This window comes from Schistocerca cancellata, chromosome 8 (assembly GCF_023864275.1).
Source record: "Schistocerca cancellata isolate TAMUIC-IGC-003103 chromosome 8, iqSchCanc2.1, whole genome shotgun sequence".
Classification (NCBI taxonomy): Eukaryota; Metazoa; Arthropoda; class Insecta; order Orthoptera; family Acrididae; genus Schistocerca; species Schistocerca cancellata.
The window spans coordinates 282057760-282294533 of record NC_064633.1 but is presented as its reverse complement, the minus strand read 5'-3'; the positions used below and the strand labels follow the sequence as shown (position 1 = coordinate 282294533).

The window sequence follows — 236774 nt, the reverse complement described above, 5'->3', positions numbered from 1 at the left end:
AGACAACGTCAGATAAAGTATTGGAAACCATTCTTAGCCTGCTCTGTTGAAAGAGTTCAATACCAGCAAGGACCTCCCATGATTAAGAAGTAGTAACTTATTAAATTTTACCATAAAATTTAAAGAAAATAATTTTCAGGAAATACAATTTACAGTTCAACCTAATGTTCCTTTTAAGTCACCTCTTCAGGAGGTCCCAGATTTGCACTTGGGATCCTCTTTCCCTTCAAGACTTCTCTTCTGGTTTCTTGTTTTCTGTCTTCTTTTCTTTACCAGGTCTTCAACTGACTTTTCAGCTGCAGAGGGGAGATGTAGATCAATTTTTCTCAGGATGTCTTGAGTGAAATTTCCAAACTAAAAGCCCATTCTCTCTAATACCTTCATCCTCCCTATGTTCCCATCATTAAATACAAGAACTGCATCACTAGTTTTAATTCTGACAACTGTAAAGATGAAAATGTGGTTTTAGGGCATCCTTTCCACATAAGTGAATTCAAAGACTCATTTTAATTCTGAATTTTACTGTGAACACACTTTCTTAGAAGTTCAGGGTTGGCTGGAAATCTGTAAGTGGGCTTGGCAGGCTACAATTTGCAAGCCTCTCCTTCTGAATGTAACCCACAGAATCGTCGTTCATCGAGCAAGTATTCAGAAAGTGGGTGTAGCAGGAAGGTTGCATCACACATTTAATTATTTTTCATGCACTTAGAATGCAATTTCATGATTGAATCTTTGATCTTTGAGAACTTACTGTCCCGAAGTTATACTAAAAAATAAATTGAAAATCAACATTTTCATTAATTTCACAAATGTACCCCCGTAAAACAACTTCTATAGCCTCTGTGAGAGTGGCACTAAAAATGAAGACACTGTGGTTATGTTTTTGAAATCCATGTCGAAAAACCAGACGAAAATGACACATCCTTTGTTAAAATTGAACAAATTTAAAAAATTAATAAAGGCACTAAATATTATTCAAAAATGGAGTAAATGTTAGAGATTTGTTTAAAATTGATACCCACAGCAGTGCTGCAAGATAACATGTAATTTATATAGTTTCAGTTTTTCAGAGTATCACAAATTGCATTAAGAATGACAGAAGTCACACAAGCCCTGTCCCTTACATAATTAGAGTTTTTAATATTTAACTAGGTAAGATTTCAAACTTTAAGTTGAAGTATTGCATGCCTCAAGTATTTCACTCTTCACGTATTTTATTTAAAAAATGAGGTCTATAATTCAAATTAATACACAGAATTTCTGCAGCCCATAACATTCATGTATGTTCTGTATTTTTCTTGTCCCCTAAGAACCCATTAATTTTCTTATTTAACTATAATGTAAAAATTATTTCACTGGTTATCCTTTATTCTCCACATTCAACTGTCTGAATGAGTCATATGCCATTTAGAAGAAGAGATGTTACAGTACTGGATGATAAACCTCATGAAAAGTTAGTGATTGTACTGTTGACACATGGAATGGCTCAAAAGCTATGTACCGAAGTATATTTAGTAACATAGCACGAAAGTTATATTTTCTATTATTAAATGATACTTTATTTAAAGATTATCTTCTCACTTGCTTTAAAATAATTTCTTCAACTGTTACAAACCTGAATATGGGCAATTAATAGGCGTTGATCTTGAGCCTCCAGGCGAAATAATTCACTAAGACTGCTGTACAGTTCATCCCACACATCGCAAGGCCGCCAAGGTGGACCACGTTCAGCCACAAAACCAGTGAAGAACATGCAGTCCAACACACGAGTTGTGAAATCACAATCCATCAAACATCTTTCTCCTAAAAAAGCTGCCTGCAAGCAATGAAAATAATTTTACTTCATATGAAATATCACATTAGCAACTGTGCATTCTCCCTTCTCAGGATACCAAAGGAAGGAAGATTTGAGTCTAATGCGACAACAACAACAACAACAACAACAACATCATCATTAGAGATGGAGCTCAAATTCAGCTTGGGGAAAGGTGTGAAAGGAAATCAGTTATTCCCTTTCAAAGAAAACATCCCAGCATCCACCTGAAGTGATTTAAGGAACTCTCAAAAAACCTGCAGTTAGATGACTGGACAGAGATTTGAGCTGCTATTCATCTGAATATGAGTCCAGTGTCTTATGACAGTCCTACCTCACTTGGTCTCTGAGCTACAATTTTTGCAAATTTGTTGACTGTCCGTCGACCAACAAAAATGGTTATACATTGCTTACAGTATCATTCATGCATTGCCATGTAATGACAAAGTGTTACTGAGGCATCATGATATTCACCCGAGTCAAATCTATGCATGATCAGGGCTGCGTTTATTCAGTACATGCAAGTCAGTTCTTGTATCGAGTCTTCTAATTCAGCCCTTCGTTTGTCACAACTTGGATTTTTGCATTTTCATCAAGAGTATAGATGCGGCATCTAGTACCATTAATAGCTGCAGCAATTCTAAGTCTGTTTGAACATGGAACTATCATCTGGCTGAACAGATAATAGATGCTTGTCAGCATGCAGTGAAAATTGCAGCCTATATATCTACAATTACTGTGTGTTCATACCGTATTTACTTGCTTTTGAGTTTGTTATTTCCTTTTCAAAACAACAATGGCAGCCATTGGTTTGGGTCCTGTCATTGCTACAAGTAATTGTGGAAGTGATCCCACATATTTACAATTCTGATATACAGAATTTGAATGCAAACTAAATGCAACTGCAGCTCCTCCACCATTCTTCAAATCTCTGTCATGGCAACTGTACTTTGCACAGCATTTATTCAGGGTTCTCAGGTTTCTTACTGTGTGTGAACACACTTTTCAGCAGATTATACTTCTCTGACACTTGCTGGAAAGTTAATGAGATGATATTGTATACAATCGCCTGCCTCTTGGGAGGCACCTATCGTATGACATGTTTCAAGGCAATGAGCAAATCATTGATTTCTCAATGTTTAGTGAACTTACTGATGTCCGACAGTGTCATAGGAGAACTTCTGTTAACTTTGGTAAAAATGGGCCTGTCCTTGCCTCGGCAAGGTATTATTTGGTGGCTGCAAAATACAGTTCATAAAAGGCATGATTCAAGTTTCCACAGAGCCCACAGTTTTAACTTTTCACTAATAATCAAATATGTTGCTTAATTTTAAGCTGACAACTTTCCTATAATGTACTTTAATTACTTTGCACTAGTCTAAACATTTGGTTCCAAAAATATACCCCAGATTAATTGGTAGCCAATGTCAGTTGTTTCCTTTTACTGCTGGATATCCAGGAAATTTATGGTACCACTCATGAGGCCACTTCTGAAGTGACAAGTATTGTATAAAAACCAGCACATAAACTAAAAAAAAAAAAAATAGTAGGCAAATATTCTTACCTGTAACAATTAATTTCACATAAACTATTTCACACTTTGAATCTTGCTAGCTTCAAGTGTGTTACTCATAAAAATGAAATCACTGTTTTTCATGCACTTTAACTACACCTTTGTAAATATTTCACTTGACCCCGACAATCTCTTTGGTGCTTTTATCTGGTTTCATCAAACTGTGTCTCCTAATATGTTGAAATATCAATAAGGTAAAATAATTTGTGACTGACTGCTGATAAAAAGGAAAATGGTTCAATTGGCTCTGAGCACTATGGAAATTAACATCTGAGTTCATCAGTCCCCTAGAACTTAGAACTACTTAAATCTAACTAACCTAAGGACATCACACACATCCATGCCCGAGGCAGGATTCGAACCCGCAACCGTAGCGATTGTGCGGTTCCAGACTGTAACACGTAGAACCACTCAGCCACTCTGGTCGGCAATAAAAAGGCAGAAAGTGTTGTTATGCTATTAATGTCCTCTTTAAAGAAAGAACCAATTTGTAATGGGGTAAGAAAAACTTTATTTATAAATGTAAATTGTTTCACAAACTACAATATGCACATTTTTTTTCCACTTTTCAACACAGTCACCATGAATGTTTAAACATTCGTCAAGTCGTCGCACCAGCTTTTGGATCCCAGCATCAAAGAACTCTGCCACCTGACTGTTAAACCAGTTAGTAACAGTTTCTTTCAACATCTCATCATTTTCCAAGGACTTTTCACCAAGAAATTACTTCAGTTTTGGAAACTGATGAAAGTCCGATTGTGCTAAGTCAGGGCTGTGTGATGGATGATCCAGTAATTCCCAATGAAACTTGTCCAGTTGCGTCTTTGTTCTTGCTGCAATGTGAGGTGGAGCATTGTTGTGAAGCAGAACGACGCTGCTAGAAAGCAGTCCCCACTGGCGATTTTGATAGGTGCTTAAGCTTTAATAATGGTTCACAATACCTCTCAGCATTTATTGTCATTCTTCTTGGCAAAATGTCTAAAAGAATAATGCCTTTCCAGTCCCAAAAAACCATGGCCATGATTTTCCGTGTTGAAGGTCTTGTTTGAATTTTTGTGGTTTCGTCAGGTAGTTTGAATGATGTTTGAATTTTTGTGGTTTCGTCGGGTAGTTTGAATGATGCCACTCACTGGATTGATGTTTATTCTCTGAAGTGTAGTCCACAATCCACATTTCACATGGTCACAATGTGACTCAAGAACTCTTCACCATCCTTGTGATAGTGTTCCAAAAAGAAGGTGCCATTCGCTTTGTTTTGTGTCCTTCTGTCAACATATTTGCCAACTGTCTTGCACAAATTTTTTGTTGTGAAGTTCGTCAGTAACAATATGAAAAACTACTGATCTCGAAACTTGCGGAAATTTCTGATACAGATCATCAATAGTGAAGCGCCTGTCTTGGCGAACTGCCTCCTCAACTTTTGTATGTCAAGTCTTCATTCATGACACTAGGCTGCCCAGAACATTCATCATCATGAACATTTGTCCTTCTTTCATTAAACAGCCTACACCATTTATGCATATTTCCATCATTCATTAAACCTGCACCACAAACTTCAACAAGCTGCCAGTGAATTTCAGCAGGACGAACTTGTTTCGCATTTAAGAACCAAGTAACAAGCGCACTTCACAACTGGTGGGATTAATGATTGACATGGCGACAAACAAAGCAATACAACCATACAATCAACACCAGCAGAGAAGTTGAACATAATGGCGGCGTAGTGGGAGCCTGGCCAAGCCTGGACGACAGTGAACAGACCGTCATATGACTGGACACGTGGATGCGATGCGCTTCAAAAATGACCCTCGTAGATACCACCATACTAAAATTTATGGTAAAGAGCAGTATGAGAATGTACTTTCCAAACTTTATTTACTTCTATAATTAGTCACCAGTGTCAAAGGGAATACTAAATTAGCTGCTTTCAAAATATATTAAGCAGCAAACACTTATATGGGTATGGGCATGTGCTTTCACAGTAGATATATACATATCTTACAACAAAATAGGAAAGTTCTGGTTGGATATAAAAGTAAAGGAGACCACTCAACGAATTGTGTAAGTGCGGTATCATTGACAGGTACAAACAAAAAAGAAGGAAAACTTACTCACTTTTGGAAGAAATCCTTTTTCGAGCTAAAATAGACAGGCACCTGCACCTTCACACCTACATGGTGCTGGCTAGACAAACAATAAAGGGACCGCAGTCTGACTAGTGGGGGTGGAGATTGTGTTGGGTGAAGTGGGTAGAGAAAGAGAAAAAGAAAGAAAGAGAGAGAGAGAGAGAGAGAGAGAGAGAGAGAGAGAGAGAGAGAAGAGAGGGTGGGGGAGGGGGGTGCACATGTACTCATGTACTCTAGCTCCAGAAATGATCCATTTCTAAAGGTAGTTTCCTTTTCCCTTTGTGCGCCTGTCAACAACTCCATACTCCAGCTATTCGGGGAGTGGGCTGTCATGCCTGTCTGTCTGCTTGTCTGAACAAGTTCTCCAAAACTAGTAGATGAATTTTCATGTGGTTTTCATAGCCAAGTTAAGCAGAGCTTGCGGCAGGCTTTATTTCATCAAACTTGGTCACAGAAAAAACATGTCACAACTGAAAGTTTTATTCATACTATTATTAAAAATGAGAAAGTAATTATGTCCGTTATCTTTTCACAACCAACCTGCTCAATCAATTTTGAAGAAATTTAGTATGGAAATAACGTGAACCTTGAGGAAGAACATGGGGGAACTTTAGAAAGCATTTAGTACAAGGCACTTATTGAGTTGAAGAAAATTACATGAATTAGGGAAAAGATATTTACTCTTTGAAATAGCTATCTACTATTTGACTTTTGATCTTTATTGTATTTATGAAAACACTTATTGGCTGATATATGCTACATGATATGATTCAAAGTAATGAATATAATGCTTATGCACTCTTCAATGTGTTGTCCTATACTTCCACACTGTGTGTTACATAATATCTATATATGAAAGGAAATGTCCTGACTGAAGGACACCTCATTGCCCAGCCCAAACCACTATGGACAGAAACTTTAAATTTGGAGGATGGGTTAATCTTATCCTGTCGGCTTCGTTTAAGAAGGGTAAGAAAAGGTTTTTTAAAGATATGTCACTATTACAGCAACTTTGATGCTAGAACTGCGAAAACTGGTACAGTATTTCGTTTCTAGGTCACAAATAATAAATACTTGTCTCACCATTTTTGGAAATTCAACCCCTAAGGAGGTGAAACATATGAGAAAGTTTTTTTTTTAAATAATAAATCATTATTCAAGACCTACAAAGCATTTTTAAAGCTACATCTATGAAAATTGATATTCGACTTCTCAGCTAGAAAAATACGTGTTTCAACATTTTTGGAAATCCAACGCGTAAGGCAGTGAAATAGGGGACGAAAAGTTATGAAATTATTTTATTATGAAAGCAGAATCAGGTTTTGGTCAGAAGTACGAAGTCTGTTCAAAAGATTCTGGAACATTCGTAATTTTATGCCAATGGAGTGAGAGCGAAATGCGGTTGGCATCCCTGCACACACCTGTGTTTAATCTGTAACTGCCAGAAATTTCATTGATGTATGTCTGTTAGTTATTGTTCACTGCTGCACTGAGTAGAACATTGTGCCACGCAGTCTGCAAATTTCGAAACGACAGAGTTAAAGGAGCAATGCATCTGCATTAAATTTTGCGTAAAACTCAAGACAACATTTATGAAGACACACCAAATGATGCGGGAAGACTATGGTGATGAGTACTTAAGCCACACACTGTGTTACGAGTGGTTTACACAGTTTAAAAATGTCCAGACAAAAGTTGAAGATGATCCTTGTTCAGGAGGCCCTTCGATGTCTACTGACAACACTCATGCAGGAACGTCAATGAAATTGTGCCTGTCAATTGAAGACTGACTGTCTGAGAGATTGGACAAGAATGTAAAATTTCAGTTGGATAATTTCATTAATCCTAACTCAGCATCTCAGAATGCATTGAGTTGCAGCCAAGTTCATCCCACAGTTCATGAGTCAAGACCAGAAAGACCTTCACTTCACAATCTGTGAAGAGCTTTTGGACTGCACAAATGAGAACAAGATGTTTCTCAAGAGAATCATAACTGGTGATGAGACGTGGGTCTAAGGTTATGATATCGAGACATTCAGTCTTCACAATGGGTCAGGAAAGGTTCTTCAAGAACAAAAAAAGTTCATCAGGACAGGTGAAATGTCAAAGCCATGCTCCTACTTTTCTTTGACTTGGAGGAATTAGTTCATCATACATTCATGCCACAGGGACATACTGTTAATCGATGGTACTATCAGGACGTGTTGTGATGCCCGAGAGAAAATATGAGAAGGAAACAGCCTGAAATGTGGTGAGACAATTCATGGCTCTTGCATCATGATAATGCAACCACACATTCATCCTTGTTGGTGAGTGACTAATACACAAAAAACTAAATCACTAGGCTGCCTCATCCTCCATCTGCAGGCTCCTGCAGACTTGTCTTTCATATCCAAAATTGGAAACTTTGTTCAAAGGACAAAGATTTACAACAATAGATGAGATAAAAGAATATTCACAGGTAGCACTTTGTGTGATCCAGCATGAAGCATACCAAGACTGCTTCCGGAAGTGGAAATGGCATTGGGACTAGTGTATAAATTTTGGAGGGGAGTATTTCGAAGGAGACCATGCACCATAAAAACTAATGGTAGAAAATTTTTTGGAAAAAGTTCCAGAGTTTTTTGATCAGACATTGTACATTCGGAAAAGACCATGCCTCTATGACCTAAAATAGTGTGAAAAGTTTAGGTGTTGCAATTTGTGAACTAAACCAAAGAAAGCTATTTAACCATCACCATGATGAACTGGCTTTGCCAGAACTGCATAGAAAAAGTGAAGGAGCTTTAATACACTCATTTTTCAGTACACCTAATATATGTCTATAAAATTATTTTTGTTGTAATTGCTATGCAAACTTATCATTATGATGAAAGAATATACGAGAATATACATTTAAGATGATATAATTCAGTACTGGGTGTAAGAGTGTCACTAATAACTACAGAACGACTCATCTGATTTCTCTCTTTCCTTTTTTAACTTGCTATATTAAATTAAATTAAAGCTGTTCAAACACTTTAATTATGCTAAGACTGGCAGCTACGTAAAGGGTCACTAACTCTTTTATAGTGCATAGATTTACACGTGAGCAGTGGGCATAACTACATACAAATTCCATCAAAGAAAAACGAAAACAAAAATCTGTGGAGGCCATAGTCTACCTGAGTGAAGCAGTGGGCACATATCTAGTGTATGAGGATACTTCAATCACACAATGCTTAGATGCATGCTACTGCCCATGCCCCTCTGTATGCACTGCACAGTAGCAATGCTACACACGTCCATCTTACACTGGGACACCTCGGGAGATGGGAGAGCAGGCCACACATCACAAGCTGTGCCTACCCAAACGGGCACACACACGAGGGCAGCTTTTGTTATTGCACGTACAGTAACTCACTTCAACACCATCATTCATCAACAAAACTACTGATAAGCGAGCACAGTTGGGGGGTAACAGCTAGTTTTTAAAATACAATTTTTCATTGTTTGACAACTCTATGAATCTGAAGCGACTGGCAGGTTCTTGAACGTCTAATATCGCCAAAATATCTACATTAGTATACTAAAGTCATCCTAATATAACATTAATGCAGAAGATTTCTACTTCATTTACCTTATGAAATGTTATAACAGGTTTCGGATGAATGCGTATGATGGTGAGGCAGCTACGATAACCTTGTAGTAACGCTGCAAAAGTACGCATGAACACAGCACGGAGTTGCTTGTCAAGCAATGCTGGAGGGGCAGGAGTACGGGGGGAGGGTGGTGGGAAGGCAAGGTCAGCTGCTGATAGTTCTGGCTGCAAAATGAGTCCCAGCGCTTCAGTTGTCTGACTCAGTAGTGGCTCTGGTAACAATGGCAATGAAACACCATCAGGTACCAAAATAGAACCTCCATCTAAATCTGCCACAATCACATCCATCTGTAAGAGAGAGAACACATACACATGATTAATTTCCCGTGTAAACTCCTTTGACAATAGCAGAGGCTTACCATTGTATACATAAACAGACATCAAACACAACTATAAACGCTTTTACAGCAACAGATATCACTCAATACTATCCCATCCACACAAGGAACACACTACACTATTATTTATCCTGATGAGAAGCATTTGAAAATTTAAATAAATTACTCAGTCACAGTTTACAATACTCTAATAAAGTTTAAAGCCACCCCCTCCTCCCCCTTTCCCTTTGGACAGATAAAGGAACTTCCAGTTTCAAGAACTAGTGACTGTCATCTTTTATTGGCGTGTGTGGCTGATGTTAGCTTGGAGACACCTTTGGTGCTATTTTAGACATGTAGGCTACATGCCTCCACTTGGTTTTTTCCTCCAGTCTACACAAAAGAACATTTATATATTACTACACTGCACAAGTACTCATCATAGTTATCCAGATGACAAAGAAACACAACCAGCGTTTCACAATAGATTGGACGAAGGCAATAACAACCCACCTTCACTGGGGCAATGCCCAGGACAGTATGAGCAATGCAAGATTTCTGAAGCTGCTTCTGCCACTCATTTCCAAAGTACAGGACTTACTCTGACTCATTTATAATCACAATGAACAAATTTTTGAGTGAAAACTGTATAATGTTAATGAAAAATGCATGGGCAAGAAGCTGACTGACTACATATTAATGTCTAATACCCACAAAAGTTACATGCAGACAGTGTAATGATGGGGAGCGGTGCATTCAAGAAACTTACAACTTCATAAATATTGTTTTTCTTTACTTTATCTTTAACCGTAATTTGATTAAAGAAATCCTCTTGTTTTTAGATGTTCTGCTGCTCAGTGTTGCTCACACAAAGAAGCCCCAGGAAAGAGATTGCACTTTACTATTACAGAGAAAGACGCGTTTACAGTAAACTGATTATGCAACAATACAAATGTACTGCAGGGTGGTGAGGGGGTTAGAGAACGAATGTAGTAAAGTTTCCTGTCCTATCTACAGATCTTAAAATGCTCTGCATCCTGTCACTTGCAATATTTATACATTAATAAAAAAAAAATGTTTTTCTGTGCAATCAAACACAGCACAATACTTCACCTTTATAACAAAAAACCTTCGCTGGAGACATTACAACAAATAAAAATTAACCTTTGCTCATCAATCTGACTGCAATCAATACCCATAAGTCTGCTGAATGAGATGTAGGTTTCAACGTAATGTCATCAAATGTTATCTATCTCGTCTATGGACTAAAGTAAAAACATTATTTTTAAAAAAAAGATCAAACGGTTTCAACACAATATTTATTAACTGTCAGGACCAGAAGTATAAGTCTCTGTTTAGTGCCAATTTTGGTTTATTTAACAAACCATTTCCAGATGGTTCCTAGTGAAACAAAGGATGACTATGGAGTTCCCTTAGAACCATTGTATTTTGGAAAAAAAGAACTGGTGCAGTGAGACAAGATTTTTATTTGATTTATCTTGCACATGACACACTTAGGAAATCAAGTAAATATGACACTTTCTGTGTGGGAAACAAAACAATGCATTATTCTGGAACTTTCACTGTAAAAGAAATAGTTCTACAGGTACTGTGAAGTAAAAGTTCATTCAAACAAACCAGAAGCTGAAAGATATGATGCATTGTCATCATAAATTTTCATGTATGTGCACCACAATATAGTTTCCAGAATAATGCAACAGCTCACACACAGCAGACATCACTTTTAACAAACCACAACATAATGTAACAAACAAAAAATAAAATTGCTTGAAAAAGAGAAGTATTTTCATAAATGTGTTGTGCATAAGACATTGTAAACAAAATCTTGACAGCCATAGAAAATATTTTGACGTTAAAAAGCAAACATTTCCACCTACAGTTGTCTATCAAAGTGCTGAACTGCGAAATCCTGATTATCGTTAATAAACGAAGAAAATTTACTCTTCAACAGAAGCTCAAGGATTATTCACAAAATTAAACTCCCAGCATAGCAAAGAAAAATGTTTTGATATTGTCTACTACATATTTTACACTGAAAAATAATTACACTTCTCTGAAGATGTGCAATCATCCTAAAAATATAGTTCCAAGGAATGAGAACAAACATCGCTATAGGAAAAAATTTATTGAAAGAGAAAGTGTGACAAATCCTGCTGATGTTCAGGATTGAAGTAATGCGTGCATAAAAGATCTGACTAGATCAGTGCAACCACAGAACGTGAGGATGTGGAAAATTAGGAGAACATTAACTTGTCACTGTGACGTTCCTCTTATTTTGGACAACATTTTATTTGCTGATTTTAACATTATATTGTGCCACTGCAGATAACAGGAATAAATCTCTTTCTGGAGAAGCAATGTGAAATGCTACAGCTACAGCTAAGAAGCAGCTCCCATCTTCAACACACAGGTACCAAATCTGGCCACACCATACGGTACTGAAATATGCCAGTGGTGTCAGGAACTAAGAGTAAGCCATGAGAGTGGGTCAAAATTTACAAGTCTGAATGACGAGGTCCACAAATAATTAGGCGCAAAACTAAGAAATTTCTTTATCAAATATTGTTAGTATCCACTTCTGGCATACTACACGTTAGGGAGAGTCTACGTGTCACTGAAGCTTTGCTACTACAGTCCCAATATGTAGTAAATTATTTGTATCAGGAAATGTATGTATGATTATTATTCTGCAAACAACTTGCAAATTATTCATTCTCAATAGTTAAAGATTTCTGTTGCATGCCAATCTCTTCAGTTGGCATTAGGACACAATCAATACCTGTTCCCTGTACCGCCAATGTCCTCCATTTTTCCGTATTTAAGTTTATATAATGGGATCCCAAAATTTATTTAACACAGATCAACCACAAGCATTTCCATTTATAGCCACAGGGCTGGCTGTTTACACCTCTGTATGAATCCAATGTGCTACAAGAACTGTTTCAAGCAACTACATCAGCAAGAGCAAGCCACAGAACAGGTAGGAAGGCATTCTAAGTGTTGATTCACTAAGCTGATCCAGGGTAGGGTAAATTTTTGCAGTCTCAAGTGGATAGGGTTGGGTTGATTTGAGGGGAAGAGACCAAACTGCAAGGTCATCGATCTCATTGGATAGGGAAGGAAGTCAGCCGTCCCCTTTCAAAAGAACCATCCTGGCATTTGCCTGAGGCGATTTAGGGAAATCACAGAAAACCTAATCAGGATGACCAGATGTGGGATTGAACCGTTGTCCTCCCAAATGCGAGTCTAATGTGCTAACCACTGCATCACCTCACTCGGTCAAGTGGAAAGGAATGACCAGTTGTATTGTAGGTCACCTACATCACTTTCTAGCGATTCACAGTTAGACTGAGAAAAGTTGTGGAAGTTTAGTATAATGAGGGAGAACTTGCACCACAACCAATACTAGGATATGAAACCAGAAACATGAACAGCCTGAATGAAACTAGTGTCTTTTGACTTCTTACTTCCATTGAAAATGCGCTCAGTTGGGGAGAAATATGTGAGAATGGCTAAAGGGCATAAATAAAAACTGGCAACACTGTTCTATACCTGCGTCTGCATACATACTCCATAAGCCATCATAAGGTGTGTCATACAACCAGTAATTTCCTTTCCTGTTCCACTCATAAATAGAGCAAGAGGGAAAATGACTGTCTGTATCTCTCTATGAGAGCCCTAATTTTTCCTGTCTTACCTTTGTGATCCTTATGTGAGGTGTATGTTGGGTGCAATAGAATCGTTCTGCAGTCAGCTTCAAATACCAGTTCTCCAAACTTTCAATACAGTGTTTCTTGAAAAGAGTGTCTGCCCTCCAGGGATTTCCATTTGAGTTTCCTAAACATCTCCTAATACTTCTTTACTTTTCTGTTGTTCGAACCTACTTTTAACAAATCTAGCAGCCCACATCTGAAATGCTTCAATGTCTTCCTTTAATTTGACCTGATGTGGGTCCCAAACACTCTAGCAGTATTTAAGAATACGTTGCACTAGTGTCCTATATGCTGTCTCTTTTACACATAAACCACACTTTCCCAAAATTCTTCCAATAAACTGAAACTGGCCATTTGCCTACCCTACCACAATTCTCACTTGATCATTCCATTTCATGTTGCTCTGCAACCCTTCTGCCCAGATATTTACACAACGTAACTGTGTCAAGCAGGGAACTATTAATGCTGTATCTTAACATCAGGGGTTTGTTTTCCTACTCATCCACATTAATTTACATTTTTCTACATTTAGAGCTAGTTTCCACCAACTAGAAATTTCATCTAAGGCATCTTTTATCCTCCTACAGTCACTCAAATTTGACACCTTTCCGTACACCACGTTTTGGAAACAGAGCCAGAGTCACTCTTTGGTGTGACATCACGTGTGCTGGACTGCTGATGAAATTGCTCGTCAATATTTCATAAAGTTTTAGTCTTCAGTTATTTATTTTAAAGTTAATATTTGCTGTAAAAGTAACTAATTAGTGGATTTTCATTAATCTCTGTCTTTCTTCCTGTGTTCTTGATGTGAGTGATTTTTTTTTTTTTTTTTTTTTAGGGCGCACAACTTCAATGGTCATTAGCGCCCTGACTACTCTAAGAATGCACCGCGAGGCACAAGTGGACAACAACAACTAAAAAGGAAAACACGATAAAAGACAGACTGACAGGCATAGGATTAAAAAACAGCATCATCAAATGTCCTTAGAGAGGTTTGTCAAATTGATAAAACGAAGAACACGAGCAACTGCTCGTGGGTCATCCGCTAAAAGGGCATCGAAAGTACTTGGCAGGTTAAGATCTAGACGCAATGTGTTAAAATCTGGACAGGACATGAAAATGTGTCGAACCGTCAGCAAGTGCCCACATGGGCAGAACGGCACCGGCGCAGCCGTCAGCAGATGGCGATGGCTGAACCGGCAGTGTCCAATTCTTAACCGGGCCAAAACTACCTCCTCCCGCCGAGAAGGGCGTGAGGAGGACGTCCAAGCCACGGGAAGAGGTTTTAAGGCCCGAAGCTTGTTGTCTGTAAGTGCAGCCCAATCGGCATGCCACAGCGATACAATGCGCCGACAAATGACCCTGCTAAAATCGGACGAAGGGACACAACAAGAAGCTGCCCGAGGCTGGAGGACCGCAGCCTTGGCCGTGGCATCTGCAGCTTCGTTCCCAGGGATACCGACATGGCCAGGGACCCACATAAAGCTAACCGGAGAACCGACGTCCACCAGCTGCTGAAGAGAGCGTTGGATCCGGTGTACGAAAGGGTGAACCGGGTACGGATCACTGAGGCTCTGGATGGCGCTCAGGGAGTCGGAGCAGATGACATAAGCAGAATGTCGGTGGCAGCAGATGTAAAGAACAGCCTGGTAGAGGGCAAAGAGCTCAGCTGTGAAGACCGAACAATGGCCATGGAGCCGGTATTTGAAACTTTGTGCCCCGACAATAAAGGAACACCCGACCCCGTCATTGGTCTTAGAGCCATCTGTATAAATGAAAGTCATGTTGATGAACTTCGAACGAAGTTCCAAAAAACGGGAGTGGTATACCGAACCGGGGGTAACCTCTTTTGGGAGCGAGCTGAGGTCAAGGTGAACGCGGACCTGAGCCTGGAGCCAAGGTGGCGTGTGGCTCTCGCCCACTCGAAAGGTTGCAGGGAGTGAAAAATTAAGGTGTTGAAGGAGGCGACGAAAGCGAACTCCAGGGGGTAGCAGGGCAGAGACATACAACCCGTATTGACGGTCGAGAGAGTCGTCAAAAAAGGAACGATAAGACGGATGGTCGGGCATTGACAGTAGCCGACAGGCATACCGACAAAGCAGTATATCGCGCCGGTAGGTGAGTGGCAATTCGCCAGCGTCAGCATGAAGACTCCCTACGGGACTAGTAGAAATTACTAACAAAGCATCATTCGGAGTAGTGCCGTAGGCCGCTGTTAATCTCATTAGTAGCACGCCCCCGTTGAACTCTTCTCACTACTGAGGCTGGCTTCACTAGTTGCAATCTATGAACCCAGATGCTCACACCATATCCTACAACTGATGCTAATATAGATTGGTGATATACTCTAATTGTCTTCAAGAGAATCTGAAATTGCCTATTTAAAAGGTTACAATATTATTCATTACATTGGTATCTTTTCTGCCTGCTTCTTCAACATGATGTGCAAAGTTATGATGTTCATCAAGAAAAACCCTTAGATATCTCGTTACTGCACTACTTCTAATCGTTGTATCATTTAATTTTATTTTAGGGTTTCTTATTACGTTCCCTTTCAGCAGGAGGTACACTGTTTTGTGAGGTGCTAGTGACAACTGTGACTCTGACACCAGCCCTCAAGTTCATGCAGGGCGCATTACATTTGTCTTCCATAATTCTTCTGAAATCACCACTTACAACAAACAGTACATCATCTGGAAATACCACCAGACCGCTTATGTTATTGCATCATGTAACTTCTATAGTCCACTACTACATCCCAAAAATCTGGACCACACACTGATCCCTGTGGACAGCCTTTTGTTATTGTCTCCATTATTTTCTTTCCTGGGCATGTTAAACAAGCACGTTGCCCATGGCAATAGTCTCTCAAGCAATTACACAGCACTTCTGGATACCCAAATTCCTAAGGTGACCAAAGAAAGATGGCCACCATAGGTTACCAAAACTGCCAGCAATATCAATCATCATCGCTAAGGTCTACATAGAATTAGTATCTGTCACTAGTGAAACCACCTTGTTAACTGCATCTTCAGTTGACTTGCCTCTTATAAACCGTACTGGTGAGGGCTCACCCCATGTAGCAGTCTGTGATTTTGTAATCTTTTGCATTATAGTTTTTCAAATATCTTGCCGAGAACATTCAAAAGACAAATTGGTCTGTATGATTTGGGTATCATAGGATCTTTATCTTACCCTTTAATAATTATTACCACTTCAGTGTTCTTCCACTGTGCAGGGACCCTTCCTTGCAAGACACATTCATTCTACAGATCACAAAAGTAATTATCTAATTGGTCACATAAAGCTTGTATTACTTCAGCAGGGATCCCATACGGTCCTGGGAATTTTTTCTTTTTCAGTCTTAAAATTATATGCCTAATTTCTTCTTGTGCAAAGGGGTACACAAGATTTCTGTTCCTATGATTCTTCCCATAACATGTCTCATAACCTACACTGATCATCTGTCTCACCTTGTTCTACATCATCAGGAAGTAGTGTTTCCATTAGCAGGGCAGCTGACTGTTCCCAGCTTTCTGTTACTGTCCCAGCATTCCTTCTGAGAGTAAAGAAGACTCTCAGACTATGTTACGTTTTCTAAGTTACCTCCACAAAATGCTTCCATCGTTCCATTTTTGTTTCCCACAACTCTTGCTTAACATGTTGTTGAAAATATCTATCTATCCAACCTTCGGACTCTTTCTTCTTGAGTCATGCTTCCCTGTTATAGCTCCCTGGCTCTTCTTGTTTCGCATCTTAATTTCTACAGCGTCTCGGTCCTGATGCAAGGTACTCCTTTACAATGACCTCTGCTGATAGATATCGATGCCTCCATTGCTCTATGTATAGCCACTGCCAGTTCTTGCACTTCAACATCTACATTATCACCCAGCGATCCTGGACACTGAAACACTCTTCTTAGTTCTTCCCAGTTGGCGTTCTTGATATTTGGGACTTACGTGCACATTTTCTGTGTCATCTCTGATTTCCTTTCCAGTGATGGTATAGCATACGATATTGAGGTCACTCGATGTCATTCCACTCGCAACCTTCCAGTCTTTCACACGGCGCGCTGTAGCTACATTTGCTAGTGTGACATCAATATTTGACGTTGCTCCGACCCTCCCTTTGTAAGTTGGCGGATTGTGAGGTGCTTTCAATACATGTAGGTTTGGTTCCATAATGGCTTCTTCTAGTTGTCTTTCATGGCCATCAGTCAGGCGGCTATGCCACAATACTGACTTCACATTTGCATTGATGGAGTACACAAGAGGCTTAGTTTATCCTAGATGATTAATATTCTTTAGTCTTAGCAGATACTTGCCTATCTCATCACTAAACTGAAAATACATGGAAACCAGGATGCAACTCTCCCTTTCGTTAACATTTCCACACTGATTACAGGTTCTGAACAGTACTGTGACATTTTTGTCACTCACTGAACACAAGGACGTACTTCAGACATTCAGAAATCCATTAAATCAAATAACATTCAATATTTCAATTTTTTTGAGAAAGGTGCATCAGCGACCATTCAAGCAAAAATTTGTAAATAGGATAAAAACAACAGACACAAGAGGGGCATGTTCTGTTTTTAAATAAAGCAATGGAAAATTTGGGATGGATTAACAAGCTGAAAAGCACAGAATACTACTCAACGTGTAGGAGGAGGCAGTGAGTGGCAGATAGGCATTTTGAAATGAATACTTCTAGGTATTATTAGTCAGCTTTTCTGTATTGCACAGATGAGACTGCTCCCAGCAACATATACTTCACTCCCATAACCTCCCTGGCCTCAACCTTTGCTAGTTCCTGTTCTCTACCACTCTATCCCCTTCCCTGCTCTCACTCCAGCTCTACACAAGCCTTTTATCCTGCCAGTGCAGCTGCACAGTCCTTCCCCTTCTCTGTTTCTCTCCTCTCACCAGCCCCATTGTTGAGCTTCAAAAGGGGAGTATCACACTCTAGAATTGTCACTCTGATTAAAAAAAATTCACTTCTAAATTTTTAAGCTTTTTGTTGCTAGTTCTTTACCTATAAACTACTGCCTTGACATACTGCTGCCACATTGTATTTTCTTATTTTTTCTTGATGAGCTTTGCAGTTTCCACTTGATGCTGAATATAATTTTGTTGGGCTTCCCATCAATTTCAATTAAGACATTAAAAATGCTGCAGTTTACAAAAGATTTGTCACTGAATACCATCACTACTAAATCACGTATTCACCCAGCATTAATTTTGGATTTCAGCACCTTGGATGCAGACAAAAAAGAAAAAGCAGAAGAGCACGACAGATCACATTCACTGGACTCAACACTGTGTGACTTCCTGAACCCCAAATTTCTTCTGCTCATGGTTTTGTCCCGAGACAGCTGCTTTGCAGTTCAAATACTGTATCAAATACTGTGTCTAGTCACGAATTTTTAAAATTCTGAAATTTTATTCAGACAAGTAACAGACAGGCCTACATTGTTTGTTACTCTGTGCTTTTCTTAAAAAGTGACAGTTTTTGACCTGCTTGTGTAGCTTTACAGTAACATACTGAGTTGTGAGACAGGGAGATGGGCCAGACCCAGATCGGATCCACGCAGCAGATTAGAGACTACTAGTCTGGTTCACTGGCCTAGCCCGAGTGTGTTCTTGGGCAGTTTCCCACACTAGGTCAAGCAAATGCTGGATCTGTCGCGAATCTCCACCTCATAAATACTATGGGCACACACACACACACACACACACACACACACACACCATATTTAAATCATGACAACACACATAAAAAAGTTTACAAAACTCACAGACATATGGCACGTGACTTCCCTGCTTTGGATTATCTCGTGATTGTGGCAAGAGGAAGGGCATCCGTCCTCTAAGTTCAGTAAAATAAATTTGCCAAATCATGAAATATAGTGGACTCCTTACAGTGATACAAATGCTCAGAAATAAGTATTGTTATGTTTTTTACTCCAGTTCAATCAACAACTAATGTGGAAACAGAAGTTCTCCAGTGGGAATGATATGAATAATCCTGAATATCTTCCCTCTCTTTCTTTGAATGGGTATGGGTTAGAAGAGAAGAGGAAGACAAGGAGACAATATGTGACTTTTTAGGGTTACGAGTTGCGAACAAGATACCTAATGAGGCTGAAGATCCCTGGTACGAATGTACGAACTTTCAGGTGAAAAAGCTAAAAAGTAAACCTAATCTCAATGATGTGTAAAGTTATGTAAAGGTTCCCAGTGGCGTGGTGACACTTACTCTGAGGATACAATTAAAAAGTAAGGTACTCAACTGTAAAGTAACTCAGTTGATAAGTGAGAACTTAATTCTTCCCAAAAAAAAGAGTGTAAACAAAACATTAATGTCTGTCAATGTAATACAGGTTCATCAGTAATTATTAAAAATATTTATTTCTGATACAGTTTATGGAAATGCATCAAGACAGATTTCATAGCAATAATCATCCACTCACTGCTCCTAAACAATGTAAAGTAAAACATACAATAATCTACATAGCCATCTTCCCCAAAATAGCTGACAACAGAATGCTTCAACAGCAGTAACAACAAAAATTAGTAGTTGTTGTATTCACTTACCAGCTCTATTACTTCACTACGTAACGATGAATGTACACCCATCACAAATGGTGTTGGTGTTGACAGCACTTCAATGAGTGCTGCTGGGAGCAATGGAATGTAGACGTGGGTGTAGCGAAATGGGTACATCAGTGCTGTCAATGCTCTGCATGCTTCTGTTAGTCGAGTGTAACTTTTCGAGTGGAACAGTATTTTATGCTCAGTCATAATAGCACAGAACAGTACAAGCACATTTCGGATACCTGTTTTGGAAACATAACAAACATTATAAAAAACATACTAATCCTCAATGAAGGTTGACTTATGATTAATCACTGCTAATTCCTGATACTACATGTACTAATTGTAAAAAATCTGTTAAATGGAGTGTAATTCACCATAAGCTTATGTTTATAATTCTATTCACAGGAAATCAAGTGTTATGATCTGTCTAAGAGTAGGATACATATGTATGAGGGTAATCCCAAAAGTAAGGTCTCCTACTTTTTTTTTTTTATAAGTACAGAACTCTGTTTATGTGGCAGTTGGTCACACTGTTATGAAGAGTATTTCACGCGCTGTGTGTAAACATGCGCAAGCCGCACACCGTTGAGAATGGAGCTCCCGTTGGATGTTACCGCCAAATGCGAATTGGACACAGCTATTCGGTTTTTCAACGCAAAGAGCACTGCGCCGATTGAAATCCATCGCCAATTGATGGAAGTGTATGGTGAGTCGTGCATGGATGTCAAAAATGTTATTAAGTGGTGTACAGAGTTTGCAGCTGGTTGGACCAAAATTCACGAAGAACAAAGTAGTGGGAGACCATCAATTACTGAGGAGACAGTGCTGAAGGTTGAGCGAGGCATGTGTGAAGATCGGTGGATCACCCTGGATGATCTCTGCGCGTTCGTTCCTGAGGTTCCCCAAAGCACCACTCACAGAATTTTAATGGAAGCATTGAACTACCAGAAGGTGTGTGCAAGATGGGTCCCACACATGCTGACCGAGGACCACATGCAGCAATGAGTTGATGCTTCCCGCACATTTCTTCACCGCCTTGCAGCCGAATAGGACAACTTTCTGGACTCAGTTGTCACAGGTGACGAAACCTGGGCATACCACTTTAACCTGAGAACAAGCAACTATCACGCCAGTGGCGGCATCCTTCTTCGCCAAAGCTGCGTAGCTCGTATGACACGGTCTTACAAAAACTGCCACAGTGTCTACCAAAATGTATAGACAGAAATGGTGATTACGTCGAAAAATAGCTAAATGTTCAAGATGTAATCTGATGTAAACCATTGTAGAAATAAACAGGTCTATTTACTTATAAAAAAATAGGAGATCTTACTTTTGGGATTACCCTCGTATTTAACATACTTAAAACATCTAAAAATTTATAGAACCTTTAATCTCAGGCCCTCAGCCCTACTCAGATTCCAGATTTATTTTCTCAAATTTGTGATCAATAGTGACAATGATACACATATAAATTTCTTTCATTTTCTTTAAAATTTGGTTCCACAGATGCTAGGAGTCTGTTAAAGGTTAAGACAATTGTTTCACAATGGCGGCTGTTATAAACTTACAAATTTATTTTTGTTCACTACAGGCTTGTTTTGCCTGCAGTGTCTGTAAACCATGGGGATGATCCAAGTGAAAACTTCAAAAAATGAAATAAATTTCCTAAAATCTGTACTATCGACTCAACAGCTGGAAGGAGTTTCCACGTGTTTCAACAAATGTCCAACAGTCAGTAATCTCTAGTTACATAAGAGGAAAGGAATCTACAAATATGGGCACCACACTGTCAATTTCCATTAAGTTGCAGCATTGATCTGTGATATTTACTGAGTGGCAAGTGTGTTAAACCTATGGAAACGCATCATATGATCAAAGAAAAGTGGTCATTAGTGTGTGTTCCTGCAGCAGGAAGTTTGAAGGACACGTAGCTTCTGTAGAAGACACACTGCACCCATGACACACTGCATAGTGATTTTGGGGGTGGGGGGGGGGGGTGGGGGGGGACACACATTGCAGCAGTGGAAGAGATTTTGAACAAAAACCGTTGTATTACTGTAAACAAAACGGATACTATTTTGGGTATTAGTGATGGTTTAGCATACAATGCTGTGCACGATTTGCTGCAATTCGATACAGTGGTTGGAAGATGGGCACTACTTCAGTTAATTATTGATCAAGTCGATGCCTGTAAGGAACTTTTCCCTCAGTTTCATGTCGAAGCCAAGTGATTTATAGACTGAATCGTTACAAGAGATGAAACCTGGGTGCACTATCACCAATTTGAAACAGAAAAATCAAACAAGGAATGGTGCCACAGCTATTCACTGAAGTAAAAAGAAACACACTCAACCACGAAAAGTCATGCTCACTCTCTTTTGGAATGCAAAAGAGGTAATTTTGGAACATTACATGGAAAAGGATTAAAAGTCATCTCACTCCAAGTGACTTTCTGCATTTATATATCTCAAAGAAGCACTGGGAGACAAGCAGTACAGAATCTATGAAGAGGTGAACATCATGGTGCAAGATTGGATGCATTGAGAACTAAAGGAATTCTTCTCAGGAAGTATCCATGTATTTGCGAAGTCGTGGAATACATGCCTTACACATCATGAGACTGCATTGAAAAATATTGTATATAGATGCACAATAAAAGCATTTCAGTACAACACACATGGCTAGTCATGCTTCAAGCACATGAGCACATATGAATACACGGGCGGAAATGAAATGCATTTGATGAGCATCTTAATACAAGGATGATTTAAATGAAGACCTTAATTCTTTTTTGTTACATGTACGAGGTAATAAAGAATAAAACAATGGAAAGCCCAGGTTGCAATATCAACAATTATGAAAAGGGTAGATGGAAAGATTGTTTGACACTAAAATGGGACGGACGGACGGACGCGCACGCACGCACACACAAAAAGCAATCACATCTCACATACACATGACCGCTATCTCCAACCGCTTCAGCCAGCAGCCGTCATGAGGTTTAGAGGAGTGAGGCGCACAAACATGCAATTAGGAAAGAAGAAAGAGCACAAGAGCTGAAATAATGTAACATGTGTGTGTGTGGTTTTTTTTTTTTTTGTGCTCAACTACTGAGGTCATTAGCGCCCAGTCACAATTGTTAGAGCACATAGAATCTAGTAAAACTCGGGGGGGGGGGGGGGGGGGGGGGGCACCAGAAAGTTCTTACAAAGAGGCAGATAAAATAAGTGAAAGAGTTAGATGTCTTTAGACAACCCAGTCAAAGTAATGAAACGAAGAACACGAGCAGCTGCTCGAGGGTCATCTGTTAAAATATCCTGTAAAGTAGATGGCAGAGACAGGACAACACGAGATTGACTAAAACGGTGACACGACAATAAAACATGGCGCACTGTTAATGCGTGACCACAAGGGCGCTGCGGGGCTGGGTCACCGGAGAGCAGGTAGCAGTGGCTAAACCGGCAATGCCCAATCCGCAACCTGGTCAGAAGGACCTCTTCTCGCGGAGATGGTCGGGAGGAGGTTGTCCAAGCAGTTGGGAATGGTTTTACTGCCCGGAGCTTGTTTCCTTAAAGTGATGACCACCACAATGGCACAATGGCACAAGCCTCTTACAAACAACCCCACTAACGTCAGATGACGGGACACAATGGGAGGCTGGCCGAGGCAGGAGGACTGCAGCCTTGGCTGCAGCATCAGCAGCCTCATTCCCAGGCACTCCGACATGGCTGGGAACCCACAGAAAGCTGACAAGAGAGCCACCCTCAGCGAAAGAATGGAGGGACTTCTGGATCCGTTGCACCAAGGGATGGACCGGATATGGAGCTCCAAGGCTCTGAAGAGCACTGAGTGAATGAGAGCAGAGTACATTCGATGAATGGCGGTGGTGGCGGGCATACTGAACGGCCTGATGGAGAGCAAAAAGCTCGGCCGTAAAGCTGGAACACTGGTCGAGGAGCCGGTATTTAAAGGTGACGGCCCCGACGACAAAGGCACAGCCAACACCATCGTCAGTTTTGGAGCCATCAGTGTAAATAAAGGTGTCACTGGCAAGTCGCGCACGAAGTTCGACAAACCGTGAGCAATACACTGCAGCCAGAGTACCCTCCTTCGGGAGTGAGCTGAGGTCGAGATAAACATGAACCGGAGCCTGGAGCCAAGGTGGTGTCGGGCTCTCACCCTCTCTGAAGGTGGTAGGGAGGGCAAAAACCAATTGTCGAAGCAGGCGACGAAAGCGGACTCCAGGGGGCAGCAGGGCAGACACATACAACCCATACTGATGGTCGAGAGAATCGGCGAAGAAGGACTGATAAGAGGGGTGGTCGGGCATTGACAACAGCCGGCAGGCATACCGACAAAGCAGTACATCGCGCTGGTAGGGCAATGGTAATTCGGCAGCTTCAGCATAAAGACTCTCAACAGGACTAGTGTAGAAAGCTCCGGTCGCAAGACATAACTCCCTATGGTGGATGGAGTTGAGACGGCGTATAAGGGATGGCCGAGCAGACGAGTAGACGAGGCTCCCATAATCCAGCTTTGATCGGACTATGGACCGATACAAGCGAAGCAGGACAGTGCGATCCGCTCCCAAAGATGAACCACTAAGAACTCTGAGGACATTAAGCGAACGTGTACAACGAGTAGCCAAATAAGAGACGTGCGGAGACCAACAAAGTTTCCTGTCCAGTGTGAGCCCTAGAAACTTAGTTGTTTCCACGAATGGGAGAACAACGGGACCGAGATATAAGGAGGGCAGAAGGAACGCTTTATATCGCCAAAAGTTGATGCAAACCGTCTTCTCTTCAGAGAACCGGAAGCCATTTGCCACACTCCATGAGTATAGGCTGTCTAACGCTGAAGGCAGCGCTCCAGGAGGCATGTTCGCTGGGCACTGCAGTAGATCGCAAAGTCATCGACAAAAAGAGAGCCCGAGACATTAGGCGGAATGCAATCCATAATTGGATTGATCGCTATGGCGAAAAGGGCTACGCTCAAGACGGAGCCCTGAGGCACTCCGTTCTCCTGGAGGAAGACGTCGGACAATACGGAACCCACACGTACCCTAAACTTTGGATCTGTTAAAAAGGAATCAATAAAAAAGGGGCAGGTGACCGCGTAGACCCCACCTGTGCATAGTGCGGAGGATACCTCCTCTCCAACAGGTATCATAAGCCTTCTCCAAATCGAAGAACACAGCGACCGTTTGGCGCTTTCGCAAAAAGTTGTTCATGATGAATGTCGACAAGGTCACAAGGTGGTTAACAGTGGAGCGGCGGCGACGAAAGCCGCATTAAATATTGGTAAGTAGCCATCGAGATTCAAGAATCCAAACTAACCGAGCGTTAACCATGCGCTTCATCACCTTACAGACACAGCTTGTAAGAGAAATGGGGCGGTAACTAGAAGGAAGGTGTCTATCCTTCCCGGGTTTGGGTATAGGAACAACGACGGCGTCACGCCAACGCATGGGGACTTGACCTTCGGTCCAGACGCTATTGTAGGTACGAAGAAGGAAGCTTTTGCCTGCCGGAGAAAGGTGTGCCAGCATCTGAAAGTTAATGGCATCTGGCCCCGGAGCAGAGGACCGGGACAGTGCAAGTGCACGTTCGAGTTTCCGCATAGTAAAGGGAGCATTATAATTTTGAAGTTGTGTTTTTGTTTTGCATTACAAAAATGGAACACAGAATTTAGAGCAATGTTATGCTATCAAATTTTGTGTTAGACTTGGGAAATCTCCGAGTGACCTCTGAAAAGTTGAAACAGGCTCAAGGAGAACATTCCTTATCAAGGGCACTAATTTTTCACCACCACAAATCATTTTTGGAAGGCCGAGAACACACTAAATATGAACCTCACTCAGGGAGACCTTCAACTTAAAAACCGACGAAAATATCAAAAGTGTGCATGCTGTTGTGAGATCAGATTGATGTTTAACAATAAGGATGATGGGTGACCTGTTACACAATTTCATTGTGTATCAAATTATGACCGAAGATTTGCACATGTGAAAGGTTTGTGGCAAAATGGTGCCAAAAAACCTCACAACTGAGTAGAAGAACAATTGAAGAAACATTTGCATTGAGATTCTTGAGGGAATTGCAAATGACCACATATGGTTCAGTAGTGTGATCACAAGTGACAAATCCTGAATTTTTTAGCATGATGCTGAGACAAAGTGGTAAAGTGAGAAGTGGTACATCAAGACCATCTCGACTGAAAAAAGTGCAAATGAGCAAATCAAAGATCAAAACCATGCTGATTTGCTTTTTTGAGAGTAGGGGTTCCATGTATAAAGAATTTGTTCCTTCAGAACCAACTGTCAACCAAGTGTTTTACAAAAACATACTTGAAACGGTCAGGAAAATGGTGAATTGAGTGAAACCAGACACTGCAGACAAGTGGAAGCTACATTGTGCAATGCCCCTTGTCATACAGATACTTCCATCATGGAATTTTTGGTCTCAAAAGACACCTCTGTGGTCCCACATCCACCCTATACAACTGATCTGAGTCCTTGTGACTTTTTTTCTTTTCCAGGAATTGAAAACTGTCTTAAAAAGGACTTCATTTTGGAGCACATTCAAAAGAATGTGACCAATGTGTAAACATCCCAACTACTTGAAGCCTTTCAGTGCTGCTACCAAGATTGGAATGACTATCTGTCGGTTTACAGCTTTTACCACAAGGTGTAAGCATAAGCACATAACATGCGATAAAAACTTTGATCCATAAAAAGATCAATCTCATTACTTTACTCACACACCTCATATGTCTTAACACAGAGGAACACAACAAGGAATAAATTCAAGCATTGGGAGTATTTTAAACCAGAATATTAAAAGCAATATTCAGATTTTGAAGATTCCAGCCATAACAGAATAATGTGATTTGTTTAACAAATAAGCAAAACATATACGATGGAAATTATTCAAGCATCTGTACCAACATGCACACACTCCAATAAGGAGGTTGAAAAACTCTATGGAGAATTACAGAAGCTGCTAAATGATAGAAAATCCCACAAGATTATAGGGGGGCGGGGGGGCTAGAACTATAAACTTTTGATATGTTCACATAACAAAATTCATTTGAGTCTTCAGGAGTGGTTGAGAGCATATAAGTTACTGAAAAGTCTAGCTAGAGACTTGCTTTCCAGCAGCAGATAGTATATCTTCCCAAACAGATCTCACAAAATAAAGATGGGAAAATTGGAGAAATTACAGCTTATATCATAGCTTACCAATAGTTGTCCATCTCACATACCATTCATATTCCCCAAATAGAAGAGGAAAAGTATGGGAAGGCATGGGTGGTGTGTTACAATATGATAGTGGTGCCAAGAAGTACATACATCATAAGGTAGACTGAGGATTATAGATGTATATTTCTCTCTCAATAAACAGTTCTCTACATTTAACCAACCAGATTTGGTGTGAACTCTTGTCACTTTTCATCCCATACTTTCCATTTCAATTACCTTGGCATCACTGTTGTAAACAGACTAGGCTTACTCCCTTAGGGAAACATACTCAGATCACAGGTGATTTCATTACTGGTTTTGACTTACTTCCAAGATATCATCATCAGGTGATTTGAATATTTTTCCTACGCTGCCCTCCATGGGTCACAGGCAATCACGTGCAACCTTCAGCTTGCTCTCTGGCAGCTGCAGGTAGCGTAGGCTACCCACAAGGTGGCCCAATTGCATACACTCTGTGCATGTGCAAGGCACTTGGCCACTCCTATCCACATGTACTCAAGCCAGTGCAGTGAGACTGCGTAGGCTGACAACCAACATGTCAGCGGTTTGCCCACCCCTGAACCACTGTGCCTGTGAGCGCTCCACTCCCCACCAGCTGGCACGTGAGCTGTAACATCCTGCATTACATAGTAACTCACCAACTGAAGAGGTCTCTTCAGTTGAAGAGTTACACAGTAAATATGGTATGCAAATTTCTGACACAATGTAAATAATTTCAGAGAATATGTATCAACTCGCAGAATAGTGGAGCCAATGAGTCGTGGACAGGTGCACAAACAAGACTGAAAACTTTGCTAGCTTTTGGTCAAATGACTAACGTGAACTCTTGCCTCTCATAGACAATACTCTTACCAACTGACCTATCCAGGAAAGCTTCACGGGCTGTCTCAAAGGTTTTTACCTATGTTGTGCTCCTAAGCTAATGATCACCATACTAATTTCCAGCCTCTCCTTATGATAAAAGGTTCATATAACACGCAAAACATCATAGTTACTAGCGGAACTCAAATTACATAATACACACATTTGAAGTAAACCTCAATATCATATAACTAAAGAATAGAAGACATCTCATTATCTTACCCAGTTGCTGAAAAAGCAAATTAACAGATGTGTGTGTAACAGGCAGTGAAGGACTGATTGGAGGTTGCAAAGCCTGGCGATCACCAGCTCCGATGCTGAATCGAACTTGTGGGCCTCCAGGGGGTGGAACTTGAATGCATCCTAAAATATTGCCCACCAAGGTCTCCAAAGGAACTGCAATGTTCTCCACATACACAGTGTAAATAATTCCCAAGCAGCTCTGGAATTAAAAAGTACAGAGAAATAAACTTCAAAACCATCATATATTAAACCCCTTTAAGGGGGGGGGGGGGGGGGGGGTAGAATGTCAAATGGGCCGACTTGGAGCAGGAGAGGCACCACAGGAAGTTTTATTTTCCCCTGTCTATACTTTTACAAATAAATTCATAAAACTGAAAGCATGATCAGGAAGGATTCAGGATTCATACTCATAGTAGTGGAAACTCAAAAACGTAACAAAATACATTTTTTTACGTGTGAAATATTTTTTCACTTACTACTGGCTACATTTGTTGCTATAGGTACACTTTTATTCCAAAGTAAGAGAGATTCTTCAATGAATTTTGCACAGCATACAAACTATAGTTACACGTGTATGAAACTCTAGAGTTTATTTAATTTGTGAAAAAATGAATTAACTGTTACATTTTAAACTTCTTGTTTAGAAAAAACTCAAATTTTATAGTGAATTATCTCAATTTTTACCATAGTTTTTAACAGATTTGGAAAATTCTAGAGTGTCATACACCTGTAAGTACCATTTGCATGCTGTGCAAAATTCATCGAAGAATCTCTCTTACTTAGGAAGAAAAGTGTACCTATAGGAACAAATGCAGCCCGTAGTAAGTGAAAAAATGATGAAATTTCACATTTAAAAAAAAGGTATTTTGCTACATTTTTTAACTTCCACTGCTATAAGTGAGAGTCCTCAATCCTTCCTGGTCATGCTGACAAAGTTTTATGAATTTATTTGTAAAAGTATAGACAGTAGAAATTAAAATGTCCTGTGGTGCCTCTCCTGCTCCAAGTCGGCCCGTTTGACGTCCTATCCCCCTTAACGGGATATGAACATTTCAGTGTAAATTCAGTTATAAAATGTGGTAAAAATGTAATACATTCTCTATTACTATTAAATTGTTTGAAGTTCTGGGGTAAAAAAAATTTGAAACAATTGCTACAATACATGAAAATAAAATCTTTATCAGTTCTGACCAATTAACACAGCGTGTCCCAATAAAGATATTGTACAGTAATTATCACGGCAGGCTAACCACAAAAATTCCCGTGTTCTGTACTTCCACAGTTACAGTTATGATTCTGTAATGAATTCAATAATGCCAATTTCTTTTTTTCTAAATGTCATTGCTAACTTTACCTTCCACTGACTACTGCTTAATAAGACACTAAATCTGAACATAGGGGCCTCTCAGATTTCCTGGTGGCAGTACAGATGAGTTTCCTACTAATGTGATGCATCCACAGGTGTTATTTTCTTTTGGGTAAAAATAACATCCCTGCAATATCAAAGTAATTAAGATTCAACTGCTGATCCTGAGCCGCCAATCGTAAGTGACTAAGAATCCAACACTAGGAACGTAAGGTTTACACAAAAGGAAACTTAAGTGCAGAAATTGGGCCATGGTTCACCCTCTTCTCTTGGAATATGAAGCTCAGACCTTTGCTTTTGGTCATGAACTGAAGTGGTCACACGCATAATTTTTGAAGATGGAAAAAAAAAAAAAAAAACAGGATTTATATATCAAGCAATCAAATTTTGTATCAAAAATAAAGCCCAGTTGAGAAAACTATCAAAGGAAGGAAAATCTTTAGTTTTGCCAATACACTCATACACCATCTGCACAGTCTAACTTGACAATCTGTGTGCAAGATGATGGGAGCGACCATAAGGGATTTCATCTATTCCACCATCCCTAGGATCCCCCATAGAGAATGTCAAGCTACACAGCATACATGGTAAAAGTACAGAACATTACCATGCTATCGAAAGTATTGGATTGGTGCACAAGTTCTTAACGTTTTTTCCTAAGTTTAATGAACACAACAAAGATGCATAACAGAGACTTTAGTCATCAATAATATATTCTCCTTCACTACTTACAACAGTCTGCTACTTGCTGGCGTCACTTTTCATTTTCGATTCTGTGACTGTAAAAGTCACATGGCTTCGAGATGAACTTGGCAAGCCATGTTCGAAGTGCATTTTCATCCAGAAAGGAAGTTCTTTGAAGGCTATTCAATACAGAGTGTAAAAAGTGAAAAATCTGGGAGCCTAAGACCAGTTGGATATGGTGGGTGCAGAATGACTTCCCACCTCAACTCTTATATAGGGTTTTTTGTCAGTCTAACAGAATGTGGGCAGGTATAATAATGGAGTAGCATCACTTCACATAGTACTCCTGGTCATTTTTCTTGGAATGCATCTGCAAGACATCTCAATTCTTGACAATAAATGCCAGCAGTGATGGTTACATCTCAGTGAAGCAACTCTTAGTGCAGCACTCTGTCACAGTTTTACCACATGCATAACATTACCTCCTATGGATGCAAGCAGGTATTTGTATATAGCTGCTTTGTTTGGGCTCACCCATTCCTGTCTTCTCCTCATGTCAGCATAAAGACACCATTTCTTGTCACCAGTTACAGGGCAGGAATGGCTGGTGTTGTTCACGAGCCAGCTGATTACAAGCAACCAGAGATGCACATATGGCCACCCAGTGACTTTTGTGATTTTGGCTTAGGTCATGTGGTACCTGTACACACAATTTTTGAACCTTTCCCACTGCATGCAAACGTCATATGATGATGGAATGATCACAGTTCATCAAATTTGTCAGTTTCTGCATACACTGACGTAGATAATTGTGGATTAATGCATTTAAATGATTTTCATCACACCCCGAAGGTCTTCCTTCACATGGAAACTCACTAACGTCAAAATGATCCTCCTTAAAATAAGGAAACCATTTTCTTGCCATGCTCTGTCCAGTGGCATTATCCCCATGCACAGTGCAAATGTTTCTGGTTCCTCTGCTGCTGTCACTCTTCTACTGAACTAAAATATGTCTGAAGTGTTTCAATTTCTCCACTTGGTAATCCATTTTCTAGCATCCATAGCTCCACTCACTATCTCCAAATAACAAAATTATTATATGTAAACTCACACAGCAACAATGAACTACAAATAAAAACTGACAATCAGCAACCGTAAAACCAATGTGCAAAACAAAAACACTATGCACTTATGTACCAACCTAATATTACTCACTTCCATGAGAAGGAAAGGGGGACAGGTTGGGGAAGGTTAAAGAGGAACCTCCATCTTTGAGACCCTGGAAGTACAAGCACATTCAATCTAATTCTCCTTTAAATCAGCCATCTACATAACAAAATGCCTCATGCCACCTAAATAAGTTGTCCAGCCTGTTGTCAAATACATTATCTCAAAACTGGTGACCCTCCCCATCACTACCACAACTAGCATCTGCAATACTGCCACCAACAACCCCGCCCCCCCCCCCCCCCCCCGCCCCCAATCCGAGCCTGTCCTCACCATCTAACTTCCCAGTCCCAACACATCTCCCATGCAAGCACAACCAAAACCACTTTCAGACTCACAATCCTGGACCTCTTTCAGTCTTAAACCTCTCCTTTAAATCCTCCTCCACTACTGAAACATCTGTTCTTTCCAAAAACCTAACCTTCAGTTTCACACCTAAATTCAACCATACTTCCATTCCATATCTTCTCATTTATCCATAACCTCATCAGGAAATACCATTTCAGCATCCAATCCTAACCCACAACCAACAAAGGAAACACTAAATCCTACATAGAACAGTTACAACCCAAATCCCAAAAGGATCACCATCACGTTCCCCAAAACCACCCTCTCTTGGAATACCTCACTTCAAGCACTACCTGTCAATCATTCCTGAAAAATATCACCAAAACCCCAAATCTTCCTCGGGCTGAGTCCCTTGCTATCTATGACCTGATGGCACATCATTGTCATCCTCCTCCTTGTGGACAAAGTCTCCATGACTGAAAGACAAGACCTTGAGGACTTGATGGCAGAGGAGCAATGTCACCTCTCTGACACCTCAAAATACAAAACTGTCCCTAGTGGCATTATTCCTTACAACAGACTGAGCTGCAGAAAATGCTTAAAACCACATGCCCATAAAAGGACTCTGTTCCCATATAACTCTTACCCCTCTTGATCTGTGCACCCTCACTTTTTACTTACGTCCCAAAAAACACAAAAACAACCATCCTGGCCACCTCATAGTAACTGTCTTCAAAGCCAACACTTAACACATCTCAGTCACAGTTGCCCAGCACTTTCAACATCATGCACAGCCTCTCAATCCTATATACACCAACTTCCCGGAATACCTCAAATCCATCACCTTCCCTCTCCCACCTGGAACCCTCCTCATCAGTATCAATGAGACCCCACTCAACACAAACATCCTCACATTAATATACATCTGTACTATGCAAGCCACATTACGACTTGTGGCAGGGATTATTTCTGGTGCCACTATTTTATTTCCCTTTCCCTGTTACATTCAGAAATGGCACATGGGAAGAATGATCGTCAGCAAACCTCCTTTTTAGCTTTAATTTCTCAGATTTTCTCATTGTGGTGATTTTGCAAGATATGTGGGAGGAAGTAATATCTTATCTGACTCTTCCCAGAATGTACTCTCTCCAAATTTCAATAACAAATCTCTCTGTGATGCACAATGCCTCTCTTGTAATGTCTGCTCCTGGAGTTTGTTGAACATCTCCATAACACTAACACCAACTAAATGATCCTGTGAAAAAAATGTGTCACTCTTCATTGGATGTTGTCTGTCTCTTCCATTAATTTCAGTTGATAAGTATCCCAGACTGATGAACAATACTGGCCAAACAATTGTTTTGTAAGCAACTTCTTTTGTGAATGAATTACATTTCTCTAAGGTCCTTCCTAAGAATCTCAGCCTAACACTGTCATTTTCTACTATTTGTTTTATACGGTCTTTTCAATTTACATTGTGTTGTTGTTTCTAGTGATATGTCATCTGTAGTTCAATTTTACAGTACTAGATTACTTCATCTATTTATGTGCAGTATCTTAAATTTATTTACTTTCAGGGTCAACTGCCACAGCCTGAACCATTCAACAATCCTCTGCAGGTATTCCATCAGTTTGCTACAGTCTTCTGGTGTTGCTGCCTTCTACAACTGCATCATCTGTGAAGAGCCTGGTGGAGCTTCTAAGATTATCCACATCGTTTACATACATAGTAAACAGTAACGGTCTTGTCACACTTACTGGACGTTCTCTAGAAATTACATTTATATCTGTTGAATTTGTTCCAATAAGAGTGACGTGTTGATTTCTATCTTCAAGAAAGTTCCAAATTCTGTCACAAATCCAGCCTGATACTCAGTAAGTTTGTATTTATTTGTTTTTCACCAAACAACAGTGCAGAACTGTATCAAATATCTTCTTGAAGTCAAGAAACACAGTATCAACCTGAGCACCAATGTCTTAACAGTGCTCAGGATCTCATGGATGTACAGAGTGAACAGTGTTTCGAAGATCTCTGTTCTGAATCCATAATGATTTTTATAGAAGGTATTTTCATTCGTCAAAGTAACAACATGTCAAAATAAGTGAGCATGAAACATATTGTGTAATTCTACAACACACTAATGTCATCGATGTATGCCTACAATTATTTGCTTCAGTCCTAGGACCCTCCTTGAAAACGGATATTACCTGTGCTTTTTCCAGTCACTAGTACCCTTCCTTTGGCCCGCTGGCTAGCCGCACGGTCTAATGCACAGATTCCCGACTGGGAAGGTGTGCCGCTCCCTGGCACGAATCCGCTCGGCAGATTCGTGTCAAGGTCCGGTGTGCTGGCCAGCCTGTGAAAGGTTTTAAAGGCGATTTTCCATCTACTTCAGCAAATGCGGGCTGGTTCCCTTTATTCCACCTCAGTTACACTGTGACGACGATTGCTACGCAAACACCATTTCCACGTAAGCGTACACCATAATTTTTCTACCATGCAAGTATTTGGGGTTGCACTTGTCTGGCACGAGACGTTCCCGGGGGGGGGGGGGGGGGGGGGGGGTCCACTGGAGGGCCAAACCACACAATAATCCTGGATTCAGTGTGGGGCAGCAGTGGGGTAGGTGGAGTGCTGTGGCCTGTTGCGGGGTTGTGAACCACTAAGGGCTATGGTGTGACGAAGCCTCTCTGTCGTTTCTAGGTCCCCAGTTTGATACATACATACACAAATACCCTTCCTTCAGTGATGTATAATAAACTACTGCTAGATGGGGAGCAAGTTCTTTTGCACGATTTCTATAGGATACTGCTGGCATCTCAGCTAGTCCAGATGGTTTGCATTAGTAGGCGATTGTAGTTGCTATTCTATTCTGCAATTACTTACATTAATATCTGCCATTTAAGCATTTACGTGAAGATTGAAAGGCAGGACTATATTACGATCTTCCACAATGAAACAGTTTCTGAAGACTGAATTCAGTATTTCAGTCTCATAACCATACATATCTGCCTCTCCCAACTGGCACCTGAAAAGTCTTCATAAAACCTCATGTACCGTCACCTTACCCCTAACTACTTCCCTTTTGAGGTCCAGATCTAAAAACAAATTAGGGGGTCTGCTACGAGACCCACGATGGCTCCATCTTTTGTCAACTTTTTCACTGGTCACACAGAAGAGGCAATCATTAAGACCAAGATGTTGTGCCCACTGGCTTGGTTCAAATTTATAGATTTACTGACAATGTTTTTGTGGTCTGGACTTAAGATGAAGTTCCTGCTCCTGTGAAACCTACCCCATGCCGCCACCCAAAACCACTTACTCCAGTCCCCAATTTGTGAATGTTGCACATGATGTTCATCAATTGCATTTTGTTCACTGCACAGCATTTTACCTAGAAATTACCACCATTAAACTGGTTGAGCGCATTAATGGACACAGAAGAACCGTCCAACTTGGGGCATCCACTACCAGGGTACCTCAGTGTCTGCTAAATCATGTGGGTCATTTTCATTTTCCCCACCTGATACAAGGATTCTCTCTCTCTCTCTCTCTCTCTCTCTCTCTCTCTCTCACACACACACACACACACACACACACACACACACACACACACACACACACACACACACACACACACACACCTACACCTTTCTTCTTCATTAAATTTTTATGCTTTATCCCTATTATTTTCTTCCTTGGTTTGTTTCTTTCATCTTTGTTTCCTTCCTCACCTCTTTTTCATCCCCACCCTCCTCCTGGTTCTTGTTGCACTCTCCTTTTTAACGTTCCTCAAACCATCTATCTCTCCTCCACAAGGGAAGAACCAATGGTTCCAAAAACTACAATAGTGTTGGGCCATTTACTTTAAAAAGTGTCTATCGGCATAACAAAAATATTGGTCAGTAATCCTAACTCATTATATCCAGTCAATTTTTTTAAAAAAACACATCACAAGAAAAGCAGCTTGGTTCTCAATCATACCACAGTCAAGTCACTTGTAAAGAAAGGAAGTTAAACTTACTTTTCAAAACAGTCAAACCATGGTAACTCCAAAGCAAAAGTGGATAACCTAGCTATCTATTGAAGCTTTTATTGTAAAAGAGTTTAAAATTTTCAGTGATGTACTTACTTAACTATAACTGAATGATGGAATATTTTGGACTTATGTAAGCAACAGCTTATTTCTACTAAAAAGCAACTAAAGCTGGAAGAGTGTATTTAAGAGATGAAAAAAATTTGACATTACTCCTAAAACCCTAATACAAATCCAACTGGTTCAGAACCAGTGAAGTGACAGCTACTGAGCTTGCCCTTTATAGTGCCCATAATGTGGTCAAGGGACATCTCCCTACCAATCAAAACCATGCTATTGAGCCTAGGAAGAGGTTTTTATACCCTAAGACAATAACATCTAGATACAAAAAGCTGATGCATTGTCATTCGTATTACTTAACCTTGTCCTTGCAAAAGCTGTATTTGAGGTGAAATAAATAGGAAAGGGCATCAATCTGAATGGTGCAATTGCTAGCATATGCATATGATATGACAGCTACGTCAAAGTCAGCAGAAGAAATGATAAAAACAGTGGCGGACCTGAGCAGCGGTGCAGAAAAGTGGGCTTGAGAATCAACCTAGAGAAAACAAAAATGACATAGCTAAGAAGAAGAATGAACCATGACATGCTTGGGGATTTACAAGTGGGAGATATGAAACCAAATATAAGTGAGAACTTTACATACTTGGGATCATACTTCAACCAGAGAAATAATGTCTACCTAAAAGTGAACGAACAAATCATTAATGCTTACAGATCATGCAACAGCATAAAAGCAAAACTGAAATCAAGGCTAATCTCAATGAAAGTTAAAATGGAATGAGTAGCACCAGGAGCAAGAGAAAAATACTGACGGCATTTGAGAGGAAGATTATGTGGAAGATTTTTGGGCTAGCAAAGGAAGAAAAATGATGTAGCAGAACAAACAATGAAGAAATATATCCAATTATGAATCAGCCTAATACTATACAATCAGCAAAGTTTGAGAGATTATGATGATGTTTCAAAAGAATGGTCAGAGGGGAAGCACTCCCCACCCCCCTAAGGGAAGACCAAGACCAAGAAGGGAGTATGAACAACAGGACGACCTGAAACAACTAGGATTCACAACAAACTGAATGGAAGATACACAGAATGACATCTGGTGGAAGCAGTGTGTACAGTCAGCACATGATCCACAATGTCCCTAAGCACCCGTGAAGTTATTAAGTATGTTAATGTCTAATGGATTGTGAAATCACTCTTAAATTAATTTTGTTCATTCTAGTATTTGCGACGGATTAAAAGAACATACTAATAATAAATAAATGACTTTCAAATAATGTAATACTATCAAATTTTATCTCCTATTTAACAGAACGAAGCCGAAGCTATCCACTTGAATGAACTGTACGCCATTGACTCTTAACTAAACTAGTGTTTGAAAAATATTCTGGTGTACAACCAAAAGCAACTGTAGCTGGAACAGGCATTTGAAAAAAGTAATCATTTGTCAATTAAATTTATTTTACTTTTTATAATTTTCATACTATCTTTCTGGGTTGCTTCCTTCCACCTCTCCCCTCCCCTCCCCTCCCCTCCCCACTCCCTCAGACTGGCCTATCTCAGCCAAAGCTGCCATGTCACTGAATGACTCTGAAGTACTCCTGAACAGAATAAGAGAAGTTTCCTCAAGTGAGCCTTTCAGCTGGGATTTGAAAATCTAAGATTCATCATTCACATTTTCAGTTCTGCTGGAAAAAAAAAAAAAAAAAAAAAAAAAAGAACTTGTATAATAGTTCTCATCTTTCTGTAAAATGTTGTTCTGCCCAGTGCCAATAAATAAATGCTGTAAATCCTTTTGAATCAGTCCATATTACTAGCCACAAATCCCACAAGGGATTATACATATATGGATGTTAGAGTCAGGATTACAAGACTCTAACAGCCTGCACAAAATTCACAAACTGGGCACAGAAGATTGTTCGGGTCACCCATTTCCAGACTAAGAATATCTTTTGTAATGTAGTCTGTTTCCCCAAAACATAGTAAGGTGAAAAAATGCATGGAGATTATTTTTATTATGGTGAAGAAAATAGCAATCTGTTATAGGAAAAGCTTCTGGCTTTGATAAACCATAACTTTCCACCTTTCTTCAGATCTATTCATTTTATTATGTTTGACTCCAATAGGTACAGTGTTCAACTTTGTTGTTACGTAACTTTGCACAATAACACCTCCTATTCCACTGTCAGTACCATCATCCCCTTTGCACTGCTCCACTCACACTGACACAGCCCCCCCCCCCCCCCCCCCCCCATGTTCCGACCGATCCAGTGCTAATCATGTGGCAGGTGTACAACTGGCGTGCATGTCACAGTGTGTGGTTATATGCATATATTCACATCCAATTGTATCCACTCGTCCAGGCCACTTTTATTTGCCTCACCCTGTATTACATAAATCTGTAATAGGTCCAATTCAAAAGCAAAATTTTACAATGTCAGAGATGGTATTTGCAAGTGAATGCGTATCTATCACCAGTAACAGAACAAATGGTAAAAATATTTAACGCACAAAAATATTTATTTCAAATAATCGATACACCACAAACTTAAATTTTCAGATGTTAATTCAAACAATGTACGCCTAGGCACTCTATAGCCAAAGTTTGGCACCAAGGGAGATGTAACATACGTAAAGAGTTGTAATACCTCACAATTTTGTAGAGCTTATGTCAGTCCTTCATGTGACAAACTAATCATAATATCACTATAAAATTTAGCTATCTATATAGCAATTAAAAATATTCAAAACAGCAGCTAAAATATCATCTTACCCTGAAAGTTTCTATGTAGTCCAATCGTGACACGAGTACCAAACATTTTGGGGCATACATTATGCTATGGTGTGTGATAGTCGGTATACTGCGTGTCAGACTGCCAGTCAGGGCCCTTGGATGGGCGTTCTCCCCTTCCACAGTGTCTTCTTCCTGTAACAATAAAACACATGCATGTAAAATGTATGCAACATACCGTTTTAAACAAACTCTAACAGAAAATTACATAAGCCCATCATTGTGTAATTGTAACAAAGAAGTTATGTAGCCCATTTGTTAAAAATTAGTCTATACAAAATTGAGCCAAATAAAAACAACGTTATTTACCACCACAATTGAAAGCTGCCCTCAGCTCCCTCTTGCCATGCACACAACTACTACACACACTTCCTAACATCAATAACCTGAATACACATATGTAATCGTGCATAAGTTCAAACTGCATACTGTACCAAAACTTTAAACCATTTACCTGCTTCATTGTGCACTGGTCACAAGAGCATAACTATGAAATTCAAATTTCTGGATTCTCATTTTCTCATTAACAACTAACTTAAACAGAATGTAGGACACTGTCAAAGCTTAGAATTATAGATTTTGATTTATACAATTTGACGTAAGAAGTTCACCAAGCACATTTAATACAATGTGAAAGGGTAATGAGGTTTAGTATTCACCCATGTCCCTGTATTTTTGAACTGTTCCCTTTCTGCATAATTCTTCATGAATTTCCGATGTTTCTATGACTGTAGGGGTTAAACAGATATCAACTTCGGCAATAAATTGCTTGTAATCTGTAGACACTATATTATTTATTTGGAAATTAAAGTTATTTGTTAAGTACAACTACACAATTGAAATATTATATAATTAACATACCTCGTCTACAGGTTTGCTTGGAGTAATAGCAACAGTCTCGTTGAAACAAAGGCAAGCGCAATAATGTCGATTTGCATCTATGTCTGTAAGTACAGAAACAAAGAACTTTGGTTCCTGTCTCTCTGTTGACAAGGCCCATCCCTGAGGCTGGCAAAACTAGAAAGAAAGAAAATTCTAATGAGAACCTGAAATGAAAATTGGCCTAGGGAAGAAGTATCAGTAAATGAACTGTAAATGTGAAGGAACATACCCATTCTATGCCTTCAATAAATGGTGTATCACTCCAGTCTTTCTCTGGAAACCTCTGGAGAATAATACCACTACTTATTCCACTTCCTGCCAAAAAGTTAAAAAACAAAAAAGTATAGTACAGGAAAATTTTAAATCCAGTGTATTAGAATCTAAGTCCACTAAAACACACTAAATTACTAAATATAACTATTATTCCCATTTAACAATGTATTTACATTTTTCAGTAACGCAAGATTGGAAACCAAATTTAATTTTCATTCTACTTTTATGTCCATCACCTCACAACTTTTCTTCAATTTCTTACTCAAATTAATGTCTGAATCCCTTGTATCCTGGAGACCGACGTTCTCCCCTTTTTCTTCCTTTCTTGTGGTTCCAATTCCACGATCCGTCATGGCAATCTCTCCTCCGATATCCTTTTCGAAAGTCCATAACATGTGCATTGTTTTTCTTCCCCACAAAATCAATAATCAAATTTGTTACATCCATTTTCTTCCCAATGACTTCATTTGTGACCCTTTCCCAATTGGGTATCCCCGCAGACCATCTCCAGTAGCCCTTTCAGTTGCCATCAATCTTTTCATTAACTGGGATTTAATTTTCCATACTTCATAATGCTTCTAATAATAATTTGGAAGATCTTTTCCAGTTTTACAACTTGTTCCTGGTGTATGGGTTTAAAAGAATAACTTGCAAACTTGTGTAATACATCACCCTCTGTCAGGGCCACACCAAGTTTTCGACACCAAGAGTTCTAATATCTGAAGAACTACACTAACTGAAAACTACACAAGCCAGAAATGTCAACAGTATACGTAATGCGTCAAGAGAGCAAACCGAGAGAGAGCTATGCCTAAACAAGCAACTTTCTGCAAGTGGCTGAATATTAGGTAGTCTGATGTCTAAACAAGTGAATGCACAAGTTACAGTCAGCAATTGCATTACCTTCTCACCTCACTCACTAGGGTATCTTTCCAACACGTATGACACGGACATGCCCTGCAGGCGGCCAAATTGATCATTTCACTGGCTGCCAGCACTGTTGGCTCCACATCCTTTGTTACATTGGTATTATTGGCAGGTGCGGATACCAAATCCATGCCCAATTTAATGGGCACACAAGGATGATAATGCCTGGGTCTATGTCTAAAATGCTTACAAAGGGTGGAGAGACATGCTGGAAGCCCAGCCAGCAGTTCCACTGGAATGTCAGTAGCTGCAGATGCAGCTGCCAGGGCCAAGAGCAACGCAAAACGAGCCAGCTATTCTTTGCCATGTTCAAAGAGCTGCTAAGCTGCCGTCAAAAGGAGCAGCTCAACTTCCATTGGTTGCTCTAACCGCACTGTGGAAGATGAACACTGCAATGACCTTAAGTAATAATCATGATACAGGAGTGGCAAGCCCATTGCATTATACGATGAGGGAAAAATACTGAAGTCGTCTGTATAGTTTGTAGGCCCTGAGTTGGTTCCTTGGGTGGTGGCAGGCTATGTTCATGTCACAGTTATAACTGGTTCCGTGTCTTGTTAACTTATTGTCTCTGACCACGACACCAAAAAGTTGCCAACTCTTGTGTTAAGACTATAATCACTTCTGTACTTCCCAGTTGATGCCCAAAATACAGATCAAAACACCAACACACCTCAAAATGCAGATCCAAAACACCAACACACCCTTCTGACAACAGCGCGTAAAACATGATTGCAGGAGGCAAGGAGTAAGGCACAAGAGATCCAACAATGTACAGGGCCATCATCAATGTGGAAACTGTGCCAGACTACGGCCTTTTACTAAGGCTGTGCTGTGCTGTGCTGTACTGTACACAGCTAGGAAGTGCAGAAGAGCATTATCCACCGGCATGGTTTGCACCCCCTGTCTAATTTGAGTCTTAAATGTACTGACCATCCATTCTGCCTCTGAGATTTATGGTGAACAGGAACGAGTGGTGGTCAGGTGTTTTATGCAACTACAGTGACAGAAAACTTTGAATTGCAAATACAGTTGTGAGTGTCCTGAGGATGGATTTCGCTATTGTGGTGGACACCCATGCTATAAAGAGGAAGTTCAACAGGGCGTTCAATAGTATCAACCACATACACCCAAGAAAGGAATCGGCAAAATCTCTATACCACAACTGAGCCACCCAAGGCCACAGCAAAACCTGGGGACGGACCATCTGGTTCTCCAAACGGGCTTAACTCTGTCTCACTAGATGTTTGATACAGGTGCTTATCACAGGCCAATATACAAACCATCGAGCTAATACTCTTATGCGAGATCTACTCCAGTGAAACAAATGCAGCAACTGGAGAATTTATGAATGGAGTGAAAGCGGGACTACAATGCAACACTACAACACATTATGAGGTTCTTTCATTCTGAAATAAGGTCAAAAGTTGGGATGGATGTCCTTAGCAAAGCACAAAAGCCATCCAATTTGAACTGCTGCAACAATGCTGCACAACCTGTTGCTACTGCTACATCTTTGGCAGTGATGGAAAATTCTTGCAGTGTCATTTCTAAAGTCTTGTCAACTGCAAAACAAACTGTGTCTTCCCTATCAAACTGCATATCAGGCCCTGCGGGTTACCTGGACAATTGATCAGCATTAGTGTACTGTGTGGTGAGGCAAAAAAAGGATACCATAAAAATAATTGCTGAGAAATAATGCTCACACTATTGTCCATGGCCCATCTTGTTAGGGAGCCCAATGGTTTGTGATACATGAGCAAGTGAAATCTGAAGCCACACAGAAAAACTTGAAACTTTTTAACACTATAGACAACGACCAGTGCCCCTTTCTCTAGCTGGGAGAAATTATTTCAGGTTGGAATGAGAGTCTTAGATGCATAAGCAAGTGGTTGTTCTCATCTGTCCATTTCTGTGGAATAGTTTGGTGGCAATCCCATGCTATTATGTGCTAGTAGCCAGTATTAAGGTTTTCTTTGGATCAATTGCAGCAAGTCAAGGGGCAGACCATAAGCAATGTTTTAGTCCAAAAAAGCTTGGTGACAAGAGTCTGGCCAAACAAAACTCACATATTTATAATGGAGCTGATTTAGAGGGTGTGGGACTGCTGAAGCATTTGGTATGAGTTTACCATAATAAATCACCTTGGCAAGAAACAATTGCAGCTCCTTCAAGTTTCAAGGGATGGGAAACTTATCAATTGCTGCGATGGGCTCATCGAGTGGTTTAATGCCCTCTTTATTAAGAGATGTTCTAAACACTTGACGCTGTGTGCACACATTGTGCACATTTCAAACTTACAATGCAGACCAGCCGCCTGCAAGTTTTCCAAATGTTCTTCCCTGTAACAATTAAATCATCCAGATGTGTTGCACCTTCCAGATATGGCGAATTCTCCTCTCTATAAAATGCTGGGAAATTCCTGGGGCTTGGCCAACACCGAAAAGCAATCTAATAAACTTATAGAGGCCACATAGTGTACTAATAACAAGTACCTGCTGCGACTCAGCATCGAGGGCAACTGCAGACGTGTCTCTCTCAAATCAATCTTCGAAAAATAGTGTCCACCAGCCAACCTCGCCACTAACTCCTCTGACCACGGGATTGGATTGACTTACATGTGGCTTTAAAATCGTCACACTACCAAATTGCCCCACTGAGTTTTCCAGCCACCACTATTGGTGTTTCCCACTGACTCAATGCTACAGGTGAAACAACCTCTTAATTCCCGTAGTCAGTCTACTTCAGCTTGAACTACATCTCTCATACTGGATAGCGAAGCATAGCAGAACTTGTGGATCGCTAATGGCTTAAGCTCAATGTGGGCCATAAAATCCCTTGCTTTATGCGATGTTGGCTCAGACAACTGTTTTCTGTTAGATCGCAAAAGTGATTCATGGTCATGAAAAGAAATAAGTGGTGACACTAAATTAACATGATCAACAATATGGAAATCAAATGCTGCAAAAGCATCCAATTCAAAATATGGCTCATGATACATAGCCAAATTGATCAACAAGACCGCAACCCCAGTACCAAATTGAAAGTCAAAACACAATTACAGCACAAGCTTTTGAGCCATTTGCCAAATACATGAGCTTTGCGCAAAAAGCGCATTAATAGGTAACGGGTCACTATTGCGAAATGAGTGCTGTGTAGGACATACAGCAGCAATGTGCCCCCTTTGATTACACTTGAAACAAACTATTTAAATGCAGACATTTCTGGCGCTTATATTGGGTGTGACAATCGGAGCAAGCCTTCTAATTTACGGGATCTTCTGAATGTTAAGGACGGACGGCCATTATTGTCTGCTGTACTGGACCAGGACTTTCGATGACTACTGCACCTTTTGTAGAAGGCTGGTCCAATGATGGGGAAAGCTTATTCCTACTATCTACCAAAGTTGCTAAACGGAGCTGCGGTGAGAACATTTTTTGACAACTAAGGTTGACCCGGGCATATCTGTCCCAAGTAAATGAGACCCTGTTGTGTCATCTGACAATGTACTGTGGGAAGAACTACAACCTATTTCCACATGTCCCATTCATTGCAAAAAAGACTTCCTGGGCCGGCAAAGACAGCTCATGCAACCATGCTAATTGGGCCACATCAGCTAGAGACGGATCAGACGATTCTTTAGCCTTCACTTAAAGCAACGTGTCTGGGGCTAATCGAATCATCACATCATAGATAATGGATCCGTATAACATAAGCCACACTGAGTACAATTAAACTTACAATATCTAGACCAGGAGCAGCCAAGATTTCAGCTTGCGGGCTGTGCCTGGGTCCGAATTCCAAAGTGCTCAGCCTGACTAGCACGTTTCCCCCCACTGCCACGTCATGCCATCTGAACGTGAGGAGATGGAAGAGGGGGAAATCAGTGAATGTGTCACATTTAAATGGCAATGCAGTCACACTACACGACTCTTTTATATTCCATATTTCTCAACAACACAGACCACAAACAAAACAAGTTTTCAGTATTATTTAATTATTTTTGATGCACTGAACACACAAAATTTTTATTTGGTACAAACTGGCAGCATGCAGACAGAGCAGAAAATCTCACAGTTTCACACTCAAGTTGCCACATAATTGTGACTGTTTAGTCTCGTAATCGAAAAAAAAAAAAAAAAAAAAAGTCTTTCACACACATACGTCGATCAAAATTTTGCAACCTCATTACGGAGACACTACCGGAGGAAAGCAATATAGACGTCCTGGACAGGTTTTGCACTTTGTCCAGGCTGTATCACGTTGCCAACAGCAAGTGTTCTAATGTTCAAAGAACTAAACCAATCAAAACCATATATAAGCAAGAAACATCAAAAGCACAAGTAACATTTCAAGAGCACAAACAGAGAGAGAGATCCCAAACAATCAACCATCTGGTTGTGGTAGAATATTTGCAGGTCTCACTTCTAAACTAGCAAACACAAGTGAATTGAGGCTGCAGCCCCCTTAACTTTTCACTTTCATCCACATGGGCTCGTTCCAACACACACAGCATGGGCACACCCTGTCGGCAGTCGCCAAGACCATTTCACTGGCTGCAAGTATTGTTGGTTCTGTGTCCTTCATCACCATTACATTATCGGCAATGTGTAGTATGGGCAGACCCATTACCTGCATGAGACAGTAAGCCAGATGAGCCAGAACTCACGCCGAGTTCAACTACCACGACTTTACCTTCTGCGTCGTACTGAGAGTTGTTGCTGAGTGTTCAGTCGATAGACATCCTTTGCCAGCCATGTGCTGAATGTACCCCCACACACATCACTACAAGGTTTTGGACTTTCTGCTTTCCACTGATTGACTCACATGGTGAGTTTTTGTCTCTTCTCATGGGGTTCTGTACTGAGGTTATTATCACGCCACTCGGTACATGAAATATCCACGTTGGCAGTGTAGTGTAGCAGTATTGTCACACCTGTGCATATACTAAAACTGTTCAACTGCGTAACTGCTGAAGAAATGTGGACACAGGATAAAGGAGTATCTCTTCATTACAATGAAGGTTTTTACAAACATCTTAGAACAGTATTTCCTAATACCTGGATTAAAAGTGGGGCAACCTAATGTACATAATTTATATACTAGTCAGTTGTAACATCTGGAATACGGGAATGGATATGGCAGAGTTTAACATGCCAATTGCCGGTGGGTCCTAAATATGGCCTGCAATTCAGGTAAATGTTGTGAGGTGCAAGATTTTACTTTGTTGTCAAAGGTTTCTGTAATTTGTGTCACTAAGTTACATTTTCAAATCTGTACCACAATACACACACAATCCGTCATTTAACATTGTTACCAAAAATATCAAAAACTTGTTCCTTGCGACTTTTTTCAGCCCAGTTTGATTCAGTATGTCTTCATAAATGATCTTACCTAAACATCTAGTCTTCAGCAATCTTCTGGTGCAGCACACTTCATAAGGTCTACTCTCTTCGTATCTCTACTGCTTATCATCAAAATTTCACTTCCATATAAGATTCCACTCAAGACAAATACTTTTAGAAAAGGCTTTGTATCATTCAAATTTATATTCCATATTGACAATTTCCTCTTTGCCAGAAATGCCTTATTTGCTATTGCCAATCTTTATTTTACATTCGTATTACTTCAGCCCTTGAGAGTTATTTTGCTGCCCCAATAGTGAAACTTAGCAATTGCTTTTAGTGTACTATTTTTAATCTAATTCCCTCAGCATCAACTGATTTAATTTGCCTACATTGCATTACTATAGTTTTTTCTCAATATTCATCTTGCAACCTATTTTCTAAGACATTATCCATTCCATCAATTGATCTTCCAAGTTCTTTCCCATCTCTGACAAAACCACAGTGCCATTAGCAAATGTTAAAGAAGTTTCTACTTCTCCCTGAACTACAATTCTGTTCCCAAATATCTCCTTGCTTTCTTTTACTACTTACTCTACACACAGATTAAATAGTTTGATGGACATGCTGCAACCTTGTCTCATTCCCTTCTCAACAACTGCCTTCCTCTTTCTTATACTACTGTATGATAGATCTCATTATTAATCAATAGGACATACAGCATTTAGTGTATTGTTCAATATATAGTAGCTGCTTTCATTATTAATCTTATAATTACATTCACGTTTATTCATTTCACAGTCATTATTCCTTATCCAACACTATTTGGAATAATTACATGCCCTGTAAATGACAAATTACTTATGCTATTTCATTTACAAAAGTATGAGTCTGAAATTTCATGTAAACATGTTGTTCTCTCATTGAAACAACCACTTCTAATCCAGGAAGATTGACAGTTCACTCAAATGAGACTGCTTCGCAAAATTGAAAAATACTATGTGCTGTCATGGCCAATTACTGAAATTGTAAACAATTCTATAGTTAAGTTCGAGTTTTCATGGAGGACAGTATCAGTCAAAATTTTGTATCAATGTTTGTTAATGAAAAGCTAATTAGTAATGTTGAAGAAAGAGTACTGGTTGTTAAGAGTCATTTATTAAGTCATAAGAGTGCAACACAACTCCAAGAGATAGTCCACATACTTTCTGCAGAAATGAATACAATGTGTTAGATTGCTTATCAATAATCGACGCCTCCACACGAGCACATAAAGTAAAAATATTTACCTATATGAAATTTTCTTGTTCTGAAAGACTTCATCTAATTACTTGCAAATATTAAACAATGGCTAATCCAGGATGGAATGTAACAATATTATGCGAAGGAAAGTTGCTACTCACCATACAGCAGAGATGCTGAGTCACAAATAGGCACAACAAAAAGTCTTTCGCAATTAAAGCTTTCGGTCATTGGCCTTCGTCAACAGCGCACACACACGCGCGCGCACCTGCGGGCGCGCGGGCGCACCCGCGTGTGTGCGCGCGCGTGCGTGTGTGTGCTGTTGACGAAGGCCAATGACCGAAAGCTTTAATTGCGAAAGACTTTTTGTTGTGCCTATTTGTGACTCAGCATCTCTGCTGTATGGTGAGTAGCAACTTTCCTTCGCATAATATTGTTACATTCCATCCTGGATTAGCCAATCTGCAACACATTAAGCATCCCTAGAAGCACTAGGCTGGAAGACACAGAGGGACAAAGGACATGCACTAAAACTTAGATCAAATGACAAAACCCAACCCTCACGAATAAAACATAAAAGTAAATCAGCCGAAGGGGCGTTGTCAGATAAAATTAGTGGATACGAGTCCGGTAACCCAAGATTTCCTCGCTGGGCAGTCAAAGTGGGACAGTGCACCAGAATATGATCCACTGTCAACCGGGAACCCCACCGACACTTCACGGTGCAGGAGGCAACCGTGGGACACCTAAGCATGTCCAATGCGTAGCCGGCAGAGGACAACTGACTCCCTGTGAGAATACCACATGGAAGACTTCTACACATTCGTAGTCTCCTTAATGACACACAGTTTGTTGTGTGTACTGTTATGCCATTCCACCTCCCAAAGCCAAAAACCCTACGGCGTACATCAGGACACAGGTCAGGTTCAGAGATGATCATCTCCAGAAGCAGTTTCTGCGTAGCCTGTTTGGCCAGCCTGTTGGAAAGTTCATTGCCTGAGATGCAACATGTCCTGGGATCCACACAAACACCACTGAATGACAGAACTGGTCCAGAGCACAGATGGACTCCTGGACGGATGTTACCAAAGGATGGAGAGGGTAGCACTGGCCAATAGCTTGTAAGCTGGTCAAGGAGTCAGTACACAGAAAAAAATGATTCCCCAGGGCATGAACGGATATACTGAACAGAAAGTTCTTACAAAGAGGCAGATAAAATAAGTGAAAGAGTTAGATGTCTTTGGACAATCCAGTCAAAGTAATGAAACGAAGAACATGAGCAGCTGCTCAAGCGTCATCCGCTAAAATATCCTGTAAAGTAGATAGCAGAGACAGGACAACACGAGATTGACTAAAATCGGGACACGACAATAAAACATGGCGCACTGTTAATGCATGACCACAAGGGCACTGCGGGGCTGGGTCACCGGAGAGCAGGTAGCGGTGGCTAAACCGGCAATGCCCAATCCGCAACCTGGTCAGAAGGAACTCTTCTCGCCGAGAAGTTGGGAATGGTTTGACTGCCCAGAGCTTGTTTCCTTGAAGTGAAGGACCAAGTATCCCACCACAAGGACACAACCTCTTACAAACAACCCCACTAACGTCTGATGACGGGACACAATGGGAGGCTGGCCGAGGCAGGAGGACTGCAGCCTTGGCTGCAGCATCAGCAGCCTCATTCCCAGGCACTCCTACATGGCCGGGAACCCACAGAAAGCTGACAGGAGAGCCACCCTCAGCGAAAGAATGGAGGGACTGCTGGATCCGTTGCACCAAGGGATGGACCGGATATGGAGCTCCAAGGCTCTGAAGAGCACTGAATGAATCAGAGCAGAGTACATACGATGAATGGCGGGCATACTAAACGGCCTGATGGAGAGCAAAAAGCTCGGCCGTAAAGCTGGAACACTGGTCGAGGAGCCGGTATTTAAAGGTGACGGCCCCGACGACAAAGGCACAGCCAACACCATCGTCAGTTTTGGAGCCATCGGTGTAAATAAAGGTGTGACTGGCAAGTCGTGCACGAAGTTCGACAAACCGTGAACAATACACTGCAGCCGGAGTACCCTCCTTCGGGAGCGAGCTGAGGTCGAGATAAATATGAAGCGGAGCCTGGAGCCAAGGTGGTGTCGGGCTCTCACCCTCTCTGAAGGTGGTAGGGAGGGCAAAAACCAATTGTCGAAGCAGGCGACGAAAGCGAACTCCAGGGGGCAGCAGGGCAGACACATACAACCCATACTGATGGTCGAGAGAATCGGCGAAGAAGGACTGATAAGAGGGGTGGTCGGGCATTGACAACAGCCGGCAGGCATACCGACAAAGCAGTACGATGCGCTGGTAGGGCAATGGTAATTCGGCAGCTTCAGCATAAAGACTCTCGACGGGACTAGCGTAGAAAGCTCCGGTCGCAAGACGTAACCCCCTATGGTGGATGGAGCTGAGACGGCGTAAGAGGGATGGCCGAGCAGACGAGTAGACGAGGCTCCCATAATCCAGCTTTGATCGGACTATGGACCGATACAAGCGAAGCAGGACAGTGCGATCCGCTCCCAAAGATGAACCACTAAGAACTCTGAGGACATTAAGGGAATGTGTACAACGAGCAGCCAAATATGAGACGTGCGGAGACCAACAAAGTTTCCTGTCCAGTGTGAGCCCTAGAAACTTAGTTGTTTCCACGAATGGGAGAACAACGGGACCGAGATGTAAGGATGGCGGAAGGAACGCTTTATATCGCCAAAAGTTGATGCAAACCGTCTTCTCTTCAGAGAACCGGAAGCCATTTGCCACACTCCATGAGTATAGGCTGTCTAGACAACGCTGAAGGCAGCGCTCCAGGAGGCATGTTCGCTGGGCACTGCAGTAGATCGTGAAGTCATCGATAAAAAGAGAGTCTGAGACATTAGGTGGAATGCAATCCATAATTGGATTGATCGCTATGGCAAAAAGAGCTACACTCAAGACGGAGCCCTGAGGCACTCCATTCTCCTGGAGGAAGACGTCGGACAATACGGAACCCACACGTACTCTAAACTTTCGATCGGTTAAAAAGGAATCAACAAAAAGGGGCAGACGACCGCGTAGACTCCACCTGTGCATAGTGTGGAGGATACCTCCTCTCCAACAGGTATCATAAGCCTTCTCCAAATCGAAGAACACGGCGACCGTTTGGCGCTTTCGCAAAAAGTTGTTCATGATGAATGTCGACAAGGTCACAAGGTGGTCAACAGCGGAGCGGCGGTGACGAAAGCCGCATTGAACAATGGTAAGTAGCCGTCGAGATTCAAGAATCCAAACTAACCGAGCGTTAACCATGCGCTTCATCACCTTACAGACACAGCTTGTAAGAGAAATGGGGCGGTAACTAGAAGGAAGGTGTCTATCCTTCCTGGGTTTGGGTATAGGAACAACGACGGCGTCACGCCAACGCATGGGGACTTGACCTTCGGTCCAGACGCTATTGTAGGTACGAAGAAGGAAGCTTTTGCCTGCCGGAGAAAGGTGTGCCAGCATCTGAACGTGAATGGCATATGGCCCCGGAGCAGAGGACCGGGACAGTGCAAGTGCACGTTCGAGTTTCCGCATAGTAAAGGGAGCATTATAATTTTCCAGATTCAGCGAGTGGAAGGAAGGTCGCCGAGCCTCTTCTGCCTCTTTCCTGGGAAGGAAGGCAGGGTGGTAATGGCCGGAGCTTGAAACCTCCGCGATAAAGCGGCCGAAGACGTTGGAGATATCCACAGGATCAACAAGGACCTCACCACCTGAAGTCAGGCCAGGTACCGAGGAGTGGGCCTTAATGCCCGACAGCCGGCGCAGGCCACCCCAGACGACAGAAGAGGGCGTAAAACTGTTAAAGGAGCTGGTGAAAGAGGCCCAACAAGCTTTTTTGCTGTCTTTGATGACTCTACGGCATTGCGCTCGGAGTCGTTTGTATCCAATACAATTCGCCAACGTAGGATGGCGGCGAAAGGTGCATAAAGCACGTCGTCGAGCACGGATAGCGTCTCGACAAGCCTCATTCCACCAGGGGACGGAAACGCGACGTGAAGAAGAGGCAGTACTAGGAATGGAACGTTCGGCAGCATTGATGATAACAGCCGTGAGGTATTCGACCTGACCGTCACAAGTGAGAAAATCGTGGTCCGGAAAGGTCGCCAGGGAGGAGTAAAGTCCCCAGTCAGCCTTCGGTATGTTCCAGCTCGAAGGCCGTGGGGATGGGGTGTGGTGCAGGAGACGAACGACACAGGGGAAGTGGTCGCTCGAATAGGTGTCAGAAAGGACATACCACTCGAACCGACGGGCAAGAGTGGTAGAACAGATCGAGAGGTCCAAGTGGGAGTAGGTATGAGTAAGAGTCCGAGAGGAAAGTCGGGGCGCCGGTATTGAGGCAGACAAGATTGAGATGGTTGAAGACATCCGCCAAGAGGGAGCCTCACTGACAGGATGCAGGAGAGCCCCAAAGGGTGTGATGGGCATTGAAGTCGCCAAACAATAAAAACGGCGGAGGAAGCTGAACAATCAGGTGCATCATGTCAGCCCGACTAACTGCGGATGACGATAGAGTGTAGACGGTACAAACAGAAAAAGTAAAGGCAGAAAGAGTAATACGGACAGCTATTGCTTGGAGTGGGGTGGTCAATGGGAGGGGATGGTAATAGACATCGTCCCGAACGAGCAACATGACCCCACCATGAGCTGGAATACTGTCCACAGGGGTGAGGTCAAACCGCTCCGAGGTATAGTGGGTAAAAGCAATACGGTCAGTTGGGCGCAACTTGGTTTCCTGGAGACCAAGTATGAGGGGACAGTGCAGGCGGAGGAGCAGTTGTAATTCCTCCCGATTAGATCGAATACCTCTTATGTTCCAATGTAAAAAAGCCATCGCTAGTCAGAAAAGAGGGCGAACGAAATGGGTGAAGAGCTGGTCACCTCGACGGCCGCGGAGGTCCAGGTGTCGAGGGAACATAGCTACAACCGGCGGGAGGCAGATCCTGTTCCATCGAATCATCGCCAGCGGCGGCCGCTTTCCCGGGTTGCATAGGACGGGCAGCATCATTCGCCGACGAGAGGCCATTCGAGCGCCTGGCAGCAGAGCGTCCGGGCGAAACTGAACGGCCGGGAGCAACGACTCACGGATGGAGCGTCAGACGAAACACGCCGGCGTGGAGAGGAGGATAAAGATTTCTTCTTGGAGGCCTTCTTGGAAGGCCGATGAGGCACGGGGATGGTGGGCTGGACCCGAAGAAGGTCCTCATGCGCGGGGTCTGTTTTGGAACGCCGGACCTCGGAAGCCGGGGTCCGGGACGTTTCCCCGATGGATGCCTGAGAAGAGGATCGCTTCTCAGGCGGCGGAGGGGGAGGAGGAGGAAGGGTGGTCCCCGGGGCAGAGGGGGCAGGGTCCGCGAGGGAGGAGGATTGGGAAGGGAGGGATTTGGGAGGCGGAGGCATAGACCCCGAATGGGGTGAGGAGGTGGAGGGGGGACAGGATAGGGGTGAGGATACTGTGGAAGGAGTGGACACGACTGAGGCAAATGAAGTTGTCAACGTCACGGGATGGAGGCGGTCATACTTCTTCCTGGCCCCAGAATAAGAGAGACGATCCAAAGTTTTTAATTCTTGAATCTTCTTCTCCTTCTGATACGCGGGGCAGTCTAAAGATCTAGGCGAGTGGATGACAGGACAATTGACGCACCGAGGTGGTGGGGTGCATGTATGTTCCTCACGAAGAGGACGTCCGCAATCGCCACAAAGGGGCTCAGCCTCACACCGTGACGACATGTGCCCAAAGCGGAAACCGAAAGCAGCGCATAGGAGGTGGGACATAAGGTCGCACGTTGCACCGGTAGCACATCATCTTTACCTTCTCTGGGAGAACGTCCCCCTCGAAGGCGAGGATAAAGGCTCCGGTGTCAATGCGATGGTCTTTGGGGCCGCGCTGAACTCGCCGGATGAAATGCACGCCTCAGCGCTCCAGGTTGGCCCTGAGTTCCTCATCAGATTGCAGCAGGAGGTCCCGATGAAAAATAACCCCCTGCGACCTATTCAGAGCCAGATGCGGCACAATAGACACCGGGATGTGCCCTAGTCGGTCGCACGCCTGGAGCGCCGCCGACTGTGGGGCAGAGGTGGTTTTTATAAGAACGGATCCCGAACGGATTTTACTGAGAGCCTCGATTTCCCCGAAGATGCCCTTGATGTGCTGGACAAAGAACATGGGTTTGGAGGTGGCGAACGTCCCCCCATCGGTCCGAGAACAGACTAAATAGCAGGGGAAGTACTTCGCCCCAAGCCGGCGGGCCTGTCCTTCCTCCCAGAGAGTGGCCAAGGGGGAAAGGGCAGGAGAACCAGAACCAGTACCTTTCTTTTTAAAAGACTCGGCCGCAGAGCGACCTGTTACATGTTGACGTTTCATGTGCGAAACGTCCACCTCGATACCACCCACTCCGACCAGGGGACTCCCCACGGGCGCCACCCAGCCTCAGCAAGGGGTACCTGGCAGGATGACCGTTGCCGGGAGTCCCGATGCCCCAAGGAGACGGGCATCTACTCCTTGGCCGATGTGGGGAGGGTGCAGCTCAGGTATCGGCAGTACGATCCCTGTGTTGTCAGGGGGCTACAACCTAGAGGGTACATGATGACCCCACCACAACGGGCTGGCTACCGTGCTGGATTTCGGGTGCCATGGAAAGTCCATCATGATCATAGGTGCAGATGGGGACGCACTATGGGTGTAACTTGTGCAACCCATCAGGCGTTTAGGCCCAATTTGAGGAATAATGGGAGTGGTTACAACGCCGTTACAATGCTGAGTGCCAGGGTCTTAGTGCACTGAGGACCAATGATACACCACGTAAGGCGTCCTTCTCCAAAAGGCTCGTACTTCTGTAGAATTTTGAAAAAGGAGGTCAAACCCCAAGGGGGGACCGTCACATGGAAGGCCGAAATGGTTGAAACTCCTTTTAGTCGCCTCTTACGACAGGCAGGAATACCTCGGGCCTATTCTTACCCCCGAACCCGCAGGGGGGGCACAAGAGGTGGCCACCAGCTCTGCAGTGAAAACACTGCACCCATCGGGCAAGGAATGTTGTTCAAAATGGCCTATGTGGATGTAGGCAAAGCCAACATGAGCATCAGCCTTCGAGCCATTGGTGTAAACCACTTCAGAGCCCTGGAACATGTCAAGAATCAAGAGGAAGTGACAGCAGATAGCGGCAAGGTTAACTAAGTCCTTAGAGCCATGTGAAAGGTCCAGGTGAAGCCGCGGCCTAGGTGTACACCATGGAGGTGTTCATGAATGAACCTCAAGTATAGGTGGTAAAGGCAAGGACTCCAGTTCAGAGAGAAGGGACTGCACACAAACTGCAATTGCAAGCCCTGACCTAGGCCACCGATGAGGGAGATGAACCACTGTGGGGAAAAGGAGATGGTAATTCGGATGCGCAGGAGAACTACAAATGTGTGCACCATAACACGAGAGCAATTGCGCATGCCTAACTTGCAATGGAGGTGCTCTGGCCTCCACTAGCACGCTGGTCGCCTGACTCGTCCTAAAAGCTCCTGTCACTAGGCGAATGCCACAGTGATGCACTGTGTAGAGTAAACGCAACGCTGAGGGTGTCACCGGTGCTGCCAAACCATAAACGAAACTGCCATAGTCAGGGCGGGATTGAACAAGGGGTCTGTAGAGTTGCAGCAGCGTAGAGCAATCTGCACCCCAGTTGGTGCTGCTCAGGCAGCGGAGGGCATTGAGGTGCTGCCAGCACTTACGCTTAAGCTGACGAAGGTGAGGTAGCCAAGTCAATCAGGGGTCGAAAACCAGTCCTAAGAATCTATATTTCTCCACTATCAGTGAGTGTATCATATGAAGGTAAAGTTCTGGTTCCGAATGAACGGTACGGTGCCGACAGAAGTGCGTGACACACGACTTTGCTGCCAAAAACTGGAAGCCGTGGGCAAGAGCACATGACTGCACCTTGTGGATGGTTCCCAGTAGACGCCGCTCAGCAACACCAGTGCTGGTGGAGCAGTATGAAATGCAGAAGTCATCTGCATACAGAGAGGGTAAGATGGACAGCCCTACAGCTGCTGCTAGACCGTTAATGGCCACTAAAAATAGTGAAACACTCAATATAGAGCCTTGCGGGACCCCATTCTCCTGGATATGGCGGGAAATATCGGAGGTACCAACTTGGTCATGGAAAGTATGGAGCGACAGGAAATTCTAGATAAAAATCGGGAGCAGGCCTCTGAGACCCCACCCATATAATGTGGCAAGGATATGATGTCGCCAGGTGGCGTCCTACGCTTTGCACAGATCAAAAATGATGGCAACAAGGTGTTGGCATTTGGAAAAAGCTGTTCAGATGGCAGACTTAAGAGACACAAGATTGTAAGTGGTAGAGTGGACCTGACGGAAGCCGCCATGACATGGAGCCAGTAGGCCACGTGACTCCAGGATCCAGCCCAACCGCCGGCACACCATACGTTACGTTCCAGCAACTTACAAACAATGTTGGTGTGGCTGATGGGCCAGTAGCTATCCACATCAAGCGGGTTTTTGCCGTGTTTGAGCACCAAAATGATTGTGCTCTCCCGTCATTGCGACGGAAAGACGCCATCGCACCGGACCTGGTTGAAGATAATGAGATGTCTCTTGTAGTCAGATGAGAGGTTTAATCATCTGACTGTGGATCCAATCCGGAGCTGTGTCGAGGCAATGTGGAAGTGCGCTGAGGAGCTCCCACTCCATAAAGGGGGCATTATAGGGTTCATTGTGGCGTGTAGTGAACGAGAGGACTTTCCTTTCCATCCGCCGTTTGTGGGTGCTAAAGGCTGGGGGGGTAGTTCTCCGATGTAGAGGCATGAGCATAGTGCTCAGCAAAGTGCTCGGCAATCGTGTTTGTGTCAATACATAGCAAGCCACTGACGGTAGCACCAAGGACACCTGTTGGGGTCGGGTACCCAGAAAGATATCTGATCTTCGACCAGATTTGGGAAGGTGATGTATGGCCACCCAATAGTCGACACTTACCTCTCCCAACACTCCTGTTTCCGTCGCTTTATAAGCTGGCGTACATGGGCACGGAGCTGCTTAAAGGCCATCAGATGCTCTAGGGAAGGGTGTCGCTTATGTGACTGTAGAGCTCACCGACGCTCTGTAATTGCCTCAGCAACTTCCGGCAACCACCAAGGGACTGTCTTTTGCCGGGGGCACCCTAAAGAGCGAGGGATCGTGTTTTCTGCTGCAGAAATGATTGTAGTAGTCACCTACTCAACCATCATATCGATGTTGCCATGTGGGGCAGAGTCAACAGTGACATGAGAGCTGAAAGTTTCCCAGTCCTTGTTTAAAGCTCATCTGGGCAGGTGTCCATAGGTCTGACGCTGGGGCAGTGACAGGAAGATGGGGAAGTGGTTACTACCACACAGGTTGTCACATGTGCTCTCCAGTGGATAGATGGGAGAAGTCCTGGGCTGCAAATTGATAAATCAATGGCCGAGCAACTACCTCAAGCCACAATGAATGTGTGGCGGCCCCAGTATTTAGAAGGCAGAGGTCGAACTGAGGCAGTAAAGTTTCAACATTTTTGCCTCGGCCAGTAAGCACAGTGTCACCCCATAAGGGGTTATGGGCATTAAAAACTCCCAAAAGTAGGGAAGGTTTAGGGAGTTGATCAATCAGTGCAGCTAACACATTCAGGGCTACTGCACCATCTGGAGGAAGATATACATTGCAGACAGTTTTATTTCCTGTGTCGTCCATATTCTGATAGCCACAGCTTGAAGATGGGTTTGAAGGGGCACAGGTTCACTACAGACTGAGTTTAGGACATAAACGCAAACTCCACCTGACACACTATTACAGTCGCTACAGTTCCTGTAATGTCCCTTACTGCCGCAGACGGCAGGGGGGGAAGGCAATGCAGAAAGCAGGTGTAAAGCTTAACAGTTGCCGTAGCTCAGCCAGATGGTGGAAAAAATGCTGCAATTCCACTGGAGGATATCATCATCGTGAGACTGGGAAGGCATGGAACATTCAATGAGACAGTTTACACCTCAGGGTCACCTGCTGCCACTGACTTTTTGCCTTAGCAGTCTATATCCAATGTGTCTGAGGGTCCAGCGAGATCTAGGCCCTCAGCAGAGGCCAGAATCTCAAACACTATCCTCAGATGCAGAACTTGTAGGTAGCAATGGCGTGAGTGGCACAGCAAGTTCCCTGTTCTTAGGGGTCTTCTTTTTCGATTTCTCGCACTGTTTCTTGGGTTTCCCTGGCTGGGAGGACTTCACTGAATCAGTCTCCGGGACTGAGGATGAGCGTGAAGCCCTACAACCAGTTGTTTTGGGCTCTTCAGCTGCTAGTGGGGGTCATCTTTCCCACTAGCAGAAACCTGGGAAGGGAGTGACCCAAGGGATCCCTTCCTAGTGAGAGGAGTCTAAGAAGCCTTACCCTTCTCTGGCTCAAAAGTGGGGACTGAAATCCCTGATAGTTGGGTAGGTGTTGCACTCACAGTAGGTGGTGCGGAAGCAACAGGGGGGGGGAAGTGCCCCCCACCATCAAGGAGGCAGGTGTAGTCGCCCGGTTCTGAGAGGTGACAGGAATTCGAGGAACTGATGGGGCGAGAACTGCTCTCGTAGTGGCGGCGTATGAGGAGATCATAGCCACAGGATGTAGGCACTCAAATTTTCTCTTAGCCTTTTTGACACAGATGGGAGGCAGGGCACATGGAGTATTGGGATGCGATGGACGTCCACAATCTCAACAGGTGGGGCTGGAAATACAGCCGGAAGACATATGGCTGAACTTCCAGCACTTAAAGCACTGCATTGGGGGAGGGATATATGGCTTGACATCACAGCGGTAGACCACCACCTTGACCTTCTCGGGCAACGTGCCACCCTCAAAGGCCAAGATGAAGGCACTGGTGGCAACCTGGTTATCCCTTGGACCCAATGGATGCACCGGACGAAATGAACACCTCGCCACTCAAAATTGGCATGCAGCTCGTCGCCTGACTGCAAAAGAAGGTCCCTGTGCAATATGATACCCTGGACCATATTTAGGCTCTTATGAGGTGTGATGGTAACAGAAACATCCCCCAACTTGCCGCAAGCAAGTAACACCCATGACTGGGCAGAGAATGCTGCTTTTATCAAAACTGACCGAGAACGCATTTTGGACAAGCCCTCCACCTCCCCAAACTTGTCCTCCAAATGCTCCACAAAAAACTGAGGCTTCATGGACATGAAAGATTCCCCATCAACTCTCATACATACGAGGTACTGGGGTGAATAAGTTTCACTGCCATCCTTAGCCCGGAATTCCTCCCATGGTGTGGTCAGGGAGGGGAACAACTTAGGGTCATATATTTTAGCATTAAAGTTAGACTTAGAGACTACTGGCGGCAGACCGTCAGCACGAGATGACATACTACGCTTCGTGGCGTGTCATCCACCCTGATTCCACCCACTCCAAACAGGGGCCCTCCCCACAGACGCCACCCAGCCGCAGCAGAGGCCACCTGGCAGGATGGCCATTGCCAGGAGACCTGGTGCCACAGGGGGATGGGCATCTACTCCTTGGCACACGTGGGGAGTTAACGGCGCAGGCATCAGCAGAGCAATACCCGTGATGTCAGGGGGCTACAACCAATAGGGTACATGGTGGACCCACAACAACAGACTGGTTACCATGTTGAATATGAGGTATAAAGAAGAGCATGGTCATTGTAGACACAGGAAGTGACACTGGATAGTGCATGGTGGAAAACGCACCCAGGAAAGTGCCCTCGCCCAAGAGATGGAGAATGGGCGGGACTGCAATGCGACGATGAGAAAGTGGGCTAAAGATCTCAATGCACCATATCTGGCACCCTTCCCCAATTGGCTCGCTCTTCGGGAAAATTTTGAAAAATGGAGGTCAAACCCTGCAGGGGACCATCACAAAGGCGAAACGTGCAAGATTCCTTTTCATCGCCTCTTACGACAGGCAGGAATACCTCGGACCTATTCTTACCCCAAGACCCACAGGGGGGTTCCCATGTTTACTGATTGATTGATTGAGGGGGTTTATGGGAAAAACAGCAAGGGCATCTGTCCCACAGTTCCAAAGTTACTTGTGGAAGAGAGAGGTTCCACTAAAAGTGGACTGATTCAGTCGGAGGGGTCTAACTATAAAACGAGGACACTGAAACACACACAGCAGAAGGCATAAAAGGGTAGAGACCAAACCTAAAAACTGGAAAAACAGAGGGATAAAAGAGTGGTCTTTGCATAGGGGAGTGGTCATGGGTCATAAACCTAGAAAACATGAAGAGAGGCTCCAACCACAACCACCCTGCCCCTGCTCCAGGAGTAAGACAAAACCTTATATCTGAAAACAAAAACCACTTTCACGAAGTAAATGAAGGACCAGTTCAAGCATCTGTGAATCGTCTGCTAATATTAAAGATATGGAATTTGGAAAGCTATACTTGTACAAAGGGCCAAAAGAAGGGGACATTCCACCAATATATGGAATACCATCAGTCTGGCTCCACAGCCACATTGTGGGGGTGGCTCATTACCAAGAACTGACTTAACAGCCCCCCCCCCCACATCCCCTCTATGGTATTCATAGAAGCCCCTGTCTCATAATTTTTGAACCCTGAACTATGGTTCACTATTAAATGATTGTACCCCCTCTCACACTAACCCCTATAAGAAGAAAAAGCATCAGGAACTACAGTAGAAATCGGTTCTATAAACCCCTCAATTAACCCCACTAATTCCCTCTTAGTCCACCCCTCCACAAACCTAAAAACCACATTCCAAACACCCACCCCCGATACAACAGCCCCCCACACCCTGACACCAACCACAGACTTACCCCTCCCATACTTCCTTTTCCCACAAACTGCAACTCGTCCACCTCCACCACAACCCCAGGCCCACCAAACTTACCCCTGTACTAAATACACTCCGAACACACTTCACGACAAAACGAAAACCAGTCAAGCACACTCCTCTCACTCACACCAGTCTCATGCGCATAAAAACTGTGAGAGGATTTATAACAAAAGTAGTACATCAGCAACACAATCTCGCACATGCCCAACCTAGACTTGTTGAACCAAGAAATGCGACGTATGGAGCACTATAGGTTATACCTACGGCATCACCACATATAACCGTCCCTGGTCCGAGACGCCAGAACTTTTGCCAATTTCATGTTGTGACAACAAACAGTACACTTCACGACCTCCACCAACAAGCAAAACATCTGGAGAAATACTCCATCGGACTCGCCCCCATCTCAGGATGCAAATGCACGCTGTTAATTTTATCAATCATATTCATACCTAACAAGAGCATCAACAAATTAATTTACTCAAATTAACACATGACCTACAGCGAACAGCACTACAATAACTTTCACACGACAAACACTAAATCGTTAACTCACTGAAAACAATTCCTCTCCACACGCAGCCAAAACCAGAACCACCCAGAACAAGCAGTAACACCAAACTGAACCAAATACACCATACATCACGAAACCCCTAAACACACCACCAGAGGGCACCACGAACAGCAACACAACACCACCTACAAACACGCCACACTTGCATACCAAACTTCATGCTGTCATAACGTCACACACCACAACAGCCTTACGTCACGGATCAAAGCCAACGGGTGGGATCGGACGCTTCAGTCGACCCCAATAAAGCAACAGAATACACGCAAGAACCAATGTAACACACACAGAGGCAAATCACTATTTCCCCATAATCTGTCAAAGAATTTAAGAATGTAATTATCTCCCTCAAACTTAACAATTTTCATGGCGCTAATAATATCTCAAGTAAAATATTAAAGAATTGCTTTTCACATATAGGGCCTATTCAATGTAGTATTCAGACACCATAACACTATTAAAGGGAATATTACCAGACAAATTAAAAATGCTTCTGTCAGACACCTGGGTCGACAGAAGCGTCCGATCCCACGCGTCGGCTTTGACCCGTGACGTAAGGGTGTTGTCGTGTGTGACGTCATGACGGCGCGGAGTTTGGTTTGAGTGTGGCTGTCTCCAGTTCTATTTTATCTTATTTTATTTACTTTTCTGATCTGTTCGTTCTATCTCGTGAGATTTTTTTTTTTTAATTTAAAAACACTTATTACTTATTTTAATTATCTGTTTCCTCCAATTTCTGTTTTAATTTATTATATTTATCTTTCTGATCTGTTCGTTCTATCCCGTGAGATTTTTTTTTTTTTAAAGACAGAAAACACTAATCAGCTACTGAAGCATCTTTATCTTCTATGGGTTGCAGGGGTTACGACCCCTGGGGAGGTGGGTGGGTATTCATGCATGGCTGTCTTCACTTACACATTGTAGCTACGCAAGGCGTCTAAATTTGTTTATATTTAGTTTGCCCCCCACCCAAAACACCCCATTTCCCGCACTTGCCCCGTAAGTGTCATTAGGCTTCTTGTGGAAAGTGTGTGTGTTTGTTTTTGTTTCCGCCATATTTGTGACGTCATGGGCCAAAGCAGACGGGTGGGATCGGACGCTTCCGTATTTCCAGACACCTTTATAAGAAACATAGTAAGACAGATAATAATTACCTTTCAAGGTTACTAACTCCTCAAAATTTTTGGAAACGATTACGTCTGCAAGAACGACAACAAATCTCTCTCAGAATAAGTTAGGCTCACTTAATGTCAACTTGTACTTCAAAACAGTCTCTACACAGATCAGATCAGAATATTTCTCAGTCATGAATCATATTATACAAAATTAAAGTGACAAAATATTGGCAACTGGTATTTAATAATGCAGTTTGGAGTGGTCTCCTAGGGAAGTAGAAAAGATTATAGTATCAGAGAACTTTCTGGCATCTTGTTTTCATCTTATCTAAACACAAGGACGCAGAGTTACATTAAGAAACTCGGGAAGTGTACACAATAAAACAGAATGGCCCCTACAGACATCCCACAGGCATCTATAATGGTTCTGCCCTTGTTGCCTGCAAATCATCTTTCCTCAAACATCTATGAAGCAGGACTAGTTCTCCTTGCTGATCACCCAAGCATTACATGGTGGACAAAATTCAACCGGAAGAGAAAATTCATAAAATGAGACACATGTGGAACTGACCCCGATAAGGAACATCACAATAGAAAATGCTGGAACTAGCACCTTAGGTGTTGATGCAGGGCTGTGATCAATTTACCACACTGTGAGATTTGCTTTCCTGTTCCAGAGTTTCTCATGTTAGGCTTTAGCTCTTCCACTGTGACAGGAGTGTATGAACATACCCGGACCTTCAACTGGCCCCACAGGAAAAAAAAAAAAAAAAATCACAGAGGGAGAGAGATCTGGTGATCGAGGCAGCCATAAGATTGTACTGCCTCTGCTCATTGTCTTCTCCTCACTGAAAACCTCATGTACTTCTGACAAGTTTGTCAAAATAGTGTGTGCTACTGCAGCTATTTTGTCTTGTTGAAAATATCAATACACTCATTCATCTTCTGAGATTTGTTAAACAGTTTTGTGAAAGAATTGTGATATGATGTGGAGAGATATCAAACTATACAACAGCTCTTCGAAGTACTGATCGCATGATGCATAATGGTCAGTAAATATGTCTGCTCCTCTCGCTCACTCAAATTTAATGACACAGTGAAGTAGTACTACAGACAGTGTGTCTGGGGGATCCCATGTGCAGGCATGTAACAGCAATGGACTAGTGCATCGAAAATCATTGTTTTCACAAATTTCTGTGCTATGCAGTTCTCCCGCTCATTTACAAGGGTCAGTTATGTTTCAGCTTTATTTTGTCCATTCAGTATAATCATGGTTAATGCAATAACTTGGATACTTGAAAATGTAACTAATGCCTTCTTGTTCAGAGACATTTTGGGCTTGTAGCTGGTTGTCATTAACTACAATCCACAATGTTTTCACCGACAGGTACTCAGTCAGAATATCTATATGTAATTAAGAGGAAACCAGTTGCAAGCCTGAAATGTCTTAGAACATTCAATTTGCCAGGAAAATATTAACATTTTCTCAACAATTAATAACTGGTTCTCTATAATTACAATTTGAAAAACAACATTCATACATTTATACAAGACTGAAAAATGATGTGTACTATCCGTCACTTAGCCTCAGTGTGACCCAGAAAGGAGTGACATATTCAGTCACAAAAATTGCGCACACACCTGACTCAGGTTTTCCTGAAAAAGTGTATAACTGTAAAACTGATTTGTCTCTGATCATAACAAGAGGCCCCAGTTATGATCTACACAAAATGCAGATAGTGGTATCTAACTAATTGAAAACTGTACACAAACTAAGACCACAGAAAGAGAGGCAAAAAGAGGTGCATGTAATTTTACAACACTTTTAACTATTGAATTAAGTTAATGGGAAAGTGTTGGACCTTCAATATGGAGTAATGAGTCACGTACAAAAACTTTAATGATACCTTCACATTTAAAATAGCCCTAAATTACCCAATTTCCTCCGCAAGGCATTCTATAAAGGTTTCAACTGAAAGACAGCAGATTATGAAATATGAAGGCATTCACTCAGCAATGTTTCTTTATACAACACATGAATGAGAGAGGGCGACCATGTAATGCTATGTACAGTAACACCCAACACACATTTAACAAAGAATTTTTTACATCAATGAATATATTTGTTGTTTTACAATCCATTTGGAGAGGGAGACAAATCATATACTTTATTTCAAAGCACTGGGAAACAATTTATTGGAATTAGGCCTATGGAGGAATAGATTCTGATACTGATTCTGTTTATAGCCCAATGGCTCATTAACCTTTCTCATACAGGTAAACACAAAGTCCCCACAACTAAGACTGTTTCAGTAAGATAGTAATTACTTTAATAACTCCAATAAGAAAAACAATAGAAATATTGGTTTAGTGGAGATAAAAATGATGTTAAGCAATATTTAATATCGTTAAGAAGGTAACAGATGCGTTTTCATTACAACACAACAGTGTGCACCTCGGCTATGTTCATATTCGGAATTCTTGAGACGAAGACTGGCAATTACAATGATTTGTTTTGTCACGTTAACCACAAAAGTTGACAGCCGACAACGAATCCGATGTACAACGAATGCTGTAAGCACTTAAGTAGCAGGATACATCTCCTCCCACTCAACACAAAGTCGGTTCTAGTAGCACCATATGAATGAAAACGTCCATTCTCCTCCAAAAAAAACCTTTGGTAACCTAATTTTCACTTACTTACGATAAAATACCATTAAAAATTGTAAAAAAAAAATTGTGCTAGGGCGTTATGTCGCTACTGCTATATATCGCTTCTGTGAGATTTTCTGACAGTCCGTCACATATTGAGTTTCGTTACTGCACCAGAAGCATGACGGCTGTCGCATATTAACCTCAACAATAAATTGCACAAGAGCCAGTTCTCGGCAGTATCAAGATAAAAATCTTTAGTAGCTTTTAATTACGGTCATCAACCTTAAAATAAGTCTGACAGCATCAGTTGTCAGTGACAGCTGTGGAAAAATATGAAACAATGACAACTGGTACTTACTTTCTTTTTCGTGATCGTATCCAACTATTACGAAATAATCAGCCAGCCGGGACATCGCAAGAAACAATATCCGTAGTCCCGTCTCATCGACTCCACTTCATTTATACACATACGGCTGCCATTTTCCTAGCCAACCAAACAGGTAACCAATACCTCCGTCTAACAGCAGACACCACAGCATTCCTAATCAGAATCAGATTGATAGCGCAGGTTTAAAAGTCTAATCCAACGCTTGTATAACTACTCATTTACTTTAAATGTTGATACAACACTCTTGTTTCTTCTACTACTGACGGCACCATTCTACAGTCACAAAAAAAGCGAAACACATCGACGCATCGACTACTCGCAAGAAAGTAATCAACTTTCCTGAAGCCTACGCCCTCTCTGCATACATTTTTATACACATTATGCAAAATTTCTTTATGTAAATGCCTACAAGAATTCATTATACCTAAATACAATGTTGACATTCGATCTGTTTATATATCGATATACACCATTTTCAATCGATACAAGTCCTTGCATTCCACCACGATAGCCGTCACACTTAAAAATAAAAGTTTCGCTCATGTCGACGCAAACTGATGTTCATCGCTCTTTGGCACAACTGCTTCTAGAATTCAGTTTGTAACGATAGTTTACAGATTTTCCCATATCAAACATGAGGTTGCATATGAAAGCCACACACCTGGTACAATTCCGTTTCCTACAAACCTTGGGACACAGAATTAACACCTCATTGGCCTTACGTCGTGAAAATTAGTTCTAACATTCTTTCTGATGACTCTTTATTTGCTTCTGGTGTCTAGCTATAAACCACATAATTTCGGCCACGTTTTCCATCAAACTTAAACACTACACACTAACACCGCAGTCATTTCTTCAGACCACAACTTTATCCTCGTTTTACTTGGGTTTTAATTAGACGCACCATCCGTCAATTGATATAAAAGCTTTTTGGGTGCACAGCTGCATCACATGGTAAAATAAAATAACTGCCACCGAATACTTAAAACCGAAGTCTCAGTCTTCATTTCAGCGTCTCAGCCTTGATTTCATGTCCTAGCAACAGATAATAATTTTATTTGCAGTGTGATGCAGCTGTACAGCCAGAAAGTTTTTCTGTCAACTGATTGCTCGTAGAAGCCAACATATCTAAAATTGTCCACCTCGTTTCTCTATACAGAGTCTCAAATTCCATGATGTCATCACTCAGATCCCTAGCAGTGGGCTACAATTTTCTGTTTCTGTGATCCATGTTCATCTGTTTTTCCATTCAAATTGTAGACAAAGATTCTATTGGGGAACCTTTCTGATCTAAATCTTGTAAGATGAACATATAAACAGATCTACATCCATGCCCTGTAACCAGTTTGGGGGAGGGGGGGAGTTTCAGTACAAGTCTAGAATTGTCTGTTAACATGGTCTCTTGAAACTCTGTAAGTAGGTATAAAATTAAAATAAAATCCACTTACTGCAATTTAGATCTTAGTTTTGCGAAGTCAACTATAGAAATAAAAGTCTGACATTTAAATGTAGTCAGTGGATTTTGTTTTTATTTTATAAGACGTATGACTGTATGTCTGCTAATAAGGACACAAACGTTCGTAAGATATTTGTAAGTACTCTTATGCAGCACAGTTGACATCCATCTTCAAGCACATTCATGTTGCCCTCCTTTGCATACAAGCATTGTCAGCCATTAGTTCTATTGGTACCGACCTCACAGACTAAAGTAAGATTCTAGGATGGGTTGCGAGTTTTGTAAGCAATCTGTTTGGTAGTTTAACTGTTTTTTCGCTATATTCTCACAAATGAATCAACGTATATCACATGCTTTACCTTCTGTTAAGAAATATCATTTCATAGTCCCACAAATTGTTACATTCAGGTTTTTGTATCAGTTGACTGATTCCATCAATGGCTAACTGACATTCTAATCAAAGAATACTATAGATTTTTCTGTCTTTTAGTGAACTGCTCATGTTTATACTTCTGAATATTTAAACCAAGTTGCTCATTACTTTACCACTTTGAACTCAAGATCTGACAAGATATTTGTGCATCTCTTTTCAGATTGTACATAATTACATCAACAAAAGCGAAGACAAGTGGGAAATTGTAGCAGGGAACAAGGGCCACAGAAGGAGAATAGTATATGATTGTTTCATCATTGATGTATAAAACAGTTGAGTAAAGAAGAGGCTCAAGTAGATGTAACTGTAGTTAATACCTGACAGACTTCCATTAGGGAACCAACTCATTCAGAAAAAGTAGAATATATGAGGTAATTTCTGCTGTTAGGAAGTAGCCATGGAAAAGGTGTGCCCCAGATTTTGCAAGGAAAATTAAGTGTCAGATACCAGGTCAAAACGTTTTAGCCAAGTGGCGCAGGATATAGGATCCTTGTGCAAGGACTTTAGAAAAAAAGATCATGTTGTTATAGTCAATGGAGCAGGGAACAGTGTCAATAAGGATCAGTGCTACAATATTGAAAGTGACCTGGTAAAAATAGACTATGCAACGACCCATACAAATTTTGGGTTGTATCTTGCTTTCGTGCAATATGATCGGTCCCAGGTTAATTGGTCTGTAAGAAGGATCCACATGGTGTTAGATCACCTGCTTTAGGCAGCTACTTGGTCTGACATGGGTTTGGTTTCTGTAATGCTATTGGTAGGTGCGATATCACTAGGAAACGATTGCACCTCAATAGGAAATGGAAAAGTAAATTGGGTAGGGTAGTAACAAATCCCTTAAGGGAGGGGAGCACTTCAATTCATAGGAGTACCTCTCTTTTGCACTAGGATAAATGTACCATGTTTCAACACTGAAATGAATTAAGCTTACTGAAAAGCTCAAACAGGTAGCTACTAAAAATATTAAAATATCACAATATTCTCATAAAACTACAGTGAAAAATAATGTTAGTATATTGCATTTTTTCTGAATATTTAGAAACTGTGGATATAACAGATATACTATGCCAGTCTGAACTTCATATAGTGGTATGAAAAATATAAATGTGAGTGGGTATACACTTTCAGCACATTTTGTGGAGAGCAACATATAGATGCATGTGCCTTTGAGCTTAAACTAAATAATGGTATTTTTATAAATGTAACTCTGTATATGTCATGATAATTGTGGATTCTCTGTTGTACTGTCTGCCACACACAAGGAAGCAAACTATTATTTGTGGGGATCACAATGTAGATTTTCTGAAACAGTCTAATAGGAAGAATTACCTTCAAGAATTACTTAGTTCCTTCAATTTAACACCAGTTATTAGTTTTCCTACTTAGGTGGTACAAGAAAGCAGCACCCTAATAGGTAATACACTGCTGGAAATGGAAAAAAGAACACATTGACACCGGTGTGTCAGACCCACCATACTTGCTCCGGACACTGCGAGAGGGCTGTACAAGCAATGATCACACGCACGGCACAGCGGACACACCAGGAACCGCGGTGTTGGCCGTCGAATGGCGCTAGCTGCGCAGCATTTGTGCACCGCCGCCGTCAGTGTCAGCCAGTCTCCATCGCAGTCTTTAACACTGGTAGCATGCCGCGACAGCGTGGACGTGAACCGTATGTGCAGTTGACGGACTTTGAGCGAGGGCGTATAGTGGGCATGAGGGAGGCCGGGTGGACGTACCGCCGAATTGCTCAACACGTGGGGCGTGAGGTCTCCACAGTACATCGATGTTGTCGCCAGTGGTCGGCGGCAGGTGCACGTGCCCGTCGACCTGGGACCGGACCGCAGCGACGCACAGATGCACGCCAAGACCGTAGGATCCTACGCAGTGCCGTAGGGGACCGCACCGCCACTTCCCAGCAAATTAGGGACACTGTTGCTCCTGGGGTATCGGCGAGGACCATTCGCAACCGTCTCCATGAAGCTGGGCTACTGTCCCGCACACCGTTAGGCCATCTTCCGCTCACGCCCCAACATTGTGCAGCCCGCCTCCAGTGGTGTCGTGACAGGCGTGAATGGAGGGACGAATGGAGACGTGTCGTCTTCAGCGATGAGAGTCGCTTCTGCCTTGATGCCAATGGTGGTCGTATGCGTGTTTGGCGCCGTGCAGGTGAGCGCCACAATCAGGACTGCATACGACCGAGGCACACAGGGCCAACACCCGGCATCATGGTGTGGGGAGCGATCTCCTACACTGGCCGTACACCACTGGTGATCGTCGAGGGGACACTGAATAGTGCACGGTACATCCAAACCGTCATCGAACCCATCGTTCTATCATTCCTAGACCGGCAAGGGAACTTGCTGTTCCAACAGGACAATGCACGTCCGCATGTATCCCGTGCCACCCAACGTGCTCTAGAAGGTGTAAGTCAACTACCCTGGCCAGCAAGATCTCCGGATCTGTCCCCCATTGAGCATGTTTGGGACTGGATGAAGCGTCGTCTCACGCGGTCTGCACGTCCAGCACGAACGCTGGTCCAACTGAGGCGCCAGGTGGAAATGGCATGGCAAGCCGTTCCACAGGACTACATCCAGCATCTCTACGATCGTCTCCATGGGAGAATAGCAGCCTGCATTGCTGCGAAAGGTGGATATACACTGTACTAGTGCCGACATTGTGCATGCTCTGTTGCCTGTGTCTATGTGCCTGTGGTTCTGTCAGTGTGATCATGTGATGTATCTGACCCCAGGAATGTGTCAATAAAGTTTCCCCTTCCTGGGACAATGAATTCACGGTGTTCTTATTTCAATTTCCAGGAGTGTATTTTCATAGACTAAGATAAATTTGATCAAATAAACATTTATCCTGTTAAGAATGGTCTTTCTGACCGTGTTGTACACCTAATTACAATATATGATATATCTCCAAATAGTAATGTGAAAAAGTCCTCCAAAATGATGCATTCAATTAATGATTTAATGACTGCAAATTTTAGGGATAGCTTACAGTAGTTAGACTGGGATGTGTTGAACCAGGAATGTGCAGCTGATTTAAAATATAACTTATTTCTTGATACATTCGTGAGTGTATTTGAAAACAGTTACGCTAAGAAAATGGGGAAATATAACTGTAAGAAAACATGTAAATATCATAGCCTACAAAAGCCATTCTTTATAGGGGTAAAGTACCTTGTAGCTGGAAAAGGGAAATGTATGTAATAGGAAGGACTAGAAATGACCCAGAAGCAGTCAATTATTACAAAAACTACTGTACATATTAAGGAAAATTAATAAAAAGTCGAGAGGTATTTGTATCATGTCTGAGATTAGCATCTCTGATAGCAAAATTAAAACAATCTGTAATATTTTTGAAAGGGAAATAGCCCAACCAAGAGCTCAGGAAGACTGCATTACCATCTAATTGAATGAAAAGTTTATTGACAGAAGGTCAGAACTTGAATCATTTTTAAGTATCATTTCTTAAATGTGGACAAATTAGGTCCAGATGTTCATTAGAAAAGCCAAATCTATATATGAAAAAGGCAATACCTATGCAGTTTGCTAAAATTGAAGTTCTACCCACCTATCCTTCTGAAATTAGGAAAATAATAAACTCACTCAAAAGAAAAAGCTCACATGGAATTGGTAGCATTTGCAACACAATACCAACAGCTTGTTACCAACAGTTAAGTAGGGTTCTCAGCCACATATGTAACACCTCGCTGAAATGGGGCATCTTTGCCGATGGATTAATATCGTTTTGTTTAAATAAAATGGGAGACCGGTCTGATACCAACAATTACGAGCCAATCTCACTTCTGATAGCTTCATCCAACATTCTTTAAAATATAATGTATTCAAGAGAACCTACACATGCCTGTAAAAATAAAGTACACTGCAATCCATTAAATTTAAACTATTTCAATGGATCATTATTTCTCTCCAAAAGATTATAGAAACAGGAAAGTTGTTTGAATGATCTCACTAGATCTGGATGAATCAGACGTTCTGCCCATTGTTAGCAAGTTGATTGTTACTTCTGCATATGTGGTCCTTTTTCTGGTGCAGTGATTGGTTCATGTTAGTTCACTGATAGCTTCTTCAGTCGTGATTTGTGAAGTCTGTGAGTGTGTAGTTTGAGCTGCATGACAATAACGAGCAAATTAGTGATTCTTTCACAGTCTTTAACTGGTGAAACATGCATGTACACCCTTAGAGAGCGGCTTTTTATTGTGAAATCATATTGGAAGACAGACTCATTGGTCACAACAGAACATGCATTCTGAAGCTAACTCAGTGTGTGTGAATTTTCAACAAACACAACAATTTTATCGACTGTAAGGGAACTGGAGATCATAGAGTATGTTTATTTATTTCTTTTATTCACTATACAGAAGATCACACATTAGATATAGGATTTGTCATCCGAATATTTACATCTAACACACAATAACAATGCATAACAGAGTAAACAAGGACAGAAAATTACACACCATAGTACATAAATAGAGAACAAAAATTGGTACACAAAAAACACATACCCATGACAAAAGTATGTTGGGCATTAACTTCGTCTTATACACAGAATGTTTTTGGGGCGTTTAACAGAATTTTTATAAGCATTTCATAATGTGAAAATAAATTCGTTTAAATTGTTGAAAGCAAGTAAAGGTTTGTAATTTATGGTCTGTGACAGGTATTCATTGACACTATAGAAACACTTAGCCGTCAGGTATGTTTTTACTTCATCCTTGAATCTTAAGTGGCTCACATGATTGTGTCTTCTGATTTTTGCTACATAGGGATTGTAGAAGAGTTTACAACTCTTTGTATTGTGATTATGGTAGCTACAGTTGGTTTGAAGATTACAGTTATTTTCACTGATCATTTCTAGGTATTTTAAAAAGTACATAGATGGTACGGTTAATATCTTTAGTTGTTTAAATAAGGGTCTAAAGTGTGTTTGTGGTGTTATGTGAATCATTATACGAATAGCTCTTTTTTGTACACGAAAAATTTCTTTTAATCTTGACTTAATTTTGCCCCAAAAACTTATGCTGTAGCTTGAAACTGACTGGAAGTAACCAAAGTAAACAGCTCTAGTACATTCTGGGCTACAAACCTTCTACAATATTCTTAAGCCAAAACATGCTGAACTGAGTTTCTGACTAAGATGCATAACATTTTTATTCCAGTTTAAATGTTGGTCAATCCATATTCCCAGAAACTTTATAGTACACACCTTTTCGTTTTGTTTGTTTCCCAACATCATGCACATACTTTCCTCTTGACACTGACTTCCATACTGTATAAAATTAGCTTTTTTGTACACTTGTGTCTTGTGCAAATAACAGAATTTTGGCTGCGTTGTCTGGAACCTATCTCTCATTCATATAAATTAGAAATAACAATGGATCCAGGATGTTGTCCTGTGGAACACCTATTTCAGTTTGTTTGGTTCTGATATGCATTTTAAAATTATGAAAAATGTGAGATGACCTCAGCTCAAACTTGGGATCCGTTTTGCTGGAAGGATTCAAACCATTTTTTGACAGTACCTCTAATGCCTATTGTTTCAAGTTTCCCTAGTAGTATTTCATGGTTTACAGTATTGAAAGCTTGCACAAATGTAAATTAATTCTATTACATTTTTATTTAACTCCAAATTTTTTACTATTTCTGTTGTGTACTGCAAGATGGATTTGCATTGATGCTTCAAGTATTTTAGAAAACTCCAGGAGCAGTGTGTCAATCTTTTGTACAGTTGTGTAATTTCAAGGGTTTTAAGCTTATCAGGAAATATCGCTTCACTAAAAAACAAGTTTGCTATTTTCACTATGGGTTCAACAATACATGATGCAGTTTTTTTAATTATTGATACAGATACTTCATCCACTTCAAATAACATTTTGGATTTCAAGCTTTTACTAACTTTTAGTACCTCATGTTCATCTTTTGGGATTACCATCATGCTGATATCTAGCATTGAAGCTGTCACTGTTGAATGTTGCTTGAAGTTTCTACTCAAAGTAGTTGAATATTTGCAAAATAATTATTTATATGACTTCTTTTTCTATAGAGATATTTTCATTATTTTTAAGATTAATTGCCTGTTCTTTAGTTTGTCCCTCAGTTTCTTTTTTTTATAATTTCCCGCTTCATTTTGTTACTAGACTGCCTTATTACTCTATTATTGAGTAATAATTTTGCTTTTGCTATTATTTTGCGGTAAGTCTTTTTGTAGGTCCTCACATCCTAAACAAACTGCAGATTGTGGCATGTTCCTAGCTTTAAACTTGATATTTTCATGGTTTTACTTGACTTTTTAATTATTGATGTACTCCAGGAATTTGGCATTTTGTATCCAGATAATCTACAGCCCACATGATTTTTTGGGAAACACATTTCAAAGTTTGTCATAAAAGTGGAAGCAAATGTGTTGTAAGCATTATTTGTGTTTGTTTGTGCCAAGACTTCGCACCAAACTTCATTTTTCAAGATACTTTTGACCTGGTTATAATTTTCAGTACAAAAAATCCTTTTTTCTCATTTTGTACAATATTTTTCTTCTTAGGAGTTGGATCAAACTTCATTTTTCACGATACTTTAGAACTGGTTACAATTTTCAGTACAGAAAAATCGCTTTTACTCATTTTGTACTATATTTTCCTTCTTAGGAGTTGTAATGACATTAAGGGTTAGTGAGTTATGATCTGATAATCCTATATTTGCATTTGTTACTGTCCCTTCATTTTTTTATCACACCGGAAAAAACGTTATCTATTAAACTTCCACAGGAGTGTGGCATTCTAGTGGGATCTGCTATGTGGAGAAACATGTTAAGACTTGTAATAGGTCTGGAAACTTAATTTTTGATAAACGTTTGAGCAAGAGATTAATATTAAAGTCACTACAAAGAATTGTGGTAGGTTAGCATCCTCTCCTGCACATGTACTCAACATCGAACCAGACAAGTCATGTGATTTCAGAACAGTGCTGATTATCTGCCGTAGCGAAACTTGAATACTATATGCATTTGCCTTGTTTTATGTACGTTTCTGCACGCATGAGTTTTAGTAACAGCTGTGGTGCATTATTGGCGTTGCCACCAATGGAACGAGAAGTATGTGAAAGGAGGACCAGTTAGTTTCATAGGTACGTACAACAAATGTATAAATGTAACTGTGATATTGATATGAAGCACTTTATATGTTGAAAAACATCTTGTATTACAGAGATAATTTCTGCGATTTTATGGCCATTTACCATGTGTTTACAAGACAAATGCTGGATACACTTGCAAACCGTGTTTGAGTAAACTGCCAGCCAGTTATACACATTGTGCTACATTCATGTGGAGATTACATTCATACATGACAATCTGATTCATTTCCTCCAATTTTTGCAGGTTCTCAAACCATTGTGTGTATTGTATCCACAAACAAAGTTGACATTCGGTGCAGTGGTTGATGGGAGCAACCACAAAGGCATTTACTACATACTGTCGCTTCCAGAACCACTGCACTGAGTGTCAACTTTGTTTGCACATATAATATTTAAGTATTTCTTCATGAGCCAGTTTTCTATACAGTGTCACTAAAATGTAATTAATTAGAACACATTCGACAATAGTACAATAGAAAACCTAAACAGAAAATATTTGTTTTATTACTCCAAAATTCGAGACTGATCTTGTATTTTTTATTTTTTGTGCCTAGTGTATGGTTTTAATTTTCGAATGACACTCCAAAAGAGTAAATAAAGAGAAACTGAAAATAATAGTGGATAAACAGAAGGTGCAAGTCACTTACCGCAGTTACTGTAACAGTTTCATAGTTCCAAATGTGTTGATTTTTCGTGACAAATCGGTGCTGTCTACAGTGTCATTGTATCGTTATTAACTAGAACAGAGATTCAACACAATGAATATGTGCTACAGAAAACGTAAAAAAATATTGTTGCCTGTTATTTCTTATCCTATTATTGAAAAAACCTAAATAAAAATGAACCTGAGCTATGATACTGTAGCGAAAAACCACAGTACATTTGCTCTTCATATCTTTAAGCAAACTTTAGTTTCTGGTGTAAAAACTGTTAACTATAAAATGGGTATTCGAGTGTCATGGTACTTCTGAAAGTGATCTCTCTGTAGAAACGATGTAATAACACTCACAATATGCTAAACGCTATGCGGGCTAAAATACGCCATCCCAAAATCATGTGACTTGAACTGTGGGAGAAGTTGCAAACAAAATTCTCATTCTGCGAATGCGATTGTTCACGCCACAGATATACTCTATGCTGGACAGTGAACTCAGTAATAAAGTGGAATTGAACTCACTGATGCTGGAGACAACTTGTTTTGCGAAATAGTGACAGTTGTGTGCATAGACAATCACTGAGTGCAGAGGTTATTGGTAATGTTCAAAGGAATTTGGAGAACTCTCTCAGAAGACAAGCAATTCCTATGGGACATGTAAGAGAGCTACGAAGAAAATGGCAGTGCGACGATAAAGACTGTGCATCATACAAGCATTGCAAACAACTGATCACGAGAAAAGAATGTGTTACTGTCGATGGTTTCTGGGGCGTCGTATTTAGCATCAAGACATTCTCTCCATGGCTTGTTTTGCAGATGAAGTATGCTTCCAGCTGACAAGTTACATCAACCCACAAAACAGCAGATACTGGGCTGTTGTGAATCACAATATTGTCCACAAAACACCAGTGCCTGATTAAAGGGTTCAAGTGTTGTACCAGTGTCAGCTTCCATGACTGTTGGTCCCATTTCTTTGATACGACACCAGACACAAAGGTTTATATGGGCACCTTCAGTCCATTTGTGGAGCAGCTGCATGTAATCAAACTTACAGAAGGTTATTCCCAACAAGATAGAGCAACATGTCACAAGTGTAGCGTTTCCATGCAACTTGTAACCAGTTTCTTCAGTGGTGGAACGATCTAAAAACATTTGTGCCCCCCCCCCCCCCCCGTCATTTGACCTACCATTCTCCCGCCCCACCTCCTGGATTTTTCCTTCTGGGGAGGAGGGTGTCTTAAAAGCTAAATGTACAGTAATAGAACATGGACAACTACAGAGCTCCATGAGCTCATAGCCCATTAACATTTGAATTAAGCAGCATTTCCGAGATATAACTTCACAGAATGTCACAGAAATTGGCGAAATGAGTACAGTTGAGCATCAATGCTTGTGGAGGGCACTTCCAACGTTTGCTGTGACGACTTTGTACATATGTATGTAACAACTTCCAATTGTACATTATTATCTCCCAAAACTGCAAATGTGTTTCATTACTGCTTCAAATGATATGACTCATTAAAGTAGTTGAGGTTTATATGGATTGCAAAACGTCAGTTTGGTTTTCAGCCAGTCTTTCAATAGAAAATGCTATATATGCTTTTACTAATTAAATATTAAATGTTCTGAATAGTCTAACATCACCTATTGCGATTTTTTGTGATCTCTCAGAGGTTTTTGCTTGTGTAAATCAAGATATTCTTCTAGATAAACTTAAGTGTTGTGGTATGAGTGGGACAATGCACAAATTGTGTAATTCATTCTTCACTTGAAGAGAACAGCAGAGGCAGTTCTAGCCTATCCATAACCTGGGTGCGACGATTATCTTGGTGCTCCCCCTCTCCTCCACATGGCGAAATTAACTAGTGGGGCTGCTAATTCACTCCTACTATTCAAAAATTTGTTGGCATAATTTCGCTTTGGATTTAGGAAAAAACATATATTATTAATTCTTCATTTATTATCGCACATATAAAACAAAAATAGGATTGCTCATTGAGTTTAAAAGAAAATAACAAGAAAATATCTACAGAAAATTTCGTAAAACCTTTGACTATGTCACTGCTTTCAACACTGGTATCGTGTTCAATGCTAATCAAAGATAAATAGGATAGTCTACTTAGTGAGAAAGCAATATTTTCTTGACACTGATTTCAACATTGATATCATGTTCAATGCTAATAAAAAATAAGTGGGTTAGTCTACTTAGCGACAAAGTCGACTTGAGGTAATATGTTATTAATTTTAATTCGGAAAAAGATCTTTCACTGTGAGCTACTGCATCTGGTAATGTTAGATAAATTCTAAGAGATCCAGAAATACTGGAATTAAACTATTTGAAAATAAATATGTCCTACGGGGTTGTGCAGTCAATTATCAATATTGGTAAAAGTTCTGTTTCATTAAATACATTGTTTTCTTCAATATCAGAATTTAAACTGCTTCTCAGTTTATTTTTTATACTTGAACAGAGCCTCTTTTTTTCCTTCTAAATCTAATTTTTTCCAGTTATTTAACTTCAGTTTAAAGGAGAAAGCTGTATGGCTCTCATTTAAAGGTTCGAAACTTTCATTAGACTTTGTTATAGTGGTGTCCAACTAGTAATAGTGAAACTGTATTTTGATATGTTTCTCGGTCTATTATTGGCTGATCCGTACTTTCATAGATAAAATTTATTTCCTGGGATGGGGACAGGTCAGAACAAGAAATTTTGTCTTGGCATCAACCTCTTCACTTACGTCTTTTGCATTACTGATCATTTCTCTGAATGTGGATTTAGTTTGAATTTGAGTAAATCGTTTTTAATTTGCAATATCTTTTTCCTCACTTCTGAAAGAGCAACAGATGATTCTTGTAAAGCTTTGCCAACAATATAATTTTGGACATTAAGTTGTACCAGATAATTATGGAGCAGATTAACTTAAACGACTTTAACTTTGCTATTAAAGAATTGGCTATGTTGATACTTTCAGAGTAACTTTTTGTTACATAGAACTTTTCAGCACTTCGATCTCATCTCCCATCAGATAGTGGACAATGGCTTTCGTCAGAATAGATACCTCACTAATAAGAATTTGCCAATTATTTGTAATGAATCTCTAGTGGCGTCATTCACTACTAAATTGAGACTTTGTGTCACACTAGGGATGTACAATGCACATGGGTTAATCATATCTTGCAAATCAGTATTACATGTTGACAAGAAATCTAACAGAAATGTAGTTAACCCCTAGCCAATAGTGCCTATGATAGTGAAAATCCCAAAAAACGTTCCTTTACTACAGCTTTCTTTGTAGATGAAGTTTAGCAAAATGAATCTCTCCACTATTTAAATATGTTATTGGTGTGCTAAGTCATGCATATAATTTACAATAATAGAAAATATTTTAATTGTCTTAAGTTAAAAATAATAGTGATTTCAACCCTTAGCCCCCCCAAAAAACAAACAAATAATTTCATTTTGGATTTTATGTCTGAGATAATGTGTAATGATGGTCTCCGCATTTTGGACATGAACAGCTTGATCCTCTAACACATCATCAAAATTAGAAACTCGCTCAATTAGTTTCAAAAAATTTCCATTATCTGGCTGGAAAACTTTTTCTGTGTTCCCTCCTAGTGCTAAACATTGTCGTACTGAAAAGTAAATTAGATGAATTATTTTTTCTATTACAGTTATCCATCTTCTTTTCTCACATTCGGTTTCAGAATGGGTCATTGAGCCTAAAGTCCTTTTGTTGAAAATGTCTGTTTTTAAGTCCAGGTATTTTTTATGCTCAACATGTGTCCTACACTTTTTTCTTGATGCTCTATACTTTTAGACAATCTTTGAACGCGTTTTTTCACTGAAAGCAGTGACATAATAATTAAAAATTTTACTGTGAAAACAATGAATGGAATCACTTGATTTTGAATATGCAAGCCTGTCTCTTTTAATGGTTTCGTTATTTGATAGCTTCTTTGTATAGTATACATCTGAAAATGACCTAATTTTACTGTTGATTGGTTAGCCAAATTTATTTATCTCTACTGGTCGATGATCTATTAAATGCATCCTGAAGTTATCTACTATCACTTGAAGTCATAATATAGGATCAGTCATGGCATCTTCACTGTCCAGCTCTCATCGCCACTTTCACAGGAACCAATTCCAACAATTATCGGCGAAGGTGAAGGTCTAACTGCAAAAACTTTTTGATTGTCCTCTTTAATAGGTCTTCAGAAGACATGCCTGTTACAGAAATGAATGAAAATAGATTCTGCAACGTTCTATGCAGTTCTTTGCTGTCACCAAATTGGCGCTTAGGTAAATTAGTAATAAATATAAGACATAGCCAACTGTAACTCAACACCACCTCAAAATAACTCAACACTTTGAGTCAGGAAACGTAGAAATTAAGCAGAGTGTAATCGATTAAATTATAGGGCAACTCATTGTTACAATGGAACTGGTTAATGTTCTTTGAACACTCTTCTCTCTCTAGTTTTCTTTTTCCGCTCTGTGCACTAGACAGTTTCTTTTTCCAATCACTTTCAGCCACCTAAAAAATTAAATTTTATGTGTTTATGCTTTACACAATATGTTCTATATTATATACAATGTAAAATGCATTTTTCGATGTCTGCCATGAATGTGTCTTTGTTGCCGCAAGTGGAATCCAGAGGCAATATTTGCCATAATTATTGATCGAGTTTAAGAATTTAAGCTCCTATCATAATCTACACATTAAAGCAAAAATCTTAAGTGTAACACAATAAGACAAGAACTACAATTAGAAACTGTTTATTTGTGTGAACGTAATGGCGATCATATATGCCAACTTTGTTCATCCATTACTGGAAAATTACTTAGCGACCTCCAACAAAATTCACATATAATTTTAAATTTTCTCTTTGCAACCCTCCACAAATTAGTGATTTCAAATAAACCTTAAGCATAATTGTTTCAACTCTTCTCCAAATTTTTCCTCAGTTACTTGTGATTTGTAAGACCAAGCATTTTATAAATAATAGATCATATGCAGAAAATAGCTCTTTAGTGTGAAGTGGCAGCTGGTAAACTAAAAATTCTTATATCCATGAATACAATAAGATACTAAAATCTTGGAAGAGTGGACTGTCTGCAGATGATATTTACATGTCAGCTCCTGGTCAGTTTCCCATTGGAAACAGAATATTCGTTTCGAGTGCTATTTCTTTTATAAATGTGTTTGTGGTCCTTGATTTATGCCTGTGCGAAATCCATTGTCAGGTCCAACATTTGGGATTCGGTATTAACTCTGTTGCCATAATCTTCACTATAATATTCGCACCCACCCATATAATTTCAACTTACTCCATATTGAAAGCTGTGCAACTCTGCCGAACTTGTGGCATCCGGTGTGAACAGCAGCTCACGCTGCCATTACAGAAAGCCACTAGCTGTGGCGCCACATTGGTTGCATGTGTGAACGCGGCTTTACAGCATCTTCAGTATCTAAGTTGAGGTCCTCCACCTGCACGGTCTGTACCACATTGGTGACAATCGACAAAGTTCCAAGATTTTCGGACAAATCTCGATTTCCAAATCTGCAATTCCGAAGTAGTCATTGCAGAATACTCGCTAAAGTCTTTTATAGGTCAAAGTTTTTTCACTCTTTTATAAATTCGAAATATAAGGCACAATTAGAGTTTACTGGCTGATAAACCATCTTCACCTTATCCATTGTTTCTTTCCTATTGTGATGTTGTTGCATTAATTTGTTCTGAAAGCGGTGCTGATATTCAAGATAATAAAAGCGGGTTAAAAGCCATGAGATATCTGAGGAAGTTATCCTTGCATTACTGAGCAACTGTTTCACCAGGTATCCAGTCTAGCTTACCAAATTGCGGATTCTGAAAATGTGAGTTGGTAAACTTATGGAACACATCAAATATAGAGCCAAGATTGGGAGACTGCATACAACACTGAATTCATAAAATAACACACAAAGAACGTTGAAACATATGCAAGATGAAATTAACCACAACCAACCGATTCAATTTTCACCCTAAGAAGTTACGTTCGTAGCGCAATCCTGCCCATCATGAAATTACCACACACTGGTACACTAAATTCATACTAACTCTCTGTGAAATCTTCCCGAAAAGAATAGCTGAGGGCTATTTTGATGATTACACTACAGGCTTCACGTGGTCAACTTGGCTTTCACAAAGAGTGTAACTCCACAATAATTTTGATATTTAAAATAAATTACATCGAAACACAAATTACAAAATAAAAACTTCGAACTGGTTACTATCGTCTTACTATTAACCTGATGGGTCAAACAATTGTATAAGCACGTGGTACTGGTCTCACAAAGTACACCCCACTTAGGTTGAACATAAAGAAAAGTTGCTATATTGAAAAATATTGTCAAGACAAGACGTTATAATCTCATGCACATTGGCATTTAAGATTGATGATCTTATTTAGAGTTACGGATCATTCACACGTGGTCCCACTTTACTCACAAAGTAGTGACAAAGCAACTACTGGAAGATATTCTGAACTTCACACATGAATTACACTGCGTTGCAATTTAAGGTAACATTAGATATTTTAGATCTAAACCTGAAATAAAGGTGATTAAATTTTCAGTTAGGCTGAACTTAAGAAATCCATTGTCCTATGGACTTAGTAGAGACGCGCTGAGCCAGAGATCTTACCACTTCAGAAGTTCGCCGCGGACTGACTGGCGTGGGCCCCTCCTGAGGGGTGCTTCACAGATACAAATGGAAGTGACCAGAGAGGCAGCTTCCTATACCAACATGACAAAGGACGGACAGGACCATACTAAGAATAGAAACCTCTTTGCTTTTAGAAAGCGTAGCTACCTGTTCCAACGTTGGTCCTACTGTTCTCTAGCAGACAGGCTTATCTGCTACCATCAAGGATGCAACTAGAAATACATTTGCTCATTCATCCTTTCACACAGAAGGGAAGGAGGATGACAGTAACATATCATATACAGTATATAAAAGAAAGCAGATGTAGGTTCCGTATGAGACTGTGTGACAAGAATTACATATAAACTGTGTTTTAAAGTGTAGTAGTGTGACAGATCGTTCTTGTTTATGTGTAAAAGTAACATGTTCCACTGCTCAGTCTCCTCCCAGATAGAGTCAGAAACACCACAGTAAATTTAGTAGAGGAATTTATGCCATAAATGACAACCTGAAAGGAATCCAACAGAGACCTTTCACTATGTATCGAATAATGTCATAAACAACTCCAGTTTTCTCCTAAAATAGAGCAGACCTTTTCACTATGTAAAAGTTTATTCAATAAAAATTGCTTCCTCGATTTGAGTTCTTCTTTATAGACAGTGTAGGCATCAACTTTACGTAGTTAATATAAAACTTAAGAAGTTTTTTATTTCAGATATCTGTCCTAACTTATAGAACTACCCTCAGTGGAGAAATTATTCAAGACACCATGGAACATTTGCAGTTTGCTCTAAAACAGAGCAAAATAATAAAATAAAGACTGTAAAGACGCGAAAGCAGAAAACCCACTCTTATTACCTGAGTGAGTTCAAGCTTCAAGATGATGGGCACGAAACTCATTGAAACTTTGCGACAGGATGACGCCACAATTCGATTGATCTCCCGAGAAGATTTCATCTTTGGAATATGCCAAGAAAGCCTTAAATCACATACACAGATGTATAAATTTATAATTTTGAATATTCTGAGCCTGGGGAAAACAAGATGACAGTGCTCCATAGGATGTCTTTTACACATTATGCATAAAACTTTTTTTGTATTTTTAAAATATTCTTGAATTGAACGGAGTTTCCCATGCAATCAGACCATATGATATAAGTGACTGGAATAGTCTCACGTCACCCTAAGGTACTCCATGCTCACCTAAGTTTCAAAATGAGATACGACACCCAAGATAGTTTTCAACGTACATGATTGACATGTTCCTACTAGTGGAGTTTGTAGTAAGTATAAATACATAAAGGTATCACCACTTATCTTCTACTTTATTTGATATTTCCATTAGTACTTATCGGGTTTTATCAGGATTACACAGGAGTTTATTAGCTGCAACCCTTTAAAAGCCTGCATCAAGAGTTTCTTTTGTTATCCTACCCAGATCTTAAATTATCTGATGTCTAGTAAGTATTGTTGTATCATCAGCATTACACGTGACAGATTGAGCTATGTTATTAGGAAAATCGTTGATTGCTGTAATGAAGAAGAAATGTCTGAGAATAGATCTTTGTGGAACCCATGATCAGATCAGATCTCTATTAACCCTTTGACTGCTGGGGACGTGTTAACTCGTCATTCCTCGTGGTTCCCCTGGCTCGCCTGACATGTATAAGTGTGGCCCTTGGGTCTTCACTACAGTGCTAAGGACGTGTTGACGCGTACCGCGCCACTGGCCTTTCCACTGCTAGGGACAAGTTTAGCTGCACTGAGTCACGGCTACCTGAGCGCTACGGACGTGTAAACTCGCAGAGCTGTCTTTCCAACCTGATCTTCTTTCAGCTGTTCAGTGGTCTGACTATACAGTTCGAGAGTGCTTATATGTTTGTTGCTGTGTTCCCTCTTTGCATAAATCTACTTCGATTCCTGTGTTTTCGTCAGTTTTCTTGTTTTCTACGTGAGAAATGTCTCTTCGCCATGGACGCACAGATAAAAAAATCCTGGATATGCTCACTATGAGCGACAGTGAGTGTGGATTATCCGATGTTGCTAGCAGTGATGAGCCTTCAATAGAATCTCGAACCTACAGTCCTCAGCCCTTTACATCAAAGGGGAGAGCAAGAATTACAGACAGCAGTTATCTGAATCCAAGGAATCAGAAATTGACAGTGAAACGGCTCGAAAAAGAGCTCATTTAAGTGACACATTTGACTTGAAAGAAACCGATTTCCAGCAATTAAACCATTACTTCGATGACTCGTGTTCAGGACGCAAATTTCAATTAGATACTGACCCAAGCATTCTTTCATTTTATGTCTCAAGAACTGTTGCAATTTATTGCAGACAAAACAAATTGTTTTTACATTTACATCAGATAAAATACTACAGAATCTGTGAATTCTCGACTGTCAAAGTGGAAAGACGCTGTATTTGTGGAAATGTATTGTTTTGGTGCTATTTGTCTTGTAATGGCTCAAGTTAAGACGTTAAAATTAGCTGATTATTGGTCCTGAGATACACTTTTGAACATAGCAGTCTTCAGCGAATTTATGACCTGTGACCGTTTTTGGCTACTTCTGAGAATGATACACTTCAGGGATATTGTTGACAAAGTTTGTAAGACGTCTCGTAATTCATTTCTCTCACATGACATGCTTTGTATAGATGAAAGTCTCTTGCTGTTCAAAGGACGATTATCTTTTAAGCAATTTATTCTAACCAAGTGAAGTAGATTCGGAATACAGACATTTGTACTGAGTGACTGTCAGAGAGGATATATTTTTGATTTTATTGTATATACAAGTGCAACAACAGAAATTTTGTTCCACAATTCGGGAAAAAGTGGCGACGTAGTGGCAGTTCTTATGGGACACTATTTGGAACAGTGTCATATTCCATATGTCGATAATTGGTACTCCAGCCCAGACCTGTTCCTCTGACTTCACAACCATGGAACAGTGGCACTGTTCACAACCATGGAACAGTGGCACTGTTCGTATGAATAGGCGCTTGCCAAAACTGCAAAAGAAATTAAATCGAGGAGAAGCTGAGTGTAAGTCCACTGACAAGGTCCTTGCTATCGAGTGGTGCTATAAGAGAGAGGTGTGCGTGTTGACCACAAGTGACACATCACAAATAGTTGAAACAGAGAAAACTGACAGAAATACTGGCGAAAACATAAAGAAACCGCAATGTATTGTAGATTACAATTCGAGTATGGTTGTAGTTAACCGTTGTGACATGTTACTGAGCTCAGTGCGTAAGACTGTGAAATGGTACAGGAATTTTTTTTTTATTTGTATATTCTAAATTCTCATGCTCTCTACCAGTCGGAACCAGGGCGAAAACTGGCACTCACAGAGTTTCACCTTTCTCTCGTAATGGAGACTGCAGAAAAAATATGCAACAGAACGGAAAAAAACCTGGTAGGGGAAAGCGCTACTATGACAAGAATCCTCTGTGATTCACAGGGAGACTATTTCCGGCTGTTATCATGAGAGGACATTCACAGAAAAGTACGCGAATGCGCAGATGCGTGGTTTGCATGAAACAGAAAGTACACCGGGAGACTAGAGACCAATGCAAAACTTGCAACGTTCAATCATGTGTTGTACTGTGCTCTGAGACTTATCATACAAAGAAGCATTACTAATCATTGGGAACTATATCTGAGAAAATTTATTGACATGTCTGAAAGAATTACTAAAAAAAGGCAAAAGTGTAAGTAAATATAAATCTCTTTTTAACTTCGCCACTGCCGCCCAAAAGCCCGGATCGAAAAGAAGGATGGGAAATAAATGCAACAGGAGTAAAATTATTAAAACGAAGCCTGACTTCTTCATATGTAGCAGTTTACTGGCATATGTATGGACTTGGTGATTGAGATGGCGCAACATCTGTACTGTGGCAAATGTAATTACATTGAGTACATTGTGCCAGTATACGAAAACCCATATATTAATCTGTGTATGATACATTTAAATTATCAACATATAATATGGACAGTTACATTCTTTTATCCTTAGGAGTACAAATATAGATCACATTCGGTACACTTGTACTAAACCTGTTTTCCATAACTGATTTAAACGCCTTTGATTAACGAGAAACAACACGCCAAAGTTAAAACTCTGTTCTCAGTGCTACATCTAAATCTAAATCTACATGGACACACTACAAATCACACTTAGGTGCTTGTCAGAGGGTTCATTAACCCACCTTTATAATAACTCTGTATTATCCCAATCTCAGACAGTGTACAGAAAAAACGAACACCTAGATCTTTCCATGCAAACTCTGATTTACCTTATTTTATTATGATGATCGTTTCTGCCTATAAAAGTCGGCGTCAACAAAATTTTTTCTCATTGGGAGGACATGGTTCATGGTGTGGGTTCCTGTAGTCATGTCCTAGTTCATGAACCACGGGCAACGTATGAGTGGCCAAGTAAGTGGTCCCGACAGTCGGGATACCAGTTACTTTGGAATAAGGCTGGGTATCTCGGACATATTCTGAGTCGTGGTCACCTTTGTGCTCATACGGCAAAGACTACCAAATCCACCGGTTAGTCCCTCAGCCGTTAGGAGTAAAACCCAATGGGACTCGGGGCAAGTAAGGCTAGCAACCTGCTTCCCTGGTACTTTAAATATGATGCTGGCAACAATCAGAGCAAAATGCCTCGGACCTTTGGGGGTGACGGAGTCCCACCTCTAATTGACAAACCAGGGACTCCTAAGATACGACTTGGCAAACAAATGGTAATGAGATGGGGAGCTATTAATTATCAATGGGGGCTACTCTGGGAAGAAGGTAGAGCTGGCAGAGGCTGCAAGTAAGATGGGGCTGGACGTTTTAGCTGTTAGTGACATTCGGGTAAGGGGTGAGAAAGAAGAGGAAGTGGGAGAATACAAGGTCTACCTCTCAGGAGTCAAAGCAGGAATAGCACAATGGGGTGTAGGGATTTACATCAAGAAAGAAATGGAACCCAGCGTAGTTGCAATAAGGTATGTAAACGAACGACTGATGTGGATAGATTTGACAGTGTCTAGCAAGAAAATTAGGATTGTGTCAGTATATTCGCATTGTGAAGGGACAGATCAAGATAAGATGGATAGTTTTTATGAGGCACTCAGTGATGTAGTTGTTAGAGTAAAGGACAAGGACAGTGTTTTGCTCATGGGTGATTTTAACGCCAGGATTGAAAATCGAACAGAAGGGTATGAAAAGGTTATGGGTAAATTTGGAGAGGATATGGAGGCCAACAGGAACGGGAAACAACTCTTGGATTTCTGTGCCAGTATGGGCTTAGTAATCACAAACTCCTTTTTTAAACATAAGAACATTCATCGGTATACTTGGGTAGGCAGGGGAACCAGATCTGTCATTGACTATATAATAACAGATCAGGAACTCAGGAAGGCTGTGAGGGACACACGTGTATTCAGGGGATTCTTTGATGACACTGATCATTATTTAATCTACAGTGAAATTGGGATTGTGAGGCCGAAAGTGCAGGAGGTCAGGTCCATATGTAGGAGGATAAGAGTGGAGAAACTTCAGGATAAGGAAATCAGGCACAAGTACATAACAGCGATCTCAGAAAGGTACCAGTTGGTTGAATGTAGTCAATTACAGTCATTGGAAAAGGAATGGACAAGGTACAGGGACACAGTACTAGAAGTGGCTAAAGAATGTCTTGGAACAGTAGTGTGTAAAAGTAGGATGAAGCAAACAGCTTGGTGGAATGATACAGTCAAGGCAGCCTGTAAAAGGAAAAAGAAGGCGTATCAAAAATGGCTACATACCAGAACCCAGGTAGACAGAGAAAGTTATGTTGAAGAAAGAAACAAAGCCAAACAGATAATTGCAGCTTCCAAGAAGAAATCGTGGGAAGACTTTGGAAACAGGTTGGAGACTATGGGTCAAGCTGCTGGAAAACCATTCTGGAGTGTAATTAGCAGTATTCGAAATGGAGGTAAGAAGGAAATGACAAGTATTTTGGACAGGTCAGGAAAACTGCTGGTGAATCCTGTGGATACCTCTTAGAGGTTGTCAGGACCAGATCTTTAGCTTACGGCAAATAACGGAGAAGTGTTATGAGTGGAACAGGGAATTGTATCTATGCTTTATAGATCTAGAAAAGGCATATGACCGGGTTCCTAGGAGGAAGTTATTGTCTGTTCTACAAGATTATGGAATAGGAGGCAAACTTTTGCAAGCAATTAAAGGTCTTTACATGGATAGTCAGGCAGCAGTTAGAGTTGACGGTAAATTGAGTTCATGGTTCAGAGTAGTTTTAGGGGTAAGACAAGGCTGCAACCTGTCTCCACTGTTGTTCATATGATTTATGGATCATATGTTGAAAACAATAGACTGGCTGGATGAGATTAACATATGTGAACACAAAATAAGCGGTCTTGCATATGCGGATGACTTGATTGTGATGGCAGATTCGATTGAAAGTTTGCAAAGTAATATTTCAGAGCTAGATCAGAAATGTAAGGACTATGGTATGAAGATTAGCATCTCCAAAACGAAAGTAATGTCAGTGGGAAAGAAATGTAAACGGATTGAGTGCCAAATAGGAGGAACAAAGTTAGAACAGGTGGACAGTTTCAAGTACTTAGGATGCATATTCTCACAGGATGGCAACATAGTGAAAGAACTGGAAGCGAGGTGTAGCAAAGCTAATTCAGTGCGCGCTCAGCTACGATCTACTCTCTTCTGCAAGAAGGAAGTCAGTACCAAGACAAAGTTATCTGTGCACCGTTCAATCTTTCGACCAACTTTGTTGTATGGGAGCGAAAGCTGGGTGGATTCAGGTTACCTTATCAACAAGGTTGAGGTTACGGATATGAAAGTAGCTAGGATGATTGCAGGTACTAGTAGATGGGAACAATGGCAGGAAGGTGTCCACAATGAGGAAATCAAAGAAAAACTGGGAATGAACTCTATAGATGTAGCAGTCAGGGCGAACAGGCTTAGATGGTGGGGTCATGTTACACGCATGGGAGAAGCAAGGTTACCCAAGAGACTCATGGATTCAGCAGTAGAGGGTAGGAGGAGTCGGGGCAGACCGAGGAGAAGGTTCCTGGATTCGGTTAAGAATGATTTTGAAGTAATAGATTTAACTTCAGAAGAGGCACCAATGTTAGCACTGAATAGGGGATCATGGAGGAACTGTATCAGGGGGGCTATGCTCCAGACTGAACGCTGAAAGGCATAATCAGTCTTAAATGATGATGATGATGATGATGATGATTGGGAGGACAAAGTTGGTGATTTAAATTTCATGTGAAAATTCCGCTGCAACAAAAAGCAGCTTTTTTTTAAATATGTCAACATTTTCTATGTGTTCTTTCCAATTTAAGTTGTTCATAATTCTAATTCCTAGGTATTTAGATGAATTTATGGCCTTTAGATTTGACTCATTTATTGTGTAACTGATGTTTAAATGGATTGCTTTTAGCACTCATGTGGATGACCCCGCCCTTCTCATCGTTTAGGGTCAATTGTCAATTTTCGCATCATACAGATATGTTTTCTAAATCGTTTAGCAATTTGTTTTGATCCTCTGATGAATTTAATAGACGATAAACAACAACCTGAGACAGCTGCTTAGATTGCATTCTAAATCGTTTATGTGGATAAGGAACAGCAGATGGCCTTTCCATCAATTACTAAACTGTGACCTCTCTGGCAGGAAATCACGAATCGAGTCACATAACTGAGTAGATATTCCATAAGAATGCAATTTGACTACAAGCTACTTGTGAACTACAATATCAAAAACCTTCTGGAAATCTAGAAATTCGAAATCAGTTTGAAAGCACTTGTCAGTAGCACTCAACACTTTGTGTGAGTAAAGAGCAACAACGATCGTTCTAAATTCGTGTTGACTGTGTGTCAATAGACCATTCCCTTCGAGATAATTCACAATGTTCCAATAAAATGTATGTTCCAGAATCCTGCTGCACATCAACGTTAATGATATGGTCCTGTAATTTAGTGGATTACTGCTACTGCCTTTTCTTGAATATCGGTGTGATCTGTGCAACTTTCCAGTCTTTGAGTATGGATCTTTCATCAAGTGAGTGGTTGTATATGATTAATAAGTATGGAGCTATTGTATCAGCTACTCTGGTTGTTTTTATGAAGTGATATAAGTTGCCTCCTACTCTGAGGATATTACTTCTATGTTACTCACGTTGGCAGCTGTACTCACTTTGAATTCTGCAATATTTACTTCGTCTTCTATGGCGAAGGAATTTCGGAAAGCTGTGTTTAGTTACTCTGCTTTAGCAGCACTGTCATCGATAGTATTTCCATTGCTGGTATTCGGAGGAGACATTTACTGTGTCTTGTCACTAGCATAGTTTACATATAACCATAATCTCTTTGGATTTTCTGCCAGGTCTCGAAATAAAGTATCATGATGAAAACTGTTATATGAAGATCGCAGTGAAATTCAAGCTAAATTTCGAGCTTCTGTAAAAGATCATCAATCTTGGAGATATTGCGCTCTTTTAAATTTGGTCCCTTTTTTCGTTGTTTCTGCAACAGTGTTCTGAACCATGTGTACCACTTGGGATCAGCTCTGTCGTTTGATAATTTATTTGGTATAAATCTCTCAATTTCTGTCGATACTACTTCTTTGAATTTGAGCCACATCTGGTCTACACTTACCGGTACATTGTTAATTTGGAAGGTATGGAGATTGTCTCTCAGGAAGACATCAAGTGAATTTTTATCTGCTTTTCTCAATAGGGATATTTTTCGTTTAATTTTGGAGGGTTTGGGAGTTACAATATTCAGTCTCTCCATGACAATGCTGTGAAGCTCTTAGAACCTTTTTGGGATAAGTATTCCAAATGAAACTAGAATTAGGGAACAAATATTATCTACAGTAAGTGACAAATTATTATCTACAATAAGTTCAATATCTGCAAAAAAGTTTCAATGAGTGAATCTAGAACGGAACATAGGTATTCTGTAAATAGCTGAAAACTGGTTAGATAAAGAATAGATTATATTAACAGTGATTCAAGGAAAAAATTTCACGAACTCCTATTGTATGGGCAGTGAAAAACGTTGTGGAAGAGCTGTTTTGTGTTAAGATTACTTGGAATTTATAGAAATAGAACAATATCTAGAGAGAAGACTTTCATCATCAATAATTGATTTATTATATTTAACATCTTAGTAGTAACATTTTAGAGACATGGATGCGAAGCTAGAAAAATATTTTTTGCGAATTTTGAAATCCAGGTTAATAACAAAAATGTGATAGAGAGGAAGTTGCCATCTAAGATGAATTAAACGTAGGAATCTTGAAAAGTTCACATCAAAGAATTAGGATAGGAAGTTAAGTCCATACATTCGTTTTTATAGCAACAGTTAACTGTGTAAGTACACTGCTGGCCATTAAAATTGCTACAGCAAAAAGAAATGCAGATGATAAACGGGTATTCATTGGACAAATATATTATACTAGAACTGACATGTGATTACATTTTTACACAATTTGGGTACATAGATCCTGAGAAATCAGTACCCAGAACAACCACCTCTGGCCGTAATAACGGCCTTGATACCCCTGGGCATTGAGTCAAGCAGAGCTTGGATGGCATGTACAGCTACAGCTGCCCATGCAGCTTCAACACGATACCACAGTTCATCAATAGTAGTGACTGGCATATTGTGACGAGCCAGTTGCTCGGCCACCATTGACCAGAAGTTTTTAATTGGTGAAAGATCTGGAGAATGTGCTCGCCAGGGCAGCAGTCGAACATTTTCTGTATCCAGAAAGGCTCGTACAGGACCTGCAACATGCGGTCATGCATTATCCTGCCGAAATGTAGGGTTTTGCAGGGATCGAATGAAGGGTAGAACCACGGGCCGTAACTCATCTGAAATGTAACGTCCGATGTTCAAAGTACCGTCAGTGCAAACAAGAGGCACCCCATAACATCATGCCGGGTGATACGCCAGTATGGCGATGACGAATACATGCGTTCACCGCGATGTCTCCAAACACAGATGCGACCATCATGATGCTGTAAACAGAACTTGGATTCATCCGAAAAAATGACGTTTTGCCATTTGTGCACCCAGGTTCGTCGTTGAGTACACCATCGCAGGCGCTCCTTTGTGTGATGCAGAGTGAAGGGTAAGCGCAGCCATGGTCTCCGAGCTGATAGTCCATGCTGCTGCAAACGTCGTCGAACTGTTCCTGCAGATGGTTGTTGACTCAGGGATCGAGATGTGGCTGCACGATCCGTTACAGCCATGCGGATAAGATGCCTGTCATCTCGACTGCTAGTGATACGAGGCCGTTGGGATCCAGCACGGCGTTCCGTATTACCCTCCTGAACCCACCGATTCCATATTCTGCTAACAGTCATTGGATCTCGACCAACCCGAGCAGCAATGTGGCGATACGATAAACCGCACTCGCGATAGGCTACAATCCGACCTTTATCAAAGTCGGAAACGTGATGGTACCTTACACGAGGCATCACAACAACGTTTCACCAGACGACGCCGGTCAACTGCTGTTAGTGTATGTGAAATCGGTTGGAAACTTTCCTCATGTCAGCACGTTGTAGGTGTCGCCACCGGCGCCAACCTTGTGTGAATGCTCTGAAAAGCTAATCATTTGCATATCACAGCATCTTCTTCCTGTCAGTTAAATTTCGCGTCTGTAGCACGTAATCTTCGTGGTGTAGCAATTTTAATGGCCAGTATTGTAGAATTCATGACGAAAGTAGAGCTGCAGTTAACCAACCCATTAAAGATACCTGTAAATTGTTTGCATCTAGATGAACAGCAATTTGGACCACACGAAAGAAATCGCAATGTCTTCTTGCAGTTTGATTGACAACTTTTTTTTAAATGGAACTATGCTATTTTTGTCTCCAGAATAACAGTTTTCGATTAAACAAGTTGAGTTATAATAGCTCTTTTGTAGGAGCAAACAAGAAATCACACAGAAAAAGACATTGAATACAGGGATTTTTTGGCTGTAGTTGCAGCCATTGAAAGGTACAAGTCCAGAAAGCAGATGACATTTTTCAACGAAATTTACACTGCAGAGGCAGTAGGTACATGATGTTTACACTAGATTTTGAATAGTGTCAGCAGGTTTGCCTGTAAGATAATAATTTCATGGAGAAAGTATTATTTACTGATGAGATCATGTTCAGAAGTCATTGGAAATTCGAAAATTATACGTTACCAGTCAAAAGAAAACCCGTTTACTAGTCGGTTGTTATAAATATTATATTATTTGTGATAATAAAAATTTGTAGACTGCCAAATAACATTGTAAATTTAATAAAAGTTCATTCGATTACACGCTTTTTTTCCCATTACATCAACTGTAACATAAATAATAAAGAAAATGACTGTGTTAGAAATTTTAAAAAAAAATTGATGAGCGGGACTCGATCCAGCAACCCAGCGATTACGGGGCTTGAACGCTAACCACGCGCCTGCAGGCGCTCGCTGGAAAAAACACCTACACACAGGTGTATATACACTCCTGGAAATGGAAAAAAGAACACATTGACACCGGTGTGTCAGAGCCACCATACTTGCTCCAGACACTGCGAGAGGGCTGTACAAGCAATGATCACACGCACGGCACAGCGGACACACCAGGAACCGCGGTGTTGTCCGTCGAATGGCGCTAGCTGCGCAGCATTTGTGCACCGCCGCCGTCAGTGTCAGCCAGTTTGCCGTGGCATACGGAGCTCCATCGCAGTCTTTAACACTGATAGCATGCCGCGACAGCGTGGACGTGAACCGTATGCGCAGTTGACGGACTTTGAGCGAGGGCGTATAGTGGGCATGCGGGAGGCCGGGTGGACGTACCGCCGAATTACTCAATACGTGGGGCGTGAGGTCTCCACAGTACATCGATGTGGTCGCCAGTGGTCGGCGGAAGGTGCACGTGCCCGTCGACCTGGGACCGGACCGCAGTGACGCACGGATGCACGCCAAGACGGTAGGATCCTACGCAGTGCCGTAGGGGACCGCACCGCCACTTCCCAGCAAATTAGCGACACTGTTGCTCCTGGGGTATCGGCGAGGACCATTCGCAACCGTCTCCATGAAGCTGGGCTACGGTCCCGCACACCGTTAGGCCGTCTTCCGCTCACGCCCCAACATCGTGCAGCCCGCCTCCAGTGGTGTCGCGACAGGCGTGAATGGAGGGACGAATGGAGACGTGTCGTCTTCAGCGATGAGAGTCGCTTCTGCCTTGGTGCCAATGATGGTCGTATGCGTGTTTGGCGCCGTGCAGGTGAGCGCCACAATCAGGACTGCATACGACCGAGGCACACAGGGCCAACACCCGGCATCATGGTGTGGGGAGCGATCTCCTACACTGGCCGTACACCACTGGTGATCGTCGAGGGGACACTGAATACTACACGGTACATCCAAACCGTCATCGAACCCATCGTTCTACCATTCCTAGACCGGCAAGGGAACTTGCTGTTCCAACAGGACAATGCACGTCCGCATGTATCCCGTGCCACCCAACGTGCTCTAGAAGGTGTAAGTCAACTACCCTGGCCAGCAAGATCTCCGGATCTGTCCCCCATTGAGCATGTTTGGGACTGGATGAAGCGTCGTCTCACACGGTCTGCACGTCCAGCACGAACGCTGGTCCAACTGAGGCGCCAGGTGGAAATGGCATGGCAAGCCGTTCCACAGGACTACATCCAGCATCTCTACGATCGTCTCCATGGGAGAATAGCAGCCTGCATTGCTGCGAAAGGTGGATATACACTGTACTAGTGCCGACATTGTGCATGCTCTGTTGCCTGTGTCTATGTGCCTGTGGTTCTGTCAGTGTGATCATGTGATGTATCTGACCCCAGGAATGTGTCAATAAAGTTTCCCCTTCCTGGGACAATGAATTCACGGTGTTCTTATTTCAATTTCCAGGAGTGTATATGAGATATTTGACGATGAAATTATCTTGCGATTTTCTCAATAACGCTTGTGAAGTACGCGCTATTGCTTACACATTTTGTTGTCCTAATGTAGTACTACGAGTGTATGAAATTTGCAGTAAATCCGCGTTCCAAACGTCGTGGCCTCCCCTTGTAAGACAAAACTCGTAGTTGGAGCGGAAACTATGCAGAGAAGTAGATGGAAGGTGTACATAATTGTTGTAAATAAAACGTTTCTGGTTTTCACTGTGGTTTCCATTTCGCGACCGATTGGAACTTGCTTTCAAGACAACCCTAGTATATGTTCAAGGGGGAGGGGGTGTTGGAATTATGTGAACAATATATTTTGTGTGAGACGGCGGCAAAGTGCATCATGTGAAATATAATAGACTTCTCTGGTGCTATTGTACACTATTGTTTTATGTTTGTAATATAACATTCCTTGGTTGTTGCGTTCAATATATTTTACTGGGAGGAGCAAGTGTAGTAACTGGCACTAAATATTTGTTACTCACTATTACTTATTCAACTGTGTTGACTCTAATAGATTCGGTCAGTCACTACGTACTTTGTAAAGAAAGGTATGAAAGCAAAGGGAATTGATGCCGATTTTCAGAACATACTGTGGACTCTTTCATATTAATCTGCTGCCAAGTCGATTAAGAGTTTATATTTGGCCAGTATTGCTCAGATGATGATCCACGTAGTGGTCAGTCAAGATGTGCTGCAACCGTAAAAATAACTGCAAACGTGCATAAAACGCTCACAGATGGTCGCCAACAGAAAGTTCAACAAATTATTGAAGCTACTGGTATGTTATATGAGCAAGCACATCACGTTTCAACAGTAGAATTGAACATGAGAAAATTATTGTCAGATATGTGCCGCGACTTGGAACACAGGACCGGAATGGAAATGTCTGAACATGTTTGACTCGTTTTCAGAACAACCATCACGTTTTTTTGTGCCGGCTTGTGACCACAGACGAATCTTCTGTACACTGATATATCCTAGATACAAAACAATAATCAAAGCAGTGGAAACGTATTGATTCACCACCACCAACGACAGTTAAGGAAATATAGCTGGCCGATAGGGTCACATCGCCAGTTTTCTGGGATGAGAAAGGGATTCTATCAATAGATTATCATCTCAACAGTCAAACAGTTACAGGACAAGACTACGCTAATACCCAGGACCAACTACAGTAAAAAGGCAGGATTTGACAAGGGAGAAAAACAAAACACAACCACTCACAAGTGCATTGTTGTGGCAAAAATACCTTCGCTAAGATACGAATTGTTGCCACAGTCATTGTATTCTCCTGACTTGGCTCCATCAGAGTTCTTTCTCTTCCACAACCTCAAAATTTTCCTCAGTAAATGGAGATTCTCTCCAAAGGAAGAACTAGCACCCAGAGTTCACAGGTATTTTGGATACCTGGAGAAAACTAATTTTCAAGATGGGAACAAGGCACTTGAACATCGCAGTTTCACTGAGATAGGTCGTTTCTTTCTATTGCATTTCGAGAACTTTTCAAAGGCGGTGGACAGAAAAATGGAAACATTATGATCACAACACGTTACCAAGGCTAATACAGTAATAGACTGTAGTAAATGCGTTGACATTCAAAACAGCATTCAGTAGTCTCGGAATGGATAAATACAAGTCCTATAAGGTTTTCAAGGGAATCTTACATCATTCTTCCTGCAAAGAGTGACAAGTTCAGACTATAATGATGGAGGTGGACAGTGATCACGCACCTACACTCCAAAGTAGTCCGCAAACGCCCAATAATACTGAGACGTGGTGACTGTGATGTTCAGGGGAGATGCAGAAATTCATCCTCATGCTCACAAAACCAGTCCTGGACAATGCGAATTGTGGCAACAGGGCTCTGTCTTCTTGGAACACAGCATCATCATTCAGGAACAAACATACCATGGGATGGACATGATCAGCTAAAATGATCATATAATCATTAGCAGCAATCCTACCTTGCCAAGGGCTCATGGAATACCATGATATTGCTGCCCAAATCATCATCGAACCCCGGCAAAGTCTCACTCATGGAACGCCAACTCCGCCAGAAGTCAAAAACAGTGTGAAACAGGACTCATACGACCAAATGTCTTTCTTCCAATACACCACAGTACAGGCTTCATGGTTTCATCGACACGTTTTCCTTTTACAGACAATTGCATCACACATGAGTGGTTTTGGAATTCCAGCTTACCCTGCAATTCCCTGTTTCTGGAGTTCCCCTCATACTGTTTTGGTGCTGACAGGGTTTGCGAATGCGACATTCAGTTCTGCAGCTGCTATTTTCATCACAATCCGCTTTCACCGGATTGTGGCTTAGCGGATGACGTTTTCTCACTCTTCTCGTATACGATAAGGTACCCGGTGAAACACCAAACACTTCCGCTACGTGTGTGCCAGACGCACCTACCATACAAGCACAAACAATTTTCCCACGTTTGACATAATTTAGTTCCCACATAATGCACTCATAACTACACAGAATACTGTTCTGAGCACGACTGACGCTTCCGACATATTGATGGTAGTGCACAGGTTCTTTTCATGATGAAATACAGCACCACACCCTAGAAGCTTGGCTGGCACTTGCATTTATGTTCAAGCATACATTACTCGTGGTGTTTTCCGCATTTCTGTCCATCGTCTGTAAGAGGTTCAAAAAATTCCGGAACCTTGTCCACAAAAATTTTATACGCTTACCTTTTACTTATTGTGCATGGTCTCCCTCGATTACTTTCTTCCACAATTGATACACCACTCCCAACACCGTTTCCAATTTCGGAAGCAGTCTTGGTACGCCTCTCGCTTGATCGCTCGAAACACCGTCTACGAATTTTCTTCTATCTCGTCTATCGTTGCAAATCTTCACCCTTTCAATGGGATTTTCAACTTCGGAAATAAAAATAGTCTGCAGCGTCCAGGTCTGGAGAGCATGGAGCATGAGGCAGCACATTGATTTCGTTTTTCTGTGCAATAGTCATGCACCAATAGGGACGAATGCGTGGGTGCGTTATCGTGATGCAAGGACCATGAATTGCCTCACCACATTTCAAGCCGTTTCTTTCTCATATTTTATCGCAGGCGTCGCAGCACATACCATCAATTAACAACTTTTCCCTGTGGCACCTATACATGGTGAACTAATCATTCAAAGTCAAAGAGAACTCATCCTAAACGAGGGTCATCTTTAACTTCCGCCCAGCCATTTTATACCGTGTAAACCATTCATAAAACTGGGTACGGCTTAAGCATTCATCACTGTAGGTTTCTTACATCATTTGGTGTTTTTCTGTAAAAGTTTCATGAGTTTCATGTAAAATTTAATGCAGACGCGTTGCTCCTCCATCTCTGCCATCTCGAAACTCGCAAACTGTACGACACGACGTTCTACTCGAAACAGCACTGAACAATAACTAACAGACACACAACAATAAACTCCCGTCAGTTACACATTAAACACGGCTGTGTGCAGGGATGCCAACCGCACTTTTCTCCAACATACCATCGGCGTGAAATTACGAATGTTCCGGAATTTTTTGAACAGACCTTATATGTCCTCAGGTTTAAGTAAACAGCATTTTTGGAAATGAAACTGTGAAAAGTCTTGATAGAATGATGACTCCCGGCTTGAGAATCACATATGATAGTATTTACACTGCAAGAGTCAATTTCTACAACCTTGCCTTTCAGTTGTAGCAGATGTATTGGACACCTTTGAAAAATTTCGTCCCCAAATAGCTTTGGAAGCTGTTCTTTGCAAGAAACCTCATGATGCACACACACACACACACACACACACACACACACACACACATACAGGGTGTTACAAAAAGGTACGGCCAAACATTCAGGAAACATTCCTCACACACAAAGAAAGAAAATATGTTATGTGGACATGTGTCCGGAAACACTTACTTTCCATGTTAGAGCTCATTTTATTACTTCTCTTCAAATCACATTAATCATGGAATGGAAACACACAGCAACAGAACGTACCAGCGTGACTTCAAACACTTTGTTACAGGAAATGTTCAAAATGTCCTCCGTTAGCGAGGATACATGCATCCACCCTCCGTCGCATGGAATCCCTGATGCGCTGATGCAGCCCTGGAGAATGGCGTTATGTATCACATCCGTCCATAAGACGAGCACGAAGAGTCTCTACATTTGGTACTGGGGTTGTGTAGACAAGAGCTTTCAAATGCCCCCATAAATGAAAGTCAAGAGGGTTGAGGTCAGGAGAGCGTGGAGGCCATGGAATTGGTCCGCCTCTACCAATCCATCGGTCACCGAATCTGTTGTTGACAAGCGTACGAACACTTCGACTGAAATGTGCAGGAGCTCCATCCTGCATGAACCACATGTTGTGTCATACTTGTAAAGGCACATGTTCTAGAAGCACAGGTAGAGTATCCCATATGAAATCATGATAATGTGCTCCATTGAGAGTAGGTGGAAGAACATGGGGCCCAATCAAGACATCACCAACAATGCCTGCCCAAACGTTCACAGAAAATCTTTGTTGATGACGTGATTGCACAATTGCGTGCGGATTCTCGTCAGCCCACACATGCCGATTGTGAAAATTTACAATTTGATCATGTTGGAATGAAGCCTCATCCGTAAAGAGAACATTTGCACTGAAATGAGGATGGCACATTGTTGGATGAACCATTCGCAGAAGTGTACCCGTGGAGGCCAATCAGCTGCTGATAGTGCCTGCACACGCTGCACATGGTACGGAAACAACTGGTTCTCCCGTAGCACTCTCCATACAGTGACGTGGTCAACGTTACCTTGCACAGCAGCAACTTCCCTGACGCTGACATTAGGGTTATCGTCAACTGCGCGAAGAATTGCCTCGCCCATTGCAGGTGTCCTCGTCGTTCTAGGTCTTCCCCAGTCGCGAGTCATAGATTGGAATGTTCCGTGCTCCCTAAGACGCCGATCAATTGCTTTGAACGTCTTCCTGTCGGGACACCTACGTTCTGGAAATCTGTCTCGATACAAACGTACCGCGCCACGGGCATTGCCCCGTGTTAATCCATACATCAAATGGGCATCTGCCAGCTCCGATTTTGTAAACATTGCAATGACTGCAAAACCACGTTCGTGATGAACACTAACCTGTTGATGCTACGTACTGATGTGCTTGATGCTAGTACTGTAGAGCAAAGAGTCGCATGTCAACACAAGCACCGAAGTCAACATTACCTTCCTTCAATTGGGTCAACTGGTGGTGAATCGAGGAAGTACAGTACATACTGACGAAACTAAAATGAGCTCTAACATGGAAATTAAGCGTTTCCGGACACATGTCCACATAACATCTTTTCTTTATTTGTGTGTGAGGAATTTTTCCTGAAAGTTTGGCTGTACCTTATTGTAACACCCTATATATATATATATATATATATATATATATATATATATATATATATATATATATACAGGGCTATTACAAATGATTGAAGCGATTTCATAAATTCACTGTAGCTCCATTCACTGACATATGGTCACGACACACTACAGATACGTAGAAAAACTCATAAAGTTTTGTTCGGCTGAAGCCGCACTTCAGATTTCTGCCGCCAGAGCGCTCGAAAGCGTAGTGAGACAAAATGGCGACAGGAGCCGAAAAAGCGTATGTCGTGCTTGAAATGCACTCACATCAATCAGTCATAACAGTGCAACGACACTTCAGGACGAAGTTCAACAAAGATCCACCAACTGCTAACTCCATTCGGCGATGGTATGCGCAGTTTAAAGCTTCTGGATGCCTCTGTAAGGGGAAATCAACGGGTCGGCCTGCAGTGAGCGAAGAAACGGTTGAACGCGTGCGGGCAAGTTTCACGCGTAGCCCGCGGAAGTCGACGAATAAAGCAAGCAGGGAGCTAAACGTACCACAGCCGACGGTTTGGAAAATCTTACGGAAAAGGCTAAAGCAGAAGCCTTACCGTTTACAATTGCTACAAGCTCTGACACCCGATGACAAAGTCAAACGCTTTGAATTTTCGGCGCGTTTGCAACAGCTCATGGAAGAGGATGCGTTCAGTGCGAAACTTGTTTTCAGTGATGAAGCAACATTTTTTCTTAATGGTGAAGTGAACAGACAATATGCGAATCTGGGCTGTAGAGAATCCTCACGCATTCGTGCAGCAAATTCGCAATTCACCAAAAGTTAACGTGTTTTGTGCAATCTCACGGTTTAAAGTTTACGGCCCCTTTTTCTTCTGCGAAAAAAACGTTACAGGACACGTGTATCTGGACATGCTGGAAAATTGGCTCATGCCACAATTGGAGACCGACACTGCTGACTTCATCTTTCAACAGGATGGTGCTCCACCACACTTCCATCATGATGTTCGGCATTTCTTAAACAGGAGATTGGAAAACCGATGGATCGGTCGTGATGGTAATCATGATCAGCAATTCATGTCATGGCCTCCACGCTCTCCTGACTTAACCTCATGCGATTTCTTTCTGTGGGGTTATGTGAAAGATTCAGTGTTTAAACCTCCTCTACCAAGAAACGTGCCAGAACTGCGAGCTCGCATCAACGATGGTTTACTCATTGATGGGGATATGCTGCGCTGAGTGTGGGAGGAACTTGATTATCGGCTTGATGTCTGCCGAATCACTAAAGGGGCACATATCGAACATTTGTGAATGCCTAAAAAAACTTTTTGAGTTTTTGTATGTGTGTGCAAAGCATTGTGAAAATATCTCAAATAATAAAGTTATTGTAGAGCTGTGAAATCGATTCAATCATTTGTAATAACCCTGTATATATATATATATATATATATATATATTAGTTCCCACTGTAAAATTTGTGTTTATATTTCTTTTAACAACATCGATTGCATTATCTATGAACAAATAAATAAGAAAAACATGTCAGCTGGATTTTAATTAAAAACAAAATACTTTTTTAAAGTTTAATTTATTGGTCTGTAAGTGAGTTCGTTTAGCATTAGGAGTAGTGGGATGTGATGTCATGAAGGGCAAGCAGGTGACAACACTAGTGGCCATAGCCCTGTTAATTGTAGATGTCATTATTCTTAGTGCTTCAGATATATACATGCTTGCAGTGGGGTTGTGGATGCCTACCAACTTAATCTTGCGGTGATGTCACTGGCAGCAATGACAGCACAACCAACAGTTTTGGTTACACATGGACAGCTTTTAGTCACTGGCAATGGCCTCGTGTGAAATCAGCTCAAACAGGATTGTGCGTACTGAGTGGCGTGAAGTGAATTCTCTTACATATTATTTCCGTGGGCTCTTACAGTCCTCATTCAATACCGCCATTAATCTAGTGCGTTGTTCAGTTTTACAGTAGGTATTAATATAGTTATGAAACACGAAAAAAATCAGTGTTCCACCAGTGACTGAGTAGCGCTACTGTGTGGTATGACGTTACAAGTAGTAGGTCATATAAGTGTACTGTCAAAGAACAGAGTGTTTAAATGAGCGCTACATGGCTGGCAAGTTGCATCATAGTGGCCAGGCCAGTGCAATAAACAAGAGCTGTCCCACAATCAGAGGGGACCAAAGCGAGAGTTTAGGTAGGTATGTGGTCAGCCAGTAAGCGGAAGCCACGTGGATTTACTCACAGGTCAGAGAGGTGAAACTAAGTCACCTTATGGCTAGGGATGCTGAGCAACACAGCGAGGGTCTGACACTACCTAAATCTAAAAGATACAGGGTGTGTATGTTGTGTGTACGTAACCAGGGACCTAGAAACGACTGGGAGACTTTGTCACGCCATAGACCTCAGTGGATCACAACCCCACAACTTGCCACAGCAGTCCGCCCACCCCACTGCCGTCCCACGCCGAAACCAGGGTTATTGTTGTGCAGTTCAGCTCCCCCCGTGGACCCCGCCCCCCCCCCCCCCTCACTGGGAACATCTAATACCAGACGAGTGTAACCCCAAATGTTTGAGTGGTAGAATAATTATGGTGTCTCTGCGCAGCAATCGCTGGCATAGGCAGAATAATGGAAACCAGCCCGCACTCACCAAGGCAAATGGAAAACTGCCTTAAAAACCTGGACAGATTCGCGCCAAGGACCGGCACGCCTTCCCACTCGGGAAGCAGCACATTAGACTACATGGCTAGCCTGGTGGCTAAATGTACAGAGAAGTTAGAAACAGCATGAAAATTTTATAAGGGTTTTCCAGGGTAGTTTGAACTGAGAAATAATTGTTAAAAAAACTACATTCGTTGCATCATTTATGAGTTAATTATCATTGAAATTTGCCAGTTAGGCCATTTTGTGCACAAGTTCAAGTGTCTCACCAAAGAAGTTGTCATCAAATGTATTCTTCGTTTTGTTTCCTGCAACCAAACAAGAGAGCAATACAAAAAATAGACATGGGACAGCAGTAAGGATAGAATCAAGACACAAACTGAGCAGTCGCATCCACTATCATCTATGCTATGAGAACAACAGACACTAATTGTATCTGGTGGGCCACTTGAATCTGCATGTGAAACAGCCTGATTGGCTAACTTCTATGGTAATTAACTTAGGAATGGCGCAATGCAACCCCCTTACACGCTTTTCATAGTGTTTCTGATCACCCTGTGTATGTTCACCAAAATCACTAAAATCGCTTTCAGACAGTCTACAGAAATATAAAGACAGTGTTGTAATTGCAATAAAGAGACGATTAGTGTAAAATTGTCACCATATTTCCACTATATTTATCAACTAATTTACTAACATTTGTATGTGATTCCGTCTATACGAGCAGTAATAAAAGCGGCAGACATGCTACTAATACATTCAACACATCATCATACATAGCATTTGATATTAGCTATAAAAAGGCATATTTGACATGCAGATAAACAGTCCATCTATTTATAGAAATAAACACTATGCATTACTATTACCAAAAGGAGTTCTTCACAGTTACATGAAAATGTTAGAACTGGATTCTGCATGAATTATTCGTGCTCTATGTTCATTTAATGAAAAATTTGCGAATTAGTATTGTAGAGAAGACGCTTGAGTAACATACTGCAGAACTGGCAAGAGTGAATAAAGTTGCACATTTGACAAGCAACTGCTGTTCCAGTTTCTTGTTCGTGCAAAATGTAATAAAAGTTGATAATATGCGAATGAAATGAAATAACATTGAAGTATGTTTGTACAAATACATATAATTTATACATTTGAAATATTTAAAACTCGTAGTATGTATGTGTAAACATGCAAACGAATGATGTTCAGGCATGTAGATAATCTTTTGGCCAAGATAGTTGGTCCTGTGAAAGAATTGCAGTAAGTGCAATATGCTTTGAGGTCTTTTTGTTGTTGGTAACTGGTTGGGAAAACTGGTAAGCGATTGTACAACCCATGAGCCATGCCTGTGTTAAGTGATAGTATAGTATATAATTCATTTAGACTCATACTTCTCAGGGCAATAGTTAGTTACTTTGAAAGCATGTAATCACTGAGTGACAGAATAGACATCTATTGCTCAACTGTGTTTTAACAGATAGGACACTATGAATAGTCTTCATGGATTATTTAAATGCTAGGAGTTTATTCAGATTATAGGTTTGTTGCACTGCACAATGATTTTAGGAATGCAGTGCAATGATTCACAACCAAAAGCCGTGTCAGGAAGCAAGACACTAAACAGAATTACGATTGTAAATTTGCTCCCCAATGGTCAGGTAACAACTAATTATTTACTGGACTAACAATTTCACTCCATTTATCTGTTACTATAAACCACCTGGTGTAGTTCCAATTGTTTGATATTTTTAGCAATTAAAACAATTGTAAGATAGGTATGGCAATAGCAAACAGACAGTGTAGTGTAACATGTGATTTTCTGGAATAAAATGTTCCACCATTATCCTCAAGCGCGACGAAAGATGTTTGTGGGAGTTGAAGAAGTATTTTTAGTAGCTATCAAGTAGCGGACTGCATACTGTGCTCGCATTTTTTGGTTTTGTGTGCAGATATGAACCGAGAAATGTGAGCACAATGCATTAAGAGGATACGACGATGAGCGAGTCGTTTTACTGGCAATGGGGAAGTTGTTTACACTTTGCTGTTGCGGCTTGTGGATGCTGTGGCCTCCAGAGAAGATTCAGTCCATATGACAAAGGTTTTACACTGGGACAAAAGAACTTGTTAAAATAGTATTGGACTTACTGACGAACCATCCATATGTCATATGATGAATCATCAATTAGAGTCTAGCTACAAGCACATTGTAATTAGTTATCTGTTCACTCTATGTTGTAATGAGCTATGAGAATAGTTAAATACAAAAGGGTTCTTTAAATCGTGATTACATGATTATGTAGCAAGTTGCTAGAAAGTACGAACATTTTTATTGCTCTCTACCCCTTGCAGATGGAGATGAAGTTTGGGGGTAAAAATTTTGAAGTTCAGTGGCACTGCCTAGCAGGCCCACAGCATCAAGAAAATATATTAAGACGACCGTCAAAATGAAATAAGGTAGCTTTTATTATGAACAGCATCAGTGTGATACGTCCATACATGAAGTTATTCTGAGCAGTTCTACCACAAGAACCCTCTATTATACACCTCAGCAGCACTGTGCAGGGCAATACACAAGATAGCCTATGTCATGAAAGGAAGACATAGTGAACAAATGTTTACTATTATTTATGAAACCTATTAGAGCAGGCTGTTCCAACCGAGCTCCATGGAGCCGGAGCGCTCCGGAGCGCTCATTGCGGCAGCTCGGAGCCCGCGTGGAGGGGGAAAGCGAACTCACTGCCCCCTGGCCGCATGCAGTCGCAACTGAAGCAATAATCCGTGTTCAATGACAGCTATGAGTAGCCGCGGGATCCCTGTACCTCTATTGGAGGATACCTTTCTATTCATTGGGGGGGATGATCGTCTGCAGTGTCTTGTATGTCATAAAGTAATTAATTCTGCGAAGAGGTACAATATACAACGACATTATACACGTCTTCACGCAGCGCACTACGATCAGGCAGAAGGCGCTGCACACTGATAATTGGTAGCCAGGCTTAAGAACGACATACCGGGAGACGTAAGTTTAAAAACGGTTTCGTAATACGAAGGGTATCGAAACATGCAACATAGTTCGTGTTCTGTAATGCGTTTATAACTTTCAGGTGAATTAGAGCGGAGAAAACACTACTGAATCTGCAATGCGAGCAAGCTACAGGGTCGCTCACATGATTGCGACGAGTGACAAGCTGTTTTCGGTGGGACCACTCGTAAAATCGTGCATGGTAGCAGTTGCAGAATGTTTGTTTCCAAGGGAGGTGTAGGCAATTGAAGGGGTTTGCCTGTCGAAGCAAACAATGTGTCTTCGAATCCTGGACATGGCAGCGGATTTAGAGACACAGCTCAGGAAAAAGGCGGAGGGCTTTGTTGCATTTTCGCTAGCGCTTGACGAAAGCGAAATATCGGATTGGGCTCAGCTTGCAGTCTTTGTGCATGGTGTCGACATGGAGCTGCAAGTAACTGAAGAACTCTTGGATGTGGTACCACTCGATTACACCGCAACAGGACGTGACATTTTTGAAGATGTTTGTGAATCAGTGGACAATATGAATTTTCCGTGGGATAAGCTCCATTCTGTGGCGACAGACGGTGCACAAAAAATGATCGGGCGTCACCAAGGTTTTGCTTCTCGTTTGAAAAATAAACTCAGGGACGAATTCGGGAAAGACATTTTGACTCTTCATTGTTTTATTCACCAAGAGCCACTGTGTGCTGAAACAGTAGAGCTAGGTGGCGTAATGAAAGACGTCGTGAAGTGTGTGAATTTTATGCGGCGTCACGGTATGAATCATCGCCAATTCAAAGGATTCCTGAAAGATATGGAAGCGGAGTATGGGGATATACCTTACCACAGTACAGTTCCTTGGCTGAGTCAGGGAAAAGTTCTTGGTGTTTTCTTTGCCATTCGTGGGGAAATATCCCCTTCTCTTGAAATGAAAGGGGAAGAAATGCATTGTCTGAAAAACATAAAATGGATATCAGGCCTGGCGTTCCTAGCTGACATAACTATGCATCTGAATAATTTAAATCTGTCACTGCAGGGCAAAGGGCAGCTAATCGTTGACATGCACGACCAAAGCGCTCATGGAAAAGTTACGCTTATTTGAGAGGCAGACGAGTAATGGACATTTAACGTTCTTCAGTCGTCTTGCTTCTTTAAAACTACCTCAAGGTACTACTTTCGGCGATTACCAAGCAAAGTTAAAGCGTCGTTTGAAACGCGATTCCGAGACCTCACTAGTTTGGAAATTGAACTTAAGGTGTTCAGCACTCCTTTTTCAGTTTCCCCCGATAACTTGTCATCGTCACTTCAATTGGAGATTATTGATTTGCAAAATTCAACTTTGTTGAAAGAGAGGTACTACAACACGTTGGATTTGTCACGATGGTATCGTTCATTACAGCAAAAAACATTTCCCAAGGTTCACAACAATGTCGCTCAGATGTGCATGTTTGGTTCTACGTATTGTTGTGAGCAGTTTTTCTCAGCAATGAAAAGAGTAAATAGTAAGGAATCATCGTTTCTTCAGGATGCAATAATGAAGGCCATCCTGCGTATTAAAGCTGCGAACACTTTGACACCTGATATTTCCGATCTTGTACTGAAAAGAAAATGTCAAGGTACAGAGGCCCAATAAATTTAGTACGCAATTTCTTGTAAAACAGTTGTTTCTTATTTATTTCCTGAACATCGTATTCCGTGGTGTAGCATGTCGCCACGTCTTAGCAGCTAAGAGTATAAGGTTGTCGATCTTGTAAGACGCAGCTGGCACATCTAAACGCTTGCCTTGCCGCCTGCCATGCCACGCGCCGGCCGACAGCGAGCGACACGGCTCCCTGGAGCAGGGAGCGCTCCGCGGCTCACAGCGGAGCCGACGAGCTGGAACAGCCTGTATTAGAGAGTAATCAAGAACAACTTACATACACAGTACTAGTAAAATACACGATATTATCCCTTTCAAGACATTTTCGTTGAATGAACTAGTGTTCCATTATACACATACATAAAACGATAAATTGCAGTCATAACGATAAAAGTTTGCTTACTTGACTGTTATCAGACACCAACATCGATCCGATTTGTCGCTGGAAAATTGCTTATTCTACATCTTTGCTATCCCTTTTATCACTTATCGTCAGACTGAACGGCACTCTTGACTAGCTTGGCACCTACCTATCCAGTCTAAGGTGAGCACAAGTTTTTCAATGATTGTTCGCCGTGTTTTCTGTTCCGTTATATGTAAATGTTCTGAGTTTTTTTCTTGACACCCGTCTCACTATGATACTGAACGGGCGCTGAAGACCTTGCTGTCGTGCGCCCACACAACCCTTCTACTACTACTACTACTATCCAGTCTAAAAAGGGAAAAGAAAGCAACATTTTCTGCTAACAATGGGTGTCACGTGAGTCACCTGATAAACATTAACTATTTTGCGTAGTTATTCACAAACCAGTAATCCCTCTGCCCCCTAGCCACTTTAAAGAATCGAACTCCCACGTATAAAAGTTTAGAAAAGCTTTAAAAGTATGTTTGGATTTTGTTGGAAGTCGGCCTCATTTTCAAACGCTGGATCAATATAGCCTAAGTAATCTGTTCACTTGTGGAATAATCGGGTGTACTGCTGGATGTTTGTGTCGCTCTGGCACAATATTTCGCCCACGTAACTCGTTGCCTTCTTCAGGTACTACCTGAAACTGCCGTATTGGAAAATCTTGTCCAGTATTTATGCTCAGAGGGCGCTGGGTGCTCTCTCTGCCGTCCGCGCCCGCCTGGCACTGCCTTTAATGTGTTGTCTCTTCCCCGGTGCTCCCTCGAACGTCCGCGCCCGACTTGGTTGCCAACTGTGGCATCTGTATGAGGCTCGTCCTGTGTCGGGCGTTCCGTTCGCGGTCCGCACCCGCCTGGTGCTGCTCCTGAGGTTTTGGTCCTTCCCTGGTGCTTCCACGGACGTCCGCGCCCGCCTCGTTCACCATCTGCAGTTGTCGCAGCTGTCTGAGGCCCGTCTCGCGTCGGGCGCTCCGGTCGCGGTCCGCGCCCGCCTGGTGCCGCTCCTGAGGTGTTGGCACTTCCCTGGTGCTCTGACGGTCGTCCGCGCTCGGCTCGTCCATCATCTGCGGTCGTGGCTGCTGTCAGAGGCCCGTCCTGCGTCGGGAGTTGCGTTCGCGGTCCGCGCCCGCCTGGCGCTGCTCCTGCTGCAGTGTTACTACTGCTTGAGGAGTTTCTTGGTTCCTTTCGTTGGGCCCTGATAAGCTCCAGAGCCGGACTCCACGCCGAGCTGAGCTGGTAACCGCTGTCTCTGCTTATTAGGTTGTCTGTGACCTTGATCTCGATGGCCTCCTTTATGACACTGTCCCAAAATCTTGGAGTCTGTGTCACAATTTTGGTGTTGTTGTAGTCCATCGAGTGACTGAGCTCCAGACAGTGCTCCGCTATGGCAGATTTGGTTGCCTGTCCGAGTCTGGTGTGCCTCTGGTGTTCTTCACAACTGATGTCCACCGTCCTGGTTGTCTGGCCAATGTATGATTTTCCACACTGGCATGGGATGTTGTAAATGCCTGGTTTATGTAGCCCCAGGTCGTCCTTCACACTCCCTAGCACTTTCCCAATTTTGGAGGGTGGACTGAAGACACTCTTTATATCGTATTTTGAGAGAATTCTGCTGATCTTTGCAGAAATAGGCCCAGCATATGGCAAGTATGCCACCTTCTTCGCCTCCTCTTCTGTACCCTGTTGTTGGATGGTAGCATGAAGTGCTCTTTGGATGTCTGTGGAGGAGTATCCATTTCTGCAGAACACTAGCTGTAGATGTTCTATCTCTGTGGCCAGACTTTCCATATGCGACAGAGCCCAAGCCCAGTGAACTAATGTTTTCAAGACTCCATTCTTCTGTGCCGGGTGGTGGCAGCTACTGGCTCTAAGGTATAAGTCAGTGTGGGTGGGCTTACGATACACACTGTGCCCCAGAGTGCCATCTGCCTTCCTCTTGACCAGGACATCCAAGAATGGGAGCTGTCCATCCTTCTCTAGCTCCATAGTAAATTTTATACTTGAGTGGCATGAATTTAGATGTTCCAAAAAGTCATCTAGCTTCTCCCTGCCATGGGGCCAAATGACAAAAGTGTCATCAACATACCTAAGAAAGCACTTGGGTTGGTAAGTGGCTGATGCAAGTGCCTCCTCTTCATACATTTCCATGAAAAGGTTGGCTACCACTGGTGATAAAGGGCTGCCCATTGCCACTCCTTATGTTTGCTCATAAAATTGACCCCCATAAAGAAAATATGTTGAGGCCAGTATATGCTTGAACAGGTCGAGCAAGGCACCATAGAACTTCTATCCAATGATATTGAGTGAATCGGTGAGTGGCACTCGTGTGAAGGGCGACACCACATCTAAACTGACGATGATGTCAGAGCCCACGGTGTGTAACTGCCTTAGCCGTTGTGGCAAGTCCTCCAAGTTGCGAATGTGGTTCGCACATTTGCCCACATATGGTGCCAATATCTTCTTCAAGTATTGTGCAGTGAGGCATGTTGCTGCACCGATGTTACTGACAATAGGTCGATGAGGGACCCTCTCCTTGTGAACCTTGGGGAGTCCATAGAGCCTGGGTGGTACAGGTGCTTTGGGATGAAGCTTCTTGATGACCTGTTCAGGTAGACCTGGTAATTCTACCTGTTGTACTGCTATTATGGACAGTATTACAGGAGGTGTTTTCCAACAGGATAAAGCTCGCTCACATATTGCAGTTGTAAACCAACATGCTCAACAGAGTGTCGACATATTTACCTTGACCTCCTCGATCACCAGATCTGTGTCCAGTTGAGCACATAAGAAACATCATAAGACAAAAACTCCAGCATCATCCAGAACCAGTATTAAGCACCCCTGTATTAACCGACCAAGTGCAACAGGCCTGGAACTCCATCCCACAAACTGAATCCACACATGTACAACACAATGTATCCATGTTTGCCTGCTTGCATTCAATATTATGGCTGTTTCACCAGTTATTGATGTACCAGAATTTCACATTTGAAGTGGCTTCTTTCAAGCTTACATTAAGCTATGATCTTACAATGTTAACCACTTACATCTGTTACCTAGACAAATGTATTCCCAAAATTTCATTACTCTACATCAATTATTTTTTTGGTGCTGCGACTTTTTACATCTGTGTATTTCAGTCAACAAACATGTGTGTAAGGCTATTTCGGTTATGAAACTAAATAAATCACGATTATGTGGCAACATGAGAGTGAAAATGTGTGATACTGGCTGCGCCTGACTGTATGCTGACAGTTCGTATCAGATAAAAATTATATTATGTCTTCAGTGCAATAAAGATAATTAGACACACATAAAAAGTTTTGCATCACCCTGGTTCCCAGAGCTCCTGAAGATAGACGTTGTCTGTAGATATTGTATCACAGACACAGTCCCTTTGACTGTTCAGAGATGTCACTAAACCCGCCCGAAGCTGTAAACAACCGCATGAGCAACCCATATTAGACGGAGGAGGTCCGACAGCCGATCGGTTCCAGTCATTCCACCAGGAAGGCTCGTGTTGCCTGTAATTCAACCATGCCAAGACGGTCAGTACGGCGGTTCGATCGCGTCCGCATCGTTACTTCTGTGCCAGGAAGGGCTCTCAACAAGGGAAGTGTCCAGATGTCTCGGAGTTGTTGTTCGGACATGGAGAAGATACAGAGAGACAGGAACTGTCGATGACGTGCATCGCTCAGGCCGCCAAAGGGCTACTACTGCAGTGGATGACCGCTGCTTACGGATTATGACTCGGAGGAACCCTGACAGTAACGCCACCATGTTGAATAATACTTTTCTTTCTGCCACAGGACGTCATGTTACGACTCAAACGGTGCGCAATAGGCTGCATGATGCGCAACTTCACTCCCAACGTCCATAGGAGGTCCACCTTTGCAACCACAACACCATGCAGTGCGGTCCAGATGGGCCCAACAACATGGAGAATGGACCGCTCAGGATTAGCATCACGTTCCCCTTAACCAATGAGTGTCGCATATGCCTTCCACCAGACCATCGTCGGATATGTGTCTTGAGGCAACCCGGTCAAGCTGAACACCTTAGACACATTGTCCAGCGAATGCAGCAAGGTGAAGGATCCCTTATGTTTTGGGATGGGGACGACGTACACCGCTGGTGGTCATGGAAGGCGCCGTAATGGCTGTACGATAGGCGAGTGCCTTCCTCCGACCGATAATGCAACCATATTGGCATCATATTGGAGGGGCATTCTTCTTCATGGACGACAATTCGCGCACCCAACGCGCACATCTTGTAAATGACTTCCTTCAGGCTAACGAAATCGCTCGACTACAGTGGCCAGCTTGTTCTCCAGTCATGAACCCTATCGAACATGCCTGGGATAGATTGAAAAGTGCTGTTTACGGATGACGTGGCCCACCAACCACTCTGAGGGATCTTCGCCGAATCGCCATTGATCAGTGGGACAATCTGGACCAACAGTGCCTTGGTGAAATTGTGGGCAGTATGCCACGGCGAATACAGGCTTGCATCAATGTGGGAGGACGTGCTACTGGATATTAGAGGCACCGGTGTGTACAGCAATCTGGACCGCCATGTATGAAGGTCTCGCTCCTATGTGTGGTCTTCATGAGGAATAAAAAGTGCGGAAATGAGGTTTATGTTGATCTCTGTTCCAATTTTCTGTACAGGTTACGGAACTCTCGGAACCGAGGTGATGCAAAACTCATTGCGATATCTGTATAATACTGAAAATTAGTTTTGTTTGTGATCTATGTCGTTGAGAAAAATAAAATAATAACTTAAGTTGTATGCAGTGCAACTGCATTGCAGTTTATATGCAGGATTTTTACAGTTACCCCTCTACTTACATTCAGAAGGCGTGATCTAGCAAGAGGGGGAAGTGTGCTGCCAGCTGAAAGGCTATGGCATGCGAGTAAGAAGAATGCTCTCATGCTGAATTCTTGGCCGTCTCTGTCTTTCACGCGTCCCAGTGTGTATGACGTCATATCTCTGGAACTATGTGTTGTACAATGATACAATTTTGCAAGTAGATTCAGTGGTATGTGTTAATACTATCAGCACATGTGTTGAAAATAGAATTAATAGTGTAAAAGTAGGCTACGCCTACATCTAGAAACATTCTGCACAAGCTACCATATGGTACTATTCATTTCCTTTCCTATTCCTCTCGTAAATGGAGGGAGGAAAAAAGAACTGTCTGTATATCCTCATACGAGTCCTACTTTCTCTTGTCTTGTCATCATGATCCTTAATCGAAGTATATTTTGGAGGCAGTAGAACTGTTTCGCAATCAGCTGCAAAACCTTCAGGGTTTCGCACTGAGCTCACGAAGCATCTCTATAACACTTGTGTGTCTATCGAATCTACCAGTAACAAACCTAGCGATACGCTTCTAAATTGCTCTGATGGCTATCTGTAATCTGACATGGTGAGTATCCCAAACACTCGAGTGGTATTCAAAAATGGGTTACAGAAGTGTTCTGTACATGCTCTCGTTTGTAGGCGATCTCATTTCCCTAAAACTCTCCCAACAAATCAAATTTGACCATTTACTTACCCTGCTTTCGTCCTTATGTGTCCACTCCATTTCATATCGCTTTGCAGTGTTACACCCAGATATTTAATCAACATAACTTTACCAAACAGGACATCATTAATATTGTATTCGAACATTACAGGATCGTGTTTGCTACTCATCTGCATTAATTTAAATTTTTTGATTTAAAGGTCGATAGCCGCATGTCGTGACCTCACACAAATGCAGGATGTTTTTCGATCGGTACCCCTTGGATTTGCAGTGGGATGATAGAGGATAGCACGAGTGGGGTGATTGTAGGAATCTGGAACATTGTATAATAATTAGTACTGAAATATTTTAATAAAAAACTTTTACTTAACGTTGGCCTCCTACTGCACTCTAGGAACATAACTAATAACAACTATCTTTCTTAACTACAAATGACTCATTAACAAACATTAACTGGATTATACAACAAGCAAGATAACACAAGTCTGGTATTACGTGTGTAATACATACGCGAACTAGAGGCTGCGAACCTGGCGAGCTGAAGGCTATTCTAATCTGACTTCGCTCACGAGCTGTAGCTGACTCTGCTGGTGCGATCTGCAAGTCTCTGTCCGTGTCATAAGGCGGTGCTGCAAGAGCCAGCGAGTCCATATAGGTTGCAAGTGCTACATCGCGATCGATTATCGCAACCTCTAGTGTGATGTCTAACGTTGACACCACATTTTTCTATATTTAGAGCAAGATGCCATTCTATCTAAGTCATCCCATATCCTCCTACAGCCACTCAACGACAATTCTTCCCCACATAACACAATGTCACTCTGCAAACAGTCGCATATTGCTGCTCACCCTATCCGTTTTATCATTTATGTGTACAGAGAACAATATCAGCGCTGTAACACTTCTCTGGGCACTCGTGACAAAGGCCTTGTGTCTGATGAACACACACCACCGAGAAGAATGTGCTGGGTTCTATTACTTTAGAACTCTTCCTGCAGCTGGCCGCTGTGGCCGACCGATTCTAGGCGCTTCAATCAGGAACCGCGGGACCGCTACGGTCGCAGGTTTGAATCCTGCCTTGGGCATGGATGTGTGTGATGTCCTTAGGTTAGTTAGGTTTAAGTAGGTCTAAGTTCTAGGGGACTGATGACCTCAGATGTTAAGTCCCATAGTGCTCAGAGCCATTTGAACCAACTCCTCCTGCAAGTCACTTATCTGGGAACTTATTTCATATGCTCAGACCTTTATTAACAGTCAACATGGGATGCCATGTCAAATGCTTGCCGAAAATCTAGGAATATGGAATCTGCCTAGTGCTCTTCATCCATTGTTTGCAGAATATCATGCGAGAAAACAGCAGGTTTAATTTTGCACTAGTGATGCTTTCTAAATCTGTGCATATTTGTGTACACAAGCTTTTCTTTCTCTAGGCAATTTATTATATTCGAAGTTAGAATATATTCATGGCTACAAAGTCTTTCGCGACGTATTTCTTGAATAAAAATCTCTTGGTGTACATGCAGTGTCAATTCAGGGTAAAACTCCAAGCTTTCGACCACCACCTCCATGGTGTGTGTGCCGTTGTGTTAGTGCTTCAGTGTTTTCACCGCCCCACACTGCATCGTTCACGTGTGTTATCTCAGTCATCAGTGATTGTGTACAATGCTGACAGTTTTTATTTTTTACTACAACTGTGAATGGCTCGATGTTTTTTACTCATGTGTCTACTGTTTTTTGTCCACCATTATGTTATGTTTTTCTGTGTCTTCAATGGTTCTATTTGTACTGACTGTGGCCAAAGAGCGGCGTAATATTGCCGCTGGCGGCCCACCTTTTGTATAAGGTGTCAAAACAACAATAAAGAAAAAAAAAGTTTGTGACAGTCAGTTTTAGCCCAGACGACGACCATGGAGGTAGTGATCGAAAGCTTGGAGTTTTATCCTGAATTGACGTGGCACATACACCGAGAGATTTTTATTCAAAAATATATTCATGAATTCTGTAGCACACTGTTACAGGTACGGATCTGTAATTCTGTGGGTCTGCCGTTCTACTCTTCTTATATGCAGGAATCCCCTGTACTGTTTAGAGTTCGTTGCTACTTCGTGCTGGCCAGTTATTCAGAATAAATGCATGCTAAGTATGAGGTCAATGCTATAGAGTAAAACCGTATTGTGATTCCACCCGGAAGTGGCGACTTATTTGTTTTCAACTCTTTATGTTGCTTCTCAACTTCAGGGATGCCTACTTATAGGTCCTCCACACGAGGGTATACCCACGAAAAGTGGTGATGACACACGTGGCTCGACTTCTTCCGAGCACCTTGTTCAATTTGTCCGTGCTCCAAATCCACCAAATAACACAGAACTATTAAACAGCGAGGTTAAAGGCAATAAGCTTGACATCTTTGAGGAATTGCAAAACTTTAAACACCTGTTGCTTGATAAAGAAAACCTACTTAATAACCAGCTACAATTGAGAAATAAGAATTTTTTCAAAGGGTTTCAACCTTTGTTTCACCGGCCCTTATGTTACCTTGCCTTTGCAGTCGCCGACACCTGACTCCACTTTCTTTAGTCGAATTTGAGGAATAATAGCTAGTCTTTCTCATGAGCTCCAAATCCTTTTATAGTGTTCTCATTCTCCCCAGAAGTAAGTTCAGTTACATATCACGCCATTAACAGTTTTAATGTTTATATTAATCCAGTTCCTAACGTAAAGGTAGCTACTATTAAGCATCTATAAATCCACGCATGCGCCATCAGCCATGCTCGGTACATACCCGCTTGCTGGGATTAGTTCTGGCGCAGCTCTCGTAGCCTACCGACCTCGTCCGTGCAGTGGGGCCTGCTGTTTCTCTTCAGCTAAGTAATGTAGATTTATCACTGGGTACTATGGTGCTATAGTTTTATGCTTGACATGGCCAAACTTTCGCACACAATAGATTAGTGTCAACAGCTTCTGAAGAAGGCCAAATGATTCTGGCAGAAACCTAGGTAAGATTGGTTTCTATTTCCAACTGAGGCTAAGGTGTTATATGTTTAATTATTATAGTAACTGACGGGGCTGCACGATGTTAAAAATTCTTGACCAGTGATTTCTTTGAATTCCAGTATTCTGATAATCTATAGAAGGAATGGGTAACAACAAGTATTTTCACTTCAGTATGTTAGAGAACTTTCCAATTTCCTGCTTTTTATGTTTTGACAACCTGTTACAGAACAACTCATTACAATAAAAATCTCTTTTAGGACTTTTACATCATATTTCTCTGCGTCAATCATGTTCTACGTATCTGCTGGAGAGTGATTGCCAGGATTTGACAAGAGGTCAAAAATGTACATTTAATTTAATGTAGATGAAATACAGCACAATGTATTACCATGTTAATTCTAGCTTTACAGGGTGGTTATAATTCACCTTTTGCTCCTTGAGAGAGCCAACATGAAACTGTGTGATTGTTGGACAATGAAACTTTGTGGAATCATTTGTAATGACCTGTAAAAGAGAAATAATGAATAAAGTATTGCAAGAAACACATTTTAATTTCCACATGAGAAGGTACTATTTGACAACTGCATAACATATTTACGTTCCAGATTACCAATGTCGCTCAATTTGACCATATTTGCATCTATGACAGCCTGGAACAGCACTAGAGATTGCTCTACTGCTACCTGAAACATCTCAGATGAGATGTCGGCTACCTTAATCACTATACTCATCTTCAATATCCAACAACTAGTAGTGTCTCCTTAATTAATTCTGTCCTTCAGGTAAACCCACAGCCAAAAGTTATGCAGGTTCAAATCTAGTGACCTCGGTGGTCACACAGTTTGGAACGATCCACAAATGATTTGGAGTCATGTTTTTCATCCCTGGTGCAGAAAGAAAACCTCTCTGTATTCCTTTAATGCATCAATAGTCGCAAAGAGCAACAGCTGATAAAACAGCCTTACGAGTGTGCATTGTTCACCTTTTCCAGATCTATGTTGACTGTCTGCAACTGTAATGTATTCTGATGCTTTTGTTTCAACCCTATGTCGCCAAACCAGTGCCAGTACCTAGTGGCAAATCATGACATTAACATTATTAACAACGCAAATTTGCCTTGGACAGACTGAACATCATTCCTATAAAATTAGATACCCATTTTGTAAATAGTCGAACATCTACATCCACTCAAGTAGCGAAAGTTTAATTATAATTATTGTGTAAATTAACTTAAAAAATATAATTTAAGAGTTACTGTGATGACACTCTACAGTCTAGTAGAAGTAACTACCCAATATTAAATTTTAAATACGGACCTTAACTTCACTGACTTATCCAAATCACATTTAATATGCTCTGGTAGGTGTTTGAATAATTGTGTATCCATGTATCTGACTCCTTTCTGTACTAATGTTAAGGCCTTTGGTTTTGGTGAGGACTGTTTTTGATCCTGATGTTATTTTCATGTTTTTCACTATTACTTGTGAAAAGATAAATATGGATAATGACAAAGGACATCAAAAAAATTATGGATTGTGAAGTAATTTTTTGAAAATGTATGTGCAGTAATAGCAGATGTAATTCATATAAGGTGCTTCTGTATTCTGAAAACACTATACCTATATGTTTAATTTCTCCAGAAAATGATTCCATAACTCTTATTGACCGGAAAATTAAGGAATAAACTATTTTCTCCCTTTTTAAGATCACCTATAACAGTAATCACACATACTGCAAACATAGCTGAACCAAAGTGCTTCATTAATTCTAGACACTGTGTTTTTCAGCTTAGGTTATGATCTGTCTGTAGTACCAAAAACTTAATACTTCTTACTTTTAATTATTATGTCTGACAAAACTATTTTTATTGCTTATGAAATTCACTGTGCTGAACTACATGTCCTGAGTCTTGTCAAAATTCAATGATAATCCATTTTTCTCGAATCATCTTTTATTGTCTCCAAATATTTCATTATCTGGCTTTTCAGTAAAGGCACTCATACTAAGTTTTGTTACTATAAATCTATCGTCTCAAGGCAGTACAACATCTGCATCTTCTAAAGTTGCAAGTGGGAGATTATATATATATATATATATATATATATATATATATATATATATATATATATATATATATATATATCCTCTGTTGTTTCTGCTATGTATTATAAACAACAGAGGATTCAAAATAGAACCCTGTGGAACACCATGTCAGACTGTTTCAAGTATGTACAGCTATGCGATTATGATTGAAATGGAATTAAACATTCAGGTATAAGAAAAGGACATAAAACTGCTGTGCTTATTATTCTCTAGCATTTTAACTTTTGTATTAGGACATAACAGACTACACAATCAAACCCCTCAGCCAAGTCATGGAATTCTCCAAACTGTGTCATTTTCTGATTTCTTGGTTCTACTATACCATCTGTCAAGGTCAACACAGTCTATTCAGTTGACAGTCCTTTTTGAAATCCAAACTGTTCATTAGTGAATATGTTTCCCTGTACAAAGTGTATATAGACTCTATTGTACATCATATGCTCGAAAGTGTTTGGAACTACTGGCAGTAATGATATACTGTATGTCTTCAATTTTTTGGTAACATTTTGTCTCCTTTTTTGTGAAGTGGCTTGACAACAGCATTTGTATGTGTTTTTGGGAATGTACTAACCAGGGAAAGATACATTACCCAAGTAACAACACATTAGTGAGTGTAGGTGAAGAACATTTCATTAATTTACTACTAATTTACTACAATGATTTTAATATTATTTTTAAGTGTTCATAACAGTGAAATTTTTTGGAGCTGTTAGATATTTTAGAATTTCGTTGTTTTTTGTTTTTTAAGGATTTTCTTAGGAACTGTAGATAATCTACCAAGCAAGTGTTCAAACCAAAATTATCTGCTATTCACACACAAAAATGATAGTAAAAGTTTCTGCTACAGTAGGCCTATCTTTGATCAGTTCATTATCTACCTTTAAAGAAATTTCCTCATTTTTCTTGGTTAGTTTTCCCTGTCTTATTTTTTACTATGTTCCACATAGTTTTTGTCTTGTTGCTGAAGTGTCTTATTCTTTCTTTGAAGTACATATATTCTGATGTTATGATGGATTTAATTAGAATTTTGCAGTATCGTTTGCACTGTTATTTAGTCCTATCATCAGCCATGTCCCTTTGTGCCAAATGTAGTCTTCTCTTTGTTGTGGCATGGGATTCTAATCTTATTTGTAATCAAGGATTTAGGTGCGCTTAATCTGCTTGAACCGTTTAATTTCTTAATACAACAGTTTTCGAAATGTTCTACTACCACAATCTAACAAATATATTATTGTACTATGACCATAAGGCTGCCCAAGGTGGCAGGTTTTATGGGGCAGTAATACTTATGGAAAAGTGTATAAAAACGATGAGCATCAAAAAAGTTCCTAAAATTTAAGTCTCCCAGTCACAGGAAACTATTAATTGATGTACATCAGCGGCACTGATTAGTTATCTGACGATATGCATCCATTTCTAAAATTTAAATCTCTCCCTCAGTGGGGAATATTAACTGTCGCACATACAGAGGTGTGTTCTGTAGCATGCTAAAAGGTAGCATCTTAGAGAATGTAGCTCTTCAAATACATTCGAGTAGTCTTACTTGCAATTTTGTTGAACAGTAAGTTTATTTTCTACTGTGAGATGCATAAATAATTATTTAAGGGCGTAACGAAAACAGGATAGTCTTAGTTATCTTGGCCTCTTTGCTATTGAATCAGATTTGAGAATTGAGAGTGAATCTGGATTCTGGACTATGAAGAAATCAAGGAGGTATATAGGTCGTTGGAAGAAATCATGAACTTGTTTGCAAATGACAGGGCAAGGAAAAAAATCCCTTGTTATTTAAATTCCCCGTGTTCTACCTCATGGTACCTTTCTAAATGTAACGTAAGTTGTTTGAATCCTTTCTATTTAATTTTAGTAAAAGAGCAATTATAGAGCTTCCATTTATATTTATTGTTTGACTCTTTTTTTAAAAGTTTTTCTATTCGTAGTTTTTATGAATGCACGATTTTAGCTTTGCGACTCATAAATAAGAATTACACAGGCAAAGAAAATGCCTATTTATTAGACAAACTTAAACAAAAATCTGTATTTCATGTCTGGTGGGTAGGGGGAGGCGGCACAGACCCTTCTTTTTTTTTTTTTTTTTTTTTTTTTTTTTTTGTCCTTGGGTGTCAGGAGCCCTACATACGGGAGTAATATGACATTATATTTTTCATTTACTTAGGGATGTTGTGCCGACTTTTCCATTAAGTATTTCGCAAAGAACTATACATGAATGCTTTTGCATCAATGTCACAAAGGATATGCCCCAGCACACCGAAAGAAATGAATGAATTATCTTACTAATACAGTAATCCCTAGCAAGGTGCCCGCGAAAATATTTGCAAAGCCTTTATGTGTATGTTGTAGTATCTGTGTACCTACATCTTTGATTGCCACTTTATTTTTGTCACTTTGTTATGGGATCAGCTGATATGTTGTTTGCGGTGTTGACGAAGTGTTTGTGTGGCATAACAAATACGCAACACGGAATGTGATAAACCGCAGACGTATCGAAACGTACTGGGATACAAGTGAATTGTGCTAGTTTTGCATTATGGCTGAGCCCGATACAGCTATTAGAGACATTACTTCGAAAGAAATAGTGAAATCTAGAACTGGGCATGGCGCGCAGAAAAGAACATTTAAAATTATCGTAGTTGGAGACACAAACGTCGGTAAAACATGCTTAACGTATAGATTCTGCGAAGGGAAGTTTCTGTGTAAGTCGGAGGCGACAATAGGCGTTGATTTTAGAGAAAGGACAGTGGACGTCAACGGAGAGGAGATTAAAGTAAGTGTTCTTTTTTAATACGGTGTGTAGCTCGCCAACCGCTGTTTGTTATATACATTTTTGTTGCATCATTGCTTTCATAGGGCGTGTCGCTCGTTTCAAGATCCTTGGATATTATGGTATACGAATTAAGTGAAATAGGTGATTCGGATATACAGAACACTCGCATTGCTAACAAGAGCCAAATACTCGATAACATCTCATTATTGAAAACTTGTTGCAAGTTATATTTTTCAATAATTTTCATTAGTTTAAATCATGTTAATCCAACAATAAACTAATTATACATTTAAAAGAAACCAAGAGTATTAGTTTCCACGTTAACAGAAAGATCACAAAAATCAATATAAAAATTAAGGTTGAACTTATGTTCTATGTATCAAACACAAAAATCCTATGGTGTTGAAAAAGTTCCCTGAGCACAATGTAATCTCAACAGCATGCTGTGTAGGGTTACTCTGAACATAGGCTTCCATATCTAGCAGATCCCGTGTTAGAGCAATTGACCTGTTGTTGGCACATGTACATTCCATAACTAGGGCCTATTTATTACATAACCTTACGGGAACGAATTTACAGAATACCCTGTTTATCTTAAAGTTACAAAAAATTAAACGAGTCATAAAAAAGTTGCAGGGGAATTTACTGTAATGGCTTATTGAAAACTTTGGTTACACTTACGACTCCAGAAAGATAATCTAAATGTAGAGAAAAATGTAGGGCATTACCCTAACAACAATGCAGTACAAGCTAGTGTTTACATCTCAGTAGGAGAAAAAAGAATGTAGCCTTCTAAGTAATTAAATTCAATTATGCCTGACAATTGATCAAAGACGGAAATGAATGCACTTTCAGGAAAGCTGCAAACACCTGTTATTAATTAAGAGTTGTAGCACTATTAGATATTCTGTAAAAGGATTTGGGAATTTTAAGTCAAGACACAAAGGAATTACTGATATTAGGTGCCAGTGGACATTGTGTTAAATCAATGGGGAAACTTGAAAATTTGTGCTGGACTAAGATCTGAACCCGGGACTCCTGCTTACTAGGCAGATGGGCTGACCACCGCTCCATCGTGACACATCGGAACTGAAAAGACTAAGCTGGCATGCCTCTAGTCACCCTCACATCAGTCGCAGCATTTTGCCGATTCCCATAAGAGTTAATTCGTAGTGTGCATCTGCAATGAAGTGATCATTGGTCATCCTCATCTTAATTATATATATGTGGCGTCTGTTCTTTTGCATGTGCCTGGTCTGCTTAGTAAGCAGGAGAACCAGGTTTGAATCCCAAACTGGTGCAAATTTTCAACTTCCTCCATTGATTTAAATCAGTGTTCACTGGCAGCTAATTTTCATTAGCTAAATCCTTTGTTTCTTGATTCATAGTGGCTGTGGGATCAAAATGGGTTCTGCTCTTTTGGACATACATATAATTATTAAGTCACCCAAATCTTTTTGATTATGAGTCACTGGTCAGTGGAATTGCGACATAAACTATATGAACATGTAACGTAACATAAGAAATGGTTTGTGTATTTAAACTATTTGTATACCTTCTGTTTGTGCCTTTTTTGTGGTTAGTTGAAGCCTTTGATGTCATTATGCCATGGCACAAAACTGAAGGCTGATATTAGAATCTTCACTTGACCCCACTTGACACGTTGCATACTTTTTATAACATCCATACAATAAGTAGTCACACAGGATGATAAATAAATAAATTGTATTGACATTCCTTGTAACAGTAAGTTACAATTTTTTTGTGATCTTTACGCAAGTGTCCAGTTCCACACAACTGCTTTGACTCATGAGGTCATCAACATGGTGGACACCCCCTTCTTCCAGCATATCCAATATGGTGATCATAACATTGCTACATAGGTGTATGACCAAAAAGAAAAATGTTATGACAGTGTGTCACTCCAAGAACACAATGAACTAACAGGACAACCGCAAGTAGTAAGGGGGTTTACGCCAGGGACAAGCTAAAAATATGAAAGTATGAAAAACATCACCATCCCAAAGCTGATATCCACAAAATCAAACACCAAAAATTCACAAAATATGACATAACACTACAAATACGAAAACCACAGGAATTGTACATTTCACTACACCTAAATAGCTCACAAGAAGCCCTCGGTACTGAACGATCGACACACGCAACTCCAAATTTCATGTAACCTATATAACTCAAACAAAGCCATCGATACCTAGAACCTCAGCACATGTTGTACATACAAGTATCGTAAATTTGACATAATCTGTGTAGCTCAAACAAAGCCAATTATTCCTAAAAGCTGAATACCCATATTGGTTATTTAACAGAACCGAAATACGTAGCTCAAATGTAGACACCGATACGAAAACCACACACTCAAAACCCCCAAATTCGCTTGACTGGTTAAAATAGAAACAAAAAACTGTATTCCAAAACAAACAAACAAACAAACAATTAGTAGTGCACTAACAGCCAAATCAAACACTATACGAATTACTTACCAGCCAAACCCACCAACAAATACACCTAGGTTCTAGTGGGTTGCCCCCCCACCCCTCACTCTCCTCACACACACACACACAAACAGGTGCGCAAAACCAACAACAGAACATAATCCTCCAAAAAAACTCAGACTCCCAAACCCTCCCCCTCCACATCCTTCACCCTGGGAAAAAAAGAAGAAAAAATCTGAAACCATCCCGCATTGCCATTAAAAAAAAAAAAACGAGCTTGTGGAGTATTGGGGCAAACCTGTAATTGGATTCAAGACTTTCTTGCAGATAGAACTCAACACATCGCTCGTAACGGAACTAAATCGACAAATGTAAAAGTAATATCCAGAGTACCACAGGGAAGTATGATAGGACCATTGCTGTTTACAATATATGTAAATGATCTAGTAGAAAGTAACGAATCCTCTTTAAGGCTATTCACAGTTGTTTATACCAAAGTAGCAACATCAGGAGATAGTAAGAATTTGCAGAACAACCTGCAGAGAATTGATGAATGGTGCAGACTCTGGCAGTTGACCCTGAACGTAAATAAATGTAACATATTGTGCATACATAGGAAAATAAATCCACTACTGTACAGTTACACTATTGATGACAAACAGCTGGAGACAGCATCTGCTGTAAAATATCTGGGCGTAAATATCCAGACCAACCTTAGGTGGAGTGACCATACAAAACAGATAGCGCGAAAAAAGCGAAGACAGACTGAGATTCATCAGAAGAATCTTAAGAAAATGTAACTCGTCCACAAAAGAAGTGGCTTATAAGGCACTTGTTCGCCTGATTCTTGAGTATTGTTCATCTATCTGGGATCCCTATCTGGTAGGACTGATAGAGAAGATCCAACGAAGAACAGCGTGTTTTCTCACGGGATCGTTGAGCTAGTGATAGAGCTTTACGGAAATGCTAAACAAACTCCACTGTCAGACGTTACAAGAGGGACGTTGTGCATCATAGAGAGATTTACTATCGAAATTTTGGGACAGCACTTTTCAGGCGGAGTCAGACCACTTATTACTCCCCCCACACATACGTCTCACATATTTACCACGAGGAGAAAATTCGAAAAATTAGAGGCAGTACGGAGGCTTACCGACAATCATTCTTCCCATGCACTATTTGTGAGTGGAACAGGGTTGGAGGGATCAGATAGTGGTACCAAAAGTACCCTCCGTCACAGACTATATGGTGGCTTGTGGAGTATGATGTAGGTATAGATTATCTACATGAGATTGCAAATTGGAAGACTCTCTCTTCCCCCTCCCTTTCACAGATTTAATAGCCTACTAAAATCTCTCTATTGTGTTAGTACAAGGCTCTGTGTTATAGTTCTTAAATCCAGTACTAAGATTTACTACCAAACGCTCAAATCCCCTTTTCTCCAACTCCGTATAAGATGAAAATGCTTCAGACATGACGGTACTATGCTCCTCAATAAATGATGAAAATGCTTCAGACATGAAAGTACTATGCTCCTCAATATATTCTTCAATCAAAGCCACAAGTTCCCTCTTAAGTCTGCCTATGGAACACCTAAAAGAAAAACACAATCTGAATGCTCCCCCCCCCTTAAAAAAAGGCAGCCCTCCCACACCCACAAACCAACCTGAGAACTACTCCTGCCATTCTTCCTAATTCAGACTCTTCAATTTCTGCTAGCAACCCAACCCATCCTGGGCCAATCCAAATGAAGTGGTTCAATAAAAATTAAGTTGGTTGCTTGACCATTTTTAGGTATTTTAATTTTTTCATATGTGATTACCCTATAATTGAAAAGTTCAGAAAATTTGTTTTTTAAAAAAATTTACCCTTGACCATTACCGAATGGCGGCCATTTTTGTTTGTAAGCGTGCGACAATGTTTCCGTTTAGAGACATTAGCAAAAATGTCAATATCTCTGCACTGAGTTAAGTTACAGCATTGCATTTGACATGATTGTTTTTAGAAAAGTGGTCTCTACAACATTGTCTATTACGCAAAATACCCTAAATTCAAAAATAACCAGTCAAAACTACATCCAAAGTTTGGTACCAAAATTTTCAAAAATCCTCTTTTTAGGCCCAAAAATAACAATCAAGGAGTGATTTATGAGAGTATTCCTCCCCCCCCCCCCCTATAGTTATATATCATACACAACTAGCCTCATATAGAGCAAGAACACTTACAAATGTTTCCTTAATTTTTTATGAATGTTTGAAATTCAAAAATTTTCATTTTTTGTAATGTTTGGGGTTAGTTATCTCATCTGTGACTGAATATAAAAATATGATTTTTGCGCAGTTTGTACACCTACATGATAGCAACGTACTGTAAAAATTTCAATACTGATATCTGACTGTGAACAAAGATATGGATTTTTGAAAATGAGGAAATAATTCACATTACTCTACAACTGATCTTACGGCTGTTGCCCATTCATGTGTGATATTGGTGGGATATAATCACTTATTATTGGTGCTGAATTATATAAATAAAAGTGGAAACATCACTGAAATTAACATTTATATTATTTTGACATACTTAAAATAAATATATTCAATTAACATCCTTCGAGATGCGACAGTTCCTAAATCTGGTGGTGAATGTTAAGAACACTTATTTCTTCAGACACCTTCTGTGATATAGAATAAGACCTTGCAGTTGCTCTTCTAAGTTCAAGCACTGAAAGTTTCCTTAAAACATTTTTCATTGGTATCCAAACTTTGTCACAAGTAGATTTCCTGAATGATGTTCTTGGGCCAGCAGGGTGGTAAAAATGCACAAAAACATCGTTTTCCACACTTATTCTTTCAACCTCTGCAAGCCACCACTGTCCATCATACATACATGCCACTATGTTATTCAACGTTAAAGACAGAGATGTAGGCCTAATTTCACAGACACAATGATCCTCATAAATTTCAGTTTCTGATGTTACACAGCATTGAACTAAGTTTTCTGCAATGCCAAGAAATTTGTGGAAATGCCTTTTTCCTTTTATTGCTATATCGTTTTCGGGTTGACCAAAGAGTCTGATCCCACCCGTCGGTTTTGGTGTGTGACGGCAGACATATTTAAAGGCAAAGAGTTTGGGCAGAGATGTCAGTCGAGGCGTAAGTGAAGAGGCAAAGATGTTGTTGAATGAAGGTGAGGTATGAGTGGCGGCAACTTGAAATTAGCGGAGATTGAGGCCTGGTGGATAACGGGAAGAGAGGATATATTGAAGGGCAAGTTCCCATCTCCGGAGTTCAGATAGATTGGTGTTAGTGGGAACCTCTTGGTCCCTATGAAATACCCAAACCACCTTCCCTACCGTCTGGCTCCTACCCTTGTAACTGCCCCCGGTGTAAAACCTGTCCCATGCACCCTCCCACCACCACCTACTCCAGTCCTGTAACCCGGAAGGTGTACACAATCAAAGGCAGAGCCACGTGTGAAAGCATCCACGTGATTTACCAACTGACCTGCCTACACTGTGATGCTTTCTATGTGGGAATGACCAGCAACAAACTGTCCATTCGCATGAATGGACACAGGCAGACAGTGTTTGTTGGTAATGAGGATCACCCTGTGGCTAAACATGCCTTGGTGCACGGCCAGCACATCTTGGCACAGTGTTACACCGTTCGGGTTATCTGGATACTTCCTACTAACACCAACCTATCTGAACTCCGGAGATGGGAACTTGCCCTTCAATATATCCTCTCTTCCCGTTATCCACCAGGCCTCAATCTCCGCTAATTTCAAGTTGCCGCCACTCATACCTCACCTGTCATTCAACAACATCTTTGCCTCTTCACTTCCGCCTCGACTGACATCTGTGCCCAAACTCTTTGCCTTTAAATATGTCTGCTTGTGTCTGTATATGTGTGGATGGATATGTGTGTGTGTGTGTGTGTGTGTGTGTGTGTGTGTGTGTGTGTGTGTGTGTGTGTGTGCGAGTGTATACCTGTCCTTTTTTCCCCCTAAGGTAAGTCTTTCCGCTCCCGGGATTGGAATGACTCCTTACCCTCTCCCTTAAAACCCACATCCTTTCATCTTTCCCTCTCCTTCCCTCTTTCCTGATGAAGCAACTGTGGGTTGTGAAAGCTCGAAATTTTGTGTGTATGTTTGTGTGTTTTTTTATTGTGCCTATCTACCAGCGCTTTCCCGTTTGGTAAGTCATGGAATGTTTGTTTTTAATATATTTGTTTATATTTAGTTTGTCCCCACCCAAAAAACCCCTATTTCTCGCACTTGTCCCGTCAGTGTCATTAGGCTTTTTGTGGAACGTGTGTGTGTGTGTGTGTGTGTGTGTGTGTGTGTGTGTGTGTGTTTGTTTGTTGATGTATTTTCGTCCTCATAATGTGTACGTAACGACTTTATATGCGCCATATTGGAATCGTGGAATCGTGGTTTATGGTCGTTTTCGCCATATTTGTGACGTCTTGGGTCAAAGCAGACGGGCAGGATCGGGCGCTTCCATATTTCCCAGTTTTCAAATCTGGTATGAAGTGATGTTTTCATATACAGAACCACTTCTTCTTTCTTGATCAGAAAATAGGTAATGCCTTTAATATTATCCTTGCTAAAGACATACATGTCCTGTACTGTGAGGATTTGGTCTGTGGTTGGTCTTTGTAGGCTGGCTTTACTTCACGTTTTGTAGTACTTCCTACTCCATCACATGCATTTTTACCATGGCAAGATGCAAAAAAGTGACATTCAGCCTCCAACCCAAAGTCTACTTTGTGGTTGCACATATTTGAAAAATTCTTTTTGTTCTTATACTGACTAACACTTCCATCTGAAAAGTATATCAGCTTCTCAACCCTGGGAAAATTTTCTTTTATGTAATTTATTACATACTTTTGAAACACATGTACAGCCAGAGTGTTGTGCATCAAGTAGTCACTTAGAATGCAAATTGAAGAACTGCAAACTTCATATTTCTCATTTTTAAATTAGAGAATAAATGGATGCACTGTTGCCTGGTCATTGACCCAGTGGTACCCTTGTATTGCATCCTGAATCACAAATGTAAAATTTTCTGCAAAATCAGCTAGCACTATCCATTCAGTTTCATGAAGTTGTGCTTTTTTTGTTCTTCAAAAACTTACTTTTGATTTTAGAAACATAGTGGTGACTTTTGAGTTTTTGTAAGCTATCAATTAAAGATTCCAAGCACTCTTTGTGAGATTTGACCACTGTTATAATTTCTGCCCTGTCAATTGTGACCCACTGTTTGAAGGTAATAGTGTCTGGCATTTCCCCATCATATTCGTGAAACAATTCAATAATGATTTCCATACCAGGGCATTTATTACACAGTGTCACAGACCATTATATCTAGTAACTCTTTCTACTTAAGATCACTGAGTTTTGCACTCGCAGTCATCAGTTTTGACATTTTGATGATATAAACAAACACATAACGGAGTGTGTCCCTGAGGATCCAGCCAAAATACACCACTTAGGGTGGGGGTCATAAAATTTTGACCTTCCAGTTTTGCATTCAGGGTGAGAATGTTTGAAAGCTACACAAATTTCATTTAAATTTGACAGGACTAGTCATTTCTGCTTTGTTACTTTAGCTCCACTTATAACAACTCTTTTGCTATCTTTGCAACCTGGGCATATTCTTCTGTTTTCATCGTCTTCAAAAAACTGTTGGATCTTTTTAATTGTTTCTTCAGTTATACCTACTCCTTTCTTCTTTCCTAAAACTGGAAGAATGCCTTGGTCTTTCACTAATTTTCGGGTTAGTTCAACCAAACGATGAGAAATGTTGAATTCATGAACTATTTCTTCTGTTGACCATGAGTCAGGGAGCAAACTGAAAATTTTATACTTTTTTCTCTTTAGACGTCACTGAACATGTAATTTTTAATTTCTCTATTAAGCTAAAATATTCAGTGCAGATGATGCTGGTGGTAGGTTTTCTTATTCTTTAGAAATAATGTTAGTATCTGTATTACTAAACCATGATTCCAAGTCTTTTCTAATTTTGTCTGAAATTTGTTGTGCTTTATTTTCAATAGCTGCTTTTCTTTTTCTGCTATTTAATTTTATTATTTTCGAAGCAGGAGATACGTCTAACTTAGAAGAAGCAAAATCCAATATGCTAACAGATTCCTCATTAGGAATATAAATGTCATTAACAAGGTTATATGATTCTGGTTCTGGATTCACAACAAATATTTCTGAGTAACAATTTGGGAACAGGGAATTTCCAGGAATCATATTATGTTTCACTTGGGAAGCTGTTTCACTCCCACATAACAAGGAGAAAAGTTCAAGTTTTATTTCCATCAAACATTTAGTAATAGGCTTTTTATGAACTTTAAGTGGATCACAGCACTTTCTTCCAAAAATGTGGTTGTACTTCAGAATATATTTCTTCTCATGATACTCACACACTGATGTTACAGAAGAACTTACTCGAAATTTAAACAAAGTTTGTCTAACTTCATCAAAGTCATTGACATTTTTCAATTTTTTTGAAACTGAACTGTAAATTGTTTTGGGACACACTTCACTTGCTATCTGTCCAACAGAGCACTGTTCATCCATGTTATTGCATTCCAGATAATTTCTCAAATTTAATTACAAATTACACACAGAACAATGCACATAACACATTCTACACTCTCAATGAAGTATGTACATTTACTTTAACAGAGGTTCAGAACAGACTGACCACAACAATGGCACAACCAGCAATAATGTACTTATTTATTGACAATAAACCTAAATGTAAATGAGCATCATCACTTAACATTTCCGGGCTGAGATACCGTGGCCCATACATAAGACTCTCCCCTGATGTTTCGCCTTTGACTGCGGAAGGCGAAACGTCAGGGGAGAGTCTTACGTATGGACCACGGCATCTCAGCCCGGAAATGTTAGTGATGACAACACCTGCCATGAAAGCCTTCATTCTATGAGTAAATGGGCATTTTTATTACCATAGAACAAAAGTGAAAGCTCGTATTGTTTAATATTGCATTATTAAAAATAAATAAACTAAATACGCTACAGGCCATTAAAATTGCTACACCAAGAAGAAATGGACATGTAATTACATTTTCACGCAATTTGGGTGCATAGATCCTGAGAAATCAGTACCCAGAACAACCACCTTTGGCCGTAATAACGGCCTTGATACGCCTGGGCATTGAGTCAAACAGAGCTTGGATGGCGTGTTCAGGTACAGCTGTCCATGCAGCTTCAACATGATACCACAGTTCATCAAGAGTAGTGACTGACGTATTGTGACGAGCCAGTTGCTCGGTCACCATTGACCAGACGTTTTCAATCTGGAGAATGTGCTGGCCAGGACAGCAGTCGAACATTTTCTGTATCCAGAAATGCTCGTACAGGACCTGCAACATGCGGTCATGCATTATCCTGCCGAAATGTAGGGTTTTGCAGGGATCGAATGAAGGGTAGAACCATGGGCCGTAACACATCTGAAATGTAACGTCCGATGTTCAAAGTACCATCAGTGCAAACAAGAGGTGACCGAGATGTGTAACCAGTGGCACCCCATACCATCATGCCGGGTGATACGCCAGTATGGCGATGATGAATACACGCTTCCAATGTGCGTTCACCGCGATGTTGCCAAACACGGATGCGACCATCATGATGCTGTAAACAGAACCTGGATTCATCCGAAAAAATAACGTTTTGCCATTCGTGCACCCAGGTTCGTCGTTGAGTACACCATTGCAGGTGCTCCTGTCTGTGATGCAGCGTCAAGGGCAACTGCAGCAGTGGTCTCCGAGCTGATAGTCCATGCTGCTGCAAATGTCGTCGAACTGTTCATGCAGATAGTTGTCTTGCAAACGTCCCCATCTGTTGACTCGGGGATCAAGACGTTGCCGCACGATCCGTTACAGCCATGCAGATAAGATGCCTGTCATCTCGACTGCTAGTGATACAAGGCCGTTGGGATCCAGCATGGTGTTCCGTATTACCCTCCTGAACCCACCGATTCCATATTCTGCTAGCAGTCATTGGATCTCGACCAATGCGAGCAGTAATGTCACGATACAATAAACTGCAATCGCGATAGGCTACAATCCGACCTTTATCAAAGTCGGAAACGTGATAGTACGCATTTCTCCTCCTTACACGAGGCATCGCAACAATGTTTCACCAGGCAACGCCGGTCAACTGCTGTATGTGTGTGAGAAATCTGTTGGAAACTTTCCTGATGTCAGCACATTGTAGGTGTTGCCACCAGCGCCAACATTGTGTGAATGCTCTGTAACGCTAATCATTGGCATATCATAGCATCTTCTACCTGTCAGTTAAATTTTGCATCTGTAGCTTGTCATCTATGTGGTGTAGCAATTTTAATGGCCAGTAGCCTAAATATTGGGTGATAGTGTTAACTAAATATATGTCACAATTAAATTTTATTACAATGAAACAATAAACCATTTAAATATGCAACAGCCATAAGATCAGTTGTATAGTAATGGGAATTATTTCCTCATTTTCAAAAATTCATATCTTTGTTCACAGTCAGATATCAATGTTGAAATTTTTATTGTACGTTTCTATCATATAGGTGTACAAACTGTGCAAAAATCATATTTTTATATTCAGTCCCACCTGAGGTAACTAACCCCAAACTTCACAAAAAGTGAAAATTTTCAAATTTCAAAAATTCATAAAAAATTAAGGAAACATTTGTATGTGTTCTTGCTCTATGTGAGGCTAGTAGTGTATGATAGCTAACTATAGGAAAAAAAATAGACTCTCATAAATCACTCTTTGTTTGTTATTTTTGGGCCTAAAAAGTGGATTTTTGAAAATTTGGATACCAAACCTTGGAGGTCACTTTGACTGGTTATTTTTGAATTTAGAGTATTTTGAGTACTAGACAATGTTGTAGAGGACATTTTTCTAAAAACAATCATATCAATTGCAATGCTGTAACTTAACCCAGTGTAGAGATATTCAAATTTTCGCTAATGTCTCCTGACTGAAAAATTGTCGCAAACCTACAAATAAAAATGGCCGCAATCCAGTAAAGGTGCAAGGTAAATTATTTTAACAAACTGCTTTGAACTTCTCAAATATAGGGTAACCACATATAAAGAAATTAAAATATTTAAAAATGGTCAAGCAAACCATATGGATTCCCCCACGCCCCCCTCCCCCACCCTCCCTCCACTTCCCCCTATACTTAACATATTAAACACTCCCAACTAAAAGAAAACCAATTTAACACACTCTAGGCTCTCACTCCTATCTCTCATGCTCAGAAACGTGAAGGGGACTGATAACAAAACTCTTGTGCAAGTAAAAGTCTCCTGATGGTCAACCTTTATCTCTAGAACCACACACTATGCCAGATGTAGCACCAAAGGTCATCGTGTCGACACCTCCGCATGTATAAGTCCCAGAAATAAGAGGTTGGGAGTCTAGTCAACTTCATACTCTCTTTACAAACCTGATGCTTCACATAGTCAGCAATCAAATCAAACTGCTGCAAGAACATAATAGTCGTCATCAACCATCACAACACTCAATGAATAACTGTTGAATTTCTCCATTGTACCCGTCACTAACAAAATACAAAAGAACACTATTATATTTCAATCCATAAAAACACACAACACTAATCAAGCCTAACAGAAACAGGAATGTATAAATGACCGTAACCTTCACCCAATGATTACTGAGAACCAAATGACCGAATGCCACATGTAACAAACAACTTCAGACCATGGCATCCACCACAAGAGTGCACCACCAAATACTACAACATGACATCTACAAACACAAACCAACTAAAAAACACCCTGCCACACAACACCCTTATGTGATGGGGCAAAGTGGGCAGGTTGAATTGGATGCTTACCATGACCCTTTTTGTGTAATATTCAATCCCTGTACAATCTCTTGATTTTTTTTACACCTGATCACTAGGGCAAATGCCAGATAGTTTCTTTGAAACAACTTCATTGCCACAGCCTTGTAGCATGTGCTTTATCATATTTATGTACATCTGTCTATCTTTATTCATCTATCTACTGCATCTTAGACAGTTTTGAAAAAGAAATTAAAAAAGAAACTGTGTAAATGTGTAACATGTAGCCATACTTAAAAATTAAATTGTGAAGTGAATGTAAAATTACTCAATCCACATTGTTACAACTTATGTTCCATGGAACGTCAAACTAACTATCTTTAATTATATTTGTTTTTATATGTAGTTATATTTTTGAAATGCTTTTCTTGGTATGTCTAATACTGTAGTTAACATGGTTTGTGGACAAGCAAATAAATGAAATATCTAAATAAAGGATAAAATCTATATCTAGCAAAGGAAGTGGAAGCTACTGTGGTACTGTTTTTTGTATATGGTGTAATGGCATATGTTCTATGCTTAGTTTGAAGTATATTTTTATTTTTGAATGGTTTCTAAGAGCTTTAATTCTTTACATAAATCATATTGCATAGGTCCTGCAGGAAGGAGTCTCAGAAATTTGTGGGGGAAGAAGTAAAAAATATATTTTGTTTATGTCCAACACAATAGCATGATTTAAAGTTATAAAATGATACCTACTACACAGCTTATATTCTTATAATAGTTGAAGAAAAACAGAATTTCTGTGATTACCTAAAGGGTAAGTATGTTTTTCATTGCTGATGTGCATAACATGAAGTGTTGAGGTAGAGCTTATCAGTTTCATGTAACAAACATGATTCATGCATGCATGCATGCATGGTTCATAGACGAATGTATGTGATATATCGGGATTCTCAAGTGTAGTAAATTGACTTCTGTTCTCAATCTATATTTCTCTGTCATGTACTAATTATTAATCTGTCTGTACTGAAGGAGTCATGAATGGATGGTACTGGTAGATTTTATGTTTGTCAACTTTGAGGTCACTGAGTAATGATAAACCATTAGAAAATGCTTGATGTTCCAGTTTTCCTGGACTACAACAAACCAGTATCACCATATGACTGTAGAATAATGGTCACAGTTATGGGACAAAAAGTAAAAACTGAAGGCTGTCACTGAAAAATACAAATTTTGTGAACAGAAAAAAGTTGAAAATAGCTCTATTTAAGTTTTGTGACAAGTGCCAGTTTGGACATCCAAGGAGAAAAACAAACAAACAAAGCAGCATTTTGTTTTATTTTCTTTAAAAGTGTTGTCTTTCGTTAGATTTGCTGGTTCTAAACAGCATTTTGTGTTGGGAATTATAATTGTGTAATAACTTCTACATCTACATTTATACTCCGCAAGCCACCCAAGGGTGTGTGGCGGAAGGCACTTTACGTGCCACTGTCATTACCTCCCTTTCCTGTTCCAGTCGCGTATGGTTCGCGGGAAGAACGACTGTCTGAAAGCCTCTGTGCGTGCTCTAATCTCTCTAATTTTACATTCGTGATCTCCTCGGGAGGTATAAGTAGGGGGAAGCAATATATTTGATACCTCATCCAGAAACGCACCCTCTCGAAACCTGGCGAGCAAGCTACACCGCAATGCAGAGCGCCTCTCTTGCAGAGTCTGCCACTTGAGTTTGTTAAACATCTCCGTTCCCGAGATTGGAACTGAAACACATTTATTTAAACAGGCAGTAAAAACATACCTCATAAATATTGCATACACAGAACTCAGGATAGGTGGTATTAATAAAGAAAGGTGACTACTGTATAATACCAATATCTCATCATTTTTCTGAGTTAAACATCTCAGCCATCATCAGTGGATGCTTAATCGGTTTTTCAGGCAGGCAAAGGGAAGATATGGGCAGTATCAATGTAAGTATAGGAGAGTTTTATGCTGAAATGAGCAGATAAGCAGTTGTTAGCATCATACTTAGAGAACAGACATAATTAAGTTCCAGTATGGTGAACATAGAGGAAAAAGAGCAAAGTTTAAACTGATTGTGTAGTTCACGCTCTGGATAAGTACATGCCAAATAAATGTATTAAGGACACAAAAGACCCACTGTGGTTTAATTATAAAACTCAGAAAGTGCTGAGGATGTAGAGAGTGTTGCACTCTCAGACAACTTCCACCATCATGTGTTGGTAAAATAGCTTTCTGACGGCCTGAGAATATTCTGGCCCTACATAACAACTCTAAGTAGGTTAAATGCTTTTATCCAGTCACTTGTGGACCAGTCTGGCGTGGCAGCAAAAGACAACAAAAGGAAGCTGAAGTTTTAAAATTCACATTTAAAACATCATTTATGCAGGATGTTCATACAAACATATCATAGTTTGACTGTTGCCTGGACTCCCATGCGGTCAACATAGAAATAGTTCCCAGAATGAGATTTTCACTCTGTAGCGGAGTGTGCGCTGATATGAAACTTTCTGGCAGATTAAAACTGTGTTCCTGACCGAGACTCGAACTCGGGACCTTTGCCTTTCGCGGGCAAGTGCTCTACCATCTGAGCTACCGAAGCACGACTCACGCCCGGTACTCACAGCTTTACTTCTGCCAGTACCTCGTCTCCCACCTTCCAAACTTTACAGAAGCTCTCCTGCGAACCTTGCAGAACTAGCACTCCTGAAAGAAAGGATATTGCGGAGACATGGCTTAGCCACAGCCTGGGGGATGTTTCCAGAATGAGAGTTTCACTCTGCAGCGGAGTGTGCGCTGATATGAAACCTCCTGGCAGATTAAAACTGTGGTGAGAGAGTCTTTTTTTAATTTTCTGAGTTGGTTGTGTAATGAAATACGATGCAACACAAATAACTGGCACTTGCTGTCTAGGGTGATGTGAGATAACCTAGTCTCTTCACCAGTTGCAGTCCAATCGGAAAAGGATCTCCATTTGTGTGATCTTGTGTCAATAATATCAATACTGAGTCTATTCTCTGAGTTTTGTGTTGGTCACTCAGTTACCACAGAACCCACAATGCGCAAGTTTTTTTGTAAGTGGGACTTTGTAACACAGTTACACCAAGTAAAGAAAGAGACATTTCTGGAAATATAATGTGGATTTCATTGAGAGTTAACCACCTGAGTTGTAAGATTCTGTTGTTCACTACCATCTTAATACCTTCTGTGATGATTGATGGGCATCCAGGATGAGTTTCATCATGCACCTTTATTCACCCATTGTTGAACATTTCACGCTGTTTTCTGACATTTTTTCATTCATTACACAGTATAACATGAGAATTCTGAAGCACATGACCAGATATAACAAATGTTTAAACATAGATAATTCTGTACTCCTAGAGAAGTGAGCAGAACTTCATGTATGTAACCAATTGCTGTTTTCCCCAATAAATTGAGAGTTTTTCATTTTTTATAACTAAATGGTCTTTGTTTTCTGGAAGACTCTCAAATATAAATGATCAGACAGATAAAGTGAGCAGAAATCTGTGACTGTTTTCTGTTGACATTGTAGTGTGTGAGACACATCGTTGAGCGAGTGTAGGATGATGCAGTATGCCTTAGCCAGAATTTTTATTTGGTGTGATGAACAGCAGCTTTCAGCTTGCTCTAAATGTAGACAAATGAAGGTTAGTGCAGATGAGTAAGAAAAACAATCAGTAGTATTTGAATACAGCATTTGTGATGTGGTGCTTGACATAATTACATTGGTTGAATATCCAGGCATAATGTTGCAGTGTGATACGAAATGAAAAAGAAAAGAAAAGATGCGGGTGTGGAGGAGCATGTGGTCAGCACACTACTCTTGTTGTCAGTTTTCAAGGCTGGAACCACTACTTGTCAATCAACTAGCTCCTCAGTTGTCCTCACAAGGGCTGACAGCACTCAGTAGGTCGAGACAGTCATCCATCCAAGTGCTAGAGAAGCTCCACAGTGCTTAACTTCGGTGATCTGATGGGAACTGGTGTTACCATTGTGGCGAGGCTGTTGGTGACATGAAATGAAACGAGTACAGTTTGGTAGTAGAGAAGGGGAATAGTCTAAGTTGATTTATTGGGAGAATTTCAGGAGACCATGCATAGAACACTGCTGCAACCCATTCTGCTGCTCGAGTGTTTGGGATCCTAACCAGGTCAGATTAAAGGAAGACATTGAAGCAATTCAGAGACATGCTGGTAAGTTATGAAACTGATTTTAAGTGTGTGAGGTTGTGCACAGTGAATAGACAAAAGGAACGATGTGTACTTATTTTTATGTTATTAAGCTAACTTGTTCCAAGAAGTAATAACATAGGAGAACTGTATGTTACGTATGTCTGGCTGAGGTAACACATTTGTTCAGAAACTGGCCACAGATTTTAGAGGATGGTGGAGGCTCGCCACTGTCAGGCCATTCTGTTTTCATTTTTCTTGGTTTCCCTGAATCACTTCAGGCAAATGCTGGGATGATTCCTTCAACAAGGTCATGGCTGACCACCTGCCATGGCAGCTCAGAGTTAAATAAGTTTGCCTATTGATATATTTGTGCATATGACTTAAGTTTTTCTTGTATTAAACTGACAGATTTGCTATCGTTATAATTCTTGGACAAGTAAGTTTCTGAAAATGAGAAATAGTGAAATCTAGAGAGAACATAATAAATTGCCATATTTGGAAGCACCCTTAGCCTTGATGACGGCTTCCACTCTCGCAGACATATGTTCAATCAGGTGCAGGGAGGTCTCTTGGAGAATGGCAGCCCATTCTTCACTGAGTGCTGCACTGAGGAGAGGTATCGATGTTGGTTGGTGAGGCCTGGCATAAGGTTGGCATTCCAAAACATCCCAGAGGTGTTCTGTAGGTTTCTGGTCAGGACTCTGTGCGGGCCTGTCCCTTACAGAAATGTTATTGTTGTGTAACCACTCCACCACAGGTTTTGCATTATGAACAGGTGCACGATCATGTTGAAAGATGCAATTGCTTTCCCCGAATTGCTCTTTGACAGTGGGAAGCATGAAGGTGCTTAAAACATCTGTGTAGGCCTGTGCTGTGATAGTGCAATGCAAAACAACAAGGGGTGCAAGTGCCCTCCATGAAAAACACGACCACACCATAACACCTCTGAATTTCACTGCTTGGCACTACACACACTGGAAGATGATGTTCACTGGGCATTCACCATACCCACACCCTGCCATCGGATTGCCACATTGTGCACCGTGATTTGTCACTCCACACAACATTTTTCCGCTGTTCAATTGGCCAGTGTTTATGCTCCTTACACCAAGCGAGCCATCATTTGGCATTTACTGGCATGATGTGTGGCTTATGAACAGCCGCTTGACCACGAAATCCAAGTTTCTCACCTCCCACTTTACTGTCGTAGTACTTGCAGTGAATCCTGATGCATTTTGGAATTCCTATGTGATGGTCTGGATAGATGTCTGCCTATTACACATTACGACCCTCTTCAACTGTCAGTGGTCTTGTCAGTCAACAGACGTGGTCGGCCTGTACGCTTTGGTGCTGTACATGTCCCTTCACGTTTCCACTTCACTATCACATTGGAGACAGTGAATCTAGGGATGTTTAGGAGTGCGGAAATCTCGCATAAGACACAAGTGACAACCAATCACCCGACCACATTCGAAGTCTGTGAGTTACGCGGAGCACCCCATTCTCCTCTCTCATGATGTCTAATGACTACTGATGTTGTTAATTGGAGTACGTGGCAGTAGGTGGCAAGCACAATGCAGCTAATATGAAAATTGTATGTTTTGGGGGGTGTCCAGATACTTTTGATCACAAAGTATATTTGAATTTTGATAAGATATCTGTATGGTGTGTAAAGTGGCAATTGACCCTGAATAAAGAAAAGTGTGAAGTTATTCACATGGGTACTAAAAGAAATTCACTAAATTTTGATTACGTGGTAAGTCACACATATCTGAAGGCTGCAAATTCAACTGAATACCTAGGGATTACAATTACAAATAACCTAAATTGGAACAATTACATGGATAATGTTGTGGGTAGAGTAAACCAAATACTGTGATTCATTGGCAGAACACTTAGAAGGTCCAACAGGTCTCCTAAAGAGACTGCTTACACCATCACCATGCTTGTCCACCCTATTCTGGAGTGTTGCTGTGCAGTGTGGGATCCGCATCAGGTGGGACTGACAGATGACATCGAAAAAGTACAACGAAGGGTGGCTTGTTTTGTATTATCACAAAATAGGGGAGATAGATGCACAGAAATGATACATGAATAGGAGTGGCAATCAATAAAACAAATGCGTTTTTTGTTGTGACAGGATCTTCTCATGAAATTTCAATCACCAGTTTTCTCCTCCAATTGCAAAAATATTCTGTTGGCACCCACCTACTTATGGAGAAATGATAATCACGATAAAATAAGAAAAATTTAAGTGCTCGTTTTTCCCGCACACTGTTTGAGAGTGGAACAGTTGAGGGACAGCTTGAAGGTGGTTCATTGAACCCTCAGCCAGGCACTTCATTGTGAAAAGCAGAGTAATCATGTAGATGTAGATGTGAAGAATTGGTCCAATGTCTCCATGGTATCCGTGCATCTGTTGAGACATATTTTTCTGAAGAGCAGAATACAAAACTGAATATGAATTCATGGGCTCAGAACCATTTTGTATCCCATTTGCAGAAGCCAGAAAATATGTCAAATGAAACCTATGAAGTCTTTTTAGAAATGATATCAAATTCAAGCATTTAATCATTTTTCAAAACAGTGTAACTTGATTTTTGGTGCGAGGCTTGTGATGAATATCCACAACTGGCCACACAGGCCTGACTGTTCTTCTCATATTCCTAGCAACATACTTGTGTGAAACAGGATTCTCAGCTGCATTGACAAGATACTGCAGTAGACTGGACACTGACCTGACATGTGTTCTATTCTCTTCTGTCAAGTCTGACATTAAACAGTTGTAAATGGAAACAATTTTATCAGTTTACGATAGAATCAATACAGTGTTATTTTGTGTATTGTATTATTGTGTGTTGCTTTGTATGTTGTTGTTGAAGTCATTAGCGTATAATGTCTCAATTTTTGTATGATTGTCATTAAACAATTATAATTAAAAAATGATCATATAACCAGGTCTTGCTTATTTTCAGGCTCTGTATAATATTTAGTATTTCAGTAGGGCTCTGTTGCCAAAAAAGTTTGAGAACTACTGGTGTAGACCATAAGTGCTCCATATTTTGCATTCATTTGGTGTGTGTTGTCTTTGATATTTTTGACATTTCTTCTGCCTTTTCAGAGGATTTTTTATAATCGTGTTTATTCGGCTACTTCCTTCAGAATATAAATGTGCTCTATTACAGTTTGAAACTCTATCATCACGGTTTTATTGTCTGCAAATGGTAGGCAGTCTACTTCCACTCTGTTCTTCTTATTTCCATTACATAGCACCATTTTTAGTAACCTGTGCCATTTTGAAAAGAGGTGGTGAGAGTTATCTTGCTGGGAGATGCCATCACTGTCAGGGAAGACATCAGTTATGAATGGGTGCAGCGGTCTGCAGTAATGTTCACATAGTCCACAGCTATCATTTTGCTTTCGATTACTACTGTAGGTCCCATGGAAGCCCAGTGAATATCCCCCAGACACCCAGTTTATGGAGCCGTAGGTCATCTTATACCATACCTGATAGTGCACCTGTTTTTGGAGGTGGATGAAAAAACACATGTAATGTTACACTGAGCTAGGATTGTGCTGATTTTGTTCGATACTTTCCCAGCAAATGGCATACACACAATTGTGTTGTCCTTGTTGTGTTCAATTTGCTGGGCATATACATTCTGACAGAAAGCACTCCAATTTATCTCTTGCCATATTCACTCTTCTCGAGTCTGTCAAGGTGGATGACCTCCCTTGGTAGGCTTTCCTCATTCAGTATTGCACAGGTTCTGTCTACAGGGGTGTGTAGCACACTCTAATGCTCTGAAGGATGAGGGCATCTGGAGGCATGCAGGTGAAAATCAATGTGGGTGGCTTTCCTGTACACACAGTGTCCCATAGGGCCATCTGCTTTGTCCTTGACTAGCATGTCCAAAAATGAGTGTTCACTGTTCTCTTGCAATCACATGGTTAATTTGGTGCTGGGATGCTGAGTGTTCAGAAGTTGGAGGAACTACTGAAACCATTCACTGATGTGTGGTCACACCAGAAATGTGTGATCAATATATCTGAAGAAGTTTTCATCCCAGAAAGAAATAATGTAGATGAAAAGACAAGTTCAGAGATGTTGGTCATAGTGGGACTGAACTTCTCCCTGATTAGCTGTAGTGTACTCTTCCAATTACTAAGGTCACAACTTTAAAGACAGACACTAGCAGAAATGAACACAAAAGGGCTATCTCACAGTTACTCTTCCATCTTTTATAGTCACAGTCAGGAATAATCTCTTATTCTACATGATATTTTTGTGATTCTCATTGAAACAGAAATCTGTTATTCCATATATGACTGAAACGTCGTGTGCATCAACCCTATATGTGACTAAAAAACATGCACGAATTGTTTCAGTTTGCTCGCAGCTACAAAGTATGTATGAAGCTGTTGAAATATACAGTGTACTTATTTCAACCAGAAGTTTTATTTTAAAAAAAAGTTACTGACAATTGGATATATTTTGATTTAGGATATTTAATTTTCTAAAAACTCGGGGGACCCATTTAAAGTGACGTTGTTGTTGTTGTTGTGATCTTCAATCTGAACTCTCCATGTTAATCTGCCATGTGCAAGTCTCTTCATTTCTGCAATATACAACAGTCTGAAACTGCTTACTGTAGTCAAGCTTTGGTCTCCCTTTTCAGTTTTTACCCCCAGAATTCCCTTGATTACCAAACTGATGATTCCTTGATGTCTCTGGATGTGTCCTATCAACTGATACCTTCTTTTAGTAAAATGGTGCCATGGATTTGTTTTTTCCCACATCTCAATTGAGTATCTCTGCATTACTCTCTCCATTACTTGTCCGATATACCCATGGAATCCAATTATCTGCCCTTTCCTCCTGTCTTCTTTTCATAAGCAATCAGCAGCACATATTTAATTCAACCTACAAGATCTAAATTAAAACATTCTTATTCCTATTTATCTTTATAAAAGTAAACTATTAACACATTGCTTGATGTTTGCAGTTGCAGCTGTGGGACACAGCTGGACAAGAGCGCTTTCGTAAATCTATGGTTCAACATTATTATCGAAATGTTCATGCTGTTGTTCTGGTGTATGATGTGACAAAATTAGCATCTTTTCAGGTAAGTGAATGTTCCTTCAATTTGAAAGGGAGAGATGTGAATGTGTTGATTTACCTAACTGTTGTTGCCTGCATCCACTCGCCTATATTATAGCTAAACTTACTCTCCTTTTTCCTTCTCACTTGCTGTCATATAAACACAAGCTATGCAAAGGCCAACAGGTTATTAACTGTCTGGGTTTGGTTTAAATGAATCACAAGTTTTGAAGTAATGTCAGCAGTATTTAAATTGTGTGTCAAACTGAGAAATATACTGATCAGCAAAAACATTATGAGCACTGCCCACTGCAGCATAGGATGCCACCTGGTGGCGTTGCGTGCATGTTGACCCAACATCGTTAATTACTACTGTAGTGGGCATGGGAGCATTGGGATTTGAACATCGATCAGTGAAATATATTGGCTCTTAGGGTGAATCACATTTTTGCTGCACTAGGTTGATAATCGTCTCCACAAATGCTGTCATCAAGGTGAATGGTGTTTCGAAACGTACAGCATGCCGTGAATGCAGGCTGGTGGGAGCAGTATTATGCTATGGGAGACATTCCCTTGCACTTACTTGGGACCTGTGGTAGTAATCAAAGACACGCTGACAGCTGTGAACCATCTTCATCCCTTCACGCATGATGTCTTTCCTGATGGCAGTGCCATCTTTTAGTGGTATTATTGTCCATGTCTCGGAGACAGAACCATACTGCAGTGGTTTGAGGAGCTTTACAGTTAACTCACTTTGATATCTCGGTGACCAGATTTGCCTGATGTAACCTCCACAAGCGTACCAACAAAGTGTTGTTTCCCTGATATGCAGAAACAGTGATGTATTTATTTCTGAAGACGGACAAACAAGCTATTAAGCAGCTGGTCATAATGTTTTGGCTCATCAGTGTATATCTTGATCTCAACTAACACTGACCTCACTCTTAATCTGGCCAGATCATCATTTAGTAATTTTGTGGAGGTAAGCCTAGGAATGAAAAGTGCAAATAGTAAGAGATATTTACAATACGTCGAATAACCTACTGAAAGAAGCAATACATTGTATCATAGCACCATTAACATATTCTGTAAATTTATGTCATATGGGAGGATCTTATCTTATCCTTAAAAACATTCAACGTGGCTCCAGTGTTTAAGAAAGGCAAAAAATCTGAGCCTGTTAACTGCGGACAGATTTTACTAATTCCAGTACTAGTCAAATTTTTTGAAAACATCATGTTTCAACAGATATATTGGTACCTAGATCTGAGCAAGATGTTAAGCACCTCACAGTTTGGTTATAGGAGTGTCTACTGTAGAACTCTTCATTAGAAACATTTTATCAGCAGTCAAAGACCATTCTCACACATGGATAACTTCTGTGATCTAAGCCAGACCTTCAGCTGTTGATTACTCAGTGTGGCTCTCTAAACTGTAGCACTATGGAATTTGAGGCAACAGATTATAAGTAACTGAATCCATTTTATAAGAGAAAGCAGTTTGCGACTTCCAGAGTGATGTATATTCTGAGGAGACTGATGGCACTTGTAACTTAAGAATATGTAAGAATAGCATATTTTGTATTTTTCAGTCTGTTTTTGGGTTCGAATTAGTGCTTTGGGGGAACTACAAAAATGTAAATGATATTTTTGTAATTCAGAAGAAGGCAATCAGAGTAGTGGCAGGGGTAGATAGTAAGCTTTTTTTTCATTAAATATAAGATCTTGACAGTAATTAATTTATATATATTTTTACAGTGTTAATTATATAGTTGCTGAACATACCTGTATCAAATTGAAAACATGAGCATAATACGAGAACCTGTACATCTCTAGTCTTACCACAGAAACTAACAATATCCATGTTTATGCAGCAATTAAAGTGTACAATAAATTTTCTTAAAGTACCCAGAGCCGTTGTTACTGTTGTGGTCTTCTGTCCAAAGACTGGTTTGATGCAGCATTCTGTGCTACTCTATCGTGTGCAAGCCTCTTCATTTCCGATTGACTATGCAATTTACATTCTTCTGAATCTGCTTAGTGTGTTCATCTCTTGATCTCCATCTATAATTTTTACCCCCCTCCCCCCACACTTCCTTCCAATACTAAGATGGTGATCCCTTGATGTCTCCAAATATGTCATATCAACTGATCCCTTCGGCTAGAAGTCAGGTTATGCCACAAATTACGTTTCTGTTTGATTCTATTTGGTACCTGCTCATTAGTTACATGCTATACTCATCCAATATTAAGCATTCTTGTGTAGCACCACATTTTAAAAGCTTCTTTTCTCTTCTTGTCTAAACTGTTTATCATCAATGTTTCACTTCCATTTATGGCTACACTACAGGGACAAATACCTTCAGAAAAGACTTCCTAAAACTTGACCTATATTTGATGTTAACAAATTTCTCTTCTTCAGAAATGCTTTTCTTGCCATTGCCAGTCTGCGTTTTATATCCTATCTACTTTGCCCATCATCCATTCTTTTACTGTCCATATAACAATACCAATCTACTATTTTACATGTCTAGTTTCCTAATGTAATTCCCTCAGCTTCACCTGATTTAATTCAACTACATTCCATTATCTTTGTTTTGAATTTGTTGATGTTCATCTTATATCCAACTTTCAAGACACTAGCCATTCCGTTCAACTGTTCTTCCAAATATTTTGCTGTCTCTGACAGAATGACAATGTCATCGGCAAACCTCAGAGTTTTTATTTCTTCTTCCTGAACTTTAATTCACTTCCGAAATTTTTCTTTGATTTCCTTTACTGTTTATTCAATGTACAGATTGAATAAAATTGGGGACAGGCTACAACCCTGTCTCACTCCCTTCTCAATCATTGCTTCCTTTTCATGCCCCTTGACTTTTATTACTGCTGTCTGGTTTCTGTACAAGCTGTAAATAGTGCATTTTGGTCCATGAATTTTACCCCTGCTACCTTCAGAACTTGAAAGAGAGTATTCCAGTTAACATTGTCAAAAGCTTTCTCTAATCTCCAATGGCTATAAACATGGGTTTGCCATTCCATAACCTATCTTCTAAGTGCATTAAAACTGATGGTTTGGTAATATTCAAATCTGTCAGCACCAGCTTTCTTTGGAATTGGAATGCTTATATTCTTTTCAAAGTCAGAGGGTATTTCACCTGTCTTATACGTCTTGCACACGAGATGGAAGAGTTTTGGCATGGCTGGCTCTCCCAAGACTATCAATAGGTCTAACGGGGTGTTGTCTACTCTTGGGCCCATGTTTCAGCTTAGGTCTTTCAGTGCTCTGTCAAGTTCTTCTCACACTATCATGTCTCCCTTCTCATTTTCATCTATGTCTTCTTTTTCTATAATATTGTTCGCAGATTCTTCTACCTTGCAGAGACCCTCTGTATAACCCTTCCACTGTTCAGCTTTCCCATCTTTGTTTAGGTCTGATATTCCAACAAAGCTCTTGATGTTCATAAAGCTTGTTCTCTTTTCTCCAAAGGCCTCTTTAATTTTCCTTTAGGTGATATTTCTCTTTCTGTCAATGATATATGCTTCTAAATCATTACATTAGTCCTCTAGCCATTTGCACTTCATGTCAGTCTCATTTGTTAGACATTTGTATTCCCTTTGCCTGCCTCATTTGCTGAATTTTTATATTTTCTCTTTCATCAGTTAATTTCAGTATCTTCTGTGTCACCCAAGGATTTCTTCTAGGCCTTGCCATTTTACCTATTTGATTCTCAGCTTTCACTATTTCATCTCTCAAAGGTACCCATGTATCTTCCACTGCATTCCTATCCCCTGTTGTAGTCAATCATCCCTAATGCTTCTTCTGAGACTCTAAACAACCTCTGGTTCTTTCAAATTATCCAGGTCCCATCTCCTCAATTTCCTACCTTTTTGCACTTTCTTTAGTTTTAATCTATAGATCGTAACAAATAAATTGTGGTCAGAGTCCACATCTGCCCATGGAAATGTCTACAATTTAAAATCTGGTTCAGAAATCTCTGTCTTACCATTGAATAATGAATCTGAAACCTTCCGGCATGTCCAGGTCTCTTTCAAGTATACAGCCTTCTTTTATTAATCTTAAACCAAGTGTTGGCAATAACTAAATTATGCTCTGTGCAAAATTCTACCAGGTGGCTTCCTCTTTCATCCCCCCCCCCCCCCCCCCTCCCCAATCTAACACTTAGTATTCATCTACTAGTTTTACTTTTGTTCCTTTTCCTACTATTGAATTCCAGTCCCCCATGACTATTAAATCTTTCTTAACTATGTGAATAATTTCTTTTATTTGATCATACATTTCTTCAGTCTCTTCACCATCTCCAGAGCTAGTCAGCATATAAATTTGTACTACTGTGGTGGGAGTCGGTTTTGTGTCTACCTTGGCTACGATAATGTGTTCACTGCACTGTTCATAGTAGCTTACCCACATCCTTATTTTCTTATTCATTATTAAATCTTCTCCTGCATTACTCCTATTTGATTATGTGTGTATAACACTGTATTCACCTGACCAGAAGTCCTGTTCCTGGTGCCACCGAACTTCACTGATTCCCACTATACCTAACTTCAAGCTATTTCCCTTTTTAAATTATCTGATCAACCTACATGATTAAGGGATCTAACATTCCATTCTACAATCCATAGAAGCCAGTTTTGTTGCTCCCGACGTCTGTATCCTCCTGAGTAGTCCCCACCCAGGGATCCAAATAGGGAACTATTTCACCCCTGGAATATTTTACCCCAGAGGACGTCATAATCATTTAGTCATACAGTAGAGCTGTACTTTTCCCTTGCTTTCTGCCATTCGCAATACCAGCACAGCAAGGCTATTTTGGTTCATGTTACAAGGCCAAGATCAGTCAACCATGCAGACTGTTGCCTCTGCAACTATTGAAAAGACTGCTGTTCTACTCAGGAACCACATGTTTGTCTGGCCTATCAACCCCAGAGTATGCCTTTCAAATTATTTAAGAAAAAGCTGTACAGTTTCTTATCAATTTAAATCTTTAGAAGAATTCCACAACATGCTGATTATGAGTATAACTTTGTAACACTGTTTTTATTCAGAATTTCTCATTAAGAAATATTAATATCCTAAGTTAAACATACTTATGAATCCTGCACAATTTATGCCAAATGTGTAATAAAGTCTCTGAATACATTAACACTCGGTATCATAGTCTAAGGTGACCACTTCTGTATAAGCTGTTTTTAAGAACTGCACTATACAGTTTTATGTTTAATACATGCACTTTTGCAAATAATAAATACTTAGCATCTGACAATGTGATCAACAGTTGGTGTAGAGATCAGTTACATCACATTGGTGGTATACTCATATTAAATAACGTTTCTCCCTCAACCTGAGAATAGCTGCACAGCTGAAATGATTCCGTATTGGGTTTTCCACCTGTTTTCCACCACTCATTCATACACCAGCACATCAAAGAGAAAATTATAAAACAACCATCAGATTCATATGATATAATTACACTGACAAAAGATCAGGATAGCCCGAAAACTAACTTTATTATAGTTGCCAACAAGGGAAAGTTACTAGTACCCTTGTCAGATTTTTGGGTCACTACACTTGCAGAATGTAGATGCAGGTATAGAATGGCAGATAATGAAACAACTTGTTGAAAATTTTGCGGGGTCTTGGTAGGACAAGAGTCAGCTTGATAAACCGAGCAAGAAGCATATTTAAGCATGTTTAACACTTAGAAGCATCTTTCATTGCAAAAGGAAATTGTATCTTCATTTATAACATTATACTCTCCATTACCTCGTGGAATTTTTTTCTGGGGTAACACAGCTTAAGCCAATAAACCACAAGAGAGAGCCCTCCGGAAAAATGTGCTAATGGTGTATGGCTGTACCCTGAGTGTCAGTTATGGAAGGAGTGATAGTTGGTGACTAATCCTTTCATCACTGCAAGAATCAGAGATGATGAGTGAGAAATGGTTCGTCTCGAAACCATTTTAAGAGTAGTGAAAAATAGAAGGTATGATGAAGATGAAGCAGTTCATCCTATCTGTGCTCCACAACAGGAACAATTCTTTATGCCTGAGACACACACACAAAGACAAAAGGCATAGGCTTGATAAATGATATATTGTATACACAGTATGGTCGTGCAGTTTATGTAAAAACTGGAATCAAAATTTGATCTGTGCATCTTCATCTTTTCATGGCACAATGATTGTCTGATAAAATTTTGGGTGTGCAGCTGCGCATATTTCACTTTGTCTTTCAATATTTCGGCAGTGTATTGTCCAGCCTTCTTCAGAGTGAGTCCAGTGACTGATACGCCAGTACTTGCTCAATCCTTTTAAACCTAGGCACTACGTCATTGTGCATGTGGCTGCAGGTACACAAACCAAGTGGGGTGGAGCAGTGGTTAGCACACGAGACTCGCATTTCAGAAGACGACGGTTCAAACCCACTTCTAGCCATCCTGATTAGGTTTTCTGTGATTTAACTAAATCACTTCAGGCAAATGTCAAGGTGGTTCCTTTGAAAGGGCAAGGACAATTTCCTTCCCATCCCTCCCTAGTCCAATGGGATTGATGACCTTGCTGTTTTGTCCCCTCCCACAAATGAAACAACCACAGATACACAAGGTGCCAGAGATGTTGTTTGGTGGCAAAGAGGTAAAAAATATGCATGAAATTAGATGTATGGCTGCACAATCGATCCACATGGTGATGTCGCAGTATCAGTGTGAGATACCGTTACGATGTCTTTGTGAGTTTGTCACAGATAATGCCACATTCCATGATTTGTCCAAGCTGAAGCCACTATCTCTATTAATTTAATTCATTGCCAACTGAATTTCAGCTGCATCTTTCACTGCTGAGCCCCACAGAGATAAAGTTGAGGCTAAAATTTGTATGTTATCACACACCATAGGGTGCCCAGTTTCAATAACAGTGCTCTGCCACCACCGTAAGAGCCGGGTGTACCTGTGGTGCTCTGTGCATCTGTCAGAAACTATACATGCCCTGTATCTGATGGACGAATGGCCACACTCACAGGGGATCCAGTAACTCCATGTTTTCGAAGCATTTGATGGAACCCAGGAGTAGTGCTGTCTTTGGGTGGAGGGCGAAAAATCACTGTCACTATGTGTTTGCTGAGGACCCATCCTATTTTTGATGATAGGCTTCCCGCGTATGAAAGAAAAGCCACGGATTTAAAACTTTCCACGTCTTTTTCTGCATATCTTATTCCCACTGTTGGTTTCATTCATAGTGCCTTATGTATCTGCTGTGAAGAGTCCCCGCTGGCTTCAAAAACTTTTCTCTAGTGTAGAAATTCATCCTCCAGACTGCTCTCATCGGAAATGACATATGCTTTGCGTACCAGAGTTCTGCGAACACTCATTGTCTGTGAAGGATGGTGGCAGCTATTTGCATGTAACTATAAATCTGTTTGGGTTGTTTTCCAGTACTCTGCATGTACCAAAGTTCCAATATTTATGCATCATATCAAAACATCCAGAAATGGAAGGAATCCATCTTTTTCGATTTCCATCACGAACTGAATATGTCACCTTTGTGCTCATACGGCAAAGACTACCAAATCCACCGGTTAGTCCCTCAGCCGTTAGGGGTAAAACCCAATGGGACTCGGGGCAAGTAAGGCTAGCAACCTGCTTCCCTGGTACTTTAAATATGATGCTGGCAACAATCAGAGCAAAATGCCTCGGACATTTGGAGGTGACGGAGTCCCACCTCTAACTGACAAACCAGGGACTCCTAAGATACGACTTGGCAAACAAATGGTAATGAGATGGGGAGCTATTAATATGAATGGGGGCTACTCTGGGAAGAAGGTAGAGCTGGCAGAGGCTGCAAGTAAGATGGGGCTGGACGTTTTAGCTGTTAGTGGCATTCGGGTAAGGGGTGAGAAAGAAGAGGAAGTGGGAGAATACAAGGTCTACCTCTCAGGAGTCAAAGCAGGAATAGCACAATGGGGTGTAGGGCTTTACATCAGGAAAGAAATGGAACCCAGTGTAGTTGCAATAAGGTATGTAAACGAACGACTGATGTGGATGGATTTGACAGTGTCTAGCAAGAAAATTAGGATTGTGTCAGTATATTCGCATTGTGAAGGGACAGATCAAGATAAGATGGATAGTTTTTATGAGGCACTCAGTGATGTAGTTGTTAGAGTAAAGGACAAGGACAGTGTCTGCTCATGGGTGATTTTAACGCCAGGATTGGAAATCGAACAGAAGGGTATGAAAAGGTTATGGGTAAATTTGGAGAGGATATGGAGGCCAACAGGAACGGGAAACAACTCTTGGATTTCTGTGCCAGTATGGGCTTAGTAATCACAAACTCCTTTTTTAAACATAAGAACATTCACCGGTATACTTGGGAAGGCAGGGGAACCAGATTTGTCATTGACTATATAATAACAGATCAGGAATTCAGGAAGGCTGTGAGGGACACACGTGTATTCAGGGGATTCTTTGATGACACTGATCATTATTTAATCTGCAGTGAAATTGGGATTGTGAGGCCGAAAGTGCAGGAGGTCAGGTCCATATGTAGGAGGATAAGAGTGGAGAAACTTCAGGATAAGGAAATCAGGCACAAGTACATAACAGCGATCTCAGAAAGGTACCAGTTAGTTGAATGTAGTCAATTACAGTAATTGGAAAAGGAATGGACAAGGTACAGGGACACAGTACTAGAAGTGGCTAAAGAATGTCTTGGAACAGTAGTGTGTAAAAGTAGGATGAAGCAAACAGCTTGGTGGAATGATACAGTCAAGGCAGCTTGTAAAAGGAAAAAGAAGGCGTATCAAAAATGGCTACATACCAGAACCCAGGTAGACAGAGAAAGTTATGTTGAAGAAAGAAACAAAGCCAAACAGATAATTGCAGCATCCAAGAAGAAATCGTGGGAAGACTTTGGAAACAGGTTGGAGACTATGGGTCAAGCTGCTGGAAAACCATTCTGGAGTGTAATTAGCAGTCTTCGAAAGGGAGGTAAGAAGGAAATGACAAGTATTTTGGACAGGTCAGGAAAACTGCTGGTGAATCCTGTGGATGCCTTGGGCAGATGGAGGGAATATTTTGAAGAGTTGCTCAATGTAGGTGAAAATGCGATCAGTAATGTTTCAGATTTTGAGGTAGAATGGGATAGGAATGATGATGGAAATAGGATCACATTTGAGGAAGTGGAAAAAATGGCCAATAGATTGCAGTGCAATAAAGCGGCTGGGGTGGATGAAATTAAGTCGGAACTCATCAAATACAGTGGAATGTCAGGTCTTAAATGGCTACACAGGATAATTGAAATGGCCTGGGAGTCGGGACAGGTTCCATCAGACTGGACAAAAGCAGTAATCACACCAATCTTTAAACATGGAAACAGAAAAGATTGTAACAACTACAGAGGTATCTCTTTAATCAGCATTGTGGGTAAAATCTTCGCAGGTATTGTTGAAAGGAAAGTGCGAGTATTAGTTGAGGACCAATTGGATGAAAATCAGTGTGGGTTTAGGCCTCTTAGAGGTTGTCAGGACCAGATCTTTAGCTTACGGCAAGTAATGGAGAAGTGTTATGAGTGGAACAGGGAATTGTATCTATGCTTTATAGATCTAGAAAAGGCATATGACCGGTTTCCTAGGAGGAAGTTATTGTCTGTTCTACAAGATTATGGAATAGGAGGCAAACTTTTGCAAGCAATTAAAGGTCTTTACATGGACAGTCAGGCAGCAGTTAGAGTTGACGGTAAATTGAGTTCATGGTTCAGAGTAGTTTCAGGGGTAAGACAAGGCTGCAACCTGTCTCCACTGTTGTTCATATTATTTATGGATCATATGTTGAAAACAATAGACTGGCTGGGTGAGATTAAGATATGTGAACACAAAATAAGCAGTCTTGCGTATGCGGATGACTTAGTTGTGATGGCAGATTCGATTGAAAGTTTGCAAAGTAATATTTCAGAGCTAGATCAGAAATGTAAGGACTATGGTATGAAGATTAGCATCTCCAAAATGAATGTAATGTCAGTGGGAAAGGAATATAAATGGATTGAGTGCCAAATAGGAGGAACAAAGTTAGAACAGGTGGACGGTTTCAAGTACTTAGGATGCATATTCTCACAGGATGGCAACATAGTGAAAGAACTGGAAGCAAGGTGTAGCAAAGCTAATGCAGTGAGCGCTCAGCTACGGTCTACTCTCTTCTGCAAGAAGGAAGTCAGTACCAAGACTAAGTTATCTGTGCACCGTTCAATCTTTCGACCAACTTTGTTGTATGGGAGCGAAAGCTGGGTGGATTCAGTTTACCTTATCAACAAGGTTGAGGTTATGGATATGAAAGTAGCTAGGATGATTGCAGGTACTAGTAGATGGGAACAATGGCAGGAGGGTGTCCACAATGAGGAAATCAAAGAAAAACTTGGAATGAACTCTATAGATGTAGCAGTCAGGGCGAACAGGCTTAGATGGTGGGGTCATGTTAACGCATGGGAGAAGCAAGGTTACCCAAGAGACTCATGGATTCAGCAGTAGAGGGTAGGAGGAGTCGGGGCAGACCGAGAAGTAGGTACCTGGATTCGGTTAAGAATGATTTTGAAGTAATAGGTTTAACATCAGAAGAGGCACCAATGTTAGCACTGAATAGGGGATCATGGAGGAACTGTATAAGGGGGGCTATGCTCCAGACTGAACGCTGAAAGGCATAATCAGTCTTAAATGTTGATGATGATGATGATGATGATGACTGAATTTGTCTGTGGATGGAATTTAGTTGATTTAAGAATTATTTCACTTTATCTTCATTGTGAGACCACTCTACAAACCTGTATCAACGTACCTCCAAGCCCGCATCTCGTGGTTGTGCGGTAGCATTCTTGCTTCCCACGCCCGGGTTCCCGGGTTCGATTCCCGGCGGTGTCAGGGATTTTCTCTGCCTCGTGATGGCTGGGTGTTGTGTGCTGTCCTTAGGTTAGTTAGGTTTAAGTAGTTCTAAGTTCTAGGGGATTGATGACCATAGATGTTAAGTCCCATAGTGCTCAGAGCCAACGTACCTCCAAAATAGTGTGGGCTTCAAGCTAGCAGATTCCAGCACCTTTTCCTCAAAGTCCTCCAGAAAGACATTGGCCGCCAAGGGTGACGAGGGACTACCCGTGAGACATCATCAATCTGCTCATAAAATTTCTTGTCGAATAAAAAATATACGAGGTCAAGACATGTTTAAACAAAGCTGAAATCTCTTTATCAAAGGCTTTGGCAATGATAAATAATGATTCTGAAAGAGAAACCTTTGTGAATGATGACACTACATCAGAACTGACTAATGTAACAGAACTGTTCAGTTTGAGTGATTTTAGTTTGCCTGTGAATTCTGCAGAGTTACGTATGTAATGAGCGCATTTTCCCAGAGGAAGCCTTAATAATGATGCTAAGTGTTTGCTACAGTCACAGGTTGGAGAGCCAATGTTACTCACTATCAGATGCAGAGGAACATGTTTCTTATGGATCTTTGGAAGTCCATAATGCCTAGGAGGAACCATCCCACTTGGTTCCAATCTTCACGTAATTTCTGGTGGAAAGGGGTAGGCATTCAGGAGCAAAGCGGTCTTCCTTACCACCTGTCTGGTGGGGTGTTTACTGCTATCACTCAGTAAACTATTCATTTTATTGTGATAGTTATCATGAGGCATTAAAACGGTGATATTACCTTTATCAGCTGGTAGAACCACCATCTCGGTATCCTGGCAAAATTTAAATAGTGCATCCGTCTCTGCCATAGATATGTTACTCCTTTCCGGGTGAGTCTTCGTAACTGCTCCACATGTTTTGTGTCTTATTTCTTCTGCTGAATCTGTGGAAGCAGATCGAACAGCTTCTTCTATGTCACTGATGAATGCAGGTATTGGTAAATGCTTTGGCACGGGTGCAAATATCAGTCCTTTACTTTACTATGTGACCGAAATTTTATGGAACAGTCATTGCACTGTGAAAATATGAAGATGCACATTGATTACCTCTTTGCAAAGGAGACCATTTTAAGTGTTTGGCAATTGGATGAGTTATGAGACTTGAGAGTGAGGTTACTGAGTTCGACGAGTGGACGAGTTACAAAACTTGAGTGAGCTAACTGAGCTCTTTAAGTTTTTTATTAAGATGTCGTGGTCACGACATAGTTCCAAAGTTTGCCAGGTTAGTACTTTTCATAAAATCAACTGCCATGAATAAGATTTTTAGGAATGTTGGTGCTGCTGCTGCTGTTAAGAAGATTCGCTTTACCCATCAAAAGTTGGAGCTGGATTCTGAACAATTTTATTGCCTACATCTGAAGATATCTGTGGAGTTACCCTACAATTCATGGAACTGGACAGACGGTATAACGAGAGCGAAGTCAGACTAGGTCGGTAAAGTGAGCTCTTCGAGACAGATGGCAAAGTTTAGCCAGCTTTCACGGCAAGAAACTGTTATTTGATGCTCTGTCATTAATGTGACGGATAAAGATTTGGATGATGTTACATGGTGGTTTTAAATAAAGAACTGAACTTTGCAACAACGCCAAAGGTTTTACCAAAATCTGTGTTTATCAGTCCCGTTGAAGAAGCTGTTTGACCTGTTGCTATGGATTCAGCAGAAGAAATAAGACAAAACTCATTGAGCAGTTATGAAGGCTCACCCAGAAAGGAGTAACATTTCTATGGCAGAGAGGGCTGCACTATTTAGCCTTCGCGAGGGTATTGTCGGTAGTTCTTCCAGCTGATAAAGGCAATGGCATTGTTTTAATGTCTTGTGACAACTATCGTAATAAAATGAATTGTTTACTGAGTGATAGCACATACCAGAATACCAGTAAAGACCCCAGTAAACAGGTGGTAAGGAAGACCGCTTTGCTCCTGGACACCTACCGCTTTCCACCAGAAATTGTGTGAAGAGTGATACCACGTGGTGTGGTTTCTCCACGGCTTTATGGACTTCCAAAGATCTGCAAGAAAGTTTTTCTTCTGCATCTGATAGTGAGTAACACAGGCTCTCCAACCTGCAACCGTATCAAATACTTAGTGAAATTATTAAAGCCTCCTGTGGGAAAATGCACTCATCACAAATGTAACTCTGTAGACTTCACTGGCAAACTAAAATCAGTCAGTATCTACACTCGAGAAAAGCTTTTGAAGCCAATGGGTATTCTCCACAGCTGATACATAAGGCATTAGGAATGAAACCAACAGTGGTCATAAGAAATGCAGCAGAAGACACGGAAAGTTTTAAATCCACGACTTTTCTGCCATACACAAGAAGCCTATTGTCAAAAATAGGATGCATCCTCAGCAAACACAAAGTGAAAGTGATTTTTTGCCCTCCATCGAAGACAGCAGTTCTTCTGGCTTCCATTAAACATGATTTGATGCTTCGGAGGCCTGGGGTTACAAGATCCCCTGTGAGTGTAGCTATTTGTACATCGGACAGACAACGTGTACAGTCAGTGAGAGACGCACAAAACACCGCAGATACAACTGGCTCTTACAACTTTACAAATCGGTGGTGGCAGAGCACTGTATTTAGACTGGGCACTGTATGGTGCAAGTTAACATCGAAATTTTAGCCTCAACTTCATCTTTCTGGGAGTCAGTAGTCAGTTAGCGTCTATTTTAATTGATACAGATAGTGGCTTCAGCTTGGAGAAATCTTGGAATCTGGCACTTTCTGTAATAAACTCACAGAGACTTTGTAACGGTACAGCTTGCAGTGATACTTCAGTATCACCATGTGCATTGACTGTATGGCCACAGATTTAATTTCGTGCATATGTTGTACCTCTTTGCCACCAATCAGTGTCTCTGGCACCTTGTGTATCTGTGGCTGCATGGCCAGTGGCCCAGTCCACAGGTTTAAAAAGCTGTAGCAAGTGCTGGAGTGTCAGTCACCCGGCTCACTCTGAAGATAGCTGGTTGGTATACAGCTGATTTATCAGAAGGAAAGGAACAAAAATTTGGTCTGTTTCTGCTATCCAAGAAGGATAATTATGGTACAAGTGAAGATTTGTGACATCCACATACAAACCAGTGGCAGAAGAATTTCCATTCTACCCTCTGAAGAATTTCAGTTCACATAAAGTTCAGTTTTTAGTTTGCAATTTTAATAAGCAGAACATTGTGGGGATGGAGATTGGCAGTGGGAAACATTAGCCTAATCAAGTGGGTGTCAAAGTTTTTGTATCTGTAGCTACCTTGACTTCAACATGAACGTGCATAGCTCCATCCACACATGACATCCCACTTGCAGTGGGACTGGAGGATAAATAAGCTGAAGTGTCAAAAGAAAAATAAATAATAATAGTTATTTCTTTCTTAACTTTGACATAGCACTTTTTAATCAACTTTTAATGTTGTTACATCTTATCCCTGCAACAAAATCAATGGGAAGGACGAGCTTGCTATTTCATCTCAAGTTCTTCAAAGCTCGGCACAAGAGTGGAAATTGTGACTCACATCTCTTTCTCCACGTTTATTCACTAACTATATTTTGCCTGGTAGAATTCTGCACAGAGCATAATTTAATTATGGCTAACAACTGGTTTAAGAATTATGAAAGATGGTTGTATATGTGGTAGAGAAACCAGAAGGTTTCAGGTTGATTATATAATGGTAGGACAGAGATTTTGAAACCAGATTTTAAATTGTAAGACATTTCCAGGGGCAGGTGTGGACTCGACCACAGTTGATTGATTATGAACTGTAGGTTAAAACTGAAGAAATTACGAAGAGAGAGGAACTTAAGGTGATGGGACATGGATAAGTTGAAAGAACCAGAGGTTGTTCAGAGGGAGCATTAGGCAATGATTGACGACAGGCGAAAGGAATACAGTAGAAGACAGATCGTTAGCTTTGAGAGATGAAATTGTGAAGGCAGCAGAGGATCAAATAGATAAAATGACAAGGCCTAGTAGAAATTATTGGATAGCACAGGAGATACTGAATTTAATTGGTGAAAGGAGAAAATATAAAAAGCAGCAAGTGGAGAAAGCGAAAGTGAATAGAAAGTCTAAAAAATGAGATTGACAGGAAGTACAAAATGACTAAACAGGGATGCCTAGAGAACAAATGTAAGGATTTAGAAGCATATTCCACCAAGGGAAAGACAGCTACCACCTGCAGGAAAATTAAAGACTTTGTTTGTTTGTTTGTTTCATGCTCCATGCATCATTTTGCATGATAAACCATAATTATGTGGAACGAGTCAGTGACCTGTAGAGAAAAGAGAAGCAGCTGTTTGACATCGAGAGTCCAGATGGAAAACCAGTACTAAGCGAAGAAGGGAAAGCAGAAAGGTGGGAGGATATGTAGAGGGGCTATACAATAGAGATAAACTTGAAGGCAATGTTGTTGGAAGGGAAGAGGATGTAGATGAAGATGAGATGGGAGATACGATATTGTAAGAAGAATTTGACAGAGCTGTCAGAACTACCGAGAGCCTTGGGAGAGTGAGCCATGATGAAACTACTCCATCTGGTGAGCAAGATGTATGAGACAAGTGAAATACCTCAAGACTTCAAGAAGAATGTAGTAATTGCAGTTTCAAAGAAAGCAGATGCTGACAGGTGTGAGTATTATCTGACTATCAGTTTAATAATGGTGAAATTCAAAATATCAGCTGCATTTGTGACTTTATTTTGTTATAAACATGACCAGTTTTGGGAAAATTATACACCCATCTTCATGTGTACAAATTTACTGAAGCAAGGGAGGAAACATAGTGTAAGACCGTGCATACGTGGCACTGTAAAAAAGTAGCTACCAATGGTAATTCACGTACAAGCATAACCGAGACAGTGCAATTGCGTTAGCCAGTTTAGAAAAGAGGGAACCCCGAAAACAAAGTGAAATGTATGGGGTCTTGAAACTGTTGAGTGAAAAACCGAGCCAAAGTTGAAACCACTAAAATCAAACAATAGAAACAGGAACTCACTCAGTTAGTTGTGAGGTGCTCACATGCCGTGGACACCAGACTGCACTGTGGAACAGGGGGACATGAGAGTGTGGCACAGTGTGGTGGAAGTGGACAGTGTGCTGTAAAAGGTAAACTAGCAGCTTGTATGAGTGCCCAGATAGAAGAGCTATCATGTGGCATGAGAGGGAAATGAAGAACTATGACAGCTGACAAATCCAAGCTATCACAAACTAAAATTTAAAACTGAAATAAGTGTGAAAATATAAAAGATGATAAAAATTAATCTATAGTGATATTGGTCTTTAAATATGTCTGCTTGTGTCTGTATATGTGTGGATGGATATGTGTGTGTGTGCGAGTGTATACCCGTCCCTTTTTCCCCCTAAGGTAAGTCTTTCCGCTCCCGGGACTGGAATGACTCCTTACCCTCTCCCTTAAAACCCACATCCTTTCGTCTTTCCCTCTCCTTCCCTCTTTCCTGATGAGGCAACAGTTTGTTGCGAAAGCTTGAATTTTGTGTGTATGTTTGTGTTCGTTTGTGTGTCTGTCGACCTGCCAGCACTTTCATTTGGTAAGTCACATCATCTTTGTTTTTAGGTATAATCTATAGTGATATAATGAAGAAACTGATAGTACAAAAATATTGATAGCACTAAATTGACATTGTTAAAGTCATGTGAATACAAATGTAATAATGCTTGGTGGAAAAATAATGTTCATAAATACCATAATAAAACAGTATTAGGAAAATATAAATATAAATTAGTGGTACTGATGGAGTGTGTACAAATGTGATGGTTCACAGTGCATAATAATATTTGTAAAAGACATTTATAAACAATATTACTAACATTGACATGAAAGAATAATAGCCAAGAGAATAAAGCAAAAATAAAAGGGAAAAGGGGGAGGGGGAGAGGGAAGGAGAGTGTGGGGAAAACCAGCTGACAGCTATTACTAGTTTGGTATTAATAACAATGTAAAGTATAAATGTAATCTAAAAAATTGACCAACAATAAAAAGGGAATTGAAAACAAAAATAGTTTTGCTGATAGAGAAGGGAATTGCCTAGAGTAATAAGAGTTGTGATAATAAATGGACAAGGAAGGGGACAGCAGGAAAGGGGTTGGGGCTGGGGGCATAGGAACAACTTAAAACACGTGAAAAAATAGATCTAATATTACTGAAATTTTCTGAGACCTCTTCTTGGGCTTCTTGCACGTTACTTATTGCGTATTTTTCTTCCACAATAGTAGTTTCTTTCTCAAGACTGAAATTTTGTCTGACTGTACCAGATACTATCTTGAAGGAATACATTCAGTGAATTGAGTTTTTCAAAAATGTCATTGAAATATGCCTGCTTCAAAACAATGTCACTGCCTGTGAACTTGTCAGAAAAATGTAAAGTTCATTCCTGAATTCATATACCCTTTTCAAGACATTTCTACATGAAAACTAGTGAGAGTTACTTTGATAAAGTAGGGAAATGTGCTCAGCCTTCAAATCAACACACATTTGTTGTCTTAAGTAGCTGACTTTTAATAAAATTTACCACTTTGATCACTGATTGAAGAACCATGTGAAGGGCAGGGCCTTGCTTTTTGATGCCAGTACTTCTTGGTAAATAAAACAGTATGTCCAAAGGGCATGGGGAGCCTCACTACGGATCAGAGCTTCCAATCTGCCAAAAATGGCAGCCCTACATTGACCTCCATCTGTGCACATGCTCATACAATTTTCCCAGTTAATGTTGTTTTCTTCCACAAAAGAGTGAAGTATTCCTAAGAGATCTGTCACTTTTGTTCCAAGAGTTATCTTCCTGCAGAAAAGATCATCTTCATGAAATGTATTCTTGTATAACAACCACTCACAAAAATTAATTGTTGTGGTTGTCTCTAGCTTCATCCAACTGAATAATATCACAATTACCTTGGAGTTTTTCTGCCAGCGGACTGTTAAGCCATATCAAGTATCCAGTGACTAATAATGTTGTCTGACAGGGAACACTTGCCAGTTTCTTAGCAGCTGGTAAAATAAGGTCTTTAGCTGCAGTATGAGGTTTCTTGCTCTTTGGTACATGCTACGCAACTTTATATGATGAAACGAGAGCCTTTCTAAGAATAGTAGCTTGTATAGTAAAGTGTTTTTCTTTCTGTTCTGTCCTTTCTTTGTGGGAAAAGTTTTCTCATTGTTTGTTTACCAAACTACAAACTTCCATGATTTAACTTCATATGTTGTTTCATTTTATTATGAGGCAAGCTGTCAGTAGCTAGGACTTTGAAACAAATGACCTTTGCAACAGCAGTATACACAAAACCGAGACTCAAGTAACTGTTGTCACACTTCCTTCATTTTTATTTATTCATATCCTTAGGTCTACATACTGTATTTGAAATATCACATTCTGTACTCACATTTAAAAATTTGTCTATGTTGACAGAGAAACACAAACAAGGAAGACAAACAACAATTACAAACAATCTGAATTTGACAAACCAACTTTCAAACTAATGTAACTGTAATTTGAAATTAATTTGCTGAATGCAAATTCCTTGACATTAGCTGTATTAGGCATATATCTGCTACCCTATAGTGACGTATGAAAATTACTGCTGGATAGGGACTTACACATGGATTTTCTGCTTATTGTGAGTGATCGCCTTAACCTCTTTGGCTGTCCATGCAGTACCCTGGACTGACTCAAACTTCCATATGTCATACTGTGTATGTCATTATATCGTAGCCCACAGAATTCATCACCTAGTACTCGCAACATTACTTGGATTCCTGCAGCAGCAAGAATGAGACAGCGAGGAATCAAGACCAATGTTGTTGTCATTGTGTGCCTGCCGAGGTTTGTTATACTTACATGATGTAGACAGTGTGTCATACAGAAGTTTGTGTCACTCTGGGGAGTGTGCATGGATAGCCACAGTTGTTAAGGCGACCACTCCTGTTAAGTGTGAAATCGGATTTCGAGCTCCTATCCAACAAAAATTTTCATGTGTCACTATTGGCGCAGATGTTTTTCCTGTTGTGGGTTGATTTTAAGTGATTGACATATTGTGAGATGCCAAGTCTTTACTTGTTCCCTGTAATAACAGATACCTTCTTTTCTGAATTTCCCTGTCGCCATCTTGTTTTGTCTTGATGTTGTGGTCCTGCTATGCAGTGCAACATATTTGACTGCTGACTTCTTTCTGATTGCATAGGGGTGAGAGCTATAAGAGAGCTTCTACATTTAAACAACTCACTGTGAAATTACAAAACATGGTTTCCACAATTCTTCTATATTCCAGTTAGTTCCCAATTCACAACAACTGACAATTAACAAAGCTTTTCAGACAACATGTTTATACATGATGCTTCAGTACTTGACCACAACCATCAGTTTGTACTTAATCAAGATACCATGGCATAGACTCTATACAACAACATTCATTTTTCCTTAGTGCCTGACCATTGTCATCAGACCCCTTTCTTCTTTGGAGTCCACAGCATCCCAAAAGCATGACTGCAAAATGCAAGTGACCCCTCACTGGCCAGTCCAAATTAAACATCCATTGTCGCTTTCTGCACTGTGCCCACATTCTTCTTTCTCATGTCTGCACATAAATTCCAACAAACCCAGGCACAGTGGATGCTCTTTACATTAGTATCAATTAAAGTCATGTTTTTCATGTGCACGTCTTTCATTGGTCTAGTGAAAGGAAAATGAGACGTGTTGCTGTGCTTTATAGCAACACATAGCACTACGTGGATAGTAAATCTGTTCCTAATACAGCTAATGTCAAGGAATTTGAATGCAGAGGATTAATTTTAATTTATATAATATAGCTGTGGATCATCAACTGTGTTTGTTCTTTCAGGCATGCACGTAAGTAATTGTAATTGAATAAATACAAGAGTGTCACATAGTATGATCAACTGCCATGTAAGATGCTGCCATAGTAACATTTACTTGCCAGACCACTAGATATCACTTCTAGTGCACATGTCGTTCCTTTACTCAGAAAAAGAAAAAAGAACAATAAATTATTCTTATGAAACCATCACAACACTCCTGCTGTAAGACCTCCACACTCCCAGCAGTTATGAAGCACACTTTCAAAATTCCGTGGCCTAATTCATTATGTGACATTTCCATATTCATTTAAAAGAAGACAAAAGAAGAATATGGTTTTGTGTGTGTGTGTGTGTGTGTGTGTGTGTGTGTGTGTGTGTGTGTGTGAGTGAAAGCTTGACCTCCATTTTTCAAAATTTTCCTGAAGAGCGAGCCAATGTAGGGCGCCATACACGGTCGACGTGGATCTGCACTTCCCCTCATTCTCCAGCTGTTGGGTGAGGTCACCCTCCTGGGTGCGTTTTCCTCCATCCTCTGTGCAGTATCACTTTCTGCACATTTGACGATAATAGACTTCTTATCTTGTTTGCGCCTGATATCCAGCACGGTAGCCAGTCCGTTGTGTTGGGGCACCGTGTACCCTGTTGATTGTAGCCCCCTGACCGCACAGGGATTGCTTTGCTGATGATGCCTGCGCCGTTAACTCCTTATGTATGCCAAGGAGTATGCCAAGGAGTAGATACCGTCCCCCTGGGGCATCGAGACTCCTGGCAATGGCCATCCTACCATGTGGCCTTTGCTGCAGCTGGGTGGCGCTCATGGGCAGATCCCCTGGTTGGTGTGGGCGGCATCAGTGCGGATTACATGCAATGAAACGTAGTACATCATCTCTTGCTGGTGGTCCATTGCCAGCAGTCTCTAAGCGGTCGAGGTCTACCTTCAGTGCTCAGAAATATGATCGCAAATCATTCCCCTCCCTGGCCACACCATGGGAGGAACGCGAGGCTAAGGATGGCAGCGAAGCTTATTTACCCCAGTAACTCATATGTACGAGAGTTGATGGGGACTCTTTCATGTCCATGAAGTGTAAGTTTTTTGTGGAGCATTTAGAGGACAAGTTTTGGGAGGTTGAGGACTTGTCCAAAATGCGGTCAGGGTCATGATAAAAATGACATTCTCTGCAGGGGACCTTCTTTTGCAGTCTGACGATGAACCATGCTGCAGTTTAGAGCGGCAAGGTGTTCATTTTGTCTGGCGCGTCCACTGGGGTCTGAGGGGTAATCAGGATACCACCTGTGCCTTCATCTTGACCTTTGAGGGTGACACATTATCCGAGAAGGTCAAGGTGGTGGTCTACTGCTGTGACGTAAAGCCATATATCCTTCCCCCGATGCAGTGCTTTAAGTGCTGGAAGTTGGGCCATATCTCTTCCCCTGTCGGGATTGTCGACGTCCTTCACATCCCAATACTCCCTGTGCCCCGCCTCCAATCTGTGTCAACTTTCGAGAGTACCATTTGCCTTACTCACCAGACTGCAGGATTCTCCAGAAAGAAAGAAAAATGATGGAATAAAAGACCCTGGGATGACTGACCTACACTTAAGCTAAGAGAAAATATGAAAGGCTACATCCTGTGCATATGAAGTCAACCTAAGGTGCCACACGACAACGGTTCTACTGTTACATTAGTATTAATTATAGGCAGTGTATAGATGCAGAATGGTTGTCAGATTGTACAGTATGTTCACCGTGTACACTGTCCAGTAGGTGAGATGGCGCTGTGTGGTAAAGTCGTAAGTGAAAGTCGCACCAGTAAAAACTAACTTAAAAGTGCAAACAACTGCAAGATTTGTGACAAGAAAGTATTAAAGGGTATCCAGTGTAGCAACTACACTAGCCATTTGTTTCATGAGAGATGTTCCAAAGTAAGCATAAAATTTGTAACTGATGATTTTACATGGTCTTGTCTTAGGTGCATTGGTGATGCTTGTGAACACAAATTTAAAGATGTAATCAGAAAAGAGGATGAAATAATCAGAGCACTTCAAATTGGTATGTTTGCTCTAAACAAAAAGTATAATGCTCTGAAGAATAAGAGTGCACTTTTGGAAAAGAAAATACGTTTCTCTCCACCGCTAGAAGATCACAATAAAGAATCTGATTTAAACAAAGCGGACATGTTGATTCACCGTACAAATTGTACTTCATCAAAAGAAGACACCCACCTACCCCAGGAAACTGAGAAAGCCTTCTCAGCATTGTGTAGTAACGGTTTTTGAAAGGAATATGCTAAGTTTTCATCAAACAACGGCTCAGCAGTGGAAAAACAGCTACAAAAGAAGAAAGTGAAACTATTTGACGATTGTCGTGCACGAAACATTCTGGAATTATTGACGAACAGTGTGAATGACAGTGTTCAAGTTTCTGGCATTGTAGAACTGGGAGCAAATTTTGATAGCGTAATGGTGAGTGTTAATGAAGAATGTTCTGATTTCCCAAGGACTGATTGTGCTGTGCTCAAAGAGTGTGATAATAACGTCCACAGGAAAGAAGTTAGTGCCTTTATTAAGAAGCTGTTTAAAGTGCTGCAGTTGTTGTGTTTCATCAATGTCATCGTAACAACATTGCCACTAAGGTATGACTTACCAGACTGGTTGTGCGTAAACAAAGAAATTAGACTTACTAACTTAAAGCTGAAAAACTTCTGTGCCAAGTTTGTGAATGTTAAGGTGATAGACATTAGTAACTATGAAAGAAACTGTTTCACATACCATGGAATGCATCTCAACAAATACGGTAAAAGGACGCTAGCTTCTAACATAAGCAGTACTCTTGAAGAGATCTCTCTTGTCAACAAAAGTAAAAATAAGTCTGTTATTGTTCTGGGCGATCCTTCACAGGGAAACTAACAGAGTGGACCAATTCCCATGAAATTTGGTCCACAAGAAACAAAATAACAGAATGCAATTTAGAATTAAAGACCCACTCAGGTGCCACAGTCAATGACCAATTAAATGATTCTCTGTTTGATTTAAAATGTAATAATTTCATAATGCATCTTAACATAGGTGACCTGTCAGTAGGAAAGATGAACAAATTGTATGAACTAGAAGTATGTCTAGAGAACACAAGTTTTGTAAAAGTTATATGCTTAAATGAGCACTGGCTTAAAAGTGAAAATATAAACTTGATAAACTCACTTTCAGGTTACAATTTAGCAGCGAGTTTTTGTAGAAAAAATGGTTTTGGAGGATTGTTCATTCTAGTAGAAGACTCACTAAGCTTTGAAGTCGGGCAGACTTTTAATTGTTTGAACGAGGAACTATTATTTGAAAGCGGTGCATTGAACTTCTGGAATACAGCCTATTAATTATTAGTATATATCATATCCCTGACTATTCCGCTACATGCACATTTTTAGACAAACCTGAAACCTTGTTGTATAGATTGCAGGTAGAAAAGTTATGTAAAAAGGTCATAATTTGTGCTGACTTCAACATAAATGTAAGAGCTGATGATAGGTTTGCCGTTTCTCTGAAGGACATGTAATCTACAAATGGCTTAACATTAAACTTCAGTGAGTACACTAGAATAACAGCATCTTCTGCAAGATGTATAGATAATATAATGAACAGCATCAGCTATGGTGCTACAGAAAAGTTCATCCTAGAATTAGGTATATCTGACCATTCAGTCCTTTTTATCTCATTGCCAAATTTAGATAAAACTGTAACAGTGAAATGAGACAGGAAATTCAGCCAACACAATGTGAATACATTTGTCTCAAGACTGAAAGAAACATCCTAGTGTTTCAGCAAGCGGTACTCAGTAAACACAAACTACAACGCTTTCGTATTAGAATTCATGAGTGTTTTCAATGAATGCTTCCCCTTCATAACAGCACACGACAAAAACTGTAAAAAGAATTCGTGGGTAACTGAAGGCATCAGGATCTCTAGTATTAGAAAGAGGAAACTGCACATGCAATCAAAGAACAGCTATGGTCAGCTATGTAAACAAATGCAAAAGAATGTTTGGTAGAGTAGTTAAACAGGCAAAACAAATGGCAAACAGTAAATACATATCAGATGCCACAAATAAATCAAAAGCTATATGCTAAATTGTCAGGAGTGAAATAGGTGCATAAAAATAAAAAGTTTTAATCATAAATTAGAAAGATAAGAGGAGATAGGAAATTTTCACCCGATATCAATACTACCAATTATTTCTAAAATATTTGAGTGCGTAGCGTGTAACCTAGAAAAACATAACAAAAAACATAACATTATTCTTAATAATCAGTATGGATTTAGGAAGGGCCGAAGCACTGTGGATGTCATTCATGAACTAATCACTAAAATAAGCAAATGCCTCGATAACATGGAGAATGTATCTGGTACCTTCTGTGACCTCAGTAAGGCATTTGATATGGTAAATCATAAGCAGCTGCTCCTCAAATTAGCTTCTTATGGCTTTCGTGAAAAATCCTTAAATTGGTTCAAGTTGTATCTCAAAAATAGGAAACAGAGGGTAGTTATACAAAATAAGGGCGACAAAGATTGCTCTAGTTGGAAGAAAATACAAGCAGGTGTACCCCAGGGGTCCATACTAGGCCCATTGCTATTTCTATATTATATAAATGACATGCCAGGTAAGGTAACTTCAGATACGATTCTGTATGCAGATGACTCAACAGCAGTAGTCTGCTGTAAAAACACTGAAAAATTAGCACAGAAAACAAAAGACTCTTCAAGAACTAGAAAATTGGATAAATAATAATGCTATGAAACTAAACTTAACAAAAATACAAATTGTACACTTCAGGACCAAAGAAACTGTTGAATATGTAACACAGTTAAGTTATGAAGGCAGAGAACTGCTAACTGCTGAATCTGTCAAATTTCTGGGAGTCACCATAAACAAAAACTTGTCATGGACTGATCATGTGAATTGCTTATTGAAGCAGTTAAATAGTTTTGCTTATGCAATGAGGGTTCTGAATAAAGTAACTGACTTAGTTGTTAGGAAAATTGTGTATCATGCATATTTTATAGCAATTGTAAGATATGGCATAATTTTTTGAAAAGTTGAAAAAGGAAGCCCCCTCAGAGTGTTCAAGCTACAGAAAAAAATTATCAGAGCTGTGACTGGAACAAACAATAGGCAATCATGCAAACCTTTATTTGCAAGCCTTGACTTACTTAAGATTTCTTCCTTGTTTATATATGAAACACTTTTCTTTGTGTTAAAAAACCCACATCTTTTTGAGGGAAATTCATTTACACATACTTATGAAACAAGGTACAAACGAGATTACATGTTACCTTGCCACAGACTAACATTATTTGAAAATACTCCATATTACATGGCTTTGAAGCTTAGCAATAAAACCCATTCAAAGTTTAAGGACTGCAAGCTAGAATCCATCTGTGCAAACACTGAAAAATATTTAAAAAGCAAATGCTGCTACAGTGTGGATGATTTTATAAATGAGAAAGACAAGTAGGAGATATTACATCTGTTTTGTTTTCCTGTTTTTTCTACATAACATTCTATGTGTATGCTTATGTTTTCTTTTAGTGGAGGTATATGTTCTTTTTATATGTGTCCATACTTAACTATGTATCAAGTGAACTATGTATCTAAATATCTAGATGTAAAAATATACCTAAAAACAAAGATGATGTGACTTACCAAATGAAAGTGCTGGCAGGTCGACAGACACACAAACGAACACAAACATACACACAAAATTCAAGCTTTCGCAACAAACTGTTGCCTCATCAGGAAAGAGGGAAGGAGAGGGAAAGACGAAAGGATGTGGGTTTTAAGGGAGAGGGTAAGGAGTCATTCCAGTCCCGGGAGCGGAAAGACTTACCTTATGGGGAAAAAAGGACGGGTATACACTCGCGCACACACACACATATCCATCCACACATATACAGACACAAGCAGACATATGTAAAGACAAAGAGGTTGGGCAGAGATGTCCTTGTTGCTCCTGCACAACCTACTTCAGGAGCAACCCCCCCCACCAAAACCATTTGGGATATCAGTCCCCCACTTCTCAGCCCAAGAAGCATAAGTCTTCTTCGGCTCCTCTCGCCAGGAGGGATCCCTTCGATCACTACCTCCCCAGGCTCCTACCAGTGGCAAAGCTGACACCCGCCAGTGGCTTGAAGCAACCATAGGCAGGTGGTCGTAGGGCTTCACAGTCCTCCTCAGTCCCTGAGGCTGTCAGCGAAGCCCTCCCAGCTGGACAAACCTAAGGAGCAGCGAGAGATACCTAAAAAGAAAACCACCCCCAAGAAGCAAGGCACTGCAGTGGCACCCACACCACCACTACCTACAAGCTCTGTGTCTGAGAATGAGATGGAGATCCTGGCATCGGCTGAGAGGACCTAGATCTCACTGGACCCTCAGACACGATGGATGTTGATCTCACAGGTACTCATCTGGTCGCAGCAGGTGATCCTGAGGCATAAACTGCCTCATTGAATGTTTCATGCCTTCCCAGTCTCACAATCATGTAAACCTTCAATGGAATTGCGGCAGTTTTTTCCACCACCTGGCTACTTTCTGCATCGCCCTCCAGGAAACCTGGTTCCCAGTAATGCGGACCCCTGGCGTCCACGGCTATAAGAGATATTACAGGAATCATAGCGACTATACTAGTGTCAGGTGGAGTTTGCGTCTATGTCCTGAACTCCGTATGTAGTGAATCTGTGCCCCTTCAAACCCCTCTTGAAGCTGTGGCTGTCAAGATAGGGATGACACAGGACATAACTGTCTGCAATGTATATCTTCCTCCAGATGGTGCAGTACCCATAAACGTATTGGCTGCACTGATTGATCAACTCCCTAAACCTTTCCTACTTTTGGGAGATTTTAATGTGCATAATCCCTTGTGGGGTGCCGCCATGCTTACTGGCCAAGGGTAGGGAAGTGGAAAATTTTCTGTCACAACTCAGCCTCCGCCTCTTAAATACGGGCCCCCCCACACATGGCACATGGCACATATTCGGCCATTGATCTCTTGGTTTGCAGTCCTGGCCTTCTCCCATCTATCCACTGGAGTGCACATGACGACCTGTGTGGCAGTGACCACTTCCCCATCTTCCTGTCACTGCCGCAGCGTCATGCCCACGGACACCTACCCAGGTGGGCTTTAAACGAGGCAGACTGGGAATCCTTCACCTCTGCTGTCACCACTGAATATCCCCCACATTTTGCCATCAGTGTTGTCGTTGAGCAGGTCACTACAATGATGATTTCTGCGGCAGAAAACGCGATCCCTCATTCTTTAGGGTGCCACCGGCAAAAGACAGTCCCTTGGTGGGCACCAGAAGTCACTCAGGCAATTAAAGATCATCGGCGTTCTCTACAGTGACATAAGCAGCACCCTTCCCGAGAGCACCTAATAGCCTATAAGTGGCTCTGTGCCTGCACTCGGCAGCTTATAAAATGACGGAAACAGGAGTGTTGGGAGAGGTACGTGTCGACCATTGGGTGCCATACGTCGCCTTCACAAGTCTGGACGGTCCCCCCAGGGGGTCCACAACTCTTTTGTGGATACGTGCGTAGCGAGCACGGGACCCCAAGCTAATGTGGCCTTCCTTCCTTTCCGGGCTGCATACCTTCCCTTTCCGCATCCTTCCCCATCCCTATCTTTGCCCCTCCTCCCCTCACCTCTGGCTCTTTCCTTCCCTTTCTCCCCATCTGGGAGTATGGTTTGTGCCTACGTCCGGAGACGGACGCTCGTAACTGTACTGCATTCTTCGCCTTCCTTGCTTTTATGTCTTCTTTCTTCCTTTGTCCTTCTCTTTTCCTTCCCTCTTCTCTTTCCCTTTCCTCCCTGTGCGTGTCTGAAGGCCGACCCACGCCTTTTGTGCGTAGCCGGTGACGGGGTAACGCATAATTCCCCGCCCCGGGTAGACAGGTAGGACACGTACGCACCCCCTGGTAACGGCCAGGCCCAGGGAGGGGTGATTACCCGAGCTGATACCTTCCGAAAGTGCCGATTGGTCCCTCCGTCCGTTTGTCGGGAGGTGTGACCTGAGGTGTGAACAATCACCTAAGGCGGGAGTGCCCTCAGAGAGGGCCCCCACAAGGGAGGAGCGCGCCATCGGAGACGCCGGTAATCATGGGGGATTCTTCCGCAATGGTTTCCTCACCTTCCACTATGTCTGCTCACAAATGTAAGTACACTGAGTCTCAGCCACAGACGATTCTTCCATCGTTGCCACAGTTCCTTGTTGTTTCTCGGTCTGATGAAGGTCACGACTTCTCCACGGTCAACCCTTTCATCATTCAGAAAGGTGTCGACACAATTGCAGGTCCTGTAAAGTCTTGTTCCAGATTACGGAATGGCACCCTGTTGTTAGAAACACACAGTGCCCTCCAGGCACAAACATTGCTGCGTACTTCTCTGCTCCACACCTTCCCTGTCCGGGTGGAACCGCACCGTACCTTAAATTCCTCGCGTGGAGTCGTTTATACACGCTCCCTCGATGGATTGTCTGACGAAGAAATGCAGCACTATCTGTCTGACCAGGGCGTCTCGGCAGTTCATAGAGTTATGAAACGGGTTGACACGAACATCATTCCAACCCGCACTGTCTTCTTGACATTTGACAAAGTTCAACTCCCATCGAAAATCAAAGCAGGCTATGAGATAATTTCCGTTCGCCCTTACGTCCCAAACCCTAAGCGTTGCTATCGATGTCAGCGGTTCAATCACACCAGCCAGTCCTGTTCCAATCCGGCCAAATGTGTTACGTGTGGCAAGGAGGCCCATGAGGGTGCTTGTCCACCTCCATCCCCTCGCTGCATCAACTGTATGGGTGACCACCCTGCTTCCTCTCGAGATTGCCCCGTTTTTAAGGACGAAAAGCTCATCCAGGAAATACGAGTGAAGGAAAAGGTGTCGACCTTTGCTGCTCGAAAATTATTCGCCAGTCGCAAGCCCACCGTGCCTCAGACAGGAAAATATAGCACTGTCCTTGCTTCTCCTCGGCCAACAAAGGAGGCGGCCACGCAGACTTGCGACCTCACCTTTAGTGCCACGGTCGTCAGATCGGCCAGCGCAAAGATCGCTCGTTCAACCTCACCAATTTCGCCTGCCCACTCTATGGCTCACCCTTCGTCGGGTTCTGCTAAATCTCGAGCCCAAAAGTCGGACGCCAAGTCTTCGAAAAAAGAGCATACTCGTGAAGAGTTTTTACGTACCGCAACTTCCCAACCATCGGTTCCTCCTTCATCTAAACATCATTCTTCCAAGAAGGCTACAAAGAAACCCAGTTCCTCTCCTTCTCCGCCAAGGCGTGTCCCATCTACAGCACCACCTGGCGGAAATCGCCCTCGGCCGTCTTCTGTGTCGCCGAGGCGCACTGCTGGTGGCCGGTCAACCGGCCGATCGCTGGTGGCAGGAGCTGCTCCTGACCAACCTATGGATCAGGATCTTCTGCCTTCGGCTGACTGCCATTCCATGCTGTCGGTCGCTAGCTCCGAGCAGTCTTTGACTTGACAGCAACTTTGGTCACAGTCCTCCATTTTCTGTTCACCCCATGTCCATTATCCACTGGAATATCCGTGGCATTCGAGCCAATAGGGATGAATTGTCGATCCTCTTAAGATCCTACTCGCCGGTCATCTTCTGTCTTCAGGAAACAAAGCTGCGTCCCCATGACCGCTTTGTTCTCCCTCATTTTCAGTCCGTCCGATATGATCTCCCCTCTGTTGAAGGCTCTCCAGCCCATGGAGGACTCATGATTCTTCTCCATGATACTCTCCATTATCACCTAATCCCCTTAAACACTTCCTTCCAAGCTGTCGCCGTCCGTCTTTCCCTTTCCGGATACACGTTCTCTCTTTGTACTGTATACATTCCATCGTCCACACCAATGGCACGAGCTGATCTCCTTCATCTTCTTGGTCAGCTTCCACCCCCCTATTTGCTGGTTGGGGACTTCAATGCCCACCACCCGCTTTGAGGATCTCCACATCCTTGTCCACGTGGCTCCATATTGCTAGACGTCTTCCACCAAGCGGATCTAGTTTGCCTCAACACTGGGGTCCCCACATTTTTGTCTGCCTCCACGACAACCTTATCTCATTTGGACCTTGTGGTCGGTACTGTTCCGCTAGCTCGGCGCTTCGAATGGTTCGCCCTTGATGATACACACTCGAGTGACCACTTTCCATGTGTCCTCAGACTGCAGCCTCAACTGCCATATATGCGCCCGCGACGCTGGAAGTTTGCCCAAGCCGATTGGACACTTTTTTCGTCTCTCGCGACATTCGATGACCGTCGCTTTCCCAGCGTCGACGATGAGGTCACACATATTACCGACGTTATCCTTACAGCTGCGGAACGTTCAATACCACGCACCTCCGAATTGCCCCGGCGCCCCCCAGTTCCTTGGTGGAACGAGGCATGCTGTGATGCAATATGTGAGCGGCTACGTGCTCTTCGCATTTTCCGTCACCATCCTACTTTGGCCAACTGTATCCGCTATAAGCAGCTCCGTGCGCGATGCCGTCGCGTCATCCGCGATAGCAAGAAGGCAAGCTGGAAATTCTTTATTAGCTCATTTAACACCTTCACTCCCTCCTCGGAAGTTTGGAGTCGGCTTCGACGGTTCTCAGGCGCGCCTAGTTTCTCCCCGGTCTCTGGGCTCACTGTCGCGCATGATACCTTAATGGACCCCGTCGCAATTTCTAACTCGTTGGGTCAGCACTTTGCTGAGATTTCGAGCTCTTCAAATTACCCGCCAGCGTTTCTCCCGAAGAAACGTGCAGCGGAAGTGCGACATCTTGCTTTCTCCTCTCAAAATCACGAAAGCTACAATACTGTTTTCTCCATGCGGGAACTCCAACATGCCCTCTCATCTTCTCGCTCCTCCGCCCCAGGACCGGATGGTATCCATGTCCAAATGTTGCTGCATTTATCAACCCCTAGTCTGCGTTACCTCCTTCGCCTTTATAATCGAATTTGGACCGACAGTACCTTTCCCAAACGGTGGCGGGAAGCTATTGTCGTTCCTGTTCCGAAACCTGGAAAGGACAAACATCTCCCCTCTAGCTATCGCCCCATTTCTCTCACGAGTAGTGTCTGTAAGGTTTTGGTGCGTATGGTGAATTACCGTTTAGCTTGGTGGCTGGAATCCCGCAGTCTTTTAACACCAGCCCAATGCGGATTCCGGAAGCATCGTTCTGCAGTTGACCATCTTGTTGCTCTCTCCACTTATATCATGAACAATTTTCTCCGGAAACGCCAAACGGTAGCAATATTTTTCGATCTGGAGAGAGCATACGATACCTGTTGGAGGACAGGCATCCTCCGCACACTGTTCTCTTGGGGCTTTCGAGGCCGGCTGCCCCTTTTTCTTCGCGAATTTATGGCAGAGCGCACTTTTAGGGTGCGGGTGAACACTACTCTCTCCCGTACTTTCTCCCAAGAAAACGGGGTACCCCAGGGATCCGTGCTGAGTGTTGTACTGTTTGCCATCGCCATAAATCCAATTATGGATTGTCTCCTTCCTGATGTCTCGGGCTCCCTCTTTGTGGACGATTTTGCGATCTACTACAGCTCTCAACGGACCAGCCTTCTTGAACGACGTCTTCAAGGATGTCTCGATCGCCTCCACTCGTGGAGCATCGAAACCGGCCTCCGTTTCTCACCCAGTAAGACCGTTTGTGTCAATTTTTGGCGACGTAAGGAGTTTCTTCCGCCCTCCTTACATCTAGGTCCTGTCAACCTTCCGTTTTCAGACGTCGCTAAATTCTTGGGTCTTATGTTTGACAGAAAACTGTGCTGGTCCTCCCACGTTTCCTATCTTTCGGCTCGCTGTCTGCGATCGCTTAACACCCTCCGTGTCCTGAATGGTACCTCCTGGGGAGCGGACCGAGTGGTCCTTCTCCGCCTCTATCGCGCCTTAGTGCGCTCAAAATTGGATTACGGAAGCATAGTCTACTCCTCTGCTCGGCCGTCTATTCTTCGGCGTCTCGACTCTATCCACCACCGTGGATTACGTTTAGTGTCTGGAGCTTTTTACACTAGCCCTGTGGAAAGCCTTTATGCTGAGACTGCTGAACCTCCGCTGTCCAATCGGCGAGCAGTCCTCCTGAGTCGTTATGCTAGCCATCTGTCTTCCATGCCTGCTAATCCAGCCCATGACCTTTTTTTCGACGCCTCCTTTGATGTAGGGTATGCAGGCCGCTCCTCCTCCCTACTACCCCCGGGAGTCCGCTTCCGTCAATTGCTCGATTCTCTTTCCTGCCGCTTTCCGAAAACCTTCTTGACAACTTGGGGTACAGCACCGCCTTGGCTCCGTCCCCGGATCTGCCTGCTCCGTGACCTTTGTCAATTTCCCAAGGATGGTACCCCTACACTTGTTTATCGTCGGGCATTTGCTGCTCTATGTGCACAAATGACGGACGCCACGTTTATTTACACCGACGGCTCGATAACATCATTAGGTGTAGGGAGTGCCTATATTGTTGGCGACACCCCAAATCGCTTTCGACTTCCCGACCAGTGTTCGGTTTATACTGCGGAGCTTTACGCTGTTCTCCAGGCTGTCCACTACATCCGCCGCCATCAGCGGATACAGTACGTTATCTGCTCCGATTCTCTCAGCTCTCTCCTCAGTCTCCAAGCTCTTTACCCTGTGCACCCTCTGGTCCACCGGATTCAGGACTGTCTGCGCTTGCTCCACCTGGGGGGCGTCTCGGTGGCGTTCCTCTGGCTCCCGGGACACGCTGGTATCTGTGGGAATGAGGCGGCCGATATGGCGGCCAAGGCTGCAGTCTCTCTTCCTCGGCCAGCTATTCAGTCGCTTCCCTTCACCGATCTACGGAGCGGTTTATGTCGCCAAGTTGCTCATTTATGGCATGCGCATTGGTCAACACTTCCCCGTAATAAATTGCGGGAAGTGAAAGCCCTTCCTTGCGCTTGGACCTCTTCCTCCCGAACGCGTCGTCGGGAGGAGGTAATTTTAGCTAGACTCCGGATAGGGCACTGTCTTTTTAGCCATAGACATCTTTTAAGCGGTGATCCTCCCCCACTCTGTCCCCACTGCTCTCAGCCGTGGACGGTCAGACACCTTTCAATTGAATGCCCCTATTTTAATCCGTTACGCTCCCGTCTACAGCTATTGCCTGATCTATCGTCGATTTTAGCAGATGACACGCGCTCAGCCGACCGCGTTCTCCAGTTTATTAGTGACAGTGAAATGACATCAGTCATTTGAAGTTTTTTTTGGGGGGACAACCACCCCCTGTCTGTACTGGATTTTTAAGCATTCTTTCTACTTTTAGTTTCTCCAATTTTATGAGTTTGTTCCCATTGCTGCTGGTTTTCAATTTCGGTTTTTTACTGTCTTAAGTCACGGGCTGGGCGCTAATGACCATAGAAGTTTTGCGCCCTAAAACCACAACAACAAAAAAAAAAAAGTCTGGACGAAGATCAGATGTCTTTTTGGGTACCAGACCCCAACAGGTGTCCCTGACATTAACATCAATGGCGTGTTACCTACTGACACAAACATGATTGCTGAGCACTATGCTCGAGCCTCTGCGACGGAGAACTACCCCCCCAGCCTTTCGCACCCTCAAACAGTGGATGGAAAGAAAAGTCCTCTCATTCACTACATGCCACAGTGAACCCTATAACGCCCCAATTACAGAGTGGGAGTTCCTCAGCACCCTTGCATATTGCCCCGGCACAGCCGGATTGGATCCACAGTCAGATGACTAAACATCTCTCGTCTGACTACAACCGAAATCTCTTCATCATCTTCAACCGGATCTGGTGCGATGGCATCTTTCCATAGCTGTGGCGGAAGAGCACCATCATTCTGGTGCTCAAACCCGGTCAAAACGCGCTTGATGTGGATAGCTACTGGCCCATCAGACTCACCAATTTTCTTTCTAAGCTGCTGGAACGTTTGGTGTGTCGACGGTTGGGTTAGGTCCTGGAGTCACGTGGCCCACTGGCTCCATGTCACGGTGGCTTCCGCCAGGTTCGCTCTGCCACTGATAATCTTGTGTGTCTCGAGTCTGCCATCTGAACAGCCTTTTCCAGACGCCAACATCTGGTTGCCATCTTTTTGACTTGTGTAAAGCACACGACACGACCTGGCGACATCATACCCTTGCCACATTATATTAGTGGGGTCTCTGGGGCCCGCTTCCTATTTTTATCCAAAACTTACTGTCCCTATGTACCTACCGTGTTGAAATCGGTGCCACCCATAGTTCCCCCCGTCTTCAAGAGAATGGCATTCCACAGGGCTCTATATTGAGTGTCTCTCTATTTTTAGTGGCTATTAACAGTCTAGGACTGTCGGTCTCACCTTCTCTGTATGTGGATGACTTCTGAATTTCATACTGCTCCTCCAGTACTAGTGTTGCTGAGTGGCACCTACAGGGAGCCATTCACAAGGCGCAGTCATGGGCTCTTGCCCATGGCTCCCAGTTTTCAGCCGCAAAGTCGTGTGTCATGCATTTCTATCGGCATCGCTCCATTCATCCAGAACCAGAATGGCGATCCCTTCGCTGTAGTGGAGACATATTGATTCTTAGGACTGGATTTCGAAGCCCGATTGACTTGGCTACCTCACCTTCATCAGCTTAAGCGGAAGTGCTGGCAGCACCTCAATGACCCCGCTGCCTGAGCAACACCAACTGGGATGCAGATCACTCTACACTGCTGTAGCTCTACAGAACCCTTGTTCAATCCCACCTTGACTAACGAGAGTCTGGTTTACTGTTCGGTGGCGCCTCAGTGTTGCGTTTACTTGACCCAGTGCATTACTGTGGTATTCGCCTAGCGATTGGGGCTTTTAGAACCAGTCCGGTGCCCAGTCTCCTTCTGGAGGCTGAAGGTTAGGTGTGCACAGCTGCTCGCCAGTTATGATGCACACGTTTGTAGTTCTTCTGCACATCCAGATTACCATCTCCTTTTCCCAACCAAGGCGGTTCATCTCCCACATCAGCGGCCCAGGTCAGGGTTTACGATTGTGGTTCACATCCAGTCCCTTCTATCTGAACCGGATTCCTTCCTGTTGCCACCTCTCTTCGAGGTCCATTCACATACACCTCCATGGTGTACACCCAGGCCACAGATTGTTCTGGACCTTTTGCTTGGCTACCCATTGTACACGTTCCCTTAATGTCCTCCGTGTTCTTAGTGGTTCATCTTGGGGAGCGGATCGCACTGTCCTGCTTCGCTTATATTTGTCCATAGTCCGATCAAAGCTGAATTATGGGAGCCTCGTCTACTCATCTGCTCAGCCATCCCTCTTACGCCGTCTCAACTCCATCCATCATTGGGGGTTACCTCTTGCGACCGGAGCATTCTATACTAGTCCCGTCGAGAGTCTTTATGCTGAAACTGCCGAATTACCATTGACCTACCGGCGCGACGTACTGCTTTGTCAGTATGCCTGTCGGCTGTTGTCAATGCCCGACCACCCCTCTTATCAGTCCTTCTTCGACGATTCTCTCGACCGTCAGTATGGGTTGTATGTGTCTGCCCTGCTGCCTCCTGGAGTCCGCTTTCGTCGCCTGCTTCGACAACTGGATTTTGCCATCCCTACCACCCCCCCAATGAACCATAAACCTTGCCGTTGGTGGGGAGGCTTGCGTGCCTCAGCGATACACATAGCCGTACTGTAGGTGCAACCACAACAGAGAGGGGTATCTGTTGAGAGGCCAGACAAATGTGTGGTTCCTGAAGAGGGGCAGCAGCCTTTTCAGTAGTTGCAGGGGCAACAGTCTGGATAATTGACTGATCTGGCCTTGTAACAGTAACCAAAACGGCCTTGCTGTGCTGGTACTGCGAACGGTTGAAAGCAAGGGGAAACTACAGCCGTAATTTTTCCCGAGGGCATGCAGCTCTACTGTATGGTTAATGATGATGGCGTCCTCTTGGGTAAAATATTCCGGAGGTAAAAGAGTCCCCCATTCGGATCTCCGGGTGGGGACTACTCAGGAGGACGTTGTTATCAGGAGAAAGAAAACTGGCGTTCTACGGATCGGAGCGTGGAATGTCAGATCCCTTAATCGGGCAGGTAGGTTAGAAAATTTAAAAAGGGAAATGGATAGGTTAAACTTAGATATAGTGGGAATTAGTGAAATTCGGTGGCAGGAGGAACAAGACTTTTGGTCAGGCGAATACAGGGTTATAAATACAAAGTCAAATAGGGGTAATGCAGGAGTAGGTTTAATAATGAATAAAAAAAAATAGGAATGCGGGTAAGCTACTACAAACAGCATAGTGAACACATTATTGTGGGTAATAAATGAAAGAGGAAGCCGCCTGGTAGAATTTTGCACAGAGCACAACTTAATCATAGCTAACACTTGGTTCAAGAATCATAAAAGAAGGTTGTATACATGGAAGAATCCTGGAGATATTAGAAGGTTTCAGATAGATTATATAATGGTAAGACAGAGATTTAGGAACCAGGTTTTAAATTGTAAGACATTTCCAGGGGCAGATGTGGTCTCTGACCACAATCTATTGGTTATGAACTGTAGATTAAAACCGAAGAAACTGCAAAAAGGTGGGAATTTAAGGAGATGGGACCTGGATAAACTGACTAAACCAGAGGTTGCACAGAGTTTCAGGGAGAGCATAAGGAAACAATTGACAAGAATGGGGGAAAGAAATACAGTAGAAGAAGAATGGATAGCTTTGAGGGATGAAGTAGTGAAGGCAGCAGAGGATCAAGTAGGTAAAAAGACGATGGCTAATAGAAATCCTTGGGTGACAGAGGAAATATTGGATTTAATTGACGAAAGGAGAAAATATAAAAATGCATTAAATGAAGCAGGCAAAAAGGAATACACACGTGTCAAAAATGAGATTGACAGGAAGTGCAAAATGGCAGGGATGGCTAGAGGACAAATGTAAGGATGTAGAGGCTTATCTGACTAGGGGCAAGATAGATACTGCCTACAGGAAAATTAAAGAGACCTTTGGAGAAAAGAGAACCACTTGTATGAATATCAAAAGCTCAGATGGAAACCCAGTTCTAAGCAAAGAAGGGAAAGCAGAAACGTGGAAAGAGTATATAGAGGGTCTATACAAGGGCGATGTATTTGAGGACAATATTATGGAAATGGAAGAAGATGTAGATGAAGATGAAGATGAAATGGGTGATACAATACTGCGTGAAGAGTTTGACAGAGCACTGAAAGACCTGAGTCGAAACAAGGCCCCGGGAGTAGATAACATTCCATTAGAACTACTGACAGCCTTGGGAGAGCCGGTCCTGACAAAATTCTACCATCTGGTGAGGAAAATGTATGAGACAGGCGAAATACCCTCAGACTTCAAGAAGGATATAATAATTCCAATCTCAAAAAAAGCAGGTGTTGACAGATGTGAAAATTACCGAACTATCAGTTTAATAAGTCACGGCTGCAAAATACTAACGCGAATTCTTTACAGATGAATGGAAAAACTAGTAGAAGCTGACCTCGGGGAAGATCAGTTTGGATTCCGTAGAAATATTGGAACACGTGAGGCAATACTGACCCTACGACTTATCTTGGAAGATAGATTAAGGAAAGGCAAACCTACGTTTCTAGCATTTGTAGACTTAGAGAAAGCTTTTGACAGTGTTGACTGGAATACTCTCTTTCAGATTCTGAAGGTGGCAGGGGTAAAATACAGGGAACGAAAGGCTATTTACAATTTGTACAGAAACCAAATGGCAGTTACAAGAGTTGAGGGACATGAAAGGGAAGCAGTGGTTGGGAAAGGAGTGAGACAGGGTTGTAGCCTCTCCCTGATGTTATTTAATCTGTATATTGAGCAAGCAATAAAGGAAACAAAAGAAATGTTCGGAGTAGGAATTAAAATCCATGGAGAAGAAATAAAAACTTTGAGGTTTGCCGATGACATTGTAATTCTGTCAGAGACAGCAAAGGACTTGGAAGAGCTGTTGAACGGAATGGACAGTGTCTTGAAAGGAGGATATAAGATGAACATCAACAAAAGCAAAATGAGGATAATGGAATGTAGTCAAATTAAGTCGGGTGATGCTGAGGGAATTAGATTAGGAAATGATACACTTAAAGTAGTAAAGGAGTTTTGCTATTTGGGGAGCAAAATAACTGATGATGGTCGAAGTAGAGGATATAAAATGTAGACTGGCAATGGCAAGGAAAGTGTTTCTGAAGAAGAGAAATTTGTTAACATCGAGTATAGATTTAAGAGTCAGGAAGTCGTTTCTGAAAGTATTTGTATGGAGTATAGCCATGTATGGAAGTGAAACATGGACGATAAATAGTTTGGACAAGAAGAGAATAGAAGCTTTCGAAATGTGGTGCTACAGAAGAATGCTGAAGATTAGATGGGTAGATCACGTAACTAATGAGGAGGTATTGAATAGGATTGGGGAGAGGAGAAGTTTGTGGCACAACTTGACTAGAAGAAGGGATCGATTGGTAGGACATGTTCTGAGGCATCAAGGGATCACCAATTTAGCATTGGAGGGCAGCGTGGAGGGTAAAAATCATAGAGGGAGACCAAGAGATGAATACACCAAGCAGATTCAGAAGGATGTAGGTTGCAGTAAGTACTGGGAGATGAAGAAGCTTGCACAGGATAGAGTAGCATTGAGAGCTGCATCAAACCAGTCTCAGGACTGAAGACCACAACAACAACCACCACCTTCAGAGAGGGTGAGAGCCCGACACCACCTTGGCTCCAGGCTCCGGTTCACATTCATCTTGACCTCAGCTCGCTCCCGAAGGAGGGTACTCCGGATGCAGTGTATTGCTCATGGTTTGTCGAACTTCGTGCGCGACTCGCCAGTGACACCTTTATTTACACTGATGGTTCCAAAACTAACAATGGTGTCGGCTGTTCCTTTGTCGTCAGGGAGGTCTCCTTTAAATACCGGCACCTCGACCAGTGTTCCAGCTTTACGGCCTTTTTTTGCTCTCTATCAGGCCGTTCAGTATGTCCGCCGCCACTGCCATTCTCCGTATGTACTCTGCTCTGATTCACTCAGTGCTCTTCAGAGCCTTGGAGCTCCATATCCGGTCTATCCCTTGGTGCAATGGATCCAGCAATCCCTCCATTCTTTTGCTGATGATGGCTCTCCTGTTAGCTTTATGTGGGTTCCAGGCCATGTAGGAGTGTCTGGGAATGAGGCTGCTGATGCTGCAGTCAAGGCTGCAGTCCTCCTGCCTCGGCCAGCCTCCCTTTGTGTCCCATCGTCTGACATTAGTGGGGTTGTTTGTAAGAGGCTTGTGTCATTATGGTGGGATACTTGGTCGTCACTTCAAGAAAATAAGCTCCGGGCCATAAAACCTTTCCCAACAGCTTGTACAACCTCCTCCCGACCATCTCAGCGAGAGGAGGTCATTTTGGCCAGGTTGCAGATTGGGCATTGCCGGTTTAGCCACCGCTACCTGCTATCCGGTGACCCTGCCCCGCAGTGCCCTTGTGGTCATGCATTGACAGTGTGCCATGTTTTATTGTTGTGTCCCCATTTTAATCAATCTCGTGTTGTCCTGTCTCTGCCATCTACCTTACAGGAAATTTTAGCTGATGACACTCGAGCAGCTGCTCGTGTTCTTCGTGTTATTACTTTGACGGACTTGTCCGAAGACATCTAACTCTTTTAATTATTTTATCTGCGTCTTTGTAAGAACTTTCTGGTGTTCCCCCCCTTGAGTTTTACCAGATTATATGTGCACTTACATTTGTGACTGGGCGCTAATGACCTTGGTAGTTGAGCGCCCTAAAACCCCACAAAAAAAAAAAAAAACAAAAAAAAAATATGGATCTTTTGCATGGCCCTAAGGACTCTGTTAACCCTGCGGCTCTCCACTGTCACTTTCTCTCGATTCTCAACATGTACTGGGACCATGAAGTGGTTTACACCAATGGCTCAATGTGTTATGGTCATGTAGGCTTTGCGTACGTTCATGGAGGACATATCCAACAGCACTCCTTGCCAGATGGCTGCAGTGTTTTCACTGCAGAGCTGGCGGCCATATCTCGTGCTCTTGAACACATCCGCTCATGCTTTGGTGAGACATTTCTCCTGTGTACTGACTACTTGAGCAGCCTACAAGCTATCGACCAGTGCTACCCTCGCTATCCTTTGGTAGCGTCCATTCAGGAGTCCATCTATGCCCTGGAACAGTCCCGTTGTTCAGTGGTGTTTGTGTGGACCCCAGGACACGTCAGCATCCTAGGCAAAGAACTTGCTGACAGGCTGACCAAACAGGCTACGCGGAAACTGCTTGTGGAGATGGGTATCTCTGAAACTTACCTGCTTTCTGTCTTAAGCCGCAGGGTTTTTCAGCTTTAGGAGATGGAATGGCATAACAGTACGCACAACAAACTGCGTGTCATTAAGGAGACTACGATTGTGTAGAAGTCTTCCATGCGGTCCTTTTGCAGGGAATCAGTTGTCCTCTACCAGCTCCGCATTGGCCATACGTGGCTAACACAGGGTTACGCCCTCCATCGCAGGGACCCACCACGATGTCGCTGTGGCTCACAAATGACGGTCGTCCACCTCTTGCTAGACTGCCCACTTTTAGCTGCTCTGCGGCGGACTTTTAACTCTCCCAGCACCCTACCTTCGGTGTTGGGCGACAATGTCTCAGCAGCAGCTTTAGTTTTACCTTTTATTTGTGAGGATGGGCTTTATCATTTGAACTAAGTTTTAGCACATGTCCTTTGTCCCTCTGTGTCCTCCACCCTAGTGCTTTTAGGGTGGAGGTTTTAATGTGTTGCAAAGTAGCTGGCTTCTCCTTGTTATTCTCATGGTCAGCCAGCCATGGTAATCTTCTCTCTTGTTTTGATCTCTTCTACATGTTTCTTGCGTCTCTCTATGGTTTTCTTGTCCAAATTTGTCCATTTTAGTGTTTGTTGCCCTTCTGTCATTCTTGTGGTTTTCTCCTTTTTTCCAGCTGTGTTTTGTATGTCTTGATTATTATACTTCCACTCTTGTGGAATTATTTTAATAGGAACAAGGGACCGATGACCTAGCAGTTTGGTGCCCCCCCCCCCCCCCCTCCCTCTTTTAAACCAACCAATCTATGTTTTGCATGCTCCAGATTTATTGGAAATCCCATTCCCAGGTCAGTGCCGACCCATTTATCGGAGAATATTTTTGTTTCTGGAAATAATGTGTATTCTACCAGGAAGGCAACAAAAAACAAACATTCCATCTATCTATCTATATCCGGATCCCGCTCCAGCTACTGCCGGGTCTGGGTGCTGACGAGTCCTGTCCATTTGGCTCGGTCCTCCCACCACTTTTCTTCCTCCACTTGCTGCCAGGTCACATCTTTCCTTTCCACAGATATTCTCACTCCCATTTTCCACTGTGTTCTTGGGCGCCCTCTACGTGTTTTCCCATCCATCTTTAGTTCTTCCATAATTTTGGGGAGTCTCTGCCCATGCATCCTCTTAACATTCCCATACCATCTTAATCTCTTTTTTTCAATTTCTTCTCTCATACTTTCTTGTTTAAGGTCCTTTCTAATCTCTACATTCCTTACTCTGTCCATTCTTGTTTTTCCCTTAACTGCTCTGAGAAATTTCATTTCCCCTGCTTGCAGTCTGCTCCAGTCCCTTTCTGTCATTGTCCATGTTTCTCCACCATAGATTATAATAGGGAAGTAATAATTCTTATACGAGTTTTGCTTTTTCTGAAACTTCCTTATTCCAGATCAGGTATTTTATTGTTTGGTAGAAATTGCCTGCGTTCTGTAACCTCCTATTAATTTTGTTAGTTATTCTTCCATCCCTAGATATTTCACTCCCTAAATAATTGAAACTTTCTACCACTTTGAGGGGTTCTCCATTCAAGGTAATATTTTCGGTGATCCCTTTCTCTCTTCCAAATACCATTACTTCACTCTTATCGTTATTTATGTTTAATCCATATCTTTTCATTATTTCCTTCCACGCATCAAGTTGTAACTGTACATTTACCTCTTTATCACCCCATATTACCATATCATCTGCAAAAATCATCTTTTTGTCTTTTTCTTTCGATATATCTTTAACTGCCCTATTCATTCCCTCAATCACAACATTAAAAAGTGCAGGAGATAGAATATTTCCTTGCTTAAGTCCTTGTCTTATTTCAAAGTATTCAGAGTTTCTCAATGGTGTTCTAATTCTACAATTGTGTCCTCTGTACATTGTCTTTATTATATTAATGTATCCATCTTCTATATCTATCTTCTTCATTTCTTCCCAGAGTATTTCCCTGTTAACCGAGTCATATGCCTTTTCTATGTCTATAAAAACCATTATCACCCTTTTGTTATGTTCCCGACTTTTTTCCTTCAATTGACGGATAGAAAATATCAGGTCGATCGTGCTTCTTCCTTTCCTACACCCAACAATATTCTTAGAAAATTTGTGTGCAACAAATGGCATACAGATCCTGCTGTTCTCAAGAGAACAGCCAATGTGGCTTGCATTTTTTGACAGCTGAATATGCCTGTTCGTTCTGGAACCAATCATCTAACACGAAGAAAGTAAATTTCATCCACAATAAAAATGATGCATAACTGTTTCGTATGGTGCCCATGCCTTTGGACAAGCTATACAAAGGAGCAACCACTTCTGCTGCAACTCAAGAATAAACATTCTTTTCCCCTCAGAGTAGTCACAATTGGCTTCCTCGTGTTTCCTAAGCACAAAAAATGGCTTGCAGGAGGAAAAGGGGTTATCATATACACTGAAAATAGTTGAACCTAAAATTTCGTTTCTGAGACAATGGGAACATTAGCTTGGTTCTCACTGTATCAAAATTACTGTGATTGATAGAGATTATGTTGAGAAATTAATTTTTTTTTCTGCAAATGAAAAGTTGTTTATAATGTTTTTTACTAAACATTGATTCACCCTATCAATTTACTGTGCATCAATACTACATAGTGTCTGTATTCACTGTTACACCATTATTTGTTTACATTCTTTAAAAAAATAATTGTCTCTGTCTCTTTTCCAGTCATTACCACACTGGATTGAAGAATGCAATCGACATAATCTCACCAGTGACATTCCTCGCATTTTAGTGGGAAATAAGTGTGACTGTAAAGAAGAACAAGTGGTAAAAACAAACACTGCACAGAAGTTTGCAGATCATCACAACATGCCGGTATTACTTTCAGTTTTTAATAGTATTATAATTCTCCCTCTCCCTCCCCCCCCCTATCTCTCCCTGCACGCGCGCGCGCGCGCGCACACACACACACACACACACACACACACACACACACACACACACTTTAATCCCTGCACGCGCGCACACACACACACACACACACACACACACACACACACACACACTTTAATCTTTGAAAGGGGTGTAACCAAATTTGTAGATCACAGAAAAGACAGTGTTCAACATGAGCTTTAGAAACGAAAAATAAATATATGTTTTGAAGTAGAGCACTAAAATAATTGGTATTAGAAAAGAAGTGGAAAAAATCATAACAAAAACAATAAAACAGCTAGCCTTTTGGTTCTTGAGAGGCTTTAGCTGTAGAAAGGAATACATTCTTTTATTTAAACATTATTCTATGTTTTGAGTGCCACTTTCAATATGGAATTATTAAATAATTATGCTTTTGTTTTATTCCCCTATTTTCAGTTCCAGTTAGTTAATGCAAACAAGCTACAATTCGGAAAGCGCAGTAGTTGCTATCGGTTTTTATTTGGTACCTTAATTGTACATTGCAGTTAGCATCTTTTATTACCACTTGTGTGTTTTTGATATCAACAGAAAGCAAAAAAGAGAGTAAAAAAGTAAAAAAGAGAGAAGAATTGAAAAGGTCATATCCTGAGTGTCACATACTTGTGACTTAATGCCACACTACTGACTACGTGATTGTCATGTCTTGATGAACTGTGAATAAATCTATTTTATCTGAAAGAATAATGAGCACACCAATGAGGATTTGAGTTCTCAAAACTAGTTGTGCAAATAAATATTTGTTACTGGAAACTGGCAGTGTATTATTCCTATAACATTTACATTTCACTCACAGAAACTATGGAAACGTAGAATTTACATCACTTAACTGTTCCACTAAATGTAAAATTGTTTGGGTGACAATCCGGAGAGGAAGAACATACCATATGGCTGTTGTAATGAAGAATGTCTCCAGGCAAACTTGAAGTTATTGATGCACAAGACAGTTTTAATCTGTCAGTAAGTTTCCTAACAATGTACATTCTGCAGTAGAGTGAAAGATTTGGAACGAATGAGTCAGTCACATACTGTGTACTGTAACTGTCACTGAGTTCGTGGACCATCCACCAAGGGCACTCTTGATTTGGCATAGATGATTGTTTTATTTATCAGTGCTCCATGGGGACTAGACAGTGAGAAATTCTTTGCTTAATAGAGGCGCATTTACCTAACGTATATTCCCGTAGCCACTCTGAGATTGATGACCCCAGCATGACGAGCCTTCAGTTACTAGAAGAAGAAGAAAAAGAAGAAGGCGTACAAACTGTTGTGATTGGCCATACAATTTTCAAAGTACTAAACTGCAAAACTTTGTGGGCGCCCAAAGTTCAACAGTATCATGACTTACTGTAGGATAACTGTGATTCTGGCCTTGTAATCTGGCCCCTCTGGTTTGCTCAGCTGGAAGCTTGTTTTCATTACATGGGAGTAACCAGTCAGCTCGACCACCACTTTGTAACTGAAGTTGGAGGTGTAATCACAATACCCCTTGCACAAGATTCATACAGTAAACTGAAGACACAGTTGATTCGCTAAGTGTCTGCATCACAAGAGGATCGTGCGCATAAACTGTTAATGAAAGAAAACATCAGACACAGAAAGCCGTCTCAACATCTGAGGCATTTGTGTAGTTAGGGCGATGGGGGATCTGCACCCGACACATTACTTAGATTGCGCTTCTAGATCTACATCCATATCAATGCTGCGTAATCCACCTTAGGGCACATAGCAGGGTGTACCCTGTACCACTGCTAGTTATTTCCTTTCCTGTTCCACTTTTGCCAATAGAAGAAGGGAAAAACAACTGTTTGGATGCCTCCATATAAGCGCTAATTTCTCATATCTTATCTTCATCCTTCTGTGCAGTATATGTTGGAGGCAACAGAATCATTCTGCAATCGGCTTCAAATTCCGGTTCTCTAAATTTTCTCAGTGGTGTTCATCGAAAAGAAAGTTGCCTTCCCTCCAGGAATTCCCATTTGAGTTCTCGAAGCATCTCTGTAACACTTGCATATTGTTCGAACCTACCAGTAACAAACCTAACAGCCCACCTCGGGAATGCTTCGATGTCTTCCTCACTGTTATGGATCCCAAACATTTGAGCAGTACTCAAGAATAGATTGTACTACTGTTCTGTATTTGGTATCCTTTACCGATGAACTACACCTTCCTAGAATTTTCACTATAAACCAACGTCTACCATTCACCTTTCCTACTACTTTCCTTGCTTGCTCGTTTCATTTCGTATCAGTCTGAAATGTTCTGCCCAGATATTTAAACAATGTGACTGTGTCACACAGGATGCTACTAATGCTGTATCCAAACGTTATGGATTTGTTTTTTGTATTCATCTGCATAAACTTATAAGTCTCCACATTTAGAGCTAGCTGCCATTCATCACACCAACTAGAAATTTTGTCTAAGTCATCTTGTATCCTCCTACAGTCACTCAACGAAAACACCTTACATCATCAGCAAACAACTGCAGATTGCTGCCGATCCTGTCTGCCAAATCATTTACATATGTAGATAATAGTAGCAGTCCTATCACACTTCCCTGGGGCACTCCTGCCAATACCATTGTCTCTGATGAGCATTTGTCATTGAGGACAACATAGAGTTCTATAACTTAAGAACTCTTTGAGCCACTCTCATATCTGTGAACCTATTCCATGTGCTCATACCTTCTTTAACAGCCTGCAATGGAGAACTGTGTCCAACACTTTCCAGAAATATGGAAACTGTTGTATTTCATCCATAGTTTGCAGTATATCATGTAAGGAAAGGGCGATCTGAGTTTTACATGAGTAATGCTTTCTAAAACCATGCTGATATGTGGATCTTCAAACTGAGAAAATGTTTAAGGATTCTGCAGCAAACCAGTGTTAGGGATATTGGTCTGTAATTTTGCTGGTCCATTCTTTTGCCCTTCTTATACACAAGAGTCACCTGCCCCTAGGGGCTTTGTGCTGAATGAGAGATTTGTGATAAATGCAAGCTAAGTAAGGCATCAGTGCTGTAGAGTACTTTTAGAAAAACCAAATTGGGATTCCATCTGGACCTGGTCACTTGTTTGTTTTCAATTCCCTCAGTGGCTTCTGTACGCCAGCAATTCTTCTTACTATGCCGTTCATACAGGAGTCTCTTTTACTGTTAAACAATGTTATGTTTGTATGAGTCTCCTGGCATGAATGATTTCTGGAATGTGAATTTAAAAACTTCAGCTTTTGTTTTGCTATCTGCAACTGGCACACCAGAATCATCGACAAGTGACTGGATGAAAGCCGTAGAAACACTCTACTTTACGAAGGACCAGAATTTTCTCAGGTTCACTGCCATATCTTTTGCTGAGGTATGAAAGTGGTAGTAGTTGTAAACTTTTCCCAGATGCATGAATCTGCACTAACCTTTGCTTGTCATTTATGCATTCTCTTCTGAACCGAAGGTGCAACAGCCTCTGCTTCCTCAGCAGTTTCTGAATCTCATTATTAAACCATGGTGGGTCTTTTCCGTCCTTAATCCACTTACTAAACTCTCTTCATCATAACTGTAAACCTGGTCTAAACATTATGCCATGTATTCTCCGGTGTTTGCTTGAATGTCATTGGATTTCATTTCACGTGGAGCGGAAGCCAAGCTGTGTCTAGTACAGTCAAGTACGATTGTAAGCATACATCTTATGCTGCGTTAGATGCACATAAATGAGTGATAATGCGGGACAACAGCTTTATCAGTGCATTAAACATGGACATCACTGGCCAGCCTGCTGGTCCAACCAATCTGCAATGATGTGAGCAGTTGCAATTCAGATGTAAAGGGAGACAAGCAAAGAAACAATAAAGCTTTGAATGCCATTTAATTTTTAAAGAGAAGGAAATGATATTCGGCAAAATTCCAGCACTTCCACACTCTTCGTAGGTGACCAGACGGAAAGCATAAAATGCTCTCATTCTCACCTAACATAGTGTTCTAATTACAAACAAGAGTGGTAATTTTGCTGAACGAGCCATGTGTGATGTAGAACCATACTGCAGAAGTTTCACCATACTGTTGAATACTGAAGCCCCTGAAGGTATTAATTACAGTCAGTCATCTGGTAATCTCTTAGCTCCTTCCATTTCTGAATTCAAGAAATATGTTTCAGTTCTAGGACCGTCGTCTGCTACTGAGATTTCCTGCTATACCCGCAGGACAGGACAGATAGTTTAATTTGTAGAAAGGGGCCAAAATGAGTGGCTGTCAGTTGCACTTGAACATACTACTTTATTTATTTGACAAACATTACAAGAGTAAAGAAATCATTAAAAACAGAGCAAGCCAAACATTAATTTTAGAACTTAGTTCCCTGCTAAATGCGCCATTCAATCTGACGCCTCACGGGCAAAACAACTTTAATTTAAAACCGGCTGAAGGCCAATCACTTAAGACTCAAAACAGGAATTTGAATTTAAAGGCAGAAGGCCTCATCTTAAAACATTTCTCTAAATTAGGCTGAAGGCCCAAACAATCTCATGCCTTAAGGGCAAATCAACTTTAAATTAAAATCGGCTAGAAGCCACACACAGACAAACAAGAAGGACAAATAAGAAAAGGCAGAACATCAAACAACGCTCAGAAGTTTCCAAGGGTTGGCCTGAAATTCAAACACTAATGCTCTCTTAGATGAGACAGGCAGTCGGCCCAACAATTTGCAATCCGACAGCAACCCAACAGATAGACAGTCAGAGGACCAAGTGACAGGATAACTTCCGCTCCACCCGACCAGCACTCAACAGGGAGTTCAATGGAACAACGCAGAAGGTACCGGCGCCCACAATGAATTACAAATTTGGCTGTCAAACTACATACCGCACTGGACAGCCACAACACGATGAGGAAAATACACTGGCTGAATTTATGTCAGTGGCCAGGGCAGGTAATCGGAACATTAAAGGCCATAAGGCAGAAGATTCTGCTGGTGCACTTCAATTAAAAAATAATCAAGTTAAGTTAAACTACACAGGAGGGTGGCTAGAATATCGCCAACATTGTTGCTCGCAGGAATGTCCCAACAGCCTATAACAAAATTCAAATGACACAATGTGAACAGTTGGGGCTGGCTGGTAGATTAAGTAAAGACTCAACTTTCGTGTCAGATCGGTGAGCCACGGACCTCGTAGCAGTCGGAACAGCCCCTCACACTCCGACCGCACGTGGACACCGCCAGTGGCCCTGGCCAGACACGCACCATGGAGACTTCCTCACTGCTCCACACCAACTGACCAACTGCCCATACACGGCACAGCCAGAAACTATAAGCGCAATGCCAAAGATAGTACAAGGGTGCGAATATCGATACACGCTGCTGCTGCCACTCACGGAGAGAGAGGATAACAGCATAATCGTGATAACTGCAGTAGACTAATCACAGACTAGCAACCAAGGTTTAATGCAAAGCATTACATGAGCCAGCCATGGCTCAGCTGCGTTGATAACGAGTCAATCTACAACAGAATCCATGAAGCTATCCAGGTGCTGCATTTTCTCCTCTTCTTTATGACATGCCATTCTATATCCTGCCAGTGTTCAGCAGTGACATGCGAAAAAGCTGTGTTTGTTAGTTCCAGTATGTCAGACAGTTTAACAGTCTTGTTATTTCTTGGACCAAATCCATTAATTTGGCTCCACATCATTTCTGTTGAGTTCATATTGTAATGGTACAGTGGCACGTGCAAAAACGCGGAATTTGTATGATGTGCTCGATATTGTGAAACTGATTGTTTTTCATGTTTCTACAACATTTATCACTCTGGTTTGTGTGAGACTACATCTGTGGTATAAAACAATGGACATAGTTCAAATAAACAGTATTTGGTTTTTCATTTTTACCCTAAAAAGTTAAATTGTTATGTTTTCTTAATTTAAGTGACCTTTATTAACAATATTTCATAAAATATTGACAATTAATAATTTATATTTGAAATGAAAACAGGAATTTCGCGTGCAATGTGTAATTAGAAACAATAAGATATGCACCATTCATAAAAAATGATGATGAATTTTACAATTGTGAGATATAGGTATTCCAAATTGAACAAAAAATAAAAAAAAATAAATGATGAGTTAGGCAAGACGTGAACCAGTGATCCACAAACTGCACCTCATTATCAATCTACAATGCTACTGATTCTGCTATACATTCAACCTGTATTACCATCTCAACTGTATTGAATACAGTCCCTCAGAAAACTTTAAAGCAGATTTTTTCAAAGCATTAAGAGCAACCTGTTTCTCAACACTTTTGACCATGTTCCACATGTGTGCTTCACTGCGAAACAGGAAGCACATGAGTAGGACCTACTTCCAAGAGCGTGATAGTACTGATGCATGTGTAATGTCAGTTCACTAAGTGAGATGGTAACAATGAATGCGTGGACATCCCAGTCTATACTGTGTAGGTTAAAGTTGCCTCCAATTAGTAATGCATGATCTGCCTCATGTTAAAGCCATAGCAGTATCTCCGACGGAAATTCTCTTAGATGGCATCACAGATCTGGGTGAGAGGATTCAGGATGCAATAAAGCCACCATCAGTCGGTTCTGTAGCGGTGCCATGCAACAGTTCCTCGTCTTCAGCAGTGATGTGAGTGGCTTAAGACACTCTGGTCATCAGGTGAATGATTTGCTCCACAGAATTATAGCAAAAGTAGAGGTCATTAGTGCAGAACATCATGCAATTATTCCAGACTGAACTTTTTGGTTTTAAGTGGCTCAAAACAGTCACCTAGACTGACGTGACAAAAGTGATGGGATATCTCCTAATTTCATGTTGGACATCCGTTTGCCCGGCATAGTGCAGCATCTCAACGTGGCATGGAGTCACCAAGCTGTTGAAAGTCCCCTGCAAAAATATTGAGCAATGCTGCCTCTATAGCCATCCATAATTGCGAAAGTGTTGCTGGTGCAGGATTTTGTGCGTGAACTGTCCTTTCAATTATGTCCCACAAATGTTTGACGGGATTCATGTTGTGCAATCTTTGTGGCCAAATTATTTGTTCGAATTGTCCAGAATGTTTTTCATACCAGTCACGAACAATTGTGGTCTAGTGACATGACACTTTGTTGTCCACAAAAATTCCATGATCGTTTGGGAACATTTCAAGTAACTGAACATAACCATTGCCAATCAGTGACCCAGTCTGTTCCATGTAAACACAGCCATTACCAGCTTGCACAGTGCCTTGTCCATGTCTTTGGGAGTCTGCACCACACTTGAACCCTACCATCACATCTTACCAACTGACATCGGGACTTGTCTGGCCAGCCCATGATTTTCCAGCTGCCTCGGGTTCAACTGATACGCTCATGAGCCCTGGAGAGGAGCTGCTAGCAAAGATACTCACATTGGTTGTCTACTATCAGAGCCCATTAACACCAAATTGTGTTGCACTGTCCTAATAGATAAGTTTGTCGTATGTCTCAGATTGATTTCTATGGTTATTTCTCTAAGTTTGCTTGTCTGTTAGTTCTGACAACTCTAAGCATACGCCGCTGCTCTCGGTTGTTAAGTGAAGGCCATCGGCTACTGCCTTGTCTGTGATGAGAAATAACCCCTGAAATTTGGCATTCTTGGCACTCTCTTGACCCTGCAGATCTCAGAATATTGAATTCCTTAATGATTTCTAAAGTAGAATTTCCCATGCCTCTAGCTCCGACTACCATTCAGCCTTAAAAGTCTGATAATCCCCGTCAAGTGGCCATCATCATGTAGGAACCTTTGTTGCATGAATCAGCTGAATGCAAATGACAGCTCTGCCATTACACTGTCCTTTTATACCTCGTGTATGCAAGACTACCACCATCTGTATATGTGCATATCACTGTCCCATGTCTTTTTCACCTTACACCTACTCAAATGACAGCAACAATTAGACGTATGTGGATCCAATTGCCAGTCAGTCAGTCAATGTGGCTATATTAATGACTGGAAAATCAGATGGAAATTCATTTCGGACACAGGTTCAGTTCTTTGCATTTTCACACAGTCTTATCTCTATAATTGTTGGCCACCAACTTCATTCTGACTTTTTGCATCAACAGCTCATCAGTAGCCACTTCCACTGGCATTTTATCAAAACTACCAATGGCCACCAGGTTCAGGCTCTCCTTGATGTATAAGTTGTCTCTCTCAGTTGCAAAGGTGGAGTTCAACTCAGTGCTCAGAGAAGATGTTATTCATCTTTCTTGCAGTCCTTGGTCCTTGGTCTTTACGCCCTCCATCTTCTACCTAAAAAGAATGGTGCCTGGAGCCTGTGTAATGATTGCTGAGCTTTGAATACGAGAAAAAATCTGGACAGATATCCAGTGCCTCTGTTAAGGGCCTAAAATAATTTGCTCAATCGTGCAGCTGTTTTCATTGCGAACAAAGACATGCCAAAGACTATTTTAATCATTCCATTCAACATATTCGACAGTCTTGGTATGACATTTGATTTGTGCAGTGCCACTCAGTCATGGCAGAGGCTCATATGACTCCATGCTTTAGAGACTGTCATTCTGCTTTGCATGCTTAGATAATACCCTTGTCTTTTCAGCAGAAATGCATCAGCAACATCTGGTGAAGATTTTTAAATGCCTAGAACAGCACAGTGTGTTGTTAAACACAACCCCCTGATCAACTTTTTGGGCCATCTGATTTCACCTGCAGGGTCATTGCTGCTATCAGAGAATGTGGAAGCTATTGTAGAGATCCCATGGCTAGAAACCCTCAAAAGGCTACACCATTTCTTTGGGATGCTGAATTTTTGCTGGCGATATCTTCCTCACTCAGCCAAAGTGAAAGAACCACTAACTGCAGCGCTCTTGGACTCAAGGCTAAGGGGAATTCAGCCATCCATTGGACAGAAGAGATGAGCTCTGCTTTTGAAGTAGTAAAGCAGAGCCTAGCAAATCTTGCACTCCTGGCACACCTTGCGTTGGATGCAGCACTTTAAGTCAGCTTCATGCCTCTCAGACAACTAATGGTGCAGTGTTCTGCAGCTGAAGTTGGCGGCAGTTGGCAACCATTTGCCCTCTTCTCACATAAGCAATCCATTTCTCGACAGCAATAGAATGCTTATGATTGTGAGCTTCTGTCTGTGTACAAGGCAGTCAGGTACTTTCAGCCATGGTTGGAGGTCATAGAATTCACGATATTTAGCAATGATTAGCCACTTACCTATGCCTTCATAAATAACAACAAATGTTCATCACAGCAGTACAACCAACTGGAATTTATTGCTCAATTTAACAGTGACATTTCTGGTATAAACAACATGGCCACCAACTGTCTGTTACAGGTTAACAATGCGACAGATTCTATTGATTTTGTTCAGCTCACAAAGATAAAAGAATCTGGTGAGGATCTCTGAAAGTTACTGCACGATGTATCATTGAGCCCTCAATTACAACTTGTAGATGTGTCTGGTTCTGATGTCAAACTACATTGTGACTAGAGCATTGACCCACCAGGTGTCAAAACATTTTATCTGGATTGATTTGCAGTAGAACTGTCATGAGTGGGCTCATGCGTGCCTTCAGAGTCAGTACAGTAAAATAGCCCACCATGTGTATGTGCCCATTGGAGAATTTCTGGATGACATCGCATTTTGTGCATTACACATTAATTCTGTGGGTCCATTTCCTCCGTTTCATGGTCAGTGTTATTTACTGACTGCCACTGATCATTTTGTCCATTGACCAGAAGCTTTACCATTCGATAACTCATTGGTGGAATTGATAACTCTAACCTTCATTTCAAATTGGGTTTCCCACTTGCTCACTGTACATTACTATGGACCATGGCCAACAGTTCAAGATGGAGGTATTCAACCAATTTAGCAAATTCTCTGACGCTCTCTGATAACCAATTACCACCTGGTGAGCAATGGCATGATCGAAAGATGCCACAGTTCTGTAAAGGCTGCATTAATGTATCACACATCAGCAGGACTGCTGTATTAACTACGGTCTTACTTAGCCTTTGCATCATGTACGAAATGAACTAAGACCCATTGTCAGCTGGGCTTGTTTGTGGCAGAACATTTTGACAGCCCAGTGAATTCAGGGGTCCGAGATCAGGACAGCTACTGAGCCATGACCTATCAGGTTTCATTTGCCACCTGAGGAACTACATTGCATGCATTCACGCACATCAAGGCTTCATTCACAGAAGAGCACATGCACCATGACCTGCTAAAGGGCATATATATTATATTGTGTACAGATGATGTCAAATGATCTCTGCAAACTCCCTACAGGTGATCAAAAAAGGAGAACAAACACTGGATATTGTACTAAATGGTAAAACTGTTACTGTTGCAATCAGCAGGCTGAAAACAGCATACTTATTTCCAGAAATGCTGCCTACACTTACACGTCAAAACCAGCCTCAGTCTCAAACACAAGCACTACCATCCAAAACAGATGCACAACGTGACCAGAGAACACTTGCCAGACAACGATTTCGTTTTGTGGCAAGAGATTTGGATGGTGCTCTCCTTCTTCCTAGCGGCTGAGGAGCCAGTAAGATAATTGCCCACTGTGTTTTGTAGCCGACAGTGAGTTCACAGGCCAGCAGCCAGAGGCGTTCTTGATTCAGCTTCAGTGTTTTTTTTATTTAGTGACACCCCTTGGGGAGTAGACTGTGAGAACTTCTTTGCTTAATAGAGATACATCATGCATAGCGTTATTTTACTGCAATTTATTAGTCTCAAGATCTTGATTATCTTCAACATATATCTGTAAATAAACATTTGTTGTTTAGAGTTACATGAGTGCCAATAATTTATGTGCTGTCACGACTGATGTGCCTGAAGACACATATAAGCGGTTCAGACATATATTGGCAGATTCATTATGGAAACAGCAGCCAAGCTTTGACTAAAATGTTTCTCTGCTCTATCCTTCTAGCCAGTTTTGTTACTTTAACAAAGTACACAACTGGACTTCTGAGGACTTTAGAAGGTAGGAGACTGGTATTAGCAGACTGGTCCTGTGAGGCACATTTGGGTAGTACATATGGTAAGAGAATTCTTTGCAGACAGTGGTCATTTGGATTCAGATCCTGAGCCTGCACGGAGTTTGTCCATCAGGAAGTTTCGTTGGTGATTCAACTGGCTGAAATTGATACCAATGCCAACTGAAAACTACCACTTCTGGCATTCGAAAAGAGAGCCAAGAACTTAAAGTTGCAGCATTGATAATGCTCAAGACAGACTCTCTTGCTTCTGGTAGATGGATTCCTAATACATCTGTCACATGAGACAGCATTTGGTCATTACCAGATTTCTTACAGCTTGATGAGACATCACGTTGCAAATGCTCTCCATCATTTAATTCAATGCAAGAGACAGTTGCAGTTGAGGGAAAAAGCTATGTCAATCAAGTTATGGCCCAAGTAACCACCATAGTCAGAAACAAATTATTAGCTTCAGTCCATTGTCACACTCTTATTTTGTCTACTAACTACTGGATTTGGTACCAAGTACCATCATCAGGCCATTCTGTGATAAAAAAAAAATGACATTACATATTTACAATTTTTTTAAAGACATTTACAATTTTTTTCCTCTCTGATAGCAAATGTACGCTATAAATTGCAACCCCAGGCATGAAGCTATCAATCTTGCTTACCCAAATAAATGTGTCATATACTAAAAGTAAAGGTCAAATCTATGCTTTAAATTGATACAAACTACGGCAAGAAGTGTTAAAGAGTGCCCCCTATATAGGAGTTCCCTTTTTTTCTCTCCCTCTCTTAAAAAGTATTACAAAGTAAAATATATTGAAGAAAAATAAAAATAGCATAAAATGTGGAATGTGAGGAAAGAAGTAATAAAACAAAGGATGAAACAGTCCCTGCTCTAATAAAAAAACTAGGTCGTTATGTTTATACTCACTGTTTGTATAAGATATATATAAACCACTATTTATGTATTTTTATCCATTTTTTTGACAACCATGGATCCTTGCTCCTTCCATCTGTGCCAGTACAGAAAAGTTTCCTTATCCCTAGCCTGAACCCAGTCCCACATACTGTTCCTACATTGTTGCTTGGCTCATGGAATCCCACCAAGTGGCCTTACTATCAAATTACCCTTCCTTCCACAATGATCTCCTCCTGTTTGGATTTCACCAATCCTTAGCCGTCACCAACATAGTCCTGCCAAACCATATTGATCAGGCCCAAACCTCCTTGCAGTACCTTCTCGTCCATCCGTAAATTACTCTTGCTGTGCGGTCCCAAATTCCTGGATCCCATAACACACATTGAAATACTTGCCCAACAGGAACTAGAGCAACATGCACAATGCCACCTCAGAAAACTCTCCAACCTGCTCACTTCATACAATCTGCCTCAGGCTACCACTGTCCACCATCTCACAACAACCTCCAAACCTTCCCCACGTCCCCCCACAGCTGACAAACCCTGTCTCGCAGGCCTAATACATTTACCCCACCCTCCAAAACTGCCTTCCACCACCATACAGAATCCAGAAGCTAGACAGACCCAAAACACACTCATGAACCTTTCCTCCAAAAGCCTCAGCCCCACAGAAGTATCATTCTTTTACAAAGGCCTCACCTTTTGCCCCACTTCCAAATTCAATTATGCAGGACTTGTTATAGACCTTTTTTCCTTCTACTGGTCCCTACATTGGAAACACTTTTTCACCACTGACTGTACCAATCAGACTCAACCAAAGACCAATATTGAACCTTGCCTAACTCAGTTCACTCCTCCATCCAACCATGATCCATCCCCACGGCCCCAAAATCACCCCCTGTTAACTTTCCAGAATTTCTTAACCTCGAACTTCACCTCATCATCTTTCCCCAAATCCCCCAACATGCAAACTAACCTTACATCTGCAGAAAGAACCGCAGTCCACCATCTAAAAACTAATCCTGACCTTATAATCCTACCTGCTGACAAAGGCTCCACCACTGTTGTTTTGTACTGCAAGGATTACCTGGCAGAAGCAGTCCACCAGCTGTCAAATACTTCCACCTACAAACCCTGCCACAGTGACCCCATGCCAGAAATCCAGCAGAATCTCCAGTCTCTTCTCAAATCTTTAGGCCCATGACAGAACCTCTCCCCCATGTCCATCTCTCTCCTCACCCTACCATTCCCTGCTTCCTAAAGTCCACAAACCCAACCATCCAGGATGCTCCATTGTGACCAGTTACTGTGCCCCCACTGAGAGAATCTCTGCTCATGCAGACCAACACCTTCAACCTATTACGCACAACCTACCCTCATATACAAAAGATACCAACCATTTCCTCCACTGACACTCCACAGTTCCTGTTCCTTTACCACATGGTGCCCTGCTTGTCACTGTTGATGCCACCTCCCTGTACACTAACATCCCTAATGCCCATGGCCTTACACTCTTGAACATTATCTTTCCCAATGACCAACAGATTACATACTTCTCCTTTGAAGGCTACAAACAAATTTGGGGTACGGCTATGGCACCCGCATGGCACTATCCTAAGCCAGGCTGTTCATGGGCCATCTAGAGGAATCCCTCCTAAGCACCCAGAATCCCAAACCCCTCACCTGGTTCAGATTCATTGATGACATCTTTGCTATCTGGATTGAGGGTGAGGACATGTTATCCACATTTCTCCAGAACCTCAACACCTCCCCCATTCACGTCACACGGTCCTACTCAACGCATTAAGCCACCTTCCTCGATGTTGATCTCCACCTCAAAGATGGATGTATCAATACCTCTATCCATATCAAACCTACCAACCACCAGCAATATCTCCTCTTCAACAGCTGCCACACATTCCATACCAAGAAGTTCCTTCCATACACCCTAACCACCCATGTCCATTGCATCTGTAGTGACAAGCAGTCCCTCTCAAAATATACCGAGGCTCTCACTGATACCTTTACAGATTACAATTACCCTCCCAACCATGTACAAAAACAAATCTCCCATGCTTAATCTTTCCAGTGACCCGGCACCTCTTAAAGTCCCATTGTCTTGCTACAGAGAAGCATTCCCCTTGTGACTCAGTACCATCCAGGACTGGAGCAACTGAATTACATTCTCAGCCAAGGTTTCAACTACCTTTTGCCGTGCCCTGAAATAGAAGTGTCCTACCCACCATCTTCCCATTCTTCCCATAGTGGTAATCCACCGACCACTGAACCTACACAATATCCAGGTCTATCCCTACACAACCTCTGCTCCCAACCCCTGGCCTCACGGCTCATATCCTTGTAATAGACCTAGATGCAAGACCTGTCACATACATCCTCCCATCTCCATCACTCCAGTCTGGTCACAAACATCACCTAGCCCATCAAAGGCAGCGCTACCTGTGAGTCCAGTCATGTGACCTACAAGCTAAGCTGCAGTCACCTTGCTGCATTCTATGTGGGCACGACAACCAACAGGCAGTCTGTCTGCATGAGTGGCCATTGACAAAGTGTGGCCAAGAAGCAACTGGACCCCCATTGCTGAGCACACCGTCCAACTAGACAAAGGCCATGTTGGTAGAAAGTTAACTGGCCAACAGGATTTTTGTGTGTCTTTCTGCGACTCAGAATTTCTGCTGTGTGGTGAGTGGCAACTCATTATATTGTTACATTCCATCCTGGATTTTCCTTTATTTAAACCACAATAAAATATCAGTCATATCATGAATCCTCTATTCAAGTAAGTGTTATTAATAATAGTGGCATTACTGCTGAAAATTAAAATTATTTACATTGAAAAGGGGGTCTGGCATCCAGAAGGAATAGTGGCATAATGTGACTATATTATTCTGCAGCTGGCAAGTTGACGATCTTTGACTGCATTTCCAGTTTCCTGTTTACCCAAGCAGTATCCCTGTATGATGGACATTTTGGTGGCACCACTGTTCCCTCAGGATGCTGAATATCTGTTTCAACATAAATAATTTTGTTTCTCAGCATATAATGCCATTATTACAAACAACACATACTTGTTTAGTATATTTGTGATCAAGTCGACAGTGTACACAGAAACCTAGATGTGTCATTCTGTCTTTAAGGTTTTATTCTTTGTTTGATTACTTATCTTACATTCAAAATTGTATGCCATTTTTAGGGTTCCATATCTGTCAGTAATAATGGAGCTCTTGTAGGAATCACTTAACTTGTCTGTCTGTCAGTCTCTCTGTCCATTTGTTAAGCCCATTTTTCTCAGGAATGGGGAGAGGTATCAAGTTGAAATTTATGCCAAATACTAAGGTTTATGCCCCATGTTGGTGTAAATTATTGAAGCTTCTAAGTCAGTGCAGTCAAAAGATAAGGCCACATATGTTACATATTTCGATACTTGCAAACTCATTCATCAGAACCTATAGATGAACTGTCAAGCCTGGCAGTCTAGCGGTACAACATGTGTCAAGAAACTGAGAGGTCAAAGGATTGAATCTTGTTTGGATTATGGATTTTTTAGTCTTTGCTTTAACCTAGCCTTCACCTCTCAATGATTGAGGAGTCAACAGAAACAACATGTTGTTTTGATTCTACATTAAGCTTTAGATTCCCATTCTCCAGTCAGACAACAGGGGTAACTTAGGGATACGCAAGTTGTAGAAGTGGAGTCTAATAAAAAGACTTGCACCAAGCCATTTGAGCCACATGAAGTTGTTATTATTGACACACCTACTTGCTGTTAGTGAGCTTGACAACTGCACACAATCAGTAAAGGTTTGCTTATATTTTAAGGTTGTACATTATACCATACTTTTGCTATCATAGAGAAAAAGACATTTTGTAAATGTTTCTTAAAAAATATTTTAATTATTTTCTACTGTCATGTTTTGATCGTAAAATGGCCTGATACGGGTACATCTACTTCTGCAACTACATCTATATCCATACTCTGGAACTGCTGTGAAGTCCCTGGCAGAGGAAATGTCCCATTGTACCAGTTATTGGGGCTTTCTTTCATTCCACTTGTGTATGGAGCATGGGAAGAGTGATTGCTTCAATGCCTCTTCGTGTGCTGTAATTAGTCTAATCTTGTCTTCGCAATCTCTATTCCGAGTTGGTTTTCATTGGACAGTTCGTGTCTGCGTTCAAGTGTCTGCCAGTTCTTTCACCATCTTTGTGACACTCTCCCATGGATTGATCCAACCTGTGCTGCGACCCAACGAATTACAGTCTTCCACTTGCTTAACTATGAATGAGACTATGTGATCATTCAGTTCCGTATGAATAATTACCCAGCTTCTTTCAGACAGTACTCCATTATAGTTAACTGTGTTACATGTAAAAATTCTGAGGTAGCTATTACTATTGTCCACAAGGTCATTAATATATAATGTGAATAGCACAGGTCCCTGGGGCATGCCGGATTTACTTCTGTTTCTGTGAAAGACTCGTCATCCCCAAAAACTTAATGTGTGTGTCTAGCAAAAAAATCCCTCAATCCAGTCACAAATTTCACTTGATACCCCCATAAGATCATACTGTTGATAATAACTCACCTTTTGCCCCACTCCCAAATTCATTCATGCAGGACTTATAAAAAGGCCCTTTTTCCTTCTCCTGGTCCCTACAGTGGAAACACTTTTTCACCACCAAACGTGCTAATCAGACTTAACCAAAGACCATTGAACCCTGCCTGACTCAGTTCACTCCTCCATCCAAATGTGATCCACACCCCATAGCTCCCAAATGAACCTCAGTTAACATTCCAGAAGTTCTTAACTTTGAACCTTGCCTCACCATCATTCCACAAATCCCTCATCTAGCAGACTAAACTTACAGCTGCAGAAAGAACTGGAATCAACCGCCTAAAAACTGATCCTGACCTTACAATTCTACATGCTGACAATGGCTCAACTGCTTCTGTTTTGAACCACAAGGATTACCTGGCAGAAGGACTACCAGCTATCAGATACCTACACCTAGAAACCTTGCCACAGTGACCCCATTCTAGAAATATAGTGGGATCTCCAGTCACTACTCAATTCCTTAGGTTCATCCCAGAACCTCTCCGTTAAGTCCATCTCTTTCCTCACACCTACCTCTCCCCACACCCCTACCTTCTACATGCTTCCTAAAGTCCATAAACCCAACCAGCCAGGATGTCCCGTTGTGTCCGGTTACTATGCCTCCACTGAGAGAATCTCTGCACTCATCAGCCAACGCCTTCAGCCTTTTACCTGCAACCTACCCTCATCTATAAAAGATACCAAGCATTTCCTCCAGCAACTCTCCACAGTTCCTGTTCCTGTACACCATAGTGCCCTGCTCATCACTATCGATGCGCCTTCCTTTAGACTACCATCCCTAATGTCCAAGATCTTACTGCTATTGAACACTACCTAGCCCTGCACTTTTCAGATACCAAACTTACAATCTCCTTCCTAGCTGACATGATCAACTGTATCCACCCACAATTACTTCTCCTTTGAAGGCAGTACTTACAAACAAATCTGGGGTACAGCTATGGCACCATCTTATGCCAGGCTGTTCATGGGCCATCTAGAGGAATCCATCCTAAACACCCACAATCCCAAATCCGTCACCTGGTTCAGATTCATTGATGACATCTTTGATCACTGGATCGAAGGTGAGGACACACTATCCACATTCCTCCGGGAACATCAACACCGCCCAACCACACACACACACACACACACACACACACACCTCACCCATTTGCTTCACTTGGTGCTACAAAACCCAATAAGCCACCTTCCTTGATGTTGACATCCCAAAGAGATCAGATCTATTTCTTGTCATCATACCTAATATATTCCCATCATGAGTGGGGATCTAAATCCTCTGTTCTTGGTAGACTTCAGAGAAGGCATTTAGTAATGTTTCATAGGATGTCGTGTAACAACCACCACTAACAAAACTGTAATTATCTACCGTATTTACTCGAATCTAAGCCGTACTTTTTTTCCGGTTTTCGTAATCCAAAAAACCGCCTGCGGCTTAGAATCGAGTACAAAGCAAGCGGAAGTTATGAAAAATGTTGGTATGTGCCACCACAACTAACTTCTGCCGTCAAATATATGTAGCGCTACGCGGGCATGCTTTGTAGGCACAAAGATAACTACTGGCGCCAAAAACCTCTGCGTCAGTAAATAATTTTTTTTAAAAAAAGTGGAAAACGAGCTTTTTTTCTCCGCCGCGAGTTTCGACCACTGCATTTTCATACATTATCCAATGAAGTAAATACAAATTCCGTATTGTTCATCTTCGAATGTAGCACAATTTCAGTGTACTATGAAAATCTGACTGGCAAGACTGACAGGGATGTTTGTCAATATGGCCAACTCTACGTTCTGAATTTTTTCCTATCTGTGAGAAGAGATGGTTGCTAATCGGAACCTGATGAAATTTGAATCACATACAGTATTCTCTTCACCATAAGAATAATACGAATATAAACATTTTGCCATGTATTCTTTCGTGTTTGTTGCTATCTCATTTAAATCCTGTCTGCCTAATAAACTACGAAACTTGAGTGAGACACCAGCAAACGCGGAAGAATATACGTATCGTGTCATGTTTATATTCGTATTATTCTTATACCTAATAGTGATACAGTCAGAAATGAAGCACGGCAAGTGACTAGATTTTTAAATCTAAGATGACTCTAATTTCTGTGCAGAATTTGATGTAATAAAGAAGCAGCCACAAAGATTTTCAAACGGAGAAAATTTTCGCCTAACTCTCGTTCAGAACATGTTCTATCATACGCAGTCTATTATTTGATTCTTGTTGATCATTATCAAAGAAAGCAGCCGTGTAAGTAACGTCTCTTGTCATTGTTTCACTAATGAGACGATTCTTTCTTTCTTTCTTTCTTTCTTTTTTTTTTTTTTTTTTAAATTGTACGCGGCGGTAGTGCGCACAAAAGCAAGCCATGTCGCGAACCACAACAGGCCGTAAACACGCACTATCAGAATGCGCAAACAATGCATGACACAGTGCAGTAATGCATTTACAGCTTAAGGGTGACGCAAACACCTATAACAAAGAAAACGGCACTTATCAGATCAAAGCAAAATAAGCAATCGATTCAAACCAGACGAAGCACGTGAAAAAGGAAGGGTACCCATATAAATACGGACGGAGCGCTTGCGCATAGCAATGGCTACGTGGTAAAGCTTAACTGCTAAGGTTACGACTCGAACCAAACTACTGTAGCTGTATCGTCATTCATTCGACCTAAATTGTGTCTCATATTACAATGAACCAGCTTTGTATCGATTTGGAGGTGCGGCCTAAAACTTTTCTCTCCCCTTGAATTTCGAGTCTCAAATTTCAGGTGCGGCTTAGATTCGGGAATTTTTTTTTTTCCTTTATTTCGAGTTTCATTTTTCAGGTGCGGCTTAGATTCGAGTGCGGCTTAGATTCGAGTAAATACGGTAAATTGACTGGTGATGATTAAGGTCTCATCTGATGATTGCAGCATGACTGGGGAACAAGCTTAATAGTGAGCTGATTTTTAGTATAAAGTTTTCAGTTACTTCAGGAAGTGAGTCTGGTGGTCGATAGAAGGATCCAATAATAATTTTGTGCCCACCCCAGTTACTGAGACTTGCCAGAACTCCCACATGCAGCCTCCATTTCTATTTTGTTGGATATGAGTTTCTTTTCTACTGTGACACATACACTACCTCTAATTCCCATTAGCTTATCTTATTGATATATGCTTAAATTTTCACCAAGAATGTCACTTGATATTGAAACCATTAGTCAGTAGACAAAATAAAAAAATAGTGACTAAAACAAATATTTTTTATGATTTTGTTGATTACTTCTATCTGAATATGTTGTTTTATGTAACTACCATAGTGTTGCTGTACCTTTATAGGAATCACATGCTAAACTCTCCACACCATCCCTCAAAGGGACTATGCAAATAAATCCTTGATATGGGCATGACGAACCCACCAATACTTTGCTGGGGGTCTCCGACATTACCAATCTTCAAGTACTCTAAATTCTGGACATCTGTAAGTGGCCATAGTTGTGTGTAACAATGGTACATTGTGAGTGTTAGAGTGTGAGGATCTTGGCTCAACTAGACAGATCATTATGTTGGCACACTATTCCATAGTAAAAACCTCAACCTCAAAGTGAATTGCAAATTGATGAGGTGGATGCCTATTGAACTGAAACAGACATTAGTGTACAAGCTCTGAGGCACCTGCCTCACGGATAAGGCATCTGCTGCATGTCAGATGTATGAGGTTCACTCGTGAGGCAAAGTAGAATGCACAAATTCCCCCAAAAGCATTCCCAGTGGTTCTAATGGACCACTGATAAGCTTCAGTGCCCAGGTGCTCACATAACTCATTTTTTTTTTATCACCTTTAATCAAATTTATATGAGAAATTTTGTAACAGATCATATATAATGTGAGAAAACGTTTTTCTTGTAACTAAGAGACCCAAGAAATATTTGAAATGCTGTCCCTTTGTATGTCACAAAGATTATAGAGTACATTGCTAAACGTATTTTGAGATACTTCTAGGGGAACATTACATTTTGTCAGGCAGCAACAGTTCAAAGCATAATCTTTGTAAATATCTCTGGCTAATGAAATTCATAATAAGGTTTGATATCATGCAATTACCTTACACACATGGAAACATAAAAACTAAAAAAGGGAGAGTGAAGTGAAGGGGTCGGTGAAGTGAAAAATTATGAAAAATAGTGGATAAATACTGGTGTTTCTCGCAGCTTATTGTCATTGCATTCATTTCAACTAACCTGTTGAAGTTTATTGAGGGTGAATTTTTTGCACATGATGCTGCTTCAAATGTCAGGAGTATGGCCATACCATATTAAAGTGCAAGGGATGAGCAATGCCTGGAAAATGAGAGTTAGCAGTGCATGATCAGGAGTGGAATGTTCTGGTACACAAGTATATGTAAGTTGCTCAAAGAATCATCTGGAAAGATAAAAGATTTGTTATGGTCTTCAATCCAGGGATTTTATTGATTTTGCTTTCCATGATAGTCTATCCTTTGCATGGCTATTCATCTCTGTATAATGCCTTGCAGCCTACATCCATGCCATGTGACCCCAGAATTCTCACCATTACTAAATTAATTTTTACTTGATGCCTCAGAATTTATTCCATCAATCTACATCTACATACATACTCTGCAATCCACCATACGGTGTGTGGCGGAGGGTACCTCGTACCACAACTAGCATCTTCTCTCCCTGTTCCATTCTCAAACTGAACAAGGAAAAAATGACTGCCTATATGACTCTGTACGAGCCCTATCTCTCTTATCTTATCTTTGTGGTCTTTCCGTGAAGTGTAAGTTGGCGGCAGTAAAATTGTACTGCAGTCAGCCTCAAATGCTGATTCTCTAAATTTCCTCAGTAGTGATTCACGAAAAGAACGCCTCCTTTCCTCTAGAGACTCCCACCCGAGTTCCTGAAGCATTTCTGTAACACTCGCGTGATGATCAAACCTACCAGTAACAAATCTAGCAGTCCGCCTCTGAATTGCTTCTATGTCCTCCTTCAATCCGACCTGATAGGGATCCCAAACACTCGAGCAGTACTCAAGAATAGGTTGTATTAGTGTTTTATAAGCAGTCTCCTTTACAGATGAACCACATCTTCCCAAAATTCTACCAATGAACCGAAGACGGCTATCTGCCTTCCCCACAACTGTCATTACATGCTTGTCCCACTTCATATCGCTCTGCAATGTTACGCCCAAATATTTAATCGACGTGACTGTGTTAAGTGCTACACTACTAATGGAGTATTCAAACATTACGGGATTCTTTTTCCTATTCATCTGCATTAATTTACATTTATATATGTTATAGTTAGCTGCCATTCTCTACACCAATCACAAATCCTCTCCAAGTCATCTTGTATCCTCCTACAGTCACTCAATGACGACACCTTCCTGTACACCACAGCATCATCAGCAAACAGCCGCACATTTCTATCCACCCTATCCAAAAGATCATTTATGAAGATAGAAAACAACAGCGGACCTACCACATTTCCCTGGGGCATTCCAGATGATACCCTCACCTCTGATGAACACTCACCATCGAGGACAACGTACTGGGTTCTATTACTTAAGAAATCTTCCAGCCATTCACATATTTGGGAACCAATCCCATATGCTCATACCTTAGTTAGGAGTCTGCAGTGGGGCACCGAGTCAGACGCTTTCCGAAAGTCAAGGAATATGGCATCCGTCTGATACCTTTCATCTGTGGCTCGCAAGATATCATGTGAAAAAAGGGCGAGTTGCGTTTCGCAGGAGCGATGCTTTTTAAAGCCATGCTGATGCATGGACAACAACTTCTCTGTCTCAAGGAAATTCATTATATTCGAACTGAGAATATGTTCGAGAATCCTGCAACAAACCGATGTTAAGGATATTGGTCTGTAATTTTGAGGATCTATCCCATCTATTTGTCAACTTGTGATACCCAGCTCTTTTCTTCTCGATTCACCACCATTCTCACCATTAATAAATTAACTACTCTTTGATGTTTCAGGATGTGTTTCACCAACCTACCCCATCTGCTCATATTTGTCGACATGTGGTAACTTTTGGTATAAAGCTCCTTCCTCCAGAATTCAGTTCAGCACCTCTTCATTAGATTAGTGAAACTACCTGCTAATCTTCAACATTCTTCTGTAGCACCATATTTCAGAACCTTGAACCACCTTCACAATTCTCTATTATTCCAATCTCTTATAGCACACGGAAAGAATGAACACCTGAAAAACGCCTTTCTTTTAACGATTTCCAGCCCAAATCCTGTATCATTTCTGTGACACTCTCTCCCATATTTTGCAATAATACAAAACATGGTGCCTTTCTTTGAACTTTTTTTATGTACTCTGTCTGTCCTATCTGGTAAGGATCCCACACCGCGCAGCAGTATTCTAGAAGAGGATGGACAAGTGTAGTGTAGGCAGTCTCCTTAGTAGATCTGCTACATTTTCAAGTGTCCTGCAAATAAAACGCAGTCTGTGGGTAGCCTTCCCCATAACATTTTCTATCTGTTCCTTCCAATTTAAGTTGTTCGTAATTGTAATACCTAGGTATTTAGTTGAATTTACGGCTTTTAGATTAGACTGATTTATCGTGTAACTGAAGTTTAATGAGTTCCTTTTATCACTCGTGGATGACCTCGCACTATGCCGGCCGCGGTCGCCGTGCGGTTCTGGCGCTGCAGTCCAGAACCGCGGGACTGCTATGGTCGCAGGTTCGAATCCTGCCTTGGGCATGGGTATGTGTGATGTCCTTAGGTTAGTTAGGTTTAAGTAGTTCTAAGTTCTAGGGGACTTATGACCTAAGATGCTGAGTCCCATAGTGCTCAGAGCCATTTGAACCTCACACTTTTCGTTATTCAGGGTCAACTGCCACTTTTCGCACCATTCAGATATTTTTTCTAAATCGTTTTGCAGTTTGTTTTGATCTTCTGATGACTTTATTAGTCGATAAACAACAGCATCATCTGCAAACAACCAAAGGTGGCTGCTCAGATTGTCTTCCAAATCGTTTATGTAGATAAGGAACAGCAAAGGCCCTATAACACTACCATGGGGAACGCCAGAAATCACTTCTGTTTCACACGATGACTTTCCATCAGTTACTACGAACTGTGACCTCTCTGACAGGAAATCACAAATCCAGTCACATAACTGAGACAATATTCCATAAGTGCACAATTTCAATACGAGCCGCTTGTTTGGTACAGTGTCAAAAGCCTTCCGGAAATCCAGAAATATGGAATCGATCTGAAATCCCTTGTCAATAGCACTCAACACTTCATGTGAATAAAGAGCTAGTTGTGTTCCATGCAGCTTTTCGTGGATGATGCTGTAGTATACAGAGAAGTTGCAGCATTAGAAAATTGCAGTGAAATGCAGGAAGATCTGCAGCAGATACGCACTTGATGCAGGGAGTGGCAACTGACCGTTAACATAGACAGATGTTATGTATTGCGAATACATAGAAAGAAGGATCCTTTATTGTATGATTATATGATAGCGGAACAAACACTGGTAGCAGTTACTTTTGTAAAATATGTGAGAGTATGCGTACAGAATGATTTGAAGTGGAATGATCATATAAAATTAATTGTTGGTAAGGCGGGTGCCAGGTTGAGATTCATTGGGAGAGTCCGTAGAAAATATAGTCCATCAACAAAGGAGGTGGCTTACAAAACACTCGTTCGACCTATACTTGAGTATTGCTCATTGGTGTGGCATCTGTACCAGGTCGGGTTGACGGAGGAGATGCAGAAGATCCAAAGAAGAGCAGCGCATTTTGTCACAGGATTATTTGATAAGTGTGATAGCGTTACGGAGATGTTTAGCAAACTCAAGTGGCAGACTCTGCAAGAGAGGCGCTCTGCATCGCAGTTTAGCTTGCTGTCCAGGTTTCGAGAAGCTTGCTGTCCAGATTTCGAGAGGGTGCGTTTCTGGACGATGTATCGAATATATTGCTTCCCCCTACTTATACCTCCCGAGGAGATCACGAATGTAAAATTAGAGAGATTCGAGTGCACATGGAGGCTTTCCAGCAGTCGTTCTTCCCGCGAACCATGCACGAATGAACAGGAAAGGGAGGTAATGACAGTGGCATGTAAAGTGCCCTCCACCACACACTGTTGGGTGGCTTGCGGAGTATAAATGTAGGTGTAGATGTAGACCGATGTTTTCTAAACCCATGTTGTCAATAGACAGTTTTCTTCGAGGTAATTCATAATGTTCGAACACAATATATGTTTCAAAATCCTGCTGCATATTTACGTTAATGATATGGGCCTGTAATTTAGTGGATTACTCATACTACCTTTCTTGAATATTGGCGTGACCTGTGCAACTTTCCAGTCTTTGGGTATGGATCTTTTGTCGAGCGAATGGTTGTATATGATTGTTAAGGATGGAGCTAATGCATCAGATTACTCTGAAAGGAACCTAATTGGTATACAGTCTGGACCAGAAGACTCGCTTTTATTAAGTGATTTAAATTGCTTCACTACTCCGAGGATATTTACTTTTATGTTACTCATGTTGGCAGCTGTTCTTGATTCGAATTCTTGAATATTTACTTCGTCTTCTTTTGTGAAGGCATTTCGGAAGACTGTGTTTAGTAACTCTGCTTTGGCAGCACTGCCTTCGATAGTATCTCCACTGCTGTCGCGCAGAGAAGGCATTGATTGTTTCTACCTCCTGCGGGTTCAGGGTAAGAATAGGCCCGAGGTATTCCTGCCTGTCGTAAGAGGCGACTAAAAGGAGTCCCTCCCCCTCAACGGGGTAGTTTGCGCCTGCATCCGGAGACGGACGGTTAAACGACTTACATTTGTAGTCATTTTGGTTTTTTGCTTATTCTGGTTTCTTCCTTCCTTTGTTTGTTTCCTTTCTTTGTCCTTCTCCCTCTCTCACTGTCTTCCTTACTTTTTACCTTTCCTTCTTCTCCTTGCCTTCTTGTCCATCCTATGGTCACCGCCTCGGTGTTTGATACAGTCTGTCCTTTCTCTCCCTCTCTCCCTTTTTTTCCTATTCTTCTTTCCTCCCTATGTGTGCCTGAAGGCCGACCCACGCGTTCTCACGCGTAGCTGGTGACAGGGTAAAGCGTAATTCCCCGCCCTGGGTAGACAAGTAGGGCCCGTGCGTACCCCCTGATAAAGGCCAGGCCTGGGGAGGGGTGATTGCCCGAGCTGACACCTTCCGACCATGCCGATTGGTCCCTCCGTCCATTTCTCTGGAGGTGTGACCTGAGGTATAAACATTCACCTAAGGCAGGAGCGCCCTCTGATAGGGTTCCCACAAGGAAGGAGCGCGCCATCGGAGACACTGCCAATCGTGGGGGAGTCATCCGCAATGGATTTCTCTTCTTTTTCTCTCTCGACTTCTGCCCAAAAACGGAAACTTGACCAGCCACCAGTGACAAAAGTACTACCTCGCAGTTTCTAGATCTGAGGACAGAAAGAATTTTTCATCTGTCAACCCTTTCGTTATTCAGAAGGGTGTAGATGCCATAGCCAGACCTGTCAAGTCTTGTACCAGGACGCATAACGGTACCTTGTTGTTGGAAACTGAGAGCGCCTTTCAGGCACAAAAACTCCTTCAGGACACACTCCTGTACACGTTCCCTGTCCGGATGGAGGCTCACCGCACTTTGAATTCGTCGCGTGGTGTGGTATCTACTAGATCACTCGACGGATTGACAGACGAGGAGATTCAGTCTTTCCTCGCTGAGTAGGGCGTGACGACTGTCCATAGGGTCATGAAAAAGGTCGACAATGATCTTGCACCGACCCGGACACTTTTCTTGACCTTTGATAGTGTTCAGCTGCCGTTGTGCATCAAAGCGGGCTATGAGGTTATTTCTGTTCGCCCCTATGTCCTGACACCTACACGCTGCTACCAGTGTCATCATTTTAACCACACCCGCCAGTCTTGTTCTAATGCGACTAAATGTGTCACTTGTGGCAGGGACGCCCATGAGGGTGACTGTCCACCTCTGTCTCCTCGTTGCGTGAACTGTCAGGGTGACAATGCAGCGTCCTCTCGTGACTGTCCCATCTACAAGGATGAATGCTGTATACAGGAAATTCGGGTCAAAGAGAAAGTGTCCACCTCGGCTGCTCGCAAGCTTTTTGCTAGTAGGAAGCCCACGCTGCTCCCAGCAGGGAAATACAGTACCGTCCTCACCTCTCCTTGGCCTACCAGGGAGGTATCAATGCAGACATGCGGTCTGACCTTTAGTGCTACGGTCGTCTGTTCGGCCAGTGCTAAGATCGCCCGGTCAACATCTCCTCCCGTCACCCCTAAGACATAAGCACCTTCATCAGCTTCTGCCAAGACTAAGACCCAGAAGTCAGATGCACGGGCCCTTCAAGAAGGAACCGTCCCGTGAAGACTTCTTACATACCCCGAACTCCCAGCCATTGACCAGTACTTTGACTAAACGACGTTCCAAGAAGGCTCATAGGAAGAAAAGTTCTCCTTCTCCGCCACGGCGTGCATTTCTTCTCCTGTGCCACCCAGCGGTTGCTGCCCCAGGCTGTCATCCGTTTCACCTGGCTGCACCGCTGGTCGCCAAACATCTGGCCGTTCACCGGCGGAGGAAGCTCCCCCTCCCGACCATCTTAACATGGTGGCCGACGAACCTCTTGAAAAAATGGATGATGACTCTCCGCCTATTGATAGCGGCAGCAGTGCTCGCTCGAAGCCAGGTCTTCAGCGGCCTTCGAGGTGACCCCTTCTTGCTTCTCCTTTTTCTTTTCCTTCTCACGATGGCAATTCTTCATTGGAATATTCGCGGCATTCGCTCCAATCAAGAGGACTTAAAGTTGCTGCTACGCTTGCACTGTCCGCTTGTAGTAGCTCTCCAGGAAACGAAGCAACGCCCATGCAATTGTATTGACTTACCTCTGTGCGATTTGACCTACCCCCTGTGGCAGCTATTCCGGCTCATGGAGGGGTTATGTTGCTGGTCCGGGATGATATCTACTACGATCCCATCACATTTCACACCAATCTGCAGGCAGTTGCCGTCCGAATTACTCTCCCCACTTTCACATTTTCCATTTGTACTGTTTACACTCCATCGTCGTCTGCCGTTACTAGGGTAGACATGATGCAAATTGTTGCCCAGCTACCTGCACCATTTTTGTTGACTGGAGACTTCAATGCCCACCATCCCAACAATGTAGAGAAAGTAGTAATCAATGGAAAAAATTCAAGAACTGACTTGGTTTCAAACATTTGATCCTCTGCACTGCAGTCCAAAATGCAACCACTGAGCCACTCTGAATAACCGGACATCACCCATTGGTATTTTTTGTGATCTCTCAAAGGCCTTTGATTGTGTAAATCATGGAATTCTTTTAGATAAGCTAAATCATTATGGTTTGAGGGGGGCAGTGCACAATTGGTTTAATTCATACTTAACTGGAAGAATGCAGAAAGTTGAAATAAGTGGTTTATGTAATGTTAAAACAACAGCTGATTCCTCAAACTGGGGGGCTATCAAGTACGGGGTCCCACAGGGCTCGGTCTTAGGTCCTTTACTGTTCTTGATATACATTAATGACTTACCATTCCACATTGATGAAGATGCAAAGTTAGTTCTTTTTGCTGATGATACAAGTATAGTAATAACATCCAAAAACCAAGAACTAAGTGATGTAATTGTAAATGATGTTTTTCACAAAATTATTCAGTGGTTCTCAGCAAACGGACTCTCTTTAAATTTTGATAAAACACAGTATATACAGTTCCGTACAGTAAACGGCACAACTCCAGTAATAAATATAGACTTTGAACAGAAGTTTGTAAGCTAAGGTAGAATTTTCAAAATTTTAGGTGTGTCCATTGATGAGAGGTTAAACTGGAAGCAACACATTGATGGTCTGCTGAAACGTCTGAGTTCAGCTATGTATGCTATTAGGGTTATTGCAAATTTTGGTGATAAGAAGCTCAGTAAATTAGCTTACTATGCCTACTTTCATTCACTGCTTTCGTATGGCATCATATTCTGGGGTAATTTATCGTTGAGTAGAAAAGTATTCATTGCTTAAAAACGTGTAATCAGAATAATTGCTGGAGCCCACCCACGGCCACCCTGCAGAGGAGGAGGAGGAGGAGATTAGTGTTTAACGTCCCATCGACAACGAGGTCATTAGCGACGGAGCACAAGCTCGGGTTAGGGAAGGATGGGGAAGGAAATCGGCCGTGCCCTTTCGAAGGAACCATCCCGGCATTTGCCTGAAGTGATACAGGGAAATCACGGAAAACCTAAATCAGGATGGCCGGACGCGCGATTGAACCGTCGTCCTTCCGAATGCGAGTCCAGTGTGCTAACCACTGTGCCACCTCGCTCGGTCACCCTGCAGACATCTATTTAAGGATCTAGGGATCCTCACAGTATATATATATTCACTTATGAAATTTGTTATTAATAATCCAGCCCAGTTCGAAAGTAATCTTCACTATGCAGGGTTAAATCTGACTTTGGCACAGAAAGGGGTAAATTATGCTGCCACAAAAGTCTTTGGTTACCTACCAAACAGCATCAAAAGCCTGACAGATAGCCAACTAACATTTAAAAATAAATTTAAGAATTTCTAGATGACAACTCCTTCTACTCATTGGCTGAATTTTTATATATAAATTAAGGGGGCAAAAAAAAAAACAACTTAAACATTAGTGTCATGCAATATTTTGTGTAATGTAATATCTTGTACAAACATCTTTTATTAACCTGACACGTTCCACATCATTACGAAGTGCCGTATTCATGATCTATGGAACAAGTATTAATCTAATCTAAGTAGTTTATCTTGTAGCGAAATTGAAGAAGGTGGTTCCTGTGTGTTGCTATGGGTAGAGGTTATACTTGACAATCGGAATAAATTAATAAATGGTTCCTTTTACTGACCCCCCAACATATATGATTCAGTTACCAAACAGTTTGAAGAAAACTTGAGTCTCATTTCAAATAGGTATCTCACCCATACAGATACAGTTGGCAATGACTTCAATGTGCCCTTGGTATTTTGTCAAAAATACACGTTTAAAGCCAGTGGTAAGTATACAACATCATCCGAAATCGTATTAAATGTTTTCTCTGAAAATTATTTTGAACAGTTAGTTCAGGAGCCTACTCAAAGTGTAAATGGTTACAAAAACAAACTTGACCTCTTAACAAAAAATAAGCCTAAGCAAATATGAAGCTCGTGACTGGTACAAGTATCAACGACCACAAGCTGGTTGTAGCAAGACTGAGCTCCATGACATCCAGATCCATCAAAAACAAATGCAAAATATATCTGACACGTGGCTTAAATTCAAAGAAATAGTATCAGTGGCAATTGTGAAATTCATACCATATAAATTAATAAAAGATACTGATTTGTGGTACACAAAACAGATTTGCACACTGTTGAAGAAGCAATGAAAAAAAACTTGCCAAATTTTAAAGAATGCAGAACTCCAAGATGGATGATATTTCACTGAATTTTGAAACTTGGGGCAGACTTCAATGCAGGATGCTTTTGATAGCTTCCACAACAAAGCTCTGTCTTGAAATGTAGTAGAAAATCGAAGGAGATTCTGGTCATATGTAAAGTACTCCAGCAGCAAGACACAACCTGTAACTTTAGTATGTGATACCAGTGCTAATAATATCATATCTCAAAAGCGGAGTTCCTAGACACAGTTTTCCAAAATCCCATCTCCAAAGAAGATGAAGTAAACATTCCAGAATTCAAATCAAAAACAGCTACCAATATGAATAACTTAGAAGTACATACATTGGTGGAGAGAAGCAGCTTCCGTCACATTGTAAAGCCAAGTCTTTTCGTACAAATTGTATGCCAGTTAGGTTCCTTTCAGAGTATGCTTATAAAATAGCTCCATACTTAACAGTCATATACAACAGCTTTCTAAATGAAAGACCCATATGTAAAGACTGGAAACCTGCCCAGGTTACACCAATAATCAAGAAAGGAAATAGGAGTAATGTGCTGAATTACAGGCCCATATCACTGATGTCAATTTGCAGTAGGATTATGGGACACATAAGTGTTTGAATATCACGCATTACTCAAAGAAAATGGTCTATTGACATATAATTGGACAGATTCGTAAACTATCATTCTTGTTAAACACAATTAGCTCTTTATTCACATGAAGTAATAAGTACTATTGACAGAGTATCTCAAATTAATTCCTTTTTTCTAGGTTTCCAGAAGCTTTAGACTCCATTCCTCATGCGAGAATTCTAATCAGATTGCGTGCTTATGGAATTTTCTCAGTTGTGCGACTGGATTTGTGGTTTCCTGTCAGAAAGATCGTGGTATGTAGTAATAGAGAGAGAGTCATTGAATAAAACTGAAGTGATGTCAGATATCCCCCAAAGAAGTGGTAGAGGCCCCAATCCTAATCTATATAAACAATTTAGGAGACCATTTGAGCAGCCGTCTTAGATTGTTTGCAGGTGCTGCTGCCATTCACCATCTAGTACAGTCATCAGAAGATCAAAACCAATTGCAAAACGACTGGGACACAATATCTGTTTGGTGTGAAAAGTGACAATTCACTCTAATAAGGAAAAGTGTGAGGCCATCCACACGAGTACCAAAAAGGAACCCATTAAACACTATCTTGTATGAGGAACAATTGCAGCCATAAATAGACATCTAGAATAATAGCCGCTTAGCGGCTCTTGTAAATAATTTATTTAATGACCAGTTCCATAGCTTAGAAGTCACATCATCAGGTTAGATCAATTAAATTAGAAAAGGTATTTGCTGCAGTTGTGGTCTATTATAGTTACAATCAGTAGGGAGAAATATAGCAAATTACTTACATGATAAATCATGACATTAAACTTGCAGCATGGACAGGACCAAACATTCCTTGTCTCTGAATAAATGATGCAATTAGTGATTCTAATCTGATGGTTAATTGGTTATGTGTGGCCTGCTATCATCCTTTCCGGATTCATGGTAAGTATTTTTAATTTCTGATGGGATGATCCAAACCATTATTGGTTTTATGTCACATTAGTTTGGGCGGATATTTCTTGGCAATTCTTAATGTTGTTAAGAAATGTCTTAGGCACTCTTGAGGAATCATGGACCCGTGCTTTCTGCTTTCCTGAGGAATCGCTAATTTTGTCATTTATTCATACACAAGGAATGTTCAGTTCCATCCATGTTGCAAGTTTAATGTCATGATTTAACACATATGTAATTTCCTGTGTTTCTCAATATTAATTGGAGCTATAGTAGAGCACAATTTTAGCAAATACATTTTTTAATTCAACTGATCCAACCTGGTGATGTGGCTTCTAAGCTATGAAACTGGTGGGTCATTAAATAAATTATTTATAAGAGCAGCCAAGTGCTTATAATTCAAGAAATCAGTTAAAGTTCAGTTAGATGATAAATCACACAAATCTAAATGCAGTCAATTCAACTAAATACCTAGTAGTTACAATTAAGAAAACTAAAATGGCAATGATCATAAAGATAACATTGAGTGAAGGCAAACCAAAAACTGTGCTTTATTGGCAATATTCTTGGAAGATGCAATAGATCTACTAAAGAGACTACCTATGTTATGCTTGTCTGTCCTCTCCTAGAATATTGCTGTGCAGTAGGGGATCTTTATCAGATAGATTTAATGGACGACATTGAAAAAGTCCAAAGAAGGGCAGCTTGTTTTGTATTATTGCAAAATATGGGAGAGAGTGTCATGGATATGGTAACCAAGTTATTTTATTAATGCCAACCTACATAGAGATAAATTATCATCAAAATAAAATAAGAGAAAGCAGAGCTTGTACAGAGAAATTTAATTGTTCATTTTTCCCACATGCTGTCAGAGAGTGGAGTGTTAGAGAAATAGTCTGAAGGTGGTTTGATGAGCCATCTGCCAGGCACTTAAGTGTGACTTGCAGAGAAGTCAAGTAATGTACATGTAGATTCTGTACCAATAAACAATTAGGGACTATCATGGGGAGAAATAAATTTAAAAAAGGTATGCAATGATATGAACAACTTAAATTGGAAGGAACACATACAAAATGTTGTGGGAAGGGCTAACCAAAGACTGCATTTTATTGCAACGGAATCTTCTCACGAAATTCCAATCACCAATTTTCTCCTCGGAATACCAAAATATTTTGTTGACACCAAGCTACATAGGGAGGAACGATCACCAAGATAAAATAAGGGAAATCAGAGCTCGTATGGAAAGATACAGGTGTTCATTCTTTCCGTACACTATACGAGATTGGAATAATAGAGAATTGGGAAGGTGGTTCGATGAACCCTCTGTCAGGCACTTAAATGTGATTTGCAGAGTATCCATGTAGATGTGGATGTAGATATCTTCTTCTGAGAAACTGCTACATTCTGCCTGGGACTACATTTTTGCAGTCCAAAAATCTGTGCAATATCCCATAGTAGCAGAAAAGCACAACAGTCTTGAAATTCTGTAAGGGCGTTGTGGTTGCAGAGATATAATGAATATGGACACAACAAAATCGCAAGAGAAGTGGAGAGTTGAAGAAGTCACATAGGTAAAGAATATAGAGAGAAAAAAAATCAGCAGAAAACTACAAAATTGCTGCTTTCGTTTTAACATTCAGTTCATCACTACTTCCTGAATTCATCAGTGTTTGATTTGTTCATCTAAAGATAAGACACTTTATACTAAATCCAATGTGACACCATAAATGGCACCTCAGTAGCATGCAAGGAGAAAACAACTTATAGAAAGTATAGGAAAGTAGCCCATAAAGCAAGAATATGCTATTCATCCCCAGAAATGTGGCTAAGTTTGCCAAATGCATATCTTACATGGATTTGGAATTGTACTGTGTACACAAAACAGAAAAATATACTGTGTACACAAAACAGAAAAATATCAAGAAATAATAGTAAAAATTGCAAGCAGCATGTACCAAAACCAAAAAGGACCATTAGGTTCTACAGCCTCTTGTTTTTGCCCATCAGCTTTAAGAAAAGCAGCCACAAAAGTTTGTATCCTCATGCAAACACAGTTATTAGACAGCTCCGGAAACACTAGTACCTACAAAAGCATTTTCAACAACAACCAGAACAGTGAAATAAAACTCCTTCAACTAGAGCTGTGAGAATTAGGTAACACACAATCTGAGTTACACTGCAAAATCACTCATCTTTCTCAATCAAAATCCATCCAACAAAATCAGAAAATCTCTGTGAAAGAACAAGTCACAACCAAAGAAAGGAGCAATGAAACCATTACTGGTATTATCAGATTGTGTATGTGCTGATACTTTCCGATTACTTCACAATGTGAAGAAAATTGGTCTGGTGGTGTATGATGATAAAATAAAATACAGAATGATTAAAAAATAAAGGACACATTTCATGCAGACAAACTTTGAACCAACATGAGCAACATGCATTGCCCAAGAAACGTTGAAACATTAGCCCATTTCACTCCACATAGGAATCAACAGGTCCCTGTTTATTAAATTGACATCTTCAACAATTAGATTTCTCAGATATTGAAGAGTTGCTGCCAAAGGTGGAAAAAAGGCTCTTGTCATTGAAGGTCTGAGGTCGGGTGACCTGGGAGTGCAAAATCAATGAACAATATCTTGTCCACTTCTTCCAATCTAACATTGTGGGATGGTGTTTTTAGGATAACGTCGCACATCAAAGTGAAAGTGAGGCTTGGTGCCGTCATGCGTAAAAATGAAATCATTGGAATGTCTGTGAAGTTGAGGTAACAAATAATTGTGCAGCCTGTCCAGGTATGTCATTCCTGTCACAGTTTCCTACACAAAAAAGAGAAGTCCATAAACCTGTGAATGGAAATGGTAAAAAAAAACATTCAGTTGTGGTGAGTCTCTTTGTTGTTCAATGTCAGTGCCAGGATTCTGTGACCCCCCAATTTTTTGCATTATGACAGTTTATTTTATCTGACAGATGAAATGTTGATTTGTCCAAAAAGATGAATCATTCAGAAAAAATATCCTCTGCTGTATCATGGAGAACTGAAATGCAAAATTCGTTCCTTCTGTTATGGGCGCCAGGATGTGATTGCTGCAGTAACTGCAACTTGTAAGGCATCATATGCAGGCATCATTTCAGAACAGGCCACACCATTGTTTGAGGAAGTTAAAGTTCCTGGCCTAACCATCTTGTGGACTTCTCAGGGCTCCATGTGAATGCATCTTGAATCTGCTTGACATCTTCATCAGATGTGCATGGCCAACCAGTGCTCTTCCCATTGTATATGTAACCAACTCCCATTAAATTGTTATATGCCATTCTTAAATCTGCTTGTGCGGAGGTGGCTTCTTGCTGAATCAGTGGTGGAATGCATGTTGCAGTTGAACAATGGACTGACTTTGCGTAAATTCTAACACACAAAATGATTTCTCTTTTATTATAGTCGCCATGTTGCTACATCAACAGTGTAGCTGTGTCAAACTTTGAACTTTCGTCTATCCAGAGACATGTACAATGTGTTTCTGTCTTTATATAGTTTGTCTGTAATAAACAACTGAAATTTTTTCTTTCTTTTTGATTCATCCTGTATCTTGTTGTATCATGCTGTAAAGCTCTCCTTCCTTCCATTATTGTTGATGGGCATACATTTGAATGTGCTCAAGAATTAAAGTACCTGGGATCCATGCTGCATAATAAAAGTGAAGTGGTGAAAGAAGTGCATTAACGAATAATAATAGTTTGTTGTTAGCCTGAACAGTTTATTCCGATCACATCTAATATCACAGAAGAACAAGATTCAGCTGCACATGACACTTGTACAGTCGGTACTTTTATATGGTTGTAAAACTTGGGTGACATCAGCAGCAACTTAAGAAGCCACTTGTTCCTTCAAGAGAAAGGCACTTCAAAATAGCTATCGACCTGTCTGTAATACCATTGATTGTAAATGGGAATTAAAAACAGAAGACGACCTGTACCAGCAATTTGGAAAGTCACACATTGCTCAAATATTAGGGCAGAAGGGGCTACAGTGATTTGGCCACATATTTTGAGTTGATGACTCACTCCCATACCGAGTCCTCCCTTACCAGCCTAGTGAGAAATGTCCCAGGGGATATCCAAGGATGCAATGGAAGGATTGAGTACGAACAATCCTTAAACAAGTGGATCCCACAGCGATGGAAGGCAATGCTAGAGACTGGCAACAATGGGTTGCCATCTGCGGTATATAGCTCCTCTGTAGTGACTGACTGACTTCTCTTTTTTAATTTGCTTTTTGTGATGTGTTCCTTTATAGTTCTTTTACAGTGTGCAGTTTTTTTATTTCCTTCTGTATCATTGTTTTTGATGATAATGATAAGGATCTAAGATAACAGGTGTGTTGCTGCATCTTCTATCACATAATCCACTTGATGTTGCTGCTCTAGGAGACATCATTGATCAACTGTCCTTGCCTTTTCTCCTCCTATTTTGATAATTTAATGTGCATCAAGAGAAATGAGGCTCCGTCCATTACTGCTGAGTACAGGGAAATCAGCACACTTAAGTACAGCAAAGAAAAAAGCCTCGGCCGTTGCTTTATCACTTTGTTCACTTTCCATAAACAGTGCAGAGCAGTGGTGAGTTTCAGATGACATCCATTTGAATGACCAGTTACCTATTTTTATTAGTATGTCTGAAAGGAGGCCACCATGATGGCTTCAAAGCAGAGCCAACTGAGTACTGCAAGGTCAACTCTCTACATTTGTACTAAATGAAAGTGTTCTGGACTTAGTGGATCATGCCTCTAAAATGATCCATCATGCTGTAGAAGCATTCATCCCAGTCATCAGGAAGAATCCCCTGATTGAGTGATGGATGCTGTACAGAGAGAGAAAGATGGTTCTGTGGAGATTCAAACACAAGTCTGCTTAAAATATGACAGCCTTAGCAGTGGCAAGAACAATAGCCAGACGTAATTAAGGACACCAAAAACAGATGATGACAATGAAGTCTTGGCTTCTGTTAACTATTTCAATCGATCATCAGAGACATTACAGATAGTGTTATCACAACCACAAAACATGAAATTCCTTGGTTAATGACCAGTCATGCCTCAAACTAACATTAAATGCAAGCCTCAATCCTTGTCAATAAATTACATAAAATCATTAAACGCATCAGCAGTCCTAATTATACTAGACAAGGTACTATCTGTCTTGATTGCTTTTTTATTGTATAAACTTTATAACTTCTCATGTTTCATTTATGAAATCAGTTAAGAAGTCAATTGCAAGATGTACGTATCTTACAGCACAAAATGTTACATGCATATATCTAAAATTGAGACGCACTATATTAAGAGGACATTGATACACAGTATCACATCAAATGTTGCTGCGTACAAAAATTCTGTTAACTAGCGCTACAGTTTAGTGATCTGGCTGCTTTAAGTAAAACAAGCTGTGGTCATTAGATGGCATTAGTACAGATGTGCAGTCAAATGTAGCATTAAAGGTTTTATTGTTTTGCATACAGTCATTTACTATAATAAATAAATAAAATCTATAAATGTAATAATAATGTGCTATGGAGTAGAGTGACTGTGGAATGAAAAACATGACACAAATTTATGAAATAACCAAAAGTTCTTTAAAAAAGGCACATGTAAAAGCTAAATTTGTGTAAAACAGGAATGGTGTAACATAAAATTGATTTTATTTTACCTTTTTATGTTATATAGAAAGTGCTTTAAAATACACTGGTGTCCAAAATTAAAGCGACAAACTGCTATTTTCCCGTTCTGTGTGTAATTCACAATATAATCATACAAACTGTCAACAGATATCTTTACTATTGTGTTCTGCATGGAAAATGGCATTCCAATCAACAGTCAAATGCACCAGCAATGACATCAGGGCACCTATCAAGTGGGGTAGCATTATGGCACAGAGAAGGCGCCTACAGACTCACTGCTGTAGAGGGCCATAGGAAGAATGGAAGCAGGAGAGTCGCAAACTAATGTGGCCTAATGGCTGAATGTGAATCATTCTGTTGTTTCTCAGCTGAGGCAACAGTCTATAGAGATGGAAACTTTATTCCGGAGACCAGGACTGGGCCGACCACGTGTGACATCAGAAAGAGTGGACTGTTGTTTGGCTGTAAGGACCCAATGGTACCGCCTCACTACTGCACTGCAACTGGCTTCTGACTTTGCAGCATCCCATGGACGTATTGTATTGAGGCAAACATTGCATAGAAGGCTTGTTGGATACCTGCAGTATGTTTACCTTTGGAGTGCCTTCACGGAAGGGCATGTCTAGAGTGAAGCCGTCAACATGCCACTTGGACGGCTAAACGGTGGGGCAATGTTCTTTTCACAGATGAATCCCAGTTTGGTCTGGAGAGCAATTCTCGATGGATTCACATCTGGAGGGCACGTGGAACATGATTTTGGGGCCCAAACATTGTGGAAAGAGACTGATATTGAGGAGAATCCCTAATGATATGGGCAGAGATTATGTTGACCACTCAAATACCTCTTAATGAAATTTTATGGCTAAATCAGCAAGATTTAACTGCTGTCAGGTACCATGAGGAGATCTTGGGATATCATGCGCAGTTGTTGTGGGGTTCTGTGGACCCAGACTTCATATTGATGGACGGTATGCTCGACATCATAGAGCAAAGGTGGTTGACGTTCTTTTGGAAATGGGAGATATTGCATGCATGATGTGGCCTGCTCGCTCTCCCGATTTGAATCCCATAGAACATGTCTTAATTTGGATCCAGCAGACCTGTTCTTTCTCATTTTGGATACCATGTGCCCTCTACTTCAAGTTACCCGCCTTTCCACGACCAGAATTGTGTAGGTCGTTGCCCATAGGAGTCTCGCTCCATTACAGTTTAGCAAAGCATCATAATACCTTTAAAACTTCTACAGTATTTCAGTTTTTCATTTGTTACCTTACCACTAGGAATTTCTTCTGATTCATTTCGAGTTCTTCTGGTCTCTATGGTGCTTCATAATCACACGCAGACCGTGGCTCAAGGGTCAGTTAGACCTGCCATTGATCTGATGATGCCCTACCATCACCATAGGTTCGTGTAATTAAAATTTTTTTTTTTACTCTTCTTTCCCTCCATCAGATAAAGGAGAGATTAGGGCATAACTTAATTCTTTTATGCCCAGTCTAGATAGCGTTGGGGCAGGGGGATGCCAGTTTGGCATAATAAGTTGTCTCATGCTAAATTACTTTCAAATTTGTGGCTCTTATGTAGTCACTGTAAGGGATTCGCAGCCTGTGATGCTAGAAATTCTGTACTCCCCTACTCCCCTGTATAACAATCTTTAATTCTCATTTTGTGTTATCTTGCTAGCAAGTTTTTTCTGGTATTTCTGCCTTGTAGCTACAACCAACTGTTGAAGTCAATTTTTCTAGCCTAACAACTGACAGTCTCATATCTATGTGGACCTATTCAACATTCTCATTCTACAAGGCTGTCTCTTTTGGGTTTTCATATGCAGCTCAGATAGCTATGTTCTACATGTACCGTACCTACCACAACCAATTCTACATGACCTACCACAACCAATACCAGAGTGTTCCAATTTACATTTACTGATTGTAGATCTTCTCTTGGTAATATCCTGTGAACACCTTGCTTGTATTTTACCTATACAGGTGGTTCAGTATGTTGGTGAGATTTTGTTTTTGAGATTCATTTATTGGGATCTGTGAGGCTTGTTCCATACAATACATACTACTGACAGTTTAAAGTCTGTAGATCTTTACTGGCAATGACATTAATGTAATTCACCTTCTTCCATACTCTTTGATTTGTCAGTATGTAATCTATTACTGTACCAATTTTCTCATCCTAACTGTTTCTCATTATCGTACAGGAATCCATTACCTTGATGAAGGTGTTGCCCAGTGTCAGGTTGTTTTTCATTCACAGGTTCAGTAGATAGTCTCCCTCTGCATTTCTACTTCCTAGCCCATGAGAGCCCAATATGTATTCATATCATTTTCATTATGAGCCACGCTGTGCAGTAAAACCATCTGTTTATTAGATTTTCACAGTCCATATGGAATTCCAGGTTATGAGGAGTTTGGCATTTTCTTCTTTTGAATGTCCTATTTGTGATGTGTTGGCTTGGAATATGCCGCAGTTTTATATCTCAACTTATTGGACAGTTTTGATTACCCTTTCACTAAGAAAATGAACATAATTGCAAGCATCTATGTCTTTATGTAGTAGATGTCCCAATTCCATGCTTAGACTCTGTTTCATTTCCAGACCAGTGGAGTCTGATCTAAGATTTCTTCCATTTTCTTCCCTTATCTCCAGGAGCAGAGGTTTTCTCCTGTCCATGACACTGACCATCTCTTCAATTTTGTTTTGTCAACTTTAGAATAATCACTGTACCCATTATGATAATCTACCTGTATTTGGTTCTGGTAGCTGGTTTAACAATCAGGTGGAAATCAAACTCAAAAGAGCTTGACATTGCTGCTGTGAGCTTTCTGTTTCACATCTCAAGCTCATTTTCGTTTTGAAAGCCTGCTTTAATCCACCACTCACCAGCTGCTGGTATCACGGGTCCATCAGAACCCCTTTAGATGTCACTTTTCAGGGTTCCTATAGGGTGTGCACAGCTACCATAATGGTCCAGGGACTTGTTCTCAGTTTACTCCCCCCACCCTCTCTCTCTTACACAGGTAATCCCTGACATCATGTCGTTGCACTTTCTCCTTTACCAGTTTTGCTGCAGTCTAGGCAGTGAGCAACTGGGGTCTGTGTTCAGCACATCTGAAGATGACAGAGAAGCTATCTCATTGAAATATAATCATGAAATATGACAACATTAACTCGGCTGCGAACTCTGAAGAGCCTCGAATATATATTAAATGTGTTAACTGCACAAATCTGTTGCACAAAAGATAGCATAAGTCTTTCTTGATAAGGAAAGAGAATTTTTATGAAAAAGGAATATTCCTAGTAGTTGGATGTTACGAAGATAACATTTGACATGGTCCATCTTGCTGTATTTTTGTCAGTAAAACTGAGAAAAATTGATGTGAATAACTTTTACAACCCAAGTTTTAGAGTTTTTAATATTTGCTTTATATTTGCAGCTCTTTGAAACTTCTGCCAGAGATGAAAGTGAATGTGATAATGTTGAAGCCATATTTCTAACTTTGGCACATAAACTAAAAAATCATAAGCCAATGATGCCACCAAATAATGCACAAAACAATGTGTCTCCTGAAGCATTGCACCGAGCAGATGTTATCTCCATCACACGAGAATCAACACACACATATTCATCTGCAAGTAGTGATAGCTCTTGTTGGTGTTAATCGTGCTCTGAAATGGATAGTTGTCGGAGATGTTATGCCTAAGAAATTTGACAAATCCTTGGAGAGATTGTATTTGAATTGAAAGTTGAATTGAAATTTCTCTGTGCCAAGGTCTCTTCATTGACTATCAATAATATACTGAGTTTCCTTTTTGCAAGTAGTGTGTAATGTTCTGAAACTTGTGATTCATTGTTCAATGAGATTTTAATTGTAGGCTATAATTAAACAGAATATGAAACAGTAAACAGAGAACCAATTGTGTTCATTTATACATATTAAATTTGTAGAATACATTTGTAATTACCATTAATATTATTTTGTGATTATTATTTCTTTGCATCAGAAATATATTTTATGTAATAGTTATCCTCAATTATGGGTTTTATAGTTTATATATTAATATATTGTAATGAACTTTCTTGTGTATTGATAAAGTGTGAGTAATGTACAGGTTGAATTTTTGTAATAACGCTGCCATTTCTTAAGGGTTCTAAGTGATCTAATGTATAGATTTCAGAGTAGATCTACATTCGGTCTCTGATGGTGAGGCTGTATTAAGAAATACTCTGTTGAGGATGACTACGTAAAGCATGATTTATTAATTAAGTATTTAATTCTCAACTGTGATATTCAAAGACTGTCACGCATTGTGAACTAAATGTATGAAAAAGTAAACGTAAAATGAAAAGCAATGATTGACAATGTGTAAACAGTTTTAATAAGTGAAAATGGCAAAATTTACTGATGCTCATTGTTGCTTTTTTGGTGGAAATATTTACATATGCAAAACAGTGTGTTAAAAGCTACATTCAGTTTAGAATAATGTCCATAATTTTATATTATCTGCTTGATGGGTGAAAAAAATCCTGCATTCAAAATATCAGCCAATTTCTTCAAACATCAGTAGTGATAAATTCAGGAAATTCATTGTTCATTGTAAATGAATATATGCGCAGTTTACAAAGCACTGTATAGTACAGTATAACTGTGGGTTTGTAATTTGTGACAACAATTGTTCAATTGAAAAATTATTTGTGAAACATATGAATTCATTCTTTTGGTTGAAAAGAGGGCTGTCATTTCACATTTCTGCTGTAAATTATTAGTCTGAAACATTATGTTATTGTGTGAAATGAAACATCAAACATGAGAAACAAATCATGTAACATTCTGTTGTTCGATATTAAACCAAATTAACACTTGCATTATCTATATCTAAGTACAGAATATATTCTGCAAATCACTGCACAGTGCAGGAATAGATTGCTTTTTTTTTTTTTAAAAAAAAGACTGTTAGTGGCGAAATTATTCATATTAAAGTGAAGGCCCTGTATTATTTTTCAGCACAATATACACAGTGAATTGTCCATATCAGCGCACTTGGTGAAGTGGCTAGGGGGACTGCATCTGATAAGAGACTGTCAAAAAATACTGGTGGAACATTTTTACTACTATTTTATACTTAAAGTACAAAAATAATACATCGTTTCAAATAGGCTGTAGTGTTATGAAGCTTTAAGTGGCTTTTTTGAGCTTAATTATTTCTTCGATTTTGATAATAAAGCTCAATGACCATTATACTTTGTTGAGTCAAATTATTGCATCTGCCACATATTATTGAACATGACAGCTGTGTTCAGTACTCACTGTAATTATAGTGACAGTGACTTTGAAATATGCTGGTAGATTGTTTCAGTAACTGCTTATAGGGGACCCTTGACAGAAGGTATAATCTACATTTGTTCTTTGTGAATCAATGTACTAGGGTGTTTGGATGTTCATGATTCACAAGGACATCTTTATAAAGATGTGAGTGAAAATTTTCATTCACATGGAGGACTGAACCAGGAAAAGTGTTCATGGACCATTATCCTAATGTTTTCTTCTCCCATTCTTTTGACATCGTTACAAGTTGTTGTTTACCTCTGTTTCTTATCTGATATAACCTAACCCTCTCTTCAGTGAAACAGGAAAGGCAACACATTAAAGAAAGAAATTCTTTCCCACCTAGTTAAATATTGTCATGCCAAGTGGAACCTTTTCTCCACTGCAGATTTGCTAGCTGGGTTGGAGAGTGTCACATACTACTGGGTTCACTAAACAGTTACTTTTAAAATCTGTCAATCTCCAGATTCAAGTTCACTCTGTGCAGCTCCACTGCAGAGTGCCAGCTGGTATCCCATACCTTTATAATTGACACTCACCTCTTGTGTCTGAGACATAGACTGCCATGCATTTTTGATAATTGATTTCCCAATGATGGTGATATTTACCCATACCGTATCCTTTACCCACAATAATGTGTAAACAGTTCACCTGTTCCATTTGAGAAATATTCCCACGTACAAACTGAGAGTCATTCCTCTTCAAAAATAAGTGATATGTCAATTTTTTTGTCCTCAACAATAACAAATGAAGTTTTCACAGGGAGACTGTTCCACAGTTAATATGCTTACCATGTCAGCACATTACTCAAATTCTTCATATGTTGTTTATTATCAGTGCATGTTCAGTGCGTAGTTTAAATAGTGTGTCTCAACGAAATAATTAGGAAAGTGATAGCTTCATGGACCGCAACTGACATCCTGTCCATATTATAGTACCTGGGTCCTCTTAGTGGTTTCTGGTGTGAATGTAGGTTGATATTTTGTTTATAGGATTACTACTACTGATATGCTTTAGTAGCTGCCAGCTTACCCAATTGTATAAAATAGCGAGTTTCAGAGGTAAAGTCCGTCCTGTAGGAAAGTGGCAGCCAATATGTAGCAGCGTTGTTTTTCATGTGCTAGTCATCGTACATGGGACAAGAATGGTGGGGTAACATTTATGTTGTTTTACCACTAGATATTTCTGTTGCTTCCTTTTTTTTTATTCTTATATGTAATCATAAATCAAAATTTCTACTGGTGTCGTTTACGTACTGTAGCTGACTGTGTTACCAACTATTATTATCTAGCTTAGTGTGATTTATGACAAGAACAATTATCCACTCATTTAATGTTATCTGCTTGCATGGAATTTGTTTTCAGAAGTACTTTAAAGGCAGTTATGTTGATTTTTGCACATAATCATTGAAAAGCTGTGTATACATGGGACTGTGTAGTAGAAATAATCTGCTCATTTCTCATAATATGTATGCTTTATCAGTTTGTATCTTAATAGAGAGACAGCAAATTAAAAAAGAAAGCGTATCTACAATATTCGTGTTTTATTTGTGACAACCATTTCAAACGTAATTTATCATCATACAACTGCAACATTATTATTGGCAGTAATAATGTCATATTTATTTATTTATTTATTATATTTTTGAGTAAATAGAGACTGAAGCAATTCCTGTTTCTAATAGAGGGAACAGCTATGACTTGACAGATTTGTCCCAGTTGGCAAATTCACACTGAACACGCTTTCTACGACGAGTATTTATGTTCTCAATATTCATTGAAAGGATGTCTTTATGGAAAAAGAAGTGCTCCATATGTCAATATTTTCAAGAGTTGGGAACCAGCAATCTGTCATAATGCAAACTTTCTTAGTAAAAAGAATGAAATCAAAAGCTCAGGGAGTTATGTGCTCATAAATATATACAAGATGTTTCAGTGAACTATGAGAACAGGTAAATAATTACATTTATTCCACATTCTTAGTTATATTTCAAATGTACGTCATATACAGGAAAACTGACTTGGGGGATGGATGCAGGAATCCTGAATACCAGTCCTGGTGTAGGTTGTGTGCCACTGCCATCCTCCAAATTGTTGTGAAGTGTCAGGTGTGATCTGCATAGTGTTGACAACTGTGATGATAGTTTATGTTGTTACAAATGAAAGGTGAAACTCTTCACACTATGAAACTCTTTAGTGAGTTTTAGCAATATTAGGAAAAGATAGATTACTACTCACTATAAATATGACTGAATACAGATTTTTGAATTCATCACTAGACATTGAAAGTGTGGTAATTAAGAACTTTACATCAATTCCTCTACTCCCCTGCTGTCAGGTCAATGAAAATTTCTTTTGCCATAAGGATCCTGATTGCCCCAGACTCTCTCACCACTGCAGAAATGTGGATTAGGACCTGAGGTTACAGAAGTTGGTTACCGTATGTACTCGAATCTAAGCCGCACTTTTTTCCGGTTTTTGTAATGCAAAACACTGCCTGTGGCTTAGAATCAAGTGCAAAGTAAGCAGAAGTTCTGAAATATGTTGGTAGGTGCCGCCACAACTAACTTCTGCCATCGAATATACACTCCTGGAAATGGAAAAAAGAACACATTGACACCGGTGTGTCAGACCCACCATACTTGCTCCGGACACTGCGAGAGGGCTGTACAAGCAATGATCACACGCACGGCACAGCGGACACACCAGGAACCGCGGTGTTGGCCGTCGAATGGCACTAGCTGCGCAGCATTTGTGCACCGCCGCCGTCAGTGTCAGCCAGTTTGCCGTGGCATACGGAGCTCCATCGCAGTCTTTAACACTGGTAGCATGCCGCGACAGCGTGGACGTGAACCGTATGTGCAGTTGACGGACTTTGAGCGAGGGCGTATAGTGGGCATGCGGGAGGCCGGGTGGACGTACCGCCGAATTGCTCAACACGTGGGGCGTGAGGTCTCCACAGTACATCGATGTTGTCGCCAGTGGTCGGAGGAAGGTGCACGTGCCCGTCGACCTGGGACCGGACCGCAGCGACGCACGGATGCACGCCAAGACCGTAGGATCCTACGCAGTGCCGTAGGGGACCGCACCGCCACTTCCCAGCAAATTAGGGACACTGTTGCTCCTGGGGTATCGGCGAGGACCATTCGCAACCGTCTCCATGAAGCTGGGCTACGGTCCCGCACACCGTTAGGCCGTCTTCCGCTCACGCCCCAACATCGTGCAGCCCGCCTCCAGTGGTGTCGCGACAGGCGTGAATGGAGGGACGAATGGAGACGTGTCGTCTTCAGCGATGAGAGTCGCTTCTGCCTTGGTGCCAATGATGGTCGTATGCGTGTTTGGCACCGTGCAGGTGAGCGCCACAATCAGGACTGCATACGACCGAGGCACACAGGGCCAACACCCGGCATCATGGTGTGGCGAGCGATCTCCTACACTGGCCGTACACCACTGGTGATCGTCGAGGGGACACTGAATAGTGCACGGTACCTCCAAACCGTCATCGAACCCATCGTTCTACCATTCCTAGACCGGCAAGGGAACTTGCTGTTCCAACAGGACAATGCACGTCCGCATGTATCCCGTGCCACCCAACGTGCTCTAGAAGGTGTAAGTCAACTACCCTGGCCAGCCAGATCTCCGGATCTGTCCCCCATTGAGCATGTTTGGGACTGGATGAAGCGTCGTCTCACGCGGTCTGCACGTCCAGCACGAACGCTGGTCCAACTGAGGCGCCAGGTGGAAATGGCATGGCAAGCCGTTCCACAGGACTACATCCAGCATCTCTACGATCGTCTCCATGGGAGAATAGCAGCCTGCATTGCTGCGAAAGGTGGATATACACTGTACTAGTGCCGACATTGTGCATGCTCTGTTGCCTGTGTCTATGTGCCTGTGGTTCTGTCAGTGTGATCATGTGATGTATCTGACCCCAGGAATGTGTCAATAAAGTTTCCCCTTCCTGGGACAATGAATTCACGGTGTTCTTATTTCAATTTCCAGGAGTGTATGTAGCACTACACAGGCATGCTTTGCAGGCACAAAGATAAATTCTGGCTCCAAATTCTCTGCGTCAGTAAATAAATTTAAAAAAAGGAGGAAGACGAGCTTTTTTCTCCGCCCCGAATTTCGACCACTGCATTTTCATACATTATCCAATGAAGTAAATACAAATTCCGTATTATTCATCTTCGAATGTAGCAGCTTTTCAATGTACTACGAAAATCTGACTGGCAAGACTGTTTGCAATGTTTGTCAATATACGTTCTGAATTTTTTCCTACCTGTGAGAAGAGGTGGTTGCTAATGGGAACTTTTATGAATTGTGAATCACATACAGTATTCTCTTCACCATAAGAATAATATGGATATAAACATTTTGCCATGTATTCTTTCGTGTTTACTGCTATCTCATTTAAATCCTGTCTGCCTAATAAACTACGAAACTAGAGTGAGACAACAGCAAACGCGGAAGAATACACATATCATGTCATGTTTATATTCGTATTATTCTTATGCCTAATAGTGATACAGTCAGAAATAAAGCACGGCAATTGAGTAGATTTTTAAATCTAACATGACTCTAATTTCTGTGCAGAAAGTAATGTACTAAAGAGGCGTCTGCAAAGATTTTCAACAGGGAAAAATTTTCGGTAAATTCTCGTTCAGAACATCTTCTATCATACGCAGTTTATTATTTGGTTCTCGTTGATCAGAAAGCAGCAGTGTAAATAACAACAAATAGCAGTCTCTTGCCATTGTATCGCTAATGAGACGATTCCTCTTTTTTTTTTTTTTTAATTGTAAGCAGCGGCAGCGCACACAAAAGCAAGCTATGCCGCGAGCGGCGACAGGTCGTGAACACACATTACCAGAATGCGACAAACAATGCATGACACAGTACAGTAATACATTTTCAGCTTAGAGTGACGTAAACACCTATAACAAAGAGAATGGCACTTATTAGATCAAAGAAAAATAAGCAATCAATGCAAACCAGACGAAGCACGTGAAAAACGAAGGGTACCCGTATAAAAACGGACGGAGCGCCTGACGCATAGCAATGGCTACTTGGTAAAGCTTAACTGCTAAGCTTACGACTCGAACCAAACTACTGTATCTGTATCGTCATTCATTCGACCTAAATTGTGTCTCATATCACAATGGACTAACTTTGTTTCGATTTGGAGGTGCGGCCTAAAACTTTTCTCTCCCCTCGAATTTCGAGTATCAAATTTCAGGTGCGGCTTAGATTCGGGAAAAATTTTTTTCCTTGATTTCGAGTCTAATTCTTCAGGTGCGGCTTAGATTCGAGTGCGGCTTAGATTCGAGTAAATACGGTAGTTAAAGATGGACGTACAAAAGATGTTGCAAGACGTTTTGTAAGGTCGTCCTTTACTACTCTCTTTATACGTGAATAATGCATGTCAGAGTTTTCTCCTAAGAGCATTTTGTTTTTATAGTCATAAAAATCTTTGTCTACCTGTGGAAAAATTAAATGTCTGACAAACAGTGGAAATATGTCTAGAAGCAGATTAAATTTATTTTGGCAATACATGCCATGCTATAGCTTAGTTAATGTTCAGTAGGAAATAGCCAGTTAAATGACTGAGTCGGTAGCCACTTGTAATATTTGTAGAAGACGCAAAATACCAAAAATTTCACTCCATGAAACAATCTCTAGCAACACATCATATCACAGAACACAGTAAACCACTTAAGTTATTTTTTCAGGTGACTGGATACAACTGATACATATATTGTCTTTAAATGGTAATCTAAACTCTTGTTCATTTCAACATACCCCATATTAAGGCTTTTTGCTAAGCTTTTCTCAAGTTCCTGTTTCCCATTGCTTTCCCCACATCCATCAAAACAATCCAGTGTGTGTGTTTCTCAGAGGACTCCTCTGCCAGTTTTGTCATATCTGTTGTCACGAATATATGTGGGTTTCTGTGTATGATAAACAGTTTATTCTGTAGGTACTGTTCATCTCATTCTCAGTATTCTAGATCAGATGCCAAAACAGAGAATACTGCATGAGGTGACACAGACATGTCTACCATTTATTCTGTTGCACTACAGTTCGCCAAAGATAGAATACAAGACTGTCTCAAGGGAAAACCACCAAGAACCTGATGCAAGCATCACGTCTGTCTACTATGCAATCAGTAAACAAAGTCCAGCACACATTTAAAATCAAAGGTCAGTCCAAAAGTAAAAGCAATGTTGAAGACTTCAAAGAGTGATGTCAACACACTTAATGAATGGAAGCTGCAAGCCACAGTAACAGGCAGTTTGAACAGCGGCTCCTGCCTAAGTCACACTGCCATGGGTGTGATACCAAAAGGGTGTCCATTGCTTTTGTGGAACCCTCTGTAGATGATGCGTGGCTCTGGTACTCTTTCCATGTTTAAAATCCTCTTCTGTCCACATACAATGGCATTTTGGTTGATGACAATGCAAGAATAATGAGCAGTCTCTACAAAGAATGATATTTTTTGTAGATGATTCAGAATTGCATTAAAAAAGTTCTACATCCCTCTGTGGGAATTAGGAATTTTTCCTGGGTTACTCCATTTCAGGCATTATATGGCTATCTTCAATCTGGAGGTGCACATATTGATAACACTGAAGAGAATTCTAATACATGCTGAGCTGCAGCTGTTACAAGTGTCAGCAGAAATGTGTTCTGCTGGATACTCTTTGAACACCATCTGTAAAGGTATCATGAACAATGAGTACAAAACCCTGTGCCTGATTACCCAAGGATTTCTACTAGCCCTCGTCTTTTTACCTACTTGATCCTCTGCTGCCTTCAATATTTCATCTCTCAAAGCTACCAATTCTTCTTGCACTGTATTTCTTTCCCCCGTTCTTGTCAGTCGTTCCCTGATGCTCTCTCTCAAACTCCCTACAACCTCTAGTTCTTTCAGTTTATCCAGGTCTCGTCCCCTTAAATTACCACCTTTTTGCAGTTTCTTCACTTTTAATCTACAGTTCATAATCAATAGATTGTGGTCAGAGTCCACATCTGCCACTGGAAAAGTCTTCCAATTTAAAACCTGGTTCCTAAATCTCTGTCTAACCATTATATATCTGAAACCTTCCAGTGTCTCCAGACCTCTTCCACGTATACAACCTTCTTTCATGTTTCTTAAACCAAGTGTTAGCTATGATTAAGTTATTCTCTGTGCAAAATTCTGCCAGGCAACTTCCTCTTTTATTCCTTACTCACATTCCATATTCACCTACTACACTTCTTTCTCTTCCTTTTTCTACTACCGAATACCAGTACCCCACGACTATTAAATTTTCATCTCCCTTCACTATCTGAATAATTTCTTTTACCTCATCATACATTTCTTCAATTTCTTCGTCATCTGTAGAGCTAGTTGGCATATCAACTTGTACTACTGTGGCAGGCGTGGGCTTCGTGTCTATCTTGGCCACGATAATGTTCTCTTACATAATGGAAACAAGAAATCTTTGATACCAGTTGCCCATTCCATTTAGTTAAAGGAAACCTATGAGAACATGAGTCTAATACTGAAGTGTACTGGTATTTGAGTCACAAATGAAAAATCTGGGGCGATCTCAGAGTTCTGGAACTTTTTCTGGAAATGCAGACTGGTTACATAAAATACTGCTGTCTCTTGTAACACTGGGACAGCAGGGCAAGGACAGACCATTATGTAGTCAAAGAGTGACCTTTGAAAGAGAAATTTTCAATGCTGGAGAAAAAATGTGTCGCATGAACCCCTCGTTGACAAAGGCAGTGTGCTATTACCCCCACTCCATCTGAAATGGCACTTCATGAAGAATTTGGTGAAAGCAGTGGACAAAGGAGGTTAGGGTTTCCTATTTTAACTATCTAAATTTCCTGTGATTGGTACTGCAAAAATTAAAGAAGGAATTCTCATTGGGTCTCAGATTCGTGACTCGATGAAAGACATTACGTTTGAACAGTTGTGGGCAGATACTCAGAAATCAGCTTGGCTTGCTTTTGAAGATGTATGCTACAATTTTTTGGGAAATATGATGTCTGAGAATAACAGGGAACTGACAGAACACATGCCGGAACATTACAAGACCATGGAGTGCAGAACGTCCCTGAAATTACATTTCCTTCATTCCCATGTGGATTTCTTTCCATCTGCTCTTAGAAATATGAGTGACGAACAGGGTGAGGGATTTCACCAAGACATCGCTGACATGGAAAGATGATGTACAGTAAAATGGTCACCAAATCTTTTGGCTGATTTCTGCTGGACATTCCCGCAAGAAGTTTCACCAAACACAAACGGAAAGTTTTCATAAGAAGTTTCTGACTTGTAAGTACATTTCATGCTGTATTCGGCTTTCTTGTGCTATTTTCATTTTATTTTGTTTTAAAATACGAACTGTTACTTTTGTTACCTGATCTGTAGATTAATCATACAGATTCTTCCTGTATTATTAATGAGTTGAAGTTTTTCGAAAGCCATATATGAGGGGCATCATTTCCAGAAAAATCTGTATGTGATGGATGATAAGACTAGGCATAAGTTTCCTAAAGCAGCATGACGCAATTCCCTAAAGAAATCGAAAAAATCACCTTTGAAGATTAGAAGAGTTCCGAGTGCTCTCAAGGCCCTCGTAAACGACAACTTGTTTGTCAAATTCGCTCTTGCTAGCCACGGATTTGTCAAACAAACCCGTACTCGTACCAACAAAGTTTGACAATTTAACTCACTTTTGAAGCAGACGCTTTGTGTATATGATAAGAATAAACCTGATGTTAACA

The 236774-nt window shown here is 41.2% G+C and overlaps 2 protein-coding genes across 2 annotated transcripts in view; one reads left to right on the top strand and one right to left on the bottom strand.

Moving 5' to 3' along the window:
* LOC126094520 (myotubularin-related protein 13) overlaps positions 1 to 65316 on the bottom strand; it is a 223730-nt gene extending 158414 nt beyond the window's left edge. The window contains 8 exon segments of the mRNA XM_049908937.1: positions 1616 to 1816; positions 9132 to 9440; positions 19800 to 20041; positions 28147 to 28366; positions 38609 to 38761; positions 39488 to 39643; positions 39738 to 39823; positions 64883 to 65316. Of these exon segments, the coding sequence (XP_049764894.1) occupies positions 1616 to 1816; positions 9132 to 9440; positions 19800 to 20041; positions 28147 to 28366; positions 38609 to 38761; positions 39488 to 39643; positions 39738 to 39823; positions 64883 to 64937 (1422 nt within the window). The 5' untranslated portion in view covers positions 64938 to 65316.
* A 55099-nt stretch (positions 65317 to 120415) lies between these two features.
* Positions 120416 to 227601, top strand: LOC126094772 (putative Ras-related protein Rab-33). Its single transcript, XM_049909322.1, has 4 exons — positions 120416 to 120808; positions 142335 to 142454; positions 185217 to 185366; positions 226102 to 227601. Exons 1-4 carry the CDS (start codon positions 120572 to 120574, stop codon positions 226324 to 226326), a joined length of 732 nt encoding a protein of 243 aa, XP_049765279.1. The 5' UTR covers positions 120416 to 120571; the 3' UTR covers positions 226327 to 227601.
* The last annotated feature ends 9173 nt before the right edge of the window (positions 227602 to 236774 follow it).

Excerpts from the sequence above, each read along its gene's own strand:
- LOC126094772 (XM_049909322.1), top strand. The coding sequence starts at position 120,572 with ATGGCTGAGCCCGATACAGCTATTAGAGACATTACTTCGAAAGAAATA. Across the intron at positions 142,455-185,216 it reads CAAAATTAGCATCTTTTCAG|TCATTACCACACTGGATTGA; the intron begins GTAAGTGAATGT and ends TCTCTTTTCCAG. Across the intron at positions 185,367-226,101 it reads CAGATCATCACAACATGCCG|CTCTTTGAAACTTCTGCCAG; the intron begins GTATTACTTTCA and ends TTATATTTGCAG.